The sequence below is a fragment of the Homalodisca vitripennis genome, chromosome 2 (assembly GCF_021130785.1).
Source record: "Homalodisca vitripennis isolate AUS2020 chromosome 2, UT_GWSS_2.1, whole genome shotgun sequence".
Lineage (NCBI taxonomy): Eukaryota > Metazoa > Arthropoda > Insecta > Hemiptera > Cicadellidae > Homalodisca > Homalodisca vitripennis.
The window spans coordinates 20,419,104-20,707,461 of NC_060208.1; the positions used below are offsets into that span (position 1 = coordinate 20,419,104).

The 288,358-nt window shown below is 34.2% G+C and overlaps 18 protein-coding genes across 28 annotated transcripts in view; 11 read left to right on the forward strand and 7 right to left on the reverse strand.

The window, feature by feature from the left end:
• The first annotated feature begins 675 nt into the window (after positions 1 to 675).
• On the forward strand, positions 676 to 30,321 carry LOC124353639 (sodium-coupled monocarboxylate transporter 1-like). Of its 6 annotated transcripts, none has more exons than XM_046803571.1 (15): positions 677 to 1,086; positions 6,532 to 6,667; positions 7,027 to 7,247; positions 10,295 to 10,454; positions 11,592 to 11,657; positions 13,115 to 13,166; positions 13,334 to 13,401; positions 15,334 to 15,488; positions 17,360 to 17,500; positions 19,291 to 19,399; positions 20,252 to 20,361; positions 21,720 to 21,906; positions 24,737 to 24,823; positions 26,189 to 26,337; positions 28,053 to 30,321. In XM_046803571.1, exons 3-15 carry the CDS (start codon positions 7,060 to 7,062, stop codon positions 28,333 to 28,335), a joined length of 1,755 nt encoding a protein of 584 aa, XP_046659527.1. In that variant the 5' UTR covers positions 677 to 1,086; positions 6,532 to 6,667; positions 7,027 to 7,059; the 3' UTR covers positions 28,336 to 30,321. The 6 variants fall into 6 exon arrangements, with proteins under 6 accessions (XP_046659530.1, XP_046659527.1, XP_046659526.1 ...); XM_046803570.1 differs by lacking the exon at positions 677 to 1,086 and adding an exon at positions 3,165 to 3,360; XM_046803572.1 differs by lacking the exon at positions 677 to 1,086 and adding an exon at positions 4,271 to 4,290.
• A 108-nt stretch (positions 30,322 to 30,429) lies between these two features.
• On the reverse strand, positions 30,430 to 41,045 carry LOC124353640 (ribosomal RNA-processing protein 7 homolog A). Its single transcript, XM_046803576.1, has 7 exons — positions 40,919 to 41,045; positions 39,679 to 39,818; positions 37,910 to 38,035; positions 36,071 to 36,194; positions 35,049 to 35,205; positions 32,389 to 32,519; positions 30,430 to 30,547 (listed from the first exon to the last, which is right to left on the reverse strand). Exons 1-7 carry the CDS (start codon positions 40,947 to 40,949, stop codon positions 30,462 to 30,464), a joined length of 795 nt encoding a protein of 264 aa, XP_046659532.1. The 5' UTR covers positions 40,950 to 41,045; the 3' UTR covers positions 30,430 to 30,461.
• Positions 41,046 to 50,984: 9,939 nt separating this feature from the next.
• On the forward strand, positions 50,985 to 75,788 carry LOC124355551 (glutamate-rich WD repeat-containing protein 1-like). The gene is given in 11 exon segments (XM_046806715.1): positions 50,985 to 51,086; positions 51,088 to 51,151; positions 52,097 to 52,153; positions 53,254 to 53,355; positions 53,534 to 53,644; positions 53,647 to 53,678; positions 58,073 to 58,295; positions 70,509 to 70,680; positions 72,054 to 72,219; positions 72,966 to 73,133; positions 75,634 to 75,788. Coding segments are annotated over 11 exon segments (1,335 nt in total). The 3' UTR covers positions 75,772 to 75,788.
• Positions 75,789 to 77,249: 1,461 nt separating this feature from the next.
• Positions 77,250 to 101,321, reverse strand: LOC124353641 (cytochrome c oxidase subunit 6B2-like). Of its 2 annotated transcripts, XM_046803578.1 has the most exons (3): positions 101,196 to 101,321; positions 78,931 to 79,025; positions 77,250 to 77,522 (listed from the first exon to the last, which is right to left on the reverse strand). In XM_046803578.1, exons 2-3 carry the CDS (start codon positions 79,017 to 79,019, stop codon positions 77,354 to 77,356), a joined length of 258 nt encoding a protein of 85 aa, XP_046659534.1. In that variant the 5' UTR covers positions 79,020 to 79,025; positions 101,196 to 101,321; the 3' UTR covers positions 77,250 to 77,353. The 2 variants fall into 2 exon arrangements, with proteins under 2 accessions (XP_046659534.1, XP_046659533.1); XM_046803577.1 differs by lacking the exons at positions 77,250 to 77,522; positions 78,931 to 79,025 and adding an exon at positions 92,668 to 94,151 and having other exon boundaries at positions 101,196 to 101,288.
• A 21,707-nt stretch (positions 101,322 to 123,028) lies between these two features.
• Positions 123,029 to 137,154, forward strand: LOC124353642 (lambda-crystallin homolog). The gene is made up of 6 exons (XM_046803579.1): positions 123,029 to 123,513; positions 130,207 to 130,394; positions 131,100 to 131,308; positions 133,058 to 133,215; positions 134,403 to 134,545; positions 136,644 to 137,154. The coding sequence occupies exons 1-6, from the start codon at positions 123,473 to 123,475 to the stop codon at positions 136,862 to 136,864; spliced, it is 960 nt and encodes a 319-aa protein (XP_046659535.1). The 5' UTR covers positions 123,029 to 123,472; the 3' UTR covers positions 136,865 to 137,154.
• Positions 137,155 to 138,659: 1,505 nt separating this feature from the next.
• LOC124353643 (UMP-CMP kinase 2, mitochondrial-like) lies at positions 138,660 to 149,652 on the reverse strand. 2 transcript variants are annotated; one of them, XM_046803581.1, is made up of 6 exons: positions 148,979 to 149,299; positions 147,985 to 148,076; positions 145,954 to 146,107; positions 143,722 to 143,920; positions 142,299 to 142,481; positions 138,660 to 138,902 (listed from the first exon to the last, which is right to left on the reverse strand). In XM_046803581.1, the coding sequence occupies exons 2-6, from the start codon at positions 148,051 to 148,053 to the stop codon at positions 138,749 to 138,751; spliced, it is 759 nt and encodes a 252-aa protein (XP_046659537.1). In that variant the 5' UTR covers positions 148,054 to 148,076; positions 148,979 to 149,299; the 3' UTR covers positions 138,660 to 138,748. The 2 variants fall into 2 exon arrangements, with proteins under 2 accessions (XP_046659537.1, XP_046659536.1); XM_046803580.1 differs by lacking the exon at positions 148,979 to 149,299 and adding an exon at positions 149,433 to 149,652 and having other exon boundaries at positions 138,663 to 138,902.
• A 12,221-nt stretch (positions 149,653 to 161,873) lies between these two features.
• Positions 161,874 to 173,147, reverse strand: LOC124353644 (UMP-CMP kinase 2, mitochondrial-like). Its single transcript, XM_046803582.1, has 6 exons — positions 172,944 to 173,147; positions 170,577 to 170,686; positions 167,633 to 167,759; positions 165,773 to 165,968; positions 164,611 to 164,778; positions 161,874 to 162,152 (listed from the first exon to the last, which is right to left on the reverse strand). Exons 1-6 carry the CDS (start codon positions 173,023 to 173,025, stop codon positions 161,987 to 161,989), a joined length of 849 nt encoding a protein of 282 aa, XP_046659538.1. The 5' UTR covers positions 173,026 to 173,147; the 3' UTR covers positions 161,874 to 161,986.
• Positions 173,148 to 174,604: 1,457 nt separating this feature from the next.
• LOC124353645 (UMP-CMP kinase 2, mitochondrial-like) lies at positions 174,605 to 184,288 on the reverse strand. The gene is made up of 6 exons (XM_046803583.1): positions 184,036 to 184,288; positions 182,002 to 182,078; positions 181,199 to 181,319; positions 179,953 to 180,151; positions 178,557 to 178,751; positions 174,605 to 175,360 (listed from the first exon to the last, which is right to left on the reverse strand). Exons 1-6 carry the CDS (start codon positions 184,139 to 184,141, stop codon positions 175,225 to 175,227), a joined length of 834 nt encoding a protein of 277 aa, XP_046659539.1. The 5' UTR covers positions 184,142 to 184,288; the 3' UTR covers positions 174,605 to 175,224.
• A 1,746-nt stretch (positions 184,289 to 186,034) lies between these two features.
• LOC124353646 lies at positions 186,035 to 197,376 on the reverse strand. Its single transcript, XM_046803584.1, has 6 exons — positions 197,187 to 197,376; positions 193,615 to 193,688; positions 189,440 to 189,563; positions 188,389 to 188,584; positions 186,783 to 186,959; positions 186,035 to 186,174 (listed from the first exon to the last, which is right to left on the reverse strand). The coding sequence occupies exons 1-6, from the start codon at positions 197,263 to 197,265 to the stop codon at positions 186,090 to 186,092; spliced, it is 735 nt and encodes a 244-aa protein (XP_046659540.1). The 5' UTR covers positions 197,266 to 197,376; the 3' UTR covers positions 186,035 to 186,089.
• A 623-nt stretch (positions 197,377 to 197,999) lies between these two features.
• On the forward strand, positions 198,000 to 206,456 carry LOC124353649 (UMP-CMP kinase 2, mitochondrial-like). Of its 3 annotated transcripts, XM_046803588.1 has the most exons (7): positions 199,275 to 199,545; positions 201,141 to 201,217; positions 201,355 to 201,490; positions 203,944 to 204,142; positions 204,235 to 204,414; positions 205,976 to 206,192; positions 206,264 to 206,456. In XM_046803588.1, the coding sequence occupies exons 1-6, from the start codon at positions 199,440 to 199,442 to the stop codon at positions 206,154 to 206,156; spliced, it is 879 nt and encodes a 292-aa protein (XP_046659544.1). In that variant the 5' UTR covers positions 199,275 to 199,439; the 3' UTR covers positions 206,157 to 206,192; positions 206,264 to 206,456. The 3 variants fall into 3 exon arrangements, with proteins under 3 accessions (XP_046659545.1, XP_046659544.1, XP_046659543.1); XM_046803589.1 differs by lacking the exon at positions 199,275 to 199,545 and adding an exon at positions 198,000 to 198,356 and having other exon boundaries at positions 205,976 to 206,456; XM_046803587.1 differs by having other exon boundaries at positions 199,276 to 199,545; positions 205,976 to 206,456.
• A 3,579-nt stretch (positions 206,457 to 210,035) lies between these two features.
• Positions 210,036 to 217,881, forward strand: LOC124353652. The gene is made up of 6 exons (XM_046803592.1): positions 210,036 to 210,352; positions 210,656 to 210,726; positions 213,739 to 213,865; positions 215,903 to 216,098; positions 217,239 to 217,433; positions 217,640 to 217,881. The coding sequence occupies exons 1-6, from the start codon at positions 210,265 to 210,267 to the stop codon at positions 217,818 to 217,820; spliced, it is 858 nt and encodes a 285-aa protein (XP_046659548.1). The 5' UTR covers positions 210,036 to 210,264; the 3' UTR covers positions 217,821 to 217,881.
• On the reverse strand, positions 217,818 to 219,191 carry LOC124353648. The gene has a single exon (XM_046803586.1). The coding sequence runs from the start codon at positions 218,859 to 218,861 to the stop codon at positions 217,977 to 217,979; it is 885 nt and encodes a 294-aa protein (XP_046659542.1). The 5' UTR covers positions 218,862 to 219,191; the 3' UTR covers positions 217,818 to 217,976.
• A 147-nt stretch (positions 219,192 to 219,338) lies between these two features.
• On the forward strand, positions 219,339 to 226,735 carry LOC124353647. The gene is made up of 6 exons (XM_046803585.1): positions 219,339 to 219,582; positions 221,709 to 221,812; positions 222,501 to 222,633; positions 223,050 to 223,251; positions 224,536 to 224,709; positions 226,551 to 226,735. The coding sequence occupies exons 1-6, from the start codon at positions 219,339 to 219,341 to the stop codon at positions 226,666 to 226,668; spliced, it is 975 nt and encodes a 324-aa protein (XP_046659541.1). The 3' UTR covers positions 226,669 to 226,735.
• Positions 226,736 to 227,444: 709 nt separating this feature from the next.
• On the forward strand, positions 227,445 to 234,284 carry LOC124353651. 2 transcript variants are annotated; one of them, XM_046803591.1, is made up of 6 exons: positions 227,445 to 227,625; positions 229,249 to 229,355; positions 230,441 to 230,570; positions 231,540 to 231,738; positions 232,946 to 233,143; positions 234,119 to 234,284. In XM_046803591.1, exons 1-6 carry the CDS (start codon positions 227,526 to 227,528, stop codon positions 234,246 to 234,248), a joined length of 864 nt encoding a protein of 287 aa, XP_046659547.1. In that variant the 5' UTR covers positions 227,445 to 227,525; the 3' UTR covers positions 234,249 to 234,284. The 2 variants fall into 2 exon arrangements, with proteins under 2 accessions (XP_046659547.1, XP_046659546.1); XM_046803590.1 differs by lacking the exon at positions 227,445 to 227,625 and adding an exon at positions 227,734 to 227,925.
• A 4,736-nt stretch (positions 234,285 to 239,020) lies between these two features.
• LOC124353654 (UMP-CMP kinase 2, mitochondrial-like) lies at positions 239,021 to 244,051 on the forward strand. The gene is made up of 6 exons (XM_046803595.1): positions 239,021 to 239,229; positions 239,954 to 240,039; positions 241,102 to 241,225; positions 241,383 to 241,581; positions 243,215 to 243,394; positions 243,885 to 244,051. The coding sequence occupies exons 1-6, from the start codon at positions 239,145 to 239,147 to the stop codon at positions 244,027 to 244,029; spliced, it is 819 nt and encodes a 272-aa protein (XP_046659551.1). The 5' UTR covers positions 239,021 to 239,144; the 3' UTR covers positions 244,030 to 244,051.
• Positions 244,052 to 246,565: 2,514 nt separating this feature from the next.
• LOC124353653 (UMP-CMP kinase 2, mitochondrial-like) lies at positions 246,566 to 252,412 on the forward strand. The gene is made up of 6 exons (XM_046803594.1): positions 246,566 to 246,750; positions 247,544 to 247,635; positions 248,676 to 248,808; positions 249,733 to 249,931; positions 251,714 to 251,905; positions 252,258 to 252,412. Exons 1-6 carry the CDS (start codon positions 246,639 to 246,641, stop codon positions 252,406 to 252,408), a joined length of 879 nt encoding a protein of 292 aa, XP_046659550.1. The 5' UTR covers positions 246,566 to 246,638; the 3' UTR covers positions 252,409 to 252,412.
• A 2,984-nt stretch (positions 252,413 to 255,396) lies between these two features.
• On the forward strand, positions 255,397 to 270,268 carry LOC124353655 (UMP-CMP kinase 2, mitochondrial-like). Its single transcript, XM_046803596.1, has 6 exons — positions 255,397 to 255,811; positions 259,112 to 259,191; positions 263,347 to 263,482; positions 267,143 to 267,332; positions 268,656 to 268,847; positions 270,062 to 270,268. Exons 1-6 carry the CDS (start codon positions 255,595 to 255,597, stop codon positions 270,222 to 270,224), a joined length of 978 nt encoding a protein of 325 aa, XP_046659552.1. The 5' UTR covers positions 255,397 to 255,594; the 3' UTR covers positions 270,225 to 270,268.
• A 1,192-nt stretch (positions 270,269 to 271,460) lies between these two features.
• Positions 271,461 to 288,358, forward strand: part of LOC124353656 (UMP-CMP kinase 2, mitochondrial-like) — a 17,071-nt gene continuing 173 nt past the window's right edge. The window contains exons 1-6 of the mRNA XM_046803597.1: positions 271,461 to 271,661; positions 273,036 to 273,115; positions 273,920 to 274,061; positions 277,285 to 277,486; positions 281,644 to 281,823; positions 288,230 to 288,358. The exon at positions 288,230 to 288,358 is cut by the window's right edge and continues 173 nt beyond it. Of these exons, the coding sequence (XP_046659553.1) occupies positions 271,586 to 271,661; positions 273,036 to 273,115; positions 273,920 to 274,061; positions 277,285 to 277,486; positions 281,644 to 281,823; positions 288,230 to 288,358 (809 nt within the window). The 5' untranslated portion in view covers positions 271,461 to 271,585. The remainder of the gene's footprint in view (positions 271,662 to 273,035; positions 273,116 to 273,919; positions 274,062 to 277,284; positions 277,487 to 281,643; positions 281,824 to 288,229) is intronic.

Here is a 288,358-nt window from a genome sequence, read left to right on the forward strand (position 1 = left end):
TTGGCTACATTCTTAGCCAAGAGCACTTTGGCACCTTTCTTCTTTACACACAAACTAGCCAGAAAAAAGTAGCTGAGTTACATTGAACTGGTTGTTAAACTGGTGGTTGTGTTTGTTGCTATCTGGATGGTAACAAATGTATTTTTTTAACAACAGTAAGATTCTAATCTCAATTGGACGCTGTGTTGGTGGAATCAACTTAGATATCTCTTATGACCAAAAATAAGACCATTTTCGTTCTTTTATCCAAACCTTTAACATAATGAGTCTGCAAACACATTCACACCCTTAATTTTGGTCATAGAATTATGAAAGATGTCCCATTTTAAAGATAAAATGCATTTTAGTTTTTCTTCCAAAGTATACTTTTGTATACTTGAGTATTTAAACAATGATTTTCAAAACTTTTGTGTCACTTTTTTTACAGTACTTAATATTCTAAAGTACAAGTGAATGTTAAATAAAGATGATTTTGTTGTTCTGTAATTTCAACAATGTTGCCACCAAGCTAAGAGCTGAGGTGAACACATTTCAGTAAAAACGCTATCTTTTCTAATATAATTGCTTTGTTATTGAGCCGTGACTGTAGATAACCTGAAATTACACCTTGTTTTTACCATCCATTGTCTCAAGATCACTTAAAACACTATTTAACTTATAATTTTGTGAATTTCAACACTTGAGGTTCTTTCTGCATCATGAGTACTAAGGAACTGGATTATTTTATACCTAAAAGCCACTAGAGTCATGTCAAACTCAGATTTAAACATGTCCTGCAGTAACGTGTTGACATTCATCACTGTGATCAATAATTGTTTATTTAGTACCATAATAGCTTTGCATGCAACCTCATAGGCATTGCATGTGTATGAAAACTTCTGGTTCGGGTGAATTATATTTCCGATGCCAAAGGCCAGTTTGCCTTGTTGCCACAATCAAGAAAGTATATCAAAAAGTGTATATTTATGGCTGTTGTAATTTAGTTCGGACTTAGTGTTTTTTGTGCCATTGTTTATTATGCTTTCTTTCCCTGATCAAGAAAATATATACAGGATGATCCAGGAGGAAAGAAAAACATTTTAACAGGTGATTGTAGACCTATGAACAAGATAAAAAAATCATATAACTTTGTTAGCGAGATTTGTTTATAAGGCTAGCTTTGTGAAGGATTGAGGTTGCCCAGATTTCCATTCCAAGGATTAAATGAAACCAAACTGAAACCGTTAGAATTATAACTAAGACAAACATTTGATCATTTCATATGAATTTTGTTCAGAAAAATTGAGTAAACTAGGTCCCAGAACTGTAAGTTCTTTTGTTTGCAAATAACTTGCTTTAAAAATAAATATTTACTGTCAAAAACACATTTTTACGTTTTAGGCGCTATAATTTCATTGAATGGCTAAAATATACATAAAATTCATGAACACAACATGTAGAGAATTTAATTCTGAGAAAATTGATGTACATAAAGTCAATATACAGTACAGTCTATATAGTCTATATTGTCATATATAGTCAGTATATTAATATACTATTTTGTCAAAAGACAACAAAAATGGGTCTTACAACAAAAATTTACATTTGTAGTAAAAGATAGATGATAAACTTTGTCATTAATACCTGCATTACAATACTTACCAAGCACTCCATAGTAAATAACTGCTCAAATCTACAGTTAAAAGTATACTTTAGCTAAATCTTTTCATTTTCCTATCTGGATGTTTTATTACTCTGTGAACGTGGTCAGCAGTGGTTGCAAAAAGGTTGAAATAAGAAGTGTTGTTACTATTAGACATACTCTATGCTTTAAAGAATATCAATGTGTAAAATAATTGATAATATTGGTTAAATTGTTCTTATTGGTAAATATTTTGATAATCTCGTCTTTTTTTTTAATTTATCTTCAATCTCGAGGTATGAACTGATGTTGTGTCTGCTCTTTTCAAGTTCTGTTAACAAGTCCGTGTTTACTTCTTGAAAGCTTTGCAGATTTTGTTTAAGTTTAATGTTATCTGCCAGCAGTGCGCTGCCCGCCTCGGTAGCAAAAGTAAGGGATGTCTCTAAATCAAAGTCATAAATCTTGTCATAATTATCAATCCATTCAGTAATTTCATTAACTTTGGTATGAGACTCTCACAGAGTGAAACAATATTGTTCAGCTTCCTTTAATGCAGAGTTGAATTTCTTGTTTTGAAAGTTGTCTGTTTTTGGTCTGCCATACTCTGATTTGTTTTCCTCGTAAGAGCATACATCACTGGCCTTGATTATGGCTAGGTCGTGGCTACCAAAAAAATTAATATGATATTTTAAAGCTTTCTCTGGATTCTCATTGCTTATTACATCTTCAATTACTCCTGGCGAGTAGGGGTATCCTGTGCTAATAAATGATTTTTAGTTGAAATATAACTTTTGACACTCCCTGTGTGTATTGAAAAACTGTATATACTATTATATGTAAGTATATACAAAATAGAAGTTGGTGTCACAACAAGATCATTAGTTTAAACCATGAATAAAAAAAGCCCCAAGACTGAACCTTGAGATATTTCTGCTTTCTAAATCAAGACTTGCCATTATTTATATAAACACATTTGTTCTCGACAAATGACTCAAAAAGTGAATTTTATTCTAGCACACAATATTAAAACTGTTACTTTATACAATGGAGAGCAATCCAAAGCTTGACTTAAGTCAGTTAGCATAACTTCACATTTTTCTAGACAATTGAAAATTATTTAATATAAAAGAAACTATATTTTTTAGATACACTAAATCATTAAAAAGTAGACAATATTTTCTTATGAAACCCATCCCACGCTTAATTTGTCTATCTGCAACCATTTAAATATGAACACTAAATAATAATTAATTAGAAGATTATTTATAAAAAGTGGTAGTTTCCAGTTTAATTTGAATCATTTAATGGAGGTGGTTACTCATGTTATGTAATTTAACATGCATGTATATTTTGGTAACTGACAACTGTCCGATCATGTATGTACAATGTACTGACAATAAACAAACAACAAAATCTCTGTAACTGAATTAGTATTGGAACAACGGAAGTAGCATATAAATTCAAAATAAGATGAAACAAGCAATAAATAAGAAGGTCCTAAGTATTGGGCTCTGTGCCAAGGTCGGCCACTCCCACATTAACATTTCGTATCCTTTGTCTGAGAAAAGCTCCGGACTGTGAAAATGTGCCAGAGACGGATACATAATTAGACTAAAATTAATTCGATACTCCCATTTGTCAAAGTATTTTTGGGATCTGGTGTTTTTGTACATTTCTAAGAACGTGTGGGATTATTTGCCCACTTTACTAACTGGCTGGTGGTGCTACGTATATATTTTGTAAGTAAATAAACCTCTATAATTATCAATTTTTGATATCTGTTGTTTATTTTTGGTTTTAAATTAATATGTTTTATTCGGTTTTAGTATAATGAGCTGGGAAAATAAACATTGGAAACAACACACAATGCTTTTACTTTGAATTCTCACTTAGTTTTTTGTTTGGTATATACCACAAAAATTCCATAAATAGAACACATAAACACAATAGTTTATGAATTGAACAACCTTTTACAGTTTAACATGTGGGATTCCTTGTCCTGGTTTAAAAGCCTTAAAATGGACAGTACATTTCTCACATAAGTTATCTCAAATAACAAAATGTTTTATCTCATCTTTTACAAGTTTTAATTAAAAGACTTTTCTAAATGCACTACTGGAGAAAACACACTTCCACATACAAACTTGAATGTTGTTTTTCTCTGTACAAAATACTTTCGTTTATCTAAATTTTGAGATTATTAATTTGATGTTCTAAACACTGCAACGTTCCTGAATTTTATCTCATTACTTTCAAGAATATAGATTGGAGGAAAACTGTTAGTGCTAAAGCTGAGCTACCCAAATTGTCTACTAAGGTTTTTTTTCTTTTTTTTTATGCTCCTCCCCATGTTGCAATGCCTTAGCTAAGGTGGGACTCGAAAAGGGCAAAGTAGGCAACTCTGGCTGAGTCCGGGCTGCATACTTGCTTGATTCTGCGGATGACATAGAGGCCTGAGCACAGCTTCTTGCAGAGTTGGTCTACGTGAGGTTTCCAGGAGAGCTTCGAGTCAATTATGATGCCTAAGTATTTTGTGCTGTTTTGTGTAAGTAGTCCAGGTAGTGATATGGTTGTGTTATTGCGTCTGGTGGTGAAGGTCATCTGCACTGTTTTGCTTTCATTTAAAACTAGGTCGTTAGTGGAGCAGTATTGTTTGGTTCTCTGGAATTGTAAGTTTGTTTTCTCTTCTAGCATTTTAAGTGTTCTGTCTGTAAACGTGAGGACAGTGTCGTCTGCGTACATAACAGTGTGTCCATTTTCTGCTATCCATCCAAATCTAATTAGCCATAGACACTAATTAGATTTGGCTATAGGGAATATATGACTGTTTTGTGTCAGTCTCAAACAATGCAGCCAATCACAAGTATTTAATAGGTTTAGGTCTCTATAAGAGTGCAGACTCAGACTTAATAATCTAAGTAAAGGAGTGATAGTGGTAAAAGTCTAGAATATTGCTATCCAATGCTAGCTTTACTGACGAAACTGGCAAAGTGGCTAGAAATGTAATTTTAACAACTTCACTGCTGGTCTATTCTGAGTGACATCGAACATAGTACTAAGCCTCTGCACTGCCAGTTAACACGTTAAACAGATGGAGTTGGGGATTACATATTTTTACAGTTATTATCTATCTCCTGGGTTAGAAGAAAGTATAATTTATCAATAAATAGTCTCCAAAACAGGTATCAAGTCATTTGTCAAATATAAAATAAATCCAGTTGTAAGTGTTCAGCAGAAAACAATTGATTTTAAAAGTGGTTTAAATTTGCTGAAGATTAAAAGTGTCTTCTCCAGATATTTTTGCTTTGATATCACTAATATAAGTTTAACAACTAAATTATAATAATCTAGAAAAAAACTAATTTGCATTGCAAAAGCACCAACTCGGGTTTTCTTGAAATATATAATTTGATCGTCAGCCATGCTAGTTTTGGTAAAGGATGAAATGAGAAGATATCTAAAAGGTTATAAAATGAAATGTTTTTTTCTCAGATCATTTTTCTTTACTCAATTAAAACCAATGTCAGCCACATAAATGAATGTTAAATCAGTGCCATATAACTGTATACAGACCCTTAAAGTTGAGACTTTATGTCTCTTTCTCTAGTTTTATGAAAGTTGATTGTTATTCATGTGTATGATAGTCAAGTTTAAAAGTATACAAACAGAAAAAGTTAATTTGAGAAAAAAATTATGGTTTTATATTTTTAACTCTTTTACTACTCTCCCATTTTGACCCCCCCACCAAAACTAGCATTGCTGCCAATACATTTTTTTATGGAAAATGCCTGTATTGATTTTAAGAAAAACTATGTTGTGCAAATTGGCTCTTGCCTCCTATAGTATAACTTAAGGAGTATATTAGGAATTTTTTACATATGTGAATTTTGGTTGCTTAGTTCAGGTTTCAACTGTTTAGCTAGTATTATGTGAATAGATATTTGGTTCAAACCCATTTTTAGTACACATTATATCTGGAACACAGAAGTGATTAACACAAACTGGAAAAATGTGAGTGGATGATCAGACAGGCCAGAGTAAATGTAAAACAGGAGATCCTTTATTTACCTGCTCAGCTTCACTTCTGTTCTGAATATTAGAGTTTTCAGAAGTTCTTATGTTTTTCCCTGATCAGTTAGCAAAAAGATTAAGTGGGATAATCAAATGTGTGAATAAAAATAAGTGAAATGTATGAGAAAGACAATTCAGGTTTGTTTCAGAATCAATACTGAGTAACGGTGCCATATTATTTCTTTAGGGAAGGATTCGCTACTTTCATGGGATAGTCCAGATGCTTTCTTAGTAGTCTATTAAGTAAAAACAAAAAAATCAAACATTAAACCTTCCCATAAATGAGTCTTTAGAATAAAAGATTCATAGAATCTACTATATTAATTCATACTCCACCAAGATAAACATAAGAAGAACATAATGAGAATAAATCCAAATCAGTATTCACATCCAGTATGTATAGTATTATACAGTATTTTCATAATCTCAAAATGATAGCTAATAACTGATTTCATAAGGGTTCACAAAAAATTAACTACGCCTTTAATTTTTAACTTATAACTCTCAATTTTTAGTATGTCATTCTTTTTTGAACAATGAGGTGCTAAAGTGAAGGAAGCTTTAATTTTAAACAGGAAACTGTGTTTACACACAAAACATAACTCTTTGTACGAAAAGTAAATAACTAAACTGTAGAAACCTGTTTTTGTAAAAAACCAGTAAAAAAATTCTACAAAAACATAATTTTAGGGATAAAAATAAAACCATTAAGTGATTAACAACTGTTGAATAAAAAATGTTTCCCACAACAAGGCCAAAATATTTTAAAATTCAGTCTTAAAAATGGTTGCATATGTAAGTCTAAGATTAAGAGTACATAATAAGTTTTTATCTCACAGGTCGGCTCTGGTCACAAATGTTATATGAGGCAACTATATTAATTTTTCAAGAAGACCACCAGAGCTGTGAAGGGGTAGATAATTCATCCATGCACACCACCAATGGAAGTTGGGTGAATTAAAAGAAATCAGTATTGTGAGTATGAACACCCTTCCTATCAATCTTTTCATTGCTATTTGTTTCCGTTTTGTTGCTGACAATGTCAAAAATTAATACTTCTGTTTTTTCTAACTGTTGGTGATTCTTGCCTTTGATGTTATATGAGTGGATCTCTCTTTGTAACATTAAATTACATCACAATTTAAAATTGCTTAGTAGTTTACACTCTTAAAACCTTAGAAGAACATCATTCCTAGCCAATTTGACAAATGACTTTTTTGTGTTAAGTAGTGTTTGCCTCCCTAAAATAGGCGGATAGGTTGTTTACCTCAACAACTACTGTGAGATTTCAAGATTTACAAAGAATCATTAATCTAAGAAATGAATTTATACAGGTGTCACCTCAATACATTGAAGAAGTATCTACAATGGAACTACACCAAAGCGATCTGAAATTTACATGGGTGGATTACACAGTGGTGTCAGCCATGTTACTTCTGTCCACTTTGGTTGGCGTCTACTACACCTTCTTCAACAGACAGAACACCTTTGAAGACTACATGCTGGGCGGCAAGACCATGGGAGTCTTCCCAGTGTCAATGTCTCTTGTGGCCAGGTTGGTTGGATTCTGTTCATTATTCGCTTAAGTTTTTTTTATTTATTTATTTATTTATTTCATTCCAATGGCAAAACCAATGTTTACAAATCAAATCTATAACATGCAAATACTTAAATATACTAGTAACAGAATACTAGCATGCAAGCAGTATAAATACAAGCAGTATGTAACAACTTGAAAAGTATACTAAGAATAATAACAGCGATAAATATGTATATATAGTAACAAAAACAAAAACAATTAATAAATACTATCTGTACGTATGCAAGAAATAAAAGACAAACCAATGTTTACAAATCAAACCTATAACAAGCAAATAATAAGTATACCAGCAACCGAATACATGCAGATATAAATACGAGCAAAGTATGTAACAACTTGAAAAAATATACTAAGAATAATAACAATCGATAAATATGCATATATAGTAACAAAAACAATAACAATCAATAAATACTATATGTACGTATGCAAAAAATAATAACAAATGAAGAATAGATACGGTAGGACGTTTCATGTAGAGTCCTGCTGTGCGGCTGTCAATACTCCTCTCCTTATGGTCGAAACCCCGTCGTGGAAGAGATCCAAACCGCCGCAGTGACGGTTGCCAATCCTCATCATCCTTGCAAGTGGACCATGGAAGTCATAGTTTCTTGAATATTGGCGCCTCCCAAACAACTCCCTCGAACGAGTCCCCGTTGGTATACGGAAATCCACTTGCGAAAGCAGCGACGGGCAGTCCAGCTCCCCCCTTATCAGCCGAATCAGCAACAAGACATCCGCCACACAGCGCCTGGTCCGAAGATCTGGGAGAAGAAGCTCGGCCTGCAGCTCAGCAACAGGAATGTCTCTAAACAGCAGTCCTCGCCGCAGTCCCACCAGTCTCAGGAATCTCCTTTGGACCGCTTCCAGTTTGTCAACAAGACCCAGCTGTTGACATAATAAGTTTTTGACAAATAAGTTTTTGATCAACAACTTATTAGTTCTTGTTTGTGTTTTGCTTATGAGTAAAAAGGTGTTCATTCATAAAAAACCTGTTCGTTTGCCCTGAATGGAGTGGGATTATAAGGTAAAAAGAGATGTCAAGAAAGTATCAGAATTAGAATTGATTAGACAAGATCTTCAGGAAGGAAATTATTACCATCCTTTTTCGTTGAATATAACCTAAGCTGCACCTTTGATTATATTTGTATCTAATACAATCAAATTCTGTACCAATATCTATCTACATGATTAACAAACTCAGATAATAACATTCCAAGTTTATATTTGTTAAGCCAAATATTAATGAAGAATACACTGAAATGTAATATCATTATTAGTTATGAAAGACTGTTTTTTAACAAGTATAATTAATTTAAATAGCCAATGACCAATGGTAACAGAGAGAGTCCTACAGATTTACGTGAAGTCTGGACCAAATAGATTCATATTGGCTAAAATGACGAGTTCTGGACTCCAAGTGTGTTTGACACAGTATCAAATTCCATCTTTTTATAATCCAAGAGTGACTTTAACATCTTCCCAAGGAATACAAAAACTTGATATCTATACATCCTAACCGAAACCACCCTCAAAATTCAAGTAACAAATAACTGAAACCATCCAAAATGGTGCATCTGTGGAATGGTGCATTTTGTAAGGGACCATTCCACAGTTTCCCTTGTTCACTTACTTTCCTTATATAGTTATTAAAAACAGAAAGGCCTGTGGCTATCATCTGTGTTTCTTTATGTGTAGGAAGGTAAATGCATTTAAATTGCAGTTTACGCCCATAATGAGTTACAGATTGGATGTATTCCATTAATTATTTTAGGTCAGGTTACCAAGATGAGTTATGTATTTTCCTCCACCTGAAATGCAAAGTAGCAATTTTTCTCCTATACAAGAGAAACAATGTAACTTTGTCTCCCTATAAAGAAAAAGTTATATTTATTATTTATGTGCAGTTATGTTATTTAATTGTATTCATTTTGTATGTCATCGATTAAGAATTATTCATTCTGTCATATGGTTGTTAAGTTGGTATATTTGAAGGTTGGTTTCAATTTGCTTCGTGTTTTCCATTAGTTTTTTATGCTAAATTTTAAGGTTTACAGTATTGTTTTTCAGTAGCTTTCCCACTGCAGCTATTCTCCTTCTACATCTGGTCTGTCTTAATTTATATTTTTATCTAATATTAATTTATGTTGACAAATTTATGTATTGGAAAAAGTACAATGGTTTGTTGCTGTTAATAAATATAATTGAATGTGTTACAATACAACAGCCTATTTTAATTGTTGCAACTACAGTATTAGATTACAATAGAATCAGTACGGTACTACTTCTAATGGATATAAATTTAGATGTATTTATCACCAAGCACAAATAAAAGCTTGCTCCCACTATCGGTGATGTCTCTGCAGAAACTGTGGTGAGGATAATGCTGTGAGGACACGTGGAATACAGTTTCTGCATTCGTCCTCATTGTTCTTCCTGTGAAACGAGAAGAGGGTTGTCTGACTGACTCTTAGGCTCTTGGAAAAGTAGCATGGCTCTGTTAGGGTGCAAGATACCACAGGCTCTTTCGAAGTACTACAGGACACGGGAAGTGTCAATCTGCGCAACTGTGCGGTGTGATCAAAGATCCGAGTGTTTATGATGTGGACGTCTGTTTCGTCAGGGCTGAGGTTTGTATCACTGTATCACTCACTGGAGATGAAGAGTCAGTAGACTGATTTCTCATGGTGACTGTAATCCTAGTCACAGGTAGATGTGATATCAAATGAAGTAAGTGTTTTCTTCTCATATGTAACTTTTCTTGAATAAAACAGGCTTTGTAGTTAGAAGATTCTTTATTTCCGCTTCTTTGCTAAGCAATTGAAAGCCCAAATTTGCTACTTTTATTTTTAACTCCTTATTCTGATTCAGAAGCTTCATCCCATCGAACAATATAACAATGAGTAGTATTACGTTAGTAGCACACTTTAAAGCAATAAACATAATATTATTTGAAAAACAATGAAGGGGTTAATATTACTTAATTGTAATATGTTTTACAGTTTTATTTCGGGAATCACTCTGTTGGGCCTGCCTACTGAGATATACCTCTATGGCACCCAATACTCAGTCATCAACTTTTCTGTTCTTGGGGTGCTCATCCTATGTATCACCTTCTACCTTCCGGTTTTTTACAAGCTTCAACTCAATTCTGTATTTGAGGTAAACAGCACTGTATATATAGATTTAGATATACTTTGTTGCAGGAGATAGATTTTAAATCTTGTATTAGAAAAACATGAAATGCAGTCAAATATATAAGTTTACTTGCAGAGGATCAGCTGATTTGTACTGTAAAATAGTATGATAGTGTTTTCTTATAGTTCTAATATTATCACAAAAGACAGTGTTCTTATCACAATGGGTGGGCTGTAAGAAACTGTACTGCTTTCAGTTCAGTTCTAGAGGGGTGGTCTGGTAAAGACACCATGTCACAAGAAATTTATACATTATTATGGGTTACTATATTCAAATTGTCATCCATGATCACTTCATTTTATTTGAAATTGGTCATTAATTAATTAAATTCAAAATACCAATTATAATAATTTATTATATTAAATCTTATGCACACTGACTGATTTACGTTTATGATTCTTCATTCAATATAGTATTATTATCTCACCTTGGCCTCTGAACCAAACCATTGTACGCTTTACTTCACACTGAATCTTGTAATGAAATCAAGAAAACCTTTTTAAAAATGATATAACAAAGCTTAGAAACGTTTTCTAGTTCAAAAACTAAACAAAACAAATTCTGATAGTTTCTCGTATCTTAAATTCAAATTTTGTAATAATCACTTATTTACTTACATTTGTATTGTTGTATTTAAAAATTTCACAACTCTGTTATTTATGAAGCGAGAGAAAAAAGATAAAGTGTTTTGGAATGCTTATAACATTCCCTAAACTTTTTGTTATAAACAATGTGTTTTATCTGGAATGGTTCAAGATTTTGAGTACATATAAATACCATGATAATAAATTAATAATATAGGCATTTCAGTTGTCACAAAATCTACGTACTTCTTCCAACTAAGCTGGAAGGACTATTTAAAACTCACAACAGTTATAACACATTTAATGGTTTTTTCAAGCAATGAAAATGTTACCAGTTAGAAATTTATTTTAATAATGTGTACCACAAATAACTCAAAGTACTATTTAATTACTTTATTTCCTGACTAATAGCTTTTACTGTAACTCTTTAAAAAACATCTAGTGGACAATTTATGATTAATGGTTTAAATTTTATTTGTTACACACAATATCAAGGCTTTGTATTGTATTTTTTTAGTATCTGGAGTTACGATTTGATCACAGAGTCAGAATCTTGGGAATTTCAATGTATTCATTCTGTTTGGTAAGTTTACTAAATTTGTATTAATTCTTACATCTTGTCTAGGTATTTTTTAATTTTCAATAAGAATACTCCATTTAAAAATATTAAGAATGATGTGATACATCAGAGAAGAGAACAAAACCAATGTTAAGTTACAAGTATTCAAACATAATAACCACCAATCAACAATAACCAATTTATTAGCAACAACATTAACTTAATTAATACTAGTAACAGTATAAGTGATTAAAATAATAATTAATAAATTAACTCAATAACGATAATAATAACAACAATATTAAGAATGACTTGATACATCAGAGAAGAGAACAAAACCAATGTTAAGTTACAAGTATTCAAACATAATACTTATAACAACAATCAACAATAACCAATTTAATAACAACAACATTAACTTAATTAATACTAGCAACAGTATAAGTGATTAAAATAATAATTAATAAATTAACTCAATAACAACAACAATAAATCATTAATAAACAAGGACCTGTACAGCAGTTAGGTCAGATACAAAAGAAAAGGCTTGCTTACTTCCTGATTATTTGGAGGGATAATTCTAAGAACTCTTAACTGTACAGCGTTTCTCAAACAAAAAATCTAATTACAGTAAGTAATAGGTATTTTTGTGTTACGTCTTACTAATTGGTGGATAAAATATGTTTCCTTTTGCAATACATTTCATAACACATTCTCAAAAAATTACTAAAAGATATTTAAGCTTATAACATTTTGTTTCAACACATATTTAGTTTCTGTTCAATAATTGTGAATTGTACAATGTAACAAATGTTTCTGAATGTGTAATCAGACTCTCTCAACACCCAACTTGTAAAAGGTTATAACCGAGATAATTTCTACATAAATAAAGTAAAACTTTTGCGTTTTTAGTTTTTAAAGTAAGTAAAATTTTATCCTGTTGATCTTTAAAGCAGTCCAAACTGTTCGTATTTATTGAAAGCTTTCAGCCACTCTGTTTAATACACTGTATGTACTTGTACTTGTTCTTTTAACCATTTCCTGTTGAGTAATAGAATCTTTTGGATTGTCACTTGAATTCTTGAACACCTTAATAGAGGAAACCAGCCTTAGCTTATTTTTCACATCAAACACGTTTTCCCATAAGAAACTCTACTTTAATACTAATGGTTTATAAATCATTAGTATTAACAGAAAATTGTGTTTAAACTGTTCATTAGCATCCAAAAAAACCAAGTTTCTGAAGTGAGATATTTATAGATTTGAGACAGTTTTGAAACTTCATCTCCGTGCTAAAATCGCAGCCTCACGTTTATGGCCAGCAGCTAACCAACACGCATTCTTAATATTTTTGTATGAAAATAATTGTTTTGAATTTTAAATAAAACAGCCTATTGCATTTGGTTTATGTATTGAAAGTGTAATAAGAGCTGTTTCTGTCAAGTATTATGTTGCTAGTAAACTTGATAAATTTGTTCCAGATAATCTATTTGCCAGCAGTGTTATACGTTCCCTCTCTCGCCTTTAGTCAAGGTATGTAAATGTAATTAACTTTTGAGAGTGATGTATTGAACTTATATTTCATGAACAATTCTTCCTTGAACAATACATTTCCTGTTATCTCGAGAAGTTCAAAAAGTTGTGAAGTTTTAAAATTTGCTTTCTACGTTGATAACCTCAGTACAATGTTTTGTGATCAGTTACAGGTGTACCAGTCTATGTCGTAACCCCAATAATCAGCACGATATGTATTTTCTACACTACCTTTGTAAGTATAAAATAAAATGGATCTTACTTAAAAAAATTAGTCGCATGAATTACAACAAAGATAAGTTAAAAAGCAAATGTTGCACTATGTTTACTATTAAGGTAAAACATGAAATGAAATATGTAGTTAAATATAAAAAAATGAATTAAATAAAAGCTTTTAAGTATAAAGTTTTACTATAGTAAAAAAATGTTAAAGCATGTAATAGTGGGGAGTAAATATTACTCACTAGTTTTCTAGCTGTTAACTGGTTGTCTAATAATTTGTTTTTAATTTTTAGTTGCTTTTCCGTGCATAGCGTAGGAAGAGGTTTTAATGTGATCCAAAACTAAATGTTTTGGACACAATCTGGACAGGGGTATACCGTAGGAGAAATACAGGGAACAATCCACCCAAAATTCTGTTTTACACTACAAGTACCTGTTTTTTAGTCATAAGTAAAACCATTCAAAATGCTAAAAATGTTTTAATATACATATGTGAATAACTATAGTCTCGATATTTTTAAATTTATATTATTCTTAATGGACTATAATACTCTTAATCCAAGAATTATCATTACCCCTGTCAGAAATCAGGTCGCCAGATGAACTACCTGCCATTAATATCGGGTGTCATCTACATTTATCAGCCTATTACATGATAACTAAACTTGTAACCTAAATTTAGGAAAGGCAATTTTTCCTTGACCAGTTTGACTTAACAGAATTGTGTTTTTCCGTATGCCAAGATCACTAAGGTTTAGACTACTCTATCATCTTCTTCCATGGCAGCTGCTGTAAAATGGAACATTAAGTGGAGGTGGTCTCTGTTCTGCTTGGAGGTTGGAACAGTTAGCAAACATCGGGAATGTCAATGTTGCTGAGTGTTTTGTGAACATTTCAAAACCTTGGAAGAATATAAAACCACCCAGTCTATTGATCATCTATCAGTAGGACTTTTCTTCATATCTCATTGTGTTTTGTAAAATACCCTACATTTAAATAGCACTTTACCAAGCACTGAAAAAGTGTTTGCTAATTACAAAATTGCATATCGAATTATGTAATAAAATCAAATGATAATTACTTTTTATGAATTTATTTTTATGCTGAATTTAAGGTTATTATAATTGTGGTGTTTGAATGTGAGTCTTTCAAATAAAGAAGGAACCTTCAGACTATGATGGAGTGGATGTTTATTTCTATTGTGAAATCTTCAATTGATGAAGTCTTTAGAAAATACCCTCATCAGGGAATCTGGTGACTTTTTTCTCTTAGGACAAGAAGCTGAGAAATTGCAGTTAGTTCTAAAAGGACCTACTGTACTGCTTGCAGAGCGACAGGATATTCTGTATGGATAAAGTTGGAGGTAGAGGATGTCTCCTGTCGAGATTTATTTTGGGCAGTAATTTCAGTCATGTCTCCTTGGAATAAGAGAAAGCCAGCTCTTTACCAGCCTCTTCAGTCAAAGCGGGTAGTGGGTGCCATGCCCTTATGTCTAGGCTAGCACCAGCCCTTAACACTTAGGGAGTCGCACCAACTCCAACAATCATCCTCCAAAGTAGGACTAAACCTATCGATCTACCCTTGCACCCCAATATATTGACATTTGTGGTTAGTGATGTGCCGCTCTTCGACATCCATTGGGTTGCCCAGATTTAACTGAAACACCGGTTTTTTTCCTGGAGATTGGTGGTTATGTTATTCTGAAGATTATACCAATTGGAAAGGGGAACGAATTTGAAAGGATATCTAACTGGAAGAACCTACATCAGCTCAATTAATTGCAAACGGGTCGTTTCTTATAATCCATAGTGCTGCTGTGTTGAAAATGGTATTAATTTACATGAAAATTTCACTTATATAGGTACAAAATTTCAAAGAAAATGGTGCTATATGAACTATGAACTATATTACAAGGCATAATAAAAGGAAGAATGTTTTTTTACAGGGTGGACTGAAAGCAGTCTTGTGGACAGACACTTTACAGAATGTCTTCACTCTTGCGGCAATGATCTTCGTGCTGATGACAGGATGTATGAGGCTAGGAGGGATCAGGGAGGTCTGGAATATCAACAAAGAAGGTCACAGGCTGGAGCTTTTCAAGTGAGAAAAAACAGAAGTACTATTTGGTTTCTGATACTTTATTTTAATCATGTCTTTACATTTGGCTCCAAACAGATTTTCTCCTTTGAGTTCTGTTTTGTGATCATATTAAATTTAACAGCACCTTGACACTTGGGATTAAATACTAGTTGTTTATTAAACACACAGCTTTAAGCAAGCCATTTCTTTGTTGTGGGCTTAGCTTTTTTGTCAAAAAAATTGAAATAATGACCTTAACTGTTTTAGTTTCTATAACAAAACATTTTTACTGGATGGTGTTCATATGCATTAACAAATGGTTTACAAGTCTAATAAACACAAATCTCTTCATATTCAATAAAAATATGTTGGAGTTATTTTTAAATTTAAATTAAATGCGAAATTCTATCAAAACCACAACAATTAACTTTGTAGTACAGGGGCGTATATGTTCTAAACTCCTAGAACACAAGGTACCTAAATTACAATATAATATAGGTAAGTAACTAAATATAAAGTGGTTAAAATATAAATTTTGAGTGGAAAAGACTTATAAGTGGTTTTCTTGGTCGGTGCTGCTATCTAATGCAGAGCCTCTGTACCAACTACCAATTCTACTAGTGCTAGAAATCCATGTGTCACTTGAATCCTTTGACAGTCTTGTCTTAGGACTTTCATAGAAGCAGGTTACAATAAATTATGGTAAAATTGATCAGCTTGTGTGATCTGACAGCGTAAAGGTTTTTAACTTTAAATAAAAATGCCTCCTCCTAATGTAAAACATCAAGAAGCGTATTATTTCAAACTAACATGTATGGTAGGTACCTACAACAATATTCAAGCTGGCACAGAATGCTATGAGACAGCTTTCTGTCTTTTCAAATATATCACTAATCTGCGTCTCTATATTATACTGTAACCTTTATGAGCACTGTGGGGAAGGGAGGAGGATAAAAGTGACTTGATAACTAAATTTTGGTTCTACATAGTGGAATATATTCAAGTTGAAACTGTGAAATACCTAAGCTGCTGTTTATTCAGTTTTTGTATTGTCTATTCAATGAGAACCTCAATGTGGGCCATGTCTTGTCACGATAAACCTGCTCTAAATTAGCTATTTAAATTTAAACAATTTTGGTGTCATTAGATTTGTGATAAAATCCTCTAAGAACTTTTATGCTTGTAATCATTAAGAAAAATTGCCAGTTCTTAAGATATTCAAAGTTTAAAAGTTTTAATGGCCGCCATTTTGAAAAGAGTAAAGATAATTTCATGATAATTTTTTCTGTAACTGGCCTTGTTATCATAAAAAAATTGAGCCAAATTGGGTTTTATTTAATTTATTAGACTTTAAGATATTAACTTTTTTATAAAAAAACATACAGACAGATGGAAAACTAAGCATTGGACTGATATTCATAAGGTGAAATATGTTTGTCTTGACTTGAGCAATACCGAGGTATACCTTTGTCCATAGAGTTACGGGACTCCCAGTATAATGAATGCAATCAAAATTTACAGGTAAAAAATTTAAAACATCAAAGACACATGTGTCCCAAAATAGTATGGGTGAGGTTAAAAAGCCTTTTATCCCAAGCCTTATGAACAAAAACTGAAAAGTATGCAAGTTTTTCAATTCAAAGAGTCATCCCTCATTTTATAGGACAAGTAATTCAAAGAATTGCCAGTGGAGGCATACAGATCAGGTCAGCTGTTTGCAGCAAATCTTTCAGTTCTTCAGCAACTTGGTATGAAGCCTTAAATTAAAGGACAAAATATGGAGATTTTACTGCATTTCACCAATTTATTCCATCCACTAATCCACTATCAGTTCCATTACTAATAAAATCCTGATAGTTTTAAGCTACCACTTATAGTTTTTAATGTTACAGTATGGACCCAGATCCTTTCGCACGCAATACTTTTTGGACAACTTTTTTTGGGTATCTATTCATGCACCTTACCAACTTGGCAGTAAACCCGGCAGCGATTCAGAGGTACCTGTCCGTGCCCACTCTTAGACAGGCTAGATGGTGAGTTTACCATGTGGAGAGAGTTACCATGCACAGCTTAAAGGTAATTTGTTGATAAAAGACTATTTTTAATCAATAGCACATTTCATTACTAGACTCAAAAGTGATTGGGTCAGATTGCATTTGAACGTGAGGTGAAACCAAGCTTGGAAAATGCTGTCGACCCCCACAATAGAACTTTCGAGACGAATATTGAACGATACTTTTCATCACAATACAAAACAACACATGAAATCTTTAAAAATATGATGGGATATTTCATAGTTATTATCCTTAATTATCCTTCCATAAGGAAACTTAATACTATTTGATCATTCATGTTGGTGTTAAAATCAGCTGTTTGAACACAAGACTGTCAAAACAAATAATAGAATCACACTACTGTTTACATAGCAAAAATAATGTTTGGATAAAGCGAAAACCAGCTGACTTAGCTGTGAGGGAAACAATGACTTTCACAGATCTCTGCTGTATTGGAAAGTAGGCCATTACCAAACAGAGTGATAACAAATAAAATTTATTGTGCTCTTTCAAATATTCAAAATGAGTTAACAGTTATGGACAGAATTTAATTAGTGCACACTTTTACATAGATACTGTATGTACTGTATTAAAAGAAATAATGTATACAACATTCATGTTATACACTATGACATATCTCATTACAGTTTATGATATTCATCAAGCCTTTAACCGTAATACGCTTAAACCTTGTGTTATGGCTCTCATAATATATGTGTAGACTACTATTATACTTTAACACCTTCATATTATCTTCAGAAGTGGTATATAAATAAATAAAGGGTTAAATATGTTCACTGATGCTCACTTATTCCCAAATAGGATGATTCGAGTTTCAGAGTTCAATACACCATCATCAGATTCTCGAATATTAATGTGCATCTAAACATGTTATTAGTTTTTTCAACAGTCCTATTGATTATTCAGAAAAAAATCTCTAACTTTTTGTGCTTCATCAATTAAATACTAAAAATGTATCTATTTTACAAGAAAAATTATGAGCAATCTTCTGCAATGCCATGATGAAATATAAGAGTCCATAAGTGCATGAGTTTTAACATTGTTCTTATGGAGGAATATTTCAAGGTTGTTTCTCTACACTCAGCTCTTAAGGTGACTTCTGAACTGCCTATTTAGTAGATAGACTAAAGCTTGCAAGAGTGGTCACTTATTCTAGAAACAGCCATGCTTGGTCTTGCTTGAGTTATTATACAAGAATAACTCTACTCAGTGATGAAGAGCATCGGCTTGTTTAAGAGATAAACAATTCTAGGAACAGTCAAACTTGGTCTTGCTTGAGTTATTATACAAGAATAACTCTACTCAGTGATGAAGAGCATCGGCTTGTTTAAGAGATAAACAATTCTAGGAACAGTCAAACTTGGTCTTGCTTGAGTTATTATACAAGAATAACTCTACTCAGTGATGAAGAGCATCGGCTTGTTTAAGAGATAAACAATTCTAGGAACAGTCATGCTTGGTCTTGCTTGAGTTATTATACAAGAATAACTCTACTCAGTGATGAAGAGCATCGGCTTGTTTAAGAGATAAACAATTCTAGGAACAGTCAAACTTGGTCTTGCTTGAGTTATTATACCAGAATAACTCTACTCAGTGATGAAGAGCATCGGCTTGTTTAAGAGATAAACAATTCTAGGAACAGTCAAACTTGGTCTTGCTTGAGTTATTATACAAGAATAACTCTACTCAGTGATGAAGAGCATCAGCTTGTTTAAGAGATAAACAATAATGCTTCATGCCTTTTCCAGGACAGTATTTTACACAGGCGTTGGTTTCTACATCATCATGAACCTGACTACATTTCTAGGTTTAGTCTTGTACGCAAGATACCATGGATGTGATCCTGTAGCAGCAGGCGTGAGTGTACACATTTTCAAATCTATGACTATTACTTTTCAATCACTAACACCTTTTTTGGACCAAAACTTCCACTTGAGGGGAAGGAAAGTGATGAGTTCATACATTATGTACACAATAGATTCGATTTTAGCAATAGATGATCAACACAATGTTAAAAAAGTCACTGATTTTCGTCTCAAGCTTCATTGTTATTATTGCAATTCGTAGTAATTTCTCCAAATTGTGTAACATAACTCATTAAATAAAAAAATTCAGATGCTTGTAAATCAACTGAATAAATATCAAGTTTTCTCCTTGGCAAAGCTAAAAATTAAATTCTTATTGTAAGTTGAGGATCATATTTTTCCTAGGATCATCATTGAATTGCATGGGAGTTCTAAATATTGAAGGTTATTTTAACCTTCTTACAAGTTTTATTGTTATCAGTAAAGTTTTATCATAAGTTATTTAAAGCAAATACATAACATATGGATGATTTGAAAGGATAAAAGCACTTTTGAATCATACACTAGTACTAAAGGAATACATACATAAAAATTATGGATACCTTGTATACATATTTCTCGTTTTCCAGGATATTTTGTATACAATTTACAATAATTCAGATGCATTAATCATGCTTATTTTTAAACTTTCAAACTCCATTTTACTCTTACCTGTAACTTTTAGTGTGGTTTTGAATGCAAATAGTTTAACTGATGACGCTGTATTATTTGGGAGGTCATTCACTTAATATAAAAACAACTGACTCTAGAAAACTCTATGAATAGCTAATGTAGCCCTATTATGAAATATGTTGATTAATGCATTTTGATACAAGTATTAATAGTTTGTCATGTTGTCTTGTAGGTAATCAAAACCCACAGTCAGCTGGTACTAATGTATGTGACAGAGATAGGAAAGAGCTATCCTGGGCTGGCAGGACTTTTCCTGTCGGGAGTTCTAAGTGCAGCACTCAGGTGTGTTCTTAACAGTGTAAATTTTCTGTTGTACTAGGTTTTCATTTAGAGTTTAAAGAATCAGTGCCAATATAAACCCTTCAATGTGTTTGCTTAAGAGGGTGAATAAAAACATTTCTTAACAATTGTTTTCATACACTTTATCACTTTGACAAATAGAACAGCCAATGAAGAATCAGTAGGAAATCTCAAATGTAAATTTATGTCATGTTTCATATCGTTCTAAAGGTCTGTGAACCTCACCCACACAAAAAAATATCATAAAAACAATGAAATTTGGACAATCTTGAAATTAATAGATTTCATTTCAATCAACATTGAACTGAAATATTTAGACCTAAAAATAATTATGCATCACAAGAGAAGTTCAATAAACAGTGACTGCAATGGTTTTGGAGCAATGGCTTACAAACTGTTTAACACATTAATATACAATATTTACTCAAGAATAGCCTGTCTTGGTTGATTTATCCTAATTGTAGTTAAATTAAAATATTTATCAGCAAACGTTCCTGGATTAGGGGCTCTGTAAGTACACAATTTAAGTAAGGGAACTCTTTATGAAGGTATATTATTTTAGCACTTTTTATTGTCAATTCATGTTTTCATTGTTTTGCATGATTCTTGTTTATAACATAATATACTCTGTGTTACTTAAATCTGGGCAACCTTATGAATTTCCAAGAGCATATCACTAACTGCAGATGTCAAGGTATTGGAGTAAAAGGATAAATCAATAGGTCTAGTCTACTGCGAGACAATACTGCCCTAAGTGATAAGGGCTGTTGCTAGCCTAGACATAAGGGTGTGACACCCTTGCCGGCTTTGACTGCAGAGGCTGGTTCAGAGCTGGCTTCCACTTCTTCCAAGGAAACATGACTGAGATTAATGCCCTAAACCTTTCCTCATGGATCTTGACAGGAGGTGGCCCCTACCCCTAACCTTACCCATCCAGAATATCCTGTCACTCCGGAAGCACCACTAAGGGACTAAGTGAAATTTTCAACTTTTATACTAAGAGAACAAAAATACAGAGATTACACTATATTTTTTGGTCTATATGTGTCGATACGATGCAACAAGTTCATTTTGAGCTTCTTTGTTGCCAATTTTTTTTATCTCTTCAGACAAACATGATTTCAGGTGTCAAGTCTGTAACAGCTTCAGAATCCAGATACTGCACTAAGAAGAAGGCGAAATGGAGCTTAACTCAACATTCACACTGAATCAACCCTTTCCACCATAGCTAAATTATGTGTAGAACAAAAAGAATGTGCAGAGTCTCATTTTATAGGTTTAACCATTCAAACCTCATCACACAATCCGGTTTTGTTTGATCACTAATGTTTCCTTTCCAGTTCAGTATCTTCTTGGCTCAACTCTGTGGGAGGATCAATGTACAAGGACTTCATGGAAGTTTTCTACCCAAATGTGCATCATTCAGAAGCCAAGCAGTCTAGAATCATAAAAGCCATAATTTTGATTTTGGGCATTACTTCTGTCCTTCTGGTCTTCGTGGTTGAAAGACTTGGACAAATTTTACAAGTAACTGAATATAAACTAATTATAATGTAATTGTTAAAGGCTATCTAGTTGTTTATAGAAACAGAAAGAAGATTCATAAGCTGTCAGTAGGCTTCGATTTATAAGACAGTCTTGGTACTTTTATTTAACAAGCATGCCGATATCTGCACTCTAAATGAGATCCTGTAATTACATACTGTTTTTACGTATGTTTAACTATACATTGGTGCTAGTCTATCACAATATTTTGAAGCTTGGATCTGAAAACCATATTATGTTTTGCTACCAAAGCTCCCTAATTGGCAAAACAAACTTATACAAAGATGGTACAGAAATATTTTGGGGTATACACATAACTTTATTAAATACTCATCTAAAAACATTGTTTTGAGAACAGCATATAAATCACTATCATCTACTTTTATATCCTGAAAGCATTACACCACACAACTCCTCAGGTGAGCATTTTTTTAACAGAGTTTTGAACTTGTGTTATCTTACATTTAAAGAAATCAAATCAAAGAATTCTTTATTGTTAATTTCTTCAAGAAATAACATGGCATCAAGCTTAAAATGCAATACATTATAAAAGTAAAATTGTACATTATAAAGTTGAGTCTTGCTTTACGAAGTCTTGTTTGAGTCCTTTACTAAGTCAAAATATTCATTTAGGGAGTAGAAGGGTTGCTGCAACAGCCAGTCTTTGAGTTGCCTTCCAGTAAGATTCTTCAGATCCAGAGGGAGTGAGTTGTAGATGTTGCGTCCAATGTAAGAGGGTTTCTTACTGTATTTAGTGGTGTGATGTGCTGGTAGAATGTAATCTTTAGCTCTACAAGTGCTGTAGTAGTGTACATCACTTCCTCTTGCAAAGTCTGTTTGGTCTGTGTACATAACCACTGCATGTATATACAAAGACATAACTGTCAGAAACTTAAGTGATTTATATGCACTTCTGCAACTCTCTAATGGACTAAGGTCTGCTAGTGCCCTCACTGCTTTCTTCTGAAGTATTAGGATTTTGTTAAGGTTTTGTTTAGAAGTGCCACCCCACTATTAGACCATACCGAATGTGGGATTCTATTAGGGCATAGTAGGCTACTTTTGCAGCATCCAGCCCCCTATCCATTTTATCCTACGCACTGCAAAAATACCAGATCCAAGTTTTTTTACTCAATATTTGAATATGCTCATTCCAGGATAGATCTTTTTCAATAGTTAAACCTAATAGTTTGGACTTGTCCTCCACTATGATGTCATTGAAACAGGGGTAAACAATAGGACAAAAGTGACCGTCATTTCTCCCTCAACCCCTGCCATCCTGTTCTTTGTCTGCTTACAGTTTTAACACCAGACAGAACAAGCAGTAGCAAAATATTGAGTAGGAATGTCTTTCAAAACCTTTAACTTTCTCAAACTCAAGTGCTGACTAGAGGGGTCAAACCGGCACAGAAGCCATGTTCCAGGAAATGAATTGAGCAACAAAGTGCTGTGCCATGGTGATGTGGACTTCCTAGCCATTTTTACCCTGCCTGTATCACACTTTGTGTATATAATGTGTTTCAACATATCTGGATACCACGATTCTTCATTTTTGTTTCTCGTAACATAGAGCTGGGTTCAGTTATATGTATGTTTGCTTTTTATGTACAACTCTTTTGTTTAATGTGTCTGCTTCCATTTGAAAAGATCCAAAAGAAGTTGTTGAAGAAGAAGCTCAAAATGAACTGATTCATTTCAACATCAGAGACATCTATGTTGACTCCAAAGTCAAGTGTAATTTAAATAAAGAAGAGTTCTCATTGTTCATTAAGTGCATTGTTTGGATCTCTTCAGACAAGACACATACTTCAAATTCCAGGACAGTATCAGATTTCAGACATTGCATTAAGTGGAAGGTAAAATGGGATTGAACTCAACATTCGCATTGAATCAATATTTGTTTATTTTTACTTTGGTGAGTTTAATGCCATGTGATGAACTGTTTATTTTTTTACATGCTTAAACTTATATTTTTTTATTTAGCAGATGACGAAGAGGACAGATTCCAGTCCTTAAAACGTTTCAATTATTGTAATATTGAACAATGGAAAATGTCCGTAGCTTAGTTTTTTTTTTTCTTGTGAAGGAATGCATTAATTTCGATATAGTGTAGGTTCCAGAAATCGACAACAATAAAATGATTCGTTTCTGTTTATCTTTTTATATTTCTATTCTTTTCCTTTAAGCATATCCCGTATGTTGTCTTACTTCTTATAGCCATAAAACTTCATATACTAGAATTTGTTGCATCTTTGTCATGTCGTTCCATTATCATAACTGATTAAATTATTACTTTTTACACTGCTTGAATTTAGTTAATATGCATCCAAACAGAGTATGTTTACTATTTAGTTATCTTTAGTTATCTTTAAATCATACAATTGTAATTTTGTTCTAATATTTACATTATATATTAGTATTATTGTGATTGCAAACTCGAGTGAAGATGGACTCGGTTCTCACTCACAGGCTTTTGCCCATGTGGGTACCTTCTCTGTATATTATTATCATATGTTTGTATTATATGTAAATGAGATAAATAAATGAAAATGAAATGAAATGAGTTATCCCTTCTAATAATCCACTTTCAATATTGAATATTACATAAAGAAAGACCAAACTTTGATTTTTTTAACGATTATAAAATTATTTTCTTTCCTAGTATTCCTATTTTGTAATGAATATTTGCCTCCAAAATGATTTCTGAGTATGCCACTATTTTCAGCCTTATAGGTTTAATGTTTAGAAAATGTGTATGGATCATTGAACAAAGTTTTATGTCTTAAGTAAAACAAATGGAAATGATTTTCAGCTCTCAGTGACCATCATGGGAGTTGAGTACGGACCTATGATTTCTCTCTTCACCCTCGGAATATTCTTCCCACGAGTCAACACTAAGGTAAAAAGTAGTCCTTGAGAATACAGTATTACACCCTTAAAAGGTTGAATGAAAAACAATGTTTACACAACTATAGTTTTAGTTGTTAATTTTGCTATGATTTGACAAGTTTATCTCGGCAATGTTTTGACACTAATAAAAAACATTTGCAGAATATTATTAGATATTTAAGGACATTCCATAATACAAATAAAACATATGTTTTCCATTTGCTTCTCTAAAAGAAAATTAGGAATTTATAATTTTCAATTCAGAAAGAATGTTTTCCTAATTGCACACAGTATGCAATTTAAAAATATAGCATGTTGATAGCCATGATGCTCGAAGTTGGAGTGAATTACAGCATGAGTTTTAGAAAGTTAACAGTAGAAAGGTGTGTTAGAGCAAATAACAGGATACAGTAAACTCTCGTTTAAAAGGTAAAAGGTCGAACTTCGGTTTGCACTTGTACCAAATGGGAAAGATTGTATCACACAGGTGTAGATTCTGCCATGGTGAAATAGGTGATATTCTACAAATTTTTTGTACTTGAAACTGAGGCTAATGGTTTCAATCCTGATAATAGTGTTGGAACCAAGATGAGCAGGAAGTGGATCTTAGTTTCTGCATTTTCAGCTCTCGTTCCGAAAAAAGGAGAGAGGAAGAATTTATTTCAAGATCCTTAATGTTCTCAATCTGGAGTGCTGAGACAAGGAGGCCAAGCAAATACATAAGCCACGTTCCCGGAAGAGAATGAAATTCCTAACACTCTTGAAGCAATGTTTTTGTGTGTCCTATGGCAAATTCTGGACTCCTATCAGAATAACAGGTGGTGTGACTGTGTACTATGAGGTAAATATATTGTACTATGAGGTAAACATATTGTATGAGAGAGGAGGCTCTAAGCCTACAAGGCTTGGTTTTTCTGCTTTTATTGGCAATGATCAAAAAATAAGATTCCAGTAGTTTCTACAAAAAGAAATTTTTGACAATGTTACCGTAAAAACAGCCGTAAAAAGGATTAACGTTTAAAGGATAACATAAAATGAGTAATAGTCTTATTTTAGCAGTCAAGGTTAGAGTTACAATACTTTTTAGTAACATACCATGGGGCCAGTAAAAATATGACAAAGGCAGAGCAGGCAAGATATTGTAAAGACAAAATCAATCAAAGGCTATGCATCCAAGGAGCAGCTACGCTCATAATTTGACTCGGTTATCTTGAGAACCTATAACCACTAGACAAGATCATTGACAAAATATATTTCACCAAAACAGCCATAATTAAAAGATTATTTCCAGGGAAAGATAGTGCAACACTGTAGTATACTAGTTTGGTTTCAGATTTATTACACTTGGTTAAAATTGGTTTTGATTGGATTGCAGGGAGCCATTGCAGGAGCGATTGTAAGTTTAATCACATCTTGTTGGATCATATTCAGTGCTCAATATTACATAATGATCGGCAAACTACAGTTTCCAGGGAAGATAACCAGTTTAGATCAATGCTCAGATAGTAATGACAAACATTTCAAGTAAGTACTAATTGAAACATGATAATTCATTATTTAGTCAGTACGAATGGGTTGACAATAATGCCTAATATTCAAATAAGTAAAAGGATTTTGTAACAAAATTGTAAAGCTCAAAGGCAATCATACATAAAATGGAAGTTTTTATACAAAGCACATAAAAAAGTGTTTTAATCCTTAGACCCGTTTTACAAATTTGGGATTTATGACAACATATTTCAAGGTGAATAAAGTAACTGGAACCTAAAGTTAGTTTTTACTTAGAAACTGCCATGTTTCACTAGCCCAATAACCAATGGCAACTGAGGCAGCCTGCAGTTTTATGTAGAATCTAAACCATAGATTTTAATTTTGGCTGTATGAACAAACTGAGGAAATTAAACTTCCAACGCCATATTCCTCATCAAATCCTAATCTGTAGCACTTGAACTTGTATAAAGAGTCCTGTTCCATTATACCAAAGTTCTTACAACTGCTCAGAGAATCCTACCTGAGAATTGTGGGTAAACAAAATAATTAAATCAATAGAGTTCTTTACTGTCAGTCAACATTATATAGGGTGGTTATAAATAATTATTGGAATTTTTACGTATTGTTGTATTTATAATATAAAATTTTAAAATTGTAATTAATATCTGAAATTAAAGAGCAACTGAAATGGCTATACCTACACATTCAGTGTAAGTTACACGGCACACATCATGTCGATAGCCCAGTTCTTCCCAAACTTTCATCAATGTGTCTCGAGTGATTGTTGCAACAGCTACTTCAATCTTATTCCTTAAGTTGGGTAGATCAGGTAGCAGAGGCACATCCTTTATGAATCCCCAAAGGTAGAAATCACACAGCATCAGGTCGAGTGAACCGGGAGGCCATGCAAAATAAGCCCTGTCATTAGGCCTCTTGCGGCCAATTCAGCAGTCAGATACAGAGACATTCAACCAATCAATCGCATACTGAGTTATGCCAGTGAGGTAGTGCACAATCTTGCTCCCGAATGAAGTTCTGTGGTTCATCTTCTTCCAATTGAGGAAATAGACGTAGTTCCAGAGCATCAAGATAAGAAATATCAGTGACAGTTCCTTCTCTAAAAAAGAAAGGTCCATAAACTTTCCGCCTATATATACCACACAAAAAATTCTATTTAGGGGTCTCGCTGCTCTCCTAAGGGTTTTCTGAACCCCAGATATGCACATGTCCACTGAGGTGAAATGTTGATCCTCACTGAAAACATGATCCAGAAAATCTTCATTGTTTTGCAACATTTAGTTATCAAAATTGGCATCTAAACCATAGTCTGCAGGCTTTAAAACCAGCAACATGACAGCACCACCACAGTCAAGGTCCACAGAGCACAGAGAAAAATTGATGAAGTTTGTTTTTATATTCATCTTGCTCAAAACTTAACTGTTCAAATCTTCAAATGTATGTTGTTTCAAACAAAAGTTGATGATTCTTTACTGACACAGAGAGTTGTCTGTGTGCTTTACAAGTTTCCCGATATGTAGCGATGAACCAATGTTGTTGACAAACACTACAAACAGAATTGGGCTGATTATGGATCCCTGTGGGACTCCATATTGTACCTTGACTGATTTTGAAAACGAGTTTGAAGTCTGTACAATTTTATCTGTCACTTAAAAAATATAGTGACAGTCCTCTAATACCATATCTTTGTCTCAGGTCATTCTACTAAGTGAATGTTGTCATTGTTTCAGATCAAATGTTTCTCTGCTGTTCAATTACACAGGGGTTGGTTCCCCAGTGGTGGCTGACAACTCTGTGTTGCAGATCTATCAACTGTCATACAACTACTACATCGTGGTTGGCACCTTGATCGGGATTGTTGTGGGATTAGGAGTGTCTATGTGTACTAAGCCTCCAGACTCCGCCAAACTCAACCCTGACCTCTTCTCCACTTATGTGCACATGTTTCTGCCCAGGAAGCACCAACAGTTACAACTCCATAGGGGAGAGTACATGTTAACTCCTACAAGTTGATGGATTGCAAAAAAGACATGGGGCTGGGTAGTATAAAGTAAATAATAGAGAGGTGTTTTATACTATTTAAGTACAATTTTGTAACTTGAGATAAAAACAAATTACTTAGTAGAGTAAACATAACCCCCAAACAAGTTTTAGCTTTTAATATCAATGTACCTGTTATAACTTAAATGTTTCATAAGATTATAATACAATTTAGTCTTATTCCAAGTATTTTACTATGAATAAATAATAAAATTTAAGACCCAAACATTAAGTGTATAGTTTAATTATTGAAAACTGCTGAGGCAAATAAATAACCCAAGTTATAATATTGCTCTGCCTAATCGCACATGCGATCTAGTGAAGAATCGTGGAAACATTTACAAGTATTGTTGGCTGTGCCTAATAGAGAGCAAGGACTTGTTTCTCCGCTTCCCATTAGTAAAACAATTCAGCTAATTCAACTTTATCATGGTTTGTATTTTTTTTACTACATTAGTGTTATTAGTAAACTCTTTTTTATGTAGTTAATAGGACACAATATTTATGATTGCAAGTGATAATTGATGAATAAACATTGAGAGATTAGCGATATACACAAGAAAATGTTTTAAATGGATTTTTTGCTGAGATTTCATGTATGAATAAAGTGACTTTTGTGATGACGTTTTTGATGAGAACAAATTGAATGTGGCTCTGAGACACTACATGGATGTGCCATAAGCCTTGCTCTGAGCCTTTTTTTATAACACCTTTAACTTCTAAAGGCACATACATTTTGTACACTTCACTGAACAAGCTATTACCATGCCTTAATTAATATGTACACAAAGATTAAGTATTATTTTTATATTATATTTTGTATTATTATATATGTTTTAAGTTTTTGTAACAATTAAAATACAATTGATTTTTTATTTTTTTTTCCTTTCCAAAATATTATATTATATTTGTTTTAGCAAATTTAATTTTTTTAACTCAGTTTTCGTGGCTCAATTATTGTGAAACCCCACCCTTTAAAGGTTTAATTACTCACAGGGTGTAATAACTCAATATTTGTGAATATAAATTAAATTATTAATTTTTATACTGTATGTCTTTTGGAATCACTACATTCATACAAGTTTGCAGATTAAAATTGTGCGTTTAGATGACGCAATGCATTAAATTGCAAAAGAAAAATGTTTTGAACTCGGCTCCACTATTGAAATGGGGTTTGATAGTTATTCCACATATATACATGCCGACCCCCAGATGTTCTTTGCTTTATTAGTGCTCAATGTGTTAGCTGTATTACTGCACTTTCTCTCAATCATGTTATACCTTTTGTAACATAAAACCATAATGAATGTCTGAAATCCTGTTATCCTTTCAAACCTTCCTTCGTTAATAACAAACTTTAAACAAAGAAAGTGGACGAGTTACCCTGAACCAGATAGTAATGAGAGTTGAGGTAGTCATGAACCAAAGAGGAGGTTGAGCATAACCAAAGACTGTAAGCCAAAGGGAGTAAAATAGGAGTTGGTAGCAAAAGCTTAAAACACAGCACAAGAACTTAAGCAAGAACCTAGTAATATGCTAAAATAATCCATCATTTATAGATTAAACTAGGAGACATGGAGCATAGGGGTGCTTGGATTAAAAAGTTATTTTTTCCTACACAGTAATTCCACCATAATGCTGTATAAATATATATTTTATATACAAATACTGGATTTGTTGTAATTTTTGTTGTTGATAAGTTTCAAAATCCAATCTATTACACTGATAAAGCATGAATTTCTAATAAGACAAAAGAAAAATATTATAAACATCATACTTATTAAAGACGAGTTGAACTAAATGGAATTTGGAACTTTTCTGACCATCATACTTATTTAACAATTTTTTAATGTCACCAATAAGTAAGGAGTTCACAGGATAGGAATGTAAAAAAAATATGTTTTCTTAGTATGTTGAATGCCCAACACAGTTTTAAAAATAAAAATGTTTTTATAGAAACTTTTTACGAGTTTTTTAATCACGCGATGCCCAATAAACTACTCAGTCATGCATATTGTCAAAAACTGACAACTTAATATGAATGAAGTAGGAAAATACCAACACTTGTTTAAACAAAAATATTTTATTAAATTTTACAACTAAAAGGGTTTGAATTTCCTGGTTTGTTTCAGCAGGGCAATTTTCTTTTTGTCCTCTTCAAACTTCTCTCTCAGCTCCATCAGTTCTGTTAACAAACAAACCAGAATGAGAGCATGAATTTAAACAATTGGTTGTGACTGCACAGCATCGTGAGTCACTCGGATCTCGCAGAAATGATGATTCATCATGTAACTCACTATTATTGTAAACAAGCTATGAGATATTCACACAAGAAAATACTCTGATGAAATAACAGCTGAGAGAACCAATTGTCTGAACAGGGCTCGTAGTTGGTGCAGTGAGTGCACAAATGTAGACAAAACTAAAATGTCTGATATCTGACATTTGTCAGTTCTAAGGTTAAAGTAAATATTGACTGTATTGTTGGGACATATTTTGTTGAATTCACCTAACGATAATTATGACTTTTACAGTACTTTATCTAGTAATGCAAAATTGACAAAAATACAAATTAGGACACACATTAAATTTATATCTGCTAAATTATTACGAGTTAAATTTCTCCTAAAGGCACCTTACTCAGTATGTCCATAATGAATATGTCAAAACTGCTTATTTTTTCTTTCTTTCAGTACATTTTTAGGTATGGGCTGATTGTGTGGGGAAATGCAAACAAAATTAATTATATACTTGCTCTCCAATAAAAAAAACTATAAGAATAATTACAAATTCAAATAGTTTAGAATATTGTAAACCTCTTTTTAAAACTTTAAAGTTGAAACTGTCATAAATCTGTATTTTATTTTATTTAACAAAATATAATTTTCAAAGCCCAACACTATTAAAACCCCACAGTGATAATAATTCATAAAACACAGGATATAAGAGTTTGATATTAAGAAACTCAACAGACTAACCAAAACACAAAACAAACTCTCCATAATTTCTCTAAAAGTACATAATAATTTGTTACCATCAGTTAAAAAAGATGACCAAAAGGTTTTCTAGATCAAATATTATGTATCACTCTTAGAAAACCCTTTTTATTTACTTGAAGAATTATTTTGCACAAAATCAATAACACTCCACTAATTTTATTGACCAAAATTCTAAGAAATGGAAAAATTCAACCCAATGAATATTAGTTGGATTAGAATAGAATCTATTTTATTGGAACCTGAATTTGTACTTCAAAGAATGAATTGTCTTAACTTTTTTACCTAATATTTTAAAATAGAGACAGACTTTGCTGTAGCTGCAAATGTGACTTTGTTAATAATACATTTTAGTGGCAATAAAAAAGGACTCTATTTGATTTTCAGTATTGTAAAATTCCACACAATTTGCCACACCATAGCTTATAGCCACATTCGTTCTTGCATACGGTTTTTGTCATCGTAAACTAACCTGTTTTCACTGGCCGTTGGCGTCAACAAGACCTAAAGGAACTGTCAATTTTAAACAAACTAACAACAGTTAAAAACGTGTATGCAAAACATGTGCTAGACATTCTTAATCAAAACAGTGTGAAATTTCTCATCTGTGTGCGTGTCTTTATGTCTACGTAGGTTTTCCTTCACATTAATCGAGAAAATTTTGATATAGGAGAGATTTAGTACCAATGTCAATCTATTTAGTAATAAAGTACAAAGAGAGGTTGGGATTTTTGACTCTATCCCTAGACCAGAAATAAATTTTAAAGGCCGGAATTGAAAGATTTTCAACTGAAATAGACTTCTCAGGACTGTTCATGTATAGATGAATGAATCTTCATGATTGGGGCAAAAATGCAGTGTTGCCCCAGAAAAATGATTCATTTGAACCATAAGTTTTCCTACATGTGTGAAATCTAAAATGAGAACTGGTTACAAGACTGCTTAACTTTACAAAGCCTATTACGAGAAGAGTGATCGTATTCTTAATATACAATAAACTTAATCACTGACAAATATATTACAGACTTACGATTCATTTTAGACTCCTTAATTTGAAACCTATAGAAGTTGAGGAGTTGTTTCTTCGCTCTCTTCTTCCTTTCTTTCCCAAGTATCCTCTTCTCAACACTCTCCTTTCTTGCAAACCCTGGATTCCGGCCACTGTGAACAACAAATTGATTTTAAACACTAATATAACAAAGCAATGTAGTATTACTCTACGTCAAGCTTATCCTTAATCTATTCTTGATATAATTACTAACAAATAGATCAAAATAAACCGGCATGAATGTTCTTTAACATACCAGATATTATATTTCTTATATTGTAATACATTATATCGTCGGTTTACACGATCAAGTTTGGATCTCCGTGATTCTACCTAATTTTTACATAAAATATAGATTTAGTATATTTTTAAAGAAAACTGTAATGCAGATACAGTTTATGGCATTTTATAGAATTTTACTCTTTGGGAACTAACGTCTGGATATCAGGCAGAACATTTGAATAAGTATCGAGAAATACTAATATCCGGATGTCTTGTAAGTTATTTATTTTTGTATTATTAGTTTTTCAGTCAAACTGATTATATAACTATTAAACTGTTCACAATAAAAAGTAAATTAACATTTTTTTCTTGATCTAAGTATAGAGTTATTTCTTCTTTGTTGTTAATTTGGCTCTTAATTTAGAAGGCATTGATAAACAGGAAGCTGTTTACACAGTTGCACAAATTTCCACTTTCCTTATGGTGTAAGCCTAAGGACTAGGAGATTATTATGGTTTGCTTTAGTACATTTTGTGATACAGTTATTTAACAATGAAACAGGCAAGTGACAAGTTTTTGTCAGATGCAGTGAATAAAGTTTTGTGGTTCACTACATCAAGACGTTTATTGTTCCATTACATTCATCATCATCATCATCAGACGTTTCCGTTATCACGGGTCGTCGTACACAGCCTCCTCCACTTTTGTCTATCATTCCAGGTCTCCTCTTCCTCCACCTGTATTTTCTGTAGTCCCCTTCTCTCTGTCTTTCCACACTTGGTCCTCCCATCTTCCTCTCGGTCTTCCTCTTGGTCTTCTTCCTCCTTCCTCCTTCTCCAGTGCTATTCTAGGTATTCTATTATCTCCCATCCTCTTCACATGCCCCATCCACTGTATTCTTCTTCCTTCCATTGTCTCTTGCAGTAAAACTACCTTCAATCTTTCTCTGGTTATTTCGTTCCTTATTCTATCTCTTCTTGTAGTCTTTTCTATCCCTCTTAAAAATCTCATTTCTGCAACTTGCAATCTGCTTAAATCATTTTTAGTCCACGTCCACGTCTCTGCTCCATATAATAAAATTGGTTGGAAATAAAATTTATACATCAATACTTTTGATTCTTTCCCAATGTTCCAACTCCACACAATCTTCTTCACCATATTGAAAAACTTTCCACTCTTCCATATTCTGTTTCCTATCTCTTCTCTTATTGTGCCCCTATCTGTTATGATACTTCCTAAATAACAGAATTCCTTCACCTTTTCAAGTCTTTTTCCTTCAACTAACACGCCTTTGTTATTTCCTTCCCTTCTCTCTACTTTCATTACTTTACATTTTTGTATGTTCATCTCTAAACCATATTTCTTCGCCACTTTTGCCCATTTGTTCAACTCTCGTTCTAACTCTTCTTCCCTATTTTCCCATATCATTATGTCATCCGCATATGCTATTGTCTTAAGTTCTTCTGCTCCTCTGTTTCCTTGTACTTCTAGAATAATTTCATCCATTATAATATTGAAAAGGAAGGGTGACAATAAATAGTCCAATTGTCCATTACATTGTTTGTTGTAAATATAAACTTGTAGGCTACGTATTTCCTTCTATTTTCTTCATGTGTGTCATATCTTTCAAATATAAGTATAACTTGCCATTACATAATTGCAATTACAATACATGCATAAACTAAAAAAATTTTAAAAACTAAAATTAAGTTTCTAGTATTAAAAAGGTTTAATTTTTAAATAAAAAATATGAAAATTAGTGGTTGTGTATGGAAAGTTAATCTTCAATGAAATGAAAAGTTTTATACGTAGAAATGTACTTCTGACAAAAGGCAAAATTTTAATTTTCTTTATTTTTTAATAAAAATGTATTATTACTATTTGCTATCAGCATGTCATAGCATCAAGTTAAATGGAAGTATTTTTGTTTGGAAAATCTTTGGGATACTATACGGTTTTAACAGGGAAATGTTTAGGCTCGGAGTAAGTAAGTCCACCAGCGATTCGTCCCGGAAATAGTGTCAATACATTTTAATCAAGGATTAGTGTCAGAGTGTCACAATATATGATTATTATCAGCTCTGGAGGCTAAAATTGAATTTTCAGTGTACACCCCCTGTACTTCGGTATAACGCCTAAGCTTGCTAAAATTCTTTGCCCTGATTGATCCACCCACCCCTATCATCACTCTCCACAGTGAACTAGACCTATATCCAAACCATCCCCTAATCCCAGACACTCTGGTACCATCCTAGATATTTAACTGACGACAGCAATTTTTGTTGTATCCAGTTAAGTGTATAAACAGCCAGAAGTGAACTCTTCTGGAGACAATTTGGGGTTTCTTCGATCTACCAATCTGATGTCACCGGACTCTTATTATGAAAGCTATTAATAATTTGAACAGCAGAGAGTATTACCGCTTGGTAACGGTGACCCAACCCTCGTCGTCTACTTCCTGGCCCTCCGCTTCACGTTGAGCCGCCTCCTTCTTGTCGTACAACTCCATGAAGCTGTCCACTTCCGCTTGCAGTGCTGACACTTGTGGGATCCGCTCATTGTACTCTCTGCTCCACTCTGAGACATGAAACAGACGTGGTCACAATTAATTGTGGTAGATACAAGCGGATATACTCTTTTACAGATACATAAGGCAATCTTGTGTATTACTTCGTCTCACAAGGAAAAACACAACATACCATTTATCTTACTTACCATATACTACTATGTGTATTTTATTCGGCTTGTACCATTTGTTCTACAACTTTGTTCGTGTTATTATATTACCTATATGATCTATTGTCCTTTTAACACCACTAGGGTCAAAGGCAGATCCAGTACTATTACATTTTTGAGGGGGGTCACCTTTGTTTTTATCTTTACAGCAATAGGTTATATCAATCAACACAACAAAAAATGAAATGTTTAGAAATAATTCACTCATTCTCAAAGATAGTACATTAAGTTAATTTTACTGTTTATGTTTACAATATAAGAGTGATTAAGTTTTTTGTCATAACAAATCTCTTTTCAAAATACTGAACAAAGTCATGCCCCCCCCCCACCATTGTATTCGCCACTGGTTAGGGTCTCTAATTTATCATTTTACATCAGGCATTACGTAGCCAGGCAGCAGTTTAGAAACATGTAAATACAGGTATGGCAGCCATATGTGAAAGCAAATATCCTGTGTTAACACAGGTGTTACATTCTAGAGATCAAGAAGACATAAAATGTATATTTCTATTTAATATCTAGTCATTAGTAAAAATATCTAATGAGGGGGGTGGGAGAGGAGCTGCCTCCAAACTATCTGAATACTCTGCTAATAGAAATATTTGGTTACCTTAGATAATATTTTCTTGACTGTAATTTTTTTTAGATAGTGTTTAGAAATTTGCAAAATAATCTACAGCGAACTAAAAGAAACAAAAATACTCACTCCTGATGCCAACTTCAACATAAGCTGATTCCGAGGAGAGAATGAGGGGTTCCAGAGAGTCCAGTCCGAGGGCTGCTTGCAATCCTGTGACCGACTCGAACACGATGTACGCGACCTTGAACCCCTGCAAACATCATAACACAAGTGTCGTATACTCCACATACATCCCTGCAGGACTAGAATACTACATAATTGCTAGAATATCAGTATAGAATTTATTAGTTATACATTGACTGAAACATGAATTCTGTCACACAAAGGTACCACAAACCTCTTTAGGGTCTCTAGGTGAAAGGAACCCTACAATTTTATAACAAATTACTTTTACATTACTTTCACCATTCTTGCACACATAGGAGAATGGTTGCATCAGCTACCCGATTTATCCAGGGATATTGAAAAAAGCCATAACTTCTTCAATTCAAAATACTTTTGACAATTGGGATCTGAGATATAATTTAGAAAAATGCTGAATTTTAGACTTGAGCTCACAGAAACAGATTTGAGCTTCTGCAATCTGACTATATAACCATGAAAAATTAAAAAATGCTGAACCTTTTTACCTATGGAATTTCCTTCCCAACTGTCAGTGATTAAGACTTTGAAGTTACGTCACTATCGGTACATAATGGCCTTTTTAAACGTGTTTTTGAAGATGAAAGAATTGTGAAGAAAACAGGAATTTTCCAGCCATTTGCCATTGTCAATGATATAAAAAAATCAGTAACACTACATTTCAAGATCTGCAATCTAATCCATTCCCCAGGTGAATAACTAACCTAACACATAATAAACTAAACATACCAGAGCGTTGTGGCACGCATATATAAGGAATCACATCCACTATGTTATTTGTTTAAAGTTTGTTAATCAATTTTAGGGACCTATATAAAACTATAAGATCTACACTGACCATTTTACACTAAACTGTAGGATTTTCATTCATCTTAAAAAAAATTACTATTTTCTAAAGCAATTATAATTTTTGTGCTGTGAAAAAATTAAAGAGTAAACATATTTATGTTTCCATTGTGCTTTACATTTGCCTCACCTTGTATATGTATCTAAATTTTACAAATATTTTATCTTGCAAAATATTGGCCAATAACATTTTGCACAAATTTGTGCAAGCTTACTCATCACACCACATTTGAGGTTAAGTGGTAGAGAGGACTTTATAGTCCTAATTTCGCTTCTAATAAAGACATTTTTTATTTCATTTCATTTCACATATTTTAATAGGTATTCGTACAGAAATGCGTAGCTCTCTGAATTCACAGGCCTTTTATACGCAGGACTTTATATTTCCAATGTTTTACTTGTAACAAGAGGAATGTTTATCAACATACAAGAATCCTTTTGCTTAGCACCAGTCCTGTATTTGTCTAATAGGCTAATCAAGACATCCAAATATAAAACCATTGTTAAAAATATTCCCCATGAAATTGCTCCTGATGATGTCTTTTTTGGAATAAACAAATTTGTGGATCTACTACAATGGTGAGTGTATACTGATGAGAATTTCTCCCAATGGACATCATTAATTTGGGATTTCGGGACACATCCCTTTACGGATAAGGATGTCTAGTCATTACTCATTGGAGGTGACTTGGTTTCAGGTTTTGGTATAGTGAAATGAGTTCTCAGGAAGTCCTCTTGATGACCATCATTGACTCAGTTATATTTATAAAAATCTTAGCATCCAGCTAAAAATGCCTGACAACGTCCTTGGTGAAACCGCAGTATGCAGACTTTACAGGAAATGCTAGAACCACTATATAATAATAAGCAACCATGTATATAACATTACACCCAATACTAGTAAGATAAATTACTAACCTTTATGATGGAATGTTTTGGAAAAAACTTGGACGTGTCTACAGGAGGAGCAGAAGATGATGGTTTCGCTTGAAGGTAAACTTTTTTGATTTTTCCACATTTTGAAAACGCCCGCTGGAGAGCGTCCTGTAATCAAAAGTGTAATTTTTAACTTATAAGCATTAGCTTCTGATTGAGTACAAAAATCTAAAACATGGTTGCAAGAGCATCATTACTGCTAAACAAATTTTAAAGCACATCAAATTTTAATTTGTCACGGTCAAATCATTACTGCTTTTTATGAAACCCTCATGTTTTTTACTATTATTAGCTGTGGCTCCTGAATTTTTGGTTTTAATACGTGGCCTTAGGGCATGCTGTATATGATGAGACCACTCGAGAATGCTCAGTAAAACTGCAGTGAAGGTGTTAAAGGATCTCTACAATAAGCTAATGGTGAACTTAGATTAATATTTAATTAATTTATAACATCAATATTTATCAATTAATTGTTAACACATTCAATACAATGTGTACCTCATCGGATACACGTGATCTTTCACTACTGCAGTTGTGTACCTGATCGGGTACACACCGGGCTTCTATAAAGTGTATCGTGCACCCGATGGGATACACGATGCTACGTATTTCATTATTGTGATTTTATTGTTTGTCTGTCTTGGTTTGTTAAATTTGATCATACTTAAATAAATACCGCTACTTTGGGATTATACCGACCACACCAGTATGAAGTACACAAAAATATAAATTTATAGAAACAAACATGATAGAACGAAAAAAAACAACTGTTTAATTATAAAATTACAAACTTACAAGTGTTTCCAGGTATTGTGATCGGTATTGTTGTCGCTGTTATCTTATCTTTCTCGAGAATCCCGATTACGGCAGGCCGCGCGGCATCACATGATTTGCACGGTACATAATTAATTGCCTTTCCATTACAATTCAATTTATATTTCTGATCAGCCCCTCTAGAATTTGATATTTTACTGATAGGTACTATCTCGAGGGATGTTTTTCTTTCGTCGACATCAGCGCGGGCTTTGGCAGCACCGGATGGCCGGAGGCACTCGCATTTTGGGTGGCGGAGTGTGATCAAGAATAAAAACAAGTTTTGAGTGTTTTTTCAATAAAGAGTTTAGTAATGTTTGTTTTTGTTGAATTTTTGTGTTTGGAGAAATGTAGAGGTAAAACACGGAAGTACAACAAAGCGACGAACCAGCTGAACGGGCGGCGAGACTCTGCAATCACGTTATCTACTAGACCGCTCGACTTTGACCTCTGTCTGAGGATGGGGAGGGGTTTGCGATAAGACAATTCCTGTTTTATATTGACGAAATATTGTTCTACGCTAATCTAGTAATCAGTAGAAGCAAAATGTCAAATAACGATTCATGTCTGGGTGTGGTCGGTATAATCCCAAAGTACCTAAATACCTCAGACTACTGTGTACTCTGTTGGTCGCATGATGCTTGATTTTTAAGGTAAATTAATTTTTTAGGTGTAGGCTACTCCTTGGAGTACACGGAGTAAAATTGAGAAAACATAGTTAAATAATTATATTTGTGCAAAATTGCGAAACCTCCATACTTTTCTCTTTATACCTAAGACGTTTGACATAAAAAAGCCAATTACGGTTTTTTGCCATTATTACTGAAAAATTCGATGGCAAATAAAAAAGTCTGGAAAAACAGTGATATCATGAACTAGATTACCAGAACTATATTACAGCCTGTTACAGATTGGCTACAGATTTAGGCAAAACCAACCTCTGTACAATACGGTGGAACACCAATGACGAAGAGCGTTTTGTCGGCCGGTTTCTCTGGACACTTCTCTCGAACTGCGTGTTCTTTTATGTACAACCAATGTTGCGCACTGCTCGAGGCCTTGAACTTCACGGGTACCACTAAAATCATAGATCATAGATACAGAACAGTGTCATTCTTTACATCATATCATCAGTTACAACATTGTTATGCACAATATCAACATGTTTCTTAATCTCTTAAATTTTATGTAGGGTAGGCCTATAGTGAAACTTTCATAACGCTCTATAATCTGCTTCTGAAAATATATATATTTTTTTTTTAATAATAACAATAGCAAGTATCCATAGTTTGTCATTGACCATTATCACCGTCTGTCTCAATATCATGTCTATATTGGGTTTCTGGTCAATTAATTAACTGATTTAATAGTGTAATGTTATGTAGTCATCTACAGCATTACTGATTATTCCCCATTATACAGAACTTTTGCAGGAAACTATATTGAACAATTACATACATACATACAGTGTGCATAATTAATGATTTATTTATTTATTTATATAAAACATAGGCTATAGGGGTTTCAAGGGGTGACAACAAATAACCAAGTTATAGAACATTTAAAGTGGAATTACTTTTCTTGCGTGGATTAATATTTCATAAATAGTTCATAGTTAACTGTGATTTGCACTCCCAAAACCGTATATATTTTTCTTCAGAAGGACGAGCGTAATACATCAGTAAAACTGAAATTTTGACTGGCTGTTAACCTCATTAATACTGACTAAAGTAAACATTATCCAAAATTTGCCAATTTTGACTTTAGTATGGCGTTTGTTTTCCCCTTTAACTATTTATTTAGAGCAGTTTAATGATTTATTAGTATTATATCATCATAATTTAATTGCTTATTAAATGTTTGCATTTTTCTCAATTGTTGCCTTGAGGAGAACCAGGGTCTAGTCAAGTTTATCTTTAAATGTTAATTAATTTTTGTTTTAACTCTTCTTATAAAACATATTGTAAAAGGAACTTTCTGTTGGAATATAAATAAAAACCAAATTATATGTAGTGAGATCTGTATCAAAGTCTAACCTCAATGCATACATAAACTTGTTTACAACATTTTAGTGTAGTTAAACTTTATTTATGAAACAGTCTAATCATATTCCAAATTACACAGTACATGTCCACAAATCAACAGGTATCTAATAAATAAAATAACATAAAAAATTACCTTTGAATCCACCAATTTCAGTGATAGACATGATGTAGTTGTTTATAAAAGTTGACTGCAGTCTGGCTCTGGAGGCGGGCAGAGTGCAGACGGTAAATGCACGAATGCTTTTGATGGTTCATGGTTGCTACCTTCTTCTTCTTCACCATCTACCTTTTTTTCTATTTGCTACAACAGTATGGAATTGAAAAAGGTCAGTATTTGATTACCATTTGAAATAAGAATTTTTATCAAGACCCTAACCAAAAGACTTCTAGTTACGATTTGATACTACAATTAGTCTTAAAGAATTTAACATGCAAAGCGCTTTTATTACTGGCACCAATTTTCAATGTATGTACTTCACTGGTATATTTTCCCGAGGTTTGGAAGCATGCTGATATTGCTGCTCTCCACAAACCCAACAAACCTACATAACTACAGTAGGTCCCCCAATAACTACAGTCTGATGAGCCTCCTTTCATCAAAATAAAGGAATTTTGAAGTATTTAGAGTCAAGCAATGTTATTCCTCCACACCAATTTGAATTCTACGACTCATGAAATATTAAAGAATAAGTGAAACCATTAATCAAGACTTTGAAAGAAGGCATCACTCTATTGTACCATTCCTAAACGCCTTGCAAGTAATTTACAAACAAATTGCGGCATGGTGACATACTTTATAAATTAAAACCTATTTGGATTTCCTTTGTGATATAACCCAAGGTATATCCATTTATAAGCAAATTACAGACTGATCGCTTCTTTTTCGTCATACTTCAGAGTATGCATTCAACTGTTTGTTCAGTAAGAGCAGGGGCGAACTTTTGAATGCTCCTCAAGGCTGGATGTTGGGGCTTATGCTTTTTAATAATTACCTGTCTGATGTACCAGATATTCCTCAAACCACTCTCGCTCTCTATGCAAATGACAAACTATCATAACTAAATACTCCTGTTATGTATGAAATAGAGTTAAGTTCTGGCATTGTAACGAAACGTCACATAGATCAACTGATCGGTCTGAGTGACAGTTCGCTAGACAGAGACTCGAGTGCAGTAGGCAGTCAACTCCCAGTCTCGCTTGCCACACCACCCCTCGTGTGGCCGTGTCTTAAGAAATGTAAAGTGTTCTTTATTTCGATTCACCCGCCCCCGGCATAAGTACTGTTATTTAGATACAAACATAACAAATGGCGACGAGGTCGGTTTAAATTTACATACTGGGCAATGCAACTGTTCGATTTGTGCCGCGTAGTGTAAATTTGGGACAACACGTGTAAATGTCGGATGACGAAGTGGATTTAGTGCCGTTACTACACGATATCAAACTGCCGGGCAACACAAAAATGTCGGGAATAATCGGCGGAATCGGTTGAATACGATCAAAATAGTGAGACGTGGTCGTCTTATATCGAGCGCTTCGAACTATTCATCGAGTGCAACAATATTAAGGAGGAGAAAAAAGGTTAGCACGTTATTAACTGTTGCCGGTGTAAAAACTTACAGTCTATTTACGGGATTTATGCACGCCCAATAAGCCGTCTACAAAAAGTTTTGACGCATTAGTATCTTTGATTCAAGACCACTTGTATCCAAAACCATCGTTCATAGCCGAGAGGTACAAATTCAGCAAGAGGATTCAGCACGAAGGCGAATCAGCAGCAGACTACATCGCCCCAGTTAAGAAAAATGTCCACCCATTGTGAATTTGGGGCAGTTTTAAACGATTACCTGCGAGATCGTTTAGTCTCCGGAATTAGAAATGAAGCAACAAAACAAAAAACTGTTAGGAGAATCCAGCTTGACATTTGACCAAGCAGTTAAAATCATCACGTCAGCAGAAGCCGCTGAGAAGAATGCAGCAGCCTTGGCGATCAACGGAAGCCGCAACGCCGAGCGACTACAAAAGAATGACAGCTCATCACCGCAGTGTAACAGCTGGGAGCAGAGCATCGGCGGGTGCCGGCGGCGCTACCACACCTGGAAGTCACCACCACAACCCCAAAAGCAGCGCTTCGCACGACTACAAAGTGCAGTGTTCGTGTTGTGGTAATGTGGGCCATTTGCGCCATCAGTGTCGATTATTTGGTGTTACGTGTAAACGCGTGTGTGGAAAAAAAAGAATCACATTTGCTAAGGTTTGTCGATCAAAGGGTAAGCCCCAAAACCAACAATCTAAGTTTAAACACTTTAAAAATAAAAATGATAGTAGACATAATTATGTAGAAGAGAGTATGTAGTCAAAACACTGATAGTAATGTTGAAACCTGAAAGCTATGAGGAAGATATTTCAAATTTATTTAAAATGAATGAAAGGGAAGTTGAGCACATTAAAGTTAGTCCGGTTTAAATTTAGAATTAATAGTTAAGGGTAAGCCAATCTATTTTTGAGGCTGATACAGGCGCGTCAGTAAGCGTGTGCAGCGAGAAATTTTACAAAGAAAACCTTAATAGTTGTAAATTATTGCCCACTGACTTATCTCTAAGTTCGTATACGAATGAACCTATAGTTCCGTTAGGGGAAAATTGAAGTGGATGTTCAATATCAAGGAGTTAGCAAATTTCTTGAATTGTTTGTAATCAAGAAAGGAGCTCACCCTCTCATAGGACGAAATTGGCTTCAAAGTCTCGGTGTGGAAATATCTTTAAAAAATAAAATATTTGGCATAAGCCAATAAAGACAGTAATCCGGGATGTTACGAGTAAAACATTGCCATTGAATTAACTAAAGATTTGATCAAAGAATTTCCGGAAGTTTTCAGTGACAAATTAGGTCAATACAAAGGTGAACCAGTTAAATTAAAGTTAAAACCTGACGCCACACCAAGGTATTTTAAGCCACGGTCCATTCCCTTTTCACTTAAAACTTAAAGTCGAAAAAGAACTAGAAAGGTTAACTGAGGAAAAAGTACTTGTTCCAGTAAAAAGTAGTGACTGGGGCACTCCTATTGTTCCAGTAATAAAACCAGACGGAGGAATACGCATTTGCGGAGATTTTATAAGTTACCTTAAATCCATGTTTAGAAGTTGAAAAGTACCCTATCCCCAGAATAGATGAATTGTTTTACTTGTTTACAGAAAGGCGAGAAATTCAGTAAAATAGATTTTATGCCAAGCTTATATGCAGCTAGAGTTAGATGAAGAATCTAAGAAATTATGCACTAATCAGTACCCATAAAGGGTTATTCAGTTATCAAAGAATGCCGTTCGGAATTTCTTCCGCAACGAGTATATTTCAGTATAGAATCGAACAGTGTTTACAAGACTTGTCCAATGTTGTTGTATTTTTAGACGATATATTGGATTACAGATGTAAACGATGATCTACACTATCAAAAACTTAGGGAAGTTTGCAAACGCCTAAGCGAAAATGGTCTCACAGTAAAAAAGAATAAATGCACATTTTTTTGCACCTAAAGTGGAGTATTTAGGTTTCTGTATTGACAAAGAAGGGTTGCACACTTCCGAATCTAAGGTAGAAGCAATTAGGAATGCTCCCATACCTAAAACAGTGACAGAGGGTCAAAGCTTTAGTAGTCTAATTAATTACTACTCAAAGTTCATACCAAATTGTTCCACTATACTAAGTCCCATGTACAGTCTTCTTAAGAAGGACACACCTTTTAATTTTGATAAGAATTGTATCGCAGCTTTTGACAAAGTAAAAGAGTTACTTTCAAACGCACCAATTTTGGCGCATTATGACACTAATTTGCCTTTGAAGTTAGCCGTAGATGCTAGTTCAGTTGGCTGGGAGCCGTCCTAAGTGTTATCTCACCAGGTGGTATAGAGAAACCAATAGCCTATCAGTCACGCACACTCTCACAAGCTGAGCGGAACTATTCACAGATAGAGAAAGAAGCTCTGGCTATCGTATTTGCAGTAAAAAAAGTTTAATCAATACTTGTACGGTCGGAAATTTATTTTTGTACATGATCATAAACCTCTTTTAAGTATCTTTGGAAATAAAAAAAGGGTTACCTATCTTTGCTGCCGGTCGCATGCAAAGATATGCTTTGTTCCTGTCCGGTTACGAATTTGACATTCAATACGTTAAAGACGGAACTAAATAATGCAGATATGTTATCTAGATTGCCTTTAAGTGTCAATCACAACAATGCTACTTTTTTTTTTTTTTTTTTTTTTTTTTTTTTTTTGACTTTAATTTATTTACAATCTGTTTATATACAACAAACAATAAGTAAATTTGATGATAAATCTTAAGGACATGGTTAATCAAAGTTTCATTAACCTTAATTAACATAAACATTTAAGAGATTGTTCATCTTTAAAATCGATCAGCTAAGTTTAAGAAATCATGTCTTTTTAGCCGAAATTGATGGTCACTGTTGTCCAGCAGATTAATAGCCAAGTAGTTAGGATGAGAGTTTAATTTGTTTTGATACTTGATGCAGAACTTTGGAATTTCTTCAGTAACAAAAGGGATATTCGTGTCTCTGTGAATGACTTCATTACGAACATACCATGGGGCCTGTAATATCTTTCGGAGAACTTTAGATTGGAAACGCTGTAATAATTTCAATATTTGATGTAGAAGAAGCAACTCCCCACAGTTGAATTCCGTACGTCCAGATGGGCTTTTAGAACAGTATTGTACAAACAACAGTTTGCTTTCTATTGATAAATGGGATTTGTTCCCCAAAAAGCCAATTTAGTTTTGAGAATTTTGAATTTAATTGGAGCCTTTTGTTCCATATTGTGTGGTTTCCAAGTCAGCTTCCTATCGAGATGTTCACCCAGATACTTAGCTTCATTTCTTTGAGGAATTTGAATGTTGTTTAAAAAACACTGGTGGACAGGTGTCATGTTTCAACGTAAATGTGACGTGAACAGATTTAGTTTCATTCACTTTAATTCTCCAAGTTTTAAGCCAAACTGTGATAGAAATTTAAGTTAGTTTGTAGAATTTGTGACGCTACAACATGGTTGGAGTGGGATGCCAGTACGGCCAGTGTCATCGGCGAATGTTGCTGTCAAAGAATTTTGATTAGTTGGAATGTCTGCAGTGAAAATTAAGTACAGCACTGGTCCTAGTACACTTCCCTGAGGTACACCAGAGTTTATTTCTTTCAGATCTGAAAGACAATCATCAAACTTGATTTGAAAATACCTTCGTTCTAAATAAGATTTATAATGTTGTAAACAGTGTGAGGTAGATGACTTTTTTATTTTAAATAGAAGCCCTTCATGCCACACTTTGTCAAAGGCTTGACTCACATCGAGAAATGCTGCAGAACAAAAATTTTTTTTATTCCAAAATCTTGCCTTATTATATTAGCTACTCTATGGACTTGTTCGATAGTGGAGTGGTGCACTCTGAAACCAAAACTGATGATTGGGAAATTAAATTGCATTCAGTTATAAAAAACCTGAAGTCGTTTTAAAAATAACTTTTCGAATAATTTAGAAGGTATAGGTAGTAGACTGATTGGCCTGTACGACATTACTTCGTTTTGAGGTTTTCCTGGCTTAGGAACAATAATAACTTGAGCCACCTTCCATTGTGATGGGAAGTATTCAAGCCTCAAAATAGCATTAAATACGAAGGTAAGAAAGAGTATGGCTTTCCTAGGAAGCTCTTGTAGTATCTTACCTGTTATTAACTCATAACCAGGGGCCTTTTTGGGATTAAGATTTTTAATCTCATCATATATTTCAGATGGTTTAAAGGAGCCAATAGGTAGTGAGAGTTGGTTAGGTGAATCAAGAAACTCCTTACAACATGTCTATTATCAAAGTTGTTTTATCTACAGGGTATGGTTTGAAAACATTACTAAAATATGCAGCAAACAAATCAGTTTTCTCTCTCTGTTACTTTTCGCCCAAGAACCATCTGGTTTAGATATTGGAGGAATGGGCACTTGCGGTTTCTTTGTGCTTTTTGTTACTTTCCATAAAGAATAGTCTGTTGCTTCAGTTGGGGAGAGATTTGAAGTGAATTCTTGAAACCATATGTTTTTTAAGTTTTTAAGCAAAATCTTTAACTGTCTTGATGCTCTGTTAAACATTGTTTTATCTCTTACATTTCTAGAATTTTGCCATATTCTTCGTAAGCGACGTTTTTTGAGCAATGTGCTGCTTAATATATATTGGGTAATTGATATTGCCACACGTTGTATTATTAAGTTCAGGCGTTGCACTCCAAGCAGATTTCTGAACAGTATAATTAAAAATTTCCACAGCGTTGTCTATTTCCTCTCTTGTTTTAAGTGATATATTAAGACTTAAACTGTCATTTAACGTTTCACGAAACTTCACCCAGTTTGTGCCTTTATTCGATAAGGGACGGTGCCTTTTCTTTCAATACAAATGATGAACTTACAATGCTACTGATGAGTTTTGCGTGGCAAGGTACCTATTTACATTGTATTCAAGAAAGCTCATTACCTTTGACTTTTGAACATGTAAAATCAGATACACAGAAAGATCCAGTTTTAAGTAAAGTGTATGGCTACATTATGCACGGTTGGCCTAATGTCATTCCTGAGGGAAGCGAAGAGCTTACTCCGTATTTTCCAGAGACAGAACGAACTGACAGTTGAATTTGGAGTAATTATGTGGGGTTATAAAGTAGTCGTAACCAGTAACTTTAAGGGATTATGTACTTAAAGAGCTTCATTCTAGTCATTTAGGTATTGTGAAAATGAAATCGGTAGCACGCAGCTACGTCTGGTGGAACGGTATTGATGAACAGATCACAAATATGGCTAACAGTTGTTCTTCCTGTCTCCGGGAACGGAAACAACCCGTCAAAGAGTCAATTACATGTTTGGCACTATCCTTCCGCTCCCTGGGAACGTATTCATGTGGACTACCTAGGACCTTTTAAAAATAAAATGTATTTAATCGTCATTGACGCTCACTCAAAATGGTTAGAAGTAGGCGAAGTTAGTTCAACTTCCGCTAAACGAGCTATAAGTTTTCTAAGAGAGCTATTTTAGTCGCTTTGGTCTAACCTGTTAATTTACATTCTGACAATGGACCACCGTTTACCTCATCGGAGTTTAAACAGTTCATGGAATTAAACGGTATAAAACATACTTTCAGTCCAGTGTATCATCCAAAAAGTAATGGCCAAGCAGAAAAACAGCGTGAAATTTGCTAAAGACAAATTAAAGCGAGCATTTCATGACAATGCAGATGCTAGCGTAGCCTTAAGTAGGATATTGTTTGACTACCGTAACTCTGTACATAGTACTACCAATGAAACACCAAGCAAGTTAATGTTTGGCAGGAAACTTGCGCACCCGGTTGGATCTATTGAGACCAAAACATTACCCAGTTTGTAAATAAGAACAAGAGGAGAGCAAAAATAGTTTTAATAAAAATATTACTAGGGTAGTTTATCCAGGTCAAAACTGTATTAATGCGAGATTACAGGTCAAACAACAAATGGTTGCAAGGTATTGTAAATAAACAAATCAGTCCTGTTATGTATGAAATAGAGTTAAGTTCTGGGCATTGTAACGAAACGTCACATAGATCAACTGATCGGTCTGAGTGAGTGACAGTTCGCTAGACAGAGACTCGAGTGCAGTAGGCAGTCAACTCCCAGTCTCGCTTGCCACACCACCCCTCGTGTGGCCGTGTCTTAAGAAATGTAAAAGTGTTCTTTATTTCGATTCACCCGCCCCCGGCATAAGTACTGCTATTTTAGATACAAACATAACAATGACAAACTATCATAACTAAATACTATGATTAAATTAGAAATATAAACTTTACTTTTAAACATTACATTTAAAAAAAACCAAATATTTAATGTATAATATATTTTTGAGACAATGAATATATTAATATATACCTTTATTAATTGTTTGAGAATAAACGATTTTGAATTCATTTGATTTGATATAAATGAAGCAGCAACATTAATACAAACTGGTGTTACAACCTTGTCAAATTGGTTTGAGAGTAGGATACTCTCTCTAAATCCAACAATACTTGAGACTTAGCTATTTTCTTTGGGAAAATACGTTACGCCAACGGAAATGGTGATAGACGATGTCTTAATCTCGTGGAATAATGATGAACGAGGCATCAAGTATTTAGGTATGTGTCTTGATAAGATTTAACATGGAACTTACATACGAGCACAAAAGCAAAACAAGCTTATGCACGTATCTCTTCTATCCCCGTTACAAAACAGTAATTCTATTTTAAAGCCGGTCTGTACACTAATTAATTTTTAAAAAACTACACTGAGATCCCTAATAGTGTATGCCTGTCTAGTTTGTGGACTACTGATTTCTTCTAGTAAATTAACAAAATGCAATTTTTCAAAAATTAACTCTTCAGGATTGAAGTCAATTGCTCATGGTACATTCTAATTTTTACGCCCACCTCTATGGAGAATTAGGACTTTAATTCGATTGAGTTACGTGTTATGTCAGGAGAACGTCTAGGAAATGTTTGACGCTAATTTACATCGTGTTCCCTGAGATCTCAACATGCCTAATGTCCATATCGGAGAGCCAAGTTTAGGACGACGCCTGAAACCAATGACTTAATCAGACTTATTGGATGACATTTCTTAAGAAAGAATTACGTTTTAAATTATTTTTTCAGTGAAAGTATGATTTGAAGTGTCAGAATCTTAAATTGAAACTACAATATGTGTGTTGGAACGAAGCGACCTCAGTATTGTTCTTTCCTACAAGTTAATTTATTTCATACCTGTTTGTTCCGTGTATTATGTAATAACACTGATCCAGAATTAAAGATTGTTTATTTAAAAGATTCACGAATATTTTGTTGAAAGTACGTATACTTGGTTTCCACATGGTTATGGGTAAAACTCCATTAGCTACTTTTATAAAAGTAAATCTGATGTTTTCTTATTGTAAGAAATTACTACAGTATATCCACTGAAACAACATATTTTATAACAAAAATGGTTTTCTTTGGTATGTGATGGAGTAACAGATTTTGTGTAATCTAGTTTGAATACAATTAAAACTTTCACATAAATATTTTTATTTCAATGCAGTTAATTGGAGGAATACTATAGACAAAGAGCAGTCAGGTTTGCAGGCTTTATCGTCTTAAAGTTTTCTCCTGAATTTCAACCGGAAAAAAGGTGTAAATTGGCAAAAGACTCCCTAGAAATTCTGCTTCACAGTAAAGCCGTAACTCTTTATGGAGTTAGGCTTTTTGAATGTACAGTAGACAATTAACTGCAATCTTAAATAAGTTTTTCACCAAATGTTGTTGATCTTACCACACGATTAAATTCATAGTCTCCAAACTGGACAGGTGTTTGTGTTATCACTGAGCATAACCTAGTGACGGGAAATATGATTAGTGAAGCGTCATACAATTATTGCATATAGCGCGTTCTATTTAAGGAATTATTGAGTCTTAATACTTTCCAGGTGGATCAATTAGAAAAACCGATTTGCCGTCAAAGAAGATCTTTGGGAATTTTGTGTACTTGGAGGTACCCCGCTAAAATTAAACTGCTTTGTTGGATTTTATTAGGTACAATGTGATAACTAGTAAACTAAATAGTTTCAGATACATACAAACCTTCAGAAATGTTATATTTTAAAGCATACTATAGAAGTTTTAAAAATATGCATCGATACAACTTGGTTGTGTTACGTTATATACTGTGCTGTTTTACTTAACAAACCTTACGAATAAAATTAATTGAATAATATACAAAAAGTCATGGAACAAGAAATACTTAGTGAACTTCACGTGTATATTCTGTGGACTCCATAGTATTGGCTAAAAAGCATACATGTTGCATTTTGAAAAACAAAAAACTAATCATCCTCTTCCACCACGTAAAATAAAAGTTGAAGGTATTTTAACACTGCTAACTTGTTCACGATGAGCTAACCCTACTTTAGTACTTTTAGTTCAGGAGTTACGACTGAATAGGTTGTGTTAAGAGTTATATGTTGAAACGTTTTTCTTTAATTCAATAATTTATTTTGTTTATTTGTGGTATTAAGTTACATTGTACTTGAACTTAATAGCAGTATATCATTATTCCTACTTTATTTACAAATATATTTGTAATATTTTATTATCTATATAGGCTAAGAAAATAAAATGGAAGACGAGGAAATGAAAGATGTTAATATGGAACAGACCGATAGTGCATGTAAGAATGATAAAGAAAAGAGAAAAGTATATCTCCCTGGTCAACCTCTGGGATCCTGATGAAGAACTTGTTTGTGATCCTTCAGCTTATATAATGTTACATGAAGCAAATACAGGTAGGCTAGTATAGCTGTAAGATGGCCTAGGCCTATATAACTATGTAAACCAGGTTATAAAACTCTTACTGGCTGCAGTGTAATAAGCGTCCAACAGTTGAATGATCAATAATATTGAGTATACTTATCGATATTAATGAGTAAAGAATCCTCGATATAATAACTTAACTAAATTACTTTATAGGTATTTCAAATTCTGGTACAAAAAGTAATAATGTTTATTATAAGTAAAAAAATTCAATGTAGACTAGGCTATGTGTATTTATAAAAATAAAAAATGAAATAGTGTACCATTTGCTTACTTTTTTACTATTTTGAAGGATAAACATCCAAAGACATAATAAAACTACATAACCATTGTTCTTGCTGCCATCATAGATAGCATTAGTGTCAATAACAGGTAGTTTAGTAACCTATTGCCTGGATACCGTTAAATTTTCAGTAAAGTTGGACTGAATGAGTTAGTATTGTCATAACAATTTTCTGGTTTTTGGTAACCAGGAATAGCCGAGGCCATTTCGTGCAAGCAATGAGGTTTAGAATGGAAATATTACACTATGGGATGTTATTATGCAATATATAAGTAGGTTTATATTAGGTTATCGTAAATATGTTACTAGTAGTACTAAGTTAAACATAACTTTCGCAAGCGATCAAGTCATCTGTGCTTGAATTTGGGTACTATCTCGAGGGAATGTTTTTCTTGTTTCACCACAAGTGCGGAAAAAGGTGCCACAAAAAAGCCCACACTGATGGCCAAGGCCATTCTGATCAGTATTTTCTCGACGAGATTACTTTCCAGATCATCTTAACTTCTACAACGTCAAATCACATTATATGATTTAGGATGTTAAAAATCGGGAAAGTACCAATTGGAAATGCTTCTGTCCATAAGTGCAGTTTTCGGTGGTGTATTAGGCACCACCCCTACTGCTAATGAAGAAGGAAATACATCCTTCGAGATAGTACCAAAATTCAAGCTACCGATCAAGTGGTTGTTGGGTTATGCTTTAACTTTGGTAATACTAGTAGTATATTCACGATAACCTAATCTAAACCTACATAAATGGCATTACATTGCATAGTGTAGGCCTAGTAATATTTCCATTCCTGTTTCTGGCTACCTAGTAACAAAATCAAAAAAATCATTACATGAGAACAAATCATTCAGTCCAGCTCGTACTAAAACAACAGTATCCGGTAGTAGTAGCGAGGATTCATGAAATCTCATCTATTCTGAATATTGATGATTTAATGTTGTTATCGATCACTTGAGTGTTGGACGCTTATTACTATTTCGCTGCATCCAGGCTATTTAGGAATGTTTTTCTTATTTCGCCAGAAGTGCAGAGTGGTGCCAATGCACCACTGAAGCCTGCACTGATGGCCAGGAAACATTTCTGATCGTTATTTTCCCAGTCTCAAACCACTTCCTTACATGTTATATGATGGCGGATTAGTTGGACAATCTGAGGTCAGAAAAATACCGATCAGAAATGCCCCTGATAATCAGCCACAGTTTTTGTATTGCTCAGATATATACTTATACATTGAATAACAGACTAGGCTCTAAAATAGGCTATTGAATATTAAATCGTAAGTTGGAAATTAAAACAACTAATTTAACCAGCTGCAGTGTAATAAGTGGCCACCACAAAACGAATCATCTAAACCACCCAAACAATTGACCAAATTTTGAACCAAATTATGTTGTAGGTATTTCAAGTTATAATAATACTACAGCTAATAAAGTAATATTTTAAACAATCTATGTGTATTTATTAGATGTAACTAAAGGAGTATATAACGAAGGATAAAACTTAACGTGTGTGACAGATTGTAACACATTTTCATTTCATCGCCATTCTAGGTTACTCGTGGCCATTATTCAAATACCATACAAATATTGCAAATAATTAATCTTTAATAAGAATATATTTTATTCAATAGTTTATATTTCTAATAATAATTTAGTACTTGCATGTTTGATTTTTTTGTTTTATAATAAACTTACATTGAATTCGGAACTTCATAAAAATCCTGTATGTAAAAAGAGAATAGATATAAAATAAACATATTCTGTATGGATCACCATGTTTGAGTTTTGAATTTTGGAAGCAAAAGGGAAGAATTTCCATTAACAGCTTATCTTGTGGCTGGAACCCAGTCTGAAAACAACAATAATGAAGGTGAGTTTTACACGGACCTGTGCTGATAACTTATTTCAGACTTGAGACAGTTGAAGCAGCACAAATTTATTGTCTTTTCCCCAACACATAAACTGGGTTTCAACCCTGGCCAGATGACCAGAAACCCAAACTTTCCTGACATTTGATCATGCCAACGCATCTCTCATTTCTAATTCTGATATTTGTTGAAAATTCCAGCTGTCCAACATGCACAAGACGCAAAAGCAAGAAGATGAGGAGTCATCTGAAAGTGAGGAGGAGGAGGAGGGTGGTGGAGGGCAGAAGCCCAAGATGGAGTCAATTCTGATAAACATCACGGTTGTGTCAACAGAATAAGAGTAATCAGATTACTTGGTTTACATAATTTTTAGGTATTCAAATTATTTTTAATTATCTAGAGTTACGTGTTCCTGTACCATGTCAGGATGAATAAAATTAACGCTCCAGTTCTTCATTGTTTTCATGATGGTCTGCTACATGCCTAATGTCATATTAGAGGAAGTTTAAATGAACCTTTCTACATCCAATGTCTATTGTAATAATGACAACATTTTTGGTGTAATGACATTTGGAAGTGGTGAACAAAAATAATTACTTTTTTAGTCTATGATTTTTTATGTAGCTGTTTGATGTAAACTGAAACATCAGTCAGTTTAAATTGAAGTGTAGCTCCAATATGTCTTGGATATGAATTGTTACAATAGGTTGACGTTGGGCTGAATATAATGCTCATAAAATGTGCTTTATTTATCATTAATTTATTAGGTTTTGAACTAGATGGTGTAGTTATTTAAGATTCACGAATATTGTTGAAAGTCGACGATTAACTTGTCCACATGTGGGTAAACTCCTAGCTACTTTTATAAAGAAAGTAGAGCAAGTAAGAAATTACTACAGTATATCCTGAAACAACATATCTTATAGCTAAAATACTTACTGAATCACACAATTTTGCAAAAAGTAATAAAAATTTTGAATAAAACTTTCTTAAAAATATTTTTATTTCATTTGTGTCCTGTGATCAGACAAAGAGCTCTAATTTGCTGGACTTTACTATATTTAATTTCAACAACACTGCTCCTGAACCATTCTGCTGCGATTTCTTGTATACCTTATATTGTATGTCTTGTAAATAAACTAAAAAGATATCAGAATTTTTCATCAGAATATTGAGCATCTTCCGTCACGCAGAAATTCACTTCAAATTATAATTGACGAGGTTCAACCTGATATTTGTGTTATCACTGAGCATAACATTAGAAGTTGGGAATTAGAAAGGCTAAATTAACTGCCTCTAGTTACTGTAGAGATAGTACTACAAAGGGGAGTCCTTAATACTTTCCAAAGTGAGTCTAAAAGTAAGTAACATGTCAATACCTTTAGCTGACAAAATATTTGAATGAATTTTGTATTGTTAAATGTACTCTAAATGATTATGTATTTGTACTTGGTTGGAATGTATCCCCATCGTCTGACGTGCAGACTAGATATTCTAATTGAATTTTTAGCAAATCTAAAAAATATTCTGATTGTAGGTGACTTTCAACATTAATGTTTTACTTAACAAACCAGATAAAATCAAAATTGAATATATATTTTAAAAAGTCATGGATTGAAATACTTAGTGAACTTCCCAACCGAGAGTAACTGTGGACTCTGAAAGACATGTAGATAATATTTTTACTAATATCCCTACAAGTAAAAAAGTTGAAGGTATTATAACACTGCTATCTGATCACGATGGCCAATTAATTGACTTGTTAAATTTGAAAAAATCTACAACTGAAAACATTTCAATATCAGAAATTTAAGCGTGTCATAACATGAGAATGTTGAAACGTTTAATTCTTTTCTGGAGAAGGAAAACTGGATCCAAGTACATTTTGCAAATTCGAACCTTAAGTACAAAATTTTTTATGATATATTCAAATATTATTTTAATTTGATCATTTCATTTTAAAACAATTAAGGGAACAAAAAAAAAAAACGAATGGGTGACAGTTGAACTTAAAGATGAAAAACAAGAGTTGACTGAAATATATAAATTGGCAAGAAACAGTAAAAATAATAATTTATTTAAGTACCTGAGGAAAAGAAGATTTTAAGATGAAAAAATCTAAACAAAACCAAGAAAAACTATTATGATCATAAATTAAAAATTGCCAAAAATATTTCAAAAACGTCTTGGGAAGTAATAAATTCTGAGATTGGAAATAAGAACCATCATCAGTCTGAAAATATCACTCTAACAATTGATAATAACTTCTACACTGATCCTTTTATTATAAGTAAAAAATTCAATAACTACTATGTTAATGTAGTAAATTGTGTGGGGAGTAAACAATCTCTGGATAGCATGAGTTACCCACTTGATGAAAATTAACTCCTACCAAAATCTTTCAACCAGCATTTTACCTAAAACCAGAAGTGAGTCTGAAATAGAACATATTATAGATTCTCTAAAAAATAAGAGCTCTTGTGGTCATGACGAGATACCGATTTCAAGTAGTAAAAGCGGCTACAAAAAAAATCTATCTAGAATTTTAAGTCATCTTATTAATTCTGCATTTGTTACTGGAAATTTTCCAAACTTATTAAAAATTTCAAAAATAATACCAGTCTTTAAAAAAGGTGAGGAAGCAAGCATTCAAAATTTACCGTCCCATATCTCTGTTATCTAATATATCCAAGATTTTTGAAAAAGCCATCTATAATAGATTAGTAGAATACTTAGAAATGAATCAAATGTTGAATATTGCCCAGCACGGATTTCGTTCGTGCAAACAAATCAGTAATTACAGCGGCCACCTCATTCTTGGAGTCAGTAATTGAATCAATCGATAAGGGGGAGAAGACAGTAGGAATTTTTATGGACCTGTCTAAAGCGTTTGATAGCGTTAAGCATGATGTACTTCTTGATAAGTTACAAAAAAATGGGTGTTACAAAAACGTCATTCAAGCTCTTTGAATCCTATTTATCAAACAGAAAACAATTTGTAGAATTATCAGACAAAAAATAACAACCAAAAATATAATTCATTCAGATTTGCAATAATAAAATTTGGAGTACCGCAAGGGAGTATATTGGGTCCAATCCTGTTCTTATTTATGTTACATAAATGATATGCCACAAATAAAATTAACAATAAACAATAAAAACCAATACTTAACCTTATTTGCTGATGACTCAAATTTAAAAATTTTCTGCAAAAACAGATACTAGAACTAGAGCGGAATATAGCACAAAAAATTACATTAGTTAACCAATTCCTAAAAACAAATAATCTGACTTTAAATATTGAAAAGACTAAATTTGTTGCCTTTGCTACAAAACAGAATGGAAATACTGACAAACCAAGGGTACTATATAATACGGATTTAGTTGAAGAAGTAAATACAACAAATTTTCTAGGGCTGAAAATTGATAAGTTCCTTAGTTGGGTCGACCATGTAAAACATGTAATAAGTAAAGTTAACTCAGGAATTTATGCACTTAGACAAATGAGATATCTATGTAATCACCAAATGTTAAAATCAGTCTATCATGCACATGTTCAGTCTCACATATACTTTGGAATAAGTCTATATGGTTCAACATTAAAAAAAAACTTGGATAAACTACTTAAGCTACAGAAAAAAGGGATTCGTATTATGTTAAGTCTGAAAAATAATGATTCTGTGAAGGAATATTTTACAAAATTGATAGAACTTTTGAATTGTATATGGAATTGTACATATATGAAACAATCTTAATTGTAAAAAAACTGATTCAAGTGTAATTAATGACATACACCCTCACAACACCAGATGGAAAAAATACTATAATAACAGAGCACCATCGACTTGAGTTATATAAAAAGAAACCAAATTACATTGGAAAAGTATTTTTAAGGCGTTTGCATGAAAATATTCTAAAGGAAAATGATATTAATATTTTTAAAGCCAAATTAAAAAAGTATATTATAAGCCTTAGTTTATACTCGTTGGAGAATTCATGTCATTAAAAAGACCAAACTAGCAAATATTTTTAGTAATAAGATTGGCCATATGTATGATGGCATTTTGACACTATTCTTGTACACTTGATGTATTCAAATGAATAAAGATATTTGATTGATTGATACCCAAGGAAGATATTTTTGTCAAGAGTTGTTAATGGTTAAGGGTGTCAAAGGCTTTGTTTAAGCCCAATATTATTGCATTAATTGTATTTTTTCCTTCTAATTGATCAATGTCGTGTTCCATGAAGCTAACTAAAACAGTCGATGTTGATTTGTTCTTAGTGACTCTTTTTTCTTGCCAGAAGATCATAAAGCAAAATTTTTTCAAATATTTTGGAAAAAATTTGAATTCAGTGAGATTGGCCAGTAGTTATTCGTTACTTCAGTTTGATCACCATACTTCAAAAGAGGAAATAACCTTAGATAATTTTAGTTTATTAAGAACTTTGCCACTTTGGAATGATATGTCAAGTTGGTTATGGGATAAGCCAATTCTTGCTTGCAGGCCTTTTAAACATTTATTAATTGTAGCATTAACACCAAAAAGTCAACAATAGCATTGTGTGGATAATGTACCAGTAGGGTATTGTGTAGAACTCCACCTTTAATTTTTCAGATCAGTGATTGTGTTGTTCTCCAGTAACTGTGCTGCCAACAACTTAAATGGCACACGGAACTGTGAGAATTAAGATAATAGTGTCTTCTCCTGTATCAGTGATGGACTGTTGCAGGCAACACAACACGGTGACACAGTGTTGTGTGGAGTCTGGTCGGAGCAGGGCAAGGTAACACTGCTGGACCTCAGGTCGCAGTTGGCATCACTGGAGGATTCCCGGGAAATAGCAGCCCGGAGGAAGACAGGTGGTCGTGCAGGTGAACCTATCCGACCCCTCTTTGTATTTACCGGTCACCAAACGGAGGGCTATGCCATCGACTGGTGTCCCACACAGTCAGGTGGGTAGAACTCTTCATCAGAAATACTTTTCCTTAGCCAATGTTTTTGTCTTAAGTTTTCAGGGATCAGATTTGATAAATTAGCTTCTTATAACTCCCATTGAATTAAACAGTTATTATTAGGTAAAATGTTTAATATTTTCTTTGAATAAATTTTAACACTCATAATTGGGCTGTTGGAATGCATGCTTAATGGCTCTGTTTTTTTATTGATTAATTTTAACGGCTACTATGTTGTTAAAGTGACTCAAACTTTTCAAATATATCAACTTAAAGTTAATTTTCATTTTTATTTTCAACATTTTGTTATAATTGTTGGATGATGTGGAGTTGTATTATCTATTTTGTTTTGATCGAATGCTAAACATTTGAGAACAACTTTATGTTTAAAAATTATATATCTTTAAAAAGTTTTTGTTTACAATTTTGCGTACTGCGAATTTACCATTATGTAATATTACTATGTGTTGCAAAGTGCCAGTAAAGTTACTACGATAAACTTTATGTACTGATTATTAGTATTGTAAAGCCCTCCGATATTAGCCAGAGAGGCTCATGGTTAATAAAAGGGATAAGCGTTTTGCTGCCACCACCCTAGCTAGTCGTAGGGAAATTTAGAATAGTGGTTGAGAAGGGTCTTGAAATAATTACTCACGTTTCTCCTTTGTTTGAGTCCAATCTATATTCAAAATGCACTAAAACACTCGTAGGCGCACCCAAACTACTATATGTGTACCGGTGTGTTCGCATCTCTCACTCCACCAAAATAGACTTACTTCACACACTCTACATTGCCAATCCCTCCGCCTACCTCCGAGCCCTCAACTCGACTGCCGACCCGTGCTGACGAGTGCTGACCCTTGCATTTCCTCAGCACGGCCAGTCCATCACCTCACATCACGCGGTTAAAGGGACTTGGGTTAGTCCAGTTAATTTACACACTGTGTAATTACTAAAATACCATCTAAAAATTACTATATTAAAATAGTAGTGTGCGTGCGCGCTACATCACTCTCCCTTTCAGGAAATGATGGATCATACAGAATTTTCATGGTGATACATCTTTAGATTCTCAGAATATAACAAACATTTACAATACTTCAAAAAAAATGTATAAGATAACATTTTACATTACATCATTTTTTCACAACTTAAAAGGACAAAATAGTATTTTAGGCTGCGTAAGTTCTTATAATCTACAATTTAATTCTACTTGACATTGACAATCACTTAAGATATACGTCCTCCTAACTACATTACATTTCTTGAGCTTGGCAAGTCCCCACATATTTATAACAAAATATAGTCTTTGCAACACTGACCTGACTGGTTCAGCACTACAATGAATTTCACAATACCGTACTTCAAGGCGGCTTGGTGTATTGAATTGAACAAAGGAAGACTCCTGAATAATTTTCTGCGAGCGGAGTTCCATGTTCTACTCGAATGGTTGGGGCTTGCCGCTCAGCAACTGAGGACATCCTCGCACAGGTTGGCATTTTCCTGTGACAAAACAAAACTACGCAAAGTACACTATTCAAAATGAACAAAATAAACATTGAAACTATGATAATGTAGAAATAGTTCAGTGGGGTTTCTATACTTTCTTTGATACTAGGGTACAAAACATGTGTATCATTTAAAAGCTTGTTAAGGTCTAGTTCTATGTGATTATCTTTAAGATTGTCCTTGACTTTTTGCATTGTTTTCAAATAACAAGCTACTGTTTTTTTAAAGATTAGATTTTCTTCGTGAGATAGCAACAGATTAATCTTTGGGATGTGCAAAATGGTTAATGTCAAATTTATATTTTATATTTCCTTGAGTCCTCGAGAATAACTTATTATATTTACCAAAGATAGCGCAAACTTGAAGCCTGTTTTAATATTCCAGACTTGTTTAAAGTTAATTCTAAATAACCTAGATGTGGTGGAGAGATAACTGAGTTTTTCTCCATCAGAAACTCCTCATACAGTTAAGTATGACTTTATATGGTTCCTTTAGGCTATAGATCAATCATTGCCGTTTTGGATCCATACAGGTGAAAGTTTACATTTATGGTTAAGGTTCGTGAACATTTTTTCTGTGACTAGGTTAGATCCCATGAATAGAGCGAATATACAATCATTAACGCTATGATGCAATACATTTATAGAGTTAGGACACAAATAAAAATGACTTAGTCTACACTGACTTAGTGTGTTAAAATCGATAGGTGCATAATACTGTCTCTCTTTGGAGATCAACAAATAATCAACTTGTACATTCCATTTTAACCAATGTTGAAGGTTTGTTTGGTACAATGGAATAACTTCTACTACTTTATAAAGTTCAAGACGTCTGTCTTGCGAACTTAAAGGTACAGTTACGATCAATCTAATTCCTGTCTTGGTGGCTAAAAGCATGAGCAGTGCAAAAGGTGTAATACATAAATACGTCCTCTTCATTAACTGGTATAATTAGTTTCAAATGACGAGGTATGACTTTTCCTATGTCAAGCAATATGTTTTACAAACTCATGGGGTGGGTAGTAATTTGCTGCTTATTCTACCTGTGTTTACTAATTCTAAAGCTTGCCTAAACTCAACAATTCTTAACTTTGCTTCATCTATGGTTTGACCTAAATGACGTGCTAGACTGACAGATTTTTAAATGTTTTGTTAATGAACGATGTAGCATAATGTTTTCTTGTTCGAATCCTTGGAGTGAAGTGATTAACATGCTATTTGAATGAGTAAGTTTAGTCATTATCTCTGATATGGCTTTAGTATTTGTTACCATCTTTTCATTCATGTCTTTCATTAAGGTGATTTGGTTTTCTCTAGAACTCAACAGTGATCCGCTAATCTTTTTTTATCTCTTCAACTTTACTATTAACTTGTTCCATATCTTCGCTAGTGGGCACACCAAACAACCATTTCAATGCATATCCTCCTGCATCAACTAGTCCTCGCTTGGAGCGTTCTGTAGGTAGAAGTCTAAATAAGTCACTTACATCGGATTCATACTGGTCTATCCCGGTCTTAATTCTACTATATTCGAAAGCAAAGTCCTCATCCCACACATTTACACTAGTGTTCGTATAATAAACTAAGTCTGTGCACAATGTCTTAAGTGACTCAAGTTCGTCTCTTATTTCTATCATATTAAAATCTAATACAATCTTCCATTCATCCTCGGAAATAATTGTTGTCATGAAGTTTCTTGAAAACGATTCCCTGTGTCATTTCATTCTCTGCCATTCCTGTCTCGACAAAGAGTACAAGTATTCCTGAAATCATCATTTAGATTCCTAATAATTGTTTGCTTTCATGAATATCCTGACTTATTCGAATTTATTTTAATTACGTACAGCTTGATCTTATGTTTTCTTATCTTAACCTGCGTAGATATAACTTCTTTCCTTATAGTGTACTCAATCACACATTTGAATTGTTTGGATCCTTTAATTTGGCTTTTTATTCACACACCTTGCATACCCCTTTCATCAACATTCGTTTCACAGTCATACAACATTCATACTCACGCATACAACCCATTCAATTTCGGAGTAACTATTGCATTCTACTTTGTACGTGGTACTCTAAAACATCTTTTACTTACACATCAGACAAGAAGCATAACATACTAACGAGGAATATTTTAGTGTATCATATAACATCCTCAAATAACAAACAATACATAATTATTCAATACATTGCGTTTACTTTTAACTACTAAATAAACGATGCAATACGCGTTCACTGTCATAACAATATGTATATACATTCCTATTATTTAATAAACTTCATAGTCTTTTGAATCTACACGGTTTTCTTCTATCTCTTATGGATCTAAAAGGGCCTGGGTCGCTCTTCTGCGGTTCCTGGGCTTGGTTCTCTCCTGTCTTGTTCTTCATTTTGTCCGGCTACTCTATTGAATGCCTCTTCATGGTCTTCGGTCTCTTCAATGATTTCTTCCTGTTCTTCTTCTTCTGCTACCTGAGCAGCTTTTGGATCATTTTGGCTACTTCCTTGTTCTTGCAACGTTAAACTCGGTGACAGGTTTTACTCGATTCACATGTACAGTTACATTCTTCCTTTTAATTCGGAGTACGACATTCAAATCTGATATAACCTTGACAATTGTGTATGGACCTTTCCATGGTCTTAGACAACTTCTTCACTCTTCCTTTTTTTCACTTGGGGCACGTGAAGGTATACTCGTTGGCCCTCTTCAAATTTATTTAGCTTAGAATTCTTGTCGTATTGTCTCTTTTGCTGGGTTCTTGCATGGTCTTGGCATTGTTGAGACAAATTCCTTACGGCATTCAACTTCATCTTAAGATCTTCGACATAATCAGGGTAACCCATATCTTCTTCTGTGATCAATAGATCATCTTCTAAGGGAGTCTTCATCTCTCTTCCAAAGACTAGCTCAAAAGGAGAAAATCCTGTTGAATCAATGCACTTGAGAGTTATAAGCCATATTTACCATTGGTAGGAGCTCGTCTCCAGTCTGTTTGATTTCGGTTGACATAATGACTTAGCATCTTGGGTATGGATCTATGAACTCTTTCTGTTCTACCATTGCTCATGGATGATACGCGGTGGTTTGAAGTTTCTTTATTCTTAGTAGAGCACACATGCTTTTCATTATTTCGGATGTGAAATTTGAGCCTTGATCAGTAATTAATTCACAGGGTACTCCCATCTTCGTAATGACTCTCTGCACAAGTGCTCGGGCTATTGTTTCTGCAGTTTGGTCTGGCAATGCAATAAACTCTCCGTACCTTGTAAAAATGATCTATAACTGTCAGTATGTATTTGTTTTTGGAGCTTGTTAGGGGTAATGGGCCAACAATGTCACACGAAATCCGGTATCCAAATTCTGTACTTTCTTGAAATTTACCTAAAGGTGCTTTAGTTTTTTCCGTAATCCATTCTTTTATTGCATGGATCACATGCTCTGATAAAAGGAGACAACATCTAATTTCATTTTCGGCCAATAAAACTTTTTCTTGGATTCTTAACATCGTCTTCTTGATACCTCCATGACCTGCTGTCGGGATATCATGGTGTAAACGAATAACCTTCTCTCTTAAACCGTCTTGGAACGACTATCAGTTGTCTGTCCTGCATCTTTATATAGATGACTCCTTGTGGACTTGTTTTGAACTGAGGGTATTTTTTCAATCTCTGGCACTCTTCATCCTTACATTGATTTTCTTTAATGCTGTCCACATCCAATATAGGTAGACTTTCCACAGTATTCTTGCACACAATTCTGCTCAGAACAATCAGCGTTTTGATTTTTTATCCCTGGTTTTATGGAATACCTTGTAGTCATATTCAGCCAATTTCAGTGCCCATCTAGTGAGTCTACTCGAAGGATCTTTTAGCGACAGCAGCCATCTGATTGCGCTGTGATCAGTATACAAGGAGAATGATCGTCCGTACAGGTAGCATCGGAAATACTTTACTGCCCATACAACTGCTAAAAAGTTCTTTTTCTGTTACTGTATAATTCTGCTCAGCAGAGTTTAACTGTCTTGACGCATAGGCGATAGGGTGTTTCTATTCCATTAATCACTTGTCCTAATACTGCGCCCAAGTGCAACATTACTTGCATCAGTGCTTAAGACGAATTCCTTGGAGAAATTTGGATACACTAACAAAGGTTCAGTTACAAGGATGGTCTTCAATTTTTCAAATGATGTTTCCGCTTCTTCGTTCCACTTCAAACTTTTGGTCTTTTTTGGTTAATTTTGTCAGAGGTTTAGCGATGTCGGCAAATTTCGGTACATGCCTCCTATAGTAGTAACTACATAGTCCTATAAATCCACGAAGTTCCTTTTCATTCTTGGGTCTTGGAAAATTTTTGACAGCTTCAATCTTATTCTGACATGGTTTGATTCCATCTCTCGATACAACATGGCCTAGGAAGTTAATTTCAGACTTTGCTATTTGGCATTTCTTCAACTGGATACTCAAATTTACCTCTTGAAATCTCTCTAGAACTTCACTAAGATCTTTAGCGTGCTGATCAATACTCGAACTGAAGATTAGGATATCATCCATGTAGGGCAAACATGCTTTTCCTTTCAGACCTGTGAGAGTAGTATCAACCAATCGTTGAAATACAGAAGGAGAATTGATTCAATCCCATTGGCATGCGTGTATATTCATAATGACCATCAGGAGTACTGAAGGCCGTCTTCTCTTGACTTTTCAGGGTGCATTTTTACCTGATAGAAAACCTGAATTCAGATCCAGTGCCGAGAAGTACTGACTGCCTCCTAACATGTCTAAAGTTTCATGTATATCTGGAAGGGGATATATTTCCGGAACTGTAATTTTATTGAGTTCCCGATAGTCTACACATAGACGATAAACTGATGGTACCATCAGAGCCTGCTTTCTTGGGGACAATGATTACCGGTGCTGACCATGGGGAAGTACTGGGTACAATTACACCTTTATCTAATTGTTCTTGTATCAAATTTTGTAGAGTACCTCTCTGTGATTGTGGGCACTCTGTAAGGTTTTCTTATTGATCGGAGGATGTTGGCTCGTGTTGATTTTGTGAGTAACTAAAGAAGTACACCCAAATTCTCTATTTCCTCCTAAGCTAAATAGACGCTTGTAGCGTTGGAGAACATTTTTTAATTTATTTTGGTCTTCAGTTGGGAGGAGGTGCTTTAATTTTTCTTCAAGTTTTCCATTGAATTCCTCTGTCCTATTTTGTGTTAGATTTACTCGTTTCCATGCTCCTTTATTTGCTTCACTGTGTGGCTCTTCTATTTTGCAGAGCAGCGTATTCTTGTATATCACTAAAATTTTCAGATGTGATATTTATGATTTTGGTCCAACACATTCCTTTATTCACTTTGAAAGGCTTCTAGCGACATTGATGCCATGAACTTTTACTAACGCTGGTTCTGTAATTACTGTTTTTCCTTCCATTTGTTCCATTTGATCCTTTTTGTTTTTGCTTAATTTTACTTGAATAAGCATTTCTGAACGGGCAGGCACGTTGATGTTTGTGCGACTATACGCTAAAATGTCAGGTATTTTCTTCCTTCAGGATTTGTTTTGGTGGATTAAGGTTTGTTGAACTTGTTTCGTGGGAAACATTGAACAATGCCAATGCCACTTCTCCTGCTTCGAGTTACAGGGGATTCTCTTTCATGGAAACTGCATGCTATCTTGTTTCCAATACTCAGAGACTTATTCTCAAGGTCAATCACAGCCTTTTTTCGTTTCAAAAACATCGTTTCCTAGGATAGCAATATAATCTTCAGGGAGATCTGTTGCTACGAAGTCACATTTTAAATCAAGTAACTCTAGTTGCAAGGTCTCTGTTAACAGTGCCGTAAACGTTCATAACAGCACCAGTGATACCTCGTATTTGGATTTCAGTTGGAGTTAGCTTGTTCTGAGCCATTGTCCTATCGATCAGTGATACTTGTGCTCCTGTATCGATTACAATGAGACCGTTCACTCCTCCTATGCACCCTTGTACAATTAATTCACTCACATTTTCTTGTGTCAAAAGTGGCAACAGCTTTGAAATTCAACTTCGCCTGTCTGAGTCCCGTGTGGTTCAGATTTAATGATTTCTGAGGTTCCCAGCGGCGTGCCTGGGTCCCTCGTTGTGGTTTAACGTGTTCGAAGCTGATCCACGTCCTCCCATGCTGATACCCTCTGCTCCTGAAGGTTCCTCCTCTAGCTGCGCCTCTTCCTAATGCTGTATTTCTCATACCCCAACAATTGTTTGCTGTGTGTCCAGGTTTTCGGCAATTTTCACAATAATAGGTAGTTGTTTCACTTTTACTTCCTACAATCCCTCTCTTTGTGACCTTTCTTCTTACATGTATAACATACAATATCTACTCGCCTGGATTGGCATTCTCTGGCTTTATGGCCTGGTTTCCCACAAGTGTAACACGTAGTATCGGTGATCGTTCCAAAAAAACTCGCCTTGTCTTCTCCTCAAATTCGGATGGTCTTTTTCTCTAAGTTGTTTAGAGCTACTCGCCGTGGTTACAGCTTCTCTGAATGTTTTAGGGAACTTGATCCTGGTCTGCCGTCCTATTTCACCATTTAATCCTCTTACAAAGGCATCCATGGCTCTTCTATCGGCCTCTTCTCTCAGAATTTGGTTTGCTTCAGCGTTGTTTGTAACTCTTAGAGTTTTATCACTGACCCTTTTTACTCTCGGTCAGAGAAACTGCTCAATAGTTTCTCCTCTGTTTTGTCGTATGCTAGCCAATTGCTCAAAGTAGTAATGATCTTGGTAGGCTATCGCCGAATCTTTTCCATAAAAGCAGCTTTTATTTCTTCTAAAGTTGTTGAGTTTTTACATTTTTCGTCTGACTTTGCAAACTGTAAAGCACTGCCTGTTAGTTTAAGTTTTTAAAACTTGAAGTTTTTGAGCTTCACTCCAATTGCTGAGCTCTCCAATTCCTTCGATGTTGTCAAAGAAGGGGGCGACTAGATCTGCTTTCTCTCCATCGTAATGGGCTATACTTGAGACAAGCTCAAAATGACGGCTTGCTGTCTGCAAGGGTCATGTCCATCGGGTACGGAGATGTTTCAGTTTTGTTCACCGCGGAGGTAGAAGCGTTGGCTAACGTTTCATCTAGTGTTACTTGAAGCGACCTCACTTTATTCGATATGGCATCAAAGGCGTCTTGGACCTCAACGGTCCTTCCCTTCTAGGTGTACAGTGCCCATCGTTAATAATTTAAAAAAATTTGGTTTTCCTCTTTGGAATACAGTAGCTATACAATTCTCTAGGTTATCAGTGATATTCAATAGTTAAACTTAAACGCTCTAAATGAAATCCCTAAAAGACATTGACAGCAACAATGTGAATAACTAGTTTCCCTATTTTTCAGTAAAATAACTTTTTCCCCCCTTTTTTTTTCAATTTTCGATAATGGATCAATCAAACAATAAAGTTTTTCGATTTCCAAATGATACCAATCACTAATCGGTAGTATTGAGTTATCAATGGATCAATAGTCTAACAATGCCTCGATATACAAGTATATCAATACTGTAATGTGACTCAATACAGCTGCAATAATATTAAATAATCGTATTTGTTATATTGATATACTATGTGCTATTACTTATATACTCTAATAGTTAATCACATTAACTGATATCACTTTGTTTTTCAGTATAATTCGAAAATTTACCCTTTTTATAAGTCAGCAACAAGTTACTTCCAACAATTATTGCTATTTATACTCTTTTACACTTATATTAAAAATTTCTAACGGGTTTCTTTTTTGTATACAGATATTAATGAATTATCAATCAAATTGAACAGTAAGCTAATATAGAATCATTGGCATATCCCTATTTCCAGGCAAATGATTTTTTAATCAACACGTTATTTCTGCTTATATTTACGCTGAAAAACATGATGGACTGAATGCCCTGGAGGGGTGGACGACCTGACATGGAGGCTTTGGCAAAATAAAATACTAGGATGTTATCCTTTTAATTTCTCTTATTTAAATAATTCTGAATCTGTTTGTCAATAAAGAAGTTTAATGCTTAAAGCCTGGCCTCAATTGCTGCATTCACCATTTATTTCCAAAGCATTTTGAACCATATTATTTAACCAACTATTTACTAATAATACGTAGTCTAATCTTAGGTTTCGCCAATGATTTAATTTTAATTTAATTTAACAAAGTTCCCACTGCTCACCAAATAGTGACAGGGCTGCCATCTCGAAGGCTGTGGATGATCGTGACTGCGTTGACGGAGATGACAACATCTGCGTAGACAGTGGTCGGCAGTTGGTAGTTCCGGTCCTGGATCACTGGATGTCCGGTGACGTATGCCCTCCTTGTTCCTTTCTATGTTCTATGATGACGTATGATGATGGCGTCCAACTTCCGCTTCATAGTGTAATGGCGTTGCACATGGTGTAATAAGCACACAGAAACTAATCCAAGTCCATCTTCGTTCATATAAGTTGAATTTACTCGAAATTTAGAAATATAACATTGCAATTAATTTGTAAATGAATTTAGAATAGTAGTTATTTGGATAATGGAGTGTAAACTGAAATGTTCTAATAATTTTCTCAACCACGTGGTACACTTCTTTATTTCTTTTAGAGTTCTTTTAAAGTTTTGAAATCATTTTGAAATAATTTGCTGGGTTTAATTATCGTATCCCACCGCTGCCACCACTGTAAGCCCTCCGATATATTAGCCAGAGAGGCTCATGGTTAATAAAAGGGATAGCGTTTTGCTGCCACCACCCTAGCTCGTAGGGAAATTTAGAATAGTGGTTGAGAAGGGTCTTGAAATAATTACTCACGTTTCTCCTTTGTTTGAGTCCAATCTATATTCAAAATGCACTAACTAAAACACTCGTAGGCGCACCCAAAACTACTATATGTGTACCGGTGTGTTCGCATCTCACTCCACCAAAATAGACTTACTTCACACACTCTACATTGCCAATCCCTCCGCCTACCTCCGAGCCCTCAACTCGACTGCCGACCCGTGCTGACGAGTGCTGACCCTTGCATTTCCTCAGCACGGCCCCAGTCACCTCACATCACGCGGTTAAAGGGACTTGGGTTAGTCCAGTTAATTTACACACTGTGTAATTACTAAAATACCATCTAAAAATTACTATATTAAAATAGTAGTGTGCGTGCGCGCTACATCATGGTGTGTCTTTTATATTTAAAAATCTTTTTATTGCTATATTGGTTAAAAATAATATGACATTTTTACCAATTTAATTCATTTTGCGGTTTTGTTGCCTATGTAACATGACACTTTTATAAAGCAGAAAAAAGCAATATTTTATTTATATTTATTTATCAATATTTGCAGGCATGCATGGCAGAAAAAAGCAATATTTTATTTATATTTATTTATCAATACAGTCAACTCCCGATTAGCCGCGGAATAGGGTGGCTTGGCGGCCGCGGATAACGTGATTCGCGGATAATCCGCAAAACGTAAAGAAAGGCAAAGAAAAACTCGAAATAAGCAAAGTAGGACATTTAATGACTTATAACTAAGTTTTTATTACATTTAAAAGGTTGGAATAAGTTCAAAGTTCAAAGACTGAGCTGGGTGCCTGCCCGCCTGCCAGACGAGTCACACCACCACTCTCACTGCTACACATCACGCGTCGCCAACACAACTTACGTCTTCAAATAACTGTCTATACAGTACATTATGTAGTTAATATTCCACCATATTACTTATTACTTAGTTATTAATTCATTTATCACTAATATGCGTACAGTAAGTACAGTACATAGGCTATCGTTCGCGGATCGCGGATAATGCGCAAAGCGGATAACCCGCCCGCGGATAATCGGGAGTTGACTGTATTTGCAGGCATGCATGAGGTGGCATTTTTAGTACAGGCCCTTATGGCAACTTTTCCAGACCATCCTAGATTGCATTCTTTTGTTTACCTCCATCTTTAAAAACCTCTAAGCTATACACATAGAATAATCTATTGTATTTTCCTAAATATCCATTTCCTTGTAATTACTAAATTTAGTAGTCTCATTACCTTCTTCAAACTCAGGTGGAGATTGGTGGAAATGTTTAAACATATAGAGAAGAAATATAAAATCATGTTCAGTCATACCACAGTGTAAAAATGATAATGTAATAGTTAGTAATCAGTCAGTTCTTAAAGCCAATCCTTGTTTAAATCGGAGAAGAATCGAAAAGCAACAGCCTAAGTTCTGTTAGTTCTTTCCCAAGTTGCCCTTTGTTCTGCATTACTTTATAGATATGGAGTTATATTTTTTAATGATTATTTGTTCTGTTTAGAATTAAGTTGTTGGTAGTGACATAATTGTTGTTTTTGCGTCTGTGTGGAAAAATTGTTTCTCCCATAAATTACTATGCTATTTTGTAGTATCACATTGTATTACAAGTGTTGGTTCACCTTGTCCATTCTTGCTCCACAATCAAAGGGAGTAATCTTGAAATTTCAAAATAATAACGGAGGAAGTATTAGTGAATTTTAATTGAATAAAGAAGTACTTGATACTTGGTACAATTTAAACCTATTAATAAGGCTATGATTTGAAAATGGAATATATTTGGTGGTTTTCATATTTTTATATTATAGATCAGCGATACTTTTGTCCTTGGTAAAATAAACTGTAAATGTAACAATTTACAATTGGCTGAAAAGCATGAAACTTGATGTGACGTGACAGGTGTACTGGCGACGGGAGACTGCCGGCGGAACATCCACGTCTGGCAGCCAGGGGATGGCGGTAACTGGGCAGTGGACCAGAGACCACTGGTGGGACATACTGGGTCTGTGGAGGACATCAACTGGTCACCCAATGAACCTCATGTCATGGCGTCATGCTCTGTTGACAAAACGTGAGTCCTTTATATATCAATACTACTGACTTTCAATAAGTTTGTAAAGTTCCAGTAGTGGCAAATATGAAAAAATCTATGATTACTCAGTAACCCTTTGGAGTCTTGTCATTAAAGGATGAAGATATGTTTTCTACCCATGTTGGGACATACTATTCAAGTTTATTTAGTCAATAATCAATCACTATATTGAAATTATCGACAACAAATATTAACATTTTTTTTATTGTGTGATGCCTTGTGATAGCAAGGCTGTCTTCATCAAACACTTCACAAATTAAATACATTTACTAAACAAAAAAATTTAAGTTAAGCTTATGCAGCTGGTGTCATAAATGACATCAAGGTATTCTGATCCACACTGCCTTGAAACATTGCTTACACAATTATATTCTTGAAATATTTCAGCATCACTCAAAAGTCTAAGAACAAATTTGTCACTCACACTCGTTTCATTTGCATCTTAAAATGCTTTGAACAGAACCGTATGAGATGTTAAAATCTTCCCATAGCTCTCGGATAGTCATTCGCCTGTTTGAATGAACCATTGTTTCTACTTTTGCACATTGTCGTCTGTTTTTGAGATTAATGGATATCCTGAACGCTGCTCTACTTCAACCGACTCATTTCCGCTATTAAATAGGTCATATTGTGCTTGTATACATTCTGTAGAGTAGCCACATTATCGCTATAAACAGATTATAACATTTCAGCTTCTATGGCATTCTTTTGCATTTTAAAATAAAACTATGTTAATGCTTTGATCAAAATCCATGATACACAACCTCACTCTAGCGACTCTGGTAGTCGACTGACAAGCTCCAACTTGTTGAAACTTGTCACTACCTGTGTCATCAGAGCAAATTACATCATATGGATGTAGCGTAGCCTCAGCAGTTGCCGTTATAAAAAAATCTTTCACCACATTATTTGATGACACTTCTTACATTGATGCTTATTGTATTGCCACTATTGTACTATATAAAGTACAGAATACAATATTGAACTAGAAGTAACAACTATTTGTTATTGTTTTGGTGCGCCACATTGGGTGCAGAGGACTGCAAGATTTAAATTATTTTTAAAACAAAATGAGTAAAAGACTAACAGATGTGAATGTTTTGTGAAAGAATATATGAGAACTTGAGTTTCCAAGCTGCTGATACAGTAAATTGTAATAATACTGCAAAATTTTCAAAATTGCGGCAATCTCCTGTTAATAAATATCATTAGTGTTAAAAAATTTCTAATTATAGTTATTTTAGGTAAATGAGATCTGGAATTTCCCAGTGGGATTAATATGGAATTACAATTGGATGTTAACTGAATAGCACATAGCACTACTGATCCAGACAAACTCTGAATTGTTGCAGAGTCCGTATCTGGGACACCAGGGAGTCAGGGACCAAGGCCTGCAAACTCACCGTGCAGGCGCACACCAGTGATGTCAATGTCATTAGTTGGAACTCTAGAGAACCTCTGATAGTGTCAGGTGGAGACGACGGGTACATTCATGTCTGGGATTTGCGTAACTTCCAGGTAATATAACCCATGCCTGACTTTTTTTGTCTATCCTATAGGAATGGGAGATTCTCCCGGGGAGTCGGCACTAACGCTTGTGCTATCACCAGATACTAGAAAGGAAATCAGTAAAGCATCTTTCTGATACAATTATCCATTTGAAAGTCAAAAGTTCCTAGTAGCTTGGTTGAAAGAGTGGACAGTCTCCTGATTGTTTCTTTTTCTTCTAAACCAGTCTTCACTTTTCATTGAAACTGTTAGTTACAGAACAAAAGGATCCCTGTTACTAAACCATAACTGTTAGTTACGGAACAAAAGGATCCCTGGTGGTCTGTTACTAAACCATTTAGATTCCCTGTGAGAACCTGTCATATTCAGTCATTAATACCTATTACTATCTTGCACTCTCTCTAAAATGGTATTCTTACGAACTTGCAATGCAATGTCCCTGCTGTTTGCAGTAATCCTACGCAAGCATGGATATATTATAAAAGTGGTCTCTAGAGGGTGTCTGGCAAAGTGGAGTTAAGAAATTCCTTGACTTTTTTATTTAAAAAATTTGATATCCTGTTATCAAAAGTTTTACCTGAGACTCAGGTAAAGTGTTTTGATAAAATGTTGAAAACATTGTATTATAAATTAGTTTCCTGCAAATGAATGTATCTCAACTAGTTTTCGTTCGAAGATCTGACTTTATAAGACATCATTCTCCTGTTTTATCCGAGACCAGTCCAGTCAGTATGCTAAATGTGAATGTGTTGTAGACGGGTGGGGCAGTGGCAACACTGAAACACCACACAGCTGCCATCACCACAGTAGAGTGGCAGCCCAGCGAAAGCTCTGTGTTAGCGGCCGGAGGTGAGGACGACCAGATCTCTCTGTGGGACTTAGCGGTAGAACGTGATGATATGGAGACGGAACAGGATATCAAGGTGATTGTTATGTTTCATTGTTTGTGCAAAGGGGATTGCTGGTACTTTTTAAAATTAAAATAATATTTTATTTAAATTAGTGCTCTAAGCATCTAATTGAGTTTGGTTATGATCTTCTTTACTTACTTCACTCAGTTGGAATTAAAAAAAAAACATTATTTTCTTTCAACCTTTAGTTTGCTTAATGCAATGTCAATGGAGTTGTGATTTCTTATTTTCCTGTTAAAAGATTTGTAAAGAATACATCAAATTTTAAAATAAAGACTTGTTGAACTCTGATCGGTTCACTGCATTGATACAATATAAATATATAAAAGATATTATATAACCATCATTGAAATGATACAGCACGTATACATTTATTGAATTATATGAATTGCTTTATTACTTAAATATGTATATCTCATTATTTAGTAATTCTGACCTCTATTGCATCAGTATGGCAATAATTTTGGTTCATGTTACTTTCTGCATTTTCTCATTTAACACATTAGTTTGGTATTTGAAGCCCAATTTTAAAATACACAATTAGAATAGTGAAGTTTTATTTAAGTAAGTTTTATAAAAGTTATTATACAGATGTGGCTTGTTATATAATCAATACAACTTATGGTTGTGACTTAAGGTTTTTGAAAAGGCAGCTTTAAGTAGATTATGGTCTTTTCTGATTCAAAATAACATTTTGTTCAGCAACCAGTTTAGATTTGTCAAAGGGGGTCAACTGTCAATGCTATGTTTACTTTCATTGATAAAGTCATCAAGGCTCTGGATAGAGGCAAGTCTGCTTCTGGTGTATTTTTCGATTTGCGAAAGGCATTCGACATGGTTCCTCATGAGCATCTACTAAAGAAGCTTGAGAGCATTGGTATACGTGGTGTCGCAAAGCAGTGGTTTTCTTCTTACTTGAAAGAACATCGACAAGTTGTAGAATTGCCTTTTGTGGATGGAAACACTTTAAAGCATTGGCATTCTGTTGTGCAAACTGTTAAGGCGGGTGTACCCCAGGGTTCCATTCTGGGTCCTCTTTTGTTTATTTTATGTATTAATGATCTTAGAAGATGTATCTCAGATGCCCACTTGTGCTTGTTTGCGGACGACACATCAATTGTGATAGAGAGCCAATGTCGTGAAATCATGGAGTTCAAAACCTTTGTAGAATCTAACCGGATAATCCAATGGTTCCAAGAAAATGGATTAGTTATCAACACTAATAAAACCACATTACTTGAATTTGCTATCACAAGAAAGCATAATGATGACCTTAGTGTTTGGGTTGATGATGTAGAAGTCTTTTCTGAACAAAGCGTTAAGTGTTTGGGCTTATCTATTGACAGAAATTTAAGTTTTTCCTGTCATATAAGCGACGTGGCGCAGAGGATAAGTTCTGGAATATTTGTACTGCGTAGGCTTTCTCATTTTGTAAACACTGATGTTCTACTTACAACATATTATGCACTTATTTTTCCTTTCCTTTCATATGCGGTAACCATCTGGGGTTCTGAGAGATGCAATACGCATTGTATCTTTGTCTTGCAGAAGAGGGCAATGCGAATTGTTTCTGGCATTCGTCAAAGAGAGTCTTGTAAATCTGTTTTTAAAAAGCTTGAAGTTCTGACATTTCCTTGTGTTTACATTTTTTACACTTTGATGTTTTTTAAGCAGAACCATGGTATTTTTCAATCTCTTGTCCCTCAATCTGGATATAACCTGCGAAACAAACAAAAACTGAATATTCCTTATCATACCACTTCCTTCTTTAAGCATCACACCTATTACAGTGCCATATCATTGTTTAAAGCTCTCCCTGATCACCTTAAATCTAACTTGGATCTAAACTATTTTAATAGAAAGCTCAAGTGATTTCTAATTGAAAATTGTTTTTATTCTATAGAAGAGTATATTAAAGGTAGATAGAGTACCATACATAGATTGCTAGTAGTTTTTAGTTATATTTACTTTGACGCAAGCCAATGCATGTACTTTTGTTATTATGGCAATAAAGAAATTTTGACTTTGAATTTTTTTTGACTTTATGGTTCTGCATGCCAATTTCCCGTTTTTCTTCATATCTTTTCTAAACCTGTAGTTAAGTGAATCAGTGTGGTTAAGTGATTTGCTTCTTTTCCGAACTGTCCTTAGTCTTATTGTTCAAGCAATATATTTTATTAACTTCATTATAATTATCTAGATTTGAGAGAACTGTTCATTTATATACTTCAAGGTTACTTTGTAAAATGTAAGGTAAGACCAGTAAGACTCATCTAAATGTCGTCCTGATAAAGTTACTCGTAATAGTTACAATAACAGATTAGTAGTAATTTTCCTTGATAGAATGTTGAAAAAGTTGTGCAGCAAAATAATTTCAGAATGCGTTTTCAATTTTCTATTATTTACAATCCAATATTCTAACATTATGAAGCATGCTGCAAGTTTTTCAATTTTAGGCATTGAAATAATGAAAAAATTGGAATAGGTGTCTTATATTCAACATTTGTGACAGGATCTGCCTCCCCAGTTGCTGTTCATACACCAAGGTCAATCGGAGATCAAAGAACTTCACTGGCACCCTCAACTCCCTGGCGTCATAATCAGCACTGCCAACTCCGGCTTCAACGCCTTCCGAACTATCAGCGTTTAATAAACTTGTTACCACCACCTTGTGTCCACATATCTTTCCTTTCTACAAGTTTTCTCGTCAGTAGTGTACCTATGGGAGGGGGGATAAACCCCTCTTCTCCCTAAGAGCCCTAAAATAAAAAATCTGGTTCATTCCGTGTAAAATCAACCAAACGGTCTGGACCTTACCTCTCAGATTCTAAGGGGTTTTTTTTATGGAAGTTGCACCTACTGAGACTAGTTAAAATGCAACATTTTTCTGCCTTTTAGTTTTTTCCCCTAAACAACATAGCAAAAAAACTATTACAGCTAATGAACTAAAATTTGTGGCATTCTTTCCACTTGAAATGCTCTTTAATTTGATGTATCAGATGTCTATGTTTTGTATATTTTAAATCCTTCCAAAATGTTTTTGAAAAATCTAAAATATGTCCCCTTTAATTTTTTTTGATAAATTATGTTATTTAGACTATAAATGATAACATATAAGCAAAATTTCATAATGGGGCATAACTGGGTTCTTATTTAACAAAAATATATTATGAATGGAGTAGTAGTAGTTTGGTAAATTTGAGCTCTTTAGCTTTAATAGTTTTTTAGCTACGTTGTTTAAAAAACAACGTAAGCGTTAAGTGTTAGAGAGGGCTTCTTAGCCCTAACTTCGCCTGGTAAAATAAGACATTTTTTACTTTTTTTTTTACTTTAAAAAAAACTTAAACATGACCAAAATTGACCTTATTCTGGGTTTTTAAAAGCCTCAAGTACCAAAAGGCAAAAATGTAAAATTTTGCATTTTAACTTGTTTAAGGTTGCCAAAATGTCTCAAACAATTATAAAATCACACTATAAAACTATAATTATACAATTATATAAGCCACCTTGCTTACATTGAACATTTTATTTAGAATCCTTGCAAGAGGTCTCCTTTGGAGAGAAAGAATCATTCCGTACACACAAATCGAACCCAGAGTCCAAGAGCCAATTAGCATTGCATAAGCACACAAAATCTATGTAATGTTTAATTATTATGCATATGAAATAATTCGTTCTTATATATTTTTCAAGCTTTTAGTGGATCAAGCTAGGAAAAATAAAATGGATAAAAAAACTTAATACACCTATATTGATACCTTCCTATTCCGCCCACAAATTAGCGTGGCTGATCAATTTCTTTCTTAGGAAATATTCCTCAAACTACCGTGCAAATTGGTTTTACTATCACATTTAACAGACGTTACTGTGTTCAAACAATTTTGAGAAAGGGAAATGTATATGAACGCATTCATATTATGCGAGAATAAATGACACCACAGGTTAAAAATGTTATTTTAATTCTTAATTATTTTAAATAACTAGGATACAAAATTGTGTTTTAAAATTGGTTTATTTTACATATGACCCTAAATTTCAATTTTTATGAGACCCAGATGGGTTACAAATGTTACAATCCTCTCACTCTGTGTAGTTATTAGAAATGGGTTTACAATAATACAATAACAATAAAAACAAAAGGAATCGGTTTAATTTAATTCAATAACATATACACAAATAAGGAGCTAGTTGTTCCGCTGATCACTAAATGCAGCTAGTTGTGTAGTAGCACGTTAGATTTTTCCGGGGAAGGTGCCCTCTTCAAGTTGTCCGTCCCACTTCTCTACCCAGCCATGTGGACACATTGACGTGAACACTCGCTTGAAGTAGTTGCAAGGCTCGTAGCTCTCTCCTCTCACTTTGCGGCAACGGTGGAAGTCAAGGTAACTCTGGTAGCAGTACCTACAACATAACATTGATAAGCAATTACGTCTACTTGCTCCTCTTATTATGCAGAGAAGCTATATTATAATTTAGCTGTATTACTATTATGAGTAATAAGAATATTGCTAATAACTTATAACAAAAACCACTAATTTTTAATTATTGAAGTACTTTTAACACGTTTGCTGAGGGCGGTAACTCTGGTTACCACTGCTACGCTGCGCTAGGAGCGGGCGGTAACTACGGTTACCACAGAGCCTTTGTTCTGAAATGAGGTCAGTGTGCGACCAGCACTCGAGCTATCACAACGCTGCATTTCTCGCTCCTCGGGAAGTACTTTTCCCACATTTTTATGCACTTCGTCTTCACTTTAGACTTTTTCATTATTTTGAATGATTTTTAAAGTTTTTATAGTAGTAAGTGATTGTGCAACACAATGGATCTTCCCTCGGGACCAAGTGGTGTACAACAACCAAGTTCTAAGCGTACAACAGAGCCAGTATTGAGTTCAGACGACGAGGATGACAACATGGACGATATGGAGTACCAGACAGACTCGGAAGTTGAGGATCCTGATTACGAGACCAACCCACCCCAATGGAGTGCTCACAACCGGATTGGAATACATTTTTATAAACGTATGTACTACAATATTTTTTTGTTTCATTTCAAGTAAACATTTAAATATATTTTGTTATAATTACTGACCACATATTTTGTAAAAAAATAACTGAATTTGAGTGAGTTAGCGGAGATTTATATGAACTTTTACACATTTTTATAAAGTTTTTACATTCATTTTAGTTTTCACATCTACACGATTTTTCACTTAGCTACGATGTATTGATTTGGAATCCATAAAAGGGCATTCCCTAGTGCGAGCGGTAACTAGTTACCAGCTGGCAAGGAAGTCTGTCCCCAGGAGCTAATGGTAACCACAGTTACGGCATTCCCAAAATGGGAGAGAGTGATAATTTTTGTGACATGAATAATTTTTATTTATTTATATCATATTCCATCCAAAACTAAGTAAAAACATATTTAAAAAATGTCTGCATATACAGTAGGGATTTTTAGCAGCGAACGTGTTAATCACTGTTATTTATAATAGTCAAGTAGCCAATTTGTGCTGTATAAGCAGACAATCTGATTTTGTTTCTTTAATCGATAGAAGAATATTTCTAAGAAAGAAGTTTAACGTTAGCCACACTAATTTTGCTGAAGGTTGAAATGGGAGGGTATCAAAGGGAAAATTCCTTATCTATTTTGAGAAAATTCAGATTGAGTGTTTACACAATGCAAAATTTCTCTCGGCTCCTGAAATTAAAACAGCCCTGAGTTAATGAATCCTCTCCAGTCACTAATAAAAACGTAGGTCTTTACGTTCGAGCTACATCCAGAACTTGCAAGACAATAAGTCACTTACTTCGTCTGGTTGGTGTTGGGAAAGCGAGGGTCGAAGGGAGCAGTTTCCAGTTTGGTGGAAGACGAGGCAGCCATTATAGCAGTAGGCATATCCTTCTGTAACAAAACACATATTTTTGTACTTTTGTTTGAAACTGACAAATTTGAAACACATTTTATAATGAAAACACAATTAATATATCTCAAAAATTTCATAACACAATTCATTCTCACAGCTTGGGTTTTTACATTAAAATTTATACAATTAAGTGAATATATATATATATATATATATATATATAAAAAAAAATGGTGAAATACTTTATAATAGTTTTCATTATTTGGAAACATCTAAGTGAACTTGAGAACTGTGTACAAATTCTAAGACACAAACTGTTTTAATATTTTTTGTGGAGGAAATAGTTTTCTTCTTAATCTTTTTCTAACGAAATAAATTATCCAAGAGGAAAATTTGACTACAAGTGGAGTGAAGCCGTGTTCGGAAATACAATTATGAATGGTTGATTATTATTTTGACCTTTTCTCAAGATATTTTTGTTAAACTGTTAATATAACAGACTTTATAGCATTAAAAAAAATTTTACACTACGGTGTGATCTTAGTTCCAGACATTCCTGGTGTTAAATTAGTCCAATAGATTGGGAATGTAATGACAACATATTCAGAGACACTGCAATGAATGGTATTGGATTCCATGTTTAATGCAAGCTGATGTATGGGCGCTTGCTCTTACCCTCATTCACAGCTCTCACTGGTGTAATAATCCTGACAGGGTCTTTTTGAAATTGTGTTATGAATCCGTCTGTGCGATGACTATTGACAGAGAGATCCTAGACGCTTGTAACACTGAACATGACCAAGGAAGAATGCTATCGATATTGGGGTTAAGAGGTCAATGGTCAATCCAATAGAAAGGTTCTAGAGATGTAAACTTAGTACACAAGCTCCTCTTGGTCCAAAGAAAGGGCTTTATTATCTCTTTCTTAATTTTTAAGGAGTACGGACATCATATGAGGTCTTCTTTTGATAAGCTAAAATGAGTACAGGATGGAATCCAAAAAGTTACCAAAACGAGAGTAAACAATAAAAAACTTAAAAATCTCTTAAAAAATGTTTATTTACATTTTAAAGCTTAATAAAAAAGGACTACATTTTCCACAAGTCGATATTTCAGTACTTTTTCAAAATCAAATGTCTTATTTCCTCACTATGACAGCCTCGATCAATATTGTCTGCCATTTGGACTACAGTAACAAGCTAGATATGGTTGAATATAAGTCAATCTCAAAAGATAAATATGGCCACAGTGTGCAGTATACAAGGAATGGCTAGTATAATATTGCGACATATACTGATAGCAAAGTGATGCGCGCACCACACGACCTTGAGTCAGTGGTTTCTATCAGGTGGTAAAATCAGATTACAAGTGAATGCGAACAAAAACATGGAAGTTAAGTATGTTGCCAATAGATGGAACCACTTTACAGACAAATATACTTCAGTAATCAGAAATAGCATTGCATTTACGATAATACAACAATACAGAGGCTAAATGTCATATGACGTCCTTACTCATTATGTAGAGTTTACACGCACTCCTTAAAGGGTTAAGGGACAAAAAAGGGCAGTCCTTTCATGTGCTACCTTCTGTATGGTCCTTTTACTATGTTGTATCAGTTATTATTAGTTTGCAAATCAAATTTCCGTTAAATAAGAGTTTTTTTAATTGACCACATAACATTGTGTACAAAACTAAAACATTTCAGATATATATAAAACACGAACATGTTTTATATAATAAAGCCGATTTCTAGTACCAAGACTAAATTAAACTATTTTGGTAAAAAAAAATTAATTTTGTGACCAACAGTTAAGCACTGAAGGACACTTGCTTCAAGTCATGAATTTTAATACAAAATTAGTTTCTTTATATATCACGTATTTCCTTGTTGTCTTCATAAGTTGCCGTTGTCAAATAAAACAGCAATAAATAAGGAAGAGATTAGTGCACCAAAAATTAATGTCTCTGGAGACTTTTAAGTATGCCTGTAAGAGACGTCACTCACTATAAAGTTTTGAAAAATAATCTTTTTTGAAGTGCCATAAGCAACTTTCTGCATTTATTCTACCATTTTGAGTTCTGAGTAGGCTAATATATTCCCAAATGAAAAAGTTACAGCCTTAATCATAAAAAAATCTGAAGTTATACAATGAACTTTTAGATTGTGCTGTAGAAACCAAATACGATGTGGGTTTGTTCTATTCCAAAACACATGCATTTAGAGCTACTAGTATCCAAAGTTTGAAGTAAATCACTTTTTTAAATAGCAGATTAACAATTTTTATATAAATGGTAAAAATTGGGGTTTGGCATGAAAAATTCACTCTTCAGTTTAGCCCTTAAAGTGCGGCATATGGACATGTCCGTTCTGTTTTTTTTTTTTTTTTTTTAGCTTAATGTGTATATTAAATTCAATGAAAGTGCAGTTAATGTGTTGAAATTCGTATGATTTATGACCATCACAAAGCAAATTAGATTCTGTGTTGCACTAAAAATAGGTCAATAACTAGAGCAATAACTTTTATTTTTCTTTCGAGTGACAATGCTCAGCACGGCATGTTGTTATAGCCATACGGCGCCGCATCTTTGTGTAAACTGCAATCACAGTACCAATGGTACTTTTTTAAAAAAATATTTGTTTTTTCCTGATTAATTCTTCTTTCAAGAAATAGAAAATAAATAACTTTAGTAAAAACAGAATTTTAAAAAATTTTTCAGACCAAAATATTTTTTAGCACTTCAAGGGTTAAGTTGTTAGTGAAAGTTCTTACTGAAAATAACCAATATATGTAGGTGTCTGCTAAATATAGACAAAAAGCTGTAACATTCATTTTTTTTACTACAAAGTACAATTTTTGTGCGCTTTCGTTGCAGCTCAAATTTAGGCAATTTATAAAAACTAATAATTCTGTACCAATAGTGTGGCTACAACTAGAAAAACTATGAAATAATTTGAGTGTTTTTAGAAAAAAAAGCCAAGCATGAATATCTAATATCGATTTCTAAAATACATTCTAAAGTCGATTTCTAAAATACATTCTAAAGTTTATCACATCAATTGTAACAGGTATTTTCTTCCAAACTAATTGCTTACATTTTCAACAAAATTGGACAGCAGTAGTCAGAATACTTAAACTTTTATTTAACTCTGCAGTGGTGATTACAACACAAGGCCAGTGGATTAATGTGCTGTTGCTGAGTAATATAATCATAGAATATGTGTCGAATGTTAACTAAAGTACAAGCTAGAACATTTCTTCTCTTACCTTTTTGAACAATGAGAGGATTCAGTAATCGCATTAACCAAGAGTTGAGAAAATAAACTCGAAATACAAGGAGAAGCAATAGATAGTGGAAGGGGGTTCCTTGCTCAGTGTTTCCTGTCAGAAAACTTCTATTCTTTTAAAATTAATGTAAAAACAGCAATCCTTAACCCACCATTGCAAAAGTTGCTCTATAATTAATTGTAACAATGTTATCTATAACATCTGCAGTACAGCTTTGAGAGACAAACACCTGAAGGTGAGAGATTGTTACTGTCTTGGCTACTCTTGTGCACTAGTTACTTCGTACTTCTGTCCATTACTACTTCCATTTTCTGTACTCACCTTACTACTACCGACACTAAGTAGGACATTAGAATCCTCATATCACGACATTACAAACTTCTGAAGTAGAGTCAAATAAAAATTTGTGTTTTGTAAAGCATTACTTCACTGTTAAAATGTCATATAGAATTATGTGATACAGTGAGTTCCACCATTCCGAACAGAGTTAGGAAAAAAAAAATTAAAACACTTTTTTATATATATAAAAAAAAAATCATTAAATCTCCAATTTTTAACTCTAAAACTAAAAGAAATTAGAAATATGTCAGTGAAAAAACACACATTTATAGTTAAACAAAATATACTGTGCAAGGACTTTTAATAAAGATATACCTGTGCTTAGAGCCTAGGTTTGAGGAAAACACCAAACTAATTTACAGAGAAGACAGTGATTTTTTTCGGCCAAAGTGCAGTGAATTGACTTCAGGATGCAATGTTCCGCTGTTATAAACATAACGTCATTTGGTGTTGATAAAATGTGTTGTTCGGCGTATAGTAAGGTGAGGTCAAGGACATTTGCCATGCCTGAGTGTGATTACACTGATCCTTCCCTTCAGACTTTCATATGTTGATACTTATTCATGAAACCTGCCTATTCCTTATCCTGCCGTGAATCCGAACAGTGTTCAGTCCCAATTAGTTCGGATTAGCGGAGCTCTACTGTATTTCATTATCGCTTCTTGGGTCTATAACACGCCTTAACCCTCCAACTGGCCATATAGCAACTTCTATAACACCCCATTTTGGCTGATTTGAAAGGGTTTTTCTAAACTGCTATAAAAAGTACAAGCTTTATGCAAATTTTATAAAATACAAAGTACACCCTGGCATGTCCAGTCTAATATAATGGAGGGATAGATCAAAGTCATGCAAGCCGGACATGAAATTGTAGGAAGAACATGTTATTTAGAGCATTGCACGGTACCTCTACCGATGTTGTGGTTTACTTTTTGAAAGCACTACTTAATTATGAAACTCTTGAATACTACATACTATGCTGCGACTGTTTTAAATGAAATTTGATAAATGTATGACATTAAAAAGCTGATTCCATTTGACACTTCAAAACCAAACTAGTGCACTGGATACGTTTAACTTATGTGGTTACACATATACAGTAGAAAATAATGAAAAATAACAAATAATGTTATTTTGAAACTGGAAATAAATATATCGTTACTACTAAACAAACATCAAAACATAGGGACTTGAGATAACACACAACACTACAACCTGTGTGTGTGTGTTTCAACATTATGGACCTCTTCAACAAATTTCTGTATAGTAAATTTGCATTGTGATTTCGATAAGTCAATAATTTTATTGGAAGGCCACCCCAATATTTCAAAAAAATATATATGGAAAAGTATACATTTCAAAACGGTTTAATTAATTTATCAAAAATTGTTTACATGAGTTTAAATATTTTTAAAAAATGGAGAGAAATGTAGTTTTTTTATATTTTAATCTAGGAACTGAGAGTCAATGTGCATTGTATAACCAAATGATCTTGTTTTCTCTTTAATTCCATGGAGGAATTTCCCAATGACTAGATCTAAAGGGCCTAAAAATATCAATTTTATATATGATGATTACATGTTTCGACAGTTGGTTTTAAATGTATTAGCTAAAGAAATTCTATCCGAGAACATTTTTGATACCATACAATTTCAACCTCCACCAAAATTAATGTTGCTGATGATAAATCTTACTCGGAGCAAATTCCTCTTTCATTATTGTACACTTATATAACACAAACCGGCTATCAGCTCCTAGTATAGCAAACCGGCTATCAGCTCCTAGTATAGCAAACCGGCTATCAGCTCCTAGTATAGCAAACCGGCTATCAGCTCCTAGTATAGCAAACCGGCTATCAGCTCCTAGTATAGCAAACCGGCTATCAGCTCCTAGTATATTAAACTTAACAACTTTATAAACCTAATTCATACAGATAACATCAAATCAGAGGTTGAAAGTACACATAATATTAAACTTGAAAAACACTTCAATACAATGGTTGAACATGATTGGCGGGAGTTGATTGTATCATCTGCCCCTAAAAGTAATTTTTATGAAAAAAATTATGTCATATTTTCACTAAGTGAAATGTATGAATTGGAGAAGTATGTTCAGTGTCAATAAAAAAAGTTTAAAACATTGTTGTAATGGAATTCAATACAAAAATAAACACTATTATAAATTAAAGGGATAAAATGTTAATAAATAAAACACATTTTTTTAATTTATGTGAAATATATTTTCATAACAAATAAAATTAAAAAAACTGACTCATTCAACAAACACGGTGGAATTTAACTAAACCTAACCATGTGTAACTCTTGTTTGGAATAGAATGCAAACCACAGGACATTTCTCAAAGTTGAACCAAAACTGTTAACAATGTATTGTAGATGCTTAATGCTAAGGAACTAGAAGTATTATTACTGGTACATTATGATAAAGAATATTATACTTAATATAAATTACTCTTAATTATCACTTAGAAGATCTAGGCTATCTTGCACAAAGCTCAACAATGAAATTACAGTTCACAAGCAAACCCAATATCAGTAAACACACTTCAAAAATCCCAATGATTAATACATATATTATATTGACACCTTGTAAGCCAAATACACTGTAAATGAAATAGTGCAAGAACTGACGTCAGTTGGTGTACCACTTCAATATATGACTATCATCTAAAGTTTCTGGTTCACACCACATCGAAACATTACTAAACAAATAAAAATCATAAGAAACTTCAAGACTATTTTATTCAAAGGTCATTAAACTGAAAGAGGCAAAGATAGTGAAACAAACCTGTTTATCACCAAGATGAGGGGAGAGGTTAGCTGCAGTGATGGACTGAAATTCAACCAATCAGCAATCATGAATTCTTATCACAGGCTGCCAATTTTTTGATAATTTGATACAGTTTTTTATTTTTTTATTATTCCTACAGTTTCTCTTATTAACAGTGGCTAATTGTGAAAAGCTATTAAGTACTTTTGTTTTGTCATATTCTATTATCATATTAAGTTTTGTAGCTATGTTCTGAAATGGCAGAATTTTTTATATCCTAAGGTTTTGTTTGTCTAAAGTATTCACATGCTCATGTAAATATTAAATATGTTTTGTTTCACCAATACATAATGTCTCAAATACATGGGATATCACTCCAGACAAACAGTTTACTAAATCCAAACAATAATAATAATAAAAAAAAAAAAAAACACACACTTGAATACTGTCTTGATATTATGTCTTTTTAATATCCTATCAATATATTTAATCGCTCCTTGGATATAGTGAAGATAGGTGAGTTTCTTATGGTCTTCATATTGATTGGAATCTAATTACAACTCATATTTTTGTAATTTGATTTTCAAATGCTTTATTGATCTATGATATAGTTTACCCATTATCGTCTAATGTAATGTATAATGTCCACTTCTCTATATTGCTTAATCTTTATGACTATCTGATATACATACGTAGCAAGGATTAATTAATTAATTTAATAATCTATACATACGTAGCAAGGATTAATTAATTAATTTAATAATCTATACATACGTAGCAAGGATTAATTAATTAATTTAATAATCTATACATACGTAGCAAGGATTAATTAATTAATTTAATAATCTATACATACGTAGCAAGGATTAATTAATTAATTCAATACTCTAAACTTCTGAGTTAAATGATGGCGAGATTGACCATTTAAATTTAATAATGTGTATTAGTTTCCTGTCTGTACAACTGAATACCTTTGCTGTTTTAAACTTAACGTTTTGCATGCATTGCTTTTATATGCTGTAGAAATTAAGCCGATCTACCTTGCAGCCTTAAATGTCCATACATCATAATCATATACATTTTGGACAGTTTTGTCTTATGTTTCAAAACTAGCCTATCTTTCTTACAACCAATGACTGATGAAATTGGCAGGATATTAAAAAGTAGGTTATACAATCAGTATTGAAGCCTACTCAAGAATTAAAGAATTGTTTGAGACTAATAAAAGACACGACTTCACTGCATATGCTTAGAGTCTACCCAAGTTCCATTTAGATGTCACCCAGGCGGTTGGAGAAACAAAACATCTAATACTACAAAAGAACTGGTAGCTTGTGATAAATAAGTCATTAATTGCTGATTGGTAAAAACTTCAGCCAATCATAATAAAGCACTGCAGCACATCACTCATATTTATAAGCGGATGTACATAACTGACTTTTCTTGGCTGTTTTTTTTATGACTTGGTGTCTGCACAGGAAGCCAAAATATTTCAATATCTCAATTGTGTTTGATGTGGTGTGAACCAAAAACCTCAGTGATAGCCATGGTTCACTCAATGTTTCAATATATATTTATATAATTTCAACAAATATTTATGAATAAAATATACTCACTCCACTACTACTTAACCAGAATTTCCCTGCTACCGTAAAGGTATGTTATATACGTAATCTCATACAATAAAATTTATACATACATATATATTCTGTATATTGACATTATATATATACACTGATGCCTTTTATCTCTTAGCACTATTTTATGTACGATGTGTAACGCAGCATTTACTGACAAAGTGTTAATGATTTACAGTCCAGAAAAAAATGAAAACTTTTCAGTTAAGTACAGCTTTATAAAAAATTATATATTTTACTTATTTGAGAGAAAATATATAACATTTTAAATCGGCCAATTTTTTCCCATGCAAAACATTATTTTTTGTACTGAAATTGTTTAAACAAAAATCTTACAATTGTAGAATTAGTTTACAATCTTGTAGAATGTTTTTACATCAGTTACACTGTAATACATTCAGCATTTTATTAATAACAAGTCTGACGTTAAATTAGTCTATTAACATAAATAAGTTTAGTGACATCTATGTTGCTAACCAAAATTTGAGATATTTTTTCATTTAGGTGATAAAAATATCTGGATCCATATTATATCGGTATAGGAGACTTAGAGGACTATGGGAAAACAGCAGCAGCACTGTGGTGTTTTTTAATAACTGGGCTGCATGATATACTTTTTTAAATTGTATTGAAGAGTGCAAGTGTACAGCACTATCGGAAGCTAGCATAAGTTGGCAGTACATTATGGCCAAGTGAAGTGAAGCCCTTTAAAGAAATATTAATGAAAATTAATTCTGTCTCCGTCTCAGAAGAATAGTCTTTTTGTCATGCATGATGATGTGCTGAGGAATCTCAGAACGTGGAATTCTTACACCAGATTACAGACTAGAAAGGTTTACAACAATGAATATGAGAAGTAGCAATAAGGAATTTTGTGTATAAAATGAGATGACACCAGAGTTGTAAATATATTTCTTTAAACCAATTATTACTAGATCTGCCATAAATTATTAATAAAATACTACAAGAATAGTTCTTGTTTATGTATGTAAGCAGCTCACGTAATTTTGTAATTTCTTTAAGTTGCTTCAAGCAGAATGTACGTAACAGTTTTGAATTTTAGTACATACTGTATTTCAAGACACCTGAGCAATTTGTTAAACAGAAAATGGTTCAGTAAACTGACATTAGCCTGTATTAGTTTATTCTTAAAAAAATCTTTCTTGCCCTCGGAAGATATGGAATATATTAAAAGTAGTAAATATCTCCAGCAGAAATCTCTCAAGGGTTGTCCAGAAAGTAAAAGACATTTGGACTAGCTCTAGTGCTTGCTAACTAATAATCTATTGATTAGCAATACAAATTTTCAGTTTTTATGACTATTTTTGAAGCTCAACACAATAACAGTGACAAATGAAATCACTTGCACTCAAGTCAAACTAAAATGGTAAGGTTGTGTGCTGTTGCAAAGATTTTGCTACCTCGGCAAAAAAAAAAAAAAAAAAGTTTCTTCCACATGTACCACTATTAGGAAACACAAACTAAATATAAATGTTTTTAAGTGTGTGCAAGGAACATATCAATATCATACGAGGTCAAAAAACTTATTAATAGTCTCTAGCATTCTAAAACTTCAAGCCAACATTGGTGGGAACAGATCAATATTTTATGTTTACAAGTCTTTTATGTATAAATTATCTAACACCTCCCCTGAAGCCATCTATCATTTCTTGGAGCCCATACACCACAATCTTTACATTATACACACATAATACTCAAACAAAACAGGAAGCAAAATATTTGTAAATTTTACCAATGAGAAAAATTATTTATGAAAGAACGGTCAAATACAGACATATTCTGGAATGAAATGAAAAATGCCTTTATTAAAAAGGCACAATTAGGACTATACGCCCTCTCTACCATTCACCCTTAAATACAGTAAATTTATAATAGTTTTATACAATTGCGGTAATTTAGTATTAGGCGTTATTGCAAAGGGCAATTTTTTAAAATGATTACCTTACTTTTAAGTCAAAGTATATCAAACTTTTGAAATTACTTAGCCCAGCACAGCAGGCTATCAATCCATACATTCAACTTTTTTTTTAAATTTCATGATAAATAATATTTGTTATGCTTTGTATTCTATTTTGTAATAGAAAATTAATTGAAAAGATATAATTAGATACTATTACAAATCATTGGTTAAGACAACATTGACTAAAATGATAGGTTCAGAAAAGTATGTTTTTAACCCATTGGCGACGGATGACGTATATTGCCCGTCATCATGTATACAGCGCGTAAAGACGGATGACGGACAGTGTCCCCGTCATGAATTTTGGGATTTGTTCAATCGATATAATTCTCGGTTATTTGTTTGGTTATTCCGTTCACCAACAAGCGATCGATAGTTGAATCGTATTATTCGGTATCTAACATCCGAATACAAGAAACTGAATGCAAAAACCGAACATAAACCTGAATACCGTAACTGTTTGCAATAGAACAGCGATCAGTCGAGCAACATGGCGTCTCGCGATGAAGTGTTTCTCCGTTCGTCGGAGTTATCTGCGTATGTGGATAATGTACTGAATGAAAGTGATAGTGATAGTGTGATTTAGATGGCGAAACTGTGAATATCAATGACGATAATGATGAAATCAGTGACAATGACGGGCGAAGTGATAGTAGTGATGACGATGACGACAATGACAATAGGCCTAACCTCCAAACTTGGACCCTGGACAAATGACACAAACACAGTAAGGCAAATCAACTTTACTGGAAATTCAGGTATAAATCCCAATTGTTTCCAGGCAATTGAATGCTGATTGTACAAGAGCTAGATGTATTGAATCAATTTCTAACCAATGAGTTCTGGGATAAAGTTGTAAGTGAAACTAACAAGTATGCTAGGGAGAAAATTTCTTGGTGGAGGTGATGTTAGGCCTAATAATAATTGGACTGATGTAACCAAGGATGAAATGAAGGCTTACTTTAGCCTTGTTGTTTTGATGTCACAAAACCCAAAACAAAAAGTAACTGACTATTGGTCTCGCAGACAAATAATTCATTGTCCTATCTATAGTGAGGTTATGTCCACGCGACAGATTCAAATCTATTTCTAGATACTTACACTTTTCATCCTCACTTCTGCAAACTGACAAACTAAGGAAAATCCGACCAGTTGTTGAATTACTTTTGTCATCATTCAAAAGGGTATTCAAACCTGGAAAGTTTTGTTGTATTGACGAAAGTTTGATGTCCTTCCGAGGAAGGTTAGCCTACATCCAATTCAAACCCTTCAAAAAGGGCTAGGTTTGGAATTAAGATTTATAAGGTATGTGATTCTGTAACAGGGTACTGCTACAATTTCAAGATATACACTGGGAAGGAAATTACCAATGACACTACAATGCTAGTTAGTGAACAAGTTGTTTTGACAATGACAGAAGACTTAGTTGGTGAAGGTCGACTTATGTTTATGGACAATTGGTATTCATCGCCAAACCTTTTTTTTGGAGCTCCTAAACAGAGATACTTATTGCATTGGTACATTGAGAGCCAATAGAAAAAATGTTCCCAAGGAAATAAAAAAAAGAAAAACTGAAGAAAGGAGAAATAACATTTCGCTCAAGTAATAACATGTTGTGTCTGAAATGGAAAGATAGGAAGGATGTGACAATGCTTTCAACATACCACGAGAGACCAGATTTCCAAGAAGTAACTTCTCAGCGAGAAAGTAGAAAACAAAATCCAGTAGTAAGCCTCAAACCAAATGTTGTTGTAGATTACAACAAGTATATGTGTGGGGTAGACAAGCAGGACCAAAAACTTTCCTCCTTTCCAGTAATGCGTAGGAGTGCCAAAGGGTACAAAAAAATATTTTTTTTACCTTTTTGATATTGCATTATGTAATGCTAGTATTGTACACAACTTGGTCACTAAAAAGAAAATTCATCTTTCAGAATTTAGGCTAAACATTGTTGACCAGTTACTATCAACAGTTCAGCTTCCTGATAGGCCTACAGGAGGGAGGCCTTCACTAGACCAACCAATGAGGCTACAATGTAAACAATGGGGACATTTCATTGAAAAAAATTCCTCCAACAAACAAAGCTAGACCATCCAAAAGATGTAAAGTGTGTTATGATCACGGAAAGCGATCAGAAACAATTTACCAATGTAAAAAAATGTAAAGTTCCTTTACATTTTGGAGAACTGTTTTGAAATTTTTCATACAGTAAATAAATACTAAAAAAAGTAAAAATGTATTTTGTAATTATTTGTAAATATATACCACACATGAATTCCACAACAAAAACTTTTTACAGGTAAGTTATACCACCATAACTGAAAAAAACTATTAAACGTTTTTTAAACAAAAAAAAAACTCAGTCCTGGGTTGTCACAATAGCGTTAAAATCTCAGTCTCCAATGGGTTAAAGCATGCCACTAATATTGTGGTTCCATGTTTGGTTTTATAAAATTTGTTTAGTAATAATTAAATATGCAAATGTAAACAAATAAATAAACACCAAAAGGCAGTAGAAATATGAAAACAATAATTTTTTGCCCAAAAGCACAATAATAAACAAAATTCAAGTTTCAGAAATATGCTCATTGTGACATATTTATAACATTTAAAATAATATACTATAGGAAATGTTTTAATTTGCACTGCTGCTTGGCAGGCAATTGTTGATTAAGTAAAAATTTTATTTGTAATTTGGTAATAATACTTGGTACTTGTTAAATACATGTTAACAGTTTACATGAATATCTGCATTTATTAATTTAAAAAAATTTGTTTAACATGTTACAGGAAGCCTATTAAATTTTAGTTTAAAAAAAGATATTAAAATAATAAATGATTTTTTATGAATGTTATTCCTAAAAAAGCAGTGGTTAAATTGAGCAGGCTTGGGGATTTCCGTCTTGACACTAATAAGATAGAAAATTAATTTGTTTTTGGTACCGCTAAGACTTGAGTACGATTGGGGGAATAGCTAACATGATAATCTACATTATAAGATTTCTAATGTTTCTGAATGTCCTTTATACAACCTATTCTTAATCTGTATTGAAGTATAAGGTTTTGAAAGAAAGGAAATATAAGGTTTTATTCTCATTGCAAAAATTTCAAAGTTATTTTTACGATTATTGTTTTTGAGAAACAAGCTGACAACTGGCTAGCTTGTCAATTCCTAATCCTACCATAATTATCATCTGAATTTTACTTTACAACTAATGCAAAAAATTAAATAATTAGGTTAAATTCAATCTATTATGTATACTTATAAAGTCTAACCACACAATCCCTAAAACTCACAATCACCGGTTTACTCATCAGAGCTGATAAACATTTCAAGCTGGAGGCATGCAAATGAGCGGAACAACGCCGATTTGGCACGCAATTCGGTTGATAATTTGTTTGGAATCGGAAACAGTATAGATCAAGAACATGGTATATTCAAGAATAGGTTGAATGAGTTTTGACTCTCAGCTCGTCTGAGGGAGAAGTAGTTGACTCATTTGCTTACCTCGCAGCCGCTAATGTTACAGGCAAACTCACGGTGCTATCCTCTGGCATTTTAATTTTCTAGTTTTCTAAGAAACAGAAAATCATATTCATCATATTAGACTCTTGAACAAGAACGGCACAAATAAAATACATTATGTGTAAGAAATAACAGTTTTATTGTACAAGCTAAGTACAAATCAGAATTACTATTTTACAGCTTCCAACAAATTCAACTTTATAATTTGTAAGAATGTTAAGTGGTAATAGTTGTGTGCTGGCAAATGTGATTTGTTTTAAAACATGTTCAATAATTCTACAAAATTAAATTGACCACTTAAAAAAATTCTATAACAAAATTTACCAATTACAATTTACAAATTAAAAACAGTAATATATTTTACCAGAAAGACTATTAAAATAATATATTTATAACATTCAAACTCGAAATGAACATCATATTTATTCAAATGAGGAAAAAATATGAAGAAGTTAACTTGTAAATGTTAACACATAGCAAACTTTAATAATTTCATTAACTACTTGGTGGAAAAACAAAATAAGCTTAATCAACAAAATAATTGTGATGTAAATATTGAATTACAGGCAATTAGAAATAATAGGGTAGGTGTCATCTAATTAAGCAATAAACTTAAACATATTTATACTATAGAAGTGGTTAAATAAAGTGCAGGCAAAGAAAAGTATAACGTTAAAAGATAATAGCATTAACAGTAAATTAGTGTTAAAAATTCATTTTCCGGCCAAGTAGTTAATTGCTTTATCGTCAGACAACCAATTAGAACTTTAACGAATTTAATTTATAGATTTTATAGTTTATTTATAAGTTTTACTAAAGAAAACTTTCATTGTATCATTATTAAATAACTCATTTATAAATGTAATGTTAAAAAGTTTTACGTATTCGATTTTGCAAATCGATATTACTAACAATATTTTACCCTTGGATACACTTGGTGAATCAAGACAGGTCATTCAATAGAAACAAACTTGTACAACTCTCTTATATTTAGTCAACTGATTGAAACATAAGAGGCCTAGACCTATTTCGTCCATTCAGCAATCATGTTAATGACACTTAAATGTCCAATCCACGTAAAGGCTTGTAACTCATGGAGAGTTGGTCAGATATTTACAGATAAAAATCATTTTAACGTACAAGTCAACTCATTTCACAAGAGGTCTCGTTTTGCCTTCTTCCTCACATGTTGTCTGCTTATATTTTTTCACCTCGGCCAAATATAACGACCAGGCATCTTTAGGTGGAGCCTCTTCCTCCTCCTGGCCTTCGGGTTTAAGCTTTTTAACCTTCCCGGTCGCCAAAAATCTCCCACCCCTCCTTTTACCGACAAAAAATGGTTTGCTGCTAGAGGCGGGTTTGGTGTCGTTAGACGTAGAACTGTCTTTTATATCAGAAACGGCAGTACCTTCTTTGGGCTCGGTACTACTTGACGGTTCTTCCGTTTTACTGTTACCGGCTACTCCAGCGTCGCTCGAACCTTGGGCTTGCTGCTCCTGCATTTTCTTGAACATCTCCAAGAAGCTGCCGTCATTGGCAAAGGCATTGACTGGTCGCTTGGAAGACGACGAGCCGCCAGAAGACCTGTGATACACCATCGTCACCTACAACCAACAGCACTGCCTCCCATAAGTCTCACACAAGACTCACGCTAGCCATATACCGCCACATAATAATATATACATTATAAACATTCTGTGTCTAAGAGGTAAAAAGAGAAATTACCCTGTTAAAAATGGACTTCAGTCTTACAAATTTCTATTGGAAGAAAATTCAAAACAAAACACAGGAAAATATATTGTATCATTAGTGTATTTGACAACATTTTGATACAATAAGTAAACTTATAAAAACAAAATTATACACATGAATGTATGACCTGAGAACTAAACTTTCTGATGCCAACAGTAACACTAAACTTACTCAGGGGATGGTCCATGAGAAGTATTGGAAAATCTTAAACGTAGGCAATGATCAAACCATATATAATTTTATAGGTCTCCATTTATATACCAAAAGTGAAATTTGAACTACGTACAACAAAACTGAGCCAATAAAGGTTTTGGTCAAAAAAAAATTGTATTATTGTTTGACAAAAAGAATTTTTAAATGTTTTTATTTGAATGTTTAAGTTTAACTCCATTTCTATGTCATGTAAACTCAGTCTCTATCTGTGCATAACAGTGTTTGGTTTCAGATGTTGCACTAAGTGAAAGTTGAAATGGAGCTAACTCAATATTAGCATTTAATCAATATTTCTCATCATAGATACACAATGCGTAAATGTTTTTATTTTATAATACAACATTCACTTCACAAAAATTATAAACAATAATTTATTTTTAAATAAAACTCTTTTCAAAACATTAACCGTTAACCCTTTGAGATTGGAAGGTCACAAATGTGGCCTAAACTTATCTCTCACTCAGCTCGGATTAAGTCTCATATTGGTTGTCTTCTTAGCTCCCCGAGCCACACATAGTGGTCTGTTGTGCTCTACATCATCACGCGGTGCTTGCGTAACCATGTACATAAATTTTACTCCAATAGCAGTATTTGACCTTCGGCTTTTTAAATTGCTGAGGTTTAAATTAAATTTTCAAATAATTTACAACATTTATTAGCTTTAATATTGAAATTTTATCAATTGGTTATTTATTATTTGCTTTTAAGCAAATCAAGTAATATGAAATTTAAGTTATAGGTACATCTGTCTTAAAATATAGTGGTCCACACTTAATGGTCTGGTGAGCTGAATGGGAATACAGCCAGCCAATAAGAGTGGCCCACGGAGCTGAAGGATAGGGCAAGGTCATAAGTCACAGACTCGAGAAACAGAGCATCAGATGACGAGGACAAGTATCATGTGAATTTGATGCTAATCCCAAAGGGTTAATGTAAAAACTTTATTTTAATAAGTCAATTCATTAAATAAAATACTATTGAAAAATTATAAGTATGGCGAAATGCTATTACTAGATTAAGTGAAAAGAAAAATAGGAATTATATAGCCATTAATTATGTATGGGCCTCTTGTATTCAATAAAAAAAATCATTTAATGATCTTTTAACTTCCTTTATAATGTACGGTAATTTCTCTTTTTATTTGTTTATGGATAAATACAAATGAAATGTTATGGTACGATTGATTTAACATAATGATAATAACCAGAAACCATTACATAAAGATGTTAAAATTATAACACTTCATTTTACCTTGAACTTAGACATAATTTGTTACACATGTTTGCATATAACCTAAACAAGAGTTACACTTCACCGCAAGTTTGTCTTATTACTAAATGTGACTGTTTCTAATTTACTGCTTTATAATATTAACACGTTCATGATGACGTTTATCCCATCGGGTACACACGATCTTTTGCAACTTCCATTGTGTACCTGATCGGACACCGTGGACCCCGCAGTAATAGTCAGGGCTATTTCCGATCAGCACTTTTCCCACCTCAGATCACACTCCAGATTGTACAACGTGATCTGATATTGAAAAAGTTGGATGATCTGAGGTTGAGAAATTACAGATCGGAAATGCTCTTGGCCATTAAGCAGGGCATCCGTGGTGACTGCCCATCCTGTAAAAGAAAAACCTCCTTCGAGATAGTAGGCCTACCTCAGATCACGTGAGCACTTGTTATAATTATAATACGTAAGTTTGTATTTACCTACTTAGGCTATATATCCTATAACAAATAATAGATAGGGACAGAGTAGCCTCCTTCTTGTCAACATTGCTTGTTTTTGGGAGGCAGAAAATAAGAAACAATTGTCATAATGGCATGTAATTTTCAGAGTAGGTTAAGTCTGTTCTTTCTAATAATATAGGTTTTGTTGGGTTCCCAGTGAGAAAAACTCTTCCAAAAGCAGTGACCTCCAAAAATAATACCAAAATACTGAATTCTGAACGAGACAGGCACCGAAAAAGTATCACCTTCTGAGTCATAATCCGCACTAATACCTTGAGGCATTAGTATTAGTCCATTTGAGCATTAGTCTCTTTTTCAAGCACTATTCTGTCTATTATTAGTTTATTATCGCTTTCTTTTCTATATAGTGGTTAAGGCTGCAACTTAAAATGGTTCATTTAGAAGGCTCTATTTAACAGTGGCTATGTATTAAAAAGCAGTGCAAATATTAATTTATTTTTGGACACTTTCATTTTTACACTTTTTTAGATAAAAGAAATGTCCACATAACTGAACATGATACAAAATTAAAACCAAATATGAAAATTCTTGTTTGTAATTTAACAAAATAGGCCTATAGTTTAAAAATGTGAGTCAATGCAAAAATTATAAAAGATTTAAAAAATCAATGTTAGAATGTTTAATACACCATATTGTTAGAGCATATAATTTTTTAAGTGGGCCTAGGTAGTACATAAGATTTGTTGGGGTTGAGCCAAAAAATGTATGAAACGTACAAAATAAAATCTTATACAACCTACTTAGGTTATTATCCCCAGAAATTGCAACATTCTGGGCCCATTGGTATAATCATCACTATGATGTCTGAAGATGATTATTATATTTAATCACATGAAACATAACATGCAACTAACATAGCATGCTCGTTTGAATTTCAAAACACGTATATGTACCTGCCACACTTCTAGGGTTAAGAGTTAGTATCTTAATCCTCAAGATAATCTCTTCAGCAGTTTCACGATCAGGTGCTCCTTAGGAAATGTTTATGTGGTTGTTTTACGACATGATGGGTTTTAAATAGATAATAAATCCTGCATATATTTTAAAACTATAGACTGCTTGAGGGCTAACTTCCACCATAACTAGACATTGCTCTCTTCTGAGAGATATTAATTATTCAATTAAAAATGTTCTCAACAGTCTTGAAAAAACTCAAAATTGTCCTACATGCTTTAGTCGTGCTTGGCGTGAAGCATAAGCATTAACCCCCATTGAAATGAGTAGGAGTACAACCTAGTATGAGCAGGGTTAGTTTTAACTTAAGTACTCTACAAACTAATTTACTGGCCTACTGAGTTCATGAGTAGAGTACGATAAATGGACCCCGGTTTTTTTAAATCGATTACTTTAATTATCGATACATAATATTCGTATGTTGAATATAAGACTATCAATCGATATCAATGTATCTACAGTCATAATATCATGTTTGAAATTAAAAAAATAGAAAAATACATAGTGATAATCCCATAATGATCAAACTATAGCGATAAAAAAAAACAAGTAGAACAGGAATAGGAAAAATGGGTAAGGTACAATAAGCGGACCCGGTTTTTTATATCGAAATTGGCAAACAATATTACTTAATCATAACCTTTGATATAATCAATCGATACTGATTAATTATTTGGAACTATTAACTTAACCTATATCAACAGCTGTAAACACTCTAAGGTAATTCTAAGCAATATATGGGTCAACCTCGATTTTTCTCATATTACAATATAATGTTCCAATAGTCAATTAGAAAAGGAAATGACTAGAATTTCTTGCCGGAAAGCAGTTATAGGGAGCAGGCAACCGCCAGACGGTCATATATTGCTTAGAGTTACCTATTAGTGATCAGGGGCACTGACGTGATCTGGACTTCAAATTTGGAACTACTCAAGTTAATTTTTTTTTCTAAAAGAGCAAGCAGCGCAAAGCGCTGCGCAGCGGGCAGGCATTGTGCGTGATCCTTTTTTTTATTAAAAATTTTTTAAAATTGTTATTACATATTATAATATAATGTAGGTAATGTATGTAAAACAATTTTAAACACATAATTACATGCTGGAAAGCAAAGTAAACCAATATAATCCGCCCAATACAAAATCTCCGTAAAAATCTGGTAAAGGAATCTGTGTCATTCCTTTGGCCTGAATCAATTCAGTATAGACGAAGATCACGCACGATGCTTGCCCGGTGCGCAGCGCTTCGCGCTGCTTGCTCTTTTAGAAAAAAAATTAACTCGAGTAGTTCAAAATTTGAAGCCCAGATCACGTCAGTGCCCCTGATCACTAATAGGTAATTCTCGCGGTTGCCTGCTCCCTATAACTGCTTTCCAGCAAGAAATTCTGGTCATTTCCTTTTCTAATTGACTATTGGAACATTATATTGTCATATGAGTTGCCTGCTCCCTATAACTGCTTTCCGGCAAGAAATTCTAGTCATTTCCTTTTCTAATTGACTATTGGAATATTATATTGTAATATGAGAAAAATCGAGGTTAACCCATATATTGCTTAGAATTACCTACTCTAAAATAATACACCTAGGATAATATTTCAATTTTACATACGTAATTCTGATTATTAAAAATGGCAGTCAATTTTAGAAAACTACACGACGATGCTTTTTCGTGGCTTCAATATGTTAGACTTGTACCAAAAAACCCATTATGTGAAATTTGTGGGAAAGAAACAACTGTAACTATGAGAGGAGTAAATACGGTCGTCTTCAGTTTTCCTAATTTTGGTTATAATAATTTGTTTGATCACTGTAAATATTAAATTCATATTTTAATTTAAAGCATATGATTGTTATTGAGGACTATAGGTACTTTTATATCGATTGATAGTCTAGGATTTGAGACGCGAATATTAGATATCGATGACTATATACTTCGGTTTAAAAAACCGAGTACGCTTATCGTACCCTACCCAGAAAAACTTATAAATAATAATGCATTGACAAAAACATAAACATTTTGAATTTGTCCTATTTAAATGTTTTCTCCTGGGTAGCATCGATTAACCGTTTTCAGGGTGTTGAAAGCATCCTCTCCAGAAAACCGTACCTGGTTTGTGACTTTTTGGCCCTACACAAGATTTCAACTGTCTGAGTATTAGCACCAGTTGCTGGTTCTAAAATATTTTCACTACAGTGGATGAGAAAATACACAAAACATCATTCACTCAACCCAAAACATGCCTTCCATTTCTATGTGACTATTGTTGTTCACATAATGGGGATTCCGCACCAGACCATCTTGAAGCCAAGAAAAACATGTTTTATAATTCTTTTAAAATTTCAATTACATTAAGTTTTTTAAAGTTGACCACTATTTTGATTTCCACAAAGTCCCTTATTTAAAAGTCAAATAGGGTAGAGTATGATAAGTGGACCTGGTTTTTACTAGGATTAGTATAATCACGGATACTTAATATTAAAATATTGAATACGAGTCTATCAATCACATCAACATATCTATAGTCATAATACCATCATATTTAGAATTAAAAAATAGGTACATATAAAACACATTGTGGCAGTCTCATAAATAATAAAGGGGCTATAACGATTGAACACAATAATTAGAGCTGGAAATAGGAAAAAACCAATAAATAATAACAAATATTTATAACAGAAAAAACAAAACATGTGTAACTATTTATGTTTTCCCCTGGGTAGCAATGACAAACTATTCTTAAGAAGTTGTTGAAAGAATCCTCTTTATAAAATCATATTTTTCTTCTGTACAAATACTCACATGATATGCCACTTTTTAAATTTCGTTTCAAGGTCATCCACGACTTATCGACTGTGTTATTATCTACAGAAGACAATATAATTGAGACAAGACAAGACAATGAAAAAGTGTTTAAAGTTGATACGTTAGTTATTGTTCAAAACTCGTAGGTATCGGTTCATTATATTGATGGTTATAATTAAGTAATATTGTTTGTCAATGTTGATATATAAACCGGTCTCGCTTATTGTACTCTACCCAAGTTCATGTAAGGGAAAATACAGATGTCTCCCTGGTACAAACATGAAACCGGGCCAAGCGTTCTACAGCTGACGAGACCTAGTACAATATCGAATTCTCATGACTGGCCCTAGTACTTAACTGATCTTAAGATTACCTTAAGTTTGAATAAGCTTAAGTAAGCAATAGGCTAAAAATGTTTACACATGTAGAATTAGGTCAATAAGCAAGTGGTGGGGACACAGACGAGATACAAAATTTGGTGAATGTTATGTTCTTAGTTAATACTCTGTGTTTCTTGTCTGTCTTATGTAGCCTAACCAAAAAGGACGAAACAGTTAAAAGTACAACCTAGCCTAATTTAGATGACTAAATAGCCTAGGTAGTAGAGACAAATATGATCAAAGGATGCATAGACTGAAATATAATAATAATCCAATTTCTAAGTTTTTTTTAAATTCAACTTTTAAAAGTAAATTTAAAATGTATGGAAGTATCAGCCAATGTTAAACCCTTTTTACTGGGGGGTGAATCCATGTTTCAACATGGAGAAAATTTCTAAAATGCTTCAAATTCCTGTAAGGGGCTTTGATTTTCATCTTTATCACTGCATTTTTTAATTGGATTTTGGAAACTAAGAAAGATTATGGCCCATTTATGTACCAAATATTAAAGAACAGGTTCTAATCTATTTCATTCAAGGTATATCAAAAAATATTCTGTCAAAACTACTCAATTATCACACTTATTCACTAAGCCACATAAGGCTTTATCTAAATTAGCCTAGTTATTCCAAAACGTTCAGAGAAAGAAAAAACTGGCCTAAACATGACTAGGCCCAATTATTTGAAGCATTAAGAAATCTACACTGCACATGAAAAACTAGTATTGAATTATAAGAAGCAAAACTAAGGCAACAATTTTTTTATAAATTATATGAATATTTACAGTACCTGATTACAAAATTATAGGTACAATCCAGTTCACGCAACCGACGACTTCAGATAATGGAGTATAAGAGTGGAGGACACTCTCACAGGACAGAAAAAAACTGCCTTCATAATAAAATCTATTTCTCAGTTATATATTGAACAATTGTAATACTATATATTATACTTCATTCTTGAACCATAATTAATTCTTTGTTAAAATTAAATAGTGTTCAAAGCAGTAAACAATAATGTTACTAACAAGTACCAAATGTGTAATTTTTAAATAGAATAAATAAATTGTGATATTAGGAATTAAATCATAAATACCTAAACAGTCTAAACTTTATTTGTTGAAGTTGAAATATGACTCGTAAGCATTGTAAAAATATATGGGAGAGTATGAAATCAATTTCAGAGTTCACCAAAAAGGAATGTTGTAATGAAGCTACACAAATATTCAGTAATTACTTTTAAAAATGTTACTGTCATTTCAAAACGACAAATTTGTTAAAGCAAAATAATCATAATATATTAAGAATAACTTTCCTAAGTTTAAATTTCCTATGTTTCTACAAAATCAAGATCTACCTATATCAAATACAACAGAAACCTAATTCAAATTATTTATTGTAATTTAGGCGTTTTCAATGTATTAGGTCAAAATAAGCAAGTGGTGGGGACACAGACGAGATACAAAATTTAGGTGAACCGGGTAACAATATATTCCCTAAATTATCAAGGCTTCATTCTGGAGTTTTGTCAGGAACTTGAAATCTGAGGTCTACCAGAGCAAATGGAATATTTCTCGGATGATCAACGTGAGAATCTGTCCTGAGGGTATATGTATCCTATTTGCGGGGATGATTATTTTTGCTCGTAATAGACCTTCGCCGTGACCTCATGCCTCAGTTTGACTTCACCACCCAGATCACAATATGTCGTCTCGTACGTTTAGGGTTGAGGAGTGGAGAGAAAACTTCTTATTGGATACTTTCCAAGGGAACTGGGCTGACTTGATTCCTCCATCCGTCCCTTTGCGCTTCTGTGCTCCCAATTATTGCGCCTCAGACTTACAGTTATCTTCATTAAGTTTACCTGAGGATGGTATATTCCTGATGGGATCTTAAGAGCTGTTTTACTTGTGCCGATTCATAAGTCGTCTGATTATTTTGATGTCCAACAATTACCAAAACTCTTGCTATTCAGCCAGTTTGGGGAAGATTTTCGAAAGTTAGTTCTTGACTATGTGACAGCTTCCAATTCAAATAAATATCATAGCGCCGCAGCAGCAAGGGGGGGCTTTGTCCGGGGTAGAGGTCAACAGTTAGCAACTTGGTTGATTTAGGTGGATTACATTTTGTCTGCCTTCTCCCCAGTGCGCGTCCAGGTTCGATAGTGTTTATATTGATTTTAGCAAGCTTTTGATGCTATCAGTCATGGGCCTCTTACTGGCCAAACCTCACGGTTATGGTATATGTGGCAGCTACTTTCTTGGTTTTCACTCCCTACTTAAATGATAGAAACTTCCTAGTTTGTTTCGCTGGCGCCTATCAAAGACCTTTCACCGCCACTTTGGTGTCCTCAGGGGTCACGCCTGGGCCCCTTTCTCATCAATCTCTATATTATGAACTTGGTCAAAGTCATTAAATGTTTGTATGCCTAATGTTTGCGGATGATGTCAAGGTCTTCCGTGCTATTAGGGACCTTTCTCGACACTGAGAGGACTGCAGATGAACTATGCTTAATTGAGAACTGGTGCATCACTAACGCTATGAGATAAATGCGCCAAATGTTCAACTTGGTTCTTTCACTCGCTCTGCCCAACCTCTTGTGGTGTCTGTCTACGGTGCTCAATGAACTGTTCATATCTCGAGTACAATCTGTCCGTGAACGGTGTCGTCTTCTCATGCAGATCTTAGCACTGATAAGCATTATTGATCTTCATCTGCGGGCAAAAGACCCTACGAATGCTCAACTCATCATACTAAGAGCTTCCAGGAGTGGTTCATTGGCATTGTGGCGCTTCCTTGAGATATCACTATATAAGTCACTTGGTAAGGAGTTATACTTGAATACTGTTCTGTTGTCTGGCTATTCTCCTTATCAAAACACAATCACATTGATGTCTAGACAGGATCCAGCGACGCTTCGTCCGAGCTGTCGTGTTAGGAGGGTCAACATCTATTTTGATGGTACCATTGATCTTGTGAGGCCTCTCTTGGACTTCTCCCTCTGTCTACTAGAAGGACAACAAGCTGATGCTCTTTTCCTATGGTGGAGTGTCGTGGCACGGTCGATTGTTCTGACTACTCTGTCGCATTGATCTACGTGCTTCAAGATTGACCGCTCATGTAAACCTGTTTTTTGGTCGGTTCGCCACCTCACAACTACATCATTGCACGGTCCTCTGTCTACGTTTTAATGACTGGGAAACAGCTGTGTCGCCAGTTCGACTTCTTTGATGACAGACAATCTGCGACTCATATGAGAATCTATCCAGAGTCAGGTTCCCGGTGAATGTTTGTTTTTTGTTATTGTGCCTATTAGTGGTTATTATTCTTTTATTATATACTAGCAAAATTTTGTATTCATACTAGTATTAATTGTTGCTATATTCTGCTATTATCGTTATTGTATTCACTTCTTAATATATAAAATGCAACTGTTCGTTGTGGGGTGGTGTAACAGACATCACTCACAAACATCGCTGGACGGATTCGCCTAATTTTTTTTTAAATTTGTTCGTCTTGATCTGTAGAAGGTTATAGGCATACTTTTTATCCCTTTACCGAGTTCAGGAATTCCGCCCCACTGGTTACAGAAATTTCCCGTATAGAAATGCATTGAAGCAAAAAAAAAAAACATATGTTATTAAGTGGAAAGAGTGATCCTTCAAATGCTTTTATTCAGGCTGTTCTTTGTAAACAATATAATGCGACAAAAAAATATATTTTTTATATAATATTTCTAGTGAGGTCAGTGTTATAATTCTGACTAGTGTTGTGTCCTTTTATTTTAATTTAAAATGTAGTTTTTTTACCCAATTAGTGGTTGTAAAACATAATAATTAGACACAAGTTCTTAAAACACTTTTTGTTCATTAAGTTACGTGAAAAATGTTAGATTTTTTTCGTAATCCTTTTTTTTTCCAGGTACTTTTCCTACAACTAACCTTACCCGTTAACTTTAATTGTTTTCAGTGTTGTTTACTTTTAGTAGTTTTTCAAGTGGTAGGGTAATGGACAACTTAAAATTTGCCCCTTCAAACAACTCAATTAACTGTTTGGAATTTTGATACATGAATAATGATCACAATTTTTGTTCTAATAAGCAAACATTGAACATCATTTCAGGAAAATCTATTTCTAATGACGATGTCAAATATCAAAAAAAAAAAAAAAAAAAAAAAAAAAAAAAAAAAAAAAAAAAAAAAAAAAAAAAAAAAAAAAAAAAATAAAAAAAAAAAAAAAAAAAACAAAAAAAAAATAAACTAAAAATAAAAAAAAAAAATAAAAAAAAAAAAAAATAAAAATAAAATAAAAAAAAAAAAATAAAAAAATAAAAAAAAAAAAATAAATTAAAAAAATATAAAAAAAAAAACAAATTTAAAAATAAAAAACAAACAAATAATAAACTAAAAAAAAAAAAAAAAAAAAAAAAAAAACGAGTGGCAAATCGCAAAACAACAGGAAAACAAAATAGACTATTTGTCAAACAGCCAATCGTTTTTTAGTTGTTAAGGAAAACCTTGTAGACCTACAGAGTACGTTGCAAAAACAGCTGCTAGACCTATTGAATTGCACAACAGATTTGAAATGCTGAGTAACGCCAACCTAGGCTCTGAACGAAGAACGATGAATGACGACAAATGTAGGCGAAGTTGAGGGCCTCAACCTATATTTGACCCCAACATTGTACACATAATTAAAATGATGTGTTAACATTGAACATGTAATTAAAAAAAGAGTCATATTCATTTAAATGCATAGCTAGAGATAAAAGTAAAAATTTTACTCTGGTTGATATTGAAGCCTACCGCGCATTATTCAAACATTTAACTAACATGGAAAGTAAACTTCCATTACATAACACAAATAAAGGGCGTTGACTGGAGCTTATAGAGTAGTGCTTTATAGAATATGCTACTTCTCTTACGGAACCCCAGAAATTTAAAAACAGCTATAAAGATTATAAACCTCAAGTTAGGAATGTGTCGAACCTTTGATGTTGCATTATCTAAATAGATCCACTGTCAATTTTGTTTGTTAGACTTAGACGACAGCATCAAACAAACAAAGACATTTGTAAAAAATGAATTCACTACTCAATGCCAAAATTGTCACTTGAGCCCCCTTACAAATACGTAAAGATGTGGTGCAGTGCAAAAAGTGTCAAAGTTTGGGCACAAAAGGCTTACTGCCGGTACCAAAAGCTGTGTAAAATGCGGCTCAGATCATGATACTAGCAGCTGTAATAAAATCTGATAAATGTTCTCCTCAAATGTGTATTATGTGGTGGTTGAGCACCCAGCCAACTATAAAGGTGTGCTCTATTTACAAAAGTATTAAGGGAAAAAGGCTTTTCCCCACCTCCTAAGTCCAGCGTAATAAAAAGACACTCATCCTCCAGTGCAAGGATGAGAAAGTAGATAGACCTATATCTGTTAGTACTCAAAATCAAAAAGGTAATCAGTCTCAACAGTATCACCCAACCTTATCTTACTGCTTGATTGGGGGGTGTGGCATCAGGTCATTCAAAGGTAGAGCAAATCTCACATCTGATTCAATTAATTGATGGTTTTTTTAATTAAGTTCCGTAATGAGTATGTCTACAACATGCCCTGCATTTAGGTACAGATGATTAACCTATTGACAACCTGTCGTATCAATAACTTATTAATTGAATAGATTTATTATAGGATTGGCTCTGGAATCGCCAATGGCTTGGCCCGACATGGCCACGATATTCAACTTTTTTTTCAATTACACAAAATAGATATTATGTTAATTTCTGAAGACCCACTTTACAAACTTAAATTTTTTCAAAATCCCAAACTTTTACTTTTATTCTACAAACCACCTGACAATACTGGCGCATGGAGGGTAGCGCTGTGCTAAATCAGAAAACAAATAAAACATCTATGAATGACCTAGATTTCAAGAAGATCATATTCAATGTACAAGCATGTGGTTGGGACTGGATGGGACCACTTAATTATCTGGTGTTTACTGTCCCCGAGCACAATTTATTACCAACTTCAATTCAACGAAATTTTTCGAAACTTCGGGCCTCGTTTAGTAGCTGGGGGTGGACTTAATGCCAAACATGTCATGTGGGGTTCATAGGTTGATTAACCCTAGAGGTTGGAAAATTTGTTAAATTGCAAGGAATGACAATCACTTGAGTTACGTATCTACCTAGGGGAACCAACCTTTTGGTCCTTCAGATCCCAACAAAATTTCAGATCTTCTTGATTTCTTTGTTACGGAGGTATTTCTCCTAACTATATGTCATTGCTAGGATGTCTGTTGTTGTGTTTTCATCTCTTGATTTGTCGTCCGATCATCCTCTCTACGGTATTCCTCTCAATCAATAGTTCTTCAATTTTGTATTTGAAAAGGAAAAATGGTAAGATAGAAAATTTCCTGTAAAATTATTTAGGGCAAACGTACCCCCTCACCTTATCGAAAAAAATAAAAATAAAATTAAAAATAAATATGTTTTTTTAAATATAATTGAATCTAAATAATAAATCTTTTCCTTCTTTATCGAATACATGTAATTAGAATAATTTATCTTAATATAAATTAAATTTATTATATTAAAGGCACAAACTGGACACGTGATTGATGGGTGTATGGTGTTGATTGTGGTGATTGGATTGGATTTGGTTGCTGTGGAAAACCCGTGGTTTATTAGTGGGAATAATACTTAAATGGACAGTTTTCTTAAGGTCTTAATATATCTATTTAATTTAAACAAGAGAGGAAATGGAAATGAGGAGGAAGAGAGAGGAAGGAAAATTAATAGTACTAAACGCTGGGTTAAAGGTGCTGTGGGGTATAATATTATTTTTTTAAAATTTTTATTAATGTTCAGGGAAAAATCTCCCTGCCTTCTTGGATGGGCGGGTAAAGTTTGTGTGTTGGGGGTGTGGGGAGTTTTGAAATGCTATCGGCCTCAAGGTCAGTGGCCGGTCCCTCCTGGATGGAGTCGGGGCGGAGCAGGAGGGGTTTTAGGTTAGGGGGGGGTTAGGTTGGGAGTTGGTCTTAACGTGTGTTTTTTCGTTGTGGCAAAATAGTATTGATCCTTTCATTGTTGTTGTTGTGGCAACAAAATTGGGGACAATAAAATTTATATATTACATTTATCTATTACTCCTACCCACCAATATATATTAAGCAGCGTGCATCTAGCAGTAGCAAATATTATGCATAAAGCATATATATCCATATTTTGCTCATATACGTCCGGCCTCCGTTACTTCCCCGCTTTCCCCTCTCACGCCCGTACCCCGGCCGCTTTACCCCACGCGACTTCGCGCCCGCAACGTTCGTCCATCCTTCCTCCCCTCTCGCTTTCTTTTCTCGTTGTATCGGAGAATAGTATATGGCCACTATTTTGGACGTGTATGTTTGTGTTAGGTTTGGGTTGTGTTGGGGGTTTTTCTTGGGGGGTATATGTGCATGATGGCAATTGTATGGGGTTTGTGGGGGATCGTTTGGGGTTGGTTGGGGGTGACTTTTTTTTTTGTTTTTGGTTTTGGTTGTTTGGTCTTCTATAATCTGTTTATGGGTGGGTGGGAGGTTGGGGGGTGGGTTGTGGGGTTTGGTGTTATGGGTTTTGGCTTGGTTGGCGTGGGGAGTGTTGGGTGGAGGTGTGGGTTTGGTTTTTTGGGTTGTGGTTGTGGGGGGGTTGGTTTGGTTTTTGGTGTTTTTCTGGGGGGAGGTGGTATTGTTTTTTTTTTGGGTTATTTTTTTTTTTTCTATTGTTTTTTTGTCTTTTGGTTCTTTTTGTTTTTTGTTTTTTGGGTGTTGGTTTGTGGTTTTTGTGTTTTGATTTTTTTGTGGGGGGTTGTTTTGAGTTTGGGTTTTGGGTGTTTGTTTTATTTGTTGGTTTGGGGTTTATTTTGGGTTTTTTTTCGTGGTTTTTTTTTTTGTGGGGGAATGTGTGTCTGTTTTTGAGGTATGGGGAATATATAGGATTATTGGTTTATTGAATGTTTGTTTGTTTATAGGTTTTATTTTTTTTTTTTTTTTTTTTTTTATATTTTTTTTTTTATTTTTTTTTTTTTTTTTTTTTCGGCATGGGGGGGCGGGGCTTTTGGTTGGTGGTATCACGACAGGCACTTACCCACGGATCAGAAATTGATCGTCCACACTTCATCCCCCCAACTGACCCAAGCAACACAGGACTATTTCTTTTATGGAGAGAAAAAGTACACACAAATACGAAGCACAAAAGATAACCCGCAAGTCATGTGCCCCCAATTATCCATTCCTCCTAATATCTAAACCAGTGGTTTCCTTGGGGGCGAAGAAAAATGAAAAAAAAAAAAAGGAAAACACGCGCGAAGAAAAAAAAGTAAAAAAAAGAAAAAGTTAAAGTAAGAAAAAAGTAAAAAAAAAAAAAAAAAAAAAAAAAAAAAAAAAGCAAAAAAACACGAAATAAAAGAAGAAAGAAAACGAAAAAAAAAACAAAAAAAAAAAAAAAAACCGAAAAAAGTAGAGTAAAAAAGTAAAAACAGTAGTAAGTGCCGAAACCGAAAAATGGTAAAAAAAAGAGAAAAAGATGTAAAAAAAAAAAGAGTGAAAAAAAGAAAACGAAAAAAAAAAAAAGTAATAAAAAAAAAATAGCGCGAGAGCGAAAATAAAGAAAAGAGTAAAAAAGAAAAAAGGTTAAAAAGTGAAACGAAAACGGAATAAAAAAATGAAAAGTAACAAAAAAAAAAAAAAAAGTAAGGCGAACGAAAAAAAGAAAAAGTAAAAAAAAGTAACGTTTTGTCTGACAAAAGAGTAAAAAAGAAAAAAAAAAAAAAAAAAAAAAAGAAAAAGAAAAAAAACGAAAAAAGAGAAACAGAAAGAGAAAGAAAAAAGTAGTCGAAGAAAAAAAAATGAATTAAAATAAACGACAAAACGAAAAAAAAAAAAGTTAGTAACAGATCTGAGATGGAAAAAGGAAAGGGGGGAGGGGAAAAAAGGGAAAGGGGAAAAAACTGATTTCTGTTTGCGCCTTGTTTTTTTTTTGCTGATTTTCTGCATTTTTTTTTGGTTGTTTTACTTTACCCATACCATGTAGGGATAAAAACTCTTTGATAATTTAGACATGTTGTTTAAAGGAAGTTCTGATTCACCCCTACCCAACTCTCTCTACCTATTGGCCCTCCTTCTCCTTCTTTTTAAACCATCTGTGATAGATATTATGAGATTTTTTTTAAAAATCTTAAGCCCAAACAATAAAGGCCCCCTCCCCCCCACTGCACTGCCCCCCTGGGACGCGATTGAACCCCTCCCTGGTTTTCCCTCCTGCCCGCTGCCCCTTGGGGGTTTGTTACTTGGTTGTTACTGGCCTGGTTCTCCCCCTGGTTCTGGTTGACTGGTGGTTTATGAGTCTGTGTTTAATAAACAGGTATTAGAGATTTACTACAAGAGCTTCCTAGGGAAAGCCATACATTTTTTACTCTTTTTACCTTCGTTATTATTTAATGATCTATTTTGAGGCTTTTGTTTTATTTGATCATGAAATACTTCCCATCACAATTGGAAGGTGTGGCTTGGCTCAACTCAAGATTCTCTCAATTTATTGTTGTTCCTAAGCCAGGGAAAAGGGAAAGAAACCTCCCCCAAAACGAAGTAATATTAATAGTAATATATGAAGTAATTCTAAGTCAAAAAGTAAAGTAGTAGTATGTCAAAAAGTAAAGTTAGTATTGTCCTAAAGGCCAATCAGTTGACTACCTATACCTTCTAAATTTTATTCGAAAAGTTATTTTTTTTAAAAAAACGACCTCCTCTTTCAGTGTTTTTATAAAGCTGAATGCAATTTAATTCCCAACCCACATTCATCAGTTTGGTTTCAGAGTAGAACCACCACTCCAATATCGAACAAAGTCCATAGAGTAGCAAATATAATAAGGCAAGAAAGATTTAGAATCAAGAAAATTTTGTTTCTGCAAAGGCTATTTCTCGAGTTGAGTTGTGATGAATGATTTGTGAGTCACAAGCCTTTTTAAGCCTTTCTTTGACAAAAGTTGTGGATGTAGGGCTTTATTTTAAAATTAAAAAAAGTCATCTACTCACACTGTTTACAAACATTATTAAAATCTTATTTTTTTTTAGAACGAAAGGTTATTTTCAAATCAAGTTTTGTGATGGATTGTCTTTAGATCTGAATGATTGATATTAAAATATGGTGTTGCTGGTGTTACCTCAGGGGGTGAAAATGTTGTACATAGGACCTAGTTGCTTTTGTTGTGTTTCTTTGTACTTAATTTTCATGCACCCAGACATTCCAATCTAATCAAAATTCTTTTGACAGCAACATTCGCGCGTTGACAACTGCCGTTTACTGGCCATCCCACTCCAACCATGTTTTTGCATCACAAATCTACAAACTAACTTAAATTCTATCACAGTTTGGCTTTTTGTACTTTTAACTTTACTTCGGTCCTTTAATTTTAAAACTTGGTGGAGATATTTTGAGAATATTGAATTAAAGTTGTTGAATGAATGAAACCTAAATCTGTTTCACTTCACATTTATTTACGTTGATTAACTTTGGACACTGTACACCAGTGTTTTTAAACAACATTTTCAAATTTACTCAAAGAAATGAAGCTAGTAATTATCTGGGGGTTGTGTACATCTCGGATTAGGAACGCTTGACTTTTGGGAAACCACACATATGGAACTAAAGGCTCAATTATAATCAAAATTTTCAATAAACTAAATTGGTCTTTTTGGGAACATATCCATTTATCAATAGAAAGGAAGAGAAGGCAAACTGTTGTTGTACATAGTCTGGTTTCTAAGGACCATCTCGGACGTAACGGAATTCAATGTGGGGAGGTTGTTGAGTTGCATTCTTTACATCAAATTTTGATTATTATTACAGCGTTTCCAATCTAAAGTTCTCCGAAAAGATAGTACAGGCCCCATGGTATGTTCGTTAATGAAGTCATTCACGAGGGATCACAGGGAATATCCACTTTTGTTAATGATGAAATTCCCAAAGTTTCTGCATCAAGTATCTAAAACAATATAAAACTCTCATCCTTTACTACTAGGCTTATTAATATGCCTGGGCATCAGTGACCATCATTGTCGGCTAAATAAATGACTTGATTGCTTTAGCTGGGACTGTTCGATTGTATAGCCCCTTGATCATATCTCTTAATAGGTTTTTGGGTATTAAGGGTGTTGTACTTTGTTTTAACCATGTCCTTTAAGATTTTTCTATATAATGGTTTCGATGGTTTGGGGGTAGGTTTTTATCATGATGTGGTATATAATTAATGTATTTGTAAATAAATAAATATTTTTTATTTATAGTGTATTGTATTATTTATGTGTGTCAGTGTGTGTTTGGGAGGGTCTCTGTTTAGGGGTTATATGATGTGTGGTTGCTTTTGTGCGTATCGTAACTTAGGGTGGGTTATATTCGGGTGGGCGGCACACAATGACTGTTGTGTTTTTTTGAATGTTTGTGTGTTTGATCCTTTATAGTCTCAGAAACTATTGGACCGATCACTTATGCAAATTTGTATAATTTTTCTATTTTGTAAAGGTTTATGAGCAAATGCCCATTGATGTAACTAACCACCAGCTGTACTGAAAGATATAAAAAGTTATCAAAGCGCCTGCACTTTATAAACTGCAATTCACCAAAACAGTGTTTGTATATTTAAAATATCCCAAACACTATTTGAAGGCAAAGAAATATTACGGGCACTAAAGCCTTAAGGACGCGTGCGAAGCCGCGGGTAAACAACAGCTAGTTGCATTTTATTCATTGTTAATATTTGCTATATCGTTGTCTGTTTTTTTTTGTGATCATCTATTATTGTTTTTTTTGATATTATTATTGTTGTTTTTGATATTATTATTGTTGTTTTAATATTATTATTGTTGGGTTTTTTAATTTTATTATATATTATTGTTTTTTTTTTAATAATTTACCTATTATATTGTTATTGATATTGTCTTATCGATGCGTTTAATACTCTATGTCTTTGGTCGTTCTGTTTTCTTGTTATGAGATAATATATTGTGGCCAAATCTAAAAATGTTAGCAAAAACATGGAATTCAAATCAACATAATTTTGTTTCTGCTGCCATTAATATTGTATTAGTTTTTAACGTGGATGTTTATGATCTTTGATTTCTTAGATCACTTTTTTTTTTTTTGTGTCAGCCTTTGTTATACTTCATCTGCTAAATATGGAAGTTCTCCGTAGTTAAATAAATTAAATTATTATTCAAAGCTTTACTTATTGATTTATGTTTATGTATTGTTAACGTTGTTTCATTGTCATTGTTATGTTAGCTATTGCTATTATTGTTAATACTGTTATTGTTATTATTTTTTTTATTATTTTTTCTCGTATTACCTCTATTTATTGAATTGTGTTTTGTTTATTAAGTTTGCTTATTGATTGAGCTTATTGTTGGTTGTCGTGCTTGCAACATGTTATTGTTTTGTTCTTTATTGATAACCCTTGTATTGTTTTTCTATAATTTATATTGCCATCTTTATATCCTTATCGTAATAAGGTTGTATTACCGTTGATAAATAAATAAATAAATGTAAACATTTTAAAATACTAAAGATAATTTTCTTTTTGAAATAACTTAGAAAAGCCAAGTAATATTTCCAAAATGACCTATGCTTAAACAAAAAATAAGTAGTATTAGATTAGAACTGTAACTTTATTTTCCAAAGCTTCTGAGATATTTATTTATTTTAAGTGATTAGAAAATTGTACTATTTTTTGCAACCAACGTACAAAAAAAGTTCGAGGACTTTAGCTGTGCGCGTGACCTTGAGTGTGTGGTTATAGGCGGGAGGGGTGGCGGGGTAGCATTATGGGCTGCGTCCCGAAAACATTTCCTGTGACTCATGGGTAAAACCCTCCTTTCAGGAATCGTAATGACCCAAATAACTCATTACATTTGCTAAAATCAGTCTGTTTTGTGACAGTGCTGATTGTGGTGGAATTAAATAATAAGAGAATACCAAATAATAGCAATAATAGGACTTATCCTTGTTTTTCAGTTGCTATAGTGTTGTTTAACGTGTTTTTGAAAATAACGTATTTGTCAATACTAATCTGCAAATCTAAATCGTGAGTTTAAAGTCGTTAAAGAGATTGTTACGCCTTCATCTCAGCGGCTAGTACGTAAACGCAACCCGCCACACAGATAGCGTTTATTAGTTGAAAGGGTAGTATTTAGGGCCCTATGAGCACAGCTAAATTCCTCCAACTGTATGTACAGTCTATTCAGCGAAATTTAAAGTGATATCTCAATCATAGGCCGGCGATCTTCTAGTTTTGTAAGCCAAATGTGAAGCGAAACCTGAAAAAAAATTCTCGTGGACTGTGTAGAGGTCCTTAATTACGGCGCCAAATGTATAATAGTGATAAAATGTTAAAATGTACTAAAAATATAAAGACCAAAACAGTTATGTGGTGCTAATACTGACTGCATGTGAACAGGCCTGTCACCACGTTAATCTTTAATGAGTGACCTTGTAAGAATCTGTGTTGTTGAATGTCACAGTGTGTGTGTGTGTGTGTGTGTGTGTGTGTGGGTGGGAGGGAGGGAGGGGGAGAGAGAGGGAGAGAGAGAGAGAGAGAGAGAGAGAGAGAGAGAGAGAGAGAGAGAGAGAGAGAGAGAGAGAGAGAGAGAGTATGTGGGTGTGTGTATTCACTTACTGTAAAATCCAGCTAATTAGATGCTGTTAATAAAATACTGTAAAAATGTGTTAATTTATAATACCAAATCAAGAGAACTTACTCTACATAATACGATTCAATTTGAAGTTTATTTTGTCTTGGCTACTTTAGGTCTAGAAATGTGTGATAGGCTTCATCTTCTATTAGTCTGCCGGGTTTGTAATAAAATGTGTTTAAAAAAAATGCGTCACTATATCTATCACAGTTATTCTTTTGATATTTAAAACGTCCTGTGGGACAAATAATGTAAAAATCACTGAGATGTTAACACCGTATTTATGGCTTTGCGACAATAAACGTGTAACTAGCAAGTAACCTTTACAGAGGAGAGTCGTAATTATTGGCTGGTTCTTGTTTATTATCATGATTTGGATATTAAATATTTTAGAAACCTTTATTGGTCAGGTTCGATCCCATCCGTAATTAGTAGACAATGCACGGAATCTCTAGAGGTCTCGGGATCAGGAGTATTATGTTCCAGCCAGCCTTGATTGCTTAAATTAAAATTTGGAAGTAACAAATAATTCAATCAAAATATACCAATTAATTATGGTATACTCATCCCATCACCGATTAATCGTAAATACTCCATAGAACCGCCAATCCATCTTAATTGGTGCCAGTCCAGTCGCGAGGAAATATTATCGTTCACACACACGCACACGCACGCGCACGCGCGCGCGCGCACACACACACACACACACACACACACACACACACACACACACACACACACACACACACACACACACACATTTATCTAAGATACTGGGCTGACCGCCACAGCTTTTAATACAGGTAAATCTTTCTTCTAACCTCGACAATTTACAACGATGCTTAGAAGTCTCATCAATAGGTCATTAGATAAAAAGTTTAGAAGTATACTATATTAAAATAGGACGAAATTGAATTTTTCATACGGCCACTTGTATTTGACAGACCTAATTTTAATGATGATGATAATGAAAGATGAATGATGATATTTTATTGTATTCCGTAAAAATCAACAGCCTAAAAAGAAACACGCTTCAAAGTGTCTTTAATTGTTGAACTCCGTGAAATTGGAAACTGATTGTTAATTTCCCAAAGTTTCTCCTTGGTTCAATTGGTAGAAATACTTTGCAGACTTAACCTTACATATTTTTGATCTGTTATAAGTACATCGTCAGAGAAAATTTAATTTAATATTAAACTTTCAAGGCGTTCTTGTATGTTCTGCTTTCCCAAATCGTTATGAATAAATTGGACACAGACTGGTAATTTATTTTACTTCTCAATTCACATTCTTTTTTAACTCAGATTTCTCAAAACACATGTTGTTTACTTGCCCCCTTTGCGTAGACCACCTCAATTAGTATCTCTTGGATTTCCAGTAAAACAGGTAGATCGTCTATGATATAAAGATAAAATGTACATCCTACTGTACATGGTTTCCTTAGAAAATAACGATAAAGATAGTGAAATATCCATACTAACTAGGTTATGCTATGCTGTTATGTGTTGAACTGAAAGGGAAATCTCGAGATATAACTCAGTATAACCGATGTAAGCATTTCAGGCATACAAATAGAAACTTTTTCAAACAGACCCGATTTGTGTCAAATGCATATGACAACATATCACTTGGAGTGTTCAAACAAAATACCGACATCCCTATATGTGTTAACTGAGGCGAAACCCATACTGCCAACTACAGATGCTGGAAATTTTATAAAGATATCAAAGAAAAAATTGAAAATAAAACCCTTCCTCGTACATACTCTGCCCAAAGCACTGGTCGTACAAACACCAAAGTGGAACCAAGTTCGACGGGGACATCATTCATGTTCCGGAACATAAGAATCGTCCTCGCATAGTTTCCACTGAAGAAATTGTCCTTAAATTGATATGAATTCTCTTAAAATATTACTCGGGTCCAAAATGATCCGTAGTAAGTCTTCAAATCTGGCTCCCGTATTATCTATACTTTATGTTAATGACTTTCTATAACCAATTACGGAAGTTTAAGCCTGTATGTTCTCTGGCGATATCAGTGAATAAGTCAACTCAACAATGTTTTAGTATTAAACATAAATTGTATTTAGATGGATTTTTATCAGTAGAGATTTAAACTTAACAAGTAATGTGGGAGATGAAAATATTCTCCTTAATAAAATTATATTTCCTAAAGAGATCAATATCAATGGAACATCTTTGACGTTGGATCTTGATAACTAACCGATGAAAAAGAGTATGAAGTTTTAAAAAACTAAAACTGGAATTAGTGTGTCAACAAGAAGTAAACCAAGGTTATGAATAATTGGTCAAGTCTTTCAAACTTATTTCCTTAAGTGACAAAAAACGAAATTATAATCTGCCAGTACTTTGGTCTTCTATACCTTTTCTGTTTGAGGTTAACCTAATTTCTTTAGTAGACTTGGTGAAATCGAAGTCCTTCAAAATTATACCCTCAGAATTGCAATAGTCATATGAAGTCACGAACTTGCAGATGACAAAAAATCGTTGAAACTTTTGTTTTTTCTAATAGCGTTATTTTCAAAGACACATTGCAGTGTAAATCGCAGACTAGGATTAAGATTTCGGTTCGGTAGGGCTCAACTGGAATGTATAGACAAAACCACTGCTATCTTCTTTTACATCCAGTTACTTTTCAACAATATGTTTTTAGTAAATTTTTTCGAAGTCTTATAGCTTTGTGTTCTAGTGTGAGCCTAACTTGGCTAATCCCATTACTTGCATAATGTGGTGTGATATTATTTCAGGTATAAATATGTCTATCAAACAATTCTACTATTGACTGGACCAATCCACTAACACGACTAGGGCCGTAATGAGTGGCTAAGGAGGGCACATAGAAGAAGAGATCAATAGTGAGGATTAAAATGAAGAATACAAAACACTGTATTTTCTCCATGTATGAGAAATAGAGTCTAATAAAATTGTTGCTTATCACTTATAATTATACTTGAAAACGTTTACAAAATATTAATAACTATCTTCTGAACTTTAAAACTATATTTTATATGATTATTGCTATTATTATTACTATAAACATTTCTTTCTATGAATATATTGCTATGTACTGTAAAATGGTAAATTATGTGGAAAATACATAAATAAAAAAGATGGAACTAACTAAATTAGACGCCAGTGTGCAAAGTATTCAAAATTGCTTATAAAAAACTTTGACGTTTTACCAAGTCATATATAAATTTCCATATTTTTGACACCTGTACTATTGAAATTAGCATAGATTTGTATGTCTTATTATTATTAGTAGTAGCTCCTTAACACGTACAACATCGATAGTATGGATTGGTGGACTTAATGAGAGAAAGACGTGTGTCCCCCTGTTCCCCGACATTAATATTTTTATGTTAAAGTTATATCATATTTTTGTACCATTTTTGTACCTTTTTGTAATACCAATAAATAATTTTGTACCACAATAGTTTATTAATAAAGTACTATGTATAAATTCGGGGAACAGGTGGACACTTGCCACCCGACATAAACATTTTTATGTTAAAGTTATATCATATTTTTTGTACCATTTTTGTACCTTTTTGTAATACCAATAAATAATTTTGTACCACAATAGTTTATTAATTAAAGTACTATGTATAAACCGGGGAACAGGTGGACACTTGCACCCGACATCAACATTTTTTTGTTAAAGTTACATCATATTTTTCTACCGTTTTTGTACCATTTTGTAACATTCAACTAATAATTATGTACCACATAAGTTTATTAATAAAGTACAATATATAACCGGGGAATAGGTGAAAACACTTGCACCCGACATTAACCCGCGGGAACTCTCGCTATTAGGTCGAACCTAACATTTTTTAGTTGTTGTTAAAGAAATATTTTTAATGTTCGTTGTATGAGCTTTAGGTTATAAATAAGCTATCTAGAGTATATTTGGCAGCTTTCCCTTTTTTTCAAGTATCTGTAATGAGGGAGGGGAGTGGCAGGTGTGAGGAATGTCTGGGCCCACGCCTTTGTTAGTTTGCCCCTAACTATGCAAGCGACCCCGTCAGTGTCTGTGTTTAGTCGACCCTAACGGCGCGAGTGATCACGGCACATTCCATTCTAGTTTTATTATTGACTGTGGTTTTAGTGTTTGGTTTGTGTTTGGGGTTTTTGTTAGTGGATTTTCACTCGTAAGCTCCATTTCTCATTATGTTTAGTGATGGAGAGAACAAATGACAACGAAATTCGGTGCTGGCTTGAAGAACATGATGTAAGTGAGGGTAATATGTCTTTTTCAAGGACATTTATCAGATACCGATAATGAGAGTGAACATGACATTGAATGACATGCACACAGAACAGTCTGATGATGATAGCCCTTGTTATGACACCGTTGATGAACAAAATAAATATTGTACAATCAATTTATGTAGATATAACACTGTGTGCAACCAGGGGCCTTCTACACAAAAAGGTTCTAAACAGCCCATTGAACGGTTTCTGCACTTTACACATCTAAAGACGGAGTTAATAACTGGAATGTTCACAAGCTACAAATAACGAAAAGGACAAGACAAAATATTTTAAAGAAAATCCCTTCTGTTAATCGTTCATTAGAGAATTGAACCACCCAGTTGATTGTTGAAAGATATTTTTCCCTAACGACATGATATCAGACATTGCACGTTATACAAACCAGCAGTTACAAGAAAATGCGTCCAAATTACACAAGAGCGCTAGGCTGTAACAACACTGATTTAGTAGAATTTCAAGCATTTATTGCGCTCTTATATCTTATAGGAGTGAAAAAAACTAACCACTTGAACGCTTATGAAACTTTGGTCCAATGATGGAACGGGACCTGAGATCAATGCAGCAACTATATCCAAGAGACGGTTATTTACAGGCTATTAGATTTGACGACAAACTTACACGATCTCAAAGAAAGAAAGTTGACAATGCTGCTCCAATGCGCGAGGTCTTTCAACGGTTTATAAGTTTGTGTAAACTATGTTATAATGTGGGGGAATTAGTAACTCTAGATGAAATGTTGGACAGGTTTTCGAGGACGGTGTAAATTTCGGCAGTATATACCGAATAAGGCGGCGAGATATGGAATCAAAATCTACGCACTTGTAGATGCAAAAACATTTTTTACTTCTAACATGGAACTCTATGGTGGAAATCAACCCCAGGTCCCTTTGCTACATCTAACGATGCTACAAGTGTGGTTCTAAGGATGATAAACCCATTGATAACAGTGGGATAAACGTAACTATCGAAAACTATTTCACGAGTGTCCCATTATTGAATGACCTTTACCCTAATCACAGAATTACTGTCGTTGTTACTATTCGAAAAGAATAACTCGGAAACTTCCTCAAGAACTCTTGGCCATAAAGGACAGGCAAAGGTGCAACTCAATGTTTGCGTTTGGAAAACCACCAAAATAGATGTACCATTGTATCCTACTTACCAAATAAGAAAACCAAGAAGAATGTTCTTCTTGAATCGACAATGCATAACGATGATGAGACCACTGAAGATGCTGCAAAAACCCACCATTATAACATGACTAAAGGTGGGGTGGATGTGGTTGACAGACTCAAAAGTGAGTATAGTGTAACTTGCTAGCGAATTAGAAATAGATGGCCGTTAACTGTGCTTGGTGGACTACTCAATGTTGGGGCAATAAATGCACAAATAATATATAAGACTAATACAGGTGAGCTCAAACTGCGAAGGGGTATTTTTGTCTGAATTAGCAAAAGATCTAATAAAACCAGGCATGACAAGACGAGGATCCATTGGAAACCTTGCCTACTCACCTTCGAGGAACGATAAGATGTATAATATATATATATATATATATATAATATATATATATATATAAAAATATATATAATATAATATATATATAATATATATTATAATATAATAATATATAACAAATAATATAATTATGTTTTAATGAAAGTTATAAATATAGTTTGAAACTTATAGATTAATATCCCTAACTACAATTGTAACTTATAGGTAAATATTAATAAATACAATTTAAAACTTATAGGTAAATATTACTAAATAGGCTGTTTAATGAACGTCTGTTAAGTCTTTTTTGCCCCTCCTACGCCTTAGTTTCATTAATTATTAAGGTTTTTTACTCACAATAACATGCACTACATCCAATGTTAGTTGGATAAATTAATGTCTTTTAAACTTAAATTAATATTGATTATTATTTTTTGCGTATTTTCGTTAATGGGTGCCTTTGTCCAGCGGCACGTGACGTCAGCCGTCTTGGGCCTTGGTTGGATTTGGCCTTGCAATATTCACACAGTTGTGTTGAAGTATGTGGATATCGATATATTACATATCTCCATTACCTCCTTTTTGTGAAGTATAGAGCAAGTTCTATGTCGCTTTTTTTAGATTTTACTAGGGATATATATCTACTACTATATAAAAATGGATAGCTAAATGTGTAGGTAGACTAAGAGTTAATCACGAGATCGGCTGGACCTATTTGACTAATTATGTTTTTATAATATTCGCTGCAGTCCGAGAATGGTTTAGAACAAAAGAGAAAGCTAAAAAAATTGCCCAAAATATTGAAAGAATTGATGAAAAAAGTTAAAATATTTACGAAACGTAATCTAAAGTGAATTAAAAATTAACAGCTATTATCATTTTCATATGAAGTTCTACAATTAGGCTGAAAACGTTGGTTTACATTTAAATATAATAAAATATTATTTTTAGATATTTTCTAGACGGTGAAATAAAAGCTGTTTCACCACCTCGAGGATAAAAAATAGAATATTTTACAGTAACCATCACAGGAGTGTTGAGTAGGCGTTTAATAGTAGCTTATATGCTCATGGCATCTCTGTTATTGAGTGCGATAACCGCGGGTAACATGTTCAGGTGAAATTGTTTACATCAATAGTGGAGTACACCAAGGGTCAGTTTTTAGGAGCAATTCTTTTTTTAATTTACATGAATGATCTTTGTAATTCAAATTGAAATGAAAAATCATCATCTTCTGCAGACGCGACAGCTTTTTTGTTACGTAAAAATAGGTGGATTTAAATAGAGCAAGTCATGAATTCAGACATGAACGCCATTATATGCTGGTTTACAACAAAAAAATGTTTAATATTGCAGAAGGAACCTCTCAACGCAGGCGTTGACTTTGAGGCCCTATGTTTTTTTACGTAAATCTATATCGGATACGTATTATACGTATATGCATTATACTAGAATTAGTGTATTGCATTTACACTTGCATATAGTTTTTTCTGTTTTTATTTATGGTAGTTTTTATATTTTACTGTTTCATTCCAGTATTAAGTTTAACACTAATTTTAAATTATTGTTTTGGCCTCTGTTTTTGTTAAGTTTGTATCAGGCTATTGTACTTGTGGTGGATTGTAAACACTTAGGAAAATAAATAAATAAATTCTATTCTATTCTATTTAGTTTTGCCCTCACATAAATTTTTCCTAACGGCTATACATAAAACCTACTGATTAAAAAGAAAGTTGTTAAACATGTCTGGTACTATCTACTCGTCTACAAGTTGTTCTTTCTTTAAAAAAATTAAAATGTTAAAAATGTGTTATTTTTAAACATCCTTTAAGTCAACAATTATTAATAAATTTATTGGAACTGTCCTTGTACAATAGGCCTAGTATATAATTTACTAATTGTTTAGCTTACTAATTTTGTAAAACTTGACTATCTATCACATTGATGTACAAAGTTAAAACTACGTAAGTCAATTGGCATACTACTTACAAGTATAATTGGTTTTCGAAGCTTATTTTTGCTTATAAAGGTTTAACGCGGCCGGCGAGTGATCTTTTTATAGCTCAGTTCCTATTTGAATTGGATACAATGCTTTTACTAGGGCCTGTGGTTTTTCCGCTGCCTTCAAAAGCCCCCGAGATAATAAAACAAACTTCGGCACCTGAAAAGGCGGCCCTTGCCAACCCTCACACGTGCAGCCCGGCCTACCTGTCATCACTGTGCTGATGACTCACATAGGGGTCAGCAAAACTGATATTTTCCATCATTGATATTTAGGTTAATATTTTATTAATTTTTGAAATCTACATGCTATTTCAAGGAAAGAAGATTCCCAACACTAAATGACTACGACATTCCTGACGTATCATAGAAATAAAGGGGTTAATGATCAATTCAACTGAGTAATATCAGATACTTATACTTTATTAAAGTATAAGTAACTTTACTTATTTATTTTATTTATATCATATTTATTTACTTAATAATAAAGTAAATAAATAATATATACTACCATTTACACCTAATAGCGAGAGGTCCCGCGGGTTAATGTCGGGTGCAAGTGTTTACACTATTCCCCGGTTATATATTGTATTTTATTAATTAAACTATTGTGGTACAAAATTTATTTATTGGTATTACAAAAAGGTACAAAAATGGTACAAAAATATGATATAACTTTGACATAAAAATATTGATGTCGGGTGCAAGTGTCCACCTGTTCCCCGGTTTATACATAGTGCTTTATTAATAAACTATTGTGGTACAAAAATTATTTATTGGTATTACAAAAAGGTACAAAAATGGTACAAAAATATGATATAACTTTGACATAAAAATATTGATGTCGGGTGCAAGTGTCCACCTGTTCCCCGGTTTATACATATTGCTTTATTAATAAACTATTGTGGTACAAAATTATTTATTGGTATTACAAAAAGGTACAAAAATGGTACAAAAAATATGATATAACTTTAACATAAAAATATTGATGTCGGGGAACAGGGGGACACACGTGAGAGAAAGGGGGATAACTGGAATAGAAAGTAAGGTATCTTGTCTTGATGTGGGAAAAGTGCTCCTTTTGGTTAGTTACGTGTACAGGTCATTGGCTTATAGTTGGTTATTTTCATACCAAAAACAAACGTTATCAGTGCAGTCGGAACGCCTACTACGGTTCTTAACAATTAAACAGCTGACTTCATTGTTGTTTGGTATATTTGCTTCTAATTAGACTTAGATTATTATAATCTAAGATTAATACATTTTCAACACTACCTTTATATTGGAAATTGTTTGAAGTGCCTGTAATTGGATTCCTATCAGTCGATTGAGTTAATACACTTGTTTACTACTCGTTTCAAAGTTATTATCTGTGTGGCCTTGAATTATCTTGTTAGGATAGAAATCCCACTCTCTCACTTGCAGATAACTACAAACTAACATTGTTCTTCACTTTCCTCACCTATTGTATCGGACCATAATTATATTTTCCTGGTACTGTTGCATTATTTAATTGTATACAGTACAGGAAAATCTGATAGGCAGTTCCAACATGTCTAGTCGTAATAAAGGAAAGATTGCAATTTTGGGAAGGTGAGTTAAAACTTCTTAAAAAATATAATAATTATTTTAGAACTACTGAGATATTACACACCACACATTGTAAAATATTCTCCCAAACCTTGCCCAAGTATAGGCTATTTGTACCAAAGAAACAAACTTTTCCATTCCACTATAATTTTTTGTTAGTGAGCTAAAACTCCCAAGGCATATTTAATATGAAAATCAAAGTTTCACATCCAACTCAAGTAGTTTTTTTTTTACAAAGATCTTTAATTATAAAGTATACTTTTGAACAATCAAATATTTACATTTCATTTTAAGTTTAGGGTAATTCTAAGCAATATATGGGTCAACCTCGATTTTTCTCATATTACAATATAATGTTCCAATAGTCAATTAGAAAAGGAAATTTCTAGAATTTCTTGCTGGAAAGCAGTTATAGGGAGCAGGCAATCGCGAGAATTACCTAATAGTGATCAGGGGCACTGACGTGATCTGGGCTTCAAATTTGGAACTACTCGAGTTAATTTTTTTTCTAAAAGAGCAAGCAGCGCGAAGCGCTGCGCACCGGGCAAGCATCGTGCGTGATCTTCGTCTATACTGAATTGATTCAGGCCAAAGGAATGACACAGATTCCTTTACCAGATTTTTACGGAGATTTTGTATTGGGCGGATGATATTGGTTTACTTTGCTTTCCAGCATGTAATTATGTGTTTAAAACTGTTTTACATACATTACCTACATTATATTGTAGTATGTAATAACAATTTATCAGAAATTTTTAATAAAAAAAAATGATCACGCACGATGCCTGCCCACTGCGCAGCGCTTTGCGCTGCTTGCTCTTTTAGAAAAAAAATTAACTCGAGTAGTTCCAAATTTGAAGCCCAGATCACGTCAGTGCCCCTGATCACTAATAGGTAACTCTAAGCAATATATATATGACCGTCTGGCGGTTGCCTGCTCCCTATAACTGCTTTCCGGCAAGAAATTCTAGTCATTTCCTTTTCTAATTGACTATTGGAACATTATATTGTAATATGAGAAAAATCGAGGTTGACCCATATATTGCTTAGAATTACCAAATTTAGAAATTTATTAAGTATTTAAAAAATGATTCTTATATATAAAGGACTAGTATTACCTTTTTTCAAATGATTAATATAAATTGTTATTGGGTTGCGAGATTTAAAGATCTTACCTTGAAATTTGTAGGAAATATTAGGCATATTGCTGACTATATATTTCTAATTGACCCTTTGAGAGCGCATGACTGGAATAGGTTATACTCAAAATAACTTTCTCCTTACGAGCGGTGAGGGCTGCAGTTTAATAAGCAGCCACCAACACAACCAAATCATCGATAATCATGATAATCTAAAATACTCAAACCAAAACGTAGGCCTAGAATTGAATTACGTTTTATTTATTTCAAATTACAGTATACTTCAGGAGGAGACTTTAATAAGCAGCCTAAACTCGTTATTCGATTGTTATTGTTATTATTGAACCATTTGATATATTATCCAACTTCAATATTATTTAATAACCATATGCAACAAGAATTTAAATACATAAAAAACAAGAATAGTAGGGCTTACATTATAATTGTAATAAAATAACATTATAAATAATCAAAATCAACTTTGGCCTAGACCTACATAATTAGAGAAACTTTACAATATTTATAGCTTGCGTAGATAGTAGTGAGCAACCGCTGTTGTGAAACGGTGTGAAATGATTCTCCTTATGGGTTAAAACAAGGTGCGAAACTCATATCTTGAAGCCACTAGATACAAATTTGTCACTTTTAAGAGACATCTCATATAATTTCCTCATATTCATCAGGAAATACCCATTTTAATATTCCCCAAAAGTTATATTTTACGGTTTTACATAAAAAATTATTGTAATTAATAAGTTGAAATCATCTGTTTAAATAATCTCTTAAATATAAGTTGTAATATTGAATAATTTGTTGGATAAAAAACAATCGAAACATTTTATAAAAAAACATCAAACAATTTGATAAAAAACAACCGAACAACAATTGTGAGCAAACTGCTTATCTTTTTCAGCTGTTTGCATCTAAAAAAGTAATAATTTGATGATGAATAAAAGATTATCTAGGTTATGTATATGCTTATAAAATGGAACAAACAAAACAGTGTAACATTTAGTTACTTTTTACTATTTTGAAGGATAAACATCTGATAGCTTGTGATACAAATAGCACATGTATATCGCCATTCTACTTGTGGCCATCACTCAAATACCGTACAAATTATTTCACTATGTTTGTATTAATTTTGGAACAATATTGTTATTCAATAAATAGATCTGCCAATAATTAATTGTAAATAAATGTTTTGGTAATTCTAAGCAATATATGGGTCAACCTCGATTTTTCTCATATTACAATATAATGTTCCAATAGTCAATTAGAAAAGGAAATGACTAGAATTTCTTGTCGGAAAGCAGTTATAGGGAGCAGGCAACCGCCAGACGGTCATATATTGCTTAGAGTTACCTATTAGTGATCAGGGGCACTGACGTGATCTGGGCTTCAAATTTGGAACTACTCGAGTTAATTTTTTTTCTAAAAGAGCAAGCAGCGCGAAGCGCTGCGCAGCGGGCAGGCATCGTGCGTGATCCTTTTTTTTATTATAAATTTCTGATAAATTGCTATTAGGCTACATATTACAATATAATGTAGGTAATGTATGTAAAACAATTTTAAACACATAATTACATGCTGGAAAGCAAAGTAAACCAATATAATCCGCCCAATACAAAATCTCCGTAAAAATCTGGTAAAGAAATCTGTGTCATTCCTTTGGCCTGAATCAATTCAGTATATACGAAGATCACGCACGATGCTTGCCCGCTGCGCAGCATAGGTCATTCTCGCGGTTGCCTGCTCCCTATAACTGCTTTCCAGCAAGAAATTCTAGTCATTTCCTTTTCTAATTGACTATTGGAACATTATATTGTAATATGAGTTGCCTGCTCCCTATAACTGCTTTCCGGCAAGAAATTCTAGTCATTTCCTTTTCTAATTGACTATTGGAACACTATATTGTAATAGGAGAAAAATCGAGGTTGACCCATATATTGCTTAGAATTACCAATGTTTTTCTATCCAATAGTTTTAGGTATTTCTAATTGATGATTTGATACCCTAATTTGATTGTGGTGGTGGTTGCTTACTATACTGTAGCTGCGGTAAGCGTATATAAATATCTTGTTAATCTTGATAATCTTGTTATGTAGCATGTAATTGTATAACGTGATATGGGGCGAAGTCTTGCTGGTTTCCTTGTTCATGCACTTTTGTGATTCACTTATTTTCTCCCTGCCAAGATCATTTATATTTACATTTGGTCCTCCATATCCCCCGCCACCATCTCCACACCACCATTCCTCCTGCGTTTTCTTCTCTACTGCCTTCTCTGTTGTCCTGCCCCAGCCTCACACCACCCTTCCATCTGTCCAGTCATATTGTGTTGTCAGTTGATAACTTGGGCTGAAGGCTTATTTGGCGTACCGTGTTTCTATGCTTTTATGTTTAGATTCAGACTAATTTTTTAAAGTAAGTGTTTAGAATGGGTTCTGAAGGAGTTGACTCTGATTCGTCTGATAATTTTGGCTGAACAAATCATTGTGTGGTAGGTTGTGGACATATGCCTAACATCAACAAGCATATGACAGGTATAAACGCCAAAATTAATTTCACTCAGAGCTAATAACATGTATATATACATGTTATATAAAAGCCGGAGAGACAAAAATGTTTATTCAGTCCAAACTACGGTTCATATTCCATATTCTAGGTAATTCAAGCATATTATAGCATGAAAAAAATTACCTTAACTATCTTTAATTGCGGGTGCATACTAATTATAATTCAGGTCTTGAGGCGTTAAAAATAAAAATGTTAAGTGTATAAGCTAAGAAAACTTTTTTACATTGCAATGCAAAAACCATAAAAGTATTTTTTTCATGTAACATCTAGTTAATACCACGTTAAAGTTTAGTGCTCAATTTGAACGTACTGGTGAAGAGTTTTGGTAACTCTGAAAGAATAAGCCTTTTGGCATACGCAAGAAACTTTATGCTGCACCACAGAAATGCATAAGTAGCATTTTGAGACCTCATATTTTCAAAATTTTTGAGGGAAAGGCTCTAGTACCACTTTTCTTTGAGTAGGTAATCCATGCACTTTCATCACCACGAGGTTATAGATCCGCCACATCTCGCTCTATCAATCAAAAAGTAGTTAATACTGAGTTGTTTCATGTGATTTCAGAGTTTAAATAGTCAGAAGTGAGAAAAATAAAACAAGTTGAAAAGACATTTGGCCTTGGCTGTTTACACAAGTCATATATCAGATGGTAGCATGAAAAAGAATAACTAAAGGAGTTAGTAATTTAAGTAACTTTATTCAAGCAAAATGCATTTAGTTATAGACATGTTGTAGAGGGTTTTTCCCCAACAGAGAAGATATTCTGTAATTTAACCCTTCCAAGTGTGAGATTTCAGTGGTGCTCTTGTAGACTACTGCTGGGTTTATTTGTCACCCACAGAGCTGCTCCACAGCCATCACAAATGTAGCTTTTTTTTGCTAACCAATATCAACTTCAGCAATATCTTCGTTTACCAAACTGCTGTTAAAATTTAATAAATTGAGTCCGTATCCTGACCACCATCATTCTCAGAAATGTTACATTGCTTAATACCTAACACACAGCCCATTCAAACAAATATAAAACTGACAAAATGTCCTTATCATTAATACAACTAATTCCTACAATACAGACTGGACGATATTCAAAATAGAATATAAGATACTTGCGGTAGCGAATTAAAAAATGCAATTGCAAAAACTGGGAAACAATAATGAGCTGTTCCTAACGTCCATGTAAAACATCATTTGTTTTTGTTGACCGTTAGAGTGTAGTAGCATTTAAACATCACTAACATGTGGATTTATAATAGTTCAAATAAACGTTACCAGAGGTCAATGTGTATCATGTTATAGGTGTCAGGCGTTGTGTATCAAAGCAGCTGTTTCGAACGTGTTAACACGGGCATGGCAATCAAGGGGTTAATAAAATTGAAAATGAAATGCTATAAAGATAGTTTTTGCTAGGATTTAATCAAGTGTAATTTTAGGTATTTTTAACAATTCAACTATGCTATAAGTTTTTTTTACAGAGTAAATATTTGTTTTCTTACATGGTTTTAAATGTGTTTTAACCACGTGTTAGTTGTGCTTGGTTTAAAACATTGTTTGTCCTATATAACCTTGGAGACCGGGTTTAAATAATCTCTAGAAAATATAGAAAAATATTAATGTTGACATTGTTCTACGAGAGGGTAATGGTAATTAGGTGTTAACAGTGTCATGAGGTACTTATCTTATCAGTTGACTGTTGGACTGCAGTCTGTGTAAAAAAGAGCTTGGGTAGTTTCTATCACCGTATAAAATGGATCACTTAATAAGTTTATAAAGATTAATCGTTTACAATTCACTTGTCACACACAATAATTTTCATATTGATATTTGTCATTAAATAAATTGATTATTAAATTAGCTTCAATAAAGGAACACAAAGAAACCAAAAAGTATAACTATTATTATAAATAAATTAATGTTCTCACAGGGTTTTGAAGATTGCAGAATGGAATGTTATTACATAGGATATAATGGTTATGTGAGTTAGTATTGTATTTTAGCTTTCAAGAATTTGACTTTGTAATCAGACCATGTAGGATTTTGATACTTTCCCGATAGGTACTATCTTAAAAGGAATGTTTTTTTGTTAATCACATATGGTGATGCCACATGCTAATAGCATTATCAGTCCATTCAACTTATAGTTCCTTTTACAAGATTAAACAATTTTTGGCTTTTCCAAAACTTTTCGCGTCCAAAAATTTTAGTTTATTAACTTATTAAGCGTTTTCCTCTTGTAAAAGGAACTATCAGTTGCACGGGCTGATGGTAATGCCTCAGGACATCAGTGGGTTGTCGCAGGATTTTCAGTGCTACCCCGCACTGATGGCGACAAACAAAAAAATATCCCTTGATGAAACCTATCAGTAAAATATATAAAATTCAATAGTGTTCACGAAATTTTTAAAAGCTAAAATATAATACAATCTCACATGAAAAGTGTGCTACTGGTGTAATATGAAGCATTGTTATATTGTTCCAGTTTTATCCTGTTGACTGCTGTAATATTGTGCAAGAAGTATTTCTGTGAAAATCTTGCAAGTAGTTCTGGCATTTTATATTAAAATTCAGCACTTCCTTGGTCTTCTATCATGAGTATTTACACCTTAGTGAGTTCGCTATAGTCGCACAGTACAGACAGCTACTACATTTTGTTGTTGCATATCATCTGTCCTTGAGTACTTTTAGCTTTAATTTCTAGTGTTTATTGTACCATGAGGATATCCTTAACACCAAAATCGATTGGCTTAGTTTACGTAATGATGACATGGATATAAATAGTGAAAATGACTCAAGGAAAAGTATAACAAAAATTTGATAAAATACACTAAAGATAACTCTTTGCATAAAAAATATATATCTAAACTCTACAGACCTGACTCTAGACTGTCGTGACTGAGCACTAAGATCATCTGGCTTTTTTGTTATCTGGTTTGCTGTCAGTACTGTACATTAGTATTTGAATCTATCTAAACTATTTCAGTGGCCTAATAGGGCGGAGCTGGTCTATGCTCTACGCAAGTGTTGGCTATTCTGTGGTCATCTACGATATAGTTGCAGAGCAAGTCTCTAGCGCACTCAAGGACATAGAGAAACAACTAAAGGCTCTCCAGAATGACAATCTCCTCCGAGGCAGTCTCCCTATGGAAGAACAATTCAGCCTCATAACTGGCAAGTGGAATCAATTATTACATCAGTTAATTGACTTGGTTAAATTTACAATCCTTTTCTAAAATGACATAGAAAATCTTATTTTCCTGAAAATATTGTTTTATTTGTCTAAAAGCGGATTATCCAATCCTATAGGCTACTGTTGTTTGATTTTGTAACAGTAGGACTTATCGCTAGTTATTATTCTGACGAAAGAAAATAATTATAATAACATTTGAAACAATGGTACCATGTTTTTCTTGTTCATAAATATTACAACTAGTTACCTATAAAAAATAGGAATTTTATCCAATACAACCTAAAATATAATGTTGAGTTTTACAATATAATTTTAAAAACATAAAATGCAAATATTTGTATATTCAAAATGCTCATTATGCTTTGTACAATATTGCAATTTGACGGGGATCCATCAAATTTGCAAACAATTATGAAGAAACGTAACAAAATATGAAATGTAATAACATTGCACACACTATTATTTTATAGAAAATTAACATAAAAACATTTATGTTTCTGTAGCTTTGAATTCAAAATTTTTTATATTTTTTAAAGTTTCTAAAGAAGTATATGGTTTTTTTATGTTATAGAGGGAGCTTAGCCCCTCATTCACATTACATAATTATATCACTGGGTGACTGCCATAGAGTTTAATATTCAGTTTAAACCCTTAGTTCTTTTTAATTTAAGCTTAATTTATTACAGGCACTTCAAGTTTGAAGGAACTGGTGGAAGATGCCATTCTCGTTCAGGAATGTGTTCCTGAAAATCTGGAATTAAAGAAGAAAGTTTACCAAGAATTGGACGCTTTGGTGGGGCCTTCAACCATTCTGTCCAGTTCCACGTCGACATTTCGTCCCTCTCTGTTCTCGGAAACTCTGAAAAATCGGGGTAGAATAATTGTGGCACACCCTGTAAGTTTGTTTGGAATATACTCAGTGGCTTGTTTTACACAAAGCAGTTTTTCATGTTATAATACTAATTTTATGGAATTCTTGTAGTATTTTAACACAATTTTAGAATGATTGTTGCATTACATATTTCTGATGTATAGATGAGTTTAATATAGTAATATTTTAATGAATAAGTTTCAGCCTATCAACCTGGCTATACAGGGTCTCCGAAAAAAATGTCACTAATGTTAAGACACTAAAGAGTAAATGTTAGTACAGTATTAGGGGCCTAGAATTGTTCAGAGTATTAATCCATTCAGGCTGGATTGACATATTGCTTTAAAGGGCTGTATATAGCCCAGGGTGACAGATTTTGTGGATGACGAATTATGGGGAAGAACATTCAGAATTTGAATGTGTAGATTGTAAACAAAAAAAATGCAAAAGAAAGTGATAAACTGTATTAGAACAAACTCTAAAACATAACTGAATATAGATCAGAAAAGGCAGGTTTTGCTAGTATTGTTCCTAGAATTAAAATAAGCTCTTTTTTGCGGATTGATAATTATCTTTCTGCTGGCTACTGTTCATAATAGGACGGTATATTACGTAGCACAACTGATGCAAAATAAATTGACTGGTATAAAGTAGTTGTAAAAATGGTGATCTTTTCTAGAGGGCTGGCTATTTTTGTTGTATTTGTAATTATGTGTTTTTTATGATTCATATAAATTCATACTATATTGTATTTTTTATTGCATTATGTAGATTAAATATTATTTAATTACAATTTATAGAATCCACTAATTTGTATTAATAATTGTGTTTTTTCCATCCTACATTTAATTTTTACTCAATTCATTTAAACTGAATAGGATGTAACGATTTATTTATTTTCAGTAAACAGTAATTAATTATTAAATGCAGTTATTTTATGCTATTTATTGTTTTATTTTATTTCCAGATATATACTGTATAACATAGTCTTTTTAATATCATATAATTGGCACAGTAAGGAACTGTTTTAAACAATGAAATAGTACATTACCATTTTATTAGCTGTAGAAACAGTGTGGTAGATTTAAAAGAGAACAGACTGTGCAACTTTAGAGAGATTGTGTAGCAGAGATAATAGCAATTCCGTGTGGCGATTTGTAAATAGCATCTGCTGTCTTTTGCTAGGAGTTGTAAGCTTCTTGTAATGATCTTATTTGATGAATCACCTTTTAAGTATTGGGTACTTATTATTATTGACAGATTATTATTATTTAATCGATATAATACATTGATACTTTTATGTAATGTAATATTCGTTTCTTTCGTTTGTCACAACCTAAAAGTTTCAGATTTAGACAGATTCAAACTTTTGATGACCTATCTGCTCACAGACTATTACATTATCGAGAGTCAAGGGCACTATCCTTATAGCCCATATGTCTCTGATCCAGAGTATATAAAATAACCACATAGAATCTTCCGTGCTTATAGTGCCTTCGGTTACATTATTATGTCAACTCGATGAAAAGTTAGAAGCAAATGTTGACACATTGTGCTTTATCAAACCTTAGTTTGATGCCACCACATATAGTAAGAAAAGGTCCAGAAGGTTTGATGTCGGGCAGCGGTGATTTGAAGGATTTTGGTTTCATGAAAAACTCCACTTCAAGGTAGAGGATCCTGTAAAAGGTTAACATTGTTTGACATCAAATCTGAATTTACAGTTGACAATTTGGCTGGCTTTACACAAATTAAAAGTGCTCTATTGTGCAGGTGAACCCACCATACTACGTTCCTCTGGTGGAGGTGGTGCCTGCGCCTTGGACAGAGGAATGGGTGCCCAAAAAGGTGCGAGCTTTGCTGGAAGAGATTGGACAAGAACCTGTCAGCCTATCTCGGGAGATTGAAGGATTCTCTCTCAATCGCATACAGTAAGCTGAGTTAGCATTCTACAAATTGTATTCAGAAAGTAAAAATAGGATATTTTTAAGATCATAGAGACGTAATTTCAGAGATGGCAACAGGAGGAAGAACAATAGTGATGCCACTCATACTCGTTTGAGAAATGGTCGAGCCAGAACAATGACTGTGGTTAGTAATAATAATAAGCTGTTTGTTCATATGACTTGTGTTGCAGTTGAATTTGCATCAGTGGTTACAAAAAAAAATAAAAACTGGTCTTCCTTCACATATCCTAGCCCGACTTCCTAGCCAATTTTTGGCTGCTACCGCACTAATGCTCTACAGAGACCAGTCAGCCTTCCAATGAAATTATACAGACGTCAATAATTTACTACGTGACTTATTGTTTGGTAGTTGTTTGAATATCTGTTCCCACTTGGCTTTCCAGGCGTTGTATCTACCTATACCAATGCTAAATCATTTAGTAAAGTCCACTTCTTCTTAGGAAATCCTCTCCACCAACCGATGTGTCTTGATCTTGGCTGTTATTTATTTGTATGTAAATCATGAGGAAACAGAACACAATCGCTTAGAAATTTAAATATAAATGTTGAATGAAGATGTTAGAAAATGTTTTAAATGGGTGACAATAACTAAGGTTATGCAGTTTTTAATTACCTCTTGTAACTTATTTCTAAGAGGTTCAGGTAGGAGTGAAATAAATTTTTGTTATTACAAATCTGCTATAACAATTCAGCATTTTCATGACAAAATATCACGTATTTTCCACTGATTCAAGGAGCTTATTGTTTTTTTAGTTTTTTTATAAGTTGAACACAGTTATATTTTGTTTCAATCAGTAAAAATTTATCAATGTTAGACATTTTTACAAGGTTGTAAATGGTTACAAACAAATTCTTGCAAAGCATATCTAAGAGACAATTACTTAGTCCTTGTGACGTTACTGTAATAGCTTGGTACAATAACAACTTAAAAATACCATTCTTCCAATACTAACGGGTTTTACTCTTCTTACTTCCAGTACGTCACAGTCTGATATGACTTGCACAGCTCTTGAGCTCGTAAATACAGGTAAAGAATTTGTATTTGGTGGGTAATGTAGGAAATTATAATTTATGGTAGGAGTATAGGCTAGTCCTAAATTTATTGTTGGGTATAGTAAAATTATTTGTACTGATGTTGGTACACTTTGTAGATACGCTATTCTCAATGAAGTGTGGAACCAAGTGGCTGACAATATTCTCTCAGTGGAGGATGTGGATAAGGTGATTTCTGAGGGTCTGGGGATGAGATATGCTTTCCTGGGGGCTCTGGAGGTGGCTCATCTCAATGCTGAAGGTACACTTTAACTTTACCACACTAGTGCTGTAATGTGGGTGAGCACGAGATATATGAGAAAAATGAAGACGGTTCAAACACTAACTTTTCTGTCACAAAATATAGCTTATTGTAGATTTGAAATAATTTGAGTTTTAATTTATAAAACGTAATTCTTGCCAAGCTCTTCTTTTTTAAAAAAATTAAAAATTTAATACTCATAGTTGCATACAAAATTGATTAAAAGTTGTTGTATATTGATAAGCTGCGTCCGATGATTACATATACAGAAACAAAAGTACACATAGATCAGATAGGACCTAATCACACTCTCTTCTTTGTTACAAGCAGTAAGTATCTTCTTAAATTACTCGGACTCCTTTAGAAGTAACAGTAACTGGAACATGTAGCTGTACTATTTTAGGAGTACTATGTAATGTATAATTCTATCTCAGTGCAATTGCATTTTATAATCAGTTACTAAAAGTACTGCTTACAGATTGAAGCCACAAGAAACTAACCTCACTTTCGTAATGGGTGTGTAATAAAAAAAATCAAATATTTACAGTTTCGAACAAAATTGAATAACTATATGTCCAGTGCCCAAATATATGGACAAGTCCTGTTCGTCCCCTCCCTCCCCATCGGTGTGCTCCTGCAGTAAGACCATTTACAGCTCATTCAGGATATTTTAACTCACATAGAACAGTTAGGACCTAATGACACTCTGTGCTTTATTGCATTCATGATTGCAACGATTCCAATCTGTACAGTAAGACCATCCTATTAAACATATTTGCACTCACATAGAACAGTTAGTACCTAATGACACTCTGTGCTTTATTGCATTCATGATTGCAACGATTCCAATCTGTACAGTAAGACCATCCTATTAAACATATTTGCACTCACATAGAACAGTTAGTACCTAATGACACTCTGTGCTTTATTGCATTCATGATTGCAACGATTCCAATCTGTACAGTAAGACCATCCTATTAAACATATTTGCACTCACATAGAACAGTTAGTACCTAATGACACTCTGTGCTTTATTGCATTCATGATTGCAACGATTCCAATCTGTACAGTAAGACCATCCTATTAAACATATTTGCACTCACATAGAATAGTTAGGACCTAATGACACTCTGTGCTTTATTGCATTCATGATTGCAACGATTCCAATCTGTACAGTAAGACCATCCTATTAAACATATTTGCACTCACATAGAACAGTTAGTACCTAATGACACTCTGTGCTTTATTGCATTCATGATTGCAACGATTCCAATCTGTACAGTAAGACCATCCTATTAAACATATTTGCACTCACATAGAACAGTTAGTACCTAATGACACTCTGTGCTTTATTGCATTCATGATTGCAACGATTCCAATCTGTACAGTAAGACCATCCTATTAAACATATTTGCACTCACATAGAACAGTTAGTACCTAATGACACTCTGTGCTTTATTGCATTCATGATTGCAACGATTCCAATCTGTACAGTAAGACCATCCTATTAAACATATTTGCACTCACATAGAACAGTTAGTACCTAATGACACTGTGTGCTTTATTGCATTCATGATTGCAACGATTCCAATCTGTACAGTAAGACCATCCTATTAAACATATTTGCACTCACATAGAACAGTTAGTACCTAATGACACTCTGTGCTTTATTGCATTCATGATTGCAACGATTCCAATCTGTACAGTAAGACCATCCTATTAAACATATTTGCACTCACATAGAACAGTTAGTACCTAATGACACTGTGTGCTTTATTGCATTCATGATTGCAACGATTCCAATCTGTACAGTAAGACCATCCTATTAAACATATTTGCACTCACATAGAACAGTTAGTACCTAATGACACTCTGTGCTTTATTGCATTCATGATTGCAACGATTCCAATCTGTACAGTAAGACCATCCTATTAAACATATTTGCACTCACATAGAACAGTTAGTACCTAATGACACTCTGTGCTTTATTGCATTCATGATTGCAACGATTCCAATCTGTACAGTAAGACCATCCTATTAAACATATTTGCACTCACATAGAACAGTTAGTACCTAATGACACTGTTCTTCGTTACAGGCATGAAAAATTACTGTGATCGGTACAGTAAGACCATTTACAGCACCTCCTGCACATTTAAGCCGATCCCGAAGATGGAAGGGCCTCAGGTGGATGTTGTCTCGGAACAGCTCAATAAGATGACACCTCTGGATAAGCTACAGGATCGTAGAGCTTGGAGAGACCAGTGTCTCACTCGGCTCTCAGTCTTGAAGAACGAGTTGAAGCGGAAACCCATGTAAATATTTTACAACAGGGTGAATGTTGAGAAGGAAGTCTTATTTCTTTGAGACTTTTCTCAGAATTAAGCCGAAATCATCTTCGCAAAAGGCTCTTGTATCCTTCTGAGGTTTGGGCTGATTACACTATATAAATATAGGTTTTGTGGGAGATATATACATTTTTGGAACAAGAGTACTAATTTTTATTACACACCATTATTTGGTGAAACGTATATAATAGTTGTTTTTAGAAAGAAATATACAAGTATATATTATTTACTAAAATAAAATTTTTTAATGTTACACAAAAATTTGTTTATTTCTTTCCCCTTTTCCCCCATATGAATAGCAAGTTTCATGATGTAAAATGTTAAATGTTGGTTTTCAATGAAAGCTTCTATTTAGAGACACCCCAAGTAGAAAATATAAATAAACAAAAATAGAGTTGCTGAAGCAAACAAACGAATTAAATAAATAAACCATGGTGAAATAGTTATCAATACTAAATATATAAGTGCTTTCTGTATATTATATTTTTTTAGACTTATATACAAGATAACTTAGTTAACCTGTTCGAACACAATTGATTATTTGTTTCTTTGTAAGGGACATTGCATTGAGCACGACACAAAATATTTTGGCAAAAGGTTTTTGATACAATGTGCTGTGTACAGCTTTAATTGTGCTGCCACACACTGCACTGAACAGAGCATAACGTGATGATAAAAAGGTTTTAAACGTATATCCCTTTTCCGACAATGGTACTAAAAGTTTTATCTTCTGTCAAACTTAACGCTTTGCCGGAAAAATACGCACATTACACGTCCAAACCATTAAGTGGACCAAACGCTGAAAGAGGTGTGTTACGCGTTCTCTGTTCACCATTTAGGAATTACTGTTTTATTTTTGTGTACTGTATTTCTTTCGCTGTAGTAGACTACAAACAGCTAGAATGGTGTCAGCTGTTACTAGTATGATCTTCACTAATACTTTCAGTTTTGTTTGTAATAAATGAAATCAGTTGCAATTTTTGTTTACAATGTGAAATAACCTGTGTTTTTCAGAACCTTTTCTTGTTTTAATTAATTTTACTTTACTGTTTATATTTTATTTGCCTTTGGATAACTATACTTCAGAGTGTCAATTAACAAAAGCTAGTAAAATATTTTAGTATACTATTCATTAGTTTAGATTTATTTTATTATTTTAATTCTTATATGATAATATCGACTACATGTTTTGCCTGGAGCGACTGGTATGATAATCGTAATTATATGTTATACCTGGAGAGACAGGTATGATAATTGTGACTATATGTTTTGCTTCATGCATCTGAACTGAGTGATTCACACTGAGAAAATCCTCATTCAGTTGGATCATCTTTCAATGGTGTGTATAGATAGCAAATAAAATCTAGAGTTCACGACAATAACTATTTTGAAAGACTTGTTATGTGTAGAAATGGTGATGAATACATTCTGGATATGTTTTCTGTGTCCTAATAAAAAAAATATATCGGACATGACTAATAAACAGTCTGAACAAGATTTTTCCAGTTTTCTATACTGGTAGGTTGCTGAATTCCAGCTATTCGATGAAAAAGTTCCATCCCTTCTCCATCCAAGGATGGATGAACTGGATACCACAAAATACCATGCTATCAAATTATTTAGTACAAAATCAGGTAAGACAAAATTTTAATACAATCCAATTCCAAACCATTCTCAAAACTTGACCTTCAAGTAGCTAAATTTCCAAATAAAGTACCCATCTCTTCCAGACGAATCAAATTAAGTAATCCTTCTGATCTTCAGATTCTACTCCCTCGTGAATCAATTCTCCCCAATTCAAGTACCACAAGGATCCAGTCCAAAATTAAAAACTAGTAATAATAACTAATTCTGTTTAATGATTTAATGTGTTTATTATGTATCTATAGTTATCTCTGTACAGCTTCTGCAAATAGATTTCCATCTCGAATCGTATTTGGTCATGATACATGTTGCCACTGATTTCAAACACAGATGGGTTTTTCATTCTTCTGTAAGCTTCCACTAGCCTGAAACAAAGTGCAAAGGTTTGCTGAACAATATTTTCACACCATCTGCAGTAATATTATGACCCAGGTTATATATTACCCACAACAGATTTTGCTTGTTAAAATCTAATTCTTCTTAGGAGTGGCCTATTGCCTTGCACTTCAACCTCAAGGGCCTTTTGTGCACCCTGGAAGTATACCATGAGGCCAATCAGTTTACGGTTCAGTAGTTCTATAAACCGCCGAAAACAACCGATCAGGTTCTCCTGGAAAAATTTACCACCCTTGTCTAGACTATCAAAGGTGGCGTACCGCTCTCTTGCAATTGCAGGACAGTCGAGAAGCAGGTGTTCAGTGGTTTCTTCCTGTTCATCACACATTTTACAGTGCGGATCTTCCCGAAGAATGCAGACTCTGAAAGATGCTTCCTCAGTGACTATGTCCCATAATCAGACTGCTAACCCGAGAAGACACCGGTCTACTTCAGGAGAGAAAGTAAGATGCCACCCTAGGGGAAGGCGCCTGTAGAACCATTCTGCTCATTCTCAGACCTGAGTGCAGCTTCCACCTTCTCTCATGTTCAGCGTGAACACACTTTGAGACAGTGGATTTACACCTAGAAATACCACAGAACAGGTAGGGTCCCATCTTGTTAGATGCTGAGACCAAGTTGGCCAGGGCATCAGCTCTTTCGTTCCCAATAATAAAATCTAATAGTTCAATATTCACTTGACACAGGCAGTGGTTAGTTAGAGGTCCAAGAGGAGACAGAGAGATTAGATAACAGCAGCTAGAGTGATAACAATGAATAATAAAGGGAAGGTGTAGAATTGAGGAAGTAATTTATCAATTGAGTTACCACAGACTAAAGCTTTTGATAAACTTTTAAAGAAAATCATAAAATTTGTTCCATAAGTTGTGCTTTTTTGTAGCTTTATATTTTCACCCGAGTGAATACTTCTTTTACTAGTTGTATGCCCAGCCTTACCAATACTATTTTCTCAGGTGCCTTTCCTTTTGGACCTCACATTTCTGAGTTATCCAAGGTGAAAATAAGGTAACTCTTAACTTTATAACAATTTATAAAAATAAATGTAATATACAAATCATTAAGATATCTTCAAAAGACTTTTGGTTATGATTTGTTCTCTTAGCCCTCTTTCAAAAATTGGAGAAGGGCAAACCCTATCTTGAGACTAAAAATTTCACTGTATTAACTAAACACTTGGTTACTATACCTATACATAATGTTAGTTATTTTTATATTTGAATTTTACATTTTATTTAAATAATAAACAGCCACCAACTTAAAAAAAAAAAAAAAAAAAAAAATGGTAAGTTACAACGTTTCAGCGCGTTTAGTTTTTTGTCGCAATGAACTAAAACTATGCTAAGAATCAAGAATCAAGAATTTTATTGTCGTTAAGCACATGGCAATAGACAAAGTCAAATAAAAATACAGTTTCATCTAATTACAATTTCTACTACAAAAAAAAAAAAAAAAAAAAATATACATGTGCAAAATAAATAAACAGTTTAATAAACATTATTTATATTTTACATAAGGTCTAGAAATTTATTATATATTTAAGCATCTTCCTAAAGAGTAAATATCTTGACTGTTTAATAAACATAGACATAAAATATATATCTATATAAATAAATAGATAACACATAGACATTAAAATTACAAAATAAATTAAAAAACAAGATGACATTTAAAAATACAGTTAAAATCTTAAAGTACTAATATCACAGGCCAAAAAAATCACTAACAGAGTAAAAGGCAATTTCTTTCAACCCATTTTGACAGAATAAATTTAAATCTGCTAAGGTTTACAGACCATGCTTCTTTTGGTAAACTTATTAAATAATTTTATTTTCATAAACACATGGCTTTTTTTGATTTTTCTAGTTTTATAGAAATACAATCAAGTAAGTAATTTTGTCTAGTATTATAGGTGTGAACTTCATTTCTAAAATTATAATTATTTAAGTTTTCCTTTAACACTAACTAAGCTAAAATATATGTACATACATGGAAGTAGTCATTATCTGGAATTCTTTAAAATATGGAACACATGATTCTCTACCTGAGATATTTGCCATTATCCTAAATAGCTTTTTTTTGCCATTTGAACACTTTTAGTGATTGTGAGCTGTTGCCCCCAAAGGTGTTATTCCATATAATAAATGGGAATTAAAGAAGGCATAGTAAGCAGCAACTAACATTGGGAAACTAACACAATTTTTTAGTTTTCTTAATAAATAAGTAACTCTAGATAGTTTTATACACAATTGATTTATTTGACATTCCCAGCTAAGCCTACTATCTAGATATAATCCTAATAGTTTTTAACGGGTTTAGTACCTTCATTTATAAGTTTATTCAATGAGGGGGAAAACAATATTTTCAGTTTTACTACTGTTTACAAGTAGCCCGTTGACTTTGAAACCATTCCTGAGCTGCTATCATTGAATTATTTTCTTCTAACAATAACCCATTCAAATCTTTACTTTGATTCAGAAGGGTGGTGTCATCGGCATATAGTACTGCTTTACATGGCACATTGAATGAAAAATCATTCACAGCAATTATAAATAGAAAAAGGACCCAGAACAGATCCTTGCGGTACCCCCAACTTGAATTGTTTTAAAAATCAGATAGTTCCAAGCCTGCCACAACCATTTGTTTTCTATTACTTAAGTAAGAGGAAATTAACTGTAGTTCAGAATCTCTAACTCCATAGCTATTGAATTTACTTACAATCAGTTCATGAGAGATGGAGTCAAATGCTTTTGTGAGATCTATTAAAGTTGCAGACGACAAAAATTTATTTTCAAAATTCTCTCTAAAACGTTTTCTACTATTGCTTCTATGGCTTTGGTTGTGTTTAAGTTTGGAAGAAACCCAAAATTGATCTTTACATAATAAATTATTTATTGTAAAAAATATAAACTTAGGTTGGTCCTTTACACAACTTTCAAAAACCTTACTAAATATAGGTACCAAAGAGATTGGCCGATAACTGGAAGGGTGTGATTTCTCACCCTTTTTATAAATTGGAATGACTTTGGTCACTTTTAATGCTTCAGGAAAGACACCAAATATTCCAACATCATAATTGAACAAAAAAGTTAATGGGTCTACAAGTACATCGATTATTTCTTTTAAAAGTTTGTTAGAGAACCCATAATAATCTTCACTTTGGGACGAACTTAACTTTGAGACACACTTTAACACCTTAGTGTTATTCAATGCTTTGCCACTTAAAACAACTGACCCCACCGTTACAACTTAAAATATAAATCATCAACAAACTCAATTGCTAAAACATTATTTGTTGGTGTAAGTGAAAACAGAGCTTATAAAATAGTCATTTAAAAATCATTAGTATTAACTAAGATACCTCTGACCTCGGCTTGAATGTGTTGACTGCAGCACCGGCCTCGTATTTGTTCTGGGGAACGTTGATGAAGAACTCGACGTCTGGAGGTATCAGATCATCTGGCCACTCAAAGATCGGAGATTCAGACGCAGGCATGCTCCTTAGCGTGTACTTCTTCGCTATCGAGAAAGTTGCTTGATCGTGCCAGTATCTGGATTGAAAAATACATTATATGACATGTGATATACTGTAGTATGGCAAGTTCTTTTTTAGGTAGAAGTTGTATACAATTTGTATTTACGTCTTTAATTTGTATACAAAAAATACTAATAATTTTGGTTTTGGTTTTCGTGAATTTAGAATGCTGTATTTTGGTTGAAGAGTTTGTGATGAGCCATTATGGTGTTTGATGTTGGGAGACGCTAGGTTTCTACTTAATCGTAAGAGCTGTGGGATCCTAAAGCAATCTGATTTACATTTTTCTTATTATTGTAAATGTTATTTTGAAGGCCATGTCATATGATGCTGGCTTAGAAAATAATATCTTCACCACAGCAATTCACTGAGGTAACATGTTAAGAGCCAGCGAGTCAATTTTTTGGCTTTTTTGATAATCTTCTCTTGTTTGCAGAGAAAAATAGGTCTTTAGCCTATTCTGACTAACGTTGAGGCATCATTTTAGGAGCTTACCTTCAATACGGTAAAGTGCAGTGTTTTGTCTCTTGTCTTGTCTGGAAAAATTAAGTAGATAGTTGCAGCTAACATATTTACTAAGCTTATTTATTTCCTTTATGTCAAAATCTGGGATAATGCGTGAATTTAAGGAGACTTTAAGATTGAGTCAAGACACTCGTGCACTCATTTCTCATTCGCGGCTTTGTCACAATTAATTTTGTGCTTATGAGATTTGGTTCCCCCAAAGTGTGGAGTTCTGGAGAGTTAATCACTATGAAAAGCCTTCAGCATGTTGGTTACTTCTTGGGAATCTTTACTAGTTAAACCAAAACCTCAATAAAACCAGCTTGTTAGTAGCAAAGTCCAACCCTAAGTATACTGTGTATTTCTTTCAACCACAATAATCTTCTCAAGAACCTTTTGGGGTTTTCCTAAGTCATCTTGGGATAGTTGAAGAGAAAACAAGAGAGAGATTGGAACTGATAAACTCGGGATAGATAGCCAAACATATTTTTTAAGCAATATAATTTCAAGGTACACATTGTTATCCAGACAGAAAAAGCCAGCGAGGATCAAACCATAGTTATCACGTTGTAACTTCAAAAATGGAGGAAAATCAGCAATAAAGCTTTGGAAAAAGAAATGATTAGGAATTTTACCTTAAAACCACTGCATTTAGTGAGATTTATTATTTTTTAAATGGACTTAAACTGTTATGAAAACTACAATATGAATGAATCTGATAGGGATTTTCATGAGATATTGTGAAAACTTACCCACCCAACACAACGGTGTGGTTGTACCAGTTGCGAGTAACGTTCATGGCGATTGCGTACATACACAGTGAGAAGTAAGCTCTCCGCAACACCAGGTTGTCTGTGAAGTAATCTCTCATCGGGTTGAGACATGTTGGTGGACTACTCATCAACATGGCTCCCAAGTTATACGCCAGCTTCTTCGCCACCATCCTTCTGGCTACGTCAAGAAAATAGAGTGAGCAGTTTAATTTTATTTGCCTTAGATATTCTTCTTTTTCACAGAAAATAAACAGATCATATTTTTTTGTTTACACTCTATCGAGGATTTCTGGAAAGTAACGGATTTTATTGAAATTTTACATGAACTTGTTAACTGGTTTTGTGAAATATAAAATATTTGTACACATGCTATTTTACCATTTTTAATTTCTCTTAAAAATGAAAACATTTCATAAAAGCTCCTAGAACTTTAAAAATGTCTTGTTGTGGGAGAATGAAAAGTATCAGGTGGTCTGTGAAGCTATTAGTCGCCTTAGGGAGGGTGGTGTCTTAACGATTGAGAAAGGAAAAAGAATACTCTAATGGGCTTTCAACTCATCGTTGATTGCGCAAGGAAATTGCAGAAGGTACTGATTGCATAAAGTTGAAAAGGACAGAAAGAATATGCCACTGAGATAAAAACTCTAATTATTAGCTAGTGATACAAGTACACAATTAATCTTTTGAATGATAGTGTTAGTGGAAGAATGAGATGGACGAATCTGTCATTTCAAGATAGATTAGAGACTGAAGCAATCGATTGTGGTTATGAGGGGTACATCACGTGGTAGAGTTGCAACTGCCATAAGAGTTCCTGGATAAAGGTGCGGTTGTGGTGGCGAAACAAGAAGTGAGAACATTTCTGCGCACATCAAGGGCCCTGAAAAGCCGATATAACCAAGTACGTATTTCAGAATGAAGAGTAGGGATGAAAGGAGTTGGTTGATCTAGTTATTGCATAATACCAATAGTTTCTTAGCAAATGCCATTAATTACCATCTCAGCTATTCACAGCACCAAAAGGGATCAGTGAACCATGAACTCATGAACCACGGGAATCGTGATGTTAATTATACAGATAGTTTGCTGAAATCAGGTATGTTATGCCTGGATCACAAGATTACCTGAAGACATCGGCTGTTGTAAGATAATGAAGAAAGTAGCTGATTTGGAAGGTAGTAGCTGACCTGTGGCACATGGATAAATTCTCAACTGCAATTTCTGGAATATCTTGTGTGATGCACTGTCACACGCTTCAACTCGAGATACTCCATGATGATGTGGTGAATGTCATGACCTAGAGGTCTTTAGAGTCCTCTGGCTAATTTTGGCTGAAATAGTTGTTGATTCAGGATGGCTCCTGGATGAAAAGATAATGAACTAGGCTCGAGATGGAGTATGTAAAGACCGAGATCGTGATATTCACCGTTGTGACAGAGGTTATTTCCATAGTTATCCTTATGGCTATAGGGTCTGTAGAGATAAAAAAAAGAACAACAAAACCTTGGTGTATGATGCTTGACCATTGTCTTCTGTAATGGGAGCATATTTAAATAGAGTGTATAAAGGCTAAGGTGTAAATGTCGTTGAGCAGGTTGATGAAAATGTGTGTGGCCTGTGGAGTAATATGCGAGTCCTCATGACTATTGTAAATGCCACTCTCCTGTGCAGTGAGAAATATTGACAGATTCCAGGAGGATACAGATACTCACAACACATACTCAGCTATATCATTATATACTCAGAACAGCTCTCTAGTGAGTTGCCTTTGCCTACAACACTGTTGATGGTTTGGCCGTAGTATTGCGGGAAATATCCATGTAACATGATCACTGTTTAATGACATCAGGAAAATTATACACCTTTTTAAATTAAATTTTAAAAATCTAATTGTTAATAATTCTGTCTACAACAAAATATTACTAATTGATTTGATTTATATTTAAACAACTACAATTTATTCAAAATGGTTTAACTTTAATTTGTCCCATTATTGTTTTGTATTGTCAAAGTCAAAATTAAACACAGTTGACTTGTGCTTGAGATTTCTCTAGAATTCGAGGTCTGATCTCTTCAGGAAATCAAGAATGATTGAGGACACAACATTAAAGGAACTTTAAGTTTTCTTTTCATCTAATCTAATAATTTAATATTCTTATATAAGACTTATTGATGATATCATTAATATTTCAAAAATATAAATGAACTAACTATCTCTATCAGTGCCCTCGATGACTATGAGTGGCTTTCTTCGCATGTTGTCGTCATTCTCGAATTCCTCCAGTCTCCGCTCCTCCATTGGAGTCAGCTGACAGTCGTGATGAAATGCGTGCAGCATTTCCTTTACACGTGTGTCGTTCACATACTGAAATATACAATGTATAGTGCTTTCATTTATTGGTTCAGTTGTACCTAAGACACATTAGCATTTTATAGAGGAAAAAACAAGTCTGGTAACTAAATTTACATTTTTTTTGTATTTTGGCTCTTTGAATCCAAATCAAGAACAAAATTTTGTATTTTTAGGAAAATACTAAAAAGATTGCAAAAAATAAACTAAAAAAAACACCAGTATTTAAAATTCTGTAGTATTAGGTAGTATTCTGTTCTAGAACTAAACTCCAAGAAGTGTAGCCAATGAAAATTCTTACGTACCTTATGTCTGTAGCGACAGTGGTGAATTCTTGCAACAGTGATGAGAAGCTCATACCTGTAAGAGTAATTATCTTAGAATGAATCAAAAATATTTATCATATTTTTTTAATGCAAGAAGAAATCAGATAAATTTATTTGGAATGTAGTAGGTTAAATTGAGAGAATAACAGTGGAGGTAGTTTTCCTCACAATCTTTTTTATATAAAAATAGTTAAATCAATATTGAATGTATTCAGGTTCCAAGAATTCACCACATCAAAATAAAACTAAAATTTGTGTGTAGTAGGCCTACTAATTATATAAAAATCTTTGTACACAGACCAATAAAGGAAATCGTGATAAAATATGGGTTGAGCTTAATAATAATTTGATCATTAGTTAAGGTCAAAGTAAAATTAACACTTGTTTTATTGATAATTTGTAATTAATTGCACACTACATAGACTTCCATTAAATCCAGCAAACATTAAATCATAAGTAATGATTTGGTTTAATTCAATAATTATCAAAGTTAAGTTGATAGTGCTAGAGCAGTCCGCACCAAAATATTCTGATGGTGGCTATTGTGTTTTAATCCCATCTCTATCCCCATATCCAACACTGTCGCTAGTTTTGCTTGTATGAAGAATTACTCAACATCAGGGAAAAGCTGATGGTCAGCAGCGAAATGGTAACATCGCCTCAAATGTCATCGGACAATTTGGGCGTGGGCTGCTCTAGTGGAAATAGGAATCTAAGCAACATTGATCTGGAACTGAAGTTAATGTGAGTTGTATTGTGGTCCACATGTTTTAACGTACGCAGAGTAAGTTTTGCTTATTTGACTATGCTATCATGCAGTATTTTGTATTGTAAATTATTAAGGATAAGCTCTGAGTTTAAAATTCATCCAATATGCAACCCATTTGTTACAAAGTTAAGAAATGTTATTCATACTGTAAATAGTCTAAACTATGTCATACAATAAAAATCTTTCTTTATTTACTAGATCTGTATAAACCATTTATTTTTGATGTTGAAGGTGTATTTATATGTGTACGAGTATGTTAGATCAGTTTTGTTTAGTAGTTACGATTAATTTTTTTCTTTTTCCTTTATTCTCCAGAGTTAAATAATTATAAATATTACATGCTACAGGAAGTCGGCTGAGTTTTTTTAAGTGCAGGCTGGACTGATTATCAACTTGTTTTAGTATTTTTTAAGTCTGTACAATGTTTTAATTTTGTATTTGGTAGGGGTTTTTAGTTTTTTACTGACCAAAATTGCTGAAAAACGTGGCCAGCTAATTTCCAAAAGATTGCTGTTTTGTTTGTTGTGTTGTTGGAAATAAAGTTATTTTATTGCTATTATTTTGCAAAATTGATGGTCAGAGCCAGTCATTGTTCAGCAAGTTCTACCTCAACGACAAAAATCAAGCACAATAAAGAAAGTTTCAGGTTTGAATTGACAGGCCAATGGGTGTAAGGCTACATGCAAACAGATAGGCATGTCTGCACACACATCACCATGGAAAGTGATTTTTTAGATTACTTTGCATATTTATTGGACACACCTAACATGAATGCATTACTGCAAAAATAAATTTACCTTTGGAGTGTCAAATGTGTTTAGCGTTTCCCTCAGAGTGTAGTACACAATTAGAGATCTCTGGGCCATTCTTTCATGGGGGATGAAGCTCACTGAAACAAATATAAGTTTAATAAATAGAATTGTATTAAAACTGTCATGCTTATTCTCAGATGCAGTAATAATAAGATTTTCCTCTTTTTGTCTTAATAGTACATAATTATGTTCATTGTATAACAAAACAAGTCCTTAAGTGTAAAACAACGCAAAATAATTTTACAGTTTAATTTTTATATGTTTAGCCAAAGAACAAAGGCCATACTACTACCATTGAAATAACCAAAGTTCCTTGTCATAGCAAAAGACAAATTAAAATTAGGATATCTATTAATTAGGGGACTTATATTGTATTATGATCAGGAAACAGGGTCAAGTATTATATAAAAAATTAGATTAAATTCATTAATTGTAAAAAAAGCAGTAGCTTTGTATCTACAAAGTTTATCCACAGATTCGCTAAATGGAGGGGACAGCTGTGGTAGTGTTTTACGGATAAGAAAATGGGAAATGGATGTCATAGATAGATCAATCTATGTGATGCAGTTTTAATCACATTGACAGCCACGCCAGTGATAAAAGTTATACTGTCAAATAAACGAGGAGTTGTTGCCATGTTTTTAATGAATGGAGGTGTCAAGTTAATGAAACACGACAGCTTGGCTGTGAATTTTGAGGGTTTGCTATTTTCAGTGTAGTTAAAAAGTTATTTCTGTCTCAATGGACTCAAGTTAAGAGACGTTGAGTATTCTTTTTATAACAAAACAATGTTAAAAAATTAAATATGTATTTTTCAATCAGTTGACTTTATTCAATAAACACTACTTTCTAGATTTTGCTTGTAATTGTATATTTAAAATCTAATTATTACATTATTTGTTAATAAATAAATTGATTTATACATTTTACTATTCTTATAATTTTTTAAACAGAAATTCAGCAAGACTGCTGTAAGTACCTTGTCACACAATACCTTCACTCACAAACCACCAAAACCATTTGCATGTGCTTTATTTATTGCATAGAAATGAATTATGAAACATCCATTTTAATTCTCATTTTAATCACTCTTGCAAAATTATCAAAACATGGTATAACGGATGATTAATATAGCATAATAACGATATAATTGGATGTTTTTTATTTATCCACCAACATTACAGGTGTGTTACCTGCACCTTCAGTCGTGAAAACAAAAATGTTGTTCTTATTAGAACATACTATTTTGCGTTTTTGTTCAAAAACATAATGCACTTAAAAAATTAAAGCAAATACAACAGCAAAACACAATAATTAATAAAAATTCAATAATAACTATTGCTCTTATAAATTTAATTGTGAATATTCTTTGTATATTCCAAAAATTAAAACTAGGCTGTTATGAAATTATATAGTTATTACATCTCACCTACCCTTGTATGAGTAACTGTTATTGATGATGATAATGAACACTGTAATCAAACATTCTATACTGATTGCGTCTATTTTAAAACTTGTCACAAAAATGTTCATGATTTAGTAAAAATTAATGAAGTAACGATTAATTTAAAACCAATCCAATAACAACGGAGAGTATTTCAAAGATTATACACGCAAAATTAAGTGTTTCAATCAGCTTATCTGATAAGCTGTTGTTATCTCATGTAATTTGGAAGTTCCAATGAATTGTTTTGATTTTTATGCAGATTATTTTTTTAACTTTAAATTCCCCAAATAATGCTGCTTACGTTAGTTGAATACTTTGGATCTATAACCATTGCCAATGTTTATTATCTTCTTTACTTTGCATTTCAATGAAAAAATAAGTTTGTTTTATTGAATAACCAATATAAAATTGAGAAAACTAAACAAACCCTAAATTAGAAAAAAATAACTTATTTTGAGACGATGAGAATAAATCTCGAACGAGAAATAAAGGAGTAAACTGGTTTAAGATTTAGCATTATGACTCCTAGCTCTTAAATCCAGCTCTTGAGATCTCTCAATCTATTTATCCTGTTTGCCATTTAGGTCTCCAAATTTTTGAATACTCAGAATTTTCAAGTATATCGCTAATCTTTGGTCGTCAGGCCACTAAGTTCCCCAAGACTCTAAAAACCTCAAATTTGTGTAGTTCTTTCAGTGTATATCTCTTGGTCTCAATCCATCCACCCTCTGGGACTTTTGCATCCCTAGACTTTCTAGCGTTCCAAATCTAGAAAGCCATCTAGATCAGCTAGTGCTGAGTTTGTTTTATAACACTGAAGTCAGCCATCTTTCTAACTAAAGAATTACAAATCCACTACTAATGGTAATTTTCCTGGTCAATACCAAAGTATGAAATTTTACTCTTCCAAGCAAATTTTATACTTACATTTCCAAAGTAGGCACCACAAATTAAAATCCACAAAACATATGCAAGACTATGGTCATTAATCAGCTTAATAGAAAAGCCCTTTTTTCTATAATAATGAAAGGTGTACAGCAGTATAGGACAACTTGTAAAATATTCCAAGATAAACGTGTCAGAATATTGAATTTTCCAGAGTAATTTTAAAACGTCAATCGCCTTTCAAATAATAACCCTAATCTATATATATAAATGCGAATGTTTGTTTGTATGTTCCGTTATAACTCTGGAACCAATGCACGAAACATCGTGAAATTTTGTACAGTGATTCTACACGTTCCTGGAAGTAACATAGGCATACATACTAGAGTAAATTTGGTCCAATTTAAATAGTTTATTTAATTAATTTTTTAATTATAAATCGTTGTTGATGTTAGAGTGTTTTATATTGGATCCGACAGACTGCGCTACGACACATAATACAAAGCGAACTGATACTAACAACTGTTAATACTTTCAGCTGAAGTTCATCAAAGAGGCAGAAACATTTGTTTACATTTAAAATTTAGAAAATTTTAATTGTAAAGTGCTTGATCAGTAGTGTAATGCAGGTTGCATAGAAGACGTCATTGCCTAATTTTAAATTCAGATTGCACCAATGATCAATAATCTCTATATATAAAAATGAATGTTTGTGTGTTTGTCCTTTATGGAATCGTAAACTATTGGACCGATCATTATGAAAATTTGTATGTATATACATTTTTCCACGGAGAAGGTTTATATGATATGCCCATTGATGTAACTCGCCACCAGGCGGCGCTGTAAAAGATAACAATTTTCAAAGCGCCTGCAAACTATAAACTGCAATTACGAGACAGTTACGAATATTAATTTGCCATAGACTATTAGAAGGCACTAAGTTAGAATATATGTTTGTCTTTATGATAAATATATGGTTGAACTTAAAGCTTGACTGTTAGATCGCTTTTTAATAAAATACATGTACGTGTATAATGGCTATATAATAAGCATACACAGATTGTCTTGATCGTGACAACAAGGCAAACTCTACATCGGTGTTAGAAATATAATGCACTTGAACCAGAAGTGCAAATACATGGCCAAGGCTTACGTAAAGCGTGCGAAGCCGCGGGAAACAGCTAGTCTCTATATATAAAAATGAATGTTTGTGTGTTTGTCCTTTATGGAATCGTAAACTATTGGACCGATCATTATGAAAATTTGTATGTATATACATTTTTCCACGGAGAAGGTTTATACGATATGCCCATTGATGTAACTCGCCACCAGGCGGCGCTGTAAAAGATAACAATTTTCAAAGCGCCTGCAAACTATAAACTGCAATTACGAGACAGTTACGAATATTAATTTGCCAAAGACTATTAGAAGGCACTAAGTTAGAATATATGTTTGTCTTTATGATACATATATGGTTGAACTTAAAGCTTGACTGTTAGACCGCTTTATAATAAGATACATGTACGTGTATAATGGCTATACAGTATAATAAGCATACACAGATTTTCTAGATCGTGACAATAAGGCAAACTCTACATCGGTGTTAGAAATATAATGCACTTGAACCAGAAGTGCAAATACATGGCCAAGGCTTACGTAAAGCGTGCGAAGCCGCGGGAAACAGCTAGTAATATATAAAAATGAATGTTTGTGTGTTTGTCCTTTATAGACTCAGAAACTATTGGACCGATCACTATAAAAATTTGTATTTATTTGTATTTTTCTATGTAGAAGGTTTATATGCAATGCCCATTGATGTAACTCACCACCAGGCTGTACTGCAAGATATAAAAGTTATCAAAGCGCCTGCACATTATAAACTGCAATTATGACACAGTTACGTATATTAAATAGCCAAACATTATTTGAAGGCAAAGAAATATACGGGCAAAGCTTAAGAGACGCGTGCGAAGCCGCGGGAAACAGCTAGTAACATTATAAATGCTAAAGTACCTTTGTTTGTTTGTTTTGTTTTCACACGTAAACTATCCAATCGATTGTACTGAAATTTTACATTGACATTCTTATGGTTCCTGGAATGGATAAAGGTCTTTTTTATTTCAAACATTCCTCCAGGATAAATCCCACTGGTGTTTAATGTATCAAAAAACCTATCTTGGTGACTAAAGGTTATGAAATATGTTAAATGTAATCAACCGTTCTTTATAAACATTTTTATTATTTTCAATTTGTTTACATTTATAGTGAGTAAATTGTGATATATGAAATAATTATTACTTTTCTCACAGTTTTTAGATTTCAGCGATTAGATAAGTACTCATCTACCTTATAAAATGTATTGAAACATAAAATAGAATGACACGAAGACTACCACTGAAGCAGTTGGAAAGAACTATACTAGATGGAAATTCGCTAGACTGTGCTTTTGAACTAATGTACCAATTCCACCTAAAAATTTTTTACAACATTAAAGATTTTTTTTACCAGTTCATTATGAAAGAAACATGTATGTAGTATTATTATTATTGTCCTTATAACTTCATTTTTTAGCAAATATTAAGTATTAGGTATAAAAGATATAGTTACTGTCTAACTTTTACTATAAATTTAAAGAGTGATATAAAACCCATTTTAGTTGTCTTTTAACAGAAGTAGACTTCTGAACTGTGATATATATTTTCTTGATTGGGAAACAGGGCAAAATCGTCTGTGGAACAAAATATACTAAGGCCAGATTAAATTACTTTGTTCATAAATATGCACTTTTTGACGTAAATTCTTGATCACAATATTGGGATCGGAAATATAGTTCACTCTAGCCAGCAATGGTTATACATGCGTACACCTACTAAATTGGGAGCAAAACAGCAGGAAATTACTAACAGTGCAGATATAAAAGAAAATGTAGTCTAACATTTACTATACATTTAAAGACTGTTATGGAACCTATAACCTTTTATATTCTTTTTCCTTATCAGAAGTAAGAAAAATCAACTATCGAAAAAAATATAATATACATAGCATTGGAAATTATAATTCACTTAAACCAGAAGTGCTCATACAGGTGCAATACCTACAAAAATGTGTGCGATGCCGTGTGTAACTACTAGTTATGTTATATATTTTGATTTTTCAAATAAACATCAACTGTTGTTTTATTCGGTCCCGTACTTATGTACAGGACTGTAAGTACTGTAATTATGTACTACATAGTCACAAAGTACGGTGATCATGATGAGTTTTGGTTGATATATTGGTAAATCACAGTTGAGGTTAGTAGGGTTGGTCATTTGGACTGGTAGTGAGGTCTTTAATAGAGGCCACTATCTGTATCTTTGACACTTAGTTGGAAGTTGAGTGACGCCTGTTTTAAGTGGCCTGCACGCAGCGAAAGTATTGAGATCAGTCATGGAGTAACTCTCCAGTTCAAAATTGAGTTCATAAATATAATTTTTTTACAACGCACAATCACTTGATAGGAATGATCATTGCATGAATACCATGATCTTGTGATTGTTGTTTAGCTCTAGTTTATCTTCCTCTTAGTGCAGTGCCTGGAATCTGATGCTGTCACAGACGACTCCTGAAATCTGGATGCATGTTTTATGAAGAGATGAAGAAGCTCAAAATAAACTTTTTACATTGTTTTGACTAGTCACCTTAGTCTTTTTTACAACTAGACTACAAAGTATAGTGTAATCTAGGTGAAGAGCTATTTTCATTGTCTCATCAGGTGGGCAATTGAGTGCACTAGAATGCTTTAGACACAATCTCTAAACACAGTGATGCAGCCGAGATTTGAACACTAACGTAGCTTCGGTGGGAATGGTTGATGTAAATGTAAATGTTGAGTTTTACTTCCTTTTTGGATCTTATCAGACAAGCATGACTCCGGATTCCAGGAGGTCTGTGACAGCATCAGATTCCACACACTGCATTAAGAGGAAGGCGACTGGAGCTAAATTCAACATTCACATTGAATCAACCAACCCTTCCAACCATAGCTACACTAAGACATTATAATAATAGAATAAAGTGAACATAGTGAGTTTCGGTTGATATATTGGTAAATAACAGTTAGGTCAGTAGGATTGGTCATTTGGACTGGATGCCTCGTAAACTTCAAGAACTACACAACGTTTGAAAATGAGATGAATTAAAGAGTCCAAAAATAAAATAATAAAAATAATGAAAGGTAACAGTACCTTGATGATACGGTGCCATCAAATCAGTAAAAAAAAATCACTAGATTATTTGGATAATCCAGACTGTGACTGTTTTGGCATACTTAGAAAAAATAAAAACATTCCTTATATCTTATATTTCATGGATGTGTTTACATATGACTTATATTTGAGTATGTAAACATGTATTTATTTATTGACTTGGCTACTGGCTGTAAAGTGACTTTGTCGATGAATGCAAAAACTTAATATGACAATATATATTATTATTAAGAGTGTTAAAATTGTTACATGCACTAAACAGTTCCAAATTAAATTTCCTGCACAATTATACCCACTTAGAATTCTCTCGATTGCTCTGTTATTACCAGGAGTGAAGGATGCTCATAAGAGAAAGAATTTAACACTTTTTTAACAGTTTACAGATTTGTAATTGATATTCTCAGTTTTTTATGACAGCAACTATATATTTTATGAGACGGGAGGACTATATAGCATTCAAAAAGGTCAAAACTCGTTGGTCTGGTTTTTATAAGCCTAAATAGGTTTTTTGTGTATGAACATCTTTTAAAGATGCAGCAGTACTTGCTGCTATAGATTTTAAGTGCTAAGACAATGACATGCTGTATGATTGACAAAGGTTGTACAGAAAATTGAGCATTTGAATCTGTATTACACCATGCCTATGGTGAGATGGTCTCTCAAGAAGTAATTAATCAAAATTGCAGAATACTTTTCAAAATGGTGGCTAGGAGAAGGAACTTCTACTTCAGTCCAATGACACAGGTTTTACCAGGCACCGGTGGCCATCCTATTTTTTATCTCAAAAGAACAGAGTCAAAGGACTTGTACTTCTGGCACTTTCAATCTACTTCCGATATAAGGGTAGAAAATCCTTACTAAGTTCATGTAACATTTAAAAATAATAATTTAAAGCATGATTTGCGCGATAGAAGTCTTTTTGTTTTTTGAACTGTAATCTGGGAAAGAATGGCTTGTCAAGACCAGTTCACCTTTTTATTGGAACTAAATTCAAAATTCAATTGAATCAACCCTTCTTACCATAGCTACGTTATGTGTAGAAAACACGGTTGCTCCACCATGCTTACAGGTCATATAAGAAACATCATAGACATGAGACTGCCACCACTTCATCTATTTATAGGCGTCTCTGAAGTCAAAACTTCAGTCTGATGTAAATGTTTCGTTTTTAGCTTCTTCATAGTCGACTTTCTTTGGATCTCTTCAGACGAACATGCCTCCAGATTCCAGGAGTCAAGTCTGGGATAGTGTCAGGTTCCAGACATTGCAATAAAAGGAAGGTAAACTGGAGCTAAACCCAAAATTTAAAGAAATCTTAGTCTCAATTCCTTTATTTTGTTCCTTAATCCATTTTTAAAATTCCAATATGAAGGAATCTAACCAGTTTTGAGAATCTTATGTGCGCTAACCAACCTTTGTTATAATACAGTGGGTTTTTAAGTATTAAAATGTCATTTTGAATGTATTGAACTGTTAAAAAAATCGTTGCAGGCAAAATCAGTGGTGTACCCAGAAATATTTCTCTGGAACACTGGAGTCTGGAGAACGGAACCCCCCTCCACAGACAAGTAGGAGGGTCCAAGGGCCCTCCTCGGGAAATGTTATCTTGTAGTATTGCTGAACTAATAGTTAAAGGATAAAGATCAGGTAAGAGTGTATAGAGTTTACAGTAAAGCCACTCTATTACCTATCAACAGAAAGCTTATACAGATATAGTTAAATTCTTCTATAACAAATACAGTTTGTACTAAGTGTCAGCTCGGCTTTGAAGACGGCCATTGGCGAGAGCGGCACCGTCAGTGTTTTAGAGCCTAGAGCCTCGATAGAGATCCGAGACCTGGACAGTCTCTCTACGGCGGAGGAGGTTCAGGAGGCTGTTGAAAGGGAGCTCGGTGCTAGCGCAGGGGTGGTCAAGGTGTTCCTGACACAACCAAACAGAAGGGAGCAGAAACTCGCAGTTGTCTCTCTGTCTGAGCGGGGAGTTAATCAGCTGCTGAGGACTTCAAAAATCAAAATTGGGTGGGTCAATTGCAGGATTCGTCGAAGGGTGGAAGTGACCAGATGCTTCAGATGTTTCGGCTACGGCCATCAGCAGACGGACTGCAAGGGACCCGACAGGAAGGCATTGAACCTTTGCCTGAAGTGAGGGGAGAGCGGACACAAGCGAGATACCTGTGCTCCCAAAGCAAAGTGCTTTCTGTGTGCTAACGAAGATCAGGACACCGTTGACACCAAGCACACTCCTGGCTCGAGAACCTGTCTCACGTTTAAGAGAGCTCTTGAGGCTTCTAGAACAAAAAAGTGATGCGTGTCCTCCAAGGCAATCTCCATCGTAGTGGAGTAGCTAACGATCTTCTTTCCCAGCTTATTCTGGAAAAACAGATCGATCTGCTCATCTTAAGCGAGCACTATCGTGACCGGGTTGGACCCAACTGGTTTCCGGACTATCTGGGGACCACTGCCATCTGGGTCCCGAATACCAACGTGTTGGTTAAAGATCATGGTAGGAGCAGAGGAATTGTATGGGTGAATGCCAGCGACGCAATTTTTGTGAGCTGCTACATCTCACCTAATGTTAACATAGCAGATTTCCAGAATCAGCTGGATGACCTAGAGGATATTATCTTGACCCTAGGTAACAGTAGGATAATCTTAGCTGGAGACTTCAACGCCAAGTCTGTAGAGTGGGGCATGCCTGCGACGGATGTAAGGGGTTTCCGGATTTTGGAGATGGCAGCCCGGACCGGTCTAGTGGTCTCTAATGTGGGGAGTGCACCCACTTTCAGAAGACCAGGTTACAGACAGACCATCCCCGATGTCACTTTTTCGTCGGAGGGACTCGCAGGAAGAATCACGGACTGGAGGGTGATCGAGGATTATACCGGTTCCGATCATCAGTACATCACCTTCAGTCTTATCGGAAGCAGACTGAGCCGAATCGTACCAACTCGAGCTTCAGGCTGGAATGCTTCTAGGCTCAGTGCTGAATCCTTGTCCTTGGCGATTGACGAGGGCAAGGAGACAGTTCTCTCTTTAGCGGATAGTACCACAAACATTGTTGACGCCACAATGAGTCTTATTGCGCGCGGTTGTGACGCCGCAATGCCACGGAAAAGATCCTTGGGGAGAAACAGACGCTCGGCTTACTGGTGGACGGAGGATATCGCCAATCGACGGAGAGTTTGTTTGAGGCTTAGACGGAAGGTCACCCGGGGAAGAAGGAGGGGGGGTCTGGTTCCCGAAGCTCTAATGCAAGAGTACAGGGTTGCCCGTAGAGGTCTCAGGCAGGCGAACACGGTGAGCAAGGCCTCCAGCCAGGTGGAAGGAACTCAAGGACGATCTAAACACCGATCCTTGGGGACTGGGCTACCAAATCGTCTTGCGACGGCTAGGTGCCCAATCTGCTAGCCCTAACATGAGCGCAGCCGAACTGGAGGTAATAGTTGATGCTCTGTTTCCGTCTCACCAGATTAGGCCGGAGGAGCATATCGCAGTTCGTCCCGAAGAGGCACCTCCGTTCACTGAACTAGAGCTGAAAAGCGCCATCGCTTCGATGCGCTGTAGGAAGGCTCCCGGGCCCGATGGAATCCCAGTGGAAGTGCTTAGAGTAGTGGCTAGTGGTTCACCGCAGCTGCTGCTTAATATGTATAACCGCTGCCTGCTGGAAGGCGTGTTCCCTCCTCGTTGGAAGATCCAGCGCCTAGTGTTGGTCAGCAAGGGAAAAGGAGACCCCACAAGCCCGTCCGCATACAGACCCCTCTGCATGCTGGACACAGCGGGAAAACTCCTCGAGCGTTTGATCAAACCTAGGCTGATCCAGGCTGTTGAAGCGGCTGGAGGACTTTCTGACCGCCAGTTCGGTTTCCGCGCGGGTCGTTCTAAGATTGGTGCTGTCGGTGAGGTTGTCAGAGCGTTCGAGTCAGTACAGCAGGGAGACCATCGGTACCGCAAACTGGTAATGCTGGTAACACTGGACGTAAGGAACGCCTTTAACTCGGCCAGTTGGGCTGACATGCTCGGTGCCCTACAGTCCACGTTTTTCATTCCACCGTATCTCTTGAGGCTGCTAAATAACTACCTTAGGGATCGGAAACTGGTCTTTGGAACGTTGGACGGACTTCGTAGTAGGGAAGTGACGGCAGGTGCTGCCCAAGGCTCGATTCTTGGCCCAGACCTGTGGAACATCATGTACGACGGGGTTATTCGTATGGAGATGCCGCACGACACCTTCCTCGTAGGTTATGAGGCCCAGAGATTGCTAAGTCTAGCTCTGAGGCGAATACTCTGTTGGATGGGTGAGCATGGACTGTCTTTGGCCACCGAGAAGACAGAGATCGTGCTTCTCACCAGGAGGAGGATAGATCCCGTCGTGCAGCTAAACGTCAACACGGAACTCATCGATACCAAACGCTGCGTCAAGTATCTAGGAGTGAGAATGGATTCCCGTATGACATTCTGGGACCACATCGCCTGTGCGGCCGAGAAAGCTGAAAAGATTGTGGCCAATCTGAGTAGGCTCATGACCAACGTCGGTGGACCCGCAGAGACTAAGCGCCGTGTCCTCATGTCCGTGACGAACTCGGTTATCCTCTACGGTTGCGAGATATGAGCGGATGCCTTGCGGCAGAAGCGTTACAGGAAGAAGGTCATGGCGGTGCAGAGGAGAGGAGCTCTCCGGATTTCATCTGCCTATCGTACCGTTTCGTAAACCGGCCGTCCTTGTGATTGCGGGGGTAATACCCATTGATCTTCTTGCTCTTGAGCGGAAGCGTGTATACGATGGGAATGGCACTGTCAGCCGTGCTACTGCCCGTTCGCACACTCGAGTGGCAAACTCGATGTGAGACGGAGAGTCGAGGACGTTGGTCTTTTAGGCTCATAGGTGATCTGAGGGGATGGACCGAAAGAGAGCATGGAGAGGTAGACTTCTACCTTACCCAGCTTCTCACTGGGCACGGTTGTTTCGGCTTCTACCTTAACAGAATGGGGAAGATCCCGAGTCCGGAATGCCAGTACGGGGATTCGGATGCGGACGATGCCCTGCACACCTTCTTCAAATGTAGAAGGTGGGAAACGGAGAGGAGGGAGCTGGAGGCAGCTATCGGGCATGTTTCGCCGGAGACTCTTATAGAAGAGATGTTGTCCAGTCCCGAATCGTGGAACGCTGTCGCTGCGTTCTGCAAGAGGGTGCTAAGGCAAAAAAGAAGAGAGCAGCTATAAAGCACCAGAATAGCTCATGCTGGTGGATTTTAGAATGAAGTAATGTCCATTGGGCGAACGATGGCACCCTCTTGAAGTAGTTGCAGAGATGCGTTCCCGAGAGGGTTTCCAATGCCTGGACCGGTAGGTTTTTAGTGGGTGAGAGTCCCACACACCAGGGCGAACACCTGTCCCTGACGGTGCATAATGCATTTTCCTATCGTAAAAAAAGTGTATTTAACTAAAACAAAATTTGATTATAACATTAACAAATTATTGAAAAAAATAGTTTGAATAAAAAAATCAAAGACCAAAGTTAAAAATTGATGTCTCTGATCAAAAAGTGTAGATATCTGAGTTTGAAAGATGATCGCAAACTACTAACAGAGCTACAATAACGGAAGTATATTAAAAGCTAGCTTGTTTATTTCTGCGTTTCGACATATAAAACGGTTTAATAACAAACAAAACTTCCAGTTTTTATATCGATAACAACGAACAATTACTGGTTTGGGGATTTTTAACCAAACTGCAACTTTAAAAATTTATAATTCAGAAACTTCTTATCCGATTAAGACTAAATGTTTATACAAGCTAGTTACAACAGTACTGTGATCGATAACGCAATTCTAGAATAGTGTGAAGATAAAGTTATTGTTAAATCACAATATTAACTTTTTATTCTTGACCGGTGATCCACATAATTCGGCACTGTCACGTAATGGAGTTTTTAGTCCTTATCTTGAGCGTGTAATTTTGTAAACCACTATTTAAAACGTTTAATTTTAACACTGATTAATTTGAGCATGTTTTTTTTTTTAATTTGGCGTAACCTGTTAGTTGCCTCATAGTGTTAACGAATGGCAACAAACTAAAACAGTACACAACTGCTCAAAGCTCTCAAGTCACTCACTCCTGACAACTGTTGACGTCTGTACTACTGTAACAGATACTTTGTGACGGATACGCGTCTGTTCTGAGAGTACAAGTTGTACTCTCTGATGCTAATGGCGCAGTGTAGCGGATACGGTAGTTTCACGAGATAACCGAAACAAGCAACGTCGAGCGTGGCTGCTGCTTGGATGGGTGACCGCTGAACAATCATATCATTGCAAGCAGCCCGCCTGCCCATCCATGCATCCATGGTGGTGATTCGGAAGTCATCTATAAGGCGTTGGTCCCAAAGTTTAGTGTTAGAGAGGGCTTCTTAACCCTATCTTCACCTGGTAAAATAAGACATTACTTTACAAGTTACTGCAAAACGAAAGTACCCTGTACAGGTTACTGTTACAAGAACTTTTACAGCACAGATACTTTACAATTTTACTGCCGTTCCTGGTACAAATTACTCGGACTCGTTTAGCAGAAACAGTAACTGGAACATGTAACTGTACCATTTTAGGAGTGCTCTGTAACGTATGATTCTAAATCAATACGAGTACATTTTGACTTGGTTACTTAAAGTACTGGGTACGGATAGAAGCCACAAGGAATAGTAAGAAAATATTTAGCGTTTTGAACTAAATTAAATTATTATATGGCAGTGCTGAGTATTTCGTAAATTAAAATACAGTAGTTATAAAGTTTGAATTTATATTAAATTACAATTGATTTCAAAGTTCCAACAAAAATATTATTGTCTTTTCTAGTTGTATATTGATCACGGATAGTATATTTTCTAAATTGTAAGTAAACACTTGTTACAGCCTCTTTCAGTTGAAAGTGCAAAGTGAAGCTCTTTAAGTGTCAGTCAAATTTTGATTATATTTAACGAATAATATAATTATTTTACAGAATTGAAAAAAAACATTCTAGGAAACTTTTCCTGTTTTTCTTTTCATAAAAATTGTTCTCGGACTCCAACGCATAGTAAAAAATAGCCGAATAAGTCTAGCCGTTAGAATATGTTATTACTTAGCAAATTAGACATTAATTTTTATTATAAAAGAAGATTTGCAATCACTAACTTTACATTTTGTTGAATTTTAAATATGTTTTTGAATTTTGTTAATGTTTGGTTGTTAAGTATTTTTTGACTTAGGGAATGAGTCATTGTGTATGGTGTAGTATATTGAGAAATATAAAAATAAAACCCATAAAGTTTTATTTATTTATTTTGATGCAATGGAGTGAACGGAAGGAGCTGTGTTCGACTTAATGGGAAAAAGAACAAATGTTTGCTTGATCACAGTTTACTCAGCGGACGGAGTTATTTCTTGGGCGGCTCTCTAGGATGGTCGGACAGAAGAGGGTACTCCGTCCCCAAGGCGCTGTTGATGTTGTGGATGATGTCATTCGCCATGATGTGAACAGAATGTCCTGCATCAATCTCTACCACTGGCGGGTCCCTCATGGTCCTGAACAGAGTCACCATCCTGCAACAGTCCACGCATCATGCATACAAGAAAAAATAACGTTAAATGGTATCAGGTAATACACTTGCGAAGGGTGGAATGGAATATGAAGAAATCGCAGGGTATCAAACTTCAAACTACCCTATAAGAAAGAAACAGGATTTTCCGGACATTTGCCATCGTTAAGTGAAACGAAAAATCAGTAACACTACTTTTCGAGATCTGCAATCTGATTTCTTCTTCAGGTAAATAACTAACCTAACACATAATTACAAAATAGGCTAAAATGAAAAAATCATACCAGCGCAATGTAACACGCCTAAGTCAGGAATCACAACCGTCATGTTGTATGTCAACTTCACTAACTCTAAAACATGCACTTAATAAAAAACTAAACACAACACTAATTATTAAAACTGAACTACTAAATACAGGTCACAATAGGTCTGCATTCGCCAATCAACCACCTACGACTGACCAAAGGCCAACAGCTCTAACTTCCTTTCCTCTGAGTTTTCTGCCACGTCGGGAGTTCCTCAAGGATCTCACCTTGGGCCTATCCTCTTTCTTGTTTTCATCAACGATATTTTGGAACATTCTTTGATTGAATATCTACTATTTGCTGATGACATAAAAATCTTCAGGAAGATTGAAACCTTGGTGGACTGTGTGTTGCTCCAGGAATGTCTCGACTAGGTGCTCCGGTGGTGTGAGTTCAACTCCATGTCCCTGAACATAAAAAAGTGCATATTTGTGACATTTCATCGTACAAAAACTCCTATTCTCTTTTCCCACACCTTGGAGGATGAAATCTTGGAATGCCGCTCCACTGTGCCTGATTTGAGTTTACTTCTGTCACATGATCTTAGCCCTGAGCAACATGTACTTGATGTGTGCAAGAGAGCCCAGAGAAATCATGGTTTCATTTTTCGATCTACCAGAGGCATGACTAGCACTACGGCACTCAAAATGTTGTATTCCTCTCTCGTAAGATCCACTCTTGAATACTGCTCTTCTGTGTGGTCTCCGCATCAAGATACTTTCCAGGCAGAGCTCCGGAAGAAGACTGGGTTTTGCTTACTTGGATGCTCCTATCTTGGCGATTGGCCAGTCTCTGTCTCTTCACGCACTCTCTACCAGGAGAAGCGTCCATGATGTCCTATTCCTGTTTAAGCTGCTGAACAACTTGGTGGATGCTCCAGAACTACTTGCCTTGATCTCCTTCAGATGCCCCACTGCTCAAACTAGGTCCAGGGAGCTTTTCGTCCGTAAGCACGTGGACACCAATTATTGGGCCAACTTTTTCAGCAACAGAGTCCATCATTTGGGTAATTTGGTGTGCCAGCATCTGGACTATTTCGCATGTAGCTATAGCTTTTTTAGAAATAGTCTTTTCACCATGCTTAATGATGCTTAATTTATTTTTTTTTAATGAATTCATAATTGTTTCTAAAATTGCACTGCTGAATGTGGTTGTCTCTAATTTATCTTGTTAATTCTTAAATTTTTATCGTTGTTTTTCTTTTATCTTGTTGTTATTGTTATTATACTCAAGTTATATTAGTTTTCGAGTCGGTTAATGTTATTTATGATTAGTTATTTTTTTGATATTTATTGCATAGTCAAAACTAGCACACCATGTTTTATTGTAAATTTGTTCGATTATGCTGTCTGTCTTGAATTAATTAATTTGTATTATTCTTAAAAAATTGGTTGTCCGTTGATAAATAAATAAACAGCAAATGGCAATCGTCACGGCAGAAAAAGATGGCGGCAATGAAAAGTAAGGGAGATAGGAATCGGCCCTTTTTATTAATGGTTCATGCTAGATGAACGATGGCATATGTCCGGAAAATCCTGTTTCCTTCACGATCCTTCCATCGTCAAAAATAAACTTCAAACAAAGGACCCCATAAGAGTTACACTGTCAGATTTTTAATTCATAGCAAAACTCTTGTAACTCGGAGAACGCTAAATTTCCCCATAATATGTAATAAAGAGACGTAGCCAGTTTATTGGGTATTCCAATCGGGTTCAAAATCAAATTTTCTCTGTGAAATGTTATCATTATTTTTAAAATGTGACTCTTTTAATTAATCAAATTTGGTATTTTATCATTCCTCCTCCGTGGAAACTAAAATTACTAAAATTAATGATGAAAGAATCACGATTGGAGCATGATAGAGCGGCACAAGGTATGTGCAATGATCTATGTCAGTCAGTCCACAATATATGGATCTCACTGGCTTTCTGGGGATAGGAATGTAAATGAGAAGCTTAACAGTGGGACAAAGATGAACACTATTTAGGATAACATGAACTAACACAACAACGTTATTCAATACCTTTGCTCAGACATATTTTGTTACGAACAATATTGTTCTAACGTTACTTAGCAAGCAGAATAGTCAGGGTTCGGCTTGAACAAATCGAATGAACAAGAATACCACTGACTATCTCTAGCATTTGTAATACTTACTTCTGGGTGAAGAGATTTGTCGTGGGATCGTCAGGGTAGTTGAGGAAGAACACCAAGTCCGGCTTGAGGAGATCTGGTGGCCAATCGTATATTGGATCGTCAGCTGGTGGTAGGTTTGTGTCAATGTAGGTTTTTGCAATGATGAAAACGGCTTGATCATAGTAATACCTATACAAAACTTCATCTTCAATCATTTATATTGATCTACACTCCTGCAATAGTTTAAAAACTATTTTAAACAAAAAATTGGAGTTTGCAAAAAATCTTTGAGTTTTAAAACCTTCTTCAGTTTTTACTTCACATATGTACTTAAAGTACATACCAAACGTTACATTGGTCACTGCTCACTATTATACATTAAAACACACACTAAAATTGGTATTTCATATCAAAAAATTAAATACAATTTATTTTAATAATTATAGTTAGTAGCTGAGTAGTAATTATTAATCCACAAATCCACATACCGGTACCACCATAAACAGAATATGCCGTGAGTATGCAAATTTAGCCTACGTAACAAATAAAAAATGTAGAACAAATGTTTGATTTGTTTTCATAGGAAAAATAGTGATGATCTATTGCTTATTTTACTGGTGCAAATTTCCACCGTACAACACACAAACAGATTTTTCTGGAAATCGATAGAGAAAATTCCCACAAGAAAGAAATTGATTGTCAGCCTCGCTGGTTCTAGTAGAAGTCAAATGGAATCAAAAGGGTTAAGAATAAAACTGCCAGAAACGTAAATAAATATTAAATCAGCGTATGCTAAGCTATTAAAGGCCCTTAAAGTGATGACATTCAGTTTATTTATCTACACGTTTATTTGTCTAACGGTTATATATATGTGTATGAGATACTATTATGTATGAGCTAGACGGTCTGTTTAACTTTTCTCAAGCTAGGGAAAATATAATCTAATTATTTAATCCTTTCGGTACTTTTCCATTTCGAACACCAACAAAACTAGCGCGGCTGATGATCGATTCCTTAGAAAAAATCCTTGTTCCTGAACAGGTCCATTACCATACGTATAAAACATCGATATCTTTGTTTAGTATTTATGGTTTTCAACAATAAGTGGTTCGTATCGTTGAAGTTCTCGAAATTATTGCTAAATTTAGTTTAAATAATCCACTTCAATGATCGTACTACTTACTTCTCCATGACAACCGGATGGAACAGTCTGGCCCCTCTGACTAGGTTACTGGAGGCGTATTTAGATAGAGCGTAATACTTCCTCCTTATAAACATGCCGTCAAATGCCGTCGAGAAGCCCTGCATTATCTTCGGAGGATTTGTGGAATACACGCCTCCCAAGGCATGTGCTACCAGTTCAGTGACAGTTCTTCTACCTGGGCATAAACATATGTTTAGTGAAAGTTGAAAATCGGTTTGAGAAATGATCTGTGTTGTCTAATGAGAAATGGCAGTACCAGTAATGCACATCAGCAGGTGAGTGATAGAGGCGGAGTTTATCTTGATTGGCTGAACTTAAACCAATCAGCGGTCTATATGGCTTCTTTATCACAAGCTGCCAGGTTTTCAACAATCTGAAGCTGTTTATCTTAAATTTGTTTTCCTTGAGTGTTTCGCAAGTCATTCTATTTTGGCAAATTATATTGCTTGTTTAGTGTGATAATTATGTTCTGCTATGACTGATTTCCCCGTAAACTGGTTATTTTTTTGTTTCTTTCCCAAAATTGTGGACTGAGCCACAACTACGTGGTATTTCGTGCACTCCAATAGAACACAGCAAAGTCCATCCTTCACTGGACGCAATGAGTTTAATACGGTAGTGATAAAGAAGCCATATTGGTGAAGCTTCAGCCAATCATCATGAAGCTTTGCCCCTTCACGTGCGGATGTGCATTACTAGTTCTGCTAGTTGTGGTTTGAGACAGGTTGAGTCCTAGAATGATTTTTACGAGTATGCAACAGCCCACATGCACCATATTTGCTGCACACCCGATGTTTCCCACAGACCGCGTGTATCAGTATCAGATTGATCACAAATAATATATCAGGCTCCATGAATAATTTTTGCTGAATATCTCAAACCTATAATCCTATATTAATGCGCTGGCAGGGCTGTGGTTAAGAGCAAGAGTTTGTTGGTTTTATATAGTTGGCCACACTGTACCTTTCCACACACCGTATGAGCACGTAGAATGTGAAATAAAATGAAATAATTAATTGCCACAGAATTACAATATTGAAATTTTACATGTACTGGCATACAGCGAGTATAATTTGTGCGCACACTAATTTTGTAGAGTTATGAACAGAATTTATAAACTATTGGTGTATGTATGTATTGAAGATATATTTATTGACATTAAGCTCCATGGTCTGAGAAAAGGTTTGAAATAATCTTCCATGATCTCTGAAGGTAAAGATTCACTTAACAGAACTGATACACATGTGAGTCAACCTGTCAACATTTGCTAACTGAAGATGAATTTCCATAGCAAAGAAAAAGTATTTAAATAATTCTCCCAAGCAATATATTAAACCTAGAACTTTGAAGAAGACACTCGAAGACGTCTATGCATTTTTGTTATAGTGGCAATGAATTTGTGGCCAATTATTTAATTGTATTGTTAGTTTACACGATACCGCAATGATATTGGTACCAATCGGTTCAAAATATATAGATTCTAATCTATATTTGTTGTGTCTTTAGATGCGATATAATGTCCGTAGTAAATAGTTGTTCAAAATTATTATGGAAGCCGCACGTCAATCAAGAAGGTGGAACTTACAAAATACGTAATTTTCAACCAGTCACAGCTATTCACCCGTTTGACGTAAAACAGGTTGGTGGTAAACAGTCTAATTTACAGTAGAAATAGACATAAATCTATTTTACATCAAAAGCGACTAAAACAAATGATTCAGATAAATATGTACTATCAAGGGATTTATTGTACGAAGGTTCAAACACTTATGATCATGTCTATGATGTAAGAGCAAACACTCCTGACAGAGAATACGGTTATGTTGTGTATTCACTTACCTGCATTGTAAACTGATTCAATGGCGATGAAAGGTTTCATTGGGACGTTCGTGGATAGGTTGACGGATTTCTTGACGGTTTCGTTGTACCTGGTCATCATATCCGTGACTCCGGGGACCCTACATAACTGACATTTCGCTAAACAGCAATGCTTACTACTTAGATAGGTAAATACAAGAAACCTAAGTATCAATGAGACGGGAGAAAGATAAGGTAAAAGTCAGTCATATGGTAGCCATAGGCACATTTAAATATACATTATAGCTTGTAAAATTTAGTTTGGTAATGAAAACCATCAACTTTCTCTACTGGATTACATCATTTATCATCAGTACAAATATAACGCCCTTGTGAGTATTTGGAATGAAACTCAAACTGTCGAATCCAAATGACACATGAGTCTTTCAGTTAGTATTAACCTTTAGTTCTCACCACTTTATAATTTACTTTTTTTCTTAGAACAAGAAGTTGAAAAATTGCACTTAGTACTAAAATCACCTTTGCAATGCTTCCAGAGTGACAGGATATTCTGGATGGGTAAGGTTGGGGGTAGGGGCCGCCTCCTGACAAGCTATAAGGAAGTGTTTTGTGTCTCTTTCTCAGTCATGTCTCCTTGGATGAAGGGAAAGTCAGCTCTCAGGCATAAGGTTGTCCAGATGTAAGTGACAGATCGGTTTTTGTTATATCTACAGTAGGTTCAACAGAAAGATATAAACAAGCCAGAAGTGAGCCCTCCTGGGTTTTATAACTCGTATTTAAGGGGTTACTTATTTTAACATGTTAAACATTTCTAATTTCTAATGGTGAAGAGCAAATATTGAAAATCTTCGAAAGACCTGGTGGACAAGACAATTTCACAGACACAGGCAGCTTTAAACTAGAGTTGTTGCATCAGCAGAATGAATATTGGTTCTGCTTCCCTGTATCTTAAGTTGGGGTCGTGTACATTTACGACTGAGCCATCTCTTCTTCAAACTAGGAGTGCGTATACAAAAAGAAAGGTAGGATTTGGATGTCCAGCGATAACCTATTCAATCATGAGAACGTTTGTGACAAAACTCTAGTTTTGCCCGGTGCTGGTAGGACCTTTGCACAAAAGGATTTGTTTGATACAGATGAAGAATGCTGTAAGGCATTAGAAGTATGTTGAAGAGACAATGGCCTGAGCAGGACATTGATATTTCGGTTATAAGCGAAGTTTCTAAGTCAACTACTGTGTATGCCGTCAAGGCAGTTTAGTATTAAAGTAACCAAGTACTAAGACTAGATTTGTCCAAAAATAATACTGATGTGGTCATTATACTGTTGTAAAAGTGACATTCAAAACTAATTAAAAAACAGACTGATTTGGAGAAACATCAGTTTGTATGACAAGTTTTAACCCTTTTATGAATTTAGGTTGGTATCACTGGGATGTCTTGATAGCTGATGAATCACTATTGTTGCGTTCATAACCTCAAAATTGTTTAACACTGCCGAATTCACTTGAAACTCCAAAAACTGTTTGGACGAATTTCTATGATTGGCTTTTTACTTGCTGAGGGTGAAAAATATACTAATAGGCTATATCTCTAGAATGCCCAAAGTGTATACAGTGTGTGCCTAGAAGGTAAAAGTTTATGAGTGACAAGAATCAACAGTGGTCGAGACTCAGTCAGTGAGTAACCCAAGCACAGCGAAAAAAGTCATGTTGACATCGTCTCGAGACGCCGAGAGTGTAGTTCCTTGTAATTATTAAAAAACTGTTTGAACGAATTTCAACACCTGTTTTAATTATTGTTATTTACAGTACCACTAGCAGTTACCCGCGGCTTCGCACGCAATTTCGTTGCTTTTGCACCTGTTTGAGCACTTATGGTTAGGAGTGAATTATATTAACGACGACAATGTTGAATTTACTTTTTTGGCAAGACCAAGGAAATATGTTTACACGTGTATATTTATGGCCATTATTAATTTAACACGGTCAGTATATTTTGCCTTATTTCTGATAAGGAAAAGTAGAATACATTTGACATATTTCACAGCTGTAAAAACCAAGATGGGGGTTTTGTGCTACTTTACACTACCAGGGCGTAAGCCGAAGAATTTTCGAAATAAGAATAGGCATAGATTCATTCCAGAAACCGTAAGAATGTCCAAGTAAAATTTCAGTACAATCAGTTGGATAATTTACGCGTGAAAAACAAAACAAACAAACAAAGGCACTTTCGCATTTATAACATTATTAGGATTAGGATGAGATTTCCATCGTTTGGTCTACTGAAGTAAGTATTATGTCACATCTTACTACTTTTGTGATCGAGACAATTCTCGGTGAAAGGCAGCCAAATTAATGTTATGTGGTGGAATGAGGTCTCCATACATCTGAAAGAGTGTTTGAGAGTAGACAGTTATCTACTTATCTCAATGGCCACTACTTGAAAGTTTGGTCATCTATACCTCTCCTATTTATATCCTGTTACTCCACTTTAATTCATGTTGAGGGTTATTTGTAAAACTTGAAGTACGCTTTAATTGTCTATGGTATTACTTTTGTATATTTCTAGAATCTCAATATATTTTCTTTTTAAAAGCAGAGTTAATAGTAAGTCCAAATTGCAGTAATATGAGTTACCATTCTCAAAAAAGAAATCTATACATTCTGAAAGAATCTTAAATATATCCTTTTTCTTTAAATAGATTACATTGCTTGAGTCTCTTTTATATTGCAGGTTTTTGAACTAAAATATCTTCTGGAGAAATGTTATAAGGCTTTGCGATCAGTAAAAAAATAGCGAGGTACTGTCTCTGATCTCCTTGCGTTTTCAAACACTTAACCTAATTTTCTATAAAAATTTGACTAATTTGTACTTTATTTTTCTACCCTTAACAATAAAACGAATGCGGAGCCAAATAAAACGAAAATTAAAAATTTATACGTTAAGAAAATTCAACAACTTACTCTTGGTCCATTGAATTCATCTAAGAGATGTTCCAGATTAAACAGCTCGTTGACATTGTTCATGTTAAAAAACGATGGCTTCTTGGTAACTTCGGGAGGACTTTCCTGCCCTGAAATAGATGGATAAATATTGATTGATAGCAACATTAAAAAGACCATAAAGGCGTGCGAAATTGTGACAAAGGCTCTTTCACAATGTTGTTATTTCAATAAAGATGAAAAATTAAAATACTGCATAAAATACGCATATTTAAAGTTCATATAAAAAGTTACATAAGAGAACACCATGAAATGGTGTTTGGAATGGTTAAGGTGAGCCAGAAAAGTTTGCATCATGGAGTGTAGATTAAGGATACCAAAATACAGATTTGAAAGAAAAAAGTACATTAAAAACATTTGGATTAGCCTGCTGTTGCGATGGGTCGCATGCCTGTGCCAGGATCTTATCATACAGAACAAGAGGGAATCGGTACAGTACAAGGAGGAATCGGTACAGTACAAGAAGGAATCGGTACAGTACAAGGAGGAATCGGTACAGTACAAGGAGGAAACGGTACGGTACAAGGAGGAACCGGTACAGTACAAGGAGGAATCTGTACAGTACAAGGAGGAATCGGTACAGTACAAGAAGGAATCGGTACAGTACAAGGGGGAACCGGTACAGTACAAGGAGGAATCGGTACAGTACAAGGGGGAATCGGTACAGTACAAGGAGGAATCGGTACAGTACAAGGGGAATCGGTACAGTACAAGGAGGAATCGGTACAGTACAAGGGGGAACCGGTACAGTACAAGGAGGAATCGGTACAGTACAAGGAGGAATCGGTACAGTACAAGGAGGAATCGGTACAGTACAAGGGGGAACCGGTACAGTACAAGGAGGAATCGGTACAGTACAAGGGGGAATCGGTACAGTACAAGGAGGAATCGGTACAGTGCAAGGGGGAAGGCACTGATGAAATGAATTACGGCCACAGAAAAGATATTTATGCCACAAGACATTTATCTAAGAATTAAGAGTGTTTAATTTCACTTGCAAAATAGAATTTTTATTTTCGTAAAAATATTTTTAATCCATATTAATACTAAAAATTTACATAACCTTTGATGGATGAAACATCAATTCGTGCACGTTTGCACGTGGTTCTAGAATGTGTCAGTCGTAAGTAAATTTTTCGGAAATATTCACAAAAGTACGCTCAATTGAGGAAACTATGTAAGTAACGTTCAAAAATTTAATTTCTTAATAGAACATAGTGCAAGAAATCATCAATGCACAGAGGCCGTTTTAGGACCATAAAAAAGTTACCATATTATTTACAAATAAAATAGCATGGCGTTTGATTCGGGACACCAATAAGAAAAAATAAAAAAATAAAGAAATGGAAATGCGAACATTCTAGAGTGTAATTTTTCAAAGATAGTCCAAACCTAACGAAAATGTCTTCTTTAAGTAAATAAGATGCGTCTAATTACTTTACAACGAAATTTTATCTAATATAAAGTGGAACACATTTCAAACTGATTTTGAATTTGAATATCTTTTATAATTCCTACTTTTGTGAACATTACTTAAACGCTGTTTTAATCAAATTGAACAAATTGAAGAGGTCATCTAAAAGTATATGTAAACTCATCACTTTAATGTGATGTCTAGAACTAAGTGTCAAGTAGATAGAATGAAGTCAATTTGACAAAAATAAAAAAAACTCAATAAAATTCTCAAAATAATTTTTCCTTTTTTATATCCAGACATTTTTTGTCTCTGCGTATCACTCTAAGGCACACATGGACACTTAACGTAGCGTATTTATCAACTGTAGCGAGAACTATACAGGTTGAGAATATATTTTTAAAACTTCCTGTTACACAGGAAATTTCAGTTTTGAGAAATCCTTTAATTTTTATTAAAGGGATTAAACTCATTTAAAAATATTCAATTCAGAACGTAAAATTGATTCTTAAAATTGAAAAGCTTTGGTAAACGTTTCAAATTCACACAATGTTTGTGTTCCCGGAACTTTACCAAAATGAATTAAACCTCCTTGTAGTTAGATGCGCAACAGAGTCCACAGATTTAAATTTGTGTGTACTTGTAGAAACTATATATAATGATTTCGAAATTTTTAATTCGATAAAAAAATCATGAGTCCATAACTATATCGAATTTGACGTAAAAATAAAAAAACAGATTAGTGGTTGACTATACATTTTTAACCAAAGTTGATAATCACCACAGCTACCTTTGATATAATCATTCAACCAACACAGAATATAAAAGAACATCACTATGCATATTGCTCGGAAAGCAACTTAAAGATAAAGTAAACATTAATAAAATACTTATACGTATAATAATAAACATACCATTTGCTCCATAATGTGTTGCCAACCAAAACAAAAATATAATTTGATATGATATATGAAATGTATCGAAGTTCAATATCATATTACAATATATAACAACCTTGATATTAACGATGCTGTCACATTTTAGCTAATGTCACTACAAATATTGCACAGTCCAACGTTCAGAAGAAATGCTTTCCTTATCTGATCAAAGATAAACTGTGTCAACAGTTCAATGTAGTATTAGACGTCATTAGAATTAAATAACTGCACTAAATACTCAGGTATTTGTTAATGTTACTCAACGATAATGTGAATATAATATTTACTAAATAGCAAAGAGATTCTAAACCTTAAAGTATACACATAACGTAGCTATGGTTGGAAGGATTGATTCAATGTGAATATTGAGTTTAGCTCCAGTTCACCTTCCTCTTAGTGCAGCGTCTGGAATCTGACGCTGTCACAGACTTGATTCCTAGATTATGGAGTCATGCTCTTCAGAAGAGATAAAAAAAAGACGTCGAAGCAGAAGCTAAATGAACTTTTTACAGCGTTTGGACATCAGAGGCACCTAGACTATAAAGTATGGTGTAATCTAAGTGAAGAGGTATTGTCATTGTCTCATAAAGTGCAAAGGTTTTTAACGTCTCACCGACCTAGAAGCTAGAGGCCATAGTTAGACCCAAGTTAGGGCCATTGTCAGTGTAAAAAATCGTCCAAATGGGACCTTTGTGTTTTGTGTTTCCTGAGCCATCGAGTTTTATCAGTAAATGAATAACAAGATAGCCGTCTGACAATCTTAAGCTGTGGCGTTTTTTTACTCTTCCTGCTAAAAATCGTGAGAAGAACTTCTTTCTAAGCAACCGTATGCCCCAATCTCAACAACCTGAAGACAAAATTCTGCGCCAAATGATCTTCCTTGATGTTGTTGAACTCTACACGTATTTTGTAACTGAATTGAAGATGATAAAGGCAGCGAAATGTGTTCACATATTGAAAAATTCTTAGACTTACGGAGTTAATTTATAACTGTCATCTAGGGTTTTTTGTTAAGGTTCGGCTGTGCTGGCGACCATATTGATTATAGATTCGTAAGAAAATTTCAAACCTAAAACACCTCTACGAAAGATCGTAGATGATAAGAATCATTAATCGTAGAATCATGGGGATGTCTCATATTAATGATGTCATCAATACGCATTCAAATTTATTTGAGTTAAAAAAATGTTATCGGTTATTTAGAAAATAAAACAAAAATATTTTTCTATTTCGTAGATTTAATACTCAAAAAGTTTGACACTGCAAACAAAACAACAACAAACTGAATAGTGTTTGAATACGTAGAGTTTTCCTCCATAACCACAAGATCAATTTTTGGTTTGAAGGGCGTAAAACTGCATAAAAAAGGTAGTTTCAAAATTTCTGCTTTTAAAACTCTACTTTCTAATAGTATTAAATCCTACGTACTAAAACGCTTTATAAAACAGAAACCCTAACTATTCAACGTTATTTTCAACGAATATAATATATGTAATGTTGTTGTAGGTTTACTTTAAAAAATTTACATGGAATGTACGTTTAAGAGTAGGCTTATATGTCAATAAAACAGAATATTTTTTGTAATTATTTTTATTTGGTACAAAATGGTAAGATCCTCAATAATAGTTATTAATAAATAGTTGTTTCGGTTATTTTTTATTATATTTCTTGATATATTTTTATTATAGAGGATTAATTAACGTTACATAACTGTGAATAATTTCAAAATCGTACCTTAATCCTTATATATAATAGAAGATTGATTATTAAATATTTTCAAATAAATCAAATAATGATTTATATTAGATTATAATATAACATATGCGGAATTGTACGGTAATTTCTACGAAAACAACAATTAACTGTCCATATATTTATTAAATTTTATTAAACACAGTTTGTGTTTGACGATGGAAGGATTGTGGAGGTAACAGGACTTTTCAGACATTTGCCATCGTTTAGTGATACAATACAGTCAGTAACAGTGTATCATTGAACGATGGCAAATGTCCGGAATCAAATTCTGTTTCCTCGACACTACGTTTACTATTGTAGATGGATTTCGAAATCAAACAAAGTCCAAATATAACAATTTTGTTGATTTTACAACTGAATACTTCAATTTCCTACTTCGACTTTATTTTACATATGAATACCTTTGTGCACATAATTTAGTTTTACTTCTGAACAATTCTTAATTTTTAAAACAGGATATTACGTCTCACATCTTTAATCATTGATTTGTTTATATTTTGTTTTATTTGGCAGGGAAGCTGGTGTTGAAATGTTTGTTTACAAGGTGGACCAATATTCTCACTATATCGTCGTAATCATTGGTAGTGCTTATCTCGGTTACTGACGGGTTCTTGAATCGCCCTGTGGCCTCCAGCAGCCTGGAACAGAACATGGTGGAGGTGCAGAGAGTGTGGAATTAAAAAACCAAGGGCAGAACTAAATTAAAACGCCATTTCCTCATTTGATGATTAATTTCTTGAAGTAAAGTGTATCTTAGATTTTCAAACAATGTACAAAAAATAAATGTCAAAAATGGTCAAAATATATGTTAATGGAAATTTCATTGACATACAACTTTTAAATAATCAACATAGTGGTGAACTATCTTGAGACTATTCATGAAAAAGATAATATAAGGATGACATTTAAAAGTAAATTTGAAATAAAAAAGACCGACACAATCGTGAACAAAAAAACTTATGTAACATTACGAAGAACGCTAAACGAGATATCCTAGTTTATTCTTTAATCAGCCATGTTACTGCAAAGCCTATAATTCTCAGAAATCGTAGCCTATGTTTGAGAAATTAGATGTTACAAGGCAATACTAAAACATTGTAAAACTACCTTATTAAGTGATTCCTTCGATATTAATGTACTCGAATATTTTTTGTAGTTGTCACATTAAAAAGTCTGTTCATTAATTAAAATCTACCCTACTAATACAAGACTAAAATATGTGGTATTAACCCTTCTCCCTTCTTACTTTTGTGAGCAGAGGGCGCGGGTTAAAATCCCCGATATTCTTGTTTTAGAGCATAACTCCCTTTGTATTGCACATATATGCAATATTCCAATAACATGTACAATACAATATATAGAATATACAATATATGGAATATTCCAATTGTTTAAACATGGTTTTAATGTTAATAAATTTCCTTACACAGTGTGTGACTTTTGATGTACTATTAAAAATAGTTAAAGGAATACAAAATAGATAGTAAAAAATAATTATTAATAATAATTAATTAATAGTTTTTTTTTTTAATTTTTTTGACTAAATTATAATGTTTCGTAAATAAATAAAAGAAATATTAGGAATATGGTTAGAATGAAATGCTACAGTTTGTGTGCAATATATTGGACATCATATGTACAAAATTTGAGCTCTCTAGCGTAAAAAAAAACAAAAAAGTTGTGCGATAACCCGTGATGGAAAACACTAAAAAATCTAACTTAAGAGAAATCGCAAAAAACTTCAGATGTTTATTTATAAAGATCTTTGGTGTTTTAAATGTTTTCTACACATCTTTTAACAGCTGAGGCCTTAAAAGAGGCGAGCCCCATAAGTAGTAACCCTTTTTTTTATTTATTTATTTATTATTATTTCAACGGCATCCGCCAATATACAATAATTTCACAACATTTTCATGCAACTTAAATATAACATCAACAAAATAAATAACAACTAATTAAATTACAGAAAGTAGTGATTATGCAGTGGAATAATAAATAAGTATTAAGATTTGTGAAATAATGTTACAATAGTGAAAAATCATAAACATCATCTCCAACTGATTAAGGGGAAAAAAAACTCTATCACTCATTACTGTTGCAGTCTCTTTTTAAGGTGTGCGATGCTGTCATAAAACATATCACCATCGGAAGGAATGCTGTTTCCACGCCTATGAAGTCGAGCAATAGGACCGTGATAGCTGTAATTGTTTGAGTGGTGGCAGGTTGAAAACATATTCCTGGATCTGGTTCCAGCAGGCACCAAGAGGGATATCCTACTCAGAAGCTCTGGTGAATCGATCGCCCCGTTGATAAGCTTGTGCAGGAAAATAATATCAAACATTCTCCTTCTGCACTCCAGCGTAGGCAGAAGAAATTCCTGCTCAAGTGCGGGGACAGAGACCTCCCGATAGGCTGCACCTCTCCGGACTCCTTGAAGTCTGCAAAAATTTGTTTTGAATACTCTGTAGTTTGTGAATATGAGATGCGTAATGAGGGGACCAAACAAGAGTACAATATTCCAGATTAGGCCGAACTAAAGCCTTATACAAGAGCAGTAGTGTCTCGTCACCGAACGTCCCTCAAGACATTCGAAAAATGAATCCTAGCATTTTGTTTGCCTTCAAGGATACCGCATCAATGTGTGCATCGGGTGACAAATTTGTAGTCAAACTTACTCCAAGGTCGTTTATCGAGGTCACTCGCTTGATGTCGCCGGATACAGTGTAATTGAAAGCAACAGGATTCTTCAGACGACAGAAGGTGATTGTAAGACATTTGGTTGATGTTGACATTTTTTAAATGTCTTATCCTTCTATTTTCAACTTTTTCATTTTGTCTTGTTGGCGGTATTTTTTCACTTCAAGCTCAGTCTTTTGTCTGACCGAAACACTCTTCTTTTGTCTTTGCTTCTCATAATTTTATCTGATGACCTACTTGGAGATACGATTGAAGCTGTCATTACAAATGATTGAGTTCTGTTGCCAAAATTATATTCTAGAATAATCTTAGCAGCAGCGAACTCGACCAATCTTTTCGACGCGTTGTTTACTTTGTGCTTTTTTTCCAAATAGCAGCATGTAAGCTTTCATTTACATTTTGGGTTTTTCCTTGCTGGTATCTACCAAACTAAATACAGGAATAAATGCATGAATTTAGTATATGATAAATGCATAAATATGATATATTATGAGTACGAAGCGTTTTGCTTCCAATGGGCACTTGGAGGAGAAAAATAAGTTCTGCTCGCTTATGAATATAACTCCAAAAACACATCTTTAATATTAATAATGCAAAATTAATGCTTGATACTTGTTTAAAAATGGATTGGAGACAAAATATATAACCCAATATTTTCAAAAACAAAATTTTTACGTTAGTTGCGCCCTTAAAAAACCTTATTATATTATAAATTAATAAAATAAAAATGTGTTTAATAACAAACCTTGTATTAAAAAGGAATCTAAGTTACATTAAATCCTAACCTAACCTGAGTTTAATTATAGCCTATTGTTTAGTTAGGTTATGTTTGGTTGGGTTATTTAGGTCGTCTTGTCTGACGGTGGTTGACCCCGGTTACCAATCCCATGAGCAGGCCAGACCGTCAAGAAAGGGTCAAAATCCTCAAGTACTAAATATACAAACTTAAAGTTTTGAGAAAAGAGGAACTATATTACAAAACAGCTGGATGTCATCGGCAAGAATTTTTGAAAAAAGAATAACATACAAAAACAAAAAAGACTGGTGTCAACTCAAATGTAAAAAAAATTGATTTAGTTAGTTTAGTTTAGTTTGGTTTAGTAGGTTTAGTTTGATTGAATTAAAAACACTACTTACTTATCCTTGAATGAGTACGTCCTCATGGGCTTGTACGGGTGGAGGGGGATGGGGGGTAGACTGCTCCCAGTGTTAATCAGGTAAACTCTGTCAGGCCTGAGGAGATCCTTGGGCCACTCATAGACTGGGGAGGTTTCTGGTGGCAGGGTCTCAAACATTTTCGCAATGCCGAAAGCGGTCTGGTCAATCCAGTACCTACAACATAACCTTATACAAACCTATGTCAAGTATACACAACCTTATACAACATTTAGTGAAGTATAGTTATGGTACACTGTAACCACTTAATTAAATTAGTGTAAGGCTGTTATTTAAAAATGAATTTTGTATAAAGTTAATAGAATATTGAAAGAAAGTAAAACCTAAACATTTGAATGGTTTGCGGAAGTGTAACATGGATATCTTGAAATCACATTTTACAGGAAATGCAGTTGCTTAATTTTGTGTCTGTTACCAGTTTGTCTGTAAATATTTTATGATGTTTTTGTAATTGGTGTAACGTATATATCATATTTGTACTTTGCAGTTTATTCCATGTTTTAATTTTGTTAATGTAACAGTAGACATATGCTTTTCTCAGTTATAGTTCCATTTTACTCTCTATTTGACTTGCTTAATTTAAACATACTTTCCGATACGTAGTATAAGAAGAACAAAACGATGTTTATAAACTTAAAATTATACGTGGATACAAATACATTTATTTTCATTTTGTTTAAGTTTAGTTTTTAAGTTCTTAAAATGAAGTAAATTAAGTTTTTTTTATTAAAACTCAATGGCCAAAATTATAGTTTTGATTAGGCGTGTACTGTTACTAGTTTATTACATGTTTAGTAGAATGGAAATAATTTAATTTCTGTACAGGGCGTTTAAAAAAAATGAACAGTGGAGTTTTTATTTTAGGTGAAATCTGTTACTACAGACACCATACTGCATGGTCTGATTATTAAAATAAGAAAAGCTTAACTGTACTGTCATTATAGGCAAATTATTACAGATATATCAACACAAAGTAAAAAAATGACTTATACAACAAAAAGTTATTTCCACATGAATTATAAACATGATGTAGATTTTCATTTTTTTATCCTAACAACAGCAAAATATGTTTTTTTTTTAAGGAGAAGCCGATCCCCTTTTAAGCCTTATTCTATCCGTCCTCATGGGCCACTGGCCTGTGTGAGGATCTTATCCAACAGAATAAGGTGGAGAGTCGATACAGTACGAGGTCGATGGTACTGATAAAAAGTGCAAGGATCACAGACTGGATTCGAACCTGCGCTATCTCTAACACAGACTTAAAGTCCAACGTCTTATACCGTTCGGCCATCGGTACTCCCAAAAGCGTCCATCGGAAACAGACAAACATAAAATGATGAAATAGAAAGTCGCCTACCCAGCCACAACTACAGTCGATGTCGCCAGGAACTCCTTGATCCTGCACGAAGCGGCGTAGACTCCCAGCGAGTAGAAGGCGCGCCGCAGCTCCATAGTGTCGTTGAAGAAGTAATTGGACAGGGTCATGTACTGTGGAGGGTTGCCCACCATTCTTCCGCCAACCTTCTTGGCTACCTTCTGCGCCACCACACTTCTGGCTGGAAATATTCACAAACGTGGTCTGTAACACTTAACACTAACGAACTGTGAGACATTGATACTCGGTGAAGGTCGTGTGTTAAGTGATTTGTACGCTGGAAAAGTTTAGTCTGTTGCAGTACTCAGCCATTGTGGATGATTCTGTCTCAGGTGTAGAAGAGATGACTAATATGTATTTTTAGTGCCTTATTCCTGATTAGAGTTCTGATAGTAGTAGTTCCCACCCAATGAACTTTATTCTGTCATTATAATTACTCGTATAACTCCGACTAATGAGAAAAACCTGGGATAAAGTTTTTACTAAAGCACTTTGATTACCAATCTCTGTTGAAATTTAATTGGCTAATCTCGATTCTTACAGATTCAATTATGTACATATAGTAATGTTACTGTGTTATAATATAGTTCAAGGTGATGATAATATCCACCAGCAAACTGTTACTGGTAAAAAAAATGGAACATGGGTGTTTTTGGGTGAAGGATATACATATTAAGTTATATTTTGGGCGCTCCAATTAAAGTTTTCAAATTGTAACTTTTCAAATTGCCACTACAGTCCTTTCTGTTAAATCATTGGAAAATACATAACAAGCCAAAGATTTTGGTGAAATTTGACATCTTTAAATTTGTATGTCTAATATTGACTGGAGACCTATTTACTATAGGTGAGTGGTAATTTTTTACGCTGGCTTCCCAGTTTGTGCTATACCTCCAAAACACATTTGCTGATTCACTAGGCCTAAATAAAAGAGAAGATTCTGTATTCTTAATGTCTCCTATTAGGTAAAAATAACTAATTTAACTTTATTTTTATTATAATCAGATCTTCTCACATATCATTGTTATTTGGAACAAAAGAAACATACACATCTCTTTAAAAATTTCGTACTTTCTAAAGGTTTGCAAATTATTTATCTCCTTGGAGAAAATTAGAGGGGATTTTGGGATATCTTTTTCCACTCTTGGTCTATTAAGGGTTTTTAGTAAAAAATATCCTAATTTTGTAATTTAATTTAATTTAACTTTAATTTTATTGCGTAACTCACTTCTTCTGTAAGCTGATTCTACAGTAATGAAGGGAAAATGTTTGGCGAAATTCAACTTGCTCTTGGCGCATCGGAAGTCAAACTCCTCGACCAGTCTTTTGATCTCATTACTTCTGTTGTACTGTAAAAAAAATCAAAAACAAATAGTTACCTACTGTAAACTACCAGTTTTGGAAACACTAAACTATTTATCTTAGCAGTGGCGTATATAAAATTAGATCGGGGGAGGGAGGCTAAACACTAGGTGGTTTAGGAGGTGTAAAATGCCCTCCAAAAATATGGGCTCGGGAATTATTCCCCAGGAAATTGTTGTGCTTTAGAGCATTATAAATGTATTATAGTCGAAAAAAATACTAAGTCCAATTTTAATGTTTGTATTTTAAAAGTTCAGTTTGAGCATTCTGCGCCCCTCCTTCCTCTTCTATACGTTCATGTACCTTACATATACATTTATTAATCACAACCTGTTTTGAGGTTAGGACGGCCCACTATCATCAAGCAGTGCGTAGTTTTATAAAGATTTTAGATATTTAATATGTTTATTATGTGTGTGATCAATGTTTGTATTTGATTGACCTGTTTTGTATAATACTAGGATAAAGTTTTGATAATACCTCTTTGATTACCAATCTTTATTGAAATTTAGATAGATATTTAAACAGATCTGTCTGTCTTAAGCATTAGATTTATCAGAAGCTTAATGTAAATATGTCGGGTAAATGATTCATTTAGATAAGTTATACATAAACTATACAATAAAATATTGACATTGTTTTAACACATAAAAATATACTTAAACTTACATATTTCATCAGCACTTCCTTGGTTTTGTTGACAGAATAATACACGTTGTAGTCACCCAGAATTTCAAAATCTGAAACTAATGTTTTACAATATTATATCTAGCCTAGAAATGCATTATGAATGATTTAGTTTATTAGAACATCATATTAAGCTACCGGAGAGAACTGAGCGTGAGCAGAAGGAATACTGCGCAGGGGAATGATCGAGAACTGCGCAAACATATGACGCATCTGCGCATGCGCAGTCTAAGCAATAATGTTCAACCTCGTTCAGTTATCGGTTTCAACTCGAGTCTAAATTATTGACTTCAGATACATTTATCAGGCAGAGATGTAACGGTTGCGAGTGACACACCAATTACCAAAATATTCTACTGAACAAGGTTCACAGATGGAGTGGCGAATTTAAGAATATTACTTAGAACTCCAACGGCGTATCCAGAATTTTGGAAGGGACAAAAAACGGATAATCTCATATTGCGTGATAAATTGATCACTCATATTTTAATGTTATGTACCGAAATTAAAGGCTGTTTGGAGAATTAAACTGGAAATTGAATTTTGGGTTTAGTTCCAGTTCACCTTCCTTTCATTGCAGCGTCTGGTATCATACTGTCTCAGACTTGACTCCTAGAATCATGTTCGTCTAAAGAGATTCAAAGAAATTCGACAGCAAAGAAACTCAAAACGAAATATTTGCATCGTTTCGACATCAGAGACGCCTAAGCGCGATGGAGCAACCGAGTTACAACGGAGGTTGCTCCACCGTGAAAAGATGTAAATGTTTCGTTTTGAGCTTCTTTGTCGTCGAATGATTACAGATTCTAGGAGTCAAGTCTGAGAGAGTGTCAGATACCGGACGCTGCAATAAAAGGATGGTGAACTGGAGATAAACTCACAATTCAATTGAATCAATCCTTCCTACCATAGCTAATTTATGTGTAAGCTGGAAATGATTTAATGCATTTGTAAGTAAGGTTCAAGTGTCTAATAACGCGCAAGTGCACTCAAAGTCCTTATCCATTATATCGCAATAGTACGAACCAACTAGTATACTTACTCTCAACCATTTTATATTAGAAACATTCTCTGGGTACTCTTTGGAATCGGGTTGCTGATATGATAAAAAAGAGTGCAATATTTACCAACCAACCAGGTAACAAGATCAAAGTTTCGATGTTATCAAATGCGTTTTATAAATACTGCTATGCTATAAATAAAATTATACAAACACGATTGCAATAAAAGAAAAGAGTTGTCTGATCGAATAGTGAAATATGAATCTATTATGACTAACAACCCCCCCCCCCCCCAGATAATGATTCCAAATATTTTAATTCAACTCATGTATACACACCGATGTGCATCGCAGAGAGTTGTGTATATCTTATACCTTTCTATATATCTTATTTGGGATTTTAAATGAAAGTGATGCATACTAATTATTTATTTTTAACAAGTATTTCTGACAGGCTTTGAAGACACCGCTTTCCTGGCTTGCAAGAAAACACCACTATTAAATGTGACGTTTTGAATAGAGTGGCTCGAAAGGGAACCACCCTTCAAGATGTTAACCTACCCTTTCATGCAATTCCTTATTTTATTTAACTATTTATTAATCTATCGGACAGTACAAGGAAAGTCAAAGGGAATGTTTTCTGTGATTAATAGACAAGGAAAATACTGTATAATAAACAAAAACATGACCGTGATAAAGTTATGTACTGCTTAGAGTAACTTTACTAAGAGAACACATTCCACTTCCACTTCACTTTTCTATTATAGGAGAGGGTTATTAACTACAACATAACCTTACCATACATTTATAAACATTGCTATATCACACTCCAATAAATGTTTCGTTACGACCAATAAATTGGACGTCCTTGACTTTGAATTCGACTAATCAATGTTTCCAGTCTTAAAATTTAATTCTTTTAAAATATACGTTGTAATCTCATGCTACTAAATTCAAATAAAAAACATGAACGCTGTTCAAACAAACGTTATCAAAAAGCGCGGGAAAACTTTTACCTGGATCGGGCACGGCATGGTTTGAGAACACAAGCAAAACACTCTGGAATAATGAAATGGTTGTTAAAATATTCACATTATTCAAATTACACAAGTTAAAATCCATTAGAACAGTTTTCAAAATTCATTTTCAACCGACTGTTTTGGATATTTTATTTTCACTGAAAATGAAAATAAACTTTCCAAAATAACAATGTAGGTAGTGATTAATGTTTTGTGAAATTAACATGTTTAACAGAAAATGTGTATTTAATTAAACAATATTGTAATTGGCGTGTAACAATCGAAATCTTATCATTCATCTAAATGATTATTTAAATTAGCATTAACTTTTTTAAGAGAAGTTAAATTGGACACTTTCCTCCATCCAGTTGTAGCTTTTTCCAAGTGAGGTAGTGCAAAATTTGTATTCTCTTGGATAGAATTTCTAAAATTTCTTCTTAGCGTCAATGGTCTTTAAGATAAGACATGTTGTACACAAATCAGTTCGTTCAGCCATATTTCATATATATGTACATTATATACTAATATATAGGCTATTTATATTTTATAAAAAATTCATCTGATCTTGAGTCGTTTACCATGGTCTGATTTTTATATAGCCATAGTTAATTTTTCAAAAGATTGTTCTACTACTTCAAATACTATCAATTCCTTGTATAATAGTAAAGCTGTTGTTTTTGTTTTGTTTTTTGTTTATTTTTCTTTTATGTGTTAGTTTAACAAAGTATAACAACCAAACGAAGTTTAACAATGAAGACATCTCAGCCTTTAAAATTACGCTGACTTTGTAATAAAGAACAAAACACAGGAAACCTCCCTGTGTCAATCGACATCTGGCCTTTTGTTTCAGATGTACTTCATTCTACGAAGTGTGCCGATATTGAATTTTTCCTCAGTATCTCACCCCTGCGGTGTGTATGGTACGTATTGTGTAGTGAGTGTAACTCGTATTGTTCTGAAGCACATGTGTAAGAGACTCTACACCCACAACCCGCTGACGGGAATAGCATGGTATATGGTATATTGTCGTGTATGTATTCAGAATCACGACATAAGGATTCAGGAATTTGAAAATTCCTAAATCTTACTAGAGCTGCAAACCCTAGAAGAAACTATACTTTGTTTTTAAACTTCCCGCTGTCCTAGAAAGGGGGAATTTGATACACATGTGTTTATGAACCCGACAGACTGAGTACCGGAAATACCTTAGACCGGAAATAGGCACTTTTTGACCAAAGTCAACGTATGTGAAATCTTTTTTTATCGTTACAATGCAAAAGCTACTACAGCACCGGAAATACCTTAGACAGGAAGAAGAATACAATGGCCGGAAATAGCCAATTTTTTAACCCATGTGTATAAATATTTTCTTGATTGGAGTAACAATACAAACGTTACTCCTGAGCCTGAAATCCCTTAGACCGGAAGTTGATGACGGTGGCCGGAAGTAGATGCTTTTTCACCAAAGAAGACTTTGCAGACATAAAGTTAAATAAATTATAATAAACGTTTTAGTGATGTTTATTTGAGTTCGATGCCAAGACTCATATTAATGTTCTTCATAAATTTAAATTTTACTTTTTTATCATATTAAATCGTAAGTAAAAGTGTAAAAGTAAATAGTTCTGCCGTGTCTAGTATTTAAGCTTCTTGGATTCTTCCTTTACCATTAAAGAATTCAATTTCTTGACAGCAAATAAATTAAATTATTTGCTTGCAGCCCAAACTTCCACATGTCACAGTCGTATATATAATTTCTACTTCCAAACCATTATCCATTTCAAACGTCACCTTGTGTTGTGATTAGGCCTAGGTGGAGGAGGCAAGAATGTTCCAAAACAGGAAGAACAAAATGTTGTGAGGCTGGGCCATTATTCAAATAGAGATTATGTGAATCTAATGGAAGTATTTGGTAACCTATCAGAGAAATAAGTGGGGGGAGGGTGGAGGTTGGAGAATATGTAAACCTAGGAGTGTTGAAATAAATTAATTTAAAATGTTTTCATTTTTTGTAATTTCCTTGGAATTCTTTGTTGATTATGTCCAGCATCTTATTGGCGATATCCTCGTAAAGGTAAATATTCTTTAATCTCGAACACCGGTGGATGCCTCCAATTTCGGAATACTTGCAGAAATCTGAAACAGCACAAGAAACAGTTTCAGTTCATAGTTTACTATTTATACTGAATAGCGATTGAAAATAGTGTTTAACAGTAGGTTCATCAACAACGGTAAGCAGTTGAAATCCAGTTTCATTCAACAAACTCTATCCTTTATCCCATAAAAGTGGTACAGTCGGTATTATATGTTGGAAGTACTGCATGTTGCAGATTCTGCAGTGTTTTAAAGTGGTTTAAAGGCAATTGATGTGGATAAAGATTGAGCTAATAAACAATATAAAAAATTGGCGATAACAATTGATTTAGGAAACTTTGGAAAAATTCAAACTCAGGCATGGAAACGATTATCAAACGATTACCAACAAATAATATATCTCACGTTGTGTATTATGTATATTTCGGGCTAGTGCATTGGTAAATATGCTGGTTAGATTGAGCATAAGCCATTTGTTTCCACGTATTTTCTTTTTGTCCTTTGTTTTATTTCTATGCATTATATTCAAGTCTCAAGAATGATTACATCAAAATTCCATTTTTATCCAACCTGAAACAAGGCAGTATAACAATTTTGAAAATATTCTTTTACAGTAAAACAAGATCATAAAACTTCATTCGGTAACTTACTTGGGAAGAAACTCAGCCTGAGCCTTACTCTCAGTGGGTTTCTTCTTGTAAGAGTTGACGAAGAAGACGATATCAGGCATGTAGAGGTCTGCAGGCCAAGTGTAGATCTTGGATTCTGGCGGAGGAACTCTGTCATACACCTTGGCAATGGCAAAAGCCATTTGGGACATCCAGTGTCTAAGTGCACAGAAGAAAAGATTCAAGATTTAAGTTTCAAGATTCAAGATGTTTATTCGTCTTTAAACATAGTACACATATGCAATTGACTTTGTCAAAATACTTATCAGTAATAATTACAGTTATTTCATAAAACCACTCTGAAGTTTAAAATATTAATAAAGTCAAAGATTTAACAACAATAGTAAATTAACAAATAATTAACAACAAAAAACACTATAAACAACAACAAACGATAATAATAACAAGAGATTAAAAAAATGAAAGAATAAGACATGTCTAAAATTTTATATCACTAGTATCACAGGCAAGGTATTCATTTACACAATGAAATGTTTTCTCCTTTAACCAGCTATTAATTACAGACCTCTTAATACTTACTAACCTATCTCCTTCAGGCAATTTATTAAAAACAGTTGCTAATTCAATAAAAATGTGGCTTTTCTACTTTTTTTCTAGTCTAATTGGTGGTAAGTCAAGCTTACATAAGTTTCTTGTATTTTAATTGTGTATTTGCTCTAATTTGATATACAATTAAATTTTCTTTAACTTTCATTAGACAATAAAACATATAAGGCAATGTCATAATTTTAAATTCTTTAAAAATAGGCAAACACGTCTTTCTGTCTGGTATCCCTTTAATTATTCCAAGAGCTTTCTTCTGCCATATAAAAGCTTTATTAGAAACCTTAATAATTACCCCATAAATTGACACCATATATCAATGTGTGTGAAAAAAGCATAGTAAGATATAATGAGAATTTTGTTACTAAAACAGAACTTAAGCTTATGATGTAAAAATAAAATCTAGCTCACTTTTACAAGCGTTTTGTACACAGCATTCCCAATTTAACTTACTATCTAAATAAATACCAATAAGTTTAACAGTTCAAAAAAATTCAAAAATATTCATTATAAAACAATGTTTTTCAGTTTTATTTTCATTTACTACTAACAGGTTAGCTTGAAACCACTTAACAGTCAATTTTTCAATTTTAACATTGCATCTTGCTCTAGTAAAAGATTTTAAATAACATTATTACTATTTATAGTGGGTGTCGTCATCATAAAAGAACAGATTTATAGGGAACATTACAGGAAAAGTCATTGACTGCTATAGTAAAAAGAAACGGGCCGAGTACTGAGCCTAGAGGCACTCCATTTTGAATTTCATTATAGTTAGACTTATCATTATCTTGAACAACCATCTGTCTCCTACAACTAAGATATGATGATAACAGATTGAGTTCAATTCCCACAGCACCTTAACGAGTAAGTTTATCCAAGATCAAACTATGTGAAATACAATAGAAAGCCTTGTCCAAGGCCCTTGGACAAATCAATTAAAGTGGCAGATTAAAGATAGAAATGATCAGCAAAAGTACTTTAAAAAGAACTTTTTGAGCCTTTTAAAGCACTTTGATCTTACCCAGTGATGATAGCAGGCACAGTTCTAGTGAGCTGACGAGCTGTGCAGGCTGCAGCATAGCCTCCCAGCCCGAAGAATGCTTTGCGGAGCGTTAAATCAGAGAAGTTCGCTCCCATGCTGACCATGAACTGCGGAGGGTTGTACACGATGTCAGCTCCCATCTTCTTCGCCAGGAAATACCCCACTATATTTCTTGCTGTGTACAAGTATAAATAACGTAAACATTTTACGTTATTACGTTAGATACATATTTTATTGTAACAAACGTGACTTTCATCGGCTTTAACTCTTAATATTATGCAAACCATTGCAGAGTGTGAGGTTCACATAGTTTTGACTATAGATTAATGCATAACCCAGGTTAAACCAATATTATTGTCATTAAAAATACCAAAATCTAGACGAATATATTATTTCATAATTTCACGCCTATGTAAACAAATTGAATAAGTTTTGATTTCGTTAAAAAAACTAATGTGCTCAGTTCTGTTTAAAGAAGACGTAATAATAAAAAAGTGTTTAAATCATCAGATTTTGAAAGAACTAACTGGTGACAAAAATTGACATGAAAACCGAGTTGGCAGCAACACGTTGAATGAAATATAGGCTATACGTAGGAAAGTTGTGTAAATTTCAAATAAAAATCAATGGACCAAGAATAGAACCTTGAGGCACTCCAAGAAAAAACGGATTTGTCCATCCGAGGTTTCAACATATCTAAGTACATATGTATTAGCAGACACAACTTTGTGACATATATATATATATATATATATATATATATATATTCAAATATTTGAAAAATGAACAAATAATGTTTCTTTCTATGTCCTTTAAAATCCTTAATGTGAGTTCCATTTTAAATATTAGGAAAATAAGAACCAGATGACAAATACATTTCTGATAATTAATTGAAAAATAACACTGTTAGCATAAAAATACAGGTATAAAAATACGTTACTTTGTTGTCGTTTCTTCCTAATTTTTGGACTACATTTATATTCAATGCATTCAAAATTAGCTTACTGACCCCAATATTAATAGTACTCACTCTTTCTGTGAACGCCTTCCACAGCAATGAAGGGGTGGTTCTTGTTTGGGTTCTGTACGAGGCCGATGTCTGGATACCGGTGAGTCAGTTCGTTGAGAAGCACCTTCACCACGGGCAGTTGGTACTATAAATTCAACGTCTTGTTATATTTTACCCCTATTTTGATATTATAATGTGCAGTATAAATTTATTTCGCCTGTTTTAAACACTTAGCCATAATATCTCTTTTCATTTAAGCTGCATAGATTTGTTTGAGAGTTAAGAATTTATTTAGATGGACGTGATTTACTCAGCTATGCAATAAATGGAAAACAGCCGAAAGGAAAGAAACACCAAAGAATTGAGAATGAAGTGATCTTTGTTCAGCCTACTCTTTACAAGCACACTCTTTACAGCCTATTTTAATGAGGGTGCAGAATTTTATACACAAGTACAATTTACACAAAGCGGAATGAAACATATTTTGTAATAATTAAGAATGCTGCAAGTGTATTACACGTGCCATGAGAGGAACACCAAACCGCTGCTATGGAAGTAGTGCTAAACCTCCCACCCCTAGACATATTCGTCATAGGGAGAGGCTAGGATGGCTGCCTACAGACTGAAGTGCAATGGGAACTGGCATCCATCACCATGCTAGTAAGCACTCCAAGATCGTTGACATTCTCAAACTGGATATTCTAGAAATGATGTCTGATAGAATTGCGAAGGTTACGGACTGGGAAAAAAACCATTTCAAGTCAACATTGTTGAAAGGAAGGAATGGTCAAAAGGTGAGCCTGACTACATGAAGAAGGCTCTAACACCTGGTACACAGACGGGTCAAAGACTCTGAAGGGTACTGGGGCAGGGTCTGGGGAGCCAGCCCTAGGGTTAACTTAAGCTTTAGCCTAGGTAAACTGGCAACTGTCTTTCAGGCTGAAGTTACAGCCCTTGCAGAATGTGCAAGAGTTAATGTGGAAAGGGGCTACAAAGGCAAAAACCATCTACATTAACTCGGACAGCAGGGCTGCTCTGCAGGCCTTGGCCAAACCATGACTGTAATTCGAATACAGTCTGGGAATTGCCATAAGGTCATGAAATTGCTGGCGAAAAAACCAATAAAGTTATTCTAACTTGGGTGCCTGGACATAGAGGAATCACAGGTAATGAAGGGGCAGACAGTTGCGCTAACTTGGGAGCCAACTGTCCTCTTACCGGTCCTGAACCAACGTGTGGGGTCTCATATAACTTAGCACGTACATCAGTTACCAAGTGGATGGTTAACATACACCTACAACTGAATACAGAGAAATCTTTATTCGTATACATGGAGTACAGAATTGTGTCAATATAATTTAGTTGTACCAATCAGGTATTTAAAAATTCTTCTAGGGTGTAATATGGTTTCTGCAGCAGCCAGGCCTTAAGTGCTGTCTTGAAGTACTTCTCATCTCTGCGTCTCTTGAGGTCTCTGGAAGTTGATTGAAAAGTTTTCTCCCCATGTATGTAGGTTTCTTTTCAAATAGGGTCAGGTGGTGTGTGGGGAGGGCATAGTCATAGGCGTTTCTGGTGTCATAGCTGTGTGTGTCACCTACCTGGTCAGGTTTATGAGCTATTGTGAAGCAGATGGTCTCGCAGATGTAGAGTGAGACAGCTGTCAAGATCGCTAGTTCTCCAAATGCCTGACGGCATGAGTCTTGAGGAGTCAGTCCCGCAAGAAATTCGAAATTGCTTTCTTTTGTAGAAACCAGAACCCGCTCCCTGTTTCTTACTGAGGAGTTGCCCCACACGAGTAGTCCGTTACCTCAGACGAGATTCAAAAAGAGAGAAGTATGCTGTCCTGGTAGTATCATTGTTACAAGTTACTTTTTATTCTTTTAAGATACTAGAGATTACTAGAGATACATAGATACTAGAGTTGAGCTTGCTGCAAAGACCATCAATGTGTGAGTTCCAAGAGAAATTGCCATCTATTGTTATGCCGAGATATTTGGCTTCATTATCTTGGATTATTTCAGGTAAGCCCATAGTAGTCTTGGTTCTTCGGCCTTTCCATATTAAATTGTTGTGTTTTGCTCTCATTAAGAACTAGGTCATTATGTGTTGGCAGTACTGCTTTGTCATTTTCAGGGCTATAAATGAATTTATTTCAAGAGATTCTGTGTCTTTTTTTGCGATAAGAAGAGCGGTGTCATCTGCATATAACATAGCTTGGGCCCAGTCAAGAAGATAGCTTGGTAGGTCATTTGTCAGCAATATGAAGAGCACTGGTCCAAGTATAGATCCCTGAGGTACACCTCTAGTGATTGGGAGTAAGGTTTATCTTGCTTTATGGGATGTGTTGTTTCTGGTATAATTTACTTCCACTAGTTGCTGTCGATATTTCAGGTAGCTAGCAAGCCAGTCATGTGATGCTCCCCTGATGCCCATATTCCCAACTTTTTGGAGCAGTAGTAGAGAGTGGTTTAGGCAATCAAAGGCCTTGCTGAAGTCTAGTAGCATGGCGGTTACTGTTGTACCTTCTTCAAGTTTGTCGATAATAAACTCTGTCAATTGAACTATAGCCGTGGTGGTGGATCTTCCTCGTAAGAAGCCATGCTGTTGAGGCGTCAAGATGTTTTGAGTAGTCAGATGTGCTGTCAATTGATTCAGAAAGATTTTTTCAATTACTTTTGATATCGTTGGAAGAATCGATATAGGTCTATAGTTTTAGGAAGTAGTTTAGGAAATACTTTTGCAAGTTTCAGTTTCATAGGAAAGACACCTTGTGAAAACGACAGGTTAATTATGTGACATAAGGGATTTGCTATTTCATCCTTACAGTGTTTTAGGAGTGTGGAAGAGACTTCATCGACACCTGCGGCTGGTTTTGATTTAAGGGATGTGAGTATATGAAGGACTTCTTCCGGTGTGGTTGAGTGTGGGATGAAGTCCAGGTACATCGCCTTAGTCTTTCCATGTTGTTAGCTGATTATTTATGGCCTGGTTTGCGTTACAGAGCAGTGATGTCAGCTATTTTTGTAAAGGAATGGTTGAAGTGTTAAACATTGGAGAAATACTGAGGGGAATGTACAAGCAAAGCGGATGCTCAAGGGGACCATCAAGGAAAATTGCAGCAGATGCCCTTAGAATGAGTAGGAACGGAGATCCGAAAGGTGACTGGTTTTATTACAGGTCATTGGATATTCCGAAGTCACCTGAACAGAATAGGTATTCCAGTTCAGGAAAACACTGTGCAGGAAATGTGGCGAGGCTGACCAAGCAAGTCATATTTGAATGTCCAGCATTACAGAGCAAAACGCTCAAGATCCCTAGGTGTTCTTATGCATACGGAAGAGGGTTTGGAACAGGAAAGCATTGTTCAGAAGATCTCATGGTTTTGTAAAGGCTCTGAGATTTGATACAACTTAAACCTGGGAGAGAGGGTGCACAATAAGCCGGATGGCTGAGAGGCAACTACCAGGCCTAGGAAACCTGGCCCCTCTGTTACAAAAAAAAAAAAAGAAAAAAAAGTGTATTACACAAATACAATTTTGCAAATAACAATTGATTAGCTCGATGTTTGCTAGTATTTTTACACATCTGAAAAAATATATATTTATGCTGCCTTTAACAGCATAAATAAATAATAAATAAATATATATATATATAAAATACATATATATATATAAATACATATATATATATATATAAATAATATATATATATAAATACATATATATATATATTTATATATATATATAAATATATTTATATGAACACAGTTCATTACCACTGTGTTGAAGCATAGTATCACAACTTATATATTATAATGCTCAATCATTTGAGTAGAACAACAAAAATATAACTATTTTGTTAGAATAATTTTTTGCTTATATTTTAGTCATATAATTGCCCCTCTCCAGTGCAAATTTTGAGATTTCCAATATCAAACCAAAATTTAACCTAAAAAAATATTTCTTTGAAGCAATCTAATTTTATTTTGTATGGACAAAAAATAAAAATAATCTATAACCTACTACCCAATTGTTTCATTGGCAAATGAAGGAGACGTCTTATTCATTTATAAACATTACATACAGAAATCTCAAACACCTACTATTAGTAAAAGAAAAAATAAATTTGACTTAAAATTGTATTTCTTATAGCTACAGTCAAAAGAATAACAGATTATGTTATCATTGTCTACTTACATAATTCCTGTAGCATTCTAAAGTTGAGTTAAGGTTGAAGTATACTCCGTAATTTTCTATTTCCTTTAATTTTTCTGAAAGAAAAAAATAGTTTTAGCTTTCGTATTTAAAAGCAATTGAGGTCTGTCAGTAATTTACTTAAGGAAGGCGTTGTCTGTTACAACAGTAACTACAAAATAAGATGTAAATATCTGCAATAAATACAATTCTTTTATATATAAACAAAATATAACATTAATAAAAATTACTGTCTAAACTAAATTAGTGATTTAAACAATATTCTAGTGTTGTTTAAACATTTTTAGCCAAATTCACGAAAGACTATTGCGTACTCATAAATCCAAATAATCCACGAATTAAATTTCAGATTTAGTTTTTGATCAGTTCACTTAAATAAAAAAAAGACAAAAGATTTAAAAACAAATGAAAATTCAGCGTAGGAGAGAGTTATCCTTGTTAAATTACGTTTTTGATCAGGGTTTCTATACTTTCGCAGAACAGCTATTTAGGATACCTTCCTTAAATGAAAAAGACAAAAATAATTTTTGTAAATTCCAGGAAGTCGATTTATTTTATTTGAGAATTTTTAAAATCAGGCCTGAAAATAGTGCAAAACAGCTGAAGGAGATGAATAATTTACAGCATGTATATGGACTATGACAACATGAATAACGTTTTTGACAAAACTACCCCACCTAAGCTACTTAAAATAAAAGAAGAATACGCGTTATTAGATTTAAGTTTGTTATAGCATATTAATTTGTTTGTATAAGGTGAATTCTCCTTACATAACAATATCCATCCAAGGCCAGAAGACGAACCAGTGACGTTTTATATTTTTTAATATTTTCTGATTAGATGGTTACTCACGAATTTGGATAAACGTAACCGACTAGTAAATAATCGAAAAATGTCTCTGAAAATAGAAAAATATTATATTTATAAATTTATTTAGAAAAATACGTTCTAAATTATGCGTGATATATTCAAAATAAAATGTAGTACATTACTACGAATTTGATTTTTTATAAGCATATTCATGTAATTTTGACGTGACAACGTCTTAAATTAGGTTGCGGCTCGGAGTCACTCATGAAAAAGTGTAACGCCCGGTAACGTTACGATGCCCGTCCAGTGGGTCCGCCGCACGGGATCCGCACGGGATAAAGCAGATAACTGTGAGTCCGCCGCACGGGATAAAGCAGATAACTATGTTTATTCGTGAAAATGTGGAGTGCTTAGATTCGTCATTTACAACAACTACAACAATAAAGGTAAATCATTGTACACTGATATTTCATTATCGTAAACTATGATTGATTGATTAATTGTTAGATTGACACAAAAGTTGAGAAACTGAGTTTATAGGTTATGTCATACTATTGACAAATGTTGATAGTGTTAAGTAAATTATTAGTTTAAATCACTCTGCAATCAATCGTAATTCAGTCGATTGAGAAGAAACAGCGCGTATTGCTAGTCAAACATTTAAAATAACAAATTATAACCTCTAACCTGTCATAACAGTGCGACCAAACAAACGAACTAAACCGACCAATCACCACGCGCGGAGTTAGAATTTAACTGTGTTTTAGCAAGAATTTCAAATTCCAATTTTAGTAAATGTTTTATTCAACTTTACCATTTACAATAACAAATTTTAATTAATTTCAAATTATGTACAATGTTTTAGTAAACAAAATATATTTCTATAGTTAAAATTTGTGCAATTCTTATTTTCATTCAATTCCTTGTTCCTATTGTGCAATTTAATAATATTCATATCAATAAATATTCTACCGAGAAAAAGACGTTGTCACGTAAAATCTTCGCCCGTAAAACCGACTTTACAGGCAACCATAATTTTTTTTCTCCAAAAGTACTATAAATGTGTTATAATTAATCTAAATACATATAAAATAAATAATTAAAATTGTGGATGGTGGTGATTGATAACCTGAGTTGAATTATATTCTAAGAAAAATTTTTTTTTAATATTACCCAACCGACTGCATCATCATAAAACACCTTATTTTGAAGAGTGCAATAGTAATAAAAAAAATCCTCGCTTACTACTTTTTTCTTGTCATTGTAAACGCTATGCAAAATATAAACAATAATCAAAATTATTTCGAAATTTTTTTAATATTTAAAAATGTAACCAATAGATTGCCAATATTAAGAGCTTTAATTTGACGCATCTTACAGAATTGTACGACATTGGCTTCACTTTTAAATCGCGAGAGGAAGCCGTAAAGGTCACTGATTTTCGCAGTCTGTTTTCATACTCCGCCGGGACAGTTTTAACACAGCGAGACTGACTTTTTCATGCAGGTTAGTAGTCCGCGGCCAAGTCTACGGTTTAAAAAACACAGCGAGACTGACTTTTTCATGCAGGTTAGTATCATTAGCATGTCGGTGACGCGAACCGAGGATTTTACCCTCTACCAAAACGCTCAACGCGCCTAAAGAAGTTTTCACTTCAATAATCCTAAAATATCCTCTTAGAGTTTCAGTGGCACAGTGTAGCGGGTACAACGGTTATCACAAGATAACCGGATCAAGCAATGTCGAACGTCGCTGCTGCTTGGATGGGTGACCGCTGAGCGATCCTGTCCTTGCAAGCAGCCCGCCTGCCCGGCCATTGGTTCCGAAGTCACCTTTAAGCAGTTGGTAAAAGTTGTGTTAGAGAGGGCTTTAATAAGCTAATGCCCTAAGTTCGCCTGATAAAATAAGACATTCTTTGACTTCGAGATTACAAAAGGATAGGGACTTATCTAGAATAAAAATTGTGGGAATCCTTGGTACTTGATGTTATGAGAGTTAGACCTGACTCAATAAGACTATCATTTTCTCAGTTCAACCATGCAATAAAAAGTAAAAAATTACACCATTACATTTAAAACAATAATTTTCAACAAGTTACGGGACATTTGATACATGAAATTAACATGTCCCTACAAATTCGATTTTAATTTGGTTAACAATAACCATGCGATAAAGTAAAAAATGCCCAACTTTATAATAAGATTGCCCATGAGCCTACATAGACCAAAAGATGCAAAATTGCAAGATAAGAAGTTTTTGGGGGCAAAAGTATTAACTAAAACTTTTTATTTTAATTCAGATTAGCTCTGTAGTGTGATTTTTAATCCGATATCACCCCAATAACATAGCATAGGGTTCCCGTATAATTGGGCTTCATGCCTGTAAGGGCTACCTTTTGCGGGTAATTACAAATTTATAATATATTATTTAGTAGTAATTATTGTTAGTTGTAAGTAATTATTGTATATTTATGAACTGTTTTAATCATGTATTATTTGTTTCATTTCATTTGAAAGAAAATGAGTTTGTATATTCCTGCAATAAAGGGAGTTTTCTATTTTATTCTATTAAACACAAAGGAGAATGATAAAAGTTGCTGTTGTTTTAGTCGGTATAAGAGTGAACCACTACCTCCCTTTTGACAGTCTTCAAACAATGTAAACTAATCATAATCTCGTTCTGGTCATTGAGACAAAATCATTCTTACATTGACATATGTTGGAGAAAATTGCTGAGAAACTCACCGGGTAAATCTGGTTCATCATAGGACTTGCTGCATTTGATAAGTATCACTACAAATAGAATATTACAGACTATAGACATTACTTATGTGTATTTAAATACACTTATTACGAAACTTTATTTTACTGCTGTGTTCCATTTTGAAACCAACGTAATGGGAACGGATCACGAGCCTATCTTTTGTTGATCTGATTAGATTACTCTAAGCGAACAAACCATCTCTAATGGGAACAAAGAAAATTTAAATATACAAAACAAAGTTTTAAACAAACGCTTGATTGAAGGTTTCATTTTATACCTTACGGCTATTAATTATATTTAAGTGTATATGCATGCGGGTTTTGAAGGATAACCTTGTGAATTTGCGAATGTTGAGTAGTTTCAGTTCACATTTATCTTACGTTCATCATTTGAAATATGATGCTGTTGCAGACTTGACTCCTGAAATATGGAGTCATGTTCGTCTGAAAGGATCCAAAAATAGTTGGCGACGAAGAAGCTCAAAACGAACCCCTCACATAGTTTCGACATCATAGTTACTCAGACTACAAAAATAGTGCAATCCAAGTGAAGAGGTATTCTCATTGTCTCATCAGATGCACAACTGAGTGCACTACGGTTTTGACCGACACGATCCCAAAGCACGGTGGAGCAACCGAGTCTTCTACACCTAACGCAGCTATGGTGGGAAGGGTTGATTCAATGCGAATGTTGAGTTTAACTCCAGTTCTGAACTGAAGTCAAGTCTGCAACAGCATCAGATTTCAGATGCTGCACGTAACAAGAAGGTGAAATGGAGTGTGGCATATGAATTTGTTGATTTATTTGGAATGATAATTACGTCATTTGTACTTGTTTTAGTGTTTAATCAAGCAATGCGAATTCATATTTAGATGTAGGTACCCGAAACGCTAAGGAACATTTTGAGATAATTATTGATGAAGGTTAAAGCACCTCGTTTATAGAATTTTGAAAGCTTAATTTATCAGTTACCGATATACGTAAAGTGGAACAAGGGTGTTATCTAGAATCCTATACAAGAGGATGTTGTTATAGTGTACTGCAGTACTAGAAATCCATATCTACAAAATAGTTAGCATTTCTTTACTACTTCTCAAACGGGAATGGCATTTCAGAGACACTACGTGCCACGAGATGTAATTCTTTCCCAGGTACTTACTTTATACATTATTCTTACTTTTATTATACATACTTCTCTTTAACATAATTCATTATACCTTTTTGACAGAACATGGCTAAAAACTCGAAGAGTTAGAAAAATCTAGGAATTATTCCAAAAATTAAAATAAATCTATTCATAAACATATTCAAACAACTCAAATTTTTGGAAAAATATCAAAATTCGGTCAGTAAAATCCGAGTATTTTAATAAAAAAATAATATATTCCACAATATTGATGTGTTCAACAATAAATATAACGTTTCATCCACCCGTTCATGCCATGGTATGTTGATATAAATAAATTTAGGGAAATATTTTTAAGTCAGTGTGAACTGAAACACTTGCCTTTGCAGCGTTTAATAATTTTAACTACAAAAAAGAACTATTTGGTGGAATCTTTTTATATTTTTATCTGATGAAACAATTTAATCTCCAAAAATGGAAAAGCGCCCTTCATTTTCTATAATTTAACGAAATAAAGAAATCCTAATATATTTTCTCAAAATTCCAATAAAATGTAAAGACAGGGCTATTCAATTTTTTACACCTTTTTAAATTTTAACTATTTTCATGTTCTCTATTTGAGCTACTACTGATAATATAAACAATCTAGAATTTGCTTTGTATGTTAATAACTGGATAGCTATTCAAATTTTAGCCAATTATATTTAACTAGGCTGATTATTAGTGGATATTTAATATTACGTAAAGTAACATACGAAAAGATTTGTAGCGTAATCTGAATGACTGTGCCCGTTTTACTTCATTTGTAAATAAACCTTATACAGCAAATTGTCTGATGTAAAAAACTTCACTGACTTCCTTGTTTTCTTTTCAGAAAAACTATCTGAACTCCAAATACTAACTTGCAGATTGTATTTAATTTATTCTAACACGTTTAAAGCGTACTTTGACAGAGTATCAATATTACTTTCCTTATCTACTACATCTAAGCTGCCATTGTCTCGACGTCGTGTATTATTCATATAACCATAAACACTGCGCTTTCTTTTATTTACTTGGCCATTTATTTGTATTCGAGATGCAGTGGGAAAGTTTGTGACTCTATAGTATGGACTGTATGTGGTATGCTCCTTCATTCCGACGTATTTATGTGACGTTTGCTGTAGGATTTCTTTTCTTTTTAGATCCTGCATTCTCATACTTTGACGATGAAGGTATTGTATTCCGCTTGTTATAGAAACATTATTTGGTGACTATCGTTGCCCATTAATAGGCTGAGCTGTAGCGAAGCCTATTACTCATGGGGCTGGAAAAAAATCGTTTTTGTCTCTGTCTAACTGTATGTCTGTCCACACAATAATTAAAAAACGATCTGACCTATAGACTTGAAATTGTGTATGAAGCTTCCTTTCTGTATTAGTAAAACTGAGTTTGATAGTGTTGTATGGCACTCCATGGTATTTGGCTGAGCGTTAGCGAAAATGTTAAATTGGTCTTGAGGGTAACCATGAATACTAATATTTGTTACTAACAAGTGTTACAAACTACTTTAAAAACTCTGCTGGTTTTTAAGTAACAACAATCTATTTTACTGATTATAGTTTATGCCGAGCAATCAAAATAAAATCTTGCTAATAAAAACAAATTAATACAACTAATATCTATTTATATGTACAATGTAAGTAATTTAAAACAAAGACGTATTAGAATAGTATTTAAATCTATTACTCCATAATATTGAAATTAAATGAACGTTTTTAGAAAGATCATAATTCTGTTTATGGGCCCGTGAGTCTTACATTGGGTACTCTCACTTTGTTTTATTTTGCCTAGTATATGAAAAAAGTGATCAACTATTTGACAATTAATTTTAAAATTATTAAAAGACTAATTTTTCATCCATTTAAACTGTTTCAATTTGCGAAAAATGGTAAGAATATAATAAGTTACACATCGTTTTACCAATAAATAATTAAAGAAGTAGTTACTGTATGTCCGGAAAAATCCAGTTTCCCTCACAGTTACTGTAGGTTTATCCACAATGTATTATTAGAAAAAGTTAAACTGATCGCTGCTCCTAGCGACGTCTTGGAATCGGGGCACATCGGAGCACGTCGGGGTACTTCGGGGCACATCGGGATGAATCGGAGTAATTCGGAGTAGATCAAGGCACATCGGGGCTCATGATAGAGCTTTACTAGTAATAAATAATATAAGATTTTTACATTATATCCCTTCAAGACTTTGGAAATAAAACTCTAAAATGGTCCGTTTGCATTCGATGATTTATTAAAGATTCACAGGAAAGTTTACGAGATCTTCGTTGGAGCTACGATTGTAGAACAGTCAACGAGAAGGCATCCAAGCTAAAATTTGTTGCTCTTTGAAACACTTTGGTTGCCCTTTTATCTAGCGACAAACGAAAGAAGTAATGATCGTCATTTGTTTAATCACAGAAAAGTGCCAAATATGATACACTAAGTAAACTCTGATAATAAAAAATACTAAAAGTTTATTTTTAATCCATCCACTAAAAGATTCAAATAGATTTATTTGTACTTTAAATAAAATCTTAGTATGGTAGCGCTATCTACGCGTCATTAAACAGAACTAGGTTTGCCGAACAAAATGTCTGTCACAAAGTATGCAGTTTTCTATTTTATAGTAAAACGGCGATGATATAATTATTTATGGAAGCTTTGTAATTAGTTCTAATCGAAGCTGTGAAGTAACCTTAATTACTTAAAAAATAACAAATTTGTTAGTGCGGTGAAATTGTTTGTTATCCCATGAGAATGTTCTGTTGTAGACCACCTGCTTGCAGTCAGACAGCGAGGGGGCTATATGTCTTTCGCAGATGCATTATCCGAGTATACAGATCCAAAGGTAAGTTCATGAGGAATATTAAGAGTAGTTTTTACTTGTGTAAGTACTTGTATAATGACATTGGTTACTGTATATGTTCAGCTTTAGAGATCTGATTTCTATATTGCCTCATAATCCAAGGTAGGGAATGTGTTCAGTTTCAGAGCGATGACAATGTCCAGGGTCTGCTTAGAATATTCAGGACGAATTGTCCCACATATTTCGGCAAGTGCCAGGATAGAAAGATAACCTCAAGACACGTATTTGTGGCGGTGGAAGGAACCCACAGAATTAGTAAGTAAGGATAAGCTTCCTGATTTTATTTATTATATAAGAAACTAAGGAAAAAGCACTGTCTGAAAACTTTTTATTCGTCTTGCAGATAAAGATTTAATTTGACAAATCGCCTTATTAGATTAAACCGAATAATTTAAATTTGTGTCATTTGAACAATCGAGGTAAAGGTGAAAAATATATAGTGTCACAAGTATCCTTGACATAAAACGGAACGAACACCCATTAAAATGTTATTCTATCATAGCGGACACAGAACATACTAACTCCAACCCTCAGAAAAGACATTCCACACCTCTTTCATTTCTACAGACCACAATCCACAGCAAGGAACTTTAATATGTTGAGCCATAGCGTGGCCTGTCACTCGTTGGGCTGGAAAAATTGCATTTTTGTCTGACTATCTGTTTGTCTGTCCACACTATATCTCCTGTAGACCTGTAGACTTGAAATTGTGCATGTAGCTTCCTTGTCTGTATGGGGAACCTCATACACTGTTCCTTTCAGTATGAGGAACCATTATTACGTTCGATGATGGTGTATGGCACTCCATGGGGTTGGCTGAGCATTAGCGAATATTTTTACATTGGTCTTAAGAGTAACCATGATGGATGGCAACGAGAATATTACAGAATAAAATAAATTTTAAAAAAACTCAATACACCCATAAGAGATTCAAGTATATGACAAATTAACGCTTATAGCCTAACTAACCCAATAATTTTATGGTGACTTATGTGTAGAATTTTTTTTATTTTACCACTTGTATGAAAACCAATTTAATAAACAAAAATGAGAATGAGCCGAAAATATTTCGTCAAATCAAATCAAATCAGATTTTTATTGCCGGAACATTCTGCAACGCATGGCAAAAGTCAACTTTTTACTTGCTAGAATTTTGTCATACACCCCACAATAGATCTCATTCAAACATACAATTTACAAATTTACATACATCCATACATTCGCCAATGATTCCCACTTCCAGCGACGGATTTAGTTAGTCTTTTTAATTGCTGGTCTCCCAATCATATACTAAAAACTCGTCTACATTATAAAATGCTTGTGACACTAAAAAGCGTTTCCAACTAGTTTTTAACGCCTTGGGCATTGGAGCGTTTTTTATTGAATTTGGTAATTTGTTGACGAAATGAACACCTGCCTGTGAAGGCAAGCGTTCATAAACTACCGTTCTGTGTCTACCAGTTCAGTAGTTATCTCTGCCTCTAGTCTCATACGCATGTATGTCTCGGCCATTCGCCATGGTACATTTAGAAATACAAAACAGAGTTGTTTCCAAGATGTAGAGACTGGGCAGCGTCAACAGTTGTACATTTTTGAAAGCTTCCTTGCACGACTCTCTAAATTTCAATAATATTATAATATAATATAAGCGATAATGCGGATCGCTTGTTTTTGCAGATTGAATACTCTCATAAATTGATCGTTTGCACAAGCTCTCCATAACACCAACCCGTAAGTGAGATGGGGATAAATTAAGCCATAATACGCCATCATCAAAACCTGAATAGGGCAGTATTTGGCTAGAGACCGCAAAACATAAATGCCTAGGCCACTTTGAAGCAAACGTGATCGATGTGATTATCCCAAGTCAACTCTCGATCTAGGTATATTCCCAGGAATTTCGAGCAGTAGACTTCTTCCAGCATTGTGTCAGCCAACATAACAGCTGGCTCGTCATACCTGACTACTGATCGCAAAGCAAAATTTAGAAAATTAGATTTTGCAGAATTTGTCTTAAGATTGTGGCTGTTGAGATGTTGGACGCAGTTGTTGATCTCAACAAAACTCTGCTGTTCCACAATCAATATCGATTTGCTAGTGAAACAGAGAGTCATTTCATCAGCATACTGCACAATTTTTCCGTGCAGAAGTGATGAACCTACATCATTGACATAGATCAGGAAGAGAATTGGACTGAGAATTGAGCCCTGTGGGACACCATATCTTAGGTGAATTGGTTCAGATAATTTGTTTGAGATCTGGACAATTTGAGTTCTGTGGCTTAAAAATGACCTGAGCCACTGGAAAGGCACATGTAGACTTTGACTATTGCGTAAAAAACTTCATTTCTACAAGAATGAATTCTATGATGCGATATTTTCGTGTCAACTTCTTTCATGCATGATTATCTTCCACAAGACATCTCAAGAATGAAACGAGCTATAGATTTGAAATTCTGGATCAACCTGAGCGAAGGTTTTACAGCACTTGTTGTGGCTCCTTTTACCTTTGGTATATCTCAAGAAGAGTGTGTGCAAGCGGAATTTCGCTCCAAGGTTACATTTCCACTCCTAGGTAGTCCCTGTGCCATTGGCGTCTCTGATGTTTCAGTATACCATTCGATTGCCCTGACGTTTTATTCTGTCAAATAATCGTACTGAAATTATGACTCATAAACAAATAATTAATTTTATATGCCAATTTTCCAGCCAGGAACATAGTCTCCAACAAGTTGGCCGCAAGACTCAGAGGGAACCACATGTTCTCCCCGCCAGCCTTCATGACTCGTACAAGACTCGTCCACAACGACACTGACGGGATGAAACGTGCTTTCTTCATGCTTGGTATATACGCTACTGCGCACATTGTCAGAGACGCCATCTCTGAACTTCCCGTCGTTACTGCAGGGTACGTTATACTTCTCGTACATACTTTTCGTTGATCAGTGAATTTATTGTGCTTTTAAACCATCACTAACAGTATAAAATATTTTCCTTCAGGTACTACGTCGACCAGATCGCGTTCAGCATTGCTAGTGCGTTCCAGCACGAGTTGCCGAACCGCAAGTCAGTATTATACAAGTGGCCTAAGGATCTCCTGAAGCCAGACATCATGTTCTTCATCAACACGCCTTCGCAACTGACCAAAAAGACTATCGACCTTTTCACATTCAGGGGAAGGTGGGTTGACATTAATTACGAGTCATTGATTACCATTATTGTTGTGGGGATGTATTTGCCGGGCTAGGGTACAGACCGGACCATTTAGCTTGAGAGTGACCTGCACATGCGCACGAGCCACCCTTTCCTTGTATTTATGAAGATCGAGATAACTTTGAAGCCTGTTTTATGCCACAATCAATTAAGTCATCGTAAATAAAATGACTTAAGAGTAATTTACAGGCCGAGAGATTCCATGTGGTCCTCGGCCCGACGATGCGCAGTAGTAGCCTTCTGCTCATATAGAATGGAGGGGGAAGTCGCTGCTCCCCTCTAGGAGGCCACATGGAATTTACCGGCCTGTAAGTACATTGTTCTTCTTAAAGTAGTTGTAAAATTGCAACAGCTTTCTGAGATTCCATCGAAAAATTATTGCACTCTGATAATTTTTGTTGATTGCAAATGGTAAAACATGTCTCTAAGACTGTTGAAGAAGTTTTCTGAATGTTTCAGCACTCCTAGCGGCTAAACGGTTAAGTACATCAACATAATACCAAGAAAAAAAGTCTTAGAATTGCATGTTAATTCGAATACATCAATAAACTAGTATAGTCAATAAACCCCTATGGGTTTCCATAAGAAATCCAAAAGTTGACCGCCATATTGAAAAATGGCGACAGAATTAAAGAAATTAACTAAGTAATCATGATAAGCTTAAAGATGAGGTAAAATTTCTAATTTTAAATTTGCTGTAAAATCCTTCTTGAGGTCCCAATGGTGGCCACCTTGAGTTGATTACTCTGTATATATTTTCTCACATCAGTGTATATTGTAGCGTTTATACAGAATCGTGCAGATCTACCCAAATTGGAAACAAACGCCTTATGTGTTGGACGCGAATATACAAATGTATATTATGACGTTTCATGTGTGTACAGGATTGAGCAGGTCTACCGAAACAATGAAGAACCACCTTTGGTGGAGGTGGACAACACAATGTATAATGTAACCGTTCATGTTTGTACAGGATCGTGCAGATCTACCGAAACTGGGAACAACCACCTCCTGTGGTGGAGGTGAACAACACTAATGTATATTGTAACCGTTCATGTTTGTACAGGATCGTGCAGATCTACCGAAACTGGGAACAACCACCTCCTGTGGTGGAGGTGAACAACACAAATGTATAATGTAACCGTTCATGTTTGTACAGGATCGTGCAGATCTACCGAAACAATGAACAACCACCTCCTGTGGTGGAGGTGAACAACACAATGTATATTGTAACCGTTCATGTTTGTACAGGATCGTGCAGATCTACCGAAACTGGGAACAACCACCTCCTGTGGTGGAGGTGAACAACACAAATGTATAATGTAACCGTTCATGTTTGTACAGGATCGTGCAGATCTACCGAAACTGGGAACAACCACCTCCTGTGGTGGAGGTGAACAACACAATGTATATTGTAACCGTTCATGTTTGTACAGGATCGTGCAGATCTACCGAAACTGGGAACAACCACCTCCTGTGGTGGAGGTGAACAACACAATGTATAATGTAACCGTTCATGTCTGTACAGGATCGTGCAGATCTACCGAAACTGGGAACAACCACCTCCTGTGGTGGAGGTGAACAACACAAATGTATACGAAGGAATGGTGGATCTCATGATTGACACGATCAGAAAAAAGCTGAACTACGAGGGATCGCCGATCCCAGTTGCAGAGAGTGACGATATAAACTGTTATTTCTACAACTGAGTCGAGCAAACTTGGCCTACTTGTATGGAACAAACTTGGCCTACTTGTATGGAACAAACTTGGCCTACTTGTATGGAACAAACTTGGCCTACTTGTATGGAACAAACTTGACCTACTTGTGTGGGAAATATCATCATCCTTGTCTGCGACTCACTGTTAAAAATGTGTTACTGCAGAAATGGGACGGTGAAATATATCATATCATATCATGTATATCATAATACCTTGAATATTTATAGGAAACCCAAGAAAATGTGTTTTTATACCCATATAAAATAAAGTTTTCGTTTATGAATTAGATTTAAGAATTTGAACTTTTGATTTTATATTTTCTTACAGGAAGATGAGAAAACATCTTTGAAGATTTCCATTTGCTTAAATGCCAATTTTTGACCATGTTTATCATTTGAGCAAGTCTTTAAAAATGCATTAAAAGAAAAAAATAATGAATTGGTCTTTTAAGTTTAAAAGACACCTGTTGTCGTGGTGGTAAAGTTATTGAAATGAAATGAAATGAAATGAAATATGCCTTTATTTAAGAGGCGGAGTTAGGGCTATTTAGCCCTCTCTACCACTCAACCTCACATAATATACAGATATATGTACAGTGAATGATCTTAACTAATAACAAATTTTAAATTAAAATAAATGCTTAAAAATTAACCAAAATATATACATACTATTTAATAATTAAAAATAAAATTTATCAGCTTAATATGTAGAAAAATTCAAACAAAGTTAAATTAAAACTTAAATTAACAGATTACTTTTTAAAGAATTTCTCGTTATTACTACATTCATTCTCTCAAACACACAGCCCGACCACAAGCACGCCACGAGCACCGCCACCCGTCACCCCCACAGACCGGCCAGCAACAAGTCCTTGACCTTTGCCCCAAAACGAGCTCGGCCCTCTATAATACGTATATCATCAGGAAGAGAGTTCCAGAGGCGACATGCCTGAACAGTGAACGACTTACTGAAGAAGTTCGATCGATGAACAGGAATTGACAGTAAGGTGGATCCCCTTGCATTAGATTATCTAAAGGGGTTGGCTTTCCACCTTCAATATAACGTGAAAATATCAGTTTGTATTACATTTTGATATATGTACCCATTACAGCATATCATTTCAGTTTCTATTTTTTTTTTTAATTTATTTTTACAGAAAAAGGAGAAAAAGTTCTTGTAATTCCTTTAAACCAACGCTTTTATAGTACTTATATATTTGTAATGAGTGTAATAAAAAATTAACATTGAAACTGGGTTTTATTTATTTTTTATTATGGAGTGGAGAAAATGACTATGTGACATTACCATAAAATAAATATTAATTTGTTTGAATTTTTTGAAATTGTTTTAACTGAAAAAGTTTGAAATTCTTAATTGATTGGCGTTGGAATACTCAAATCTACTATATTAATTCAGTGTGAATCTATTTTGTTCTCAAATATTCCATGAGAACTTACTGATTTTTACTCACTGATAGCATTAATGCTTACATTATGCTAAAAGTAATTTAAAAAATTAGTTAAAACATTTTATTCAGAATGTTGTAATGTAATTTACAACAAATGTAATTAATTCAAATATATTTTGTGAGATTAGAACAGCAACTTTAATTAATTTGGAAGAGTACCTCACTGCTGTGCTGAAACATGACAAAGACAACCCCTAGGGCTTACGAAGGGATGTAAAATTAGTCCTGATTGGGTTTTCTGGAAATTACTGTATTTGATTCTAAACATCTAAAATCCAACACTTTTCTCGGCATCTTGCACGAAATGTGGCTGTATTTCATATATGCATAGTGTGTAAAAACTTCTAACTTTCGTGCAAGTATAAAAACGAAAAAAACAGCTGGTTTATAGCATCAACAGAACGTAATTTATTGTAAACAGATATAAAAATAGGCTATATCGATATATGGTACTATATTTTAATTTAGGTTATATTAGTTTTGATACAAACAACAAAAAATGAGCTGTAGCTTTGTTTAAGGTGTTTAATTCTTGTTATTTTTATTTTCAAAATGTGTAAGTAAAAATATAAAAAAATGTTTTCAGTGAATTTATGTTATTTGTTTGCTGTTATTTTATATAAATATTACTATCGTGTGATGAAATATATTAAACAATATCTTTCATGCATTGAATAATACACCTTCCATTGAAGATTAGTATTATAATAAAAAATCCTTGGTATTAATCTTTTAAGTAGTAGTTTGGTGGGGTGAACTATGAAGTGATAAAGAAATAAATGACAAAAATATTAAATTATTCATTTTATACCAGTAGATTTATAATGTATAATACAGTATTTGACGACAACGACAGGAGCAATTTAATAATTTAAACAAGCAATGAACTTATAACAATAATTACTTATATATACCTAATAATATATAAGTAAAAAAGAAATGGTAATAAGTATGTTATGCCTTCACCACTATATTTTGTACAAGAAAGGGTTTTTGAATAAATACTTCAATAATACTTCCTTTATATATTTTGCGCCTTAACCAAATATACAGACAATTATAACAAACACTATCCATAACTATCTATTGGAAAATAACTAGCCATTCTTAAATCCTAAAATAATTAACAACCTAAACGTTTTCTAAAATACGCGAAGTTTGCTTTTAAACAGTTTATAAGATTGTAAATGTTCCTGAAAAATAAGGGTTGGGAATAGTGGTTTTAAATGACGACCTTCACATCAATGAAGCCATGTTAGCTGCAGTATAGTAAGCACCCACCTCCACAATCGAATAAAGGAACCAAGCTATCGATTAGAAATACCTAAACTATTGTATTCAAAGACATTGTTATCATACTCATTTACAATTAACTATTGCCAGATTTGATACCTATAACGTAATTCAGTTTGGGAGTGCCGATGGCCGAGCGGTCTAAGACGTTGAACGACTTTGAGTCTGAGTTGAAATAGCGCAGGTTCGAATCCTGTCTGTGACCACTGCACTGTTTTCAGTACCATCGACCTTGTACTGTATCGACTCTCCCCCTTATTCTGTTTGATAAGATCCTCGCACAGACCAGTGGCCCATGAGGACGGCACAGTAAGGCTTAAAAGGGGATCGGCCTCTCCTTAAAAAAATTCTGTTCAATGTTTTGGCTTCGGTAGTTTAATATCGGTAATCATAAATATCGATTACTCGATTATGATGGTGGCCGCTTATTATACTGCAATCCACAATTATTTGGCAGATGCGAAAATGTAGGTAAGAGAAAATAGAACGATGGCTGAATTAATTTTAGTCCCAGGTTGATTAATTAATTACAAAAGAGTGATTTGTAGTCCTAGTGCTTTATTCGCTGGTAAACATAGCAGTTATGGATTCTTTGTTTGAAATTTATTTTTGACGATGGAAGGATTGTGAAGGAAACAGAATTTTTCCGGGCATTCACCATCGTTCAGTGAAACAAAAAATCTGTAATACTACGTTTCAAGATCTGCAATCTGATTGGCTAACTTCTCGTACAGTATTTTTAAAGTCTAAAAATGTTATTATAAAACGTCTTTTTCGGCTTTAAATTAAATAATTTTGCATTGACTTTGTTTACTTTGTGTAAAAAATGAAATGTTGTAAACACCAAACTATTTATATAGATAGTAAAATATACCAGAATGTATCTATTAAGAGACATATTATTTTTATCTTTAGTGTGAACACTTTTTAAACTAAATGAATAATTTAAATGAAAATATTCTCAAGATGATTAGCATGTTAGGTAGAAGTCTACAAATTCACGGAGAGCTATCTGCACCATACTCACAAATCAATTACGTCACCAGAAGATATGAGTGCAATTTCAAGTGCAAATAAAATAGTTCTCTAATTGTTATTACGTTCAAAGGCATTCCATAATTAGTTGTGCTTTAACAGAGTAGAAGTATTATAAATACACACCTACGTAGAAAATTTGTTGTAAAGATTTGATTTTCTGATAAGTGATATAGCCTATATCACTAGTGGTTGGACAGCAATTTTCCACTGTCTTTCGCAAACCGTGATTCATAAATTAATTTACGAGCATGAGGCTAAAAACAAAATATTGACATTCAGGATGTTACTTACAAAATAATGAAAAATTCAAACCAATTGTCCCGACTGAAAATTGGTGCTTTAGTTTTTTTGTTTACGCTTTTGTATGCTTTTACTCTCTGTTCAGGTAAGTGTGTTTTATTGTCTGAGAATAGCCTTTGAAGACATAACCTGAAGACGTTACTATTTAGTAAATGTTAAAACTAGTCAAAATGTGACATTTTTAATCGAATATTTGTGACATATATAAGTTTTTAGACTTTGTATCGGATCTTGGAAAGATGTAACGCATATTTTAAGCAATACTTTTTTGTATGGCCAAGTCTTTACTAAGATTCGTATTTTGTAATTGAATAATTGGATAACTCTTGTTTAAAATAAATAAAGGTTCACTCTCAATAGTGTAATATAACTTCTTTTTTACAATCAGTGCAAAACTATGGATTCATCGGAGCGTTCTACAGCCTGGAAGACGTCCTGGAGGTGTTCAATAAAGAAAAAGTAAGTCCATTTTTATGTTTCGAATTCATTGGTTGTGCCACTCTTTGGAATTAATTGACAATTACCTCCGTCAAATCCAAAAACAATCGTGGGGTGTTGCCAAACGCTACATGTTTTGATATCACTCCATAATCAGACTACAGGATAAAATAGAATCAGCCTTCGGTTTTGTAGTTAAAATCGCACAACACACATAACACAACAAACAAACTTTTTATATGTTTTATCGTAATTAATGATTAAACGTTTTACATGCCAGTTACGATATTGTATGTGTTCCCACTGCCATTGCTTATAACGCCTGGTACAGTCTATGGGTGAAGATTACGTAAATAGTTGTGTATATGGAGTATGTGTCGGGAGTGCCGATGGCCGAGCGGTCTAAGACGTTGGACTTTGAGTCTGAGTTGAAATAGCGCAGGTTCGAATCCTGTCTGTGACCACTGCACTGTTTTCAGTACCATCGACCTTGTACTGTATCGACTCTCCCCCTTATTCTGTTTGATAAGATCCTCGCACAGGCCAGTGGCCCATGACGACGGGCAGAATAAGGCTTAAAAGGGGACCGGCTTCTCCTTAAAAAAAAAAAAAAAAATAATAATAATAATATGTAGGCTTGCAAACTTTGATTACTTCTTTAATGAAATAAGTGTTTATATTAGTGGGAATGAGAGAAACTAAGCCATTCGGCAAATCACTCTGTATCCTGTAGAGTAATGATAGAGTGATAGCCGAAACATGTAACTTATGCCAACGACTTATGGTTGTTTTTTTATTTGACGAAAGTAAAAATGCCTGTATAATTGTTATTTTTATGTACTTTACAAAGAGTATCTTTCACTCAATAAGACATGGAATAAGTGTTTAAAACTGTGTCGATTTAGTACAGGGAGAACCCTTCAGTGATCAAGCTGTTGAGACTGTACAACGCTCTGGTGGAGGATGTGGGGAACATGTCACAGTACGACAACAACAATCCTTTCATAGCGATCGAGGCAACAATAAAACGACTGAATTAACATTCTTGTTGATTTAGTACAGGGAGAACCCTTCAGTGATCAAGCTGTTGAGACTGTACAACGCTCTGGTGGAGGATGTGGGGAACATGTCACAGTACGACAACAACAATCCTTTCATAGCGATCGAAGGCAACCATAAAACGTGTGAGTTGATATTCTTGTTGATTTAGTACAGGGAGAACCCTTCAGTGATCAAGCTGTTGAGACCGCACAACGCTCTGGTGGAGGATGTGGGGAACATGTCACAGTACGACAACAACAACCCTTTCATAGCGATCGAGGCAACAATAAAACGACTGAATTAACATTCTTGTTGATTTAGTACAGGGAGAACCCTTCAGTGATCAAGCTGTTGAGACTGTACAACGCTCTGGTGGAGGATGTGGGGAACATGTCACAGTACGACAACAACAATCCTTTCATAGCGATCAAGGCAACCATAAAACGTGTGAGTTGATATTCTTGTTGATTTAGTACAGGGAGAACTCTTCAGTGATCAAGCTGTTGAGACCGCACAACGCTCTGGTGGAGGATGTGGGGAACATGTCACAGTACGACAACAACAACCCTTTCATAGCGATCGAGGCAACAATAAAACGACTGAATTAACATTCTTGTTGATTTATTACAGGGAGAACCCTTCAGTGATCAAGTTGTTGAGACTGTACAACGCTCTGGTGGAGGATGTGGGGAACATGTCACAGTACGACAACAACAACCCATTCATAGCGATCGAGGCAACAATAAAACGACTGAATTAACATTCTTGCTGATTTATTACAGGGAGAACCCTTCAGTGATCAAGTTGTTGAGACTGTACAACGCTCTGGTGGAGGATGTAGGGAACATGTCACAGTACGACACCAACAATCCTTTCATAGCGATCGAGGGCAACCATAAAACGAGTGATTTGACATTCTTGTTGATTTATTACAGGGAGAACCCTTCAGTGATCAAGTTGTTGAGACTGTACAACGCTCTGGTGGAGGATGTGGGGAACATGTCACAGTACGACAACAACAACCCATTCATAGCGATCGAGGCAACAATAAAACGACTGAATTAACATTCTTGTTGATTTATTACAGGGAGAACCCTTCAGTGATCAAGTTGTTGAGACTGTACAACGCTCTGGTGGAGGATGTAGTGAACATGTCACAGTACGACACCAACAATCCTTTCATAGCGTTCGAGGGCAACCATAAACGGATTGATTTGACATTCTTGTTGATTTAGTACAGGGAGAACCCTTCAGTGATCATGTGGTTGAGACTGTACAACACTCTGGTGGAAGATGTGGGGAACATGTCACAGTACGACAGCAACAATCCTTTCATAGCGATCGAGGGCAACTATAAAACGAGTGATTTGACATTCTTGTTGATTTAGTACAGGGAGAACCCTTCAATGATCAAGTTGTTGAGACTGTACAACGCTCTGGTGGAGGATGTGCGGAACATGTCACAGTACGACAACAACAATCCTTTCTTAGCGATCAAGGCAACCATAAAACGTCTGAGTTGATATTCTTGTTGATTTAGCACAGGGAGAACCCTTCAGTGATAAGCTGTTGAGACCGCACAACGCTCTGGTGGAGGATGTGGGGAACATGTCACAGTACGACAACAACAACCATTTCATAGCGATCGAGGCAACAATAAAACGACTGAATTAACATTCTTGTTGATTTAGTACAGGGAGAACCCTTCAGTGATCAAGTTGTTGAGACTGTACAACGCTCTGGAGGATGTGGGGAACGTGTCACAGTACAACAATAACAACCCTTTCATAGCGATCGAACAACCATAAAACGAGTGACTTGACATTCTTGTTGATTTAGTACAGGGGAGAACCCTTCAGTGATCAAGTTGTTGAGACTGTACAACGCTCTGGTGGAGGATGTGGGGAACGTGTCACAGTACGACAACAACAACCCTTTCATAGCGATCGAGGTGACAATAAAACGACTGAATTAACATTCTTGTTGATTTAGTACAGGGAGAACCCTTCAGTGATCAAGTTGTTGAGACTGTACAACGCTCTGGTGGAGGATGTGGGGAACGTGTCACAGTACGACAACAACAACCCTTTCATAGCGATCGAGGGCAACCATAAAACAAGTGAGTTGACATCGTTTAAAACAATTCTCGTGAATGGATACAAATCTGAACATAAAAGTCGTATTTCGTATACAATTACAATTACTACTATTGTTTCTCTTCTTCCTGGTTTATTCTTAAAGACGGGGAATTTTAGGAGCTTATCAAGATAGTTGTACAATTTTCACCATTAAATGTAACAAATAGAAGCACTACATCACTATTACTATTATAGTTTCTCTTTACAAGTTTTGTAGGGAACGAAATAGGATGGTATCGAAAGGGTTAAGTACCTAATGATAAATAATTTACATATAAGATTACATAATAACCTAAAAACATTTTAGTTGTAACCTTTAAACCAACTTTCGTAGTTTCCATCAGACACCAACGAGTCACACGCCAGAGAATTTATTTAATCTCTTCACATTGTGAATTTAGTCTTTTAATTTCTCGTATATTATTTATAATTACTTTTTATTTCAAACTTTGTTTCTATTTGTTATGTATAATTTTATAGGCTACAAATTCTTTCTTTGTTCACAATTCCAGTTAACCTTACAGACTCAAAAACCTCATTAAGTAGGTTTAATTACAGTAGAGTTTTACCTCCATGAGGTACAGTAATTTATTACCGAGAACGGTTACCCTAATTACTCTAATTAGCGCTATTAAAGTAAGAATTAAAGCTATCACCGCACAATTAATCTTGAACATTTTACTCCAACTCTATAAATGGCATTTCGCCTACGCAGCATTAATTTAATTCAAATATCTGTGTTTTTATTCACTCCTTAATTTATACTAATTTTTTAATCGTTTTATTAAATTAATATTCGTTATCAATCGGCAACTGTATAACTCCTTTAAACAATAAAAATAAACATTGCATAGTTGTGAAAAATTAATTTACGTCTGTTGTAAACTATTAAGATTAAATAACTTTGTATGTTTGTATTTCCAATTTCATTGATGCTTTGTTTGGATTGATTCAATTGATATTTTTTCAATGCGATAACCACTGTAATACCAAATTGATTGAAATAAAACAGCTTGTATAAGGGCGTTTTGTAAGTTTCAAGAAGGCAGACTCTGGTGTTTATGCAAAGTCTTTCAACATTCCATAAATATTTGAGGCATCTAAGGAATTTAAGTAATTCGTACCTATTTTTCAATCTCTTTACATTTTTAAATAACGGCCGTTCGAAAATCCCTTACGGACTAGTTACAGTTCAGTAACAGAGTGAACGTGGTTGGTAACATAATTTCGAACTAATTATGACTAAACCTGGCATTATTTAGACGTTTTCAAATTTTTAAGACGGGATGGCCTCCAAATTTTTAAAGTTTACACCAACGAGCCAACCCTTAAAGAGCTGTCATGAGTGTGTCAGGATGGCAGGGACACAAGATATATACCATCCTTCAGAATGTGACGAAATAATATTTTTATTACTGTTTTGATCAATTTGATACAAATAAAATAGTCTGGACTTTACTTGGCAGTAATGGAATCTTTTAGATACTGCATCTCTTGACGGAAATATGGCACAAAATGGCTCAATCGAATACTGAATTTACTAGCTATGTAGCTAGTAATATCCATATCCTTTTTTATGTAAAAAAGGATATTGATCAACTTTTACAGTGCTTTTATAAAAATAATTTGAGATCCAAGCCTTCGTCGTCCGTGGCAACGTCGAGCGTGGCTGCTGCTTGGATGGGTGACCGCTGAGCGATCCTGTCCTTGCAAGTAGCCCGCCTGCCTGGCCATTGATGGTGGTTCGGAAGTCATCTTTAATCCGTTGGTCCCCAGGTTAAGTGTTAGAGAGGGCTTCTTAGCCCTAACTTCACCTGGTAAAATAAGACTACTTTACTTTACTTTAACCCTTAAAGTATCAGTTTGAAAGGTTAATAGTTTGACTTATGTGTGATTGTAAAATTTGTAAATTAAAAATCCATTTGTACTAAACTGTATTTTAAAGTACATTCGTTATGAAGTCTTTTTTTTCAATATTGAATATTACAAAAAAAAATAATCACAAGTTCTTACTGAAGGAAGGTTCATCGTGGCAAGGCAGCTGGCTCGAGCGTTGAAGGCGACCAATTTGAGGAGTCCTCCAGAGTTCATGAACTTCCTCAAGTTTGACTTCAAGGAGTTGGAGATACGAAGAGCCTACTACTCCCTGGCGTTGTACGCGAACGCTCTTGAGGCTCGCAGACTTCTTCACGAGAAGGCTGTGGTAACTGCCGGGTAAGTGTTCAAGCGAGCGAGTTGCTGATACACGCGTACGATGAACATACTGGTTGTTGATGACCAGAAAAACATAGCAGCAGTGTATACTGGTAAATGGAATCAATTCCCATCAGAATACCCTAGCCTTGGCTAGAAGGATTATATACTTGTACAACACACAACAACACAGTTTGCCGTCTCAATCCTACTGCCAGTCATCAATTAGTAGGATGGTCTCCAGAAACTCTTTATATTTTCCATGTTGAAGTAACTTTAAAAACAGTGAAAAAGAAAGAAAATAAGTCCAAACTCGGTATAAATAATATAAAGGACATTTAGGCAATTTTGTGATAAGGACCCAAATTAAAAAAAGCAGAAGATAAAAAATTTTGCAGTACGTACATGAGTTGTGCTTTCAGGGAGTAACATGTCTTTTATTTAAAATTTTCTTTTTAAAGCTAACTATTAAAAAAGATACATACTACAACAAAAGGGCCTTTGCAATGTAAAGCAGAACTCTGGATTCTCTAGTACAGATGACCTATGTTTAGTAACTACGTATTGTTGTATTGTTTATACTTTAACCATAAAATGATTCTAATATTACGTGTTTATTTATTATTTTACTTTCGTCGCAGAAATATAAAGGACATTTAGGCAATTTTGTGATAAGACCCAAATAAAAACAGCAGAAGATAAAAAATTTTGCAGTACGTACATGAGTTGTGCTTTCAGGGAGTGACATGTCTTTTATTTAAAATTTTCTTTTTAAAGCTAACTATTAAAAAAGATTACTACAACAAAAGGGCCTTTGCAATGTAAAGCAGAACTCTGGATCCTCTAGTACAGATGACCTATGTTTAGTAACTACGTATTGTTGTATTGTTTATACTTTAACCATAAAATGATTCTAATATTACGTGTTTATTTATTTTACTTTCGTCGCAGATGAACAATTCCATAGCAATAAACATGATGTGGGAACGATAGCAAAGCAATATTTTTACCTTTGCGTTAAAAAAAATAATTGTAATACTGACTGAAAAATTATTCGAAAATACCAGAATAAACTTTTAAAATAGAAATATTAATTTTGTAAGAGATTTTGTATGTTTTTTTTAGGCAAGTAATATGTGTCTAAACTCAATGATTTTCCAGGTATTGGCTTGATATAGCTGCGTTTTCTCTGGCCAAAAAGTATCCGTTAGCTTTTCCAGAGAATTCTTCAGAGATGAGATGGCCTGAAGATTTGCTCGCTCCTGACATAGTATTTTACATTAACAGCCCCCCTCCGGAAACCACTCTTCAGTATAACATGGCTTCAACAAAACCACCGAACCCTTTAAAACCAAGGTAAGGGTTTAAACATATTTGGTCTGATATTGAATTTGTATATTCCGATATGTCATCTAACCTTTAAACTAGAGCTTTAATATGTTTGTAGTACAATTAATAGAAACAGTATAAAAGGTTTCTCAATGTTTCTAAATTGTATGTATCTACAAAAAAATGTATTCATGATCTTAAAATTAATTTCTTCATTTATTTGTTTTGCACAGGTTGGTGGACGTGTACAGAACCTGGACTTACCCTCGAGTTGTGGAACTAAGTGGGTACATCTTTTCCTACAATGAGATGTTTACGGAAATGTTCAGACACATCAATTTCATCAAGCAGTCCAAGTTTAAACAGTACTTGAAAGAAAACAGGAAAACATTGAAAAGATCATACACAAACTAGACACAACCATAATGTAATTTTCTGCCGTTTACAATTCAAAAATAAAAGCAACTTATGTCCAGCTTTCCTTCTTGCCCAAATAGTCCTTTAATTTACACTTACCAAATTAACGGAGCTTGACTTTCTGTAAAGACCGTTAATCATCGTGTTGGTAGATCAACTTTGTTTTAATGGGTTATCTGAAACTTGTTTGAAAAATTGGAGTGGGAAAATATAATCAGCCTTGTCAAATTCTACAAAACCAATTCTTCCTACCAAATTCAGCGACGGTGTATTATTTGGGAATACCGTACAGAAGGGTGTCCAGCCTCGTTGACGGATCTCCTTGACGATGTGCCTTATAATTAAATCACCATAACCTCTACGTCTAACTTCTGGTTCAGTGTACAACATGAAAACACCTCCGGAATGATAAGTTAGAGCGGAACACAATAATTTGTCATCACTTTTCCTGAAGATTCCGAGCCCAAGGTAGGACGAAATTTCTAATCCCAAGAACTTCTCTGATCCAGGAAAATACGGCCAGTTCTTCGCCACCTCGGTGGCGTGTTTTTCAGTCAAAGGTCTTAAAGATGTTCCTGATGGAACGTCTGGTACGCTTACTTTAACGCTAGGAGGCAGCCACATGAGAGAGTAATGCTGGACTATACATCGCAACCCTTTTGCAACAAAAGCCTTACCAATGATTGGAGTAAACCTGTCCATCGTCACTTCGAAAATGAAACCTTTACCGCGCCAGGGAATCTTGGATGTCTTCGAAAGTACAGCGTTTAAAACTGTCAGATCGTTTGATGTTGTGTAAATAAAGAAGAGACTCAATTCCTCTGGATCTATTTCAAATACAGTTTGAACTAGGTAAACCCCATGCTCTAAATCCCCATGTCGGTAGAGGTACTGTTTGATTTGTGAGTTATTCTTCTGATTACTCATGATCATTACGTACTGATGAAGAAGAAAATGACGAGGAAAGTTTTTCTTCAACACTTCCAAAACTTTTTGGATATTTTCATCAGCGATTTCCTTGAAAGGATCTTCTTCCATGTAGTATAAATCTGAGAACACGTTGTAGTTGTATATTTTTTATACTAGATACCCCTGCTTTTGCAATTCACTTTTTGTTCGCTTCAGGAATGTGGACCTTGTGTTAGTAAAATGGTTCGATCATTTACAAATATATAATAGCTGATCTAATCATTTATTCAATAGAGTTTCTATAAACCCAAAAACATTACTTAGAAAAATAAAGGCTGAACAATACGGCTCTTTTTGTTACAAATACATTGTGTAACCTTACATCAATACACATATCTTATCTCAAGTGGCAGGCCTGACGGCAAATAATCAGATCTGTTCTAAGCCCTCCTCACTTTTCTTTCTTAAACGTGTGCAGAATGTGACAGATAATACATAGGCACCAAATTAACTCTTGTAATATATCAAATCACATTTCACTATCGACTAATGGATTGAATCGATCCCAGCATCACATCAAAGGCACTTCTGAAATCCATTTTAAATATGACTTTATATGTTGTGTTACCATGTGTTTGTCTAGTGTCCCGTGTTGTGAGTGGTAACACAGAAAACATGGTTACCAACAGGACGTCTCATAATGAGGGGCCAGGCGATACCCAGGGTTCAGGACAGCTAGAGCTGACGAGTATGAGACCTCAGGAAGTGACAAGGATGGTCGCTACCAGAGAATTCGAAGATGGAACCCAAGTTCTGAATGAGACTTTGGGAGATTTTGACCAGGTTTTAGGTGAGGATTAAATAATAAGAGGTTAAATTTTGAAAGGCTAACAAAATATTTTATGGATGTCTGATTTAAATAGTGGGTATATGGAATAGCTTCCCTGTAGTCTAGAGTCTTGGAACTTATTTTTTGGATAAGGTGTTCTAAATCTGGAATTTAATCCAATACACACTAATAATATAAAATTTTGCAAGTGTCCAGTTCACTTTCGATGTAGTTTGCAATTCAATAGTCTGTCCAAGACTGCATTCCCGTGTTTGGACGCCAATGATACGCATAGAATTTTCCTCATTGCGATTGGTCGTAGATTATTTTGTATTAATAACATTTTCCAGAAACAGTCAATATTAGCCAATAAGAAGGATAATATTAAGAAGGTTGAACTTATTCACCTCAATTCGTATTCACTAAGAAAAAGGAGCAAAAGCTTGGTTTAATTTTAATAATCTGCCATGTTACGTGATCTTCCGATACTCTTAACATTCCTTGCTACAATTGCTAACAAGGAATGTTAAGCAACTATCAGTAATGAATTTGGGTGAAGAATACAATCTTAGCTTTTACGAAAAATTGGAGATACAATATTGATATACCACTACCACATTTTCAGATTCGTGTACGGTATTGAATTTAAATCGTCGAGAAACGTTAAATATTATGAGTTAACAACCAAATTATAGCATGTGGGTCACACTGATAGTAACAGGACGTTTTTGTTATTTGGAGCGTATAAAATAGTTCACAATTGCACTTATAAAGCTGAACTCAACTCGAGTCGTGACAGCTCCTTATCAGGTTATTGGTGCTTCCAAAACATTCAAATTCCAGAACTCGCTAGACGAGTGGAGAAGGGTCACAGTGCCTACGCACCGCTCATGTAAGGAGGGACGGCCGGTTGGATCAAAGAAACTGACCCAACCCACTGAGCGCTCTCTCTCTCCAACGGTAATATTCACCTATTACCCCTTTTTACTGACAGGGATTTCGTGTGTTCGGTCACATTTCCTTTGTATCGGAGGCTGGTCCGCTTATGTGCAAAATTCTCCCACATTCTAGCAACAATATTATACTGTTTGTTCCAGCATTCTGGGCACTTAAGTGTGTTTTGTCTTAGCTGGGGATATATTCAGATTTAGTACCCGGTATAAGAAGATAATTATTGCTAATTAATACTAATAACCATATATGGCATTTACTAGTGAAACAATTGCGAATTCTGTTTGTTGTAGTACTAACTTTACCGAAGCATCTAGGTTTGGATTATGTTTGCTAATAATACTTTATCTGGCGGAATGTAACGATAATGTGCCTTTATCGTGATGGTACATTCGAATCTTAAAATATTGGAAATGTACAAATTGCATAATTTGATTTAATTTTACTTAGATGATTTGGACTCTCGTTTCTTTACAATTTTCCATCTACAAAAACTGTTCATTCCCTGAGTAAAACACTTTTCTATAAGAAGGGTTGTAAAATGTAACAGAATAAATTATAAAAAGGCCGAACATTGTTTCCAAGTACACTATGATTCGCTCCGCGCCACGCTTTCCCACCGCTTAATAGTCTAAATTATGTTAGTTTACTAGATCCAGTCAGGCGATTTAAATTTTATTCAGACAGTTTGGATTGGGCAAACCCTCGGTTTCTCTGAATACATCCCGTTAATACACTGAAACATCCTAGAGTACTGCTTATTCATGAGTCTAAGATAACACTGAATAACGCGGGACTGAAAACGGTAGGTGCCGGGTGATCTCGAATCCCCAATCCTCTGAGCTCGTGAGAGTGGGGGTGGGTGCGTGCGAGGCGACTACCCTTCAGCCGCAGTGCCTATTTACTATACAATAATAATATGGACACTGAAGTTGCGTTTAAACTATACCTTTACTGCGGATACATTACCCAGATAAGACGTCAATTAGAAATATTGTCAGTAAAGTAAAGTCGACCGCACAGAAAGATAACTTTGTCCAGCCTCAAGTATGGAGAGGGGATAACTAAATTTTACTTGTCGAACGATCTGAGGTGGAACTAATGCGCACACGTTCCTAACTTCCTGGGCAACTATCGTACTTTTGTTTCACTGTAGTTACAACAGTAACTCCGTTAATGGCGGAAACTTTGTTTAGGATCAAATGAAACTGAGTTTGAGAACATAACTGCTTTCAACAACATGCTGAACGACACGTGGATCGACCTCATTACTGTTCTAGACTTGATGACGCAGAGGAAGGTGAGTTCTGTTACAACATCTACTTACATACATCTACAACATACTTATTGGTGAGGCCGTACATTTTGAATGAGGTAATATTAGGTAACACAGCTATAAGAGATTTAAAACTTAATTACGTGCGAGCCTTGTAAACTACTCCTGGGAGCATTAGGATGCATAACGTATTAGTTCTCATTCACTGTATCTATTTACTGCATTACTTCAGGATGTTCAAAAAATCATCTACATAAAACTGAATAAAGAAACTTGAAATGCACTCGGGAAAATAATATATAGCTGAAGAGTATTTTCCTCTCACAATACTTCAGTAAACTAGCCACTGAAATACGATAGAATGTTTATTGTTCAATAATAATACCGCCAAATTACAAGAAGTGTAAAATTATGTAATAGTCATTTATGTATTTAAAAAAGTTTTCATACCATAAAGTCTTAAAATGTACACATGATAAATCCAAGGAAATGAAAATAAAATGGCAGAAAGTAATGTGTCAAGAACTTTTCTAAAAATAGCTGATTGCCCCTTTTATGTGTTGAAAACTGAAAAAGGTTCATTTTTATAAATAGATAAAACAACATTGGTCCTAATATAAAAACTTGAGGTACTCCATATTCATAAATAATGCTTTATACATCTCTATGTGTTTTGATGAGCTATTTGATGACTTGTTTGTGTGTTTGATAGTACGACAACGCCTCAGCAGTACACGCGCTGACAGCAGCGTACCGCTACACTCATCAGCAGCAGAAGAGGCTGAAGATTCTATCACAGTCCATGAAGAAACCGTTCATTGCTGTTGAAGGCCTAGACAGAGAAAGTAGGTTCTAGAGAGATTTCGGTTAAGGTAGTTGATAGAGAAGAAGTAACAACTCTCAAGGCCAAACTGAAAAGGAATGATGTCCAACCCAATATTGCAATATTTTCGAAACAAGTAGGCTCTTTCATGCCTACATCATCTATTGTTTTAGACTGGTCGACTAGTCTTCTAATTTGGACTGTCATGATTGCAGTTTAAAGGAATAAAAGTAAGCAAAATAAAATTGCTGGTTTGCAAGGATTAATCAAAAGTATGCTTCCTTACGAAAATATATTTTCCTAAGTCATGTAAGCACTATCAGCACATTTTGTCACTTTTCAAATTCTACAGTAAAATATTTACTTCATAAAAAAAAAATTCAATCCATTTCCAACTTCGATTGTGACACAATTTCTTACTAACCAGTATTGTTTCAGAAAGGAACACCCTGGCCAAAAGACTGGCTCTGCATCTACAAGGCTATGTGGTAAACAATCCTCCAGAGACATTCGATGCAGTGTACCGGAACCTCCCTGACAACTCTACTATTCTCTCCAACGGATTCTATGTCCTGAGCACCTACATCGCCGCACTCCATGTTAGATACGTCACTCGGAAATCCCCTGCCATCGTGCCTGGGTGGGTACTTTAAAAATAGTAAAAAAACAAAATCAAAAAAACAACTTGTTTGAGTTACATAAGTAATTTGTCCAACTATTTGGGTAATGGTATCTTAATATCTCCAGTCATCACTGAGACACATGCTAATAGCGAATGAACGTCTTGGTAGTAGAAATCATTTCGAAGTTTTATCAATATTTTAAGATCTCTCTAAAGGTGATTGGGACAGTTTACAAGGTTATGTAGTCCATCAAGGTTAGATCTGGAACGATTTTAGACTATGAGAACAGAAATCAAATTTTCTGTTTAAAGTTTATTATTGACGATGGAAGGTTTAAAATATAATAGGATTTCGGACATTTCCACCGTTATGTGTTACAAAAATATTCAAAAAAATATAAAATATACCAAAAATATATACAATACGACGTTTCGAGCTCTAATATCTAACCTCTTTGTCAGGTTAGATGACTATGTGTACATATACGTTTACTTAACAGTTACAACGTGCGGCAATGGACTGCAACTGGAAAAAGAATAAAACAGAAAGCAAAGAAATTGAACATACCCGAAAACTGCTTGGAGTTCAGATATGAGAAAATTACCCAGGAGGTATCACTGCACAAAATGCAAGTCACGACCACTAGAAGTCAAGAGCAAAAATACACGTTACTTCAGCATAGGCGACAGTGGGACTCTGCGAAGAATATCCTGTGTCACTTGATTTTCACATTAACCCTTTGGATGTTAAAGAAACTTCGAAAAGTTCCAAAATCATTGCATTTTGGAATCTTACCAAATACGACCACTATTACAATTCCTGTTGGTTTGTTCAGGAATAAAATTGTAATACAATTCGCATTTGCCCTTTTCATTGGGCTATAATTACGTCCCTGATAAAAATATCGGAGGTTTAAAAAAATGGTAAAACGCTAAACCTCGTTAACTAAATACGTGCAAGTTTCAATTCATATTCACTTTATAATACATATTATGTAGGTATTTCGGGATTTCATGATGGAAACTGGTTATTCACTCAGCAATTCTTACGCAATTATAAATCGTTGAATGAATAAGTTGTTTGTAAGGACGCCTATCCAGGAAATATTGCTCATGCTTGCCGCCATTAAACATCTTAGCAGTGAGGCTGTATTGTTCAAACGATATTATCATCAAAAGGTGCATGAAAACTAACTAAATTACTTGTTAGCCTATTCGTTACTTTAATTATGCCAATCTGTGATTACTGAATTTAAAATCCGTCTTACTAATCAAACACTAGTAAAATTTCTGATTTTTCAGCTTCTGGCTTGGAAGAGCTGCTTATATGATAGCGAAAAACTTCCCGGAGGAACCTCCTCCTTACAAATCCAAGTTCTGGACCTGGCCCCGAGATCTGCTTAAGCCTAGCGTCATATTCTACCTCACCGACAGATTCTCCCTTCACCAATTTGCTGATCATCAGTTTGTGAAAAGGTAAGCTGCCCTGTTGAGCATTACATTGAACAGTGAAACAACTCACTGTGCATCCGGATTATTTGTAGCACAGAACCAAACCTATGTACCATGGGACCTAACCTATGCAGAACGGAACCTAGCCAATGCAGCATGGAACCAAACCTATGTACCATGGGACCTAACCTATGTAGCACGGAACCTAACCTGTGTAGCACGGAACTTAACCTGTGTAGTACGGAACCTAACCTATGTAGCACGGAACCTAACCTATGTAGAACGGAACCTAGCCAACGCAGCATGGAACCAAACCTATGTACCATGGGAACCTAACCTGTGTAGCACGGAACCTAGCCAATGCAGCATGGAACCAAACCTATGTACCATGGGAATCAATCTGTGTAGCACGGAAACTAGCCAATGCAGCATGGAACCAAACCTATGTACCATGGGACCTAACCTATGTAGAACGGAAACTAACCTGTGTAGCACAGAACCTAACCTGTATAGCACGGAACCTAACCTGTATAGCACGGAACCTAACCTGTGTAGCACGGAACCTAACCTGTGTAGCACGGAACCTAACCTGTGTAGCACGGAACCTAACCTGTGTAGCACGGAACCTAACCTGTGTAGCACGGAACCTAACCTGTGTAGCACGGAACCTTAACCTGTGTAGCACGGAACTTAACCTGTGTAGCACGGAACCTAACCTGTGTATCACGGAACCTAACCTGTGTAGCACGGAACCTAACCTGTGTAGCACGGAACCTAACCTGTGTAGCACGGAACCTAACCTGTGTAGCACGGAACCTAACCTGTGTAGCACGGAACTTAACCTGTGTAGCACGGAACCTAACCAGTGTAGCACGGAACCTAACCTGTGTAGCACGGAACTTAACCTGTGTAGCACGGAACCTAACCTGTGTAGCACGGAACTTAACCTGTGTAGCACGGAACCTAACCTGTGTAGCACGGAACCTAACCTATGTAGCACGGAACCTAACCTAACCGGAACGTCCTCTAGGGGCCAATGAGCTGTTTTAAATGAAAGCATGGTTCAGTTTGATTTCTGTATTCAGTGGCCTTAAAAAAATGAAATGCAACTAAATTACATTTTATAGTCATTAGTGAAGTTTAAACGTAATGTTTTTGTACCCTAAAACCACTTCATAAGGTATAAAAATTATATTACGGTATTGAAATTGTTACTTATGAGCTTTATTCTTTAGTACAAATAAAGTTTTAAAATACATTTTTCATGCCCAATTGTGTACTGATATAATATTCCTAATATTCAAAACTAACAAATGACCACCTTTTTAAGGATTTCGAAGTGTTATTTCAGCTATAACACCGAATTATTATTTTACCTGCCTTTAAAACGACAACATAATGACTATAAATCTTTCCAGAAAATGTCCTCTGGGAAAGTAAAGAATCCACGATGTAAAAAAGGGCATGAGTCCTATGTGGAATAATATTTAAGACTTTTAAAGTATATATAAGGCATGTAATTAAGATATTAAGTTTAACAATTTAAAACATCCGAGTGATTAAAAAGATATTCTATCAACTTTTATTACTACTTTATAGCAAAATCTCTTTTTGTAAAGTTTGAATTAGTAGTGTTTTGAAAAGTAGTAAATGAAAAGTATTTGTTTGGATGGTAATAATTTTAATAACGTTTGAATTTAGAAATTTATTTAATTTTTAATCGAAATTGAAATTAAAATGAGAATCAAACAATTGATTTGTTTGTGTTATTTATATTACAATAAATCCATTTATGTTATTATGTTCATTAAATACTTTTCTAATATTAATAATGTTTTATATATGAAGAAACTCTGTTGTTCCAGATATCTACATATATTTAACAACTGGGACGATCCGAAATGTATCCCCATCACCAACACGCAGTCAGTTGAGACTATGATGGAAGAGATTCATCCTTACTTAAGAGAATTGTTACTTTAATTATTAATACAACAGTTACATTACTTTTGAAAAACAATAAAAACAGTGCAACTTTTCACATTTTAAAGTGACTCATTTTCCATTTCTTACCACTTATAATATTTATCACTCTTCTTTTACATGTAAGTTTACCAATAAAAACATAATTAAAATATTCTCTAGCCTACTATGTAAAATTAAACATTCAACTAATGCTAATGTTTATATCTTAGTATGTTGCAAGTTCTTAACATAACAATATATTGCTGTCCAGACCATGGATACACTTTTATAGAACACATCATATTTTATTCACTGAAACTGTGACAACGAGTCAACGTCTACTACATATAACCTTCTTGCTATTGTATATTCATATTTAATTGCCTGTGTGCAGTTATAGTTGCTTAAAACAAGAAAGTTTATTAGTGATTCCTCTCCAAAACGACAATTCTTATTAATTTCCAACTAGACGTTCTTATAAATCATGCTTTACTGATAAAATATTGTGCCCGTCACTTTTGAAATTTCTTGTAATTCCCTTCCGTTGTATCGATATCTAGAAAGAATGTCACAAATTTGTTTCAGAAAATGTCACAAAAATGTCACTTAAGAGTTTGTTTCAGATGAATCAAATAAACATGAAAAGTCGTAGCGTCAATCTGGTTGATCGAACTCTACTGTAACACTCTACTGTAACACTAACAGTTATTTAACGAAACCACCGTTGCCAACTACAAAATAATGTCATGCTTAGTTTAAAAGATTAAGTATCAGATTACTGCCATATTACATAATGCATGTCACGTGTGTAGCGATGAAGTCCATTAAGGAAAAGTGGGGAGACTGAAAACTTTTGTACTTAAATCTAAAAAGCAATGTTTTGTTGTGATACGTTCAGACGTATTTATACTTTGACTCTGATTAGCCAACTGTGGTTTCTCGGTATCAGTAGTAACTACACGGAATATGAAGTCGGTAAGGAGAGTAATCTACTGATCTCATATTATACACCACATTAATATACTATGTTTTGTTGTGATTCGTTCAGACGTATTTATACTTTGACTCTGATTAGCCAACTGTGGTTTCTCGGTATCAGTAGTAACTACACGGAATATGAAGTCGGTAAGGAGAATAATCTACTGATCTCATATTATACACCACATTAATATACTATGTTTTGTTGTGATTCGTTCAGACGTATTTATACTTTGACTCTGATTAGCCAACTGTGGTTTCTCGGTATCAGTAGTAACTACACGGAATATGAAGTCGGTAAGGAGAGTAATCTACTGATCTCATACTATACACCACATTAATATACGAAATAAGTTGAAGACTTCAAATCTTTAAAATTAATATGATGAATTGATCCACAATTTTGGTTGAGAATATCTTAAAAAGGGTTTGGACTTATATTTTACCATGTGCAATGTTTCTAATTGTCTACACAACGTAAGCGAATTCACTGTGACAAAACATGATTGTGTTAATATACTAAGATTTAATTTAAAGAATAGTTTTTTTTCTCGGGAAATTGTACATTACAGCTGACATTATTGCCTTAATTTTAGTATATGTAAGTCAAAGTAAGTCAATAAATTTAAATATTATAAAATACTTGTCGGTTTTAAAATGGCAACAGTTCGAAGTTATGCTAGTATAAAATTATTATGTTTTAGAAGATAAAATATTTTTTGAAGGCGGGTATTGTATTGCTAGTATCCCCGGTCTGCTAGTCGGCGACTACGCATGCGCAACGTTCTAGCAGCCACAGGCTCTTCGATAATTGTCTAGCCTGGCAGGTTGAATGGATCTGTAGCGTAAAATGAAGTATTTTATGTTGCCGCCTGCATTCTTGATGCGATGGCATTCAGTAATGCTTGAAGGGCAGGTCAATGCTTCACTGGGCTAGGATCAGCGAATTTCTTCCAATGATGGGATGAATGCTAATCGATTAAAATCCATATAAACAATATGTTTACTGACTTCAGACCTCGAGGTTTTACCTAGCGTTTGATATCATTAGGTGAATAATTTATTATGGGTTTGATTTTAATTCCTCTAGAGGAAAAGAGCTAGTTGCACTTAATTATTGGTTATTTAGTGTGGTATTTTCCTTGCAAACATACGTATTGTACCTATCCAATCAAACATTTGCAATTAGAGAATCCAGTAGCAAAACAAATTATAAAAGTTTTAAATAGGCTTTGTGTTTTAATTTTTTTTTTACGTTGCATACAGGATTGCTCCTTGAGTGTTATTCTAGGCACTCCAAAACAGATTTTGTGGAACTCTGGAACAAAGTTCTAACCGTGTCCCTTATTATCTTTGTTTCGCCAATGGCGCAGTGTAGCAGGTACAACGGTTATCACAAGATAACCGAATCAAGCAACGTCGAGCGTGGCTGCTGCTTGGATGAGTGACCACTGAGCGATCCTGTCCTTGCAAGCAGCCTGCCTGCCCGGCCATTGGTGGTGGTTCGAAAGTCACCTTTTAGTCGTTGGTCCCCAGGTTAAGTGTTAGAGAGGGCGTCTTATCCCCAACTTCGCCTGGTAAAAGAACACATTCTTTAACTTTAACTTTTTGTATATTTAGGAATGTCAAGCGTCAACACCACTGAGGTTCCTGATATTCCATGGTTCACGGACGGAGGACCTTGTTACTCCTTAAAAACAGCTTTGGACATTTTTTCTAGAGATCTTGTGAGTATTGTTTTTTTGTGTTGACAAAGTTTAACACAAGCAAATTATAAGCTAAAAACACATTTGTCATCTAGAAATATTCTAGCTTATCTGGAAAATTGTCAAAACACACTTTAAAACCATATCTGAACCATCCACATTAAAGTGATTTAGTGATTCAACTATAAAGGAATAAATTAGTTTTGAAATTTTGTATAGCATCCTTTAAAAAAACATTAACTAGCTTTATTATATATATGGTATTTCTATATGCTCTCAGGAAGTATTCTGGGGTCACACAAATTTCCTACCTAAAATAAATAGGTCGTAAAATGTTTCCTTTTCGATCTAAAGATCACTAAAGTTTATCTACAAAATTATTCCTGCAAAGAACATAACTATCCTACGTATTATTACCAAATTACCAATTATTATTTTATATGTACAATAATTAATTATTAATATTGATATGATTTTTGTTTTATGATTTGATAGTGGAAGCAGTAACGTTATACAATACTTAGTACCAAACAATAACCGCACTCCGTAACGGTGTTTCATGACAAAGAATAAAAATATTTATTATTTTGAACTCTTGTTAGAAATAATGCAAAACAAATAATATATTCTAGTTTAATATAACTTTTATCTCTCTTCCTCCATCCAAATTTAATAGTAACACCTAAAACTACCCCAAAATGCATATATAAGATGTTTTATGGTAGAAATATGTCGCTTGTAAAAGTTTCTCTAGTTATTAAACTTATAGACCTTACAATAGTTGTAAATAATTATTTTCGTAGACTAATTCCTCTTCTCTGTACCCCGGGAAGAAATCATTTCTGGACTGGTGCTTAATGGCAGACTACACTCATACACTCCCATCATGTATTTAAATAGATTCAGAAATATAGATTTAACTCATTTAAAACTGGGAAGTCTAAATATTCTGTAAGATATCGATTCTAAAATGTACAAAATTCAATCCGGGGCATAAATATGCTTAATTCTGAGTAATAAACATAAGAATAATTACATTTGCTGAGCAAAATCCTTACTTAATCATGTTTACTAGACACTGATTAATGTAATTTTAAATATTTTAGTACAACTCGGACCACGGTGTGAGAGTTCTCCTGGATAACTTTTATGCGAATGTAGCTCAAATGAAAAGATCACCGCCTCTCACGCCTTACAGGAAACCCTTCATTGTCATAGAGGGCATGCAAAGGCGAAGTAAGTAATTGTTTCTTGTATTTATGTATTGTTACCGATAGTTTTAAAAGTGGAGTAGTAGATGAATACCCCATCTCTATCTCTAACACAGTGGGTTATTTAAAAATAATTAAATGGAACAATAGCTCACAATTTCTATAGCGTGAAAACATAGAGACCATAATTAATTTAAAATTTATTAATTTCCATTTTTCTCAAATTAATAATATACAAATGGTAAATTAATTTGATAGGCATAATGTGCAAGTGTAATTCAGAAGTGAATTAACTTTACTAATTGCACTAATTTATTTACTTAAAATGTAATATAACTATATATGAAAAATAAAAATAATGCAATATTTGTTACGATAAATTTATTCTTGACATCTCTTTTAAACATAACAAAGCTGATATGAGAATAGCCAAGCTCCTTCTTTAGCTAAAAGCTGAAGAAAAAAAGAATATTTTCCATTTCATCTTTGGAGAATTTCTCCACTAATAGAGACGAAAAAAGGTACCTATTCAAAGTGTTTTTATATAACACAAACGTAAGAAATTTCTGACTGTACTGGAAAAATAACTATACATTCTTAAAATATTACATATTACATAAGCACATTAAAATTAAAATACATAACCTACAGTAAAAATGTATATATGTTTTAGGAGACATTCCATTTTACTGCAGGTTGAGACTCAATAATTATCTTAAACATGTATAGTTTTCTCTATTAAAGGCAACTATAACATTTTGTAGATGTGAAGCTTAAGTTCACTAAACCGTTTAAAAATCCATCTAACTAACCAACTCATAAAACAAACCACAGAAAGTATTTTTTCAAAATTTTAAGGCAATAGGCAAAATTTGTGATTTGTAGCCATTAAACAATTTCATGGTCGTACAATTCTCATTGAAATCTTCCTCTATGCAATTCTAAGTTAAAGTTATCTCTGCACAACCTTGAATTGTAATGAAATGTTTATCAGTACGGTACATCATCACCCGGAAGGTCGCCAGGTACCTGAAGGGTATGGAAGTGTACAATCCACCCCCTGGCTACTTGGAGCTTAGGTCGTGGTTCAACAACAGTTCCTCCCTCCGCCGCGCCTACTTCGCGCTCTGTGTCTACATCGCAGCCAACAACGTGAAGATGACGCTTCCGTTCAGGGCTGCAGTCATGTCAGGGTGAGTTGTTCATATTTGCAAGGAAATTACAGACTTTATGACTATATAATTTAGATTTATTTACTGTACAACAATAGTTGCCCCATGAGGGTTCATTTCTGGACGGTTTATATCTTCCAGTTGAACCTACTGGGTACAGCAAAAACCGATGTGTCATTTATATTTGGATAAATCTACAAATCAGGAGCGGCTCATCAATAACCGCAAACATTAGGGTGGTAATGTGGATTGATAGTCTAAAGAATGACTATGAATCCACATCAATACCTACTGTAAAGAATGACTGTTGGAATGAGTGGATGTCCCTTATTATCAGAGACTATGGCTTACCTGGACATGAAGGGTTGCCCTCGCATGCCCTATTTGTCTGGAGAGGCTGGAACAGAACTGGCCTTAATTACTTTTAAGTTGACATTAATGAGATAAGGCCGCTATCTCTCCTCATGGGATCTCGTTGAAAGGCGGCCCCTAACCCTTACTTTACCCATCCTGAATAAGCTTTCAATCAATCGTATAGATCCTTTTATGAAACAGTGCATAATTAGAGGTTTCTCAGCTTCTTGTCAAAATCGAACTAAAACAACTCAATTTGGTTCACTTTTGCTAAGGGATTCTAGCAAAGAAAATCAGAATCTCAATTTTTCAAAACTTTTAATTACCAAGTCACGATAGATTTTAAGGGTGTTTTACTAATGTAACAAAACGTATTTTAAAGCAGTGATTGTAAAGACATGGGGATGATATATTTTATACAGTGCTGTTGCAATTGGACAAAATCAAGATTTTCATCAGACTACACACTATGATGATTCAACTGATTTGTAAAGTTGCCTTGTATAAATGCATAACCTTTCTATAGTTTATAATGCATTTTTGTATATTTTTATGAAGTGGCAATGTTATACATTTAAGTATCTCATCAGGTGTATAATGAGACAATGAGAATACCTCTTTCACCTAGAGTGCACAATATTTTGTATTCTGATGTCGAAAAGATGAAAAGAATTCATTCTGAGCTTCTCCGTCACCAACAGCTTTTTTGGAACTCTTCAGATGAACGTAACTCCAGGTTCCAGGAGTCAACTCTGTGACAGCTTCATGGTCCAGACGCTGCACTAAGAGGAATGTGAACTGGAGCTCAACCCAACTTACACATTACATCACCATAGCTACGTTGTGACTGTAACTAATGTTAGAACGTACCCAGGTATTGGCTGGATCAAGCGACCTTTGCTCTGGCCAAGAAGTACAAGCCTCAACTGCCACCTGATGACTCACCCGAGTGGAAGTGGCCGTCCGATCTTCTTAAACCGGATTTAATATTCTACCTCAACAACCGCGATGACATACTGCCGATGACGTACCCTTACTACACCACTAAGAAGCCCGATCCTATCAAAGACACGTAAGTATAAGACGAAAAGTGGGTCACTCTATGTAGAAGTTCATTCAGCAGTTGACCGGCAAAGATTGATGGCTTACTTTCGCCTCTTATTATGGGGAACAAGTTTTATTCCATTTGTGTTTCATTAGATTATAAATCGCCTCGTAAAACTGCATCTTAAACTAAGCAGAAACCACACGCAAAAAAGCAAAAAATCAAAACAAACAGATAACTAATTTCAAACATTATCCAATTACTCCTGAGTTAAGATGATGATCTTTAGGAATATCTCAGCCTCCAGAAGTATTTAAAATAGTTTATATTGTAGTCCAGTGGGGCGGACCCCTCAGAGTACTGTTTTGTGGCGAGGCTAACATGAATAGATAATGGGATTTTGTTCATTTGTCATCATTATATGTAACAAAATGTATAACAATTTTTAAATGTAATTCAATATAGTTTTATAAACTTTGTGACATATAACGATGACATTATCCCAATTTTTCGCCTGCGCGATTATACTCTTGACTTTTTGTGCTCGTGGCTTGTATTCATGACTTACATTCTGTGACAATGCCTAGGTTCATTTTCCACCAAGCTATTTTTTATTTCTTTTTTAGTGGCATTGACGCACGTTCTTACTTATATGTAATGATTGTCTTCGTACCTGAAGCAGGGGATAGATTTCAAACCTCGAAACGTTGTGTTATCCATTGTGTTGAAATTAACGATGAAAAATGTCCGAAACCCTATTATCCTTAGAATGTTGTTTCCAGGTGAGAACATAATTGATTCTCCCAAAGGTAAAATGTCTTTACAGAATACTAGTATTTTAACTGATATAGATTTAAAACAATCATGGTGTTGACAAAATACTTTACAAGTAATTGCTGTAAACTTTACGAAATAATGATAAAATAATTGAACACACAACTCTATGGTCTATGGTTATTGTATTCAAATTATGAGATTACATATGTTTTGTGACCATTTCAGAATTTTGGAGATCTTCAAGAAGTGGCGCGATCCAAAACCAATCTTCATAAAGAACAGTACAAGGTACAGAGACATAGTAGCCGAGATGATTCCATACATAAATCAAATGTTGTATAGTTGGAGAGCATAAATCTGATCATAAACGGGTTTTTTATTTAAAATACTATTCCTAAAAGTGTGGTTCCTACAGCATAACATTTAGGGATAATCCAAATCTTCATGAAGGAAATAACCAAATGTAAGGTCAACTTTAGAATATAGTACTGTATTTTTGTACATAGTTGTATAGTAGTATACATATTACTTTAAGTTAATGCTGAGCACAGAGTGCCAACTGAAAGCAAGGTGTTCTCGATTGAACATATTACAAAACAATTGACTTAGAAATATTATTTTAGCGACTAAAGTACAAATTTTACTGTATTACGTTGACTACATTAGACGAATGTTCAACTCCTCTTCCACTTACTTTCTACATCTTCATGTACACTTGCCTCCACTGATCATCAGCTGGTTAATAAACAGTTAATTTATTCATAGTCGAAATGTTCATCAACCATTTGACATAATTTATGGAACGTGTTTATTTTTTAATGTAAATGTATTTTTTTGTAAAACAATTTTGGAATATTGTTTTATGATGAACGCCTATTTTTGTTTCATGATTAACGCCTATCATTTATGAGTATTTTGACTAATAATTTCTCTAGGTTCAAGGCGTAGAGAAATAGGTACAAAATCCACAATTTTAAATAAAAGTAGAATAATTTATTTATTTATAATTAATAATTTATAATAATTAATAATTTATTTTATTAAAAGAAGAATAGTTTATTCACATAATTCATGTATGAAAATAAATTTGATAAATAATTACCAAAAAATAAGCAATACACTGAAACGACAGATAAGAAATAATTACATTACAAAATCTTTATAACCAGAATAGAAAACGGTTTGCGATAAATTATCCAACATGTTTTAGAAAAAAGATTTCGTAATACGATACTCATGGTTTGAAAAAATTAATTCCAACATGGAGGCTCTAGATGGATCCATGAAGTACAAAAAATCTGCATTATTTGCGTGGTAAAAACAGAAACGGTCCAGATAATAAATGCTGGGATAAAATTTAAAGGTTTTTTTAAACAATTTGTAACCAAATAAATCCATTCTCAACTTTGATGTTTTCTCTCAAATTTGTTTTTTACAGTTTAACATGGGCTCGGATATATCCGAAAAGGCCTAAAATATTTCCTATAAAGGCCTCGAGCTTTTAGGAAAGATGAATCGCTACAACTGGCTGGGCAGCTTTTGACAACTTATGAGACTGAGATATTAGCCTTACAGGGCAGCCATGACCGGCTGGAGTCATGGAGAGGAAGACGAATTGGAGGTAGAGAAATCTTTTAGCAGGCACAGCTGATGATAAGAGCGCCTTCCGGTGACAGTTTATGGAATCTCTGGCCAACCCAATCCCACCTTTCCTATCAAAATATTTCCTATCTACCTCAACTGGTTACACCACTGGAATCTGGTGCCATATTTGTCTGATGACACAAAGAAAGTCGGCGACGAAGAAGCTCAAAATGAACTTATTACATAACTATGCCATCAGTGTAATTGTACACCTGATGAGACAATAAGAATATTGGCGTCTCTGATGTCAAAACGATGTAAAGAGTTCATTTTGAGCTTCTTCTTCGCCGACTTTATTTATATCTTCAGACGAATATAACTGCAGATTCTAGAAATCTGTGACAGCGTCAGATTCCAGACGCAACACTAAGAGGAAATCGAACTGAAGCTAACTCAGCTCAACACTAACATTGGCGATATGCTTACCAGTTGCGCCGGGTCTCCTAGACATCTACAATCTAACGAGGGGAGGGGGTGTAATTTAGTCCAGGTTTCACACTACCGATGGTCGGTAATAATTGGATATCAGTATATGAGCAAATAAGTAAAACGTATGAAATTAGAAGTGTAGAATTAAAAGCTTATTCTGCATAATGAATTCTGCGAAGATAATCCCAGCAACCTGTTTCCCCTACAAGAATTCATGAAAAAACGGGTGCAAGAAGAAAAACCTTGCATGTTCTTAAGCATTACTTAAGCTAGATAGGATGGTGTAGAAAAGATATCTTCGAAGTAAAAAAAGTAACAGTACGTTTCTAGATTTGCAATCTAATCTCTTCCTCTTCGTGAAAACTAACCTAACACATAACTACAAACTAGATTAAAATAATTTAATCATGCCAAAGCATTGTGGCTCACGTATAGACTAAAGGATTCACAATAAACATATTGTTTGTCTACTCCCATACACTGTGGTAAATTATGTAGTTTTTTCATTCTCAACTCTCGAACATGTACTTTATAATACAGAAACTGAATTGAAAATACCGTAAAGAAGCACACTCTAAATAAATAAATATTTTCGCTCTCAGCAACCAACCGCCGGCATCTGACCAATGGCCAATGACAACAGCAAATGGCGATCGTCAGGCAACAACCAAGATGGCGGAAAATCGGGAACCAGTTGGTGGTAATTTTGGTTATTGGTTTATTCTAACAACCAAGCTGTGACTGCACATTGTTTTATTTGAACTCTGCTGTGTTTGATTTTTTAAAATCCATTTTTATTTCGTTTTCAAATAGGCTATTTGTAACTAAAGAGGCCTAATTGCAAATTTACTATTTGGTCAGTTAACTTAAAGTATGAAAGCTAGATTACGTTCTTTAAAAAGTTATTATTAAATAAAGTAATAAGTAAGTTAAATGTGCATAATTAAAGTATGGGAGATAACGGTCATAATTTCACTATGATCTATTCATTAAATTTGTTCAAGCTCCAAACTGTAGTGTTATTTTTATAAATGTAAGATTTAATGTAAAACAAACGAGCACTGTTAATAAAATCAATACACAAAATATAATAGAATATTCGGTAAAAATTGTTGTGGTCATATAGGTTGCGTTTCGAAAATGAAGATATAAAGAGGAGATCGATATAATGGTAATTTATTTATTTACATACGGTATACACCATTTTACATTTGATATAGGTATTATGAAAATACAAGAGGCTTGATAAAAACAACTTACGGTTTAGTTATATAAGTTTACTTATAGTTTACATGCATACATGCTAAAGCAAACAAAAGCAAGAATAAGCAAAACAAGTGCCAAATAAGATCAACATCGTGAATAAAAAGAAAAAATTACAACAGCAATATAGTTCATAAACAAGTGCAACATGCAGGTGGATCCGTAAAAAAACTTAATTAAAGTAGCGTATAAATTATAGAGTTACTTATATACTACTAAGAAATACATATGAGCAAATACAATACGAAAGAAAAAATAAAGTAAAGGATATAAAGGATAGGATCAGAGGAAAGATTCCTAAGAAAGGAAAGACTCGTGTTGATGAATTCGACGTCTTCAATTTCATTTTTAACCTATTTCACATTGTAGATAGGTGCATTATATATGAAGTTGATTCCATGATCAATTGGTGATCATTCGATGGGTCTCTTTTTCGTTTAAGGGCCAGCACCTTACAAACATACTATACCTGACTGACAGTGCATTTAATCGTTTTTTGGTGTTATTAGTTCGTAGGGCAGTAGTCCAGGTACTACTTCTAGTATAAACTCGTCTTATCTTATCAGTGATAAACGCGCGTCGCTTATCTTTTGCCTGTAATGAAACCTGCGTTATGAGTTATACTTAGTTTTTCTTATTCAATAAAGCGTGGTGAGTTGATCTGGGCTTCTACTTTGCAAGCTCGAGTTAATTTTTTTCTAAAAGAGCAAGCAGCGCAAAGCGCTGCGCAGCGGGCAAGCATTGCGTAATCTGAGTTTTGAATAGGCAAGCTATGGTCTTTTGTGCTGGCCCTTAAACGAAAAAGACCCCATTCGATAACCTATCCTCATTAAATTTTGGGGAAGATTGTAAAGAAATCGATTACAATACCGGGACGAGCTTCTCTCCTCTTATGCGAAGCTGCTGAAGATTTGAGACTGCTAGAAATGTCTTGCAAGACAGTTCTTAGTAGGTAAAAACAATACCAATAGCCAAGATACAAAATATGGCTGGCTCTTTGTATGGTTCATTTTTTACGCACAATTAGATAAATTCTAGCAGTAGCCCTGTGAAGAGATTGGAAACATTGTTGAGCTGTTCCGTTTTATAATTTGAATATCTGCTTAAAACAATGAAAATTAGCAGATAACCAAATAGTTTAGTATTTTTTATAGTATCTTTTTTATTATTCTTTGGTTGGTTTAAAACTGATAATAAATAAACAAATGGATATAATTTGCAGTTTAAACATCACGATGTAAAATATATCTAATTTTTTTACGCCATGTAAAATTTCAAATCTAATTTAATAAATTTTAACGGTAATTATGACAACAAATAAATTACAATCAATACATGCTGCGTACGCTGTTGAATTATTATTTTTACGAGAAAAACTGTATAATTTGTTAACACAATTATTTAACAGTACTAAAATATAATCTTACTATTCACTATATTCATTAGTCAATGTATTTTTTGAAATAGTTAGTTAAGGGATATCTCTAGCACAAACAATTTCAAAACTCTTCTAGTTATGATTTAATACAAGTTTGCACAAAAGAAACTTTTTTTGTGTAAACTAAGTAAGCCTGTTTACTTAAGACAAACTTCAGATAAATACTTCAGAAAAATTGTATCCATAGTCAAAACTTGCTGTGTCAGCACTTAGAACGATAAAATCTCAATCACAAGTAACTTCTATTCTCACAAGAATACCTTCTATTTTAATTGATGACTCATACATAAAGTTTATCATAAACAATTAGAACACTATGTAATAATTGATTACTTAAATGTAGTTTGATACTTCGATAAGTTATAACTTGAACAATTAATATGATTGAGAATCCATTGTCATCATATCATGATGAACACGTGCTCTACTTGTGAAAATAAATCTTGTTATTCGTGAATTATATTATTTCAATTAAAAATGAACCACGTATTGGAGTCAACAACCGTTTGTCTATTTAGTTTGTTCATCGAATGTTTTTCATATTACTCAGAATTTGACTCAGGTGAAGTATTACTTCTGGGTTTGTTTGCACTTTGTACATTAATTCAAATTTAGTCTAATGGAACATAATCCTTTCACCATTAACTGTTACTTTAGTTTCAAACAATGTTTTGCTCAAAATAAAATTCCTGGTAAAAAGAAAGAATTAGCGAAAATTTGACAAAAATGAATCTTATTTTAGAAAACACAAAGATTTGAAAACACACGCTTCGATGTTTAAGAATAAATAAATTGATAGTCAGTGTAACATCAAAGGAATTATGTACCAGAATATAATAACGGGTGTTTTAAATATAATAGACAGACAGTCTTTAAATGTGTTCTATTTTGAGGAAATATATTGAAATTTTAACGCTTCTGCCCCTTGAGTCTTATATTGTTGGGAGGTTGTTAATTTCTACGTTAAAGTTGAAACCATCCTCTACGACGTTTATAAAATTGCCAAATTAGCACCAAATAGCGCAAGATCCCAAACATACAAATACTTAGAAAACAATTTAAAGGAACCATAAAACAATTGTCTTTTTTCTCTACTTTGTATAGGGAGATATAGGTTTAGGGGGAAGTAAAATAGTGGCCAAGGATTATCATAGAAAGTTCACACCAACCTGAAATCATATAAAATAGTAATAAAGTTAAAGACCTTGTAGTTTTATGATTCTCTCCAGTTCTTGTAGCTTTTCTAGATTTTTAAGTTTTTTCTCACAATTATGCGATATTTACAGATGTCACTGAGCCTCCAGGGAGAATAAACGAGATCGGAGCCTGCTACTCCCTTTCGTGCATCATGAACACCTTCAACAAGTCTGAGGTATGAAGTTTAACAGATTGATATGAAAGACGGATACATCCGTAGTTCACTAACAAACTGTGTATCGCTGTGTATAAATACGTCAACTAAAACTGCGATCACCATTTTCAGCAATTGTATTGGTATATATTTAAGTTAAGTGTTTGAAATAAGATATCAAGAGGTAGGAGTAAGGGTAGTAACAGTAAGTTATAAAAATTACAGTATGCATACGTTCATAGCACCCAAAGAAGAAATAAAATAAAATAGTATACATTACAATAATAAAAAATAATTAATCATAGTAGAAATAGAGTTGAAGGTGATTAACTTGGTTAACAAGGTTATTAATACTTGGAAATAAACAAATGTTCTGTACACGTAACGCAACAAGTTTGAGCATGTTTCAGTATTTCTTTTCCCGGTGGTGAGTTGATTCATATGGGATTTACATGTAATCAATATCTCGAAAATATTTGTATATATATATCTAACTGGCCAAAAAGGTCCAAACAACTTAAAACACTTGGTACACAAATAGAGGTCATGAACATTTTCTAAATTTGTAATTGTTTTATATCTCAAACGGTAGAACATAGGCTTTGGTTCGAGTGGTGGTTTTGGAATCTGGTAGTCATGTTCAATGGTGTCATGCATATAATTTTGGTGAGTGCTGAAGTGAGGACTATTACAATATGTCGATTTTGTACATGAATATAAATTTCGGGTTTTACGTAGGTTAGCTGCAACATCGTAGTTATAAACCGATTGTAATCCTGTCCCATTTATAGAAATCCATTTAATTTCTAGTCATCTATGGAAATTATTTTATTGCTTAAAATTAATTGTAATCGTTCTATCCGAGATAAGTTTAAAAACATGTTGCACTAATAAAATCTTAAAAGTTATAATGTTGAACAGCATGTGACACCCACAGTAGAGATTGATTCTTTAAATTTGAAACGTAGATAGTACAAATAAAAAACAACGGTAGTATACAGGTGAATCATTCTTCATATTAGTATTTAAAATAAATCTTTAGTTCATTGATACAATTTTAAAACCATCTTGGTTTTTCTCTAGTACAGGAGTCTACCCCAAGTGAGAGACCTCCTAGAGACCTACCACTACAACTGTTACCTGAGAGACATGAATTCAGTCTCTAGAAGACATGTCTTCATCGTCATTGAAGCCCCGAGAAGACGAAGTGAGTTTTTACGGATTTCAACACAAAATATTTTAATTAGCAGTATGCTTTTTACAATGTTATCATTCTCTTTCGGAAATATGACTCCATGGTTCGATTCAGTTGGTAATTACGCATTACAAAGCAAGCGTCAGTGAGTTCAATTTGTTGCCTACAGAGAGGTTTCTGATAGCTAAGCGTCTGGGGAAGGCGCTGGGCGCAGCGGTGATGTTCAGCCCCCCTGTGGGGTGGGGGAAATTCAGAGGGTTCTTCAACAAGACCATCGAGATGCGCAGAGCGTTCCACTCCCTCAGTCTCTACGGGACAGCCAACAACGCCCTGCAGTATCTTGGGCGTCGCCCAGTCGTCATGTCTGGGTAGGTAAACAATCATATCACTATATGTATGTATATGTATATGTATATATATCCGTATACATGTATATGTATATATATATATATATATATAATTTAAAGAAAGTTTTTGAACTATATTTATGATTTGCAAGTTATGCACATAACGAAACTATGGTGGGAAGGGTTGATTCAATGTTAATGTTGAGTTAGCTCCAGTTCAGTCTCATTTTTAATTCATCGCTGCCTACTTTTTTGGACCTCTTCAGATGAACATGACTCCTGATTCCAGGAGCTAAGTCTATGATAGCGTCAGATTCCAAACGTTGCACTAAAAGGAAGTAGAACTGGAGCTAAACTCAACATTCACATCAGTAAGTTGTTGAACCTTGTAATGCCCTATAACCAATGGTTCTTCTGCCCTATTACGGAGAGTGAGCATTTAAAAATGCACAATGGATGTAAGTAAAAACCATAGATTTAGGGCTACAGCCCTAACGTGTAGTCTTTAAGCTAGAAAGTACACAAATGAAAACGAACGAAGTTCATAAAAATGTTTGTCCTGATGAAAGTCCCAGTTAAAAATAAGTAAAAATATTAATAACTTTTGAAATTAATCGCATAGTTTGTAAGAGTGATAGAAATAAGAAATGACAACAAACGTTATTTAATCAACGTACAACAAATTAACCTGTGTAGTTTAACATCCTTTTAACCTGTTATAGCTACACTTTCCTTGAAAAGTTTTAATCAATTGTACAATACCACATTCGGAATTATGAAAGCCTCAGATTTGAAGTGGTCTGATATTACGTCAAACGAATAGATGGTATTCAAACCGCAGAAGAAGTGTCGTGAGAGAATTCCACTTATAAATGGTGCAATGAGAAAAAACTGCATCGATCTTAGAACTTATTGCTTGCGATTTGCAATCTTCTATAATAATCTCATGGCATCTTATTATAGAAAGTCGAGGATTTGGCTGAACAAAATTCAATTACATTGCAGTCTGGTCTTTTCTCTTTTAAATCGCAAACCGATTGTTTCTTCAGTTTGTCTTTTTGAGAAGCGCAAGGAGTGCCAACTCGGATTAATCTGTACTTCACGTGCTTCAATAAAAGGCTGCGGAATATGCAAAAGTTTTGAAATTTTTGTCTTTGAATCAGTGTCAGTCGAAACAATAGAGGTCTTCTTCTTTAGGTGAGGAAGGTAGGGTTGTGCAAAGATAAATTCTGATCTTTTTAGAATCGCTGTTAAATTAAAATGTGTTACGTTTTTTTCCATATTTATTTTGTCTTACGACAGTAATAGTTTACAATTTGAAGCTCAAGCCCGGATAAGTTTTTCATTTTACTTCAGACTAGCCTTAGATTTTTTGACTTATGAAAATGTCGTGAAAAGGTGGTCCCCTGGATAGTAAGACTTCACTAATCTCAAGTAATGGAGCAATAGACATGATACCATCACAATTGGTATAAAATACAAAGTCTTATGTACAATACCATACCGATTGAGGAGATAGATAGCAATCCCTTGGCCCGTGAATAAGTATAGATGAAAGAAAAATACCTTATCGGTATTAAATATTGATTCTCCGTAAATCTAAAAAGCAAAGGTTTACTTTGGCCAAGTTTTGTGAGATCTCTTTCATCATTAGGTTTTGGCTGGATCAAGCAACCTTCTCGATCGCCAAGAAATACTACCCAGACCTCCCACCACCAGAATCTTCTATCTTCCAGTGGCCTAAGGACTTGTTGAAACCTGACTTCACCTTCTTTGTGAATGAACCTCTCCCCAGAGCGTTCATTAAAAAGAGAGAAGAATCCATCAGATACCAGTAAGTTCTAATATTTTAACAGTTACAATATTGTAAAAGTTAGGTTAAAACTCATTTAAAACGTACTGAACTAAATTGAGGTAATTCTCTTACACAAAAGTGCCTGCACAACAACAATAATTGTATATTGGAATTTCTCCGAATGGTGTGAATAGGTCATAAAAGGGTTTAATTAAACATGACTTTTTAAATCAATTTAAGGTTCTTTACTACCGTAGTTTTAATTAGCCAAGCTTTAAATGAATGGTTTCCATAATATCAATATTTTTTTGTAATTGTTTACTATTCGTATACAACCAAGCTTTACTTTCAGTATACTTCAAAAATGTAAGTTGGTACTATCAGGATAGATGTGTGTGTTTTAAAAAAATATTTATTAATTCTCCATCATTACAAAAATTTATAATCTAAACTATTTAGAAGACATAGCTTTCAATTTCTTCAAATTTACACATATTCTTTGCATTTCATGTCTGCCTCCTTCTTCCAGGATTCTCCAGGTCTACAGGAGATGGGTGGATCCTCCGATTACGGAACTGTACGTGGACAATGACATCGGGATACCAGCAGTTGTCGAGGAGATGCTCACCTTCATTAACAATCCAGCGCTCACACCCTCATCGTTGAGAACCTAATGAGTAAATGATTATAACAAAAGAAAAAGTTTTTTTACAAGTTTCGCACTCCTCTTGATCAACTTGGTTGATAACACAATGGTTTTCCATAATGTAAAAAAATAGTGCTATTGAAGATATGGTGAAAGTTTTGGGAACATTACATTTGAAAAGAGAGAATAAATTAATTGGTGTTATAAGCAAAGTTCACCTGGTATTAGACCAGTGCTGAAATCTCGTACCTACTTGGTACACCACCCAAGGGGGTGTAAATGTTTAGTTTAGCTCCAGTCCACCTTCCTCTTAGTTTGCATAGTCTGAAATCTGACGCTGTCACAGACTTGACTTCTGAATCTGAAGTCATGTTCGTCTGAAAAGATACAAAAAGTCAGCTAAAAATAAGCTCAAAATAGACTCTATACATATTTTCGACATAAGAGAATTCGTTTCAGACGCTGCAGAGGGTGAACTAAGTTAACATGTACATATGGAATAACTTGCCACTTTAGCTCATTTATATTCAAGGTTCTATACATTTCAATTTCATGTTATATTTGGTGTAACTGCCATAGACGGCGATTGCGATTCCAATATACCCTACAACAATCCTCTAAATCGGATCCGGTCGAAATGAACTCATATTGCTATGATATGGAATAAGCAAGTATCCTGAAATAGGAAGTTGTATCTTTATAAGTAAAAACAAGGTATTTCTAACAAAGGTTATTAAAGCAAAGATTTACAGAGAGGATTTGATTTCAACAAGTAGTTTATCATTATATTTAACAAAAGTATAACACTATGTTTGTGGATTGAAATTAATCAGAATTAAAAACCCTTAATGTACCAAATGAAATTTATAAAAAATGTGTGTAACAGTGGAATGTCACTTCACATTCACGTGATACCAGACTGGTACACCAACAGCATAAAGTCCAGACTAGAGAATGAACCAGAGATGACACTACATAGAAGTAAGACTACAAAACACTTCTCACACACACCAGCGAAGATGGAACGCTGACGAGGAATCAGTGTCGGCATTTCCTGTTGCATCGCGGCGCGTCATGTTTTGATCCTGGTCCTCAATGTTATGTTGTGTGTACGAAACGGTACATGGTGAAAATCATAATTATGTAGAAATAGAAACAATCTCTTTGTGGATTTTCCCTCCCCACAACTCCCCAATATGAGTTACACTCAAGTAATACGATACTTAGGTCGTCTCTAGTAAATCAACGTAAACTTTGTGCGTGAAGTTATTGGTACCTATAAAACTCACACCTTGACTATTGAAGGAAGCCATAGGAAGATGTTTTTTGTTAATAAGTATAGCAAAATGACAATCAGGTATGTATCCTAATATTGTATAGGCAATTCACTTAGTTTGATGTGTACCAGTGTACTTTCTACCAATTCTACATTTCATATCTTAATTTAACGAATAGTTTACTTTTTTGGTCAAATAACACAATCTTGAAATAGCGATTGTAGCCAATTGCTTCATCAAGAATAATTCCAGCAGACCCTAGATTCAAAACAACGTCAAAAGTGTACCTCTAAATAAATGAACTGCGATGTTCATTTTTTTTAACTTTTAACTTTTAACACTCTCAACAAATAGTGTACTTTGTGTTCTTTTATTTCCTTATCGAATAAAAAGTGCAGCTTTGATAATTTATTGCCAGTCTAAGTAACTGGTTTTATATTGCTGCTTATGCTGTGTGTAATTTACTCATAGTAAGAAATTGGTGTTAGTAGCATGCAAGTCGTACCAGTCTTCGCGATATTACTCTTTGATGTCGACATCTCCTCAATTTTTTTTTGCAGAGCAGTGGCAAGTAGATATGTACTTATTCCTCGTGCTTTCCCCAAGAGCCACTTCTGGCTGGTTTATGTCTTCCAGTTGAACTAACTCTAAGAACAGCAAACAACCTTATAGATGTCCAGGAGCGGCACATCACTAACAGCAAATGTCTTGATTCTGGGGTGGTAGAGTTGATCGATAGGTCTAGTCTACTTTGCTATATAACTGTTGGAGTTGGTGGGGCTCCATAAGTGTTAAATGTTCTTGCTAGCCTAGACATAAAGACGTACCACCTCCTACCTTCTTTGATTGGAGAGGCTGATTCAGAGTTGGCTCCCCCTTCTTCCAAGGAGACATGACTGCGATTAATACCCTAAATTCTTCTCGTGGATATTGACAGGAGGCGGCCCCTACCCCTACCTTACCCATCTGGAATATCCTGTCACTCCGGAAGCAGCGCAAAAGGTCCTTTTAGGACTATGCTTCTGTCCAAGAGAACTATATAAGCTTATTGTCCTAAGAGAACAAAAAAAAAAAAAACACCTCGTGCTGGGCATTTTCTTGATGGACAGTCTTAGATTGGAATATGAGCTAACTTAAGCACTTCTTCCATTCTTAAGTATTCTCACCCATCGTCTCCGTTGCAGCTTCAAAATAATTGTTGACTGTAAACAATAATCCATTTGATTCTATTTATAGAACTCTTATCACGTCACTAATAGTCACACAGTCCATTACCACTGTTCCTACAGATAAGATCAATCATAAACACAAACAGTAGAACATAAAAACAACGCTTACAGTCCTTAACATTTTTATTAACATGATATCCTGCTTTAACTGTCGCGTTTTGCGTTATTTTAGTGTTTGTAGTTTGTTTATGATTTCTTCTACAGTTTCTAGTATGAATTCTTCCGAAGATTCTTCGGCAGCAGGTGGGATTGTTGCTCTTATATTGATTAATCATTACTACTACAATAAAAATAATTAGTACAGTTTTAAGCAGAGATTTAATAAATACTTCTTACAAGAACGGGTTTTAAATCCTCAAGGACTTAAGAGTTAGACAGTTAGATCGAAGTTACTAATTGACATCAAAAGATATTACTTTCTCATTGGTGAGATCGCATCGTTAAAGACATTACAAATAAAAAAACGAAATATGTTTCTGCAAGTATAAAAATTAATGTACATAGGCATTTACGAGATATAACGTGAAAATAAAAATGACTTTTTATTGCAATCAGCGTCTGAAATGAACTATCTTCTGCTCCATGACATTTTTTACAAAAAATAAACTTATTTAACAAGAGCAAAAGATGAAAGTAACTCTCTGACCTCTTTACAAAACACTTAAAATGTCTACGCAATTTTCCAACAATCTTTAGGTTGGGGATCCTCAAAATAAAGCTTTAAACAGATTTTGCAGTTATATAGGTAATTTTTACTTATAAGATGTTTTATCAAGATACATTACTCTTTAGTTTACCGTGCAGTGTGTTCTTGTATTCTTTTCTAGTTTCTTATATCCTTGGCTTTGAATTTACTGACTTTTCCGTAAAGTTAACCTAACTAATAAATGATTATTATGGTGAACAGATAATTTTAGTAAGTTTTTCAATGGAAACTTGTACAAACTATGAATTTTGTATTTTACTATACGAGTAGAAATTAAAACATATATCAGTATTAAATTTAAAAAAATAAACAGTAATTCATTGTTTTCAGCGGAACCGATAATTGGGGCCAATTGCAAAATGAAAAATTTGGGAATATTCTACAGTGAAAAGGAAATATTTGATATCCTGATGGACGAAAGGGTAATTATAGCTTTCGATTTTTATAAACTATATATTCTTTAGTTTTTTTTAAACTCTATTTTTTCAAGAATAGAGAGTTGCGGAAATCGTTTTATTTGATAAAAAAAAAACTTGTATAAATAAACTTGTTATAAATGAGTCAAAACGTTCTGAAACACTCTTTATAATTATATAAAGAAGCACAAATTATTTCACACCCCTATGGGTTGAATATTCTATCCTTAGACTATTCTAAGGATAGAAACCATCATCAATCGACATCAACTCGACAACTGAACACAACGTTCTGAAAACTAGTATTTGATCTATTCAAGTTCCACCCCTTGAAGCAGAAGATAAGCATATTACAAAATCAACAAACAATAAGGCTATTTTTGGGTTCCTTCTATTCATGGCTGTTAATTATTTGTTTGTTTTTGTATTACTCTTTACCATGTTTTAACAATTTAAGTTTTAATCTACAGAGTTTTAGTTCAGTGATTTTTCTCATGTTTGTACTATGTTTTTGGGGTGTGCTATCTATAAAATAAAGCTGACACTAGTTCTCGAAAAATATTATTTCAGTTTGTGCAACATACCAGTTATATCGTAACTACGGCAGTTGTAGTTAATTCTGTTATGTTTTAAATCATACGCTGACAAAAAGAAACAATATTGGCCTCTAAAAAGGGAATTAAAGTGTTCGGTGTCGTCATATTAAAATGTGATGAATTCTCTACTGAAACCTTACATCTTTATGTTCTCAAATATAAAATGGCGAACTAATGTTCGAACAGTAAATTACAATTTTACTTAAGCTATGTAAAATTTCAGGATGTTTTTGGCTGGCATTATAAATCTATCAAATTAAAGTTGAGAATATATTCACCCTAGTGTTTGAAAATGTAAATTGTGGCTTAAATTGAATCATGTTATATTGAACTAAATACAAATATTAAAAAAAGATGCACAATAGGAGTTTTACTAACTAAACACTTTCTAACAGTTCATAATATGACATGTACAATTATTTACCTATTCTGTTAAACTGTGTTGACTAGAATAGAAACCGACGCAATGTCAGTGACCTCATCAGGGTGTACAAGGAAAAGTGCTGCTCTCTAGCAGAAGAAAACACAAACACCACCAAACCTCGGAGGCCATTCATCGTCGTGGAGTCAAACCATAGACCTCGTAAGCGTAATTGGCCTATAAGTGTCTATTTTTAGAGTTCAACCTTTAATTTTAGTGGTGCCCAATTGAGTGAGATACTGAGGATTCCTTTCACCTATATTGCGCTAATTTTAGTAGCCTTAGTGTGTCTAATGACGAAAAGATGCGGGAGTTTCATCCCGACTATATTTCGATCCCTTCAGACGAACCTGACTCCAGATTTCAGGAGTCAAGTCTACAACAGCATCAGATTTCAAATGCTGAACGTAAGAGAAAGGTAAACTCAACATTCCCATTAAATCGGTTCTTCCCATCACAGCTGCTTTTCAAAATTATTTGATAGAGAGGTTTTTAACAGAAGGTAAAACGTATTGTTCAAAAATTTGACAAACTCTTTCTTGATAAATTACCCTACCAAATGTAATGCGTAAAAAAATAATTTCTTGAAAATTATCTTGCTACTGGTTAAGTGTCATTAACCTACCAAATCCAAACAGTAAACAAATGTTTCTTGATCAATTATTTTACCACTGTTTGAGTTTAATTTTCCTACCAAATCCAATAAGTAAAAAAAGGGAATTTACGAGGAATATTTCCAGGTTTCAGGTCTTGGGTATTCTTTTTTAAACTATTTTTAGGTTTCACTTACTCCCTAAAAATCGTTCAAGATTGTAATTTCTTAAGCACGTGCTTGATAAACTTTATTTTATATTCAGTGAAAACAATTTGCTCGTAGATATAAAGGATAAATTACAATCTACTGTATAAAATTATTAACGATTTTAAAATGGAATATTTCATTGCCACATAAAAAATCTGCTATATTCTATACTAGTTTTATTCCTCAATTGAAGCCGATATAGTAGTGTATTATGTCATATATGTGAATCCTTAAAAAATTACAGTGGCGATAGGAATAGTAATTAATAGTTGTTCTGTTTGCAGCCAGAAAGCTGGTTGCCAAGCAACTGGCAGATATACTCGGTGGGGAGTACATCTCTGTGCCCCCGAAATGTCTGAGAGAGTTTCTCTACACATTCGACTACAGCGGTTTATTGAGGCGAGCGTATTTCGGGCTGTCTCTCTATGCGACTGCCTACGAAGTGAAGGCTGTGTATCATAAAAAACCTGTCGTTACTTCGGGGTAAGTTACCAGTCATCACATCTACAATATGATTCCGTAAAATCTCACAGATAGGACAACTTCACATCATCAACAAGCTGTTCAATGTGATAAAGGATGCTGCAGCAACCAATGTGCTAAAACACTCTTTAGGGTCACATGTATTTTAAGGTACTGAGTTTTTATTGAATTTGGGAGATAAACCCATCAAGTGATTGAAGGGATCATGAATTTTAATTGTATGTTTGAATGTGATCCTGATATGGTGAGAGTGTACATTTTAGCTTATACTACACATGTAAATCATGTTTCCGACCCAGCAGGGATCACTTCTGGCTGGTTTATACCTTCCAGTTGAAGCTACCACTGGACACAGCAAAAACCGATGAGTCAGTTAAATCTGGGCAATCTTATGGATGTCCAGGAGCACATCACTAACCGCAAATGTTGAGATTCTGGGGTGCAAGGGTAATTCAATAGGTCTAGTGTACTGCGGGAGATGACTGTTAGAGTTGGTGGGTTTCGTTCACTAAGTGCCAGAGGTTCTTGCTAGCCTCAACAAGGGTGTGCCACCCCCTGTCTGCTTTGACTGGAGAGGCTGGTTCAGAGCTGGCCTCCCCTTCTTCCGGGAGACATGACTTTGAGAGATAAGTGCCCTAATTCCTCCTCATGGATCTCGATATGAGACTATCCCTTAACTTTACCCATCCTGAATATCCTGTCACTCCAGAAGCAGCGCTAAGATCATTTTAGGACTGAGTGCAATTTATAAGCTTCTCTTCCAAAGAGAAGAAACATATTCTCCACAATAAATAGGGATTGATTGACTGTCTTTACTTCAGGGTAAGTTACCAGTCACTAAAATAAGATTCTGTAAAAAAAGAAGCAATCATCTGTCATCTTTTCGACTCATTTGGAATAAACTTTTTGCGAGAGTAAATCGATTAAAAGCCTGTTTAATCAACAATTTACACAATGGCAGGCAAAATATTTAACACACTAACAAATGTGTGTTAAATATGATATGTGTGTTGAATGCTTGTTTATTCTGCCACACAAGAAATAAATTAGAAGTCTAGTAAATCACCGATATGAGTAATTATGATACACAAAAATGTATTTTTTGGCCCTCTCGGTAACGTCTTCCTCTCTTGGACGAGTACATCTAAAAACTACCCCTTGGAATAGAGTTAACCCTGACATGAACTCATTTAATTATTTACGGTACTTGTTTGCTGAATATTGATTTAGCTTCAAGCTTTTATAATTTAGTTTTAATATTTCTTAGCTCTCCACTAGAAACCCATGCGTGAGTATGATCAAATTTAAGAAACTATCTTTCTAATATTTATGACCGAAAGATGTCGTGGTCTTTGGTGAAAATGAATGGAAATAGTAGTTCACTGAATGAGTTAAAAAATTATTCTGTTTTTGGAACCGTTTATTTATTTATTCGGATACCTAAATTACATTACGATACAGTTTGTATTAAATTTGTTTAGTGTGGTTTATTTTACTTATAAGAAGAATATTGGTAAAATGCAAGATATCCTTTTGCGACTGCAAATTTAACATCTATACGTTGCATAAAGTGAAGATATTTGAATTTGAAGAAGTGATATAAAATGTATGAAATTCAAATAAAGATTGTATGAGGTAGAAAGATCACCTTCAATTTACTTAGTACACCACACCAGAAATTCTTGCATTAAGGCATTTTCCATTACTTTGATTTTTCCAAAACACAATCATTTACCTCTTCAAATTCCACAACTAAACTTATATTTAATTACGCAAGTTTAGGTACTGGTCTGACCAAACATCCTTTGCTATATCCAAAGAGTACGATTTGGACAAGATACCGGAAGTGGGCCACTCAATATACACCTGGCCTGAGGATCTCTTGAAGCCTGACGTCAGTTTCCTGATGAATGTTCCGCAGCGACAAGTGGATGGATACGCTACTACAATGCTTCCAGATAACTTCCAGGAGAAGTAAGTGAATGAACAAAGGGTTCCAAAAAAATATAGTTTTCCCCAAAAAAAATTTTTTATGCTAATTAATAATTAATTTAAACCGAGAAACCTCCTTCCATTAGTTGACTGTGCATTTGGCAGGAGTTTGTTGGCTAAGAATGATCTGAAGAGACCCTTCTGCAGATTAAAAGCTCAGATGATTCACTCTTTTTGAATAGTTGTCAATGTAATCATATACTTCCGTTTAAAGGAAGAATCCGTACATTACATTTTATTTTTATGTTTGCTCTTTTCAGCAAATTATGAGATATAATAATTGTCTACTCTAAATTCTCAAAGCTAAATAAACAATTATTGACGTTTTTTCCAGGAGGATTGTTGCCTTCAGAAGGATGAGAAGGCCTCGACTGAGAGAAATAAAGGATATTTTCTACTACGACACCATCCTGACCCAGATGCAAAGCAAGATGTTGAATGTGTTTATGCACCCGAGGTGGAAAAGGAAAAATGTCAGATACTGATACACTTTCGTTGTTTTTATTTCCTGTACGCTTCACTAAAATATGTATAAAGTTAAAGTTTTCATTAGGAGTTACAAATTTTGAAAAATAAGTTTAAGTTGAAGTAAACGATGAATCATCAATTCGTGTACGTTGAAGAAATATAATTAATAATAAAACATTTTCATACACAAAGAATTATAAAAAAGTGTTCCTTAAAATGGAACTATGAAATATTGAGAATAACAATTGGGCAAAGCTTAATGTATAAAATGTAAGTAGATTAAACTACATTATAAATTAAGACAAGTGTAAATTATTTAGGAAAAAACAGTATACGTGTTGGTATAAAAGAAAGTTATATCTCTAATTTACTTTTTAGGAATTTTGAACATCAAATATCTTGATTTTCTATGATGACGTAGGCTGGAAACAAATAACCCACTGCATTGTCCATTAAAGCGGGACTCAAATTTTGACTGCCGAGTTTTAACAGTACGTACGGTTCATTATAATTTACCTCTGTTAAACCTCGAGCGTATTCCCATTCTGGGCTAGGGATTTAGGGTGTCTTTTAGATTTGATTTGATCTAAATCTTTCGATCTAGATTTGACCTACATGTCTAGGCCAAAGAATGGCGCTGTGGCTGACAAGATAACACGCGGGCATCTTAAAATCTCTATTAATTTGTTTTAAATCGTTTAGTGTGTTTAAGCCACAGACAATGGAGTTGGTGTGGGTGGATGATAGATTTCAATCACTACTTGCAATGTTCATATTGAAGAAACACTAAATCCTTATCGAAGAAACAGCTGTTAGGTTCGTTGAGGACATAAATTTGATTTCGATAGTGGAAAATCTGTAGATTTGGATCGAAATAAAGTCTCTAAGAACTGCACAGCATGCTCTGTCCAGGAAAGTTACTACAGATGCCTTGCCCAATTGTAAGAGTTTGAGTAAACCCAGAGTTGCCAAGGGTGCTGGAGTATAGCCGATATCTCTGAATATTTTTACGTATATATATATATATATATATATATATATATATATATATATATATATATATATATATATATATATATATATCTAATTCTAAGTACATTAACGATATTTATGGGAATGAAGGCAAGTATCAGTAGATGAATCATCTATGTGTTTAGTATTTGGGGTTACCGCAAATAAAATACAATTATTTGCATCTAGAACATGATCTTCATGAAGGAGAGGAATGTGAAATCAAGCCACCTCTTCCAATATGACGAATAAGCGCGATTCTGGAGTAGGGAGAAGGCCCCCTTGTCCTCGGAAAACCTCAAAGTGAACACATGTACGGTTGCATCACATTTACTTTCTTCTTATGACTGTCACATTGAAAAGACTCTTCTCCCAATTTCCTTATCATCAAACTCCATTTGAATGAGATATCGTCTTTTTGGGATTGAAGAATATTTTTCGTGGACAAGTCATGTTATGAACTTTAAATATAATATAATTCCTTGATAAGTATAATATCGCTGCGGTATGTTTACCTGTGGAGGAATTGGAGTTTTTTCAAAATAATGGCTGTATCTTCCAGTTGGTTACTTCAGAAGACTGAAAATTCAAACCATACTATCAGCGAAGAAATATTCTTTACCTTAATACATAGGTACCTTTAATATTTTACACCTTATAATGTTCTTTACATCATTTGCTTACTAAAAGCGAATGCTAAACATTGATTATTACCCAATATGAGTTAATATTGTTTCAGTTTTCCGAAGCGAAGTCATTAACTGAAAATGGCTTGGAAACGCACCAGGGATCCCTCTTACTTTGCACTCACTTTTGAAACTGGCTTTGTACAACTAATTCACTTACAGCTTTTGAAATTATTTCATAATACTGTGTTTATAATGTGAATCCTCCCACAAATAGTGTACTACACAAAATGTATTAAGTACGGTAGTGTAGTCGAATGTCACCTTATCCAATTTTGCCCATTTTTTAATTTTTCACTGGTGTTATCTGTTCTGTAGCTCTAATTAAATTTCTCTTTTGCAATCAAACCTAAATATTTGTCAAATGGAATGAGAAAGTCTTGTTTGATAATAAAAGTATAACTTTTTCTATTTTGATTAAATATGCAATATCTAATATCTTTAATGTTCGAAACAGATTATGTTTCTTTATAATTTTAACCCAAATGGAAAGTTTTAACAAAGTTTGATTGTTGAAATATAATCAATCACTATTAGTCGAACTTAATTTGTTCTAAAAACTTACATTTTGTTAGAATTATACAAAGTCCAATTTTGTTCCAATTCGTACAAATATTCGAAAACCATTATGGCCGGGAATGGAGTGGACTATTTTTATCATTTTTTGTATGACACTTTTCATAGTATGGAATTTTTTTTAGTCTTGTACTGTGTATAATGTGCGTTTAGTGGTAGCTTAACCACAATGATTTCAAGACGTGAAGGAGTTTTTTCATGAAAATAAAATTCAATATATGTACTAATTAGGTATACTACAAAAATACAAAACTTACCGACTGAGAAGTTTATGATATTTTATAGATGATTTATAGAAAGAATAAAGCTAGATCTATTTAAAAAAAAAAAAAAACAAAAGTTTATAGTTTACACGTTGTTTAGCAAAATTAATATAGTATTAACAAATGTGTAGCCTACTTCACTATTCTATAAAGAGCACAAATTTGTTAAAGAAGAACCTTTTATCACCCCAAAAAAAGTAAAAATAAGATTATTTGTGCAAACACACATAAACTGTATGAGAAGTCTTGTTGAATAGGTTGGAACAAAAGTATCTCTTCCTCATCACTAAATTCCCAACTTCCCTCTTTGTTTTTCTCAAATTCCAGTGTGACGCAGACAACATGTTGAGTTTAGATCAGGGTATTGGAAACTGGCGTTGTACAAACGACACTGCAAGTAGTAAGTCAATCACACGTATTGTGTAACTATCAGGTCTTTATTGAGATGTTATCACGCATCATCTACTGAGACTATTACATGGAGTCGATTATTTACCGATAAAGCTATGAGGCTATCAATATGTTTTGTTGATAATTTTGTTATGCATTATTGCTTCCACTTCGGGCAAAAGGAAAGAACCTCCCAATCGAAGAGGTAAAACAGATAATAGAGATAAAAACAGAGTTTATACCAAGAAACCCACGAAGAAAGAAGAAACAGAAGAAGATGAAAAGAGTGATGAAGAAGACGATAAACGAGAGTGAAAAAGAAGGCGATGGAGAGAGTGATGATGAAGAAGATGAAGAAGTAGACGAAGAAGATGAAGAGGAAGAAGATGATGAAGATGGAGATGTGGAAGAAGAAGACAATGATCAAAGCGATGACGATAGTGGGGATGACGAGGGAGACAATATAACATATCTTGGCAGTGAAGAATTTAAAGGTAAGGTGATACAAAATTATAGTTTTTCTTCTAAAGAGTCAAGGTAAAAATAAAATTATTAATTTAATTTCGAATTGAGATTCACTTAACAGTATGAAAATGTTATGTGTCTCTATTTTCACCAAGGTGGTATATTTTTTATAGCTGAGAAATATGTTTTGTTTAAAATTTGTTGTTAGGACAATTTGTCATCGTTATAGGTTATAAAAAGTATAACACAACATTTCGAGGATTGAAATCTATCCTCTTCGTCAGGTGGGTTAAGGTATTAATGAAAAATATTGTTAAGTAGCCCAATAATATACTCCAAATACTCAAAGAACGGCTTTTTAAAGGAGAAGTTATTTATATTTTTAAATTTATCTGCTCAGATAACTTATCTAGCAAAATAAATCCCAGATGAGGTACAGTGAGAGATGGAAAAAACTGATAAAAATATTCTGGTTACTCAAGATTTTAAACCTGAGCAGTCACTACCATTTCAGACTTTAGCCTCTACGCTCTTGATCGTTAGCACGGTCTCTATCAAGATAAATAGACAGCTTCTGTTCTCTTCGCCTGTCCATACGAACAGAAGGGAAAACGATAACACTATTTCGGACATTTACCATCGTTACCTATGATTAATGTCTTAGGAAACCTGAAGAAAGCAACAGGTAGAAATGGTCCAAAGCAAGTATTTAAATACTCGTCATATGTTTTTTTTAATATGTGGGGGTAAAAAATAACTGAAATCCTGTTATTTTTCAAATCCTTCATTTTCAATTGTAGCTAAGCAGGAGGAATTGGCTTGTGTCAAGTTTTTAGCTAATGTAAGGATGTGTAGTCGAAGGGGTCCGAGTTCTCTTACAACAAAAAAACTCTGATACTTATTCTATTAATAATTGATAAGGAAATGCATTTTTACATTTTGTATTTTACCTCATTCTTCTAGCCACCGAACTAAGGAAATGTAAGTTAAGTCACAGACCAAAGAAAATAATTTGGTCACAAATCTTAATTATTTGGTCTGTGAATGTAAACGGGCAAATTCATTTTTAATATATGTAGGCAAAATCGTCACTTTAATATCAGTTTAACAATGAGAAACGGAAAATGGAACAATTTGTCTCAGCTTGACGACACAACGGACATTGTCAAGTTATGTTGTAAGTAGCATTTCATGTACTGTACATTACTACGTGACTATGTAGTGTATTCGCTAACATGTATGAGCTCTCTGTGCTCCATTATTATAGTTAGGCTAGCGAAATCTAGAATATATCTTATATGTAAGAATTTTCTACTTTGGTTGGGTTAAGTTTTTAAAACACGTTTCAAAATGATAAAAACTAAAACTTTCAATTAAATTCCTATAACTTCACGAGGGATTTAAGAATATATTATATGCATTTAACGTAGTTTTCTTAGGCATTAAGCGTTTTAGTAGCCATCTTGAAGTCAGACTCAAGGAAAAAGCAGCTAAAGTTAAGGATACGAAATTGTTACAACACGTTTATATAAATTAGGGCGGGAATAGAATTGAATATGAGCAGACGTAATTCGTTAAAATATTTAAATAAGTAATAAATAAATACGTACAGTAATCATCTTCAACAGTTTTTTTGTTGGTTTCGAGAAGACTAAATATTGACCCTATTGTTTTTCTAGTCAGCAAAGGTATCTTGAGAACGTTTTGAATATGAACAGAAAAATCACCAAACCAAAGAACGAGTGTATCACTGCCAAGCATAGAAATGTTTAATCGTAGTTGTTTGTAAACGTTTGCTTTACTAATATCACTTATGAGATTGTAAAAATCCTTCTCATTAAGTAACTTGGAAAATTTATAACACAAACATATTGAGTTAGGTTGTGATTATATATTAACATGTAACACGTTCAATTATATAAAGGAATCACATTAACTTATAACTATTCACTAATGTTTCATTAAAGATGTCTGACTGACTCTGTTAAATTATATATAGGTTATTCTAAACTCTTCATGGGCTTGACGTAATATTACGTTCATATAGATTGTAAAAGTGTGCTACTGACGTAATATAACGTTCATATAGATTGTAAAAGTGTGCTACTGACGTAATATAACGTTCATATAGATTGTAAAAGTGTGCTACGGACGTAATATTACGTTCACATAGATTGTAAAAGTGTGCTACTGACGTAATATAACGTTCATATAGATTGTAAAAGTGTGCTACTGACGTAATATAACGTTCATATAGATTGTAAAAGTGTGCTACTGACGTAATATAACGTTCATATAGATTGTAAAGCGACATTGTATATACTGGACGTCAATTCTTCTTATATACGTTCACATTATAGATTGTAAAAGTGTGCTACTGACGTAATATAACGTTCATATAGATTGTAAAAGTGTGCTACTGACGTCACACTTATAGATTGTAAAAGTGTGCTACTGACGTAATGTTACGTTCATGTAGATTGTAAAAGTGTGCTACTGACGTAATTTTACGTTCATGTAGATTGTAAAAGTGTGCTACTGACGTAATATTACGTTCATATAGATTGCGTAAAAGTGTGCTACTGACGTAATATAACGCATCAACGTGTCATGTCACCCGTCCTGGAGTATTTTTTGGTGTTATTTCTAGAGTTTATTGTACCGTTGAAATATCCGTCGCACAAATAAACGGTTGGCTTTGTTTGTGTAAAGATGACACGGACACGGATAGTGAAAATTACCCAGTAGAAAATATATGAAAAAAACAAAAACAATTTGGAGAGACAGTAAAAATAACTTATTTGATTAATATAACTTAACCTTAAAAATGTGTCGTTAAAACAAATTACAAGTAAAACCATTGCCAGCAAAACAACATAATTTTAGGTATCAAACAGCCGTTAAAGGTTTAAGCACTAAATATGCCTGTTATAATGGAATTTTCAAACTGTAACTATGTTACACTGTCAGGTTTTGTTAGTAACGACAAGGTACTTGACCTTGGTTACAAGTAAATTTCAGAATAATAAAACTGAATAATAACTTAAAAGAAATAAATTATGTCGCCACAACAAACTGCGGATGAACAAAAAAAGTTCATTATGTATTTCTTGTTTTAGTAAGTACTTTTCTTTTTATTTTATTTCACAATAGCTTGCATTTCATCTTTATAAATAAAGTAATGACTACTCAACTTAAAAATACTTATTTGCAACTTAGTGGGACCGGTTTCGATTTAAATTAAATTATCTTGAGCCACTTTGGAATTTCCGTATTTATATATTTAATGAAATGTTTGTTCTGTGGTAAGTATATATTCTTTTTCATAGGTGAATTGAGGGAACAACTGGAAGAAAAGGGCATTTATTACGATGTACAAAGAATAAAGAAGTTCTTCAAAGGTCCTGATGTAAGTATGTTGAAATTCATACAAATACTTGTAGGTAAAATAATAACCAAACAGTAAAGTTTCAATCTTTCTAGTGAAAATATAATTGAATAATTAGGAATAACGAGTTTTTATACGTAAAGATGTTAAACTTCTCGAAACATTTCATAGGCAATTAAATTTTATTAGTTCGAGTTCTTTTAGTATTGCAATGCAGGGCTGACACAAGATCGTAAAGCAAAGCAGATAAGATTTTATACCTTCGCCACTTGATTAGGTACTTAAAGGAGTGCAATGATTGTCTAGATCCAAGGTTCAGTATTGATTATTTATCAAATCAAAACATCAGATTTCAACAAATTAAAATAAATAAGTTGATGTTGGGTGCCCAGCACCATATAAATAATTTGCTCAAGAAATATAAGCCCAAATAGACATAGGACGCTCTTAGCGATGATGGATTCTAACTTTGCTAAAGTTGTTAGTAATGGGAAAGGGAAAGGGGTATTGAGAATTAATTATTTAAAATAAGCAAAATAATTTAAAAAAACATTTGGAATCACTATTTCAACGAGTCATTCAATAATGCAAATATGACTGATTTAACTGGAAAAAAGTTTTTATGTAATAAGACAAATTATAATGATCTTAGACACGAAACAGCTTAATGAGTCTTTTTTACCACTAGCATCTTACATTATACCATAGCATTATAAACCAGAGTAGTTTTTACTTCTACAGTTTTAAATGAAACTGAAGAATATTTATTATTGACTGTGTCATATACCTTTAGATACGTTTATGGACTTAAAATCGCACTTAAAAATGAAATAATCATATACTGATTTTTCCATTCTTTGATTTAACAAATATAAACAAAAGATTAACTACGAAAATAACTGACCACATTTACTAGCATTTGTGGCCATTATAAAATTTATATAATAAAGCAGGTTAACAACTAAATATTTAAATTAATAAAAACAGATTATAAGTAAAATAAATTAATCCAGTATATGTTAAACTTGTCAAAAAGTTCATGAGCAATTAAATTTTATTAGTTCGAGGTCTTTTAGTATAGCAATACAGGGCTGACACAAGATCGTAAAGTAAAGCAGATAAGATTTAGACCTTCGCCACTGTAATAGGTACTTAAAGGGTGTTTATTTTTCTTCTATGCATTGAAAGATAAATACTGTCTGTGGTATTTGTATTACTTACATCACAGCAGCTTAAAGACTAAAATTTGGATTTTAGCACTGTTTGTCTTAGAATTCCTGATTTAATATATACATAGCTTACTTGCACAACTAATTTCATATTATGAATAAAAATTAAAACGTAATCATAAAAAGAGTTTGAAAAATAATGAAAAAACACTGTTACCAAGTGTACAGTATTTAAACTAAGGAGATATTTATAAAATTTACATTTTATTATGTGGATAGCCAATTGGATTTTAATTTAAAAGAAAACTTATTTAGGCTTCTACAGCCTTTTACGATGTGTGGCAATTGAATAAAATATTTAGGTTCATTGTATTGGAAGGAATGTTTAAAAATACTTTTGGAAGCTTTTGGGAGTTTAACCGTTTTTTTTTTTAAAAACTATTGAAATGGCGGAGCTTAGAAAACCTGTAGAAACCATATTTGTGTCAAAAATTGGGATCACAAATATTTCAATGTTCTATAGACATATTAGGTAGCTTAAAACATTTTCCCCACATTTTTTTTAATACTGATAACAGATTTTTAAGATGACACCTGTTCAAAGATTCATAAAAGTATCGCAGCTATGAAGTATCGCAGATCAAAACTGAACGTTTCTTAAATTTGTCAGTAATTTTCAATAATTTGGTTTTATCTGATTTGTACTATTTCAATGGGTAGTTATATGAAGTTTGAGAAACTTTTAAACATTAACTCTATTATAGTTATATTGGTGAATTCGATAAAAACCGGTAAAGTAGTTCTTAAATTAATCAAACGAAAAATGTTTCGGTAGCATTTCCCCTGTAACATACGTGTATATTGTAAATACGAGTACCTATGTTTTATGTTCAAATAGTTTTTCAATAATTTAGGATAAAAAACTTTATTATTTATGTTTCCGTTGAAAAACAGGTTTATGTATTATTATAATTCTGCTCTACCTCTTTTACATTTGAAATATAGTACAGTATTTTTATTGGCTGCAGTATAATAAGTGGCCACCAACACAATCGAATCGTAATTATCGATTAGAAAAGTAACGAAACTATCTAATACAATATTTAACCTATATTATTCATAATTAATCACTGCCAACTGTTGTTATTTTGTTATTTCATTTATACGAACTGAGTAGGCTAGTGTCACCGATAACAACAATGGCGGTAAACATGCAATTATTGTCTCAAAATCTATTTTTAAACATTAAACAATGTTTTAAACGGTTAAAAGACCTTTCTCCTTTAAATCCAAAGTGCCCAGTTTGTAGTGAGGAGATGACAACTAGAATCAAAAGGTAGAAATCAAATAGTGTATCACAGCAAGAAAAGTCAGGACGAACACGATGTTAAAAAAAGCATTTAAGAAGACTTTTTGAAACATTCTAAAATTTGGTATTATGAATACATTGAAAATCATGTACTACTTTAGTTTGAATCAAACAAACTATAACACTCTTTAATTATTGACTTTAGTTTTGACGGCATTATTACCTGCATAAATACCTTTTCAGATTGGCTATCAGGTTTGTTTTGTTTGGTTGGATGAAAATTTGAAAAACAGAATTGTTAGGTGGTGAAGGAGTTGTAGAAATTGATGAAGCAAAGATCAGAAAGAGAAATGTGACCGTGGAATATTAGAAGGGGTACATGGGTAATATGCATGAGGAAATAAACATAATATAATATATACATTCCAAAAAGGGAAAGAAGAGGTGGTATATACCGTTCGGAGATTTGCCTAGGAAACAAACAAAATACCGATTCACTTATCCGATTATTGTGAAATATGTAAAACCAGGAACAACGATCGATACAGATTTATGGAAAACCTATTTTAGCCTAAAAACAAAAGGTTCTGGCCATTTTACTGTAAACCACAGTACAAACTTCGTCGATACACTACTTCTGCAAACACCCAAACAATAGAATCTAACTGGAGAGCTACAGAGAAATCTTTAAAACTAGTCCCAGGAGTGACTGACTGCATTGCCGATCATCTTGCAGAAAATATGCATCGAAGAGAAGAATCGTATCGAAGATAGGTGGTAATCCATTTGAGTATTTTGTCTAAATGCTGCCAGACATGTTTATCCTGGCGGTCAGATTCCGTTATATGGCCCCAACGCTTGAACTTTTTTCAATGAACTTAGAACGTTATAAAACGATGTAGTTGAGTAACAGAACTAACATTATGCCCCAAAACGCTAATTTTTCATTTAAGGATGATTATAATGAATTACAATTGGTTACTAGCAAAGAAAAAAGGGTATTTACGTATTATATCGACCACACCCCTACATTTCTCCAAACACAAAAATTCAACAAAAACAAACATTACCAAACAAAAACTAAACTATTCATTGAAAAAAAATACACAAAACTTGTTTTTATTCTTCATCACACTCCGCCACCCAAAATGCGAGTGCCTCCGGCTATAAGCGCGGGCTTTGGCAGCACGGCTGGTGCTGCCCCGCGCTGATGTCAACGAAAGAAAAACATCCCTCGAGATAGTACCTATCAGTAAAATAATCAAATTTTAGAGGGGCTGATCAGAAATATAAATTGAATTGTAATCGAAAGGCAATTATGGACCGTGCAAAAAACTTAAATAATCATGTGATGCCGCGCGGCCTGCCGTAATCGGGATTCTTGAGAAAGATAAGATAACAGCGACAACAATACCGATCGCAATACCTGGAAATGCTTGTTGATTGATGGAATGTTAGTTCTGCTACTCAACTACATAGTTTTATAACGTTCTAAGTTCAATGAAAAAAGTTTAAACGTTGGGGGCATATAACGGAATCTGACCACCCTGGCTAAATACAATTTATTTATTATCTATAATCTGAAACAAATACATTTCTTTGACATATAAAATAATCATGATGTGAGTTTAGTGGTGGGCGCTTATTATACTTCAGCCTTTTCGCTCTTTCAATGACTTATTGTGACCTTTTTTCCAGTACCTGAGGGATCCAGAGGTGATAGACCTGCTGAAGAAGTACAACAACTCGGAGGTCCAGCTACGGGAGAAGATAGCAGCAAACCCTGGCAAGCAAATGATGCCCTTCTACGTGGTGGAAGGAGTTAATCCTGCCAGTAAGATGAATCTCTATCTCAGTATCTCTTAATTTGGAAGGCAGTAAATTAATTAAAAAAGTCAATTTGAAAAAGTGGATTAAAGACTCTAAAAAAGCGATATTACGAGGGGTTGTTTGATAAATGTTCAAATAACCCACGTCCAGCAGTGGAATATAATTAACTAATTGAGTGGTATAGTCCCAGCGATGAAATCTGTTGACAAAACATTAACACTAGAGATAGGCAATGAATTGACAAGTAATCAGCAACAAATTGTTGATGAATTAACAGATTTTTTTATTAGTGGACCTACTGATTTAGCTGCCTCACTTGAGTAACCAAATGAGCACCAAAGACTTGATCATCAGAGGTTGTACAGGACTTACTCGCCTCCTCATTCCATTTTTTTGGCTTCCTGTAGCAGAAAATGAATTAGTAAAATTGATAAACTCGATATCAGGAAATAAGGCACCTGGTGCTGATTCTATCACTAGTTTTATAGTAAAAAATATCTCATCACATTATAGTTCCAGTTCTAAAACATATTTATAATAAGAGTTTGAGTGAGGGGGTGTTTCCTGAAAAACTAAAAATTGCCAAAATTGTGCCTGTGTTTAAGAAAGGACAAAGTACGTCCGTGGAAAACTATAGGCCAATATCAATACTTTCTGTTTTCTCAAAATTATTACAAAAAATCCTTAAATCAAGACTTATGCCATTTTTAGACCATTATAACTTTATAGCTTCAACACAATTTGGTTTTAGAGAGGGAATGAAACACGGAAATGGCTCTACAACATTTTTATATCACAAATTCAATTAAATTTGAATAAATCCAAAAAGTTCCAAAGCATCAGGTTTGTTTTTGGATATCAGCAAGGCCTTTGACACAGTCAACCATGAGCTGTTACTAAAAAAGCTGGATAGGGCGGGAGTGCGTGGTGCAGCTCATGAGTGGTTCAGATCATTACCTCCGTGAGCGGAAACAGGTTTGTTTGTATTGGTGGCTATGAAAGCTCGACTAGCACAATTATGTGCGGCGTGCTGCAAGGATCTATTTTGGGACCCATATTATTTTTAATTTTTATTAATGATCTTTATAGAGGCCCCATTTATGGTACACTAACTGGGTTCGCTGATGATACAGCTTTATCTTATTAGTGCCCCAACTGAACGACTTTTTGTGGAATTATATACAACAAGATCTATACTATCTTCGATTATGGTTTAGTAACAATGCACTTGCATTAAATGCTCAGAAATCACTATATATAAATTTTTCATTAACTCAAACTTTCAATTATGATGAACCTTTGAAGTACCATAATTTGAGTTTGTCAACAGAATCAATGTGATTGTGTTACCCTTACTCAGGGCAACACTGAGAAGTACTTGGGACTCCACATTGATGAAAACCTTCTTTGGAGAGTACATATAAAAACAATTAGAACATATTTACTTGTATTTCTTAGAAAATTTTATTTTATTAGACAAACTTTGTCATGACGTTGTATTAATAAAAATGTATTATGCATTTATTCATTCTAAATTAAAACTATGGTCTGTCATGCTTGGGCAGTACATTTAAATCACATTTAAAGAAAATTTACAAGTATTAAAAAATCATTTATTAGAATTATTTTTCGGAAAAATAGACGTTAACATGCTTTTCCATTGTTTTTTAAGCTAAAATACTTTCACTGCGGCATCTATATGTTTTTTAAAGTGCTATGGTTATTTTTTCAAAATTAGTGGTAATCCAGGAGTCACTGTTGATCTGCAAACAACATATGGAGGATATATTACCCAGGCAGATCGGCATGATCAGGCCACCGAGAGTAAATAGCTCTTTGCTACAGAAGTCTTTTATATACCTCGGACCCAAATTTTATCATAGTTTACCTGTTTTTACATTAAAAATTCACCCACAATGAAAACCTTAAAAATCCGTGTCAACGATTGGCTCTTGAATCTACAAGAATCTAGTGTTTGTTATTTATACAAATCAATTGGAACAATTGTTTGCTGCATTAAACTAGTTAACTAGTTACTAACTACATTTTTCTTAAACAATAATATTAATAACCAAACAGGTAAGATAATATGTCCCCCTAAAGAATAAGTAAAAAATCTATTTAAAAAATAAAGTTATAAACAAATTTACTTTTGCGCTAAATTATTTTTTGCCTCAAAAGTAGTTGCAACAAGAGAGATACGATCGAATAGATACGGTAATGATATTACACGTGATAGGCATATGTTTTCATATTGGATGTGTGAATATGTGTTTGTGTGTGTGTGTGTGTGTGTGTGTGGTGTGCGTGCGTGTTTGTCTAGGTTAACAGGAGACAACAGTAAAATTCCGAATTGAAAATATAAAATACTGGTGACTCCCACGCAAAAACAGAAGAATTTATCTTCTCTTGCGTGTGTACTTATTCTCTCAGCAGTTCTGCATCAGCTTATATTTATGTTTTGTTTATTGATTCCTATAATTTATAACATTTGTTTTCAATAATAGAAAAGCACATCCTAATTAGTTAACACGTTTTTGATCAAACACTAGGTATAAAAGTATAATATGGTTGATGTTTTGTTACAATTAATTGATTGTGAACAAACGTTTCGTTTCGTTTCAGTATTAAAAATGCCTCCTCGATACCAACTTTTTAAAAATTATTTAAATTTTCACCTATGTTTCCGGGTTAGTAAATGTGGCCCAAAGAACCTAAATGGCTCACTATATATTAAATCCGAAACAAGTGAGACTTAGTTTGCTGTTGGAACTTATATCTTTTTTTCACAATCGTATAGAGCAGAATTAAAATTTACGTTTCAGTTAATCTTGCCCTACAGCTTTTGATTAAGAAATGTGACGCAGAAGCGAATTATAGTTTTTATGATGAGACAAAAATGGGTACACCCCTTTTCCTTTTCTTTATTTCTCTATTCTTTTCCGAGCTCATTCTAACTTCATATATGCGGAAATAAATATAAACAATTAGCGTTTTTGATCTTTAGAAAGCATATCCAGTTCAAAAATTCGGATAAAAATGTCAAAAATAACGAAATATAATTTTGGCCTTAAATATTCTAGAGAATTGTCTTCAGTCAAGAGGTGTCAAACCGAAACGAGATATTTAGTTTACATATATTAACTGAATGTTGCTCTTTTCCACATCGATGACAAAATATCTCAAGATTAAAATTGAATTAGCCAATTTTTAAAAAGATAATAGGATTTCGGACATTTGTCCATCTTTATATGCTACAAAAGGTAAAAACAAAGTTTCAAGGACTGGAATATAATCTCTTCGTCAGGTGGGTGAGGTATTAATACGAACAAAAATAAAGAACAGGAAGAAGAAAAGAAGGGAGAGAAAAGAGTTCAAACGTACCAAAAAGCTGCTTGGAGTCCAGTCCAGGCATTGTCACTGTACATAATTTAATTCCCGAGCACAAGAATCGTAATCACACAATAACGATGGCCTTCCATCGTAAATAACAAATTTTAACAAAGGAGCAATTTTTTGACGCTGTACGGGCCAAAAAACGAAAATAAATAAATTCCACACTACAATACTTTTAATTACTTGTTGTTAAGAACTATACTAAGAGAAAGTTAAACATTCGATTAGTTTTGAATTAGGAATACGCTAATCTATGAATCAATTCCAGCAAGGAAGAAGGTGGCTCAGATCTTGGCTCATCGAGTGAAGGGTCTCTACATCGTCAACCAGCCGAGGATCAGCTTGGGGCCTGTACAGAAGGACGAAGAGGCCAAGAAAGCGTACTACGCCTTGAGCAAATACATGATCGCCAACAAGGTGCAGCTGTCTCTCTTCAACAAACCAATTGTCACAGAAAGGTCAGTAATGTTTTACGTCGAGCGTGGCTGCTGCTTGGATGGGTGACTGCTGAGCGATCCTGTCCTTGCAAGCGGCCCGCCTGCCTGGCTATTGGTGGTGGTTCGGAAGTCACTTTTAAGCCGTTGGCCCCCAGGTTAAGTGTTAGAGAGGGCTTCTTAGCCCTAACTTCGCCTGGCTAAACAAGACATTCTTTGATTTATTTTTATTACAACAAACGGATATACCATTTTACATAATAACGTATATTAAATTTTTCAATCAAAAAGGCGCAACAAGATTTTAGGAACAAAACAAACCAAGGCAATAGTTCTTACTTAATCGTAGAAAGGAATGTATAATATGCAACATTATGCCAAATACAAGCGAAAGTATTAAAAGGACTCTTAGGTGCAATATTAGAAAACCAAAAGTCATCACAGGCGTTTAAGTAATTTTTGAAATTAACAATAATAATAAAGTTTATCAATAAAAATATGTAAAACTAATTAGATTTGAAACATGTAACTAATAAGTGCAAATATATACAATTATTATTGTTATTGAAATATTAAAATCGTCGTATAAGTTTAAGGTCCATTAATTATACTAAACAAAAGATACTTTTTTCAAATAATCTCCTTTAACGTATTTAGTGCTAACGATTTATGATTTAGTAGTTGAAGTCCTTTCCAACTATTGAAAGTCAGGGCAAATAAGAAACTGGATAATAAACCTGTTAATACTAAAAGATCAACTCATAACATTCATAATATCCTTACAGCATGCTTAAGTACTAATTACAATTAATGTTTTGAAACTTGTAAAATAAATAGATAACATTTTAAAAGTGGAGTCAGTTTGAAGCACTTAACAAATGCAAAGGTTTCAAAATGCTTATTGTTGTATTAAATGTAAGAAGCGTTCGTAATAATTATTTGAATATTATGCATACATTTTTAAACTGACAAAAAATATAAATTACGTATTCATGTAAAATTAGGATACTGCGGAAACGTATTTTAAGTATAAATAAACTAATGCGGAAATTAGTACTTAAAATAAACAATAGTTAATTAATGATCTAGTCTGAAAACCAATAAAGATACTCTGCAGTATCTCTCTAAAGTTTCAACCTTCATTTTTAAGGATGTAGAACTCAGGTAAGTAACTGCAGAGAAATAAAGTACGTATTAAAAACAAGCTTTTTATATCGTAGGTAAGACATTTAAAATAAGTGGGGAACATTAAAACCCTATTCATCCTGAGTATAACCTCTTCTTCTCGCGTTGATATTTTCAGTATTGTTCGAAATTGTTCAACATTTCTCGAAACTTTGGTTGCAGCTACTGGACAGAACATGCTGCTTACATAATGGGAAAGGTTTGGGAGAAAGCGGAAAAGCTTCCAAAGCCAGGAGCAGAAGTTTATCGTTTCCCCGAGGATCTGTTGGTGCCAAATATCACCTTTGCCATTTTCAACACTCCACCTCCGAGGATGGGGAAGAAGCCCTCCAGTACATATCTCTTCGAGCAGAGGTATTGCCGCTTCTATTCCAGTTTCATAGCTGCTACAGTTGTTATACATTCTACAATCTTTGACATGAATTTTCCAAAAGTGTGTTAAAAATATTCATATGAAAAACAAATAAATTATAGTTATTACATATTCGACACAATAACAGTTAAAGCCAAATCTGTATGAGCGGTTGAAAAAAATAACAACTGAATAACAATCTTTCATCATTATGCCTTCGACTTTGAGTTTCAAACAAAATCTGTAATAAAGAGGCTGCTGCTACTGTTCTCTGTTTAGCATTAATGGACAACTGAATACACATTTATCTGGTTAGCGTACTGCTTAAGAGTGTAAGCCCACCAAAAATATACAATATTAAATCTTAATTTAGCTCAAATTGTAGTTGAAACTATATTGATGGCCATAACAATTTTTAAATTTGTAGGCAATTCACAAAGTAAATTTAATTTATGTTAAAAAGTTATAATAGTTTTTTTTAATATACAAAATGTTTAACCTATGTAAATAGTTTTTTGAAATGACCAAAAGATTTTTAAAATCCTCATTACAATTTTTATATAATTTTTACAATAATGTATAGCCTTTTAAGAGGTTTAAGGAGAGCAATAATAAAATCTTCATGGAAATTCTCATTTAAAAGGTAGCTGATGTATTACCTTGTCCATAAACTAAATTAAATCCCCTCTCCCCTAAAAATGAAGACAATCCAAACACAGACATCTCACTGAGGTTAGTAGCTAAGAACAGTCAACAGATTTCGCTAGTGATACACTTCGTCCCACCAATGGTAGTTCTTCCGTCTGCCGCTGAATGGAGCTGTGAAAAGTGTTTCAGGGAAACTTCTTGTTCTTTCTGTAATAGAAAGCGAGCTACGCTATCGACTAACCTTATAAGAAAGTCTGTAACGCATAAATTCACAGAACACTGCTCACAGCGCGACCCAACGGTAAACCTAGGAACCTTTGGCAGGACAGAGCATCACTAGCGAACTCTGTTGACTGTCCTAGTTACTAACCTTAGTGAGACGTCTGGGGTTGCATTATCTTTGCCACTAACAGAGAAGAAACAGCATCCATATTTATAATCACATAATTCAATGTATGAGTTTTATCCTAACTTTTGGAACTCTTTATATTATATAACCTTTGAAATATGCAATAAACATACATAAGTATTATTGTACTAAATTTACTTAAACAGATATCTTTTGCAGGATGTTGCTGGTGTACAAGAGATTTACTGGAGTGAATATTCACATAATAAGATTTCCCGAGTCTCCAAAGCAAATAGCAGACAAGATAGACCGGTTCATGTACAACCGTGGTCAAAACTACTCCTCAGCCTCCAAGCATTTTGAAATAACTGTGCTAGATTAATGATATCAATAAATATTTCGTCTATCGTTATAACGCCGTGAAAACCCATTGTCTGTTTGTTAACCCTAACAATCTAGGAGTCGAGAGCCAACTTTTATTGTTTAAGCACAACATGAAACCGATCTAGGAATTTAGGAAAGAAGGAATTGTGTTAGCCTATTCAGTGGTTTGTATCAATGACTCTCAGCTAAATTCCGTGGTTGGACATACACTACTATTGTCTATATTGAAATAAAGTTTCATGCAACGTTCAAGGTTTACAGATGAAATCTTTAACGAGATATCTTTCCACATAATACAATCACATTTTTGCTCAGTAAGTTATAGTTTTATAGCAGTGTTCAAATACAAGTTTCGTATCTAGGGTACTTCAAAGTAAGAGTAGGCTGATGTCAGTTAATGTCACCGAATTTTAACATTGACTCCATCCTATTATGTTTTCTTTTTACTATATAAATAAAAGTGTTACTGTACTTGTTAAAATTTCATATGATTTTACACAGTTTATTTACAAATTTATTTATAGCTCGTTTATAGCTTTTATCAAGATTACACCCAAAAGCAATGTAAAACAATTCGTTGACACTCAGTCAAATCCCAAGGAATGACTCGCATTATTATCGAGCTCAGTTTTTCACTCTATAGATACAATAAGAAAATCTGAACTCATGATCGAATTTTTTTAAAAGTTTTTTATTATTTTTAAGTAACACGACCCAAGACTCTAAGACCTCAATTTATTTGTAAATGATTTTATATATATATATATATATATATATATATTATATATATTTCACGTAATTTATAAACTATAAGCCACTTAAGACACCATTAATGTTTACACAATGTTCAATATAGCTTATTGTTTTAAGATGGCGGCTGATGAAACCCTTGTAAGGAAATTTTGTATGTAAGTAAACAGTACTCTTGTTCCATATACATAGCATAAACATTTTGTTAAGTTTTAAAATATATGTGTGTTCATGTCCATAGAATTGAACACGGAGGCTTGAAGTTCTGAAAAATAAAGGATATAACAAAGGAGCAATAGAAGAGAAATATTCAAAATTACTCTGCTCTTTTTAATGATGAAAACAAAAAATCACAGTGTGTTTAACAAAATAGCTCTGTAACTATCAATATCATCATTTTGACGAGCCACTGATGATTGCAGTAAACCAGTTGCTACTAACTGTGATTGTAAATGCGATAACAACACGAAGATGAAGACAACACTTCTTGATAGCAATATCGAGTAATCGTTATCGTGATTACTTAACTCTCTTCCAATCCAATTAGTATTGTTTACGATGCTTGAGAGATAGCACTGGTGTTACAACTTATGACGTGGTTTGCTTATTATGGTTTTAAAGAGGCTTTGCAAAAAGCTATGGTTGATTTTCCTGTTTCAATCGATCGCGATGGAAAAAGAAGACCGTAAGTATTGTTTTATTAATATACAGACACTGATCTGTAGTAGATAAGAAAGACGGAAATGAGTTATTGAAATAGAACGAAACTAATTCTAACTAAACCACATTTACAGATCTTACTTGACTATCCAATCTTTCAGGTAGTTTCTGATCTAATTAGATGTCTTATGTGAAAATATCTTGATGTATATAATTATTCCCATATTCTTCACGGATCTTTAAAGATAATCGAAATGAAACTTCTTCAATTGTTGACGAGTTCAATTTAATCATCGTTTTAACTTTAAATGCCTAATGGTTGCATATAATTTCAATAAGGTTGTCATTGAAGATTCATGGAACAAAATGTTATTCGGGGATAGTCCTAGGTGAAGGCATGGGAGCAAATAACACGTCAGAGTCGAATCAGTTTTCCCTCAACGTTTGTTGACATGGGCAATGAAGGGAAATAATTTTAACAAAGGATAGTCCTACATACATATGGGGATGGGATCTAAATGCACTAGTTTTCTGTAATGATTTGAACTTTAACCGTTTTATGAATCGGTTTAAATCTTGGAAAACACTTGTGTGAGAATTTTGTGTAACAATTTTTATTGAGAACAGTTATTGTCATTTGATTGAGGGGGAGGGGCTCCAGAACCAGAAACAGTAACTACACAACTACTCTGTTTTGAGTTATTAATGAATGAATTTTAGTCGTAATGAACATTAACAGTCTATTGGTGATATTGGGGGAGAATAGCCAGGTTTAAAACCGTATACTTCATTCAGAACAAATAATAAATGTATTGGTTTTTAACTAGCATAAAATTTTGTATCAAAATTTGTTTATCTATGAAAATTAATGATGGCTTTGAACGGAAGAAAGAGGATACTCCGGATATCCTAAGGTTCTTGAAGAGCTTGCCTTAGAAGAAGCTGTTAGAGACCAGAAAACTCGAAATCTGAAAGATCTCACAGGCACCAAAAACTACCACAGAGCTGAAGCTTCGAGATTCAGATATCTCCCATGGGTGGAATTACCAAAGACCGGGAAATTTTATAGATTGGTTATAAAAAGTACAGAAAGAGGGAGTTCCAAAAAGTAGAAGATCGCATGGGCCTATTTGTTATAAATTATTAGGTGTGGGGCCTGCGTTATCTTGAAACTTCGGTACTAGTTCCTATTAGCTGAATACCTTTGGGGTTTTAAAATTTTTCGAAACCAGGATTTGAGTGTTCTGAAGAAGAATTTCTTGAGCCGTTGTTCCAAAGTGTGACTGTAATACTGAAACAGTTCCATTGAAAGAAAATGCACGGTTTGGTTAATTTGTAAACTAATATTTTAGTACTTTCTTTTATCTTAGTTACCATAAAGTTTGTTTTTGTGATTTAGCGTCATCAAAGAGTGGAATGGCTGGATATGGAGTGTGGTACAGTGCAGATGATATCCTAGAAGTCTTCAACCGAAGAGAAGTAAGTTATAATAGTAATGGTATCTATAAACTTGATGACTGAATAATTTATGTAAACATAGGTTTTAATGTTTAAACTATTATGTTTGACTCACACACTCACTTAATAACGGAACACAAATCATTGATGTATATGAATCATTAAAATACCTCTGTGGTATGATAAATCTAACAAGTACTTCATTGTCACTCCTTATGCAGGTTTTATACACATATGAAAGTCGATTAAAATCAAATTTTATAACAGTTTGAAACAAGCAGGTTAAATTTAAACGTTTTAAATTTGAATCTGCAAAGCAAAATGGTTTTACAGTTGATTTAACCCTTTGAGCGCCAGATGTTTAATATAGCTGCATGTCGAAAAGTGACACGCAATTATTCCATTACCTTTCGTCTTTTTTACAAGCTATATTTTATAAGTCTTCTCAATTGTTTTTATTCTAATTGCTTTTCTTACAAGTTTGCTTTTAAAATATTAAAAAGTCGCCATTTTGAAACTGTTAATAATAGATTTTACATCTGAAATTAACATACCAAATAAGACGCACAAGCGTGCAATATTGCAAGGTCGTTTCTTAAAACCTTTCTGGATAATGATTTTAGAATTATAAACACAGACAGACGCTGAACTAAGCGAAATAGACCATACTATTATTAGAACTTTTTCGTTTATTTTCAGCTATTTAAACGTATCCCAAAATATTTCCCTACATTTTTAAAACATTCTGTGTGAGTGTGCATGGATATATTTCTAGGAGGAACTGTCCATTTAGGTTTTGTTCAAACATTGTACATTTATTTACAGTATATGCAGATGCCTGGAGTAAGGGCAGTGTTGTCCACATATGAAGATATCGTGGGTAAGCCGCCTCACAATCGCACATATTCTGACCCACCTGTGGAAAACAGATTCCCATTCATCGCAATTGAAGGAACCCACAGAGACAGTAAGTATATAGAGTATGTAAGTATATCATTGATTACATGATAGAATCCTGGAGGGGTTGTTTTTAGTAACGTCTTTAATTATTTAAGAGCTAATTTCCTGTGATAAGGTTTAAAAAATAAAACATGAATAAATGAATAAATGATTTATTCCACCAAACAATATCTAGAAATATTGCAAGTTTACACAATACTTGGGAATTAACCGACCACTGTTTCAAGTAGTGTGGCCGGTGATAACATAATGAAAAACATTATTATCAGCTACAGTCCAGAGTTCAAAATTATAAAACACCTGAGCCGGCTCTCTGTGACGTCTGTCAGACACAGCTGACCAACTTACACTGCACAATACATATTATACAAATGAAATCAATTCACTAAAGCATTTACTGTTTATTTTTATTACACATTTACTAATACTACACAATTTATGAAAAGGAAAAAGATTTTCTCGCTTACCAACTGTACACACAGACCAGGGAGAATACAATTTAAAAATAAATCAAATTCTGCTGAGTAAACAACCATATTTTTAATCTGTTACAAAATTTACTAATATTGCTTAAACTTTTTATTTCCAAAGGCAACTTATTAAATATATGTGGTCCGAGATAACAAAAAGAATGTTTAAAAAATGATTTGTTAACTTTAGGCATTCTGAAAATTCTACGGTAAATATTTCTTGTAGCGTATATCAAATCAATTGTTCCGTGGTTACCACATCTTGAATAAAAGAGTCTTAAAACTTTGAACACAAAAAGATGTTGAAGGGGCAAAATTCTTAACTCATAAAATATAGGGAAAAGAGCTATCCCTTCTATTTTTTTTTTGAAATTATTCTTAAAAAGTAGTTTTGAGTAACTCTTATCTTTTGAATTAGGTACTTAAATTTCCCGCCCCAGCAAACTAATCCGTATTGTAATCTGGAGTCAATTAATGCAAAATATAAACTTCTCAACAAATCTTTAGAACAAAAGTTTCGTAAAAAATAAAATTTCCTAATTGAAGATTTAAGTTTAGTCTGTAAAGTTGTTATGTGTTTACTCCAAGTAAGTTTACTGTCCAAAATTACGCCAAGATATTTGAAGTATGAGACTTTACTGATCGTTTCACAGTTGCAGTTAATTTCATTACAATTTAAAATGTGATATTTCATTTCTTTTTCAAAGTTAAAATTTTTGAAATCAAAATTGACATATTATACTAAAAAAAATAATAATTTAAATTTGACAAAATGAAACACAAATTTTGAAAGAGGAATCAAATTTTAAATGTACTGCAAATTTTAATGCAGTAAATTATAAGATTGAAAAAGATGCAATTTTAAGATAGAACGTGGTTATGTTATAAGAATTTTTTAATTATATCCAATGGTGACGGCACTTAGACCATTGCCATGAAAAATTATACGGTCCCAATCATCTGTGAGATAAGTTACGATCATTGGAAGAAAACTACATCTCGGCATCTATTTCAGTATCTTTGCTCCATGTTGTGAATTAAAGGATTACTACAGTTTTACTCCTCTTTTAATTTACCCTGATATACACTAGGAAACGTCCCACAGAAATTCTGAGGTTGCTTATATTATTTTGTAAAATCCCAATCACTGCACTCAATCCTGCTTCATTGCTCCACCAGGAATTCCATATTGCTTCCAAGTCACTGTGACCATTACCATCAATAATGGCATATTCCCTAGAATCTGTGATATAAGGTGTGGGTATTGTTGGGTGAAGCAAAAACTTTATCTAGGCAACTTATTCTATCTCGTTGCTCCAATACCGTGTATGTGTACTCCTCTAGGAGCGTTTTCTATAAACCCTGCTGTAGTCTTGGAAGCTTCCCAATGTTACTGTGAGATAACATATTCTGATTTGGAACATAAAATCTCCGCAATCAATATATACCGTTACTTCAAGGACGGTTTATATATATATATATATATATATATATATATATAAATATAGTACATATATATATATATATGTATTTTTGTATATATGTATATATTGTATATGTATTGTATTGTATATTGTATATATGTATATATTGTGTATACATATGTATGTATGTATGTTTATGTATAAATTGTACATATATATATATGTATGTGTATATATATACATATATATATATATATATATATATATACTCCAACAAGAACGTTGTCGTAGTAATTGCAATAAAACCATATCACCGAAAATTTTCTTGTCTGGCTCTTCCATAAGCTTTTATATGTAACATTTTCAAAGTTAATTCCTGGTTAGATACTTGTTCAATTCATAAAAAAATCTAAGTGGAACCAATCTGGGGAAAATTTTAGTTGAAGAAGTTTAATAAAAATCGGTTCAGTTGTTTCAGATAAATCGGTGGACATACATAAGAAAAGGGACATAGAAACAGATCTAATTACATAACTTCCTCCTTTTTAAAGTCTGTTAATTACAATGTTAAATAATAGTAATTAGTTTAGCAGTTCAGCAAAGGTATCGTGAATTCTTAAACATGTGTAAACACACACACACAACAACAACATGTATTTACGTTGAAGTTAAAAATTTTCGACTATAAAACGGAAATAAACAAGAGCTAAGACAATTTATCTCTCTCCTCTCTGCAAGTTGTTTCGCAAATCCTTGAAACTCCCTTCCCTGAATTAGATTTCGCTAGTTGACGAAATCAAAATCATACTGCTTGATAATGAATGAATGGCCAAATCTGAAAAAAGCAGGAAAATCTTCATGTATGTAGACAGTGATTGTGGGGGATAATTCGTGGATATGATGGTGGAAGGGGATAAGAAACTGAGAAAGAAATAGTGAGAGACGAAGTGAAAGGAAGAGGGTGTTTACGTTCTCACCTACGTGATGTAAGATAGGAGATGTAATGTATGAATTTTGCCGGATAATTAAAATATTTCAGTGATACAAAAGATCAGTAACACCGCGTTTCGAGATCTGCAATCTGATGTCTTCCTCAGGTGAACAACTTAACACAATCAAGGTTAATAAAGCAAATCATACCATAGCGTTTCGTAAAGTCAACAATCACGTGTGTCAACTCCATGCACACTAACTGTAAAAAATGCACTTTATAAAAACACTAATTATTAAAACTGAGCTAGAGAATAATTTCACAATAAATATGTACTAACCTACCAACCACAGTTAACTCTGAAAACGATTTCAGGTTACCTAATATAATCGAGATGATTCGCAGGTAGAATCATCATGGGCAAGGAGCTAGCCAACTACCTTCAAGCCACCTACCTCGGCAACCCTCCGAGGTCCATGGTTCCCCTACGCAAGATGTTTGACCGCGAGAAAGGAATGATACGGAAGGCCTATTTCTCCCTGTGCATGTATGTGGGAGGTCACCACGTACGAGAAACCTGGCTACGGGAGCCTGTCGTCACTACAGGGTAGATCAGGTTTAATTTGAGTACCTTTCAACTTAATGATTTATAACTTTCATAATTTTATTCCATTCATTTAATCTTAGTTTCTAGGCTATAGTTAAATAAATACACAGTCCGAGTCATTAATATTATTTATCCAGTTCACACCGTATAGAAACATTGATAATACAAATAAACTCTTGTAGTATTTCAGCCAATCTTCAGATAGTAGTATTCAGTAATTTTAATATAAAATTAATTACTTAAATATTTATAAAAAGTTACCAATGTATTTCATTGTCTGATAACACTTACTTCAATTAGCAACTATTGTAAATATAATGAAACTATTGATAATAAGTAAACTAAAAATAAAATAAAATAACCTAAATTTATATTACGATGCCAGACTAGCAGTAGTTGTAGTTCATATATTTTTGTATAATCTTGTTTTAGAATTAGTGTGAATACGATATTAGATGGGCAGGACTGATAACACGGTCAGTAGTAAGAAAGAAACGTTCCTGATCTGACTGTTGGACAGGTAGTTATTAAGCCAAACCACCTTGGGTTGGACAGGACTGATAAAAACTTTGAGTATTGAGGAAGGAACATTCCTGCTCAGACTGTTGGACAGGTACTAATTGAATCAAACCACCTTGGGATGGACAGGGCTGATAAGAACGGTGAGTAGTAAGGAAGGAGCATTCCTGATCTGACTGTTGGGACAGGTAGTTATTAAGCCAAACCACCTTGGGTTGACAGGACTGATAAAAACTTTGAGTATTGAGGAAGGAACATTCCTGCTTAGACTGTTGGACAGGTACTAATTGAATCAAACCACCTTGGGATGGACAGGGCTGATAAGAACGGTGAGTAGTAAGGAAGGAGCATTCCTGATCTGACTGTTGGACAGGTAGTTATTAAGCCAAACCACCTTGGGTTGGACAGGACTGATAAAAAACTTTGAGTATTGAGGAAGGAACAATTCCTGCTTAGACTGTTGGACAGGTACTAATTGAATCAAACCACCTTGGGATGGACAGGGCTGATAAGAACGGTGAGTAGCAGAAAGGAGCATTCCTGATCAGACTGTTGGACAGGTACTAATTGAATCAAACCACCTTGGGATGGACAGGGCTGATAAAAACGGTGAGTAGCAAGGAAAGGAGCATTCCTGAATCTGACTGTTGGACAGGTACTAATTGAATCAAACCACCTTGGGATGGACAGGGCTGATAAGAACGGTGAGTAGTAAGGAAGGAGCATTCCTGATCTGACTGTTGGACAGGTAGTTATTAAGCCAAACCACCTTGGGTTGGACAGGACTGATAAAAAACTTTGAGTATTGAGGAAGGAAAATTCCTGCTTAGACTGTTGGACAGGTACTAATTGAATCAAACCACCTTGGGATGGACAGGGCTGATAAGAACGGTGAGTAGCAGAAAGGAGCATTCCTGATCAGACTGTTGGACAGGTACTAATTGAATCAAACCACCTTGGGATGGACAGGGCTGATAAAAACGGTGGAGTAGCAAGGAAGGAGCATTCCTGATCAGACTGTTGGACAGGTACTAATTGAATCAAACCACCTTGGGATGGACAGGGCTGATAAAAAACGGTGAGTAGTAAGGAAGGATCATTCCTGATCTGACTGTTGGACAGGTACTAATTATTGAATCAAACCACCTTGGGATGGACAGGGCTGATAAGAACGGTGAGTAGCAAGGAAGGAGCATTCCTGATCTGACTGTTGACAGGTACTAATTGAATAAAACCACCTTGGGATGGACAGGGCTGATAAGAACGGTGAGTAGTAAGGAAGGAGCATTCCTGATCTGACTGTTGGACAGGTACTAATTGAATCAAACCACCTTGGGATGGACAGGGCTGATAAGAACGGTGAGTAGCAAGGAAGGAGCATTCCTGCTCAGACTGTTGGACAGGTACTAATTGAATCAAACCACCTTGGGATGGACAGGGCTGATAAGAAACGGTGAGTAGTAAGGAAGGAGCATTCCTGATCTGACTGTTGGACAGGTACTAATTGAATCAAACCACCTTGGGATGGACAGGGCTGATAAGAACGGTGAGTAGCAAGGAAGGAGCATTCCTGCTTAGACTGTTGGACAGGTACTAATTGAATCAAACCACCTTGGGATGGACAGGGCTGATAAGAACGGTGAGTAGCAGAAATGGAGCATTCCTGATCAGACTGTTGGACAGGTACTAATTGAATCAAACCACCTTGGGATGGACAGGGCTGATAAAAACGGTGAGTAGCAAGGAAGGAGCATTCCTGATCAGACTGTTGGACAGGTACTAATTGAATCAAACCACCTTGGGATGGACAGGGCTGATAAGAACGGTGAGTAGCAAGGAAGGAGCATTCCTGATCTGACTGTTGGACAGGTACTAATTGAATCAAACCACTTGGGATGGACAGGGCTGATAAGAACGGTGAGTAGCAAGGAAGGGCATTCCTGCTCAGACTGTTGGACAGGTACTAATTTAATCAAACCACCTTGGGATGGACAGGGCTGATAAAAACGGTGAGTAGCAAGGAAGGAGCATTCCTGATCAGACTGTTGGACAGGTACTAATTGAATCAAACCACCTTGGGATGGGACAGGGCTAATAAGAACGGTGAGTAGCAAGGAAGGAGCATTCCTGCTCAGACTGTTGGGACAGGTACTAATTGAATCAAACCACCTTGGGATGGACAGGGCTGATAAGAACGGTGAGTAGCAGAAAGGAGCATTCCTGATCTGACTGTTGGACAGGTAGTTATTAAGCCAAACCACCTTGGTTGGACAGGACTGATAAAAAACTTTGAGTATTGAGGAAGGAAAATTCCTGCTTAGACTGTTGGACAGGTACTAATGAATCAAACCACCTTGGGATGGACAGGGCTGATAAGAACGGTGAGTAGCAGAAAGGAGCATTCCTGATCAGACTGTTGGACAGGTACTAATTGAATCAAACCACCTTGGGATGGACAGGGCTGATAAAAACGGTGAGTAGCAAGGAAGGAGCATTCCTGATCTGACTGTTGGACAGGTACTAATTGAATCAAACCACCTTGGGGGATGGACAGGGCTGATAAAAAACGGTGAGTAGCAAGGAAGGAGCATTCCTGATCAGACTGTTGACAGGTACTAATTGAATCAAACCACCTTGGGATGGACAGGGCTGATAAGAACGGTGAGTAGCAAGGAAGGGAGCATTCCTGCTCAGACTGTTGGACAGGTACTAATTGAATCAAACCACCTTGGGATGGACAGGGCTGATAAGAACGGTGAGTAGCAGAAAGGAGCATTCCTGATCTGACTGTTGGACAGGTAGTTATTAAGCCAAACCACCTTGAGTTGGCCAGGACTGATAAAAACTTTGAGTATTGAGGAAGGAAGAAAATTCCTGCTTAGACTGTTGGACAGGTACTAATTGAATCAAACCACCTTGGGATGGACAGGGCTGATAAGAACGGTGAGTAGCAGAAAGGAGCATTCCTGATCAGACTGTTGGACAGGTACTAATTGAATCAAACCACCTTGGGATGGACAGGGCTGATAAAAACGGTGAGTAGCAAGGAAGGAGCATTCCTGATCAGACTGTTGGACAGGTACTATTGAATCAAACCACCTTGGGATGGACAGGGCTGATAAGAACGGTGAGTAGCAAGGAAGGAGCATTCCTGATCTGACTGTTGGACAGGTACTAATTTGAATCAAACCACCTTGGGATGGACAGGGCTGATAAGAACGGTGAGTAGCAAGGAAGGAGCATTCCTGATCTGACTGTTGGACAGGTACTAATTGAATCAAACCACCTTGGGATGGACAGGGCTGATAAAAACGGTGAGTAGCAAGGAAGGAGCATTCCTGATCAGACTGTTTGGACAGGTACTAATTGAATCAAACCACCTTGGGATGGACAGGGGCTGATAAGAACGGTGAGTAGCAAGGAAGGAGCATTCCTGCTCAGACTGTTGGACAGGTACTAATTGAATCAAACCACCTTGGGATGGACAGGGCTGATAAGAACGGTGAGTAGCAGAAAGGAGCATTCCTGATCTGACTGTTGGATAGGTAGTTATTAAGCCAAACCACCTTGTATTGGACAGGACTGATAAAAACTGTTTGTAGCAAGGAACAAACGTTATTAATCTGACTGTTGGACAGGTACTGGTTGGACCAGGCCGCCTTCTCGATCGCCCAGAGGTTCACCTTAGAAACCCTTCCACCTCCTGGGTCCCCAGTATATCAGTGGCCAGACGACCTGGTGCGTCCTGACGTCGCCTTCTTTCTCAACATCCCCCAGCTCAAGTGGGGCGACCGCCCTGTTAATATGTTCCGACCCAAGTGAGTAGTATTCAGAAGTTGAAAACTAATAAATCATAATACTTTCAGTCCCATGTGAGCTATTTTGATACATTAAAGCATAGACAGAAAGTGGCAGAATATTGAGCTATCTATATGCTAGACACGTCAAGCTTTATAATGATTAGAAATAAGTTCTTAGCTCAAAGATTATGTTTATTATTCCTTTTAGCTCCCTTATTAGTTGTATAATCAGTATGAGTCAGGGATACAAATGGGCTGAGTATAAAACGTTGATATCTATATCACCAGCCCATTTGTATCAGTTTTATACGCAAAGGTATCAACGAACAAATTTAAATATGTCTTTTTATTACATTTTCTAAACAAGACAGCATTATTAACTCCAATTAATTATATCAAAACATGCCTAAAACGTAAGCCTACTTTATTATATGTTGGGCGGTACATCTACCTCTTTAAGTGCCTAGTATCTCATGTTGGTTGTGGTACTAAGGTCAGCTTCCAAAGTTTGTGTATTGCTGTCAGCAATGTTCCACTTTACTAGTAAGCCCCTTTAAAGGCTAGATTGATGAATAAAAAGTATTCTTGTACACTGTATGGACTTGACAAGTCAATTAGAAAGCCGAAAATAATTAATGTTTCAAGCATTACAGTGCTGCCCACTTTCACAATATGTATCCCACCGTTGCTATTTGATCCAAAGCTATCAAGTGCACAATTTGTTTCAAACACTTGAGTTGGTGGGATTTAGAGTGTTAAAAAGGAGTTGCTAGCCTAGACATAAGGGCGTGCAACCCCTGCTTGCTTTGACAAGAGAGGTTGGTACAGAGGTGGCCTCTGCAACTTCCAAAGGGACATAACTGAGATTAATGCCCAAAATACTTTTTTATGGACCTCTACAGCCGCCTCCAGGCGGCTCTCACCCCCAACCTCACCCCGGGAGCTGCGGAAAGGTCATTTTGGGACCAAGTGCAATTTCTCAGCTTCTTGTCCCAAAAGAATAAAAATTCCAAAATGGCAGCGATGCAACCGAATTGGGATAGTTCCTCATGTGTGGGTTGGTTAGTTCTGCAGATTCGAGAAATTCCGGACTGTACCCGAAAATCTATTCATCGGAAGATCTTTTACGATTTAAATCTTTAACACTGAACCGTTCATCAGGTTACTTCAGTCTATGCTCTGATGATTAGCGTGCAAAAAGGTGGTTATTAAACCGGGATTCGAACTTGTGGCCCTAAAGTGACAGTCTGAGACGCCAATCTCTCAGCTACCAGGGATGGAGGGAGACAGATGGATAGTGTCACAGTCAGCGCTAGAGAGTGTCAGAGTGACAATTGACAGACATGAGCCATTACCAGTGATAATTTCTGCATGATAAGGGTTGAACTCATATTGAGTAGGAAACCTAGTCCTTCTGGACTCAATTGAGGCCTCGGGGAAGAAAAGCAAGAAGAATATTTGAAAACTAACCTTGCTTTAAAACAGTGAAGAGTTGAACTTTTAACGAAACATTCAATTGATCTGTAGTAGACATTGATCTGGTCCCTAACTAGGTCCCTAACAGCCTTTCGCTTTATTTCGTTTCAGCATACTCTGAGCTCTGATTTTAAGAATCGAACAATAGTAATCGTTATTTATTGCATTTAATTATGTAAATAACTGGGGCCGCGTCTAAACTAAACAATACCATGAATTAATTATTTGTAGAAATTGGCGAAACATACCTGTATTAAAAACAAGGTAACTCAGATTGTTAGACAATTGTCACTTTAAACAATCGTTCCAATACTTATTTTTCAGACCCCAGGGGTTGTCCGCTGCAGCATGTGTATTAAAAGCTTAAATGTTCCAAAACAATCTTCAATATCGTGTAAAATAAATATAAGTGTTTAGTGCAACATGTTTTTTTTTTAATTTTTAAAAAATTTTCTTGTAAGTGTTGTGAATCAGAATCAATCTTATTCTTGTAACTAGGAGGTGGCAAATCATAATTTTTAATACGATTATCTTGCAGTGTACAGAATCCTAGTTATACTCCAAAATTAGTTTCATAACACTATTCACAAAACTAATACATACTTCTTGGCTATAAAATTCAATAACCTGTATTTCTTTAACTTTTATCAACTCCCACATATTTTTTTGTGGTATGTTTTAGTAGTTTTCACAAAAAACAGTTTTTTTAGATGTTTTCACAGTTTTCACTTCCAAGACATCGCCGATTTTGAGATTTATGTCTCTCACACTTGTAAGTAATTTTAACATCTACATAATGAAGCATTCAATTACAAACATATTGGAAAACGGGATTTAACCTTTAAATAAACTAACACTCGTAAAATTTATTAGTAACTGTAATATACAGTATAAACATAATTGTGTCAAATTTTAGAGCTTTATATTTTACACCTTCTAAAATTCAAGTATCTTAGTTTTTTAATTGTATTCTTCTTATATGGACTTATTAAAGATCTGCATTTATTAGGTTCATATAGAATAAAGCATCATGCTGCAAATACATACTCAGTAAAATAATAGATTTAAGTATATTTGTTTATTTAAGCACTCATATATTATGTATAAATACAATAAAGGAAGCTACAACAGATCAAATATACAATGTGCATATAATTATAACAAACATACTCATATTCACACACTCATGTAAACTGTGTTGTATAAATAATACAAAGAAGAAAACTATAACAAGGCACATAAATATAAAAAAATATTCACATACAAACTCATACATTATATTAACACAATAAAAACAGTATTAAAAAATAGAAAAAATACATGCATAAATGCAAAAAAATATATTGTTTAAAATAAACTTGATGGTTATATACAGTATTTTATAACCAATTATAAAAAAATATCCTTAAACAGAATCGCTTCTATATTTATATTATTTTGAGAAAACCCATTAATTTACATGAATTTTAGGTTTTAAAGGTGCTAAAACACGGAACATACTAATAATACATTTTTTAGTTGATTCGTAAAATGTGGCCTTCATTGTTTAAATTCCCTATCTAAACAAAATAAATGCTATTTTATACCTTTTTGTTGTTGCTTAGGGATGAGTAACCCAAATGATTGGACGTGATATTTTGTATACATAAAACACAAATAAACAAAGATGTATGGAATATGCAAGCAAAGTATCATAACGTTATTTAGTGTAAATTACATGAAGTTAAAAACTAGACCAAAGATTGGTCATATCTGCCAATTAAATATGTAGATCCTAAGAAATTTTGGGATATTTTGAATTCTACATCCAATACGTGTCAAAAACGTTTCAATGCTATGTCTTGAATTAGCGGCCATTTTGTACTTTTTACTAATAAAGCAAGGTAGGAATACGTACACCACGTGTTACGGTAAGTTCCGATATAAGTTCCGATGTAAGTTCCGGTGAATTAAGGAGAGTACTTACAACGAATAGTGCGCTGAAATAATATAATATAGTCGCCGGCTTTTACCATTGACATTCTATATTAATTTTTTTTTTTTTCAAAACTCTAAAAGTCACTAAAAGATAATGTTATAGGTGTTGAGGTAGACACATACAGGGTTCGCCAAGGTTTCATGCCATAGTATACATGCATATAGTATATTTTATTCTTGATATGTCGCGCAGACAGATAGACAATCCTACAACAAATAATACTTTACATCCTTCCTATATAGAAAAGAAAATACGTTTCAATCTATTCAGGCTTCAATAATTATCAGCCAAAATCTATATTTGGATGTTTAACATCAAAGAACGCATTCTTGTCTATGTAAAAATTGAGTTTCATGCAAAATTTAAAGTCTACAGAATGAAATCTTCCTAGATCTGCGAGATATTTTGCCACATGATACAGTCACATTTTTGTTCATTAAATTAGGTTTCATAGAAGTGTTTAAAAAATGTAAGTTCCGGTGAATTAAGGAGAGTACTACAACGAATAGTGCGCTGAAATAATATAATGTAGTCGCCGGCTTTTACCATTGCCATTCAATATATTAATTTTTCTTTTTAATCAACATACAAAGTCACTAAAAGATAATGTTATAGGTGTTGAGGTAGACACATACTAATATCTTATAAGAGTGGACTCAGATTGCTTACAAACTTAAGTACTCTGATATTTTCTCGTTGCCATCTTGGTTACACGTAAGACAAATGTAAAAACGTTACAAATCGTTAACGCCAACCAAATCTCTCCACAGATAAACAGACAGACAGAATTTATTACATTTTCCAGCCCCTCAAGTAATAGGCTTCGCTGACGCTCAGCCCTTTATATTTTTGAACCAATACAACAATTTTAAACACACTTGTCCAATTTTTTATCACTCAAATAGATATTGTAGGAAAAATTTTTGTATTTTGTAAATCCGTTTTAAAATATCGACCATACAATTAAAGTTTAGAGAACTTGAAACAGACGAAACCATTTCAGATTTGTTATGTTTGATTTTTTATAGTTCGTCAGGAATGACAAAGTGTGCAATATTTAACAATAAATTCATTGATACAAAACCATCTCAATAAAGATTGAGATCCCGTTAGGGAGATGTACACGCAGTTCATCAAAGATAAAAATTGGCTTACATTGAAGGTGGAGAATGTAGAGCAACTATTGAATGAGAGATTCATCCGATAGTTCAGCCTTCGGTAGTGAGGTCATGACCTGATAGATATCTTCTGTTGATGACCAGGTTAGAGCAATGATGCAAAGCCAGCTCAGTTTGGCAGTCAGAAATGAGAAAATGGTTTGGCTGTCACCTGCAAGTGGCTAGATATCATCTGTTGATGACCAGTGTAGAGCAATGATGCAAAGCCAGCTCAGTTTGGCAGTCAGAAATGAGAAAATGGTTTGGCTGTCACCTGCAAGTGGCTAGATATCATCTGTTGATGACCAGTGTAGAGCAATGATGCAAAGCCAGCTCAGTTTGGCAGTCATAAACGAGGAAATGGTTTGGCTGTCACATTTTCTAAAACTGCGTGGTCTCCTCTTTAATTTGATATATAATATGTTAGGTTAAAACGATGTCTTCATAATTTAAAACAATTTTAAATCACAAAAAAACGGCCAGTATACTGAGTAAATTCGATGTTATAGGCTTAGGGTTCAATGTGATACTAATCACTAAAAGTCATCACAGTTCTATTCACTCGTACACTACTGATTGCATTTTGTTGACTGATTGTAATAGATTCAAAAACGTAGCTTTACAGCGAATTAATCTCTGCAATCAGCAGAGAAGAGGCTATGATGAGAATTCACTGAGAAATCATAATTATGTATTGTTTACTTGTTATTTATTTCATTTCCAATGTGTTTTACAGTTCAGGCATGGTTGTAAATTGTGGTTTGTTGTGACATGAATTCTTCATTAGAATAAAGTAAAATGTCCAATGTTATTAGAAAGTACATTTAAAAATTTAAGTTTAACGTTAGGATGACATTATTTTTACCTATGCGTTATAATTTCTGAAACAATATAACAACTATCAGTAAATGATACAGTTTACCTGAAACTGTGATTATACATACATATTTTTTAGATTTTGTTGATTCGTTTCCGAATACCGGCCTTACTTACAGTAAGATAAAAATAGCTAGGAATAATAATTTATTTTAAAATAAATCCATTGATACTAAAACTCTGAATTTAAATTGATGTTTCGGAAGATGTAAGTTATTTAATAAAATTTGGGAGCAGTGCGGCAAACAAAGCTTTTTGTTTTCAATGGTTATTTTATAAATTTTAAACTTATAATTTTGTGACTAACTCAACTAGAGGCCAATAGTGACGATCGCCATTTACAATTGGCCTCTGGCCAGTTCTATGTGGTTGGTCGGTGAGTGCAGACCTATTGTGACCTGTATTCTGTTGTTCAGTTTTGATAATTAATGACATTTGATAAGTAATGATAATTACTTAATTAATAACTTAGTTATTATTAAGTGCATTTGTGGAGTTAGTGAGCATGCAAAAGACAACAACATTGCTGTTGTGGTTCCTGGCTTATGCATGTCATAACGCTCTGGTATGTTTGGTTTACTTTAACCTAGGTAGTTTTAGATAAATCATTCACCTGAGGAAGAGATGAGATTGCAGATCTCGAAATGTAGTGTTTCTGATTGTATTGCATTTCTGAACAATGACAAAAGTAGGACATTGTTCATAAAATATAATTTAACAAGTAAAATATATAAAATAGCAGCTAACGACAAAACTAAATGGAATCAAAGAATAATTCCATGGCTTTTTCATATAAATTTATTTGGCATATAAAATTTCTAAGTTGTTCCATCACTTTTTGCAATACTCCAAACAGACAAAATAATCATAATTTATGAGAGGTAAGCTAAATTTGAACTTATTTACATAAAACTCACTCAAAACTATTATTTTACAGACTTGCAGAAGTCTACAGTAGAATAAAAGGAGTGAGAATTATCGAAATAAATCAAACTGGAACCTACAGGAAGATCTTCGCCATCATGAGGTCACGACTTCATAAGATGTTCAAACCTTTGTTCCGACA

What these genes read in the sequence shown, in the direction of transcription:
- LOC124353646 (XM_046803584.1), bottom strand. Translation starts at nt 197,265, where the DNA reads ATGTCTATAGTCTGTAATATTCTATTTGTAGTGATACTTATCAAATGC. An exon ending in TGATGAACCAGATTTACCCG is followed by an intron (nt 193,689 to 197,186) that starts GTGAGTTTCTCA and finishes TTTTTCTTTCAG; the next exon opens with AAAAATTAAAGGAAATAGAA. An exon ending in TAGAATGCTACAGGAATTAT is followed by an intron (nt 189,564 to 193,614) that starts GTAAGTAGACAA and finishes TTGAATTTATAG; the next exon opens with TACCAACTGCCCGTGGTGAA.
- LOC124353652 (XM_046803592.1), top strand. Translation starts at nt 210,265, where the DNA reads ATGAAAAATTCAAACCAATTGTCCCGACTGAAAATTGGTGCTTTAGTT. An exon ending in AAGGCTGTGGTAACTGCCGG is followed by an intron (nt 216,099 to 217,238) that starts GTAAGTGTTCAA and finishes ATGATTTTCCAG; the next exon opens with GTATTGGCTTGATATAGCTG. An exon ending in CCGAACCCTTTAAAACCAAG is followed by an intron (nt 217,434 to 217,639) that starts GTAAGGGTTTAA and finishes TGTTTTGCACAG; the next exon opens with GTTGGTGGACGTGTACAGAA.
- LOC124353645 (XM_046803583.1), bottom strand. Translation starts at nt 184,141, where the DNA reads ATGGATTTTAACTTGTGTAATTTGAATAATGTGAATATTTTAACAACC. An exon ending in AGGAAGTGCTGATGAAATAT is followed by an intron (nt 181,320 to 182,001) that starts GTAAGTTTAAGT and finishes TTTTTTTTACAG; the next exon opens with TACAACAGAAGTAATGAGAT. An exon ending in TCGACTGTAGTTGTGGCTGG is followed by an intron (nt 178,752 to 179,952) that starts GTAGGCGACTTT and finishes GTTATGTTGTAG; the next exon opens with GTACTGGATTGACCAGACCG.
- LOC124353639 (XM_046803574.1), top strand. Translation starts at nt 7,060, where the DNA reads ATGGAACTACACCAAAGCGATCTGAAATTTACATGGGTGGATTACACA. An exon ending in CTCTCTCGCCTTTAGTCAAG is followed by an intron (nt 13,167 to 13,333) that starts GTATGTAAATGT and finishes TTTTGTGATCAG; the next exon opens with TTACAGGTGTACCAGTCTAT. An exon ending in GACTTGGACAAATTTTACAA is followed by an intron (nt 21,907 to 24,736) that starts GTAACTGAATAT and finishes AATGATTTTCAG; the next exon opens with CTCTCAGTGACCATCATGGG.
- LOC124353651 (XM_046803591.1), top strand. Translation starts at nt 227,526, where the DNA reads ATGTTTTGTTGTGATACGTTCAGACGTATTTATACTTTGACTCTGATT. An exon ending in CTACACGGAATATGAAGTCG is followed by an intron (nt 227,626 to 229,248) that starts GTAAGGAGAGTA and finishes TTGTATATTTAG; the next exon opens with GAATGTCAAGCGTCAACACC. An exon ending in CCCGATCCTATCAAAGACAC is followed by an intron (nt 233,144 to 234,118) that starts GTAAGTATAAGA and finishes TGACCATTTCAG; the next exon opens with AATTTTGGAGATCTTCAAGA.
- LOC124353653 (XM_046803594.1), top strand. Translation starts at nt 246,639, where the DNA reads ATGATATCCTGCTTTAACTGTCGCGTTTTGCGTTATTTTAGTGTTTGT. An exon ending in GGAGTCAAACCATAGACCTC is followed by an intron (nt 248,809 to 249,732) that starts GTAAGCGTAATT and finishes TTCTGTTTGCAG; the next exon opens with CCAGAAAGCTGGTTGCCAAG. An exon ending in AAACCTGTCGTTACTTCGGG is followed by an intron (nt 249,932 to 251,713) that starts GTAAGTTACCAG and finishes ACGCAAGTTTAG; the next exon opens with GTACTGGTCTGACCAAACAT.
- LOC124353643 (XM_046803580.1), bottom strand. Translation starts at nt 149,532, where the DNA reads ATGAACATTTTTGTGACAAGTTTTAAAATAGACGCAATCAGTATAGAA. An exon ending in CGAGGGCACTGATAGAGATA is followed by an intron (nt 143,921 to 145,953) that starts GTTAGTTCATTT and finishes TTCTTGACGTAG; the next exon opens with CCAGAAGGATGGTGGCGAAG. An exon ending in CACACCGTTGTGTTGGGTGG is followed by an intron (nt 142,482 to 143,721) that starts GTAAGTTTTCAC and finishes TTTTCAATCCAG; the next exon opens with ATACTGGCACGATCAAGCAA.
- LOC124353649 (XM_046803588.1), top strand. Translation starts at nt 199,440, where the DNA reads ATGGACTGTATGTGGTATGCTCCTTCATTCCGACGTATTTATGTGACG. An exon ending in CTCATACTTTGACGATGAAG is followed by an intron (nt 199,546 to 201,140) that starts GTATTGTATTCC and finishes GTTCTGTTGTAG; the next exon opens with ACCACCTGCTTGCAGTCAGA. An exon ending in GGAAGGAACCCACAGAATTA is followed by an intron (nt 201,491 to 203,943) that starts GTAAGTAAGGAT and finishes CCAATTTTCCAG; the next exon opens with CCAGGAACATAGTCTCCAAC.
- LOC124353642 (XM_046803579.1), top strand. Translation starts at nt 123,473, where the DNA reads ATGTCTAGTCGTAATAAAGGAAAGATTGCAATTTTGGGAAG. An exon ending in ACAATTCAGCCTCATAACTG is followed by an intron (nt 130,395 to 131,099) that starts GCAAGTGGAATC and finishes AATTTATTACAG; the next exon opens with GCACTTCAAGTTTGAAGGAA. An exon ending in GGCTCATCTCAATGCTGAAG is followed by an intron (nt 134,546 to 136,643) that starts GTACACTTTAAC and finishes TCTTCGTTACAG; the next exon opens with GCATGAAAAATTACTGTGAT.
- LOC124353655 (XM_046803596.1), top strand. Translation starts at nt 255,595, where the DNA reads ATGAAAAGAGTGATGAAGAAGACGATAAACGAGAGTGAAAAAGAAGGC. An exon ending in TGGCAGTGAAGAATTTAAAG is followed by an intron (nt 255,812 to 259,111) that starts GTAAGGTGATAC and finishes TCTTTTTCATAG; the next exon opens with GTGAATTGAGGGAACAACTG. An exon ending in AGTTCTTCAAAGGTCCTGAT is followed by an intron (nt 259,192 to 263,346) that starts GTAAGTATGTTG and finishes CCTTTTTTCCAG; the next exon opens with TACCTGAGGGATCCAGAGGT.
- LOC124353640 (XM_046803576.1), bottom strand. Translation starts at nt 40,949, where the DNA reads ATGTCTATCACTGAAATTGGTGGATTCAAAG. An exon ending in TGGGTCACCGTTACCAAGCG is followed by an intron (nt 32,520 to 35,048) that starts GTAATACTCTCT and finishes TGTTGTTCACAG; the next exon opens with TGGCCGGAATCCAGGGTTTG. An exon ending in TAAGGAGTCTAAAATGAATC is followed by an intron (nt 30,548 to 32,388) that starts GTAAGTCTGTAA and finishes GTTTGTTAACAG; the next exon opens with AACTGATGGAGCTGAGAGAG.
- LOC124353644 (XM_046803582.1), bottom strand. Translation starts at nt 173,025, where the DNA reads ATGATATTGAACTTCGATACATTTCATATATCATATCAAATTATATTT. An exon ending in AACACATTATGGAGCAAATG is followed by an intron (nt 170,687 to 172,943) that starts GTATGTTTATTA and finishes CATCTATTTCAG; the next exon opens with GGCAGGAAAGTCCTCCCGAA. An exon ending in ATGAATTCAATGGACCAAGA is followed by an intron (nt 167,760 to 170,576) that starts GTAAGTTGTTGA and finishes GCGAAATGTCAG; the next exon opens with TTATGTAGGGTCCCCGGAGT.
- LOC124353641 (XM_046803577.1), bottom strand. Translation starts at nt 94,145, where the DNA reads ATGGTGTATCACAGGTCTTCTGGCGGCTCGTCGTCTTCCAAGCGACCA.
- LOC124353648 (XM_046803586.1), bottom strand. Translation starts at nt 218,861, where the DNA reads ATGGAAGAAGATCCTTTCAAGGAAATCGCTGATGAAAATATCCAAAAA.
- LOC124353647 (XM_046803585.1), top strand. Translation starts at nt 219,339, where the DNA reads ATGACTTTATATGTTGTGTTACCATGTGTTTGTCTAGTGTCCCGTGTT. An exon ending in AGATTTTGACCAGGTTTTAG is followed by an intron (nt 219,583 to 221,708) that starts GTGAGGATTAAA and finishes AACTTTGTTTAG; the next exon opens with GATCAAATGAAACTGAGTTT. An exon ending in TCCCCTGCCATCGTGCCTGG is followed by an intron (nt 223,252 to 224,535) that starts GTGGGTACTTTA and finishes CTGATTTTTCAG; the next exon opens with CTTCTGGCTTGGAAGAGCTG.
- LOC124353654 (XM_046803595.1), top strand. Translation starts at nt 239,145, where the DNA reads ATGAACCACGTATTGGAGTCAACAACCGTTTGTCTATTTAGTTTGTTC. An exon ending in TTACTCAGAATTTGACTCAG is followed by an intron (nt 239,230 to 239,953) that starts GTGAAGTATTAC and finishes CGATATTTACAG; the next exon opens with ATGTCACTGAGCCTCCAGGG. An exon ending in GAAGAATCCATCAGATACCA is followed by an intron (nt 243,395 to 243,884) that starts GTAAGTTCTAAT and finishes TCCTTCTTCCAG; the next exon opens with GATTCTCCAGGTCTACAGGA.